General features: G+C 38.8%; 2 long non-coding RNA genes across 4 annotated transcripts; one reads left to right on the top strand and one right to left on the bottom strand.

Moving 5' to 3' along the window:
* The first annotated feature begins 50,185 nt into the window (after positions 1-50,185).
* Positions 50,186-52,795, top strand: LOC136007634 (uncharacterized). Its single transcript, XR_010609780.1, has 2 exons — positions 50,186-50,284; positions 52,642-52,795. It is a non-coding gene; the product is annotated as an uncharacterized LOC136007634 (long non-coding RNA).
* Positions 52,796-132,970: 80,175 nt separating this feature from the next.
* LOC136007632 (uncharacterized) lies at positions 132,971-287,729 on the bottom strand. 3 transcript variants are annotated; one of them, XR_010609779.1, is made up of 9 exons: positions 287,401-287,729; positions 223,418-223,592; positions 202,415-202,490; positions 200,384-200,476; positions 198,421-198,525; positions 186,834-187,019; positions 184,636-184,770; positions 136,093-136,361; positions 132,971-135,664 (listed from the first exon to the last, which is right to left on the bottom strand). It is a non-coding gene; the product is annotated as an uncharacterized LOC136007632 (long non-coding RNA). The 3 variants fall into 3 exon arrangements; XR_010609777.1 differs by lacking the exon at positions 287,401-287,729 and adding an exon at positions 275,067-275,166; XR_010609778.1 differs by lacking the exons at positions 198,421-198,525; positions 287,401-287,729 and adding an exon at positions 275,067-275,166.
* Between the last annotated feature and the right edge of the window lie 629 nt (positions 287,730-288,358).

The following is a 288,358-nucleotide window of genomic DNA, read 5'->3' as shown; positions in this document are numbered from 1 at the left end:
ATAGCTATAGCACATGCTTAAATATGACTATGTTCTTAAAAGTTCTCAAATTGTGCCTGATTTTTCAAACTGAGGCTTAGATTTTAAAATATCTATGTTTCCAGGGAAATAGACCAAAAGCTCACCTAGTTTCAACCCTCTGCCATGGGCAGAGATGCCTCACAGTAGACCATGTCGCTCAAGGCTCTGTCCAGCCTGGCCTTGAACACTACCAGGGGTGGAGCATTTACCAGTTCTCTGGACAACCCGTGCCCGCACCTCACCATCTTCACAGGGAAGAACTTCCTTATACCCAAACCGAACTCCCCCTGTTTCAGTTTGAACGCATCACCATTTGTCCTATCACTTCAGTCCCTGATGAAGAGTCCCTCTCCAGCATCCTTGTAGCCCCCTTCAGACACTGGAAGCCGCTCTGAGGTCTCCATGCAGCTTCTCTTCTCCAGGCTGAACAGCCCCAACTTTCTCAGCCTGTCTTGGTACAGGAAGACTTAGTTTAATTAGACTTGGGCAGTAAGCTCCATGAGATATAAACCATTTTTATCTAGATATTTCTACAAGCATTTCTGGTTTTCCCCTAAATCAATTATGTTCTGTGCAGTAGAGATCAGAGCACAGATCAGAGATCTTCTCCAGCACTCCAGAAGTATCACATAAAGCCAGGAAGAGCTAAATTCAAACAGACAATAGTGGTTTTTGACACAGCATACAGATCTGTAGAAGTTTTTGCCAAAACAAGCTATGGATCCTAGAGGCTTACACGGGCCAAAATGGTAAACTTGAGGGGAATGTGAAAAAGAAAGTCGTCACATTTAACTAAACAAATACAGAAGCACATCAAGCTTAGGAAATCCACGATCTCAAAATATTTGGATGCTGGGATAATAATCCAGAGTACTGTCGTACACATGTGCACTGTTTTATGTTCTTTAACAGACTGATAACTGGTGTTGGAGACAGGATGCTGGGCTGGACAGACCCTTCCTCTAGCAAATAGTCACCTGATCTGTACATAACTATATGCTGCTGTGCAATAATGAAAAATAATTTTCCAGACTTTGGCTGAATTAAGGGTAGCCAACACCCAGCCAGGGTGCCCCTTTCATAAGACCTTGTCTCAAGACGTGTCTGCCTTAAGAGTCTTGTGCTGCGCAGTTTGTGTGACTGCTGGAACATAAGGGGAATGCAGCTACCGGAACAGAAAATATGAAAAACATCACCAGTGACCAGATATCCTTGTTCTGACAGTTTACTACTAAGTACCTCCCACAAAGGAGAGGTGATAAAGTCATTAGGTTGAGCAAGAAAATAGCTACACCAAGTAGTGCTGTTTCTGTGCCAACAGTCAGGTAACAACTAAGAGACACTCTAAACAAGATTTGAACGAATGAACACCCCCTATCATCCTTTATACGAGGCTCATCTCTTCTAAGAAGTCCTTACCAGTGGGCAATGACAGTCACACATATTTCAGACACCCTATCAGCCAGTTAATTGCATTGACAAGAATAATTATTGGAAATACCGACCATAGGTAGCGACAGGACAAGGGGTGATGGATTTAAACTTCAACAGGGGAAGTTCAGGTTAGATATAAGGAAGAAATTCTTTATTGTGAGGGTGGTGAGGCAATGGAAAAGGTTGCCTAAAGAAGTGGTAAATGCTCCCTCCCTGGCAGTGTTCAAGGCCAGGCTGGACAGAGCCTTGGGCGACATGGTCTAGTGGGAAGTGTCACTGCCCGTGGCAGGGGGCTGGAACTGAACAATCTCCAGGTCCTTTCCAACCCAAACGAGGCTGTGATTCTATGATTCAACACCACACATCAAAGCAATGAATTTTAAATGAAATATTCCATCATTCTGCTTCCAATACAATTAGCCATACACTTAACAACATGCAGAAAATAAACACTTGCTTTACCCTGATGTATTACTAAACTAGGGTATACTAAGTGGGTTAGGAAAAAGGGAATATGTCTTTCACAGTGATTTTCTAATCTTTTTAATCACAGAGTTCATAGTTCATGTCTAAGCATTGATTCATCTAAAGATGCAAGCAATGCTCAACTCTAAACACACATAAAAACTTCCTGACTTAAAAATCAGTTTGTAATTTGCTGAATAAACATGATAAACCCAAACGAAGCTTGCCCTAAATATCCTTATGAAAAAAGGACTGTGAGTCATTAAATAGGATTCTTTGGTTTAGGTATCGTATCTTTATACTCTCTCCAGACCATCTATTAATTTCATAAAGAAATAACAAAAATATTGATAAAAAGAGAAAAAAAATATCTTCCCAATAAAGCAAATGCAATGTAAAGCATCTTAAATTAAGCTTAAATTAAGAATTTCTAGAATACAGGGATTGTATAATATACAGTATCTTCTGTAGATTAGAGTTCCCTCTTCCACTGTGGTTATGGAGACACCACTTTACCCCTATGAGATGATTTAACAGGAAGCCCTACTTTTCCTTCTAACTTTCCTTCATAATATTGAGCTACTTCTTAGTTAAATTACTCAGTGAAACCATGCCTTAATCTCCCAATGACTTGATTTAGGTGAATTCTGCAATGCATTCTTTGAAGTATTGTCTATGAAAGCTGGTCTGAAAAATAAGATCTTACTGTCCAGTGTGTCCATGTATATGACTCCTGCTGAGCTGGAGAGAACACAGAAAGTTCAGTGTCATCTGTCAGAAATATGATGACATTTGGAAGACAGGGTGAGAGGAAAGGATGTTATTCAGGAAATTTATTGTTTCATGGCTTAGCAAGATGACCCTGATCCCAAGATCAGTGTTCATTCATCCAATCGGCTGCAACAGAATGTCACAAGCCCTTTTCCCCCCCCCTCTTGAAACTATTGCTGCAGACAACAGGACTACCAATATTTATTTTGGTTTATTTTAGCATTATTTATTTTTATTAGTAGCTTACTGATGTCATTAGAAGCATGGCTATTACTCAGATTTATTCGTCTCTGGTTTCTTGTCTCCTTACTAATCCCTTACTTAAACAATGAATTTATATTTATTTTCCTCTAGTCCTCTAATGCCTCTGCTTATTTCTTGAGAAGCTATTAAAAACATCTCTGTTAGTGAGCTGACAACCTCTTCTGTCACCACGTTCAGATTTTAGGGACCATAACCCATATGGCTTTAGAGTTCAGCCTGTCCTTGGAAATATTAACTTATGCCAGACTTGGCCTAGTGTGCTTCCTAATGTTCTCAATTGACTTTTAGGGAAAATGTGCATTGCTGCATCCAGTCTTGTGTTGATGGGGAGAGCCTAAGAAGCCAGCTCCTCCTGCCCCCGTGCAACATGGAGTGCATGCTGAACTGCAGACTGATCTGGGGGATGACATGGGTATAATCCCTCTAGTCTCTGGAAAATCCATTTTAGTATCCGAGTGAAAATGTTGCTGAAAAAAAATAAATATTTGTCTTCCTCTATTTCTAAAGCAACCAAGGGAAATGTGCTTCTCACCTAAGGAAAAATTCTCTGTTACATGAAGATTTGGTTAGGTCTCCAGCAGCTTTGAGTAAGGAATTTTAGGAGCTAATTACTTATCACAATGAAGGGGAAGAATGAGATACTTCAAGATGATGGTCCTTCCCAGTAAAGACTAAATATGCCAGCCAACAGGAGAAGAAAGAAGGGCTCCTTATGAGTTCACTTAAGAGGGATTCTCCTGTAAAATCAATGGGTGGCTTTTACATTATATTTGAGAAAAAAATATTTTTAATTTATAAAACTTGATAAAAAGCAATATTTTGTTTCAGGATTTGGAACTGAGCTCTGGTTTTCTTCTCTCAGCAGAATGCCCTAACAACTATGCAATGGATTCCAGTGCTTTTCTTGAGGCTTTCATTAAAGTTGTGCCAGAAAGGAGAAAGTCTTGCCAATAGCTTGGCAATTAGGTTTCTCTTCTGAGAACTCCAGTTCTTTCTTAGAGTTTCCATTTCCTGGTTAAGTACGAAACATTAGATTAAGCAAAAGGCAAGGGCAACAGTCACTACCTTCTGGAGTACCGTAACAGAGCTTCCCAAATCCAATACGCTGTATTTGGCACCCAGATGGATCACCATCATCACGTTTTTTGGGTTTCTCATTTTATTTTTCTCCTACAATATTCAGTCTCTGTCTGGAATCAGGTGATGAACCAGGAGAATGTCACAGCAGAAACAGATCTCGATCCTTTATGCAAAACTGAGGATGTAAAAACTACAAGTGCTGAGAAGGGGCTGGAGTGGAGGGAAAGAAGTGAACAGCAGCTGTAGATGAAGCTACATATAAGACAAAGCTTCTTATGCTGACAGAGCTATGCATAAGAACTGAGTTGTATCTTTGCTTTAAACCAGTATGGGGTTTCTAGACTTCCTCCTCAATCTATATGAGAGGCAATGAGGACTCTCTTGGGAGAGGCTGGCATACCTGAACCATCTAGGACTTGAAGAACAGCGTGTTAAAGCAGATGGTCAGACCATCAGTGATGTTAAAGCTTTACCTTTGTGTTTCCAGTGCTTTCATTGCCCTTCTGTTAGCATCTACAGTTGTAAATTCATAAAGCAAGGAAAATTCCCCTTCCTCAAATTATATCTTGGAACATTCACTTGTTTGTTTGTATAGTTGTTGGTTTGGATTTGTTTAGAAGAATAAAGACTATTTTAAATGTCTGTCTTTTCAAATAGTACCTGTCTCAGACTGGTAGGTAACAGGTCTGGGAACCAGAGATCTTTTTGCAATGTGCCTCATGCTCCCAAGAGCTCTCAAAATTCAATAATTAAATATTTCACTTATGTGTCACAGCATTTTCATTTAGGCTGTGCCAAGCTTTAGGAGAGTACTCATTAATCTTGAATGGCTCATTTATGATTTGCCAAAAAGAAAGAATTATGGGTTACATCTTATTTCGGATACTTGGAATTCTTTACTATATTATTCTGGCTTTTTTTTTTTTTTTTTACAGATAGGGAAGGGGGGAAAGTGTACTGTTTCCAAATACATCTTTTTCAATAAATACTACGATAGCCTATAATAAAAGGCTGGAAGAAGTAATTACTCAAGTAATTACTCCCCCCCCCCCCCCCCCCAAAGATTTTACAACAGAATAAAAGCAAAGTAAACGTACCTTCACAAATAAATGATTGCTTCTGCAAACCTAAGATTAGGAAAAGCTGTGACAGAATACTGCTAGTATAAAGAAAATAAAAACGTCACAAAACAGGAAAGCCTTCTTTTTTGAAGCTCCCAAATATTGACTGACTGAACAACTGAAAAATTCTAGAGTAACTACATAGCGAATGAGGTATTGCATTTAGCAGACGGAAAAAGAGATGTGTCAAGTGATTAATTTCCCTGTTGAAAAGTATGTCATCAATTCTAAACCTGCATCTGTGCATAGAGAAGGAAAGTATTTTACAATAATGTAAGGCCTTGAACACTGCCAGGGATGGGGCAGCCACAGTTTCTCTGGGTAACACGTTCCAATGGCTCACCACCATCAGAGTGAAGAATATAGTGCAGAATGATAGTCATGCTATCTTGAGCTTGCCTTTTTTGTAAACAGAATTACGAAGAGGAAATGAAGAATTTCAGGAAAATTCTGTAAATGAGATTACTTCCTTAAGAGTTACTATATTCAGGATTACCTCTTAGCAAAGCAACCTTCATTAATTTCTGCTGTTATATGCATTTAGACCATTCCCTTCTATAGGAAATAAAATTCACCACAACAGATTCACTATCCTGAAGTTAACAGAAGAGTTTAAGAGCTGCTTTTCAGTGGCCATAAGTAAGTTCTCTCTTCTGCACTCTCCATGCTGCTCTTCCCAGTAATTCCTTCAATTTCAAAGTATCTGCCTATTCTCACTGCACAGTGATAACTAGATCACAATCTACTTTACAACACATGCACTCTTCTTACCACATTGGAGATAACAGATATCAGAAATCTTAAGAATTTCCATTACATCAGGGCAGTATACATATTTGTACCTCAAAAAAGATTTCTGAAGGCTGATGTTTTTCTCTCCATCTTAAAGAAATTCTGACTTTTCCTTTTTTTGTCTTATGCCACTGGCTTTCAGGCCTCTCTACAAGGTGTAAAATATGGGTAGTTCGCAATTCAGGTGTTAAAGCTTTCACACCTATTTTTAGCCTCACTTATTAATGAAATGTGGATTAATGTGAGCACTGGTATTTCCCTTCTAAGTCAGTCAGGCTCTTCTTAACATGTTGAACTGCTGAACCGATGTCAGATTTTACTGAGGATATGGAAACCCCCAGAATACCATGTTCCATCAGATTATGTGTAAACTAGAGTTTCTCTCCCAGTGTCCACATGGAGGGAATGGCAATGTTCAAACCTTGTATCGTAGGTATCAGAGATTTCAAGCTGGAGCTCAACTTTCAGACATAAATCCACATCTCTCAAAACTGGCTCTCATTGATTCTCTGAAATTCTCCCTCTCCTCTTAGCATTGAATTTGCCACCTCTGACTTCGCTGCATTACCATATAAATGTGGGATGTTTTGTGTCAGAATAATTTGGTCTTGAGAGCCTTTGTGATTCTTTTCTTCCTCTCAAAGGAGGCCTTTCTCTCAAAAACACCATCACAATTTCCATTACCTCATGCTCACTAAACATATTTCATTCATCTGCTGCAATTACCCAGTACAAAATCAGGTTTTAATTTGGTCCCATCATTAAATAAAACCTAAAGTACAATTAGTGGGAAAAAAAATAAATCACAATCATATATCCTTTGTGTAGAACATTCAAAAGTTCAAAGAATCTCACCACAACATTAAATCTACAGCTAGAATGCTAGATCTGCTGAGGACGTATTCTTGCAGTGGCAATTTTCAGATGGTTCACCTATGCCAGTCTTGCACTCAAGGTGAAAAAGGCACTGTATTTTTCTAACATTACTCTTGCCAAAGGCAAAATGCTGAGTGAATGTTGCTGGGTTTTCACTCTTCACCTAGCACTAGGAAATGCCCTTCTTCTTCATGTTAGAGCACTGAAAGATTTTTTTTTTCCCACTCTACCTAGCATTGCAAGGGAGATAGGTCTGCAGGTTAGTCCTCATGACTTGTGTTGCATCAGTTTGTATGTAGTCTGCCACAAGGTTCTGCAACCTGAACAGGCATAATCAATGAAAGAGTAGGTATAAGAACATATATTTCTATGTATAAGGTATAAGGTATAAGTAGGTATAAGTATGGTATAAGAACACTCCTAGAACTTGTGGGCTATGAGTTAAATTCAAGTGAAATACAGACGCTTTTGTATGAAAAATACTGATGTCTGCACCTTTCCGCTCCTAGAAGGATTCCTAAATCATAGAATCATAGAATAGTTTGTGTTGAAAGGGACCTTCAAAGGTCATCTTGTCCAACACCCAAAGGAATTCGCAGTAAGAAGCATATCTCACAATGTCTGCATAACTGCATCCTACTCCTACTCAGTTTTTATTACTAGTCTCTGTATGTGACTGTAAGTGTTCAGGATTAATATAGTAAAGAAAAACTTGTAGCTTGATTTCTGCTGTGAAAGAAGATGTCTATAGAATTATAGAATAGTTGGGTTGGAAGGGAACTTCAAAGCTCATCCAGTCCTACTCTGTGCAATGCGCAGGGACATCTTCAACCAGATCAGGTTGCTCAAAACCACATCCAGCTCGGACTTGAATGTCTCCAGGGATGGGGCATCCACCACCTCTTTGGGCAACCTGTGCCAGTGTTTTACCACCCTCATTGTAAAGAATTTCTTCCTCGCACCCAGCCTGAATCTCTCTCTTTCAGTTTAAAAACATCACCCCTCGTCCTGTTGCAATAGGGCTAAAAAGCCTCCCATCTTTCCTATAGGCCCCTTTTAAGAACTGACAGGCTGCAATAAGGTCTTCCTGGAGGCTTCTCCAGACTGAACAACCCCAGCTCTTTCAGTCTTTCCTCACAGGAGAGGTGCTCTTGACCAAGCCATGATACACACAATAATTATGAACATCTGAGACATTATGAACTTTTTTTTTTTTTAAGAAAAACCCCTGAAGTGCAAAGAAAATTTGGGAACTTGGCCTGTTTTGTGTATTTATTTGATTGTTAAACTGAAACAATATAAATTTCAAGTGTTCCAGGTTAATGTTCACATCACACAGTGATGTCAATGCTCACATTCACAGAGAAAAGAAACCTGGAAAGCCTTATAACATTCACAAAGAAAAAAAAAATAAGAAAAACTAAATGCATGAAAAAAATCATATTACAGCTTTTCAATTAAACTTTTTTCCCTGAAATAAATGCTTGCGTAGGGAAGCTCACTAGCATTGTTCCCAAATTGCAAGTAATTCTTTAGAATAAACTAGAATTACAATTGAAAGGATGAAGCAATTTTCCATTGACCTTCTAATTACATGTCTGCTGAAGTTTCCATGACATCAGTAGAATAGCCTATTTCTCACAGATACTTAAAAGCTTTCCAAAATTGTAATTTAAAGTCTTTCAAATCTGAAAGATATAAAAATCTCTTTCTGAAGCTCTAAGAGTTCAATAGTTACTTAACTGAAAGGCTGTGTGTACCCATCCATTCTGGCTATCCATTCCTCCACTCAGGAAGTCACTTCATCCTCCAACTCTCAAATCAACCTAGTACTCACTTGAGTTCAACATCATGTGTTTTTGCACTCTTCTGCCTTCCATCCATAAGCAGTTACTTCTGCTCCCTTAGGAGCTGTAATAGCTTTTCCCTTTCTTCCCTCCACCTTGGGGAAGGATCAGCTGAGTCTGATTTTTTCCTGTCTAGTTCCAAAGCCATCGGGAAGCAGAAGAAAGGGATGAAATTAGCTGCCTTAGCATTTATGCAGTGGAAAGGGGAAGGGAGGAAAAAGGCCTTCATTTGAGGACTTTGTGGAAGCTGCTGAAAGGAAGGTGAAGAACTAAGGGTTCTTTTTATGGCAAGCTCTAACTGACAGCTCTTTCCCAGAAAGTAGGAAAGCAACCCCAAGAGCTGGCATTTAGGAGAGCCTGAAATGCCTCTGATTAGTGGGAGAATGTCTCCTAGCCAGGAAGTTACCCAGGAACAGGTAATCTAGAGAATTATCTTAATCACATTTAGAAGCACTTCTTTCTTCAAATCATGGAGGGAAAGACTCCTATTTTCCTTTCTACCCTTATCAAAATGGAAAACGCGTTTTTAAACAAATCTTTGGATCTGATTTGGGTTATTTTTTTAATGCTGCTCTATTCCACAGGAGTTGTTTGTACTGGTTGTAGATAATGAGATAGTCTGTCCATTATAGCAAATCTATCAAATGCAATTGTAGTCAATTACTGAGACAAAGTTGAACTGCAATAATACACTTTTTTACATTTTAAGGAAAAAATGCCTGGTTTTAGACAATTTAAAGTGTTCCTGCCAGCTTGGTGCAACAGCTGCAGAAAAGGATGAAACAACAGAATACTGCATTATGGCAGTATCAGCACAAATACAGAATAGAAAACAAGAGAGTGGGCAGCATTTCTGCAGGAAAGGATGATGCGTTATTGTGTATGATCAGAAGCTAAACAGGACTAAAACATACACTACTGACAAAACCCATACATAGTTACATACCTATTAGAATATAGATGCAAAATTTGTGCAGAAGTAATGTGGCATCAGTAAGAAATCCAGCATTCAAGTTTTGACACTGTATTTTTAAGGAAGAGGGAGAGAGCTGAGAGGAAGGCCACAAAAATTGTTAACTTAAGAAAACTAGTTACAAGGAAAGATGGATAAAATTGTGGCTAGTTAACTGAAGGAATTGGAAATTTACAGTGGAAGTGATAACATGATGCCGCAAAAAATGAAGCAATAATCTGCTTTTTGTATCTGGTGTATAAGCAAAGATATAATGGCTTAATTTATGTCAAAGTACATTAAGGAGATATATAAAGGCAAAGTGGCTGGTAGAAAATACATGGTTTGGATTGGAAAGGACCCTAAGATCATTCAGTTTCAACCCCCTGCCATGGGCAGGGATGCCTCACACTAGACCATGTCACCCAAGGCTCTGTCCAGCCTGGCCTTGAACACTGCCAGGGGTGAAGCATTTGCCAATTCTCTGGACAACCTGTGCCAGCACCTCACCACCCTCACAGAGAAGAACTTCTTCCTTACACCTAACCTGAACTTCCCCTGTTTCAGTTCGAACCCAGCTCCCCTTGTCCTATCACTACAGTCCCTCATGAAGAGTCCCTCTCCAGCATCCTTGTAGCCCCCTTCAGACACTGGAAGCTGCTCTGAGGTCTCCACACAGCTTCTCTTCTCCAGGGTGAACAGCCCCAATTTTCTCAGCCTGTCTTTATACAAGAGGTGCTCCAACCCCTGATCATCCTCATAGCTTCCTCTGGAAGCACTGGAAGGTTTTCCTTGCGCAGCTGTGGAGTCTCCACAGGTAATATCTATTAACATGTTGGACAATTCTTTTTCCAAAATAATTTAAAGCCACCAACCAAACAATGAGATACAATACAAACAAAACCTTATTGGAACTGTATAGCTAGAAACCATTTCACTGAGTGAGCTAAATTCCTGTCTCACCTACAGTCATGGAAACCAGAAGTAAATGCAGTACTTTGTGGAATTAGAGTGGCAATGTAATCCAAGTCAGATATAAATCAGCATGACTCTTTTCCCAGTGCAAATTGCAGTGCTATCTTCAAATTCTGTAACACTATCACAATTCCAACATGAAAAGTCATCAAATTTCAGCTATTAATTTCCCCTCAGGTCTTATGTGCACCTCCAAACACATCTTCATGACTCTGCACCAGCTCTCGTGCAGCAATGCTTTAGTTTTCCAGCACTAGCCCGAGAGACTTAGTTTCAGTCCTTAGTTAACCAGTGCCATGATTTCAAATTCCCCATGAGAACAGATGCCCAAAATGTAAATTTAAGTCTACTAGTGATTTCTTTTCTCAATTCCCATTGAAGCCTGGTAGAAATAATCTGGAGATTGCCTAAGATATGTGGACCTTATTTTGAAAACCACTTCTTTGAATCAAAGGGAAATAAACGACCACTTATATTCATAACTGAATCTAGCAAATAAGCAAAGATTATTACTTAAAGTATATTCTTTTACTCCTTCCTTCTATTGGGAGGCTTTGCTTTTCTCTTTTGTAACTATGAAGAACATGTTTGACGTGAATCTCATTTTAGAGTTTATTTGATATTTCATTTTGATAAACAGCAGAAAAAAAAGGTAACAAATTTTACCAGTTGAATGCTTTTGTAATTTGAATTAACTGAATGTATTATAATAACCTTGAGCCCTAGGATAAACTAAGTAATTTAAAGTGTCCAATTTACTATGCTTATTTTTTTCAAAGTAATTATAGCATCTTATAGAATGCAGGATTTTGGATTTCTTTACACCTTCTAGCAACCCTGTTTCAGTTTACGAAGGGAAAAAAAGTATCTTAACAAATCTTAGCATCTTTAAGTTCATAACTGAACTGGGCCAAGGGTCCTCCTAGGTGGGCTACACTCTGCCCGACTGTACCACTTTAAAGTACCAGCTCCACAGGCTGCCTGCCTGAACCTCTGCTATGGGTCACATCTAAGGTAAAAGAGCAGCAGAGGGGAATCTGAGACACACTTTAGCTGCACCCTTTCATATGGTGCTGCATTCATACAAACTGCCATGGAAATTGGGTGCTGAAGAGTAGTGTCTGACCTGCGGAAGAGTGCGGAGGAAGCAAACATCAGTTTCTTCCAGCTTTGCGAAGACAGCAGCAGTCTGGCAGGAGGGCCAGACAGCTGAGGTCATTCACATCTTCAGCAAGCAGCTGTTTGCTTCAGGGAGCAGCGGTCACAGCCCTCAGATCCTACAGACACTCTGCCGGCAAGCGGTACTCTATCAGGCTGCTGTTAACAGTTGCCTTCTATCATGTGTCCGAATATTAAGCCTGGTTTAGATAGGAATTATCTAGACCGACGCCAACTAAACTGTAAGAAAACTTTAAACACAGTGAAGTCCTTAAACAATCTGCCTTAGAATATTAATTCTAATATACTTAAAGCAGACTGCATGAGGAAAACAAACCTGTTTGACAGGGGAGAAGCATTGAGCACAAAGCAGAAAAGTTGAAAGAAATAAAAAGTCTATTTATAGAAATTGACAACTAGTTCTTTTTTTTCCTTGAAATCACTTTCCTGGAATTTTTTTGTATAATATTTTCATTTTACTGATGAGTGGGAAGAATCAGAACAAAGCAAGAAAAGCAGGCTGCCTGTTTTTTAAATGACTGTTTATATTTGTCCTTCTTGGATTCTTTTCCCAAAACACACCACAAAGAACATTCCTTCTATTCTTGCAGTCATGTCTCTTTCTTTTCCTCTCAGTTTTTCTAGTGCCTTCCATAAGGCTAGGATAGTGTTTGTGGAGATGAGAATAATAAAAATGAAGAAGAATCTCACTGAGATACAGCTAGACAAGGACACCATAAACCCAGCTTTAACTTCTCTCTTTCCTACAAATATGCTCTGTCATCTTCGTTGAGGCATTTAATTTCTCTTCCATGGCTTTCCACCTGTGAGATGTAGATACTAATTCTACTTTCCTGGAAATGTTCTGCTGAACAAAGCTACTTTCTGCTGTGTAGAGGTAACAACAACTACAGTGACATCCAATCTAGAAGAAATTCCCTCCCTTTTCCCTTCCATCTCCCAAGTTCCTTCCCCTCCCCTGCATGTCTGGAGAGGTTTGCTTGCATTGACTTTCACAAAAGAAATATTAAAGAATATATACTCTTCCTGGCAATTGGCATGCAATTGTCCCTGCTTATCACCACTTGAAAACACACTAGGTTCCCTGGCTTCAAATAGGCACTACTGTGTATTTACAGGTTTGCTAGGTCAAAATTCTGTCACTGAATATAGTGTATTTAGTGATTGTTTCAACAGAATAGTGATGATGTACATCCCACAGATGCAGCCAAATGCTTAATGGTCAAGAACTACATGTTGCCTTCCTAGCAGTATATAAGAACGAAAGCTCCAGCATTCTTTATCAAACATAGCATGGAGTAAGAAAGATTGAAATCCATGAATGACTCCAGATATAAACCTCACAGCCAGAAAAACCATCTGTCATTTGCTCATTTAGAAAGTAGCCTGGGAGCCTGGAAAGGCCAGAGTAAAATTAAAATTAAACAGTAACTTAACACAAAACTCCCAAATCAAACCCAAGCTTGGGCACACATTAAGAAATATGATAGACTGGCTTATGCAGCACCTGAAGATACCAAAACCAAGTTCAACCCAAACAGAAAATTCCTGACTGAATTCACCAGCCCAGCTAAACAGGCTGTGAAAGAAGGATGTGGGAAGCCAGGATGAAAGGCAACTGATACTTTTTCCCAGTTGTGCCTGGGCTTATTTAGATATCACATCGTTGTTGCTTCTCAAACTCTTTTGCAATTATTTATTGGATTCCTATAGCAAATGTGTTTTCAGACTACAGATTTAGTCATTTACTTATTCACTTATTTACTGAACTAGCCAAATTATACTTTCAATTTTCTTCTTGTGCTATAGATATATATATGTATACACACACACATACACATATACAAATAATGATAAATATATAGAGCCTTGGGAGTGCTTACTGAAAGAACTAATTCTTCCCAGTATTCAGATCTATAATTACATCAAAATGGTTTTATGTGACCTTTAAGAAATTTGCCAAAGGCATACATTCTGTGTTGTCTCAAATGAAGCTTGCTTTTTCCCACCATGTCACTATAATGTTACACCAAACAGACTGATGTAATGTCATGTCTGACTGAAGTACAGCAGCATTCAGCTAGCCTGATGTAACCCTGAAGAAAGGCACATTTGTCACATTTCCATTGTCTGTGTAGTGGGTTCTAACTTAATATGAGCATTAAAAATACACTGCGAATGTGATAAACTTCTGGAAAATTAGAGGGCTTATATTGAAACAGTGATTCCTTTTCCTCTTTCCCTTGTCTGCCTTCGATGTGATATTCTGTACACCTACCCAGTTAACTCAGTCTTGTTAAAGCAAAACCTCAGCATGCCATGAATTAATTTCTCATGTAGGAAATGAGATTTCTCAAGTGTTGCATTTGGTATTTTTCTAAACACAGTTCTGCCATCAAGAAATTATGTTGTATACTTCTACTAGGGGAAGAAAGAGTTGCTGATGTCCAGCCTCCTTCCTTCCATTTTGGTTTTAGAAAGTGACAACTATTTTTAAGCCACTGCTGAAAGTGGCTTTTAAGCATTCACTAGTGGAAGATATGACTTCAGTGCAAGGCCATAAACTTTAGGAAACAATTCTCATTTTACAGAGCAGTGGACAAAACAAACATATTAGGTCTCTTTAGGTGTATTTTTACATTCTTAAAAGTCTGGTTTATAACTTCTGAATTAGATTCCTTCATTAGAGCCCAGCTAGGCTATGTGCCATTCTTGAGGATGAGTAGTCTTGCAATGCAATTTAATGGTACTTTTGCATTTAATAGAACTTTTCTTTTTGGTTTTCTTCCCATCATTTTCCTTGCAAGCAAAACCAAACCAAGGCAAAATCCTGTGAAACTACCAAAGCCAGAGAGTTCCACCCAGCAATGCCAAAATATACAAGTCTCAACAAAATGGTCTTCAGCTTGCATCTGCCTAATGGAGAGCTTTTCAGCGCACATGCCTTTGGCATTTGGAAGACCTGATGTTTAGTGCTAGGTTACCTGGCCTCTAATCCCTTCATATCTTAAACTGTGTGATGGGTATGAATCACTGCTGTTAGGTCACCCTTCAAATCAAAGAGAGAAGACAGTTCTAGTGATAGTATTTAACAGTAGCGCTTCTCCTTTTTAACTGGCCCAAATTAAGGGTAGGAGTATTTGTGCAGATGATCAAACACTTGGTGTAGAGTGTTAAGAAATCACTATTTCTTATCTGAGAAAGAGATGATGGCTTTATCGTCTTCTAGTCTGTTGCAATCTGAAGAAAAATAATGTTGATTAATCCCAAAGTTAAAGAGATCACTGACTGTAAGCTTGGGACACATAATTAAACTGAGCAGAGTGAATACACTGACAACAATAAATGTATCAGGAGAAACAGAAAGATGTGTGAGATACTGATGCCAGATCTTCAGCGCTGTTTGATTAAATATGAATTCACTGAAGATCTTAAAATAGATGTGGTCAAAATTGAATTTTACTGGCTAATCTATACTCTTTCCAAACTCTGATAGACTTTACCCTTCTTTCTATTTATAGGTTGCAAACAAAGCAACTAACACTATAAGGATCATGAGTTTCTGAGTCTACAAACTTCCATTCTGTTATACTTCTGTTGTAAGTTATACTCATAAATGGACAAACGTCTATTATGTCTCTAAATGTCATCAAACATTGGCTCATACGAGTGTGAAAGAAGCGTTGGTAATATTATCAAATGCAGTTTTTTTCTGCAAATAGATAATTGTCACGTTTACATGCAGGAATGACTCACTAGTAATAACGGACATCATATTGGATATTTCTTTTCCATCAAATGTAATGCCAGAAAAAGGGATTAAAATGTCAGTGTATTTATCTTGGAGAAACACATGGTACCCAGTTCATACAGTCAGAATTCTGTTCCACACTTACAAATCAATGAACTTGAAAACATCAGGAACCACCTTTTGCTATCAAGTTTGTATCAAGAGATTTTGGGAATCCTTTTCTCTGAAATAACATTGACTGTTGTTGCATCTAATAACTGCCTTTTGCTAATATGCATTCCAAAATGAAATGTTCTCATGTTAGCTCACAGGTTTTTAATTTGTATAAGCACAGCTTTCTGCCCAGCGAGTCTTTCCTCCTTGTGTTTTTTACATTTGAATTCTCCTAGATATATATAGTATTTTTATTTTTATTTACTTAACTAATTCTGAATTCTTTCCAATTAGTCAGCAATGCATTTAGCATCTGTCATGTCTGTCACTGTTCTTGAAATCTCCTCTCCTTGCATAATGATATCTATAAAATACTGAAAAACAGCCTTCAATCCACCATTGCAACTGCTAACTAAAACACTGAACAGAGTTGAGTTCAGGACAGAACCTTGCCCATTAGTATGACCTGCCCGCTTGATAAAAAGTGTTGACAAATACTCTTCAGGAGAAAGAGGGTGTGCAGTTATTTGGATGCAATTATACATAGATTATACTTCCTAGTTTGCCTATGGCATGTACCGTCAAACCACAGGAGCAGAAAGGTCACTGAAGAATCCAGCTTTCAGTACTGAACTATTCCTACTTGATGCTGCAGTAAACTATATAACTTAGCATTGTCTACCCATACGCCATCATACCTTGCCAGCATCTCTTCTGTCATACTTCCCTATTCAACATTATCTGCTGTCTCCTGTAACATTCAGGCCACTCTCCATAGCACTAATGATTCCTGTAGGTGGATGTAGAAGCCTTCTGCATAGCTGCTGACTGTCACTGACGATTTAATCAGGAAGTATGCCTTATAGCTGGGCAGCACACATGTCCCACATGCAGCTGACTGCTTATCACATGATTACCTTCTGCATGAGGAATGTGAACTTTGCAGTTAGCTCACTGAGTACCCCTGCTACTCACTAAGTTAGACACACTCTGCACTGCAGAAGCTGCAGAGATCACATAGTATACAACACCTCTTAGCCACTGCTGGGCAGAATAGTGAAGTCTTTGGCCCAGTTTTGTGTAGGTCTGTTGTATTAGAACGGATAAGTAAAAGCTCAGTGTATTAAATTGCAGTATATCAAATCTATATATCTTCCATTCACAAAGCAAGTTAATCTGTATAATACTGGAATATAGATTGATTTGACATGAATTACTCTTTTAAATCCTAGGTAAATTTCAGCATTTCTTTCGGATAATTTCAGGTTGCTCATTTAACTGTTTGCTCTTTTATCAAAGTGAGTCTGGCCCAGTTATTACGCCCTGGTCGCTTTTATTTCTTTCTCTCTTTTCAAAAATGAATATTGTATTTGCTTTTACCAGTTATCTGTGACCACATTAATCCTCTGTTAGCCACAAAGGTATTTACGAAGGTTTCCAAATTACATTGACTTGTTTAAGCACGCTCCAGAGATTTACTCTGGGAAGCGTCAGAAGTCTATATACCTCTCTTTTCAATGTGCAAAGACAAAAGCAAAAAAAGCCTAAAAACCAAAACCCAGAAGAATGGGCCACATCTACCTTCTGCATGTATCCAGTATTTTATATTCTTTCCTACTGATTAATGGATCTCAGGGAAGAAGTGGAGGGGGTGTCACTCTCTGTGTCAGTGACTAGCTGGCGTGTGTAGAGCTCTGCCTGGGAATGGATGAGGAGCTGACTCATGGGTCAGAATTAAAGGGAGGGCAGGGACAGAGGACGCTTCAGTGAGGGTCACCCGGTCAGGAAGACCAAGTGGATGAGGCCCTCCTTAGATGGACTGTTGCAGCCTCATGTTCAAAACTCTGGTGCTTTCAGGGTCCTTTCCTTTCCTTGGACTACCTGAAACCAATTGCCCAGGACTGTATCCAGATTAAAAATCTTCAAGGATGTTTAACCTCCCTGGGCTACCTGCACCAGTGTTTGGTCACCCTCACAGATAAAAGCCCTCTTTCCTTATGCTTGGAGGGAACCTCTTGTATTACAGTTTGTGCCCACTGCATCTGGTGCTGTCACTGGGCTCCATCAGAACAATAGCACAGCCAGCAGGATCAGTAAGGCAAACAGGAGCTGGAGCTAGCGGCCAGGTCCAACCAAGAGGATAGGTTACAAGACAAAATCATGGTGACGAGGCATGTCCTAGGCCAAGGCAGGAAGTTAATCCACAGATCAGGCTTAAGATCAGGTCCAGTGATCACCAGTCAGGTTCACAGTGACCAGACAGGTCTGAGGTCAAGCCAGGAGCCCTACCCACTGGTTGAGATCTGCATCGAGAGGCATCATATTTAAATGGGTATGTTTGGGCAGGAGACCAGTAGTCCTGGCCTCAGTTCTGATCTCAGCCTCCAAATATAGCCCAGAGATTGAGGCCTAGGGGTGAAATTAAATAAAGCTCCCAGGCTGATGGGTGTGGATGGAAGCCTAAGGTGAGGTTGAGCAGGGACATTAGGGTTTATTAGTGTGCTCAGAGTAGTATGATGCCACCCATCATACCCCTAACCCTTCTATTATCTTTTTCAGTTGTTTGCTGTATTGCTCCTGCCTGAGGTTGCTCTTGTTCCTTTCTTAACTAGGGTAGCAAATTGCTTGTGTTACCATGTTTTTTATAATCACTAACCAAATTACTTTCCATTATAAACTTTTTCTAACCTTTGACTGTCAGAAACACCTAGAACAACAAAAACCCTGCCAAAATTCAGTAATATTGCAGTTTCCTGAATAATTTTTTCTGCTTACCATCACATGAACTCAGAAGACCCTCACTTACCATCCAATGACTGCAGGTTACTATGCACAGATGTGCAGCTCTTTGTCACATGAAGATCACATTAATGTTTTAAAATTAATCATGTGCACCATAAGAAGACTATTACACGGTAAAGGAACTTAGAGTTGCCTGCTGCCCCCACTTCTTACATTCATCCAGCCTCTTTTATACTCCTTCATGTCTATCACAGAATGGTTGAGGCTGGGAGGGACCTCTGGAGGTCACATGGTCCAGCTTCCCCTTATTCAACCAGGGACATGCAAAGCCTGTTTGCCCAGGACCATGTCCAGACAGCTTCTGAGTATCTTCAGAGACCACAACTTCCTTAGGCAACCTGTTCCAGTGCCCGATCAACCTCACAGTAAAAAAGCATTTCCTTACTGCCCCCTTTGTTCCTTACCAATCCCCTTCCTTTAAACACTGCTTCATAAGTTTTGCAAAGTCCCACAGATTTCCTCTCTTATGTCCCAAATCTTCATGTTTCTTTTGTTTCTCCCTTTGTATCAGTTAGAAGGTCCAGGTGATCTCCAAAGCTGTACCTGGAGTTTCTTAATGGCCCATCAGTCAATGACTGGAGACTTCTGGTCTCTGGCATTGTATACCAGACCTGTGTTTCTGTGTGTTCTTGTTTATCATACACCCCTTTACTTATAATCCCCTCTGCATTTAAAAATTCTTGACTGGATAATCTTAACATAGCAGATCCTCTCCCCTTCCACATACCCATACACTACTAACCACAGCAACCCTTACTGGTGTTAAACACACTGCATCACTTGCAGTTCTTTGCAAAGGCAGAACTCTGAAAACATTTCAAGTTTCAGATCAGTGCAGATTGTGATACGCCCTTGCCTGTGTCAATGTGCAGCCAGTGCTCACAAACAGGCCCCAAGCTGTTTAAGTGATGATGATGATGATGATCACGATGCACACCACTGAAGAATGTGCTCTATCCTGACTGAAGGATGGACTAAGTGTAGTTTGACTTCAAGAATGTTTTTTTTTCAGTATTGTCCAGATTCCAGTCTTTTCCTAATATTATTATAGACATTTGTGATGGATCTGAATAGAACTTTTTTGTAAGGTTTTGAATTTTAGCTCCAAGAGAATTTTAGCTCCAATTTTATTCCAAGAGAATAGTTTCACTTATTTCCTTGTCTAGGAAAGGCTCCTCTGAGCAGCACCACTTTTTTTTTTTTTCCTAGAGTAATCCTACCTACCTTCATGATTAATGCAGGCCATACCTTCTGCAAGTAACGGAGAGAATTTGTATTCAGGCTTTAGGGTCAAACACCTACTTGGATAGAGATCAGTCCTTCTGGTGTGCATAAGAAAAGTGAGAGCTAAGAGCCATCTTGGCATTTTCCACATCATTTAGGTACTTCCCTTCCACTCATCTTCCGCCAAATAAACCCAGCAGTAATCAAGTAGACCCTGTGGCAGTGAACTCATATCACTACTCACCTTATTAACTTAGTTTCTCCAGTCACATGTTACATGGTGTGATGGACAAGTCAGAATTCCTGCACACGTCAGTTTGCTTTTTTCCCTAAGGTATTGCAGTTGCTGTCACAGAATGAGAAAAGACTCAGAGCACGCACCCGTTAAATACTGTATTGTAGTAAACTAGTATAAACATTAACAAGGCTACTAAAATTTTTGCACGCATATTTACTTATTACAGTAATATTTTACGAAGCTGTTCTAAAAGCTGTTTCCAAATTATTACTAGCAAAATAGTTTGTACATTTTCGCATACATGTGAAATAATTTTGAGATCTTTCATGATGAACACAACTATGCAGGTTGCTTTTATTAATTTCTCTACTACTTCTCATTTACTACTCATATCTTTATGCAATCCACCAGTCAGCAGTGGGTCAGACTTACTGCCTGCATAGAACAGTCAGAAAATGACACCATATCCTTACCTCTACCTTCCAAATGCACATTAGGAAAAACTACAGGGAAGGAACTGTGGCTGCATGACTGTGAGCTGTAATTCTTCCCACTATTGTGCAGTTTATGTACTCTGCATCACATAAAGGAACCCAAATACATATTATCTAATCCTGCATCAAGATTGTAAGAAAGCCTTCCCCCCACCCCGAAGTTAAGAAAATCAGTTTTGATTTTATCCCCAAATCTAAAAAAGATATTTAGGCTAAGAAATATGTCTTGAACAACATATCTGAAGAGGATAAGCATTTGGAACAGCTTTTCTTAATTCAAAAAAGCTTATGTCAGTCTTAAATGATTGCTAATCTCTGCATTCTTGGCATTGTGAAGCATGTTCAGATTGCTGACTACTGGGAAAGTCGGGGAAACATGAATACTTTATATTTCTTACATTTAATCTTCTCACCCTAACCCAAGACTGAAAAATCAAAACCCTCAAATTTAATACAAAAAAAACCATGCACTGCAAGAATATGTGAATAGAAAATGTTAAGTGTAGATCCTGAAACCCCTCATGCCATAACCTTTTCAAGCTTCACAGAGCTCTAATGATCAGTAACTAGCAAAGCAGAAATCATATGCGCCTCCAGAAAACAAGAGATTTAAAGTAGGTTCATAATAGGAACTGACAGAAGCCTGTCGCAGACTTTACTTGTCTAAATAAGATTATCCATAAACCTACCTAGTTTGAATTCCCTGGCTTAATCCACTTCTGGGTGGAGTCAAGTATATAGCTATGATAGATTTGTTATGCTTTCAACACTCACAAGCTGTCTTTTCACAGATGCAATAGCCTGAAGCCATGTCTGGAGAGAAGGTTTAATCCTTTGATTTAATGTGGTATCAAGTCAGGAGGAGTCAAAAGTCCTCCAATCACATTTGATTCAAGTTTATATATGCAAACTTGTATAAATATATTTCACTGAACAACTTCCATGGTATTTTAGGGTATAATGTTGGATAATTTTAAATAAAAGAGCAAGTATGTGGGTGGTTCCAATTGTTCCAAAGGTGGTGAAAGCCGGAAAAGAAACATTAATATGAAGCGTGTGACACACTATTCAGTACTTTGGTATGTCTTGTCCACTACATAAACACTTTAAAAATCCATTAACAGATCTATTGTAGTTCATTCTCTCTACAGCTCTATTTGCAGTAGTGTAGGTCCACTGACCCAAGTCCAATTAGACCAAAATTAATAACGTATTGGTTTGTATCACAGAATCACAGAATCACAGAATCACAGAATCCCAAGGGTTGGAAGGGACCTAAAAAGATCATCTAGTCCAACCCCCCTGCAAGAGCAGGGTAACCTACAGTACATCACACAGGAACTTGTCCAGGCGGGCCTTGAATATCTCCAGTGTAGGAGACTCCACAACCCCCCTGGGCAACCTGTTCCAGTGCTCTGTCACTCTTACAGTAAAGAAGTTCTTCCTGATGTTAACGTGGAACTTCCTATGCTCCAGTTTACACCCATTGCCCCTTGTCCTATCACTGGATATCACTGAAAAAAGCCTAGCTCCATCATCCTGACACCTACCCTTTACATATTTGTAAACATTGATGAGGTCACCCCTCAGTCTCCTCTTCTCCAAGCTAAAGAGACCCAGCTCCCTCAGCCTCTCCTCATAAGGGAGATGTTCCACTCCCTTAATCATCTTTGTGGCTCTGCGCTGGACTCCTTCAAGCAATTCCCTGTCCTTCTTGAATTGAGGGGCCCAGAACTGGACACAATATTCCAGATGCGGCCTCACCAAGGCTGAGTAGAGGGGGAGGAGAACCTCTCTTGACCTACTAACCACTCCCTTTCTAATGCACCCTAATATGCCATTTGCCTTCTTGGCCACAAGAGCACATTGCTGGCTCATGGTCATCCTCCTATCCACCAGGACCCCCAGGTCCCTTTCCCCTTCACTACTTTCCAGCAGGTCAACCCCCAACCTGTACTGGTACATGGGGTTGTTCTTCCCCAGATGCAAGACTCTACACTTGCCCTTGTTAAATTTCATCAAGTTTCTCCCCGCCCAACTCTCCAGCCTGTCCAGGTCTCGCTGAATGGCAGCACAGTCCTCTGGTGTGTCAGCCACTCCTCCCAGTTTTGTGTCATCAGCAAACTTGCTGAGGGTGCACTCAGTTCCCTCATCCAGGTCATTGATGAAAATATTAAACAGCACCGGTCCCAGCACCGACCCCTGAGGAACTCCACTAGTCACAGACCTCCAGCTAGATTCTGCGCCATTGACCACAACTCTCTGCCTTCTTCCTTTCAACCAGTTCTCGATCCACCTCACTACTTGATCGTCAAGCCCACACTTCCTTAGCTTATCTATGAGGATGCTGTGGGAGACAGTATCAAATGCCTTACTGAAATCAAGAAAAACTACATCTACCGCTCTACCATCATCCCTCCACCTAGTCACTTCCTCATAGAAGGCTATAAGGTTGGTCATACATGACTTCCCCCTCATAAAACCATGTTGGCTGTTCTTAATGACCCCCTCATCCTTGATATGCCTAGTGATGGAGTCAAGAATAAGTTGTTCCATCACCTTTCCAGGGATGGAGGTAAGGCTGACCGGTCTATAATTACCCGGGTCCTCCTTCTTGCCCTTCTTATAGATTGGTGTGACCTTTGCCATCCGCCAATCCTCAGGGGCAATCTTTTTTATTTGCCAGGGAAGTTGCTTGTGAATGCACATTAGTAAATGAGAATGAATAGTAAGATTTCAAACCTTATTCTAATAATATATTTCCAAAGACATACACTAAACATTGCTCCTTGGTTTCCTCCTGCTTGAAAACACCTACGGACTGTTGAGCACATTCAGCTTCAAAAATCCCAGTGTAACCAATTAATAACCATTGTAACTCAGTGTGATGTTATAAGTGTAGAAAGCATAAAACAAGTCCAGAGGAGGCCACAAGGATGATCAGGGGACTGGAGCACCCCCTGTATGAAGATAGGCTGAGAAAGTTGGGGCTGTTCAGCCTAGAGAAGAGAAGGCTGCATGGAGACCTAATAGCAGCCTTTCCAGTACCTGCAGGGGGCTTATAAGGATGTGGGGGAGGGACTATTCATTAGGGACTGTAGTGATAGGACAAAGGGTAATGGGTTAAAACTTAAACAGGGGAAGTTTAGATTAGATATAAGGAAGAGGTTCTTTACTGTAAGGGTGGTGAGGCACTAGAATGGGTTGCCCAGGGAAGCTGGGAATGCTCCATCCCTGGCGGTGTTCAAGGCCAGGTTGGACAGAGCCTTGGGTGACATGGTTTAGTGGGAGCTGTCCATGCCCTTGGCAGGGGGGTTGGAACTAGATGATCTTAAGGTCCTTTCCAACCCTAACTGTTCTATGATTCTAGAATTGTTCTGCACATAGTGCAGATGAGAAATGAAATAAGATGGTCAGTGTGAAGGCAGAGCACTGTTCCATGGGTATAGAAAAATGTAGCTTTATGAATTATAAGAAGAAAAAGGCTAAGCTAAGCCTCAATACCATCTCAGCCATTGGATTTTAATTAACTAGAACACCTCCAAATTGCCTTCAAACTCAAATCTCAAAATAAGATGGATCTTATCTGAAGGGGGCTACAAGGATGCTGGAGAGAGATTCTTCACTAGCGATTGTAGCGATAGGGCAAGGGGCGATGGGTTCAAACTTAAACAGGGGAAGTTCAGGTTAGATATAAGGAAGAAGTTCTTCCCTATGAGGGTGGTGAGGTGCTGACACATATTGCCGAGACAAGTGAAATGCTACATCTCTGGCAGTGTTCAAGGCCAGGTTGGACAGGCCTTGTGCAACATGGTCTAGTGTGAGGCATCCTTGCCCATGGCAGGGGGTTGGAACTAGATGATCTTTCAGGTCCTTTCCAACCCAAACCATTCTATGATTCTATAATGAATCACTCATGGGCTGGATCATCAGCTCCTGTAAACTGGCACAGCTTTGTTGGAGACAATGTTTTTAAGGACAACTCACATTACAAACTTGATAAGAGACAATTAAAAGTTTGGGGGGGAAGGGGGTGAGGGAGGGAAGAGTGGAAGGAATTTGCACGTAAAATTATACACGTTTAATGTTCCAAAACTTATTATATGTCCCTTCCCCATTTGCTCTATGGCATTTCAATGGATAGTTGGTAGTTGTGGAAAGCATCAAGAAATACACAGTATGAGCATAAATTCTTTTCAGATGCATTGATATCTTTAAAATGCATTTGATGTCAAATACTTAATTTACCATGCTACTGAGAGCAATGATTGTGTGAAGTACAGCTTGTTTTATAAATAGTGTTCAGTGATTTGCAGGAAAAATGTATAAGCCAAACAGCAAAATCTGGTTTGCAGCACACTCAAAAAATAGTTGTTAGGTGTGTCTAAAAAATATCTGTTACAGGAGATACACATCTAAAACGGGTAAATGTTGCATAGTAGCCAAGATTTCTATTATGTTAGGGCAGTGATTCAGCATTCAACCAGGGGAACAGAAATAGGTTTCAACAGGTCTGTACAAGGTTCATAAATCAGCCTGTTTCTGCATTGGAAGATGAAAGTGTGTAGGCTACCATAGAAATAGTCTCTCTTGTATAATTGGTTCTCAAGAGTAATTCTCACAGATCATAATTCCTACAAGCCCTCACTGTGAGGTAATATCAGTGTGGTTTTGTGTGACTAAGGGCTCCAGGGCTAACCCTTTCTTCTACATGCACTGTAGTAGTAATTGCAATATTAGTTTTTGTCCTACCCTTTATCTGTACAATTTCTCAGTGTCAATTTTAGTGCCAGCTTTTAATGGCTGGTGTCCAAATGTGCTGCAGGCCTCTCCACAACTGATCCCAGTTGACTCTATTGTTGAAACTTGGAGAAAGTAGTTGGATTAACCATGCTAACAAATTAGCAACTACCCAACAAGATAAAGATGTCACATAAAAGGCGTCTGAACAAATATGAGATAGTGACATACTTAGTTTACCTTTGAAAACAACTTAATTCTGTGTTCAATTTGTAACTGGTATTAACTGAAATGTCAAAGGAGATCTGATGACTAGACACAGTGGTTAACTCCTATATGAGGACTATGTCTGGTTACTCATGCTTACGGCAAACACAAACTCCCAACTCAATAAACGACCTCTCTGAAGTTGATGGAACCCCACAACGCATAAGTAAGCATGAGCAAGTGTTCTCATCCAGCCCCAGCAAATAAAAAAAAAAAAAAAGAGGACAATAGTTTCCTCTCAATTAGTCAAGTCCAGCTGCACTCAGAAATAAGAATTTCCACTGACACAAAGGGAATTTTCCTTGAGTAAAGAGGCAGGATCTGGTTAGATCAAAAATCAGTTTAGCCCCCTGAGGAAACAAGCTGGAACCCTTCATCTCAATGTCAGAAATTGTTCATCTTCAACATTTAAGGATTTTCCAGTGTTTGTAAATGCCTCATGAATCATGTGGGCCACCCAAATGCTTAAGACCAATGAACAGCAAAAGCAACTTGTAACAGTATCCAAAATAGAATACTAACTTGGAAATATATCTGTAAATGTGTTTTGTTTTTTAAAGATTAGTTCATCATCTCTGTTGGAAAAGTCAAGTGATGCCCTTAAGAAGGTGCCAATTACACAAACATTTCACATACCCAGCTTCACATATGCACATTATCTTCTTTCAAGTCCATAAATCAGATCCTACCCCCAGTACCCCACTATCATTGGGTAAAGCCATAATTCTAAGAGAAGTAATTTTATAGTTAGGCTTAGGTTGTTGTTTTGTGGGTTTTTTACTTTTTCATGTACTGGGTAATAATAAAAATATTAATACTGAGAAATTAAGACTACAAAATGTTTGATTTTGCATAAAATGATGGTTTCTCTCATCACGAGTTATAAAGGCCTCATATGAAACATATATAGTCCAAGATATGGTTGAAACTATGCACAAAAGAGTAGACCACCGTGTAAGACAGTTGGAAGGAATTTATGGCTAATTATATTTTTCTATAATATTGGTACAAATATAGATAGTAGCAAAACACATAAATGTTATGCGGAAACAAATAGTGAGAAGGGATGTTCATAACTGGCACTGTGGTCAGTGAAAATGAGCTGCTTCTCCACTCCAGATTTAAAATATCTGAAACATAAGAACATAAATATTTATATTGGTTTTTGGGAGAGCAGACACAATTATTTTCCATGTTAAGTTCCTGGTATTTCTTAGCAATTTACAATGCTGAAAGCAAATACTAAGATTATTGCAGTGAATTGTCTCCTTCTCCCCTCTTGCCAAGCTGAATGTCTGCTTGTAGGACACTTTCATCCAGCTCATGTATGTACTAAGAAATTTGCCTGCCTATCAAGGCCTGACCTACACGACTAAAACCATTTACCCTTCTAGGTAAATAATAAAGTACTGCAACATTACGATGAGTATTCGAAACACCAGGGGTTGAACATGATAGCTGACCTTCTATATTCTTGTTAACTATCATGCTGACTGTGGGGGGTGGAGAGGAAGACACAGACTGAAAAACATGTTTGCTTTCAGCATTTCCAAATGCAGTAAACAATACTTCATGACACTGAGCAGGCCTTGCTAAAGCCTCCTTCAGCTGTGAGAAGAGTCTCAGAAAAGCTTTCCCCCAAGGAAATACTCACAGGGAAGGTCCTGTCACAAACGTCCCAGTTTGTGAATCAGAAGAATGGCAGTACATAAGCTAAAAGAAGGAATTAGTTTCACCAAGTTCGCAGGAGCAGGAGAACGTGACAGCCATTATGTTATGAGTTAGCAGAATAGTGGATAGAGTCACTGAGGGCAATCTTTAGAGGTAGAAGAAAGCTGCAGACAAAAGGAAGCCTTGAAGAAAAATGCAGTGAAACAAAAGGTTTCTGCAAACTCAATAAAGTACAAATAATCAGGATTATAGTGTAAGAGATTACTTAGTCACTTCCTTGTGAAGACACAGATCACCTACGTGTATGTTACCCTTAACAGAAGCTTACTTATCCTATTGTTAAAGCTCACTAATGACAGAGGCACCACAGCCATTTCAAGCAATATATTCCTATTAATCTTCACAAAACTACTCCTTAACTGTCAAACATCTCTTCTCTTGGCTAATCTGCATGTTAAGTTTCTGCAGCTTAACCTTTTACATTTCCTTTATTCAATGTTTCCTTGCAGGTTGTATTTCATACTTTGTCTTCTGGGGTTTTTCTGGTAGCACTTTTCTGATTTCTCTCCATTGGACGCACATCTTCCTGGAGGTGTGCTGCCAAAGCTGGACTTGGAAATGCAATGAACGTCATCTGCCCTAAGTATGTTGCAGTTTTCCCTGTTGAATCGCATTGTATTTTCTCATCTCCTCCAATATGTGGGAGTTTGATTTTAAGGCTTTCTTGTCCTTGACTCTCTCTGCAGTTCCTTCCGTAAACAAATATCAGAAACAATTTCCATGAACTTACTCTCTAGTTCACTCTCCAGCTACTAATTATTGGAGAGTGCGGACAAAGGACAGACCCAAGTGGATAGTAAATGATTGCTAACTACTCACATATAAAGACTGTTCAACAATTTTTATTTAGTTTTCTTATAATAACATCATTTTTTTAAAAGGCAAAAAATAACCTGTAATATAGACAAGACACAGAATATCTCCTACTTTTCCTTCACCTACAAGCCTACCATTCTGTTTAAGGTGAAAATGAGGCTTGACATCATTTTGGCTGTGTATCTTCTTTGTTTTCTGCCAGGTGATAACAAAAAAGTCCATCTGATTGCTCTTCCAATACCTTTTTCATGGATCAAATTAAACTTATCAGAATACATAATGCTATGGGCCCTCTCTGGCCTTCAAATGAATTCCAAAGGAACTGGTTTTACTGGGGGAAAGAGATCCAACAGAGTTCAAATTTTAGTTTGAATTTTAAGGAAACCAGTCCAATTTCTTGATTCAAAATAACTAGCAGTTTAAAAGTTGCTCTTTTTTGTTTTGGTTTCCCACATTATGAAAGTAGTAATCAATAAAGAGTATTTAAGAACTCACTCCTGCATTGGAAATACTTTTTTCTTAGGGCTGGATTATGGTTTTTATTTGACAAAAATGAGTATTTATAATTATTTTTTCAGCTTACAGAAAACAAGCATTAAGTTATTTTGTTTCAGGCTGACCAAAAGTAATTAATTCTTTTAATTCTTAGGTAAACAATGATAAATTTAAATTCCATTGCAATTTCTGTCATCCTTAAATGCAAGGTCTTCAGTGCCCGATTTCTACAGTGTTTCCTCAGGACGGAATACCTGCAGTTTACAAGTCACATTCTATGAAACATATATGCTTTGCAGAAATGAACCCCAGTACATTAGCATAAGCTTCAGAAGAATTTGGGTTCCTTGTCTTAAAATGAAAAACTCCAACAAGGACTTTTTACTATAGTGAAAGAAAAAAGGAAAAAAAAAATGGTATTACTTTAACTTAAGGAGAGTGCTTAGGTTTCTTTTTTGGCCAATCTAATATTCATTTTCATACTACCTTTCGATGAAAGGAAACTCAACCTACCTTTACATCTGATATTCAACAGAAAATGCAATTACTATTCACTTTAGAGACCTTATTTATAGCAAATGTTTGATCCTAATGGTAGATGAACACTATCATGGTGTTACAGTTTTATCTATTTTTTTTTCAACGTATTTATTAATTTTCTTGGAAACTGACCATATAAACACATTAAACATGACAGGAGATATCTCAATATGAATAATATATTCACTAGTGCATGGTTCTTATTTGTCAATACCCAGGCTGTCAATTACTCTGAGTCAGAATTTCATTTGAACCTAACCTATATTCATTCGCTGGTTTTGACATCTGATCCATCTGTCACTCTGAAGAGGCAGAAAATACTATCCATATGAATCTCAGCTCAATGATGCATTTTGTTTTGAAAAAGCCTGCTTAATTTTTTAGTATTTTAGATCTATTTTTGTTATTATGGACTTTGAATTAGTGTGACTGTGTAGAGATTATTCAGAAATGGAAATAGAGATGAACATTCTTTCAGTATCTATGATTAAGAGGACACCAACATAGCATTATCCATGGTTAGTACTCAGAACTGTGTTACTTCAGTTCACGTATTCTGGTTCCAACACAAGATCAAACAAACACAGTAGCATATAAATCAATGTCAGCCTAACTGAGGTCTTCAGTTTGCTTGCCTTTGTTAAAACCCCAGTCTTACTTGAGGTTTCTGAAGTTCACTAAACATCACTGTGAAACTAGACAGAAGTTTTCCACTTGTACTTCAGATTGGCAGCAAATCCCAAAAGAGGGCAGTATAATGCTATTACAGCAATATAATCTCCAAGTAGGTGAGTCACAACTGTCTTTCAAAGGTCTGTCTCACAGCCACCACTCAGATCCTGGCCATTAACAGAACAGCCCTAAGCGGGTACAGTAAGTTTAAGTTAAGGAAGCAAGATGGTGAACACGTTTAAAAGCTGCGTCTGTCTTTTTTACAATTTCAGCATTACACTAAAAGAAAACATAAAAGCACCAGTGCTGTCTACAGGCATAGTAAAAAGCAAGATCTAGTAGTTTCACCCCATGGGCTGTAGATCTGGACACAAATTCAAGGTGGCTTAGTCTTTCAGTTCTGCCTAATTGTAACTTCATGCTATGAACACATACCTACATGCTTAAAGGTTAGGGAAGAGCCCCACTGCTATTAGAATGGGTACTATACAAAGAAAAAGCTTTCATTTGATTAAATAATTTGCAAAATTTATTATACTTTCACTAAAATATTTGATAGATTTGTTTTCCCATTTTTCTTACTCACTGAATTTACAGAAATTTGGACAAAACACATACACATTTATTTTAATAAACAGTTGCAAAGAAGTAAAGTCTCCTGACAGCTGTGTTTCCATTGAAGATAGTCTTCTTAAGATACACAATAAGAATCTTGAAGAACTTAAAGGCCATGAAGAAAAGATGATCAGAAATGAAAGATGAAGTAAAATGAAAGTGTTGAAAAGCAAAAACTTTCCTTGCTCACAGTCATACTGCTCAGTGATAGCTTCAGGCAAAGAAACCAAGCCTCCTAGTCTGAGTCCAAGCATCTTCCCATCTAAAAATAAACCACTATAAAGTTCTTGCTCAGTTGCAGTCTGTATGATGATATAAAAAGAAGTGTTCTGGAAACAGTTTCTGGGGGAAAGAAGCAAGGTTATTTTAAGGTGTAAAAATTTAAATATTGCAGAGGTAGCTGGGGTACATATTTTAGTGATGTTTGTGGTAAAGAGAAGAAACTGAATTTTCAATGATCAAGAAATATGAGCAAGGTATTCTTTTTTACCTCCTTTCTCACTATACTCTAACAGGTAACCAGAGAATAGTCCAGTATATACAAAATACTCTCACTGACAGCTATGCTTGCGTATCTGTTTGTAGTTGTCTCCCTTCTCTTTTAGGCATTAGTTAATATTGTCTTGGAACCAGCTAAGTCATGTTGTTTTGAGAAACTGGACTGTGTATGAAAATTCTGGAAGATCATAATGCTGAGGTAAATTCTATGCTACACTGTGCATATTTAATAGTCTTTCCATTTGATGTTGTGAATACAATTTTTAAATAATTATTTTAAGGCAGAAGTATTTGTTATGTACTGGTGAGAATTTAGAAGAATCCAATAAGAAACCTTTATTTTACTCATAAACCCATTCTCAATATTAAAATTCGCTTCATTTAAAATATTAACTTTTTCAGATATGGAGATTTTGTAGACAGACTCTTATTGGAATGACAGCTCATAATGGTGAGTCATACATGTCTTTTACCAATCTTTATTTCCTTTTAAAATTGTGAAGCTTACTACATTTTGCCACACCTAGTCTCATTCCTGCATTATAAATACTTCTATGAAAAAAAGAACAATGATAAGGAAAGCTTTCCAAAAGGAACAGTCAAAGCCTTACTCAGCTTATACTTCATTGTGACTCAGGGAACTTCTAGACTCTTCAAATGTTGATTAAAGACCTTCTAAACACAGCATTTTTCCATGTTGAAACATGCTGCTTTGGATACCGGTTACCAAAACAGCTCAATTATTTTAGACAAATACTTACAGGAGTAAGTGCATTATTTAAAAATAAAGAAATCAATTTAAAACTACATGACTCTTGTCTTGGGGTAGGTGCAGACTTCCATAGCTGAACAGTTCCAATAACAGCAATCAATGATTTAAATCCAAGCTACAGTTCATAGCATTTTAAATCTTACAACAGACCATATATTTACCTCTTGGGTTAACTAACATATTAAATCAGATCCTTTACTATTATCTTATATACTTGTACATATGTAGACTTATTCGCTACATACATGTACAAATCATGTATGAACATTACGTGCAAATATAAAGACACTACTGGACTGTAAATACTACTCTGGATATGACTGAGGCCACTAAATTCAATAGAGTTAATCCAGGTAAATTCTAGAATATGTTAAAAGAGAATACGAAAGAGCATAAGAAGTAGACATTTGGTCATTTCTGGTGTAGCAACAGGTGGCTGTTGCAATTGGCACATCACAAATCATAGAATCATAGAACAGCCCAGGCTGGAAGTGATCTAGCAAAGATCTGGTCCAACCTTTCGTGGAGCAGGGAGCCTGGATGAGATTATCTAGAACCCTGTCCTTCTTCTCCTAAAATTCTCCTGAGGGAACTTGTAACCCCTGCCCCTTTTCCTCTCTATGTAGCTTCTTGTGAAGAAAGAGCCTCTGTCCTCTTTGTAGATGCCCTTGATGTACTAGGAAACCATGGTGAGGTTCCCCCCTTAAGCCTTTTAAGGGTAAAAAAGGCCTAACTCCTTCAGTGTTTCCTAGTAGGACAAACTCTCCACCCCTCTGATCATCTTCACTGCCCTTTTTTGGACTCATTCAGGTCTGGCTGTGTCTTTTTTTCCTTTGTAACTGTGGAGACCAGAAAAGGTCACAGTACTCCAGGTGTGGCCTGACAAGCACTGTATGAGTGAAATGATCGCGTTTCTATCTGTTCTAGTACTGCCCCGTCAATGCAGCCCGGCCTGTGCAACTTTCCTCACTGAATAACTGTTGTCCCAAAATGCTTTTTCAAACAGTAGAATGCCTAAATAAACCTGCAGGAGCTTGGAAGGAAGATTCAGTTTATGACCTGAATTCAGGAAATAACAGAGTAAATTTCAGATCACCCATTTTAAATTAATCTGAGATTCTTATATCTATTGTATTTACCATAGGATGAAAGTTCATCAGCCAAAAAGGCAAAAAGAACAACTATGCACTCAAGACTGCATTTTCATCACGAGTTATTTAGCACAACCCACCTTCTTAACTGTAATAGGAACATTACAGCAGTGTAACAGCAGGAGAGAAAGATCAGCTTTCTGAATTACTCCCTTGCTGAATTAAGTACACTCTACTTCCAATCTCAAGGTTAAGATTCTTTTGTCCATATAACTTGCATGCCCATAGGAGACAATGATTTATGAAAAGAGAGGAATGAAAGCAGCTCAATTTCTTTCAAAGACGACACAATTTATCTAGAACACTTCTTTTTTGTTCTTTCTCCCTATGAAAATCTTCACTGTGGCACTGTCTGATAAAATCCCTACATTATTTCCAGACTGTCAGTCTTAGGGCTTCATTCTTCCAACTCTGTATCCACTTCAGTGAAGCTGATCCTGTTTTATATTCAGGAAAAGAAGAGGAAAATCAAGTCTTTGGATTACTTCCCAGAGATTACTTTCGTTATGCTATGTGTTCTCAGCAATTGTCTGTTTTGATAAGGCATCTTGGGTGTGAGAAGATTTCATAGTTTTGTGTTAGGAGAGAGAATGAAAAGATGAAAATAAAGAGTAGCAGATGGTGTCACCTAATCTCCCTGAAATGAGATAAAAAAACATTACATCATTGGAGACTCAGGTCAGAGGAAAATTTTTTGCTGGGCCTCTGCCTGACTCCGTACAGACCTGAGTTATAAAGGGCATAAAAGCATTACATTAAGTTTTGAACTAAAATAATACCAAAACCCTAGAATTCGTTACAGTAGCTGCAGTCTCACCTATAGAGGAGACCTTTCTCTACAAAACATGTTTGTAAAATGAAAGAAGTTTACATTACCCTAATGGAATCAAATCTCTTCAAATATAAATAGACAGCATATATTTTATATATATAGCATATATTTTATATATAGCATATATTATATATATAGCATTATACTGCATGCTTGCAAATACTAAAATTTGCACAAAATAATGATTTACAAATAAAAAGCATTTTCCAGCTAAAAATGTAAGATTCTGGTGATAATATGATCTATTTTAGGGAAAACAAAATGTAATCTTTATTTCTTTCTTTATTCCTGAATATATCTGAAGTCTTCATTAATAAAAACTATGCATGAACTATTGAAATTACCTTTTAAACTAAATAAATCTAAACCACATGCAGAAAATTAAAAAAAAAAATCTTAAGAAGAAGTTCTTGCAATTTGTTTTTCAAGAAAGGGGACATAGTTCAAGAACAGTCAACATAAAGCCATGCTTTACTCCACCTAGTTTTAAGCACATCCAACACAAAGACACATTTTAATCCACACAGACAACCACTGAGGGAAGTCACACCACCTCTGAGATTTCAGGATTTTTGCTTCCAATTTCTAAGGCCCAGGATTTAGACCATTAATATAAATACTCTTCACTTACAGAGAATCATAGAATAGTTAGGCTTTGGAATGGACCTTGAGATCATCCAGTTCCAACCCCCTGCCATGGGCAGGGACTTTTCACACTAGACTATGTTGCCCAAGGCTCTGTCCAGGCTGGCCTTGAATACTGCCAGGGATGGGGCAGCCACAGCTTCTCTAGGCAACCTGTGCCAGCACCTCACCACTCTCACAGGGAAAAGCTTCTTCCTCATATCTAACCTGAACTTCCCCTGTTTCAGTTTGAACCCATTACCCCTTGTCCTATCACTACAGTTACTAATGAAGAGTCCCTCTCAAGCATTCTTGTAGCCCCCCTTCAGATACTGGAGGCCACTCTGAGGTCTCCATGCTGCTCTAAATATACATATTCTCTACATATAAATACCATAAAATGGAGAGAGATAGAATTAAAGCTATCAGTGTGTGAATAGCTATTAACCTTATCTTCATGTTGTAAAAGTAATTTCCAACCACTTGAATAACCAATCGAGCAAATACATTGAGCTGATCCATGCAGAAAGCCAAATTTAATCAAGCAAGCAACTACACAGACTCCTTGTTTGGAAAGACAAAATTTAAAGACAGGCTTGGTAATGTAATTTGCAGCAGATCTTGAGAAAACTTATTCAAATATACAGTACAATCAGCTTCCTGTCCACAAGTTGGGCAATATCAAGTATGCAAATATTAACATAGAAACTATGATGCAATTTAAGCATCAGGCACCTGAACCTATAATATATACTGTATTTGTGGGAGTACTTGCATGCAGCAATTTGTGAGTTGAATATGAATTACTTCTAGACAGTTTTTCTATACTGCATGATAAGATCACATTTAAGTATTTACTTAAAATCCAATTGTCTGTGATAAAAAGATGCAAATAAGAAAACCCAACAAATTAGCTCATTGTGCAATGTTAAAGTATTTACTGAGTGGGCGTTTCATACATACACATTAACCAAAGTTCCCCTCCAGGGCCTGTAAATATAAATTAGGAAAAAAATTATAAAATCATTGGCTACTTGCCAAAGGCAAAATTCCTCTTTTCTTGCTACCTGCTCCTCCCATACAATAATGGAGGAAGCTTCTGCGCAACAGCACTACATCAAGTCAGTAAATCCATTTCATTATTCATGACTTGGATGAAATGAGGGTTGTAGAAGCAGTGAATAACTTCAACAAATAGATAAGAAGTATGCTAACACATCTTTGAGGATTTATGAGCATTCAGAGATTAAGCTTCATGATATCTATGTACGCTCGATAAATCTTTTCCTTCACAGGTATAGAAACTTAAATAAAAGAAAACCTAGACCATGTAATGCTCTTAAACACAAAGGTTCCCATCAAATAGGAACAAGTCAAAATGACAAAACTGTCCCATGAGAACTCCTAATCTGTGCAAAACCCTGCAGTAACTGCCTTTTTTTTTTTTTAATCTCCCTTTCTCACACTCCTGTTTTACAGGTTTCCAATAAAATCTTTTCCTTTCAAGTATAATGTTAATCTCTTGTAGGTCTGTCACACCCATCACCAACTTTGCTATTTGATGGCTTTGTTTGGGGGGGAGAGAGGGGTGCAAAAAGAGACATATTCTATGAGAGTTTTAGAGATTCTTGGAAAAGCCACCCTTGATTTTCTCTGCTGCTGGAGTATGTTTAAATTTAAATGCCATTTAGGCTCATTTTTGCATCATTAACATACTGTCAGAATAATTTGATTCAGTGATCCTTATGGGTCCCTTCCAAATTTAGATATTCTCCGATTCTGTGAATGTGAAGTCTGTACTTAGTTGTCTTAGGTACTGGCAAGACAAAACATTAATTAGAAGCTCAATACCTTTCTAAAGCTTTTAAGTATTGCCATAGGTTTCATGAGGAGCATTACTGGATTGAGGTATAACAGAAGGGAAAAAAACAAAAACAAAACCACCAAAACACACAAAGAAAGTACTATTCATACAACAAATCCAGAAAAGCCCATCGATACTGCTGTCTGGGGCTTGCAGACATGAAGACACTGAACAAACTGAATACTAAAGGATGAAACTAGATGTTGATGGGCTTGGCTGCTTTTTTTGGGGGGTGCAGGGTGGGGGGTGGTGTTTTCTGTGGCTGTTATATTTGCATGAATGTTAATATGTGGGTCTGGTTTTTATTCCATATTACAACCCATGCTGTTTGTGACTTGGAATCTGTATGCCCATAGTATCTTTAATGTTAACCAACCATAAGATTATTCCTTCCTGAAACGAGGGCTACATGGCCACAACCACTGCACAGACAATTATGGCACCACCAAAGCTCTCTGCTAAAAAATGTAAATTCTTTTGTCCCTAGGACATGCTCACTGCAGTTGGTTGCCTCACATGCAATAAATTCACAACTGCCAAAACCAATACAGAAGTAGAGATTGACTGTGAAGTGATTGTCTGAAAAGTCTATGCACAGCAGGCTATACCTGTGAAATGGGAACACAGGTTCTGTAGGCTGCAGCCTTACTGTACACCCAGCCAGAAAAGTCAGCATTGCCAGATTATGTCTGTGGTGACAAATCACTGTCTTCCTACACGGATGAGAATCTGGGAGCACACATCCACATAGTCCAACTGCAATGGATATGAGATGTACAGAATTCAAATCCTTGAGTACCAATGGGATAGTTCAAAAAGCTAGAAGATTAACAGCTAACATATGCCGTTTTATTTTTCTTCACAAAACATATATTTAGAGATACAGGAATTCTGAACAACTTTCTGGAACAAATACACCTATTGGAAAATAGTGATGTAATCAGTAAAACATACATGCAGATTACTCAGATTTTACCAAATCATGCTAGGGTTACTATTGAAATTACCTTTTAAACTATTATAATCCAAAAAAGACACACAGAGAAAAGTTTTCTTAAAGAAAAGTTCTTGCATTTTGTTTTTCAAGAAAGGGGACATAGTTCAAAAACAGCCAACATAAAGCCATGCTTTAATCCATCCACACAGACAACCACCATGGGAAGTCACACCACCTCTGAGATTTCAGGATTTTTGCTTCCAATTTCTAAGGCCCGGGTTTTAGTCCATTAATATAAATACTCTTCGCTTACAGAGAATCATAGAATAGTTAGGCTTTGGAATGGACCTTGAGATCATCCAGTTCCAACCCCCTGCCATGGGCAGGGACATCTCACACTAGACTATGTTGCCCAAGGCTCTGTCCAGGCTGGCCTTGAATACTGCCAGGGATGGGGCAGCCACAGCTTCTCTGGGCACCCTGTGCCAGTGCCTCAGCACCCTCACAGGGAAGAACTTTTTCCTTAGATCTAACCTGAACTTCCCCTGTTTCAGTTGGAACCCATTACCCCTTGTCCTACCACTACAGTCCCCGGTGAATCAAGTCCTCATAGTTAAATTATGTGAACCAGCCTAGGTAAAAGTCAGGAAACTGCAACAAGCCAACCCTTGTGATGTAATTCCTTCTTTAAAATTAAATCTGAAGCCAAGTAAGTACCAAGTGTTTTCATTTGTGAAGAACTTCTCTCAATCCTGGCTTTAGTCCCTCAACAGTTGCATTGCTTTGGGTTTTTTTTTTTTCCTGCAATGAATTAAATTTGATGGTTTGTATTTTGCCCTGTATCAAGAAACGGAAGAATACTTATCACAGCAAAGCATCGTAAACCAAGTTGACGGCTTTTTATATCCACTAACCTGACAAAGTCCTTGTTGTATCACTACCATAGGAAAGATTTTAAAAGCAGCAGTAAAGAGTACAGTCTTGCATTGTTCCACTCTAGGCTAAAATCAGTAAAGAAAAATAAACCTTAATTCATCAAAGATAAGTATTTTAATTGGAAACTGCAGGGAGCTTTAGATTATATTCAGGAAAGAAATCTTATGAATGCTTGTGATGTTGGAGAATCCCAGCTATGCCAAGAACCCTTTCTTTCTTCTACCATGATAAAAAACAAGAGTAAAAACCACAATATGAACAACGTATTCATACACTATCTTACCAGTCAATGGGTAGCATGTTACTGGTTGGAACTTCAGTACATTTCAGTTTACTAAAGATTTCAATTTTCCTCTACTGAAGCAAACATGTACTATGATACTTCAAGGAGCTTGTCACACAGTCTGTGACAAGATACAAAAGGAAGTCTGAAATACTCATGGCTCCCAGCACCCCCCCTGCCCCTTTGAGAGAGATGGCTGCCCTGAGGCATGGATATCTGAGCCTTCTGTCAATCAGCTGCTGCACACTTCATCCTGGTTTATTCACAGGTTCATGATAGGATCAGACATAACTGGTGCAGGAATGGCAATGCCCAGAAGTGGGTAAGGCAGACAATTTGAGGCAGTAATAGCTTCAGCTGTTTACATCACAGGATTGTCAGAGACCTAATAATACGCACACATCCTGTGCACTCATACTAGTAAAAAAGCAATTCAAGCCAGCAACACCTTCTTTAAAGTAGCCTGGGCACAGTCCTGTGTCCCACCAGTGTGTACTCTGGAAGGAGGGAGCAATGCGTGGCTTGAGGTGGGGAGCGCACTGCATGGTGACCTGATGGCAGTACTTTGCCAGTTCAAGTTCAGCAACCAGTTCACTTAGAACACCATCAGTTTTCTAGTAACATGAACATAGCTGAAGGGTTTGGGGTTTTCCTTCCCAGAGTTAACATGGAGTTAAGAAAAAACTAACAAACAAAAACAAAAGTACAGGAGGAGACTCCCATGACTTTCCATAGTTGAAACTCACAACATTAGAAGGTTAAGTACAGTGTTCAAAGGTGGATGTTTATCTGAACAGAATGAACTTTTCCTTTGAGATTTTGAAAAAAGTCACAGGATTTATTCACTTATGTCTTGTACAAATGAATGAGTCAAGCCAATTTATGGGACTCAAAGGTATGACATTATTTTCTACTTCCCGTTAAGCTAAAAATATCTCAGGATATTTTTCCAGAGTTGGGCATTTTAGGATATTTTGAGAATTTTTCTTGAAGGTCTTTATTCCCATCCCCAAGCTGTGACCAATCAATGGGAACTAGAACGTGTCCCAAGACATTAAAAAGTGTCCCTGTCCATCTTGTGGCAGAGTAAAACTGACAATACTACTCACAGGTGGACCTTGTGTTTAAACAGTTTTAAAGCATTTCAGCCATATTTGGTTCAAGTTTGGAGAAAAGACATGGCACAGACAAAGTTTCAGGTGGATTGTTCTTCGATTTTCAATGCAAAAGTTTTATTACAATTCACTGATAAACTTTAGAGTGGAACCTCAATTCATTTATACAACAGAAATTTTAAATGCATGGAAGATGGAAAGAATTATGATAAATCATCACTGAGATACACAAGAAGCCCCAAACGTTTTGATTTGTACTTCCTGCAACAATTAATAACAATAGATCAATTAATAATAAAAATAAGTTCCATTTTAAATTAAAAAAGTAATTAAACCTGATTAACTCTGTGTTCTTAAACCAAGGTGGCATTAATGTAGCCACAGGCTACATGACTGCAAGAACGGTGAATGGCAGTCATTTCTGAACCCGAGTAATCCAGTTTCTCGTATCCTCCACTTCATAATACTTTCTCAACAACCATGGGGAAAAAAAAAAACCCTCAAAAAATCAAGGTGAAAGATGACGTGGCTGATTATATCTGCAAATAGGTTACAGTAAGTTACACTTACTTAAATGGTGAAACGTATTGTATCTTTTCATTTATTTGAAGGAAAATAGCAACACTTACAAGGGTCTACCTGATGCAAGCCATAAATTACACACTGCAAAAAAAACCCTTTTCATCCCTGGATCAGAGATGCTGTTTCATACTGCAGTGAGGAAAAGGTTTTAATTATCCAAGTAGCAGAAGCAAAACAGTGGTTACAGACAATGTTTAGGGATTCCTAAACTATTCAATTTATTTTTCTATTCCTAATACTAAATATCACAGAATGACAGAAAGGTTTGGGTTGGAAAGGACCTTAAGATCATCCAGTTCCAACCCTCTGCCACGGGCAGGGACACCTCTCGCTAGACCGTGTCACCCAAGGCTCTGTCCAGCCTGGCCTTGAACACTGCCAGGGATGGAGCATTTACCACTTCTCTGGGCAGCCTGTGCCAGGGCCTCAGCACCCTCACAGTAAAGAACTTCTTCCTCATATCTAACCTGAACTTCCCCTGTTTCAGTTTGAACCCATCACCCCATGTCCTATTGCTACAATTCCTTATGAAGAGCCCCTCTCCAGAACACTCGTAGGCCCCCTTCAGATATTGCATATCATTTTGACCCTGAATAAATATCTTCCCTTCTGTGCCTGTCCCATACGTAATATCCCAGTAAGCCACAGTCAGCTATCCCAGATGATTTTTGTTTGGATTGGTTCCTCTGTGCTTTTACGATATGTGGATTTCTAAGTAACTATGGTCCAGACAGTAAATTATTATTAATTGTAACTTGCTAAACATCAGATTTCCTTAATTCAAGTTTACAAAGGTAACCACTAGTCCACCTGTGAAAGAACACTGTCAAAATCTTTCAAGCCTTATAAGTTGGTTGATCATCACAGGTGACAGAGTATTCAGGTTAAAAATCCTCACTTTGTTCCTTTATATGACTCACTGTGTCTTTCAGCAACAGAGTGTGCTGCCACAGCATATGAGAATAGCTAACACATTGGAGCAGATATGAAGAGCGTGTACTTAATACCAGCTTTCCCTTTGTCCTCAACACGCTCTAGGCATGATGGAGATCTGAAAATGAACCCCACTCAGTGGGATGATGACCAACCCTGCAGCCCAAGCAATATTTGTGGTTGTAACATTCTCTCAGAACAGGGAATGTGTAAAACTACGTAGCCATTAACCACTGTACTCATTTGCTCCCATTTTTTGAGCTGCCATGTTCTTTTCCATCCAAACTTCACTTGAGCATGAAGGTGCAGACAACATATTGAACTACTCCCTGCAGTCCTGTGCATCATGGGATGTGACCTAATCTGCCACCCAGGAGAAGCATACTGAGATTTTTAGAGACTCTTGGAACATACTACTTTAAGGACAGGGTACACAGGAATTATTTAGTTTTTCTCATGGACAGCCAGCTTTTTTCCCAAAAAAACTTCAGGTCATTCATGTTAGCTGACTGTGAAAAGCCACAATAAAGTTGCACATGACAACTGAAGTCCTGCTCACAGGGTGTGTACAGCCTAAAGGGAATTCAGACTTTAGCAAAGACAGTTGACAGCCACACAAGTTTTGGCCTGCATATTAATGGAGTTTTTCAATTGTGTTATGATAACTCAACTGAGCTCATGCAATTAAACCAAAAAAAAAAAAAAATCCACAAACCAAGAAACCAAAACCCACTCACAACATATGCCAGTCAAGTTACAGAAAACTCTTCAGCTTTCATTGTGACCTTTAATTCTCTGCCTACTTTGCAGGGAGTGTTTTGCTTAAGAGATTTGTAATGAGTCTCAACACACCATTTCTCTCATCTATTTAACTTCTTTATGCCAGAAAAAAAGGAAGTAATTATCACCTTCTTGCCCTTTCTGGATTGAGTTTACTGTCTCAGTTCAAACGAAATCCACCAGAGAAAGACACCATAGCTCTAAATTACTCCTATTCCTTGTTCTATTAAGGAATGAATATACTGGAAGCTCTGCTAGCTATGAAGGTAAAAAAATCACACTGGAGTGAAGCTTGATTTTCCTTCATGAAGCATAACAGAAGTGAACCAAAAGCCATTGGAAATTCAAGTTCATAATTTTTGCATCAGGAAACAAACAAAAAAAAAATATAGGCCTTAAACAGCGCTGAAATGGCGTAGTTTTAAATCAGTCTGAAGACTAGTTCAGTTTACTTCAAAGAGGCTGAGATAAGTTTGCTGGAACATTTGTCAATTATGCTAAGTTAAGCTTTTCCCTTTGCATTTCTGAACAAATGTTTCTTCAAGGATTTTCCTCAAAGTTTGCATGCAGAGATAATAGCTGTGGTCTCCCTCTCTTCTAGAATGCCTTCTGTAATAACACTGAGGGAAGAGAAGCCATTATGTAATAATAACACTGGTTGTTTCGTTTTGAACTAAATCACGAAGGTCATTAATATGACAGGGTTTTGGCAGATAAAAAAGTTGAGAGAAAGAGAGCGGAATAATCATCTCTAATTAAAAGTAGAGCTGGAGGAGCTTTGGAAAGCTCATCTTAAAAACAAACAAACAAAACCTATCAGAAATGGAGCCTTGAAAGTGCTTCACTGAAATGCATATACAATTATCTGGAAAGAAATACTTATAAACTCCTTTTCTTCTCTTTACTAATGCATATAATTTGACAACTACCTCATCTATTTTTCATAGCAAGCAAATATACTCTCCCCAGAAAATGTCCTAAGAAAAGGGAAGCTGTGTCCAGCCTTTTGCATATATATACACACTAACTGCTCTTTTCAAGCTTCATGGAAATGCAATATTGTTCATTATACACCTCTAAAGATTATTTTCAGAAGACAGTGGGGGCTTTTGTTTGTAACAGACTACAAGAAGAACCATGAATCTGCAAAGAGATACAGAAAACTGCAAAATGCCGAAAGATTGGAGCAGTTCTGTACAAAAATTATTTCTATTTTTTTTCAGCTCAGTAGTCCTACTTCAGCCAGATGCAACATTCATAATTTAAAGAGGGCTTTTCCATTTCAACAGTTTCTGCTAACCAGAAGTAACAGTACTCCTAAGGAACACTGAGCAATATAAGCACTGATTGCAAGAGAAGGAACACTAGTGTGAGGCATCCCTGCCCATGGCAGGGGTGTTGCTGCTAGATGATCTTAAGGTCATTTCCAACCCTAACCATGCTGTGATTCTATGATTCAGGTAACTATTCCAAATCCAAGTCTAGGAACTAGTAGCTGACTGTTACTAATTTGTGTGGTCTCCGGTCCAGTTCCCACTGGACACATACTCAAGCCAGAAAAAAACCCCAACATAACCAGCATTCTTGTTCACAGTTTCAGGAAAGTGTACGAGATGTAACAGGTCCAGGAAATTCTTTGAATTCAAACCCCACTCTCACAAGCAGTTTCTGTACTGGGACAACGCTGAGCATATTGCATTGGTGCTGAGGCAAGGTATACCTGTTCTGCCTCTTTACCAAAGTCACACATTTTAAATGAGTTGTGTATAATCCTGAAGAATCAGAATTCTTCAATGTAACACTAACGTTTTCAGAGACGGTGTATCAGCAATAGCAAAAGACTTTCTGCTAAAGTTTTTAGGTACAGCACGTATGGCATCAGTAACCTCATACTTACCTATTTCATCACCATGTTTTAAGATAGAGAATTAAGCCTCTTTTTACTGTTCTCACAAATAGCAAGAGAAGAATCACATACTAACAAGAAAGCCTTTTAACAGATGCGAAGAGATAGAGACTTTAAGGTGTCCTGTTTGTAACACCAGCAGTTTGGTAACACTACTGTGATACATTTGTGAGTCCTATGCCTTGTTCGTGAATAGCAACTCTTGTCTTTAAGAGCCTTGAAGTCACCTTTAAAAATAGTGTTACTTCTTATGCTGCAAAGTAGCTGTTTATATTAGGAAGAGCACAGTTAGTATGCATTTGGGTCCTTCATACATTTTAGCTGCATAAAGATTAACAAATAGAGGCCATAACCTCTTTGTTAAGAGGTCTTAATTTCTGTGAGCCCCAGCTGCCCTTCTTCAAGCAGGCCTGGCTTACAGGCTGATCTTAAACTTCAATTTAGGTTAGGAAAGACAGAAAAGAAAACCCTGAGGAGAGAGACCATCCACTTTAAAGTATACTGGCAGCTGTATATAAAATAAAACAAATCTCTCTTCCTGTACAGGATGTTTCCTTAGGAATGCATTGGGAACAGCTCCGCTTCCCAGTCAACAATAAACCAGTCCAAAAAAACATACTTGAAAAGAAAGGAAATACGCAACATGGTACATGACGCAAGCCTGGGTGTAAATGAGAAACTCTGAATCACTAATACATTCTGCCATTAGTGCTGCTGTTGTGACAGACCAACGCATAAATGCAGTGAAATCCTCCAAGCCACTCTTAAACTTGCAGTGCCCTAGGTATCATCAGGAATTCAAACTGCAGAAAAAAGTCATGGCTTCATCTCAGGTCTTCCATTGTATATTTTCAATGCTGAAGAAAAAAAAATGTTTGCAAATCTACCTCTTTGCTGAAGGTAAAGACTTTTATCTGTATCTGAGTTTGCTACTCAGGATTGGCCTTGCTGTTAACAGGACAAAAAACCTTCAGTGATATACAGTCTTCAAGCACTCATTTGAATTTCAATCTAGGAAATTTCTCACCCTTCCAGCACTTTCCTCTCTATTGCCTTCCCACCCTTCCAGCACTTTCCTCTCTATTGCCCTCTATAAAATTAAACACACATTTCAATAGCAAATGAGACATTTACTCCTAACTTTTACAGGAGAGAATTTCTATCACATGGTACAAGATTGATGTGGGGAGGCAACCTTATGATTCCAGATGAACAAGTGTCATTCTTTTCCAGAGACACCTTCACAATAGTGAAACTCAAGAGAACCGCGTTGTGTATTGTTGTTTTCTGCAATGATCCAGTTCCTGGAGAGCAAGTAACTTGGGACACCACAATTGTGGATAAATACAGTGTTACTACTAATAATAAATCATACTTTGTTTTTTTAAAAAAGGGTTTGAATCCCAAAATATTCACAATCTAAAAACATTTCATAGAATCATAGAATGGTTTGGGTTGGAAAGGACCTTAAGATCATCCAGTTCCAACACCCTGCCACGGCAGAGACGCCTCACACTAGACCATGTCACCCAAAGCCCTGTCATATGCCAACATTTTAAGATATAATTTCTAGGTGCAAAGACAATCAGGTGATTTTTTGAATATATTTCACTAAATGGGTGGTATTCTGAACTATAACCAGACACAGATATTAGCTTAGTTTCATCAAAGCAGACAATAACATTATGCATTTCATTAGATTGAAATGAACTTTTCTCTATCCTCAACTAAGCTTAATAACCTACCCTTTGAAAATTTGTTTACCGTTTCTCAAACAAGCACTATTCCAATTATTTGTGTGCTTTCTGGTAAGACAGGTGAATCATGTAGAACTGTACTAAGATTTTTGAATGTTTCTTATGGTCTGAAGCTCTAAGAAATTGAATGCTGGAAAACTTCATTTAACTTGGTCATCATTATTTCAGAGGACTACTTTGTTAAAACCTGCTCACATACAGCTCCATAGATTTCAAATGCAATCCCAGGATTATGTGACTAATTATATATCATCAAGAAAATGCGTCTTAAAAATTCTACTCAGCTCCCATTCCTGATGATTTGGTGTTATGTTCTGCTAACTCATTACTGAATCCTTTATGCAAATTTTTTGCTATGAGAATCATAGTTAACAACCTGTCTTCCCACCACATCTTTAGCAACTAATGAGCATAAAGAGTGAGGTGCCCCTATGGCACTATCTAGCTAATGAGCAAACTATCAAGTGGCTCAAATTTCTTGCCAGATCTTTAATCACCAAAGAATCATAATATTGTTGATACTTGACTGTGCCACACCATATGCCCAAAAGGCTGGAAAACACAGCACTTAATGTGTAATGAATCATCATAAATTATGATATGCCAATAAAATGCTGGGAAGGATTTTTGGCTTTGGTAGTTTTGCTCACACAAGGAAGACAACTGCGTGAGCAGGGGATTTAAAATGTGTAAATCTACACGAATGGATAGAACCAACACTTGTTCTTGTCTAGAAGCATGCCACAGAGTCAAGGGAAAGCATAAAAATGGCATAATGCTGGTTATTTGGTTACAACCCAAACTCTAACTTTTCTAAAGCATAATAATAATCACATAAGTGAGACTTATTCCACTGCTTGGAATAATACGTAGAAGATTTTTTGAAACACAAGCCTGGAATTCTATTGTGCACCATTCATACCTACCTCCACAAAAGAGCTGAACGGGATTTTGGAGTGTTTAGGCATTTGAAGAATTTGAAAACAGCAGAGCTACCATGTCTTCTGCTTTAAAATATTCCAAAGTTTAGTTGAGAGAAACATTGAATATCACTGAAATACACATAAACTTCATACAGAAGTATATAATTTTGACTCCTGTTTTCCCTGCTTCATCTGAAAGGTTACATCACTTGTAAACAAGCAGACAATATTTCTAAACTATTGTCTCCAGTTCCTATGCAATAAACTTCATGAGGAGCCTCACTGTGAAGTCTTTAATCACAATGAAAGCAATAAGATTACATATATGAGCAAGCAAAATTAGCCTGCTTCATTACATCTCACTTCTCATTTAAATCACAACATATATATTTACTTACAGGTTTGGTGATGGTAAACCAGGAGGAAAAAATAAACCCAACACAGTGCTACAATAAAGCCTGCCACTCTGAACAAACTCTTAGTGTCATGATTGCAGCTGAGTCTTGAAAAGTCCAGGATATGAAGATGAGAAGAACTAAATTTCCATAAGGGGTTGAGCTCTTCATTTCCTAATGATGAGCAGTATACAGCAACATCTCTAAATAACAGAGGGTCTGCACAGAAAGGGATAGAGGCCAAGTGAGCCTTTCTTAAAACTGGTGAATTCCAGCCTTGAGTGTGCCTCCACCAAGAACCTGACATGGTTGTTTTGTCCTTATCAGGCTATGACTGCTTTCAGAATGTCATTCTGTCTAATATTTAAAACTAAAGTGCCTGATACTATGAGCAATGAAACAGAATTCCTCTTAGGTACTTTGCACCAAGTCTTTTAGAAAAGAAGAAACTGAAAGCAACAGGCATGAGCTTACATCTTTGTTCTCAATCACACTGAGATTATATGCAGTTCTTAGAAGTTTCTGTTCTTTGATTTTCTTAAAGACTTTAAAATTTCCTTTGTAGACTGGTGCTGGCATGCAGAGAGAACTGTAAAGAGTGAGCTGAAAACTGGCTGTCTCTGGGTAGAACACCTTCACAGCTGTGTGAAACTTCCTGCCAACGTATCAGCAAATCTTTCACACTATGGCATATACCCGAATAGGGATGGGCTCCTGGATCAAAATGCTGCATCACAAAACTCACTCAAAGTAAATAAAATAAAACCAAACAATAAACAGGATACAACCCATGTCAATATTTATTACATAACAGAACTCTTTATCACAGGCAGCAAGTTTCAACACAGTAAGTATTGTCTGCCTGTTGGTTACATTTACCCAAATCTTGTAAACAAACAACCAAAATATAACTGTTTCTCTCAGAGAACAGAGAGCAGTAAATTTGCTAACAGATACACTACAGTGCCTTTCATCTGAAAAATCTCAATGTAATCTGCAGTAATTAAACAAGCCTTCTATTAGAGCTTTGTGTTTATTATTTCCTCCCAACTCAATTTGAGTTATGCACCTCATGTCTTTGCATCTTTGGAAATCATTCTTAAAAGAGTTAAATGTGGACTGTAACTCTTCTGAAAGTTAATGCTGAAGCTGCATTGCACAGTTTGCCATTAGAAACTGAAATTTGTCAGAAAGATCTCGTTTTCCTGTGACAAGATGGACTGACTTAAAAAGAAAATACCCTTAACAAGCAAATTTTCTTGAGTCCAAGTACCTTTTAGGAATACAAATCAAAGTCTTTAGGTGGGTTCAGCACCCTGAAGCTCTGTGGATTCTTCCCTAACCAAGAGCTGTGAAAATTCAGCCATATCATTTAGATGCCTAAAAGAACGAAGTAGCAAATTCTTTAAAACACTTTGTCTGTCCTTTAAATCTGAAAGCCTGTGAAATAACTATGGTATATATTGAGAAAATCACTACTGAGAGAAAAAAAAAAATGCAACATGCCCTCTAACCTCTAAATCACTTCATGTAGGCAATTAAATGTTAATGTGTAATTAATTCTTTTTTGGCATTGCATTCACAAAGCACTGTCCCTCCCCAACTCCACCTGACCTAATTTGACAAGCAAAGCAAGTAGAGAGCTTTTCCATGTCAGCAAGGACTGAACGGTTTTCTATACCAATGCAGTTTTTTCCAGATAGAAAGGCTATTGGCCATGTCTAGGAGTTATGGATATAACTCAAACTCTTCCAAACTTTATTTGCCAGTCACATGGTGAAGAAAGGACAGCCAGTTCCTGCTGTTTGCTCTTTGTTATACATGAAATATTTTTTGTTCCATTTCTGGATGAATCACTTTTAGGAAAGTCAGCAGGGAACCAATTTCAACATCGTGTATGATGTCTTTGAAGTCTGCCTTCTGCTCTGTATCACAGCAGTGAACCAAACATTTACATGCCTTCTTGGCTTGCACTTCATGATGCTGAGTGCATGCATCTATGCCTGTCTATGAATCCATACTGGCAACTAAATTTGGAATTGCTCTTTGTTATTGTATTGCAAAACTGTAGTTCATTATAACTAATTTTGTAGTAAACTATGTTAGTGTGAAGACAGATTTTACTTGTGGCACTTCTCACTTTCCTATATACACTCAATACTATTTCTTGATATAAACAACAGACTTCCCTACAGTTTGGATTATGCCAGAAAATTCTTTACAAACTACAGTGATGTTTGTAGAGATTGGATACTGCAATTCATATACAAAAGCATCTTGGAATGAAATAAAATGGAGAGAGAAAAGAAGCAGCAAAGCCCAGCTGATGTTCTAGCCAAGGCATCCTGTCCTAATGTGACAGTCTGAAAAGAAAAGGAAGAAACAAAACAAAGAACATAGATACAGACATTCGGGGTCTATGTTACGCACAACGTATGTGCCAGATTTATATCTGATGCAAGCATACAAATAGATAATATAAGCAGAAGCCTCCTCATTTCCTTACCAGCTTAATATCATCAGCTCATTAATGGGAAATGCAAGTTATGGGTCTCAAGGAGAAAACTCAGAAGGAACACAAACAGCATTCTGCGAATGTTGCTTGTGGTACCACAGAAGGTGCTGCAATGATTAAATGGGGGAAATACCTCCTCTTTTTATTTTTTTTTTTTTCACAGATTCCTTCCTGTACAACTGAAGAAGCTGTCTAGCAATTTAGTTAAAAAAAAAAAAAAACAACAAAACAAAAAACAACAACAAAACAACAATAAAACCAAGGAGACTCAAAAAGTAGTTCTGCTTGTTTCCTCAGATGCAATCATAAGATCTAACACAAGATACTATGTCTCCCTAGAAAACTTGTCTTTCTTTAAAACCTGAGACTATGAGAGCTGCTTACACCAACATTATTCTAAAACAAAGTACAGCAGAGGCAGAGTTTGAGAACTGTGGAAGCCGCAAATAAGGTGAAAAGGCATAGTCCAGGTAGCTGCTGGCTGGAAGGCAGTTTGTGACATGGATAGAAATGAGAGTGCTCTCTTATAAAGGCAGATGATATGACAGTTCTCACTATGATAGTCGATATTTTATATATATCAATATATATTAATATGCAAATGCTAGTTGATATAAACTGGAAGTGTCAGTAAAACTTTGAATTTCTATTACAAGTCTTATCTTACAGTTATCATTTTACAGCAATTATTGCAGCCTTTGTGATGAAAAAGGCCTTGCATTTTACCAAATACTTCATATTAATCTGATGTTAACTGAATCACATGAATTTTGCTGAGCATCAATAGCAAATTCTGATCATACAAACACTGACTTATGTCCACAGCCTTAAGTGCCTGTAGTCTGTTTACACTGGAGTAAAGTCAACCAAGGCTTTCTCCAGCAGCAAACAGCCACTTAGACACGGAACTGGTTTGTGCCCTTCCATTTTGACCAGCCTGAGATTCTACATCTCTCCAATGTACCTCAGTTCCTAACTGCCCAGGCCAAACCAGTACTCGCTTCCCTAGAAGGAAAAGGTTCTTAAATTAGAATCACCGTAGCTATTTATAAACATATGCAGTTACTGTGTAAAGAAAAGGGATGCACTCTCACAACAATGGGAAGAAAAGAGTCTCAAAAAGAACTCATCTGCCCTGAAAGTTCATTTGGAAGATCTCAGTTCAGGTAGGGTTTCTGATTTTTCTACGACAATTTATTAGCATCTATAAAATCACCAGGGTGATTAACAAATATATTTAAAATTTATTTCTAAAACCACTAATAAAACCTAAACTTCAGCAATTTTTAAGTAAAGTATGTTCGCCTTACAAACTCAGGACTCACAAATATATGCTTCACTGCTCCTACGATCTTTTCACATGATTTTTACTTTTACTGAAAATGGCAATCAAACATTTCTGAGGCAAATCTTATAGGCTCAGATGTAACTTGATTATCTTCCTCATCCTTCCGTACACAAGTAAAACTAGTTAGCGACAGATTTCTGTATTGACCCATCAGCCTGAAAATAATGACATAATCTAAGATGGTGGAGTTGTGCAAACTCTCCATACCCCAGTTAGATGAAACTCTAGCTATAAGCTATGGAATAAAACCCAGACTTCTGTACTGTAATTGTCTTGATGTGAAAACATAGGGTCTCAATGTCTTCTGGGACAATGGAGTTGGCAGAAGCCACCCAGTAACTCAGACCAAGTTAAGACTATTGCTTTTCATAGCATGAAGAGAGGTTTTTGAATTATCTTTGGGTTTCATACTATCTGTATTAAAAAAAAAAAAAAATCCCTCACACAGCACATTTCATTTTTTCATCATAAAGAAAGATATGTTAGTTACAGTTGGTTCTTGCATGCTATTATGTGAAGCTAGATGTTGAAATTCCTCTTTACATGCTTCCCTGGTGCCTGAATCACTTCCAAATTTTTAGTTGATTAGAGCCCACCAAGTGTTCCTGCCAGCTTTACTGGATGTTTATCCCTCACACTCATTAGATTCAATGCAGCAGAGATTTGTTTTCCAAGGGTTTTCTACTTGATTTTGTTAAAGTGATTGGCTCCTCTGAAATTTTATCAGTTACAGTTTATTGCCTGTGAGAATGCCATTTTTATGGCCTTTAACTGAGCTCTGATATATAAGCTAGTGTTGAGAGAGTTCTCTTTTCTAGTCACATGTTAAGAGTTGTGTAGCATAACAATAAATGAGAGATACAGGATGATTCTAGTCTGTAATCCCTTCCCTTACATATGCCTTTTAGCTGTCTAAACTCCAATTCTTAGCCCATACACAGATTCACCTCTTTCTAGTAAGTTATTCAATAAAGCCACAGCCCTGATACCTATACCTCTGCCTTGTATTAGGGATGATGATCCACAAGAAACATAACACCCACAGAACACTGCACTCCTTTATGGATGGATTGTAGCCACATACATAGTTCATTATATCTATAACTATATATATAGATAGATATAAGGTCTTTGCTTTTTTTTTTTTTTTTAATAAGACTCCTTTAGGGGATCAAACACCCTTTCTGCAGGGCTTTGAAGTGGGTGAGGTGAGTGTTGGCCCATATCCTCCATACCTGTTTCACTGTGCAGGTGCCGCAGCCTGGATGAGGATCTAGGCTGCACCTTTCCTCCAAGGGCGGTGAGGTTGCTGTTCTGGAGGGCACAGCCTTAGCGGATACCATCTGACTCATTCCAAACTGCTCCACAGGGGCTTTGAGCATTAGCATCCTTTCCACACCCCTTGCAAAGTTTCTGTAGGCTTTACTAAGGGAGCATTTCCCACACTAGCCAGTATGAGCATGCTTATGGCATTCTCAATTGGAAGTGAGAGTTGGTTACTTGGTTAAAGGAGAAGAGCTGACAATAAAACAATACTGTTCCTATTCTAATAACCATTTGTAATGCAGAAGGGAGAGCAGTTCAAAGAGATAACAAACATGCATATACAGCTAGCACTGTATCAGATGAAATTCATGTGCTGCTCTTTAATAAGCAAATTTACCATAGAGTTACAGTCATGAAAAATGTAAATACAGTAAGAAAAATCACAGAACCACAGACTGGTTTGGGTGGGAAATAACCTTCAAGGTCATCTAGCTCCAATCCCCTGCCACAGGCAGGGACACCTTGCATTAGATCAGGTTGCTCAAAGCCCATCCAACCTGGCCTTGAACACTTGAGCACAAAGAAGAGGAAAGGGAGACAAAGCCAGAGTAAATGAAATATAACATATTTAGAGCCTACAGGAAAGCCCAACAGCTAACATTTGCCAAGACAAAAAAAATCAAGCACATAGTACGAATTGATCTATAATAGCATACCCTTAATACTAAAGTACATGCTTAACTACGCTTAAATACACTGGTAAATTGGCTGAAAATGTTCTGCATTTTATAAGCTTACACCCTTAATGCAGAGTGACAAACACAAATAAATACACTCCTATTTCAGGGTCTTGTCAGCCATTAATTGCGGCAGTTGTACCAGTGTTTTAATCTCCTATTTCTCCCACAGCCTCTCCATGTCTCTATTGGCATCCAGAAGCATCAGCTCACTTCAACATCTGCCTTGCAAAATCTCAATTTTTTTCATTCAAGTATCTCCTAGCACTCCCTTCTTAAACTAATGTGCAAGATACCTCAACAATAAACACTTCACCAATCCGAAACTGAGTCACCGTGTCTCTAAATGCCAAAACCAAATCATTGCCTGAACATATTGCTGCAAGCCTTTTCTCTTCAACTTCCCCATCTCTGCACAGTTTATTATCCTTTCATTGTGTCATATATAAAATTAGAAGCTCTTCAAGGTATGGGTAATTTATTTCCCCCCGTTCTATAATGGGCCTAAAACAGTTCTGAGAAGTATAAAAAATTTAATTAACACAACAAATGCTATAAAGTAGTGAACAATAAACAAGCCTGGTAATTCTTTTGCTAATTCACTTCTGTTACAATCCTTTCCACTAAATTCTGTGAAGCTTTTAAGTGAAAAAAAAAAAAATCATCTCACTGTTTTTGAGTTTAGTTTGCTCATATTATTGCTACCACCCCACACTCCCCAAAGCTAGTTTCTTCCACTTGTTTGTCTTACACACATAGAAGACATTTCTTCATTTTTTATTAACAAAAATAAACCTATCAGAATAAGAAACCGCTGGTACTAAAATATGCTTAATATACGTGATTCCTACTTCAGCACTCCACCAAGCAGAACACAGGCCCAATGATCATAGAATCATACACTGGTGAAGAGTACACTATGCACACACAAATCAAATAAATACCAACTTTCAGACCATTTTTTGAGCCTGAGTAAGATCTCAAATACTCCATCCCTCCTTACTACCGCTTTAAAATTAATACATAAAGCCATAATAAATGAAAATATAATTTATGGGAGCAACTTTAGAATGGAATAATTTAGCTAAAAATCAAGGCAACCACTTCATCCTGAAACATTCTGCTGTGTTAGGGACATATTTTCAAACTGCATCACCCATAGCATATTAATTACTGTAATCTAGTTAAGAGTAGGAGTTACTGGAATGCTATTAGTACATCAAAGGTAATGCAATACAGTCAGGTGAGCTGGTACTAATCAGCATAACTCTCATTCTGGGATACCACAAGAACACATCTATTTTGAATACTTCAATATCTTCACATAGATTTTCTCATGCAACATTGTTTTCGCATCTGAGCCCAAACATTTCACACCGATCAGTTAAGGAATCTTTTCAGTTTCTGAAAGATTGTTTTGTTGAATGTATATTCTTTTCGTTGCTGCAAATGGAATTTACTTACAGCCTACAAAAAAAAAAATAAAAAGTCCTTAGGATGTGACCACATAGTTTCTGAATAAGTGAGTAGAAACCCCAGAAAATAATGGTTTATATTGGAAACACTGACTCAACCTTTAACTATAGAGGCGTGAACTGTTACCTCTGTAATTACCGGTCAACCTCAATCTTTCCTAATTAAAGTTTTCCTCTGGTGGCATGTACTTAAGGCTAACCCTTACTGTTTATTCTACAATATATGATTACAATGAACCCAGTGTGAGTTAAATGATGTAGTTGTGTCTGGCTACATACAGCAAATTGACAGAACTTGGTAAATAATCAAACCAACCTCTCCCCAAAACCTATGATGCATAGCAGCTTCATACTTCCTCATTGCCAACACCACAGCATAACATAAGAATGCACTGAACATTCATCAAAGTATGAATTCATCAAAGTAACAAAGGAAAACTGTAGCTTACCTGAACAAAGGCCTCCTGTATTCCAGGCCAATTCCAAAATACTTTTCTTTCTCCTAGAAGAAATTTCAGAATTATATGTCAAAATCAGTTAATAAGATAAATAATATAAAACAAAAAATATACATTTCCCATTTAATGATGAAATTCTTTACTTCTGAGAATTGTTTAAATAAAACTCCTCAGATTAACACTGCAATAAAGCCTGATATTTTCAGGTAGTTAGAAGTATTACAATTACGTCTATTACAATTGCTCCCAAATTTCCATCATTAATTAGTGGGGGGGTTTTCAGTTATTTATAACTATGCCAAATATTTATCACCTTGGCTGAAATTTCCCTGCCTCGGGATGAACTTTTCAACTAGACTGGTTCATTTATTTCTGAGAACAAAGGCTTACACAGTGTAATTTGCCCTTGGATGTGCACATGCAGGAAGAGACAACCATTACTTATATGATAACATACAATTTACCATTAAGGATCCTTGACTCATTCAGGGTACAAGGCTAGCCAGTATTTCTTGGGTGAGAAGCTATTTCTTTCTATCCTCTTTCTTATCCAGAGGACATCTCCAGACATTATCTACTGAACACTAGAACGGGAAGAGAACATTTGAATCTAACAGAACTCCTCTTAGAAATTTTATACAGTGCCTTGTTGTAACATCCGAGTACTTCTCCAGAATTAATGTTCTGAACTTCTGCAGTGAAAGAGAGCACTATTATCCTCATTTTACGCATGCACAGGGATTGATATATATAAAATCCAGTAACTGTATTCCCAAATGAAGATGTCTGCAGTACACTGCTTCAAAGCAATATATACTACTGCATGTTCAGAATTCAGCTCCCACTGGCTTTTCTTGCTGCTTGCTTTTCATTAGCATTTGCATCCACTTATCTTGCTGGCACCGGGATGTAGAATGAAATACATGCAGAAGCCACATTTGTAATGCATAAGTGAAAATTAGGACAAACCAGCTAACTCTCTGAACCCAGACTTGCATCATGAAGCTCGTGGAATAACTTTCTACAGAACAATTACCATCATGAAATATGTGCAAGGTATATATATTTCCATTGCATTGGAGCTATGAATACAAGTATCAGTCATACAAATGATCACTACACAAAAATGTGTTCATTGTAATATCTTTAGGTAAAGGTTTAGTGATTCCAATTTAAGGAAGTTTTACTGCCCATCCAGCTGCTTAACAAGATCAGCAATTATTTTAACTGCTATGATCAGGGTGCATCAAGCACAACATAACTAGCTGGTTGAGGGCCCACTCACTGCACTGGCGCAACCCCACCTCAACCATATGCAGCTTTGGGCACCTCAGTATAAGATATGAAACTATTACAGCATGTCCACAGGAGGGTGACCAAGATGGTTAAGGGTCTCAAGGGCAAGAAGCAGCTGGGTTAACTGGGTTTGTTCAGATTAGAGAAGGCTGGCGAGTGACTCTGACAGAGTCTATAACTTGCTCAAGGGGGTAGCAGAGAGGGAGGTGTATGATATCTGTCTAGTGACCAGGGATGGGACATGAGCAAATGGAATGAAGCTACATCAGAAGTTCTAACTGGACATTAGGAAAAGGTTTTTCACTGAGAGGCTGGTCGGTCACTGGAATGGGCTCCCCAGAGAAGGGTAATGGAACCAAGCCTATCAGAGCTCAAGAAGCTCTTAGTCACACTGGTTTAGTTTTAGGTAGTCCTGTGAGGAGCAGGGAATTGGACTTGATGATCCTTACAAGTTCCTTTCAACTTGAGATATTTGATGATTCTATGATTTTTTAGAGAATCTACCATAGACAAAATTCTACATAGGGAGTGGAGGTGGTGCAATTTGCACATTTTATGTTCTTTTTTTTTCTTGCAGTGTGGCACAGAATAGTTTGTATTGCTTTGCCTGAGGGAATGACACAGATCTCATACCAACTACTCACCCACCTTCCTCTCTCCCCCCCAGGAAGAAGAATATTATTTAACGAGCATTCATATGTAAAATTGTATGTCACTATAAAACCCTTATCAAACAACAGAGATCATGCCTAATAGAAAACTGAAAGGCAAGCTGCTGAGAGAGATTCTTTCTAAGAGGAGAGGAAAACTGTTGGCAGTTTGCTTTGAGGGGTTAAAATGAGGTAATACACTTTTAAAGCTGATATATCGAAGCTTTGTTGCAACAAGTTACTTGAGCCTCAAGACGGGACTACGGGAAAAAGTGAACAAAGTCAGACAGAGCATAAGTGTGAAAACCGAATTCTTAATTTTGTTAAACTTCCCCCTCTGAGAGTTTATACTCCTTTTCTGCCTGATAAAATATACCATGCTCTGTATTGGAGTGGAACAATACTGTCACCTGGTGGTTAAATTTACTAGTAATAGTCAATCAAATTCAGGCAGAAAAATACCTCTATTAAGCACTTTACAGAATCTATGATCCAAACAGCTGAATGAGTTGTGGAGATTCATGAAAAAGTTGATGCCATTGTGATTAATTCTAGTGGCAGGCACTAGTGTCATGGTAGTGGGTCAGGAAACCAGTAACTGTTTTTTTCCATACTTTGTTATGGAAAGAGCAAGAAGTTGGTCCTACATGACAGAGTCAGTCATTTTATGCTTCCTCAGACTTCTATCAACTCTCAAAGAGACATTCACATGTTGCAGAGTTGCCTTGAGCTCTTTAAATTCAAAGCTCTTTGAGGCAATGTTTTTACCATTTTAGTGCTGTTCTGCTGTCCTGTAACACAGCTTCAGAACAGACTAGGAGTTTGTTAAACTTCATCTTGGATCTGCAGCCAGAAAAGAACTTACATATTTAGAGTGAATCCAATGAACTGTGCAGAAACACCTACATGTTAGCCATAAACTGTAGCCAAGAGGAATTTTAAATTATATGCTACTCATTCATGTATGTTCTCACAACATGTGCAATCGACTGAGGACAAGTTCTCCTAACGGAAATATGTCCTCTGCAGGCTATGATTTTTTTCCCAAATGCAAGGCCAACCAAACAGCTTTATTCTATTAGAGCTCCTCAGAGCATCACAGCACAGGTGGTAAAGCTTTTATTAAGGGAAAAAAAAAAAACCAAACCCAACAGTCATTTCCTACATCCCCATCACTTTGATTCTTTTTCCTTACCACCTGTGGGACTACAATGTGGGTTCTGCCTTTGGCTCCCCATTAGTCCCTCTGTTCTTTTTGTGCCTTGTTTTCTCTTTGATCTTAGCCATGAAGGAGAAAACAGCAGAAAAGAACATTCGGTGTCTCAGCTGTTTTCAGACACTGAAATGAGACAAGGTTTGGGGACACAAGGGTCAGCAAACAACACGGATGCTTTTTTAGAACAGAAGTTTAAACACCATTTTGAAGGTAGACTATGAAAAACATTTACACCACTTGTAAAAAGACAAGCGAAAACAGATCAAGGAAATACCTTTTAAAAGACAGTGTGAAAGTTAAAGGAAGCATAAGGCCAGTTTTACTTTATTTGGTTGTTCAGCTACCCTGACAGGGAACACTCTCAGGTTAGAGGGGATTTGCCTGTGGAACAGAACAAGAGACCACAAAAGAAAATCCCTCTACTTGTTTTGGCTTAGCTGAAGTCAGGACTTCGGGATCCACAACCCAGAACAGATCATTGAGCTCTCTTCTTCCTATTGTGTGGAAGCATCAGGGCTTCATCTAGTGTTCACAAAGAAAATTACAGTTAAGAAGAATGAAACCTAAGCCAAACCATGATATATAGCAATATTAGCCCAGACAATTTCCTTCAAACTGTTACCAGGAACAAGGTTCCATATTTTGTGTGAAGTTCAGACTGGCAGTTACATACATGATACACAACATTATCCATCCCCCAAAATATACTGACAGTGCCTTAGTCTACAGATTATATGCATCTGGTCCAAACTGCCCTGAGTGTTGTTAAAGTTTCCTTGATTTTTTGAATTATTTTAAATTTAGCATTATATTTATAATGTATATTATATAATAAACTATTAAAATCCTTAGGACAGTTTAATTTGGTTTTAATTCTCTAGTTCAAGACAGCTATGGCTACCAATTCAAGTGACTTGAGTTGTCACTTGGCCAATGATCTCCAGATAAATTATATCCCCTACATAAAGACCAGCAGAAAAATTGTTTGTCATCTAATTGTTTCAAAACAGCTGAGACAGTTTAAGAATATGGTCCTAATCTGTTCTATTATAATAACAAACTCAAGGCCCATGAAGAAACCAAGGAAAACCTTTTTATGAATGAGGTTAGCACTACTCTTAAGAACCTAAAAAACAAAAAAGATAAAAAAAAATCATAGTGCTATTCAGAAGTGCAAAATCTGAACTGTGGCAAAGAAACTTGTTTAGGAATGCCTAACAATGTACAGCAAACAGTGTAAGATTCTTATATCTTCCTACAAGATGCTGATCGTAAAAAGCTCTGAAGATGCATAGGTGGCTAAACGTGCATTGATGTCATGATATGGATCAGATGCCTCAATGTCTAAAATGAGTACAGATTGAAAGTGTGAAGCCATGTTTAATGACAGGGATGTTAAACAAGTTATATTTTCAACATGCTTTATTCTATTAGTACTCAATATTTTATTTGATATTCTACCCTTGTTTTACTACCAGCGAGGACCCTCTATCCCTTCAGCAGCATTCACAGAAAGCAAAATTTAGTTTTAACTATAATTGTGTGTAGTACAACTACAGGTGAGTAGCTTACATTAGCTTGGTAATCTTGTTTAGGAGCAAGCCTATTGCTGATAGAGATGATTGGTTTATACTGTTGCACTGTCTCTGGAAAATATGGAAGGGACATTGTGCTCAGAGACGCCTTACTCCCCAGAATGAGAATAAACTGCAAAATGATCTGTACTTGCAACACCATTTTCTCTCCAAATAACTGCGCTGCAGTTAAAGAACCACCCACCTGCTTTCTTTACATTCCTACAAGGATTCAAACATGATCATGGACATCAACTTCACATGTTGGAAGCAGTCATATTCCCGTGAGCAAAGCCAGCACTCTCCAGTTTTTCAGTATTTGGCAGTGAAGGCCAGTTGCACAAGCAAGATTAAGTTTTCAATACCAAGAGTGGCTATTTTGCTGCTCTTTTTAAGAGGGATCTTTCATACAGTTGTATAGAAAGCATTTCGGACCTCAAGGTAACCTTCTCCCTGCCTTCCCTTTCCCTTTCCATTGCCTTTTGAAACCAAACCCCAACCACAAAACAGTTTGGAATCAAGTGCTGCTTTCCTTGGTGCTAAGAGGGTTTACATAAGGCATACTGAACCACACTTGGCATCATGAAGGTTGTTAGCATAGTTCTTTGGTATGTTAAGGGATACACAGTCCACCATGTCACAGTGTGGAGGATTAAGTTTTCCTTGTTCTCCCTCTGTCAGGCTGAGTGACAAGGAGCACTGAAGCTGGTTAATTCACCACAGAGGTTAGGCTGGATGGCTGCCTTCAGTAAATCACACAATCTATTGACAGTCCATTTACTGAAGCTTGCTGCTGACTCATGTTTAGACAGACAACTAGGAAAAAGATGCTTACAGGTTACTTCAGGCCAGTCTCTCCTAAAAATACTACTTTACAGCATATGGAACTTCAACAGCAAAGCAAAATTAACAAGTAATCCCAGTGAAATTCCCCAAACTCAAACATTTCAGACATAAACCTGACAATCCAGGCTGATTATCACAATTATAGTTCCATGAAGCTTATTTCAACAGATTGCTCAGTAGTACAGCAACAATAACCATTGAGACTACTTCTAAAGCACTGAACTGCATACATTTCTCTCTTTGGCAAGCAGTAAGATTCCACGAGTTACTCCACCAGCTATTTTTGAGCGTCTACTCATGAGTAGCAGAAGGAATAGCACAGTTTCACTCAGTAGAAGCTATGCTGTGATTTTCAAAAAGCAGAGCCTAGAGCTGATTCTGAAGATCTTCTCTAGACCTTCTAGGTTTTAACAGAAAAATAAACAACCCCAGCCAAGCTGCAAAATCATTTAAAATCCCATATAAGTTCTTGAACAAGTTTGCTTGCTATTTACTCTGTCATATTTCTGAAACAGCAGGGTTAATGAAAACATAAAGCATATGCAAATTAAAAAGGAATGGTAGAAATGCAAGGAAGTGTCTCATAATTAACCTTCATATTTACACTTTACAGTTAGATATCACAAAAAATGAGAGCAGAAACAACAAACCAGAGCAAACTTTTCAGCAGCACTGGAATCTAATCAAGGGCCACAGTTCTGCTCTTTAGCTAAGTAAGCAGACTGTGTCATGTTCTATATTCAGATCAGCTAACTGGTTTCAGACTTGCTCACATCTACCTGTTCACTGGGCAGGCATTTAGTTCCTCTGTAGTATATATGCTCTATAAACCCTCAACAGAGAAATCTTCATTTTTTACACATTTTCAGCATCATTTGTGTTAAGCTAGTCATGAAGGAATATCATGCTTATGCTCTAGTCTTCTCCACCTTATCCTCAGACTCTTCCCCTCAAGCATGAATATGCTGTATGTGCTGTGTACTTGAGCTGTTCACTTGCTACAACTACTACTCCACACATCACTCTTAGCTTCAGAAACCTATCAGAGTATCATAAGAAATTCCTCATGAAACTTTTAGCATTATTTTCCTTTCTTCTCATTAAGACAGAAATTTCTCTCTCTTGACCTTACTTTGATAATTCCCTTTGCTCAACTGTCCATTTGGGTCCAGTTTTGCAGGGTATCCCATCTCTCTGGGAATTTTTTTACTTTATGCATGTGAAGTATTAAAGATTTAATTTCATATACTTGTTTGCATTTGTTTTGTATAGTTCTGTTTGTTTTATTATTTACATTCTTGGGGGATTTGTTTTAATATAATGACAAAAAAGCCCTGTATCATCAAAATATTTGGACTGGGATTTTTAGTGGCATGTATTGTTTTAATATTCTGGTGCTCAACTTGGAATATTTATAAGGGAACCTTCAATAGCAGAAGGTCAATTATCTCTTTCTAAAGAAGTGACCCTATTTAAGAAAGCTGAAGTTAGGTAGTGGAGATACTCGCTGTCCCCTTTTTTATTCCAACTCATGGCAATATATAAAAACAGGCAGCTTGACAGCTTCCTTCTTTGGAAATGACATAGTCAACTGTTCAAGGTATAAATTTTGCAAATGATGGTGCTAAATTTTACATTATAAAAACAGATACAATAGGAATATCCAAAAAGAATCCTAGAAGAGATACACACCAACTGCTTTCCATGGGTTATGTTAGACTGCTAGAGCCAAGCATATTTTCACAAGATGACTGTGCTAAATATAAAAAAAAAACTTGTGTACATAAATATGTTAGTATAGTAAATATAGTTTCTCTTATAATAAGATGACTGGATGAAAAGTCTGAACTGGAAAAATAGTTCAGAGACTGAAAGAATTGCTAAAGAAGTATTTGGTACTTTAAAAAGTTGCTTATCTCAGTAATACATCATAGGTGGGTCTCATTTAGGCAGTGTAGATTTTCATTCTGTTTGTACTTTAGCTGACACATTTCACAAATAAATGATTGAAATACATTTTCTAATATTTTTCCAGAACACACTAGGATCTACAGCAACTGACATCACAAAATCACTGCAAAGTATTTCTTCCTATAATTATACATTGTTACCATTTATGTCATGAACCTGCAGGACTAAACCCATAAATCTAAAATTACTTAAAGTTGTTCAGCAGTATAAAATACAACAGGGACAAATAAAAATTCTATTTTCCATACTGAAGGTTGCGATATCTAGAGACAAATTCTTTGCACATTCACTGTTGGTTAATTTTCACTATTGGAAAATTTGTAAAAGCTGTCTAACAACCTACAGCAAAGCAATATAAAAATAAACTCTTGGATGATGTAGAATTAACAGAGATTTTTTTCTTCTTTTGCCATATGCCAGACAAGGTGCAATGGCATTGAAAAAATTACAAATGTGAAAGATTCTGGCTCTCAATAACGAACTTTGTTTAGTTTTCATGGAAATTTTGGCCTGTGTCTCCTGTTATTTGAAACAGGACATTAATCTTCAGTCATACTTCTACAACATTCCGTGCATGTCGAAAAAGCAGTTGGATATCTCTGTCATCTAGATAGGTATTTCAAATAGAACCACATACTACTTTTTTCTAAGGCCAATAGGATATTTCTGATATAAATATTTGTTCTGATAATTCCATTGATACAAAAAGTACAGCCATAGCTTGAGGGTAAATTTGTTAAATTATCTATTTATTCTCTAACTTCAAAAGAGAGTTTATTTAATATAAACAATTGTCTTTAACTCTGCAAATATTATCAGCTTTTCTTTGAAGTCTTAACATCACCATAGTCAAAGACTGCAGACTAGTTACAGATGGATGCAATAGTATTAATCTCACAACCTGAACCCTCTCACCAGCTTGCTATCCGCAAGCACAATGGCTGCTGCCTCTTACACTATAAAGAAGTCTGAAACCAAATGAAAATACATTAGAGTTGCTGTAGGAAGTAAAATGCTTTTCAAGTTGGCTTCTCAATAACCTTAACATGGAAAGCAAGATTAGAAATTGTTTTTAAACAGGTTCTAAGTTTCTAAAGAACTAAATAACCTTCAAACATATCACTACTTCAAACATTGCAGCTGAAATCTCTGTCCAGGTACAGAAAGGAAAAAAAAAATCACAATATTTTATTGGAAAGTTCATAATAAAGCACCTAGAATTTTAAATGCTTATTTTTGATCAACATGATTGTCAGCAAACACATTTTTCTGGGCTCAAGTCAGCTAATAATTTAACATAAAAGCTAAAATAGATATTCACAAACCTGGATAATTTGTAGGGCTATAGTATGTTTTTCTTTTCCCCATTAATAATTCCTTTGAATTGGTGAGACCACCCACAGTGAGATCATTCTGGGAAGTCACATATGGGGAGCGAAAGGCAGACAAATGAAAAGTAGAAAGATCTCTTGGAATATCTGGTTTTAAGGCTAGGATAAACAGAAGACACACCCAGTATAGATGACAGCTTTCCCTAATAGACCTTAATCCTGGAGTAAAATTTACATTTATCCCAGCTGGACCTTTTTTTGGGTTTGCTTCTTAGACACACTGTGTAATCATAGTGCTATTTTTCTCCCCTAAACTTGATCTACAACAATGATTTAATATTTCTTAGGAAAACACTCAGCCAAGAATTCTTTCCCCCAATCTCTTCCACATCAACCAAGTCTAACACCAGGCATTTCAAATCACCTTTGTGGACTAATCTCAGGTCACAGATCCTTTAACCATCATACCTGAGCTGTCAAGTAGACCCTTCTCACGAAAATTCCATAGTCATAAACTAATGAAGTTTAAACAGAGCTAGTCCAAAGCAAAAGATTTTAAAACTGATTGCCAGAGTACGCACACATTTGCGTTGAGCAGCAGGTGAGTGAAATTCATTGATGTTACTAGAAGATCTAGGAACACCTTTCCTGACCTACAAAGTTTTGAGATTTAAAAAACTATCCCCTTATATTCTGGAGTGAGAAAACAGTGAAAAGAGATCCTTGTTTTCCAGAGAAACTAGTCTAGTGTTTCTGAAAGCAGCCACCATGAATTTATGCATTACAACTATAAATTATGTTTGAAGATTTCACATGCAGGAATCCAAATTTTATAATTCATAAAGACTTATAAAGAATTGTGGCCACTTCTGAAATTGAGATTTCAACTCCTAAGTAACAGGACTACTCTGGAAAACATTCCTAATGGCTAACATATACTTGTACCTCTAAGAAGTAACTATTTAAACCTGTTTGTACAACTCATGCTTTTGTCTCAGAAGGGTATGTGAATCTAACTCAGCTTGTGAGTTTATCAACCACAGGTCTTTCTGTTTTGTGGACTGTGATAATTTTTTTAAAAAGAAAATCTATAGGGCCAAGAATTTCACCAATTACTAAAGGGATACAGAGGCATAAATGACACAATGGTAAATTATACATATTGAGTCTTTTTCTCTTGGAGGAAGAGTGAGTATTTTCCTACCCACAGGATTCTTGCCACATTTCCTTTTTATTTCTTAGTTACATAACCAATATAAGACATTTTTATCTCTGCCCAGTGGCATCTTGCACGTCTTACAGGTGTAACAAATACTTTGAGCTGTTTCTCCTATCACCTGTCATGAACTGTTGCAAGGATGATTTTTCTTTTACCACTGAATTTTTACTGTTTTCTTACTAGCATTTCTAAGATAACATTTTCTGCAGGAAATCTATATACATTTTTTTCCCAACTTAGAATCATAGAATAGTTAGGGTTGGAAAGGACCTCAAGATCATCTAGTTCCAACCCCCTTGCCATGGACAGGGACACCTCACACTAAACCATCCCACACAAGGCTTCATCCAACCTGGCCTTGAACACTGCCAGGGATGGAGCACTCACAACCTCCCTGGGCAACCAGTTTGTGTCTCACCACCCTAACAGGAAAGAATTTCCTCCTTATATCCAATTTAAACTTCCCCTGTTTCAGTTTTAACCCATTACCCCTTGTCCTATCACTACAGTCCCTGACAAAGAGTCCCTCCCCAGCATCCCTATAGGCCCCCTTCAGGTACTGGAAGGCTGCTATTAGGTCTCCACGCAGCCTTTTCTTCTCCAGGCTGAACAGCCCCAACTTCCTCAGCCTGTCTTCATACGGGAAGATGAAGTTCTTTTCTTTTTGGAAGATGAAGTTCCAACTTCATGCAGCTTTGCAAATTACTACAGGAAATGTGGGAAACTGCAAACAAACCTCAAACAAAATCCTATAATTTAATGGTTAGGGTTGGAAAGGACCTTAAGATCAATGACTTCACTTTGGTTTTCTATCAGAAAAGATATGTCAAGCATATGTGCAACTTCAGTTAATAAAATTTCCACATCTGAGAAAAATATTAATGAAAGTTTACTTGAATTTAGCTTCTGTAGAAGCCTTGTTCAGGAAGACCAAGAGGTAAGACAACTTATTTTAAATCTGCTGTATCCGTTATTTGACCAGGCTTTACTCATCTTGCATAAAGGTGCATTTGTTTTTGTTTTTGACATTACTCATGGCATTGAAGGTACTACAAGTACTTCATTAAAACTACAGGCACTGAGGAATAGAGAATCTCTCCAGGAGTTACACTTTAGAAGATTTAGTAGTCAGTATTTATGTATATACTAACTACTGCATTTTCTAAAGAACATCCAAGACCATCTGCACATTAGGATTAATTCAAAACTTACTGAAATGAACAAGATTTAGAATGAATCTTCAGAAAGTTCATGAATGATACCAAATTTGAAGAGGTGCTTCATATTCTGGAGTGCAAAGCTGCCATCCAGGAGGCAGGCTTCTAGTAGTGAACAAAAAGGGAATTACTGAAGTTGAACGAAGATAGATGCAAAGACTCTAAACACCCCATGTAACAGTACCAGCAGATAACTGACTGACTAGAAAGCAACTTTGCAGAAAAGGACTTGATTGTCCTGATGGGCACTCCCAATGGACTTACACAAGCAACGTGCCATTGTTGCAGTGAAGGTTATGCATATTAACAAGAGTGGAACCATTGGATGAAGGGAACTGATTAATCCCCTTTATTCATGACCAAGTCTCATCTGAATGCATTGTACAGTTTGGAACCCTCAAGCACAAGAAAGTCCCTGAACAACTACAACAAGATCAACAAGATAGTCAGGACCTGTAGTACGTGACACATGAGGAGAGACAGTAACCAAGCTCAAAGATGTGGAATGTTCACCCTTGCATATTTTTGAAACTCAACCAGACAAGACTCTGAGCAAGATGAAAGAGTTTACATGGGTCTTTCTTTGAGTAGGAGGTTGGACTAGTTGACCTCCAGCAGTCTCTTCCAACCAAAAGCAAAATATGAAGATCTTGATGAGTTTCAACCCGCAAGCAGCCGTATTTTACCTGGATGAGAGCTTTTATGACTAAGTTACTGTGCACTAAATCATTATCATCTTGACTTTCCCCATTTTAGCATGCATTTAATATTGACGAAGCAAGCTTATGCCTCAAACAGAAGAAGGATCAGATCATGAACTGCTTTAACCTTAATACCTACAATGTTTCATGCTGTGACTTGCAGGACTAAGCAACCTTTTTCTTCTTATAATTTATTTCAACATATTTTCAACCATAAATCTGTACAGGAAGACTATATTATGAATCATTCACTAGATGAATCATTTCTCTTCATAGTTTGTCTATTTCTACTCTTACAATAAATGCTATTGATGATCAAGTTGCTACTACAGTCAAAATACAAGTCATACCCTGCACTGGTGTTCTTACTGGAAAAGAAGAAAATCTGTAAATGAAAAGCAATGTCATGCAATGTCTCCCCATATGCCTCAGTCTTGCAAAGGGCACTGCACAGAGTCTTCCAAGATATTCAGAATCATAGAATCATAAAACAGTTAGGGTTGGAAAGGACCTCAAGATCATCTAGTTCCAATGCTCCTGCCATAGGCAGGGACACCTCACACTAAACCATCTCACCCAAGGCTTCGTCCAACTTGGCCTTGAACACCTCCAGGGATAGAGCATTCACAACTACCATGGGCAACCGATTCCAGTACCTCACCACCCTTACAGGAAAGAATTTCCTCCTTATATCCAATCTAAACTTCCCCTGTTTAAGTTTTAACCCATTACCCCTTGTCCTGTCACTACAGTCCCTAATGAAGAGGTCCCTCCCCAGCATCCTTATAAGCCTCCTTCAGATACTGGAAGGCTGCTATGAGGTCTCCACGCAGCTTCTCTTCTCCAGGCTGGACAGCCCCAACTTTCTCAGCCTGGCTTCATACAGGAGGTGCTCCAGTCCCCTGATTGTCCTCATGGCACTCCTCTGGACTTGTTCCAACCATTCCATGTCCTTTTTTAAGTTGAGGATACCAGAACTATACACAATACTATAGGTGAGATCTCAGGAGAGCAGAGTAGAGGGGCAGGACCTTCAACCTGCTGGTCACACTCCTTTTGATGCAGCCCAGGATACGGTTGGCTTTCTGGGCTGCGAGTACACACTGCCGGCTCATGTTCATTTTCTCATCGACAAACACCCCCAAGTCCTTCTCCACAGGGCTGCTCTGAACTCTTCTCTGCCCAACCTGTAGCTGTGCCTGGGATTGCTCTGATCCAGGCATAGGACCTTGCACTTAGCATGTTTTAAGCATTTAAGCATGCTGAGTCCTGTTCCAGAACTGGGACATTAATTTGTCACACCTTGATTCTGTTCCTAACTTCAAACAGAGCAGAGCTGCAATGCCCCAGCCAAAATCCTGGCAAACATACTGCTTCATACTGTTTTAGGTCTTTGGCAGCGACATTACACTGAAAAGTAATACACTCTATACAACGCACAGCTCTTTTACCCAAATTTATAAGTTACTGAACTTTGATTCCCTGAATTTATTTTGTTACACTTGCAAGTGGATCAGGAGTGTTTTTCTGAAGCTAATCTTATCAGTCCAGTCTTGGGGCACTTTGTTTACACCATGGAGCAGTCTGACATCTTTACAGGTGTGTCAATCTCACAGACCACTCTTTCTTTCCAACCCCCATCATATCAGCAGACAACAGTTGAATCAACCCAGTGAGGAGATATATTTCTTGTCTTCCTCAGAACTGTGTCAGCACAAGAATGAACAGGGCAAGGGAATATTTTCATCACATCATCACATCTGGATTTTTTAATTAAAAATACCCCAAACCCCTTTGATTTAAAACCATACATTTCTACCACAGCACTGCATTTTTTCACACTGTATTATCAGTAGTTTATATGTCAGGTGACCCCTCTTTGTGCTACAGACACAAGCTGGAACACACTGTCTCCCATGAGGCACCAAGCATTCTTTCACTGTTGGGAAAGATGACAAACTGTGGGTTGCTTTACTCTTTTTTTTTTTGTGCACAAAAAAACATGGAACAACCGGATTTGTATAATTATAGCCCACAGTGGAAGTGATCAAATAGTCCTAACAAAAGATCTCCGACAGAAGCAGCAGAGGCAGACAGCTCCTGAAAGAGACCCTCAAGAAAGACAACTCTGGATAGAGAAAACAAATTTTCCTAATGGAAAACCATCTGGAATAAATTTTTTCCATTAAGTCCTAAAGTCAACTAAATATATATTCAAAATTACATGTCCATGTTTAAATAGTGCATATTCTGTACCATTAGAGCCTAAAAAATATTCAAGTATATTTCCATATTTAAAACTGATAAAATGCCAGAAGCAAAAGAACAACTGGAAAAAATTGCATAAGGTCTGAAACTGCATTAAATCAACATCATTAACTTGCTTTATTTAGAATAAGCATGTGTGACAAAGTACACAACCTCACAGCACTCCATAGAAGATAGCAGTAACAACCTTCTAGAAGCCTCCAGGCACAAGCTTTATTTGCAAAAATGATTTCTCCTCCCTGTCAAAGTCTGGCTCACACTGACTGCACAATCCTACAATGAGATCAAGATTAACCACCATGAGCCAACACTTTCAGTGCTGTGAGTCACTGATCACATTACAGACAAGGACAACTGTAACCACAGTACTGAAACCAGTATATCAAATCTGGTGCACAGGTCACAACTAGGCCACACTCCTAAAAAAATGTATACAGAATATTATTGCATGTAGACAAAGCTTCAAGGTACGAAGAAGAGATTAGAATATGAGAAAATTATTAAAAGAAAAAAAACTGCACCCAAAATGTAGTGCGATTTCTCACTGGTGAAAACATTAAGTACAAACTCAGTAACAACAGCACTCCCATCAGCATTCCTACAACAACCAGGCAATACAGCTAGACAGAACTGTGTAATATAAGGCTATCTCAGCCAATTTCAGAAATAGGCTTAGCTGATATAGCAATGCTATGTTACTATGTTTCTTAAGCAAAAGCCATTAAGAAGCACACCATAGATGGGCTAGTCTTTTCCAGTACATTAGTGGATCTGTTTAAAGCTATCGGAAGCACCTACACTCTGCAGTGTTAATCTGTGCCATGTGTAAAGAGTGCTTTTCAATAGTAGTGTGCCCATGATGAAGATCAGACTTCTTGTGTTTTGTGGTATATGTCTCTTCATAACAAGATCTACTGCTAGAGCATATACTGGCAAACAGTTCATTTTAATGAGGCAAGAAATCTGGCAGAAAAATGTACAAACCTTCTCACTGCATTCCTGCTCTCTCTTAAAAAAAATGCCTCAGTAGTTTCGCGTAGATGCTGGGTGTTCCTCAGTTACCTCTTTCACACTTATTTGTTCCCTGTCTGGCTCAGTGTCTTGGTGACCCTGAGTTTTCAGGGTGAAACTAAGAATTTCACCATTTAGTCTTGGTGACAAAGCCTTATGATGTATTCTGTTATGTTTCATTACTTTTCAGCAATGTCCCAGCACTTACATAGTGAAGACACACTGATGCAATTAGATTCACATTATGTTAGGAGATAACATGAAATGACACTTACGAGGCTATATTAGGTTGAGTAATACTGGGATGGTGGATTAGATTAGAACATGACTAACAAAAAAGTAAAACAAAACCCAAACCCAACCAAACATTCTCATTGCTTTTACTAGTATTCCTTCTTGGAATTCCAAGATGCTTAGAAATCTGGATGGGCACAGCTTGAGTCTAAATTTTAAAATCCTACTATTGTTTAAGACATATTTAGAACACCTTAATTATCAGCTACCATATATGCACACTCTACAAAGTAGCACGGTTTAACATCAGACAGCATCAGAGATGGAGGATCATTCACAAGTATTCACCTCCGAAAAGCATCTGTGATAGCTGAAATGAGCAAACTGCTTTATGATCTCTGAGACAAACCAGAAGAATTTTCTATTCCTGCAGTACCCAGTTTGTGACAGGAGCTTCAAAAACACTGACAAACCATTTGTGGATCTTTAATCCCTCTATGGCTTTACCACTTGATCTAGCAGGTGGTGTCTGAGAAAAACCTTTACTAAGTTGCAGTGACCTCCAGAGCCACCAAGCAGCCTACAGACAAGACGAAAATAGTACTTGCTGTGGTCTTTGAAAGTTGATAATCAAATATTACACCACAGTAGGCAGATATGAAATGGGTCATTATCATAACTAGGGGAAAAGAGAAAAGCAATGCATTAAATATACATTTTGATTAGTGAATAACACTTCTGAGTCTACAACTCCCTATGAAACCTTGTAACTTCTATTTAAAAAATAACAAAATACATGTATTTTGTGCTGGATGCCAGAGGTTTAATAAAACTCCTGTCATATGAAATGACGTCTGTTTCCAAAGACTTCTAAGGAAAAAATAATCCTCATCCCCAAGTCCAATAAGCTGTATGCCCATAAAATTTGGGCACATACATTTCCAACAGAGCTCAGCATACTCTACCATACATTTACTTCAGTGGCATTCAAAATATTTCAAATTAAGCCTTGTGTTAAATTCATATGCTATCAATACAGCTTACTCAGAACGAACATACATAAGTCCACTATTTTTATCTTGTTTACTGCATTTGTAATACATTTATACACCCCTGTGCGTGTGATGATTACAAGGACGACATATGAGACTTAAAATTGTCACTTCACAGGACAATGGATGCGACAAGTGAAATTATATCATCAGTAGTTATGATCTTCTGCTTACATTTAACTTTTCTGTAAACATTGGTGGTCATTATCTAAAGCTCAGGTTATGTTCTTACAATAATTCTACCATCTGCTTTCTTTACATTTTGTATTAATAAAGTCACAGATATTCTAGTACCTAAAATAAGTTTGCAATACATTTTATAAAAAACAGGTTTCAGACATATAAAATACATGCATCAATAAAATAGCTGTGCTGTAATCTTGCAAAGTTAGTATTAAGGGGTATTTTCGAATACTTCTACAACTTTCATTAGAGTATGCTCATGTTAACTCCTAGTATAGCTCAGCATGAAAGCCCTTAAGGATTAGAAAATGCTAAATTGTAAATAACTTTATTAATAAAGTTCAAGGTGATTACAATACCAACATAGAAATATGAGGAAGTCCAAATATTACAGATTTACATTAAGTTGCACATGTAACAGTTGAAAATACTGGTTTCTGTTATCTGGTATTAAATTAGTAAAGTAGAAATTATTTTCAGCATTGTGATGCTTAACTTGTAATTGATCTGTTATAATGGAAAATAAAACTCAGTCAGATGTCCAGATTCTCTACAAAATGTGTAAGAACACGTGGAAGTCAGAGAATGGGATTCACAAAGCCCAGTACACAGGGTGCAAAGTCACCTGAAATAACCCACAACCTCTGTCAACCACTCCAGATTCATACGTTCAGAACACACAATCTCAAACATCTATTTGAGACATGTTAAAACTATACCTAGCCTAGCTGAAGAAACCAAACAGCCTGAAAAAAGCAACTCTGGTGCCTGTCGTTTTACACCCAGTGTCCCAGTGCTTAACATACCTGAATGAAACGCAATACATTTATGTAAAATCCTTCTCCTGTCATCTTGAATCTTCATTGGTCACAAATATGTGACAGCTACAGGACTTTCATAAACTCTTGTGACTGAAGCAATTAAATTTTATACCAAATAATAATGTACTTCTTAATCTATAAAGGGAATTAAAATGAATGTATAACATAGCTGATAGGCTATTCCCATGTGAGTCTCAAGATTCTGACTTTCTTACAGAAAAAAATGGCATAGGGATGTCAAACCAAGAATGTTGATGAGTTTTTATGTAGAGCAATTTAGTACCATCACTGACCAACCTGGTGGTTTTCAGTTCATTCACAGCTGGAACAGGGGCACTTAGGTGACTCAACTGGTTACAAATTAGGCATTTCCATTGTTAAATTGTAGCTGAGCAGGTGAGGAATCATACTTCAAAGTGGAACCTAGCCCCTTTGAAGACAGAGGCCCTTGGGTTTGTTTAATGTAAAGTATATTCATCTTACTACCTTTCTAAAGCCCACTAATTCAAGCATCATTTAAACTTACTAAATCTCCACAGATAAAACATCAAGACAGGCTGCTAATTATTAATTATTTATTGTGAGAAAAATCATTTGCATGATTTTATGCCAACTAGTACTCTCTCAAACAAATCCAATCTACCATTTAGCAGACAAGAAGTATTCCCAAAGCCTGTTTTGGAAGCTAAGAATTCTTGTAATATGGGCATGAGCCTTAACCTCAGAAGACAGTCCACAGATCTTTAATTTGCTAGTATAAATGGGGCCAACAAATGCAAATGAGTTACATGGATTAACTGCAGATTGAGTTACAGGATTAGTTTCATGGCATTGTGGCTATGCCTTCAATATATGCAGAACACAATGCTGCAATGAACCTTTGTTGTAGAGCAGCTGTTTCAACTTCTGGCAATCCTCCCAGATATTTGGTCCACATTCCCTTCCCCTCTTTGCAACATGCCTTTTGCTCTTAATTCTTCTTGCAGTATGTACTATCTGCAAAGATTTAGTCTACAAGGAGTGGCTAGAAATTGGATTTTCTACACCAGAATTAGGTTTACAAGGATTTTTGTATCTCAGTGGCACAGGTGGAATTGGTAAAAAGTAACATGAGTAAGCTGATTAACTAAAGTGCCCAGAGAAATCATTAACCACAATAAGGCACAAAAATACAATCTTCCCAACATGAAGCAGCTGGGAGCTTATGTGTACTCCCATTTCTAAAAATTACTGGTTTATATAACATTAATTCTTGGCCCCTTCAAAGTGTACAATGGTCTTGTGACCTCAGTTTTATCATGGTTAGTTATAAAAAAATGTGATTAATTTTCCAGTTTTGTTGAGGTTACTAAAAATTCCTGGTAGGCCAATGTGACACTGTACATAAAAACTGATTCATATAACACAAAACCACCCTACCCTAGAAGATCCTTTATTTTATTTTTTCCTGCAAATTTCAGTATTTGATTCACAATGTTGCACTAGAATGCAGTGATTTGCTTTATATCCTAATCTAGACATCTGTTCTCCATAGGCATTGCAGTAGTACTGCAAAGAGTTGTGCATCTGTTCTCTAAGGAGAGGAATGCTCAAGGTCTGCATCTGTATTTATGAACAGAATTCTAGACAAAAGTACTGTACCTGAATCTGTGCTAAAATCTACTTTAAGTGGTGCTCACACATATAAACATTAATATAAGAAAGGTATTTCCTCTAAGAAACGGTTATAGTTAGAGTTAACTCCATGCCCGTCTCTGTTGAAACGTACGTATATTAGGAAGATTTTCTCTACAGCTTGTACATCTTTATTGTAAAATTGATTTTTTTCAGCAGATTTTTAATATTATAATATTCTGGAATTATATAAAGATTATTTACATCACATTTCTTCATGAGAGGCAATGTGGCACTGATAAAAACAAGCACTAGAATTATGTAATTAGTATCCACATACAATAATTATGTGTTTAAATCAGCAGGTATAAATTACACTTCTACTTTTATCTAGTGATTTAACTAGCTGCCTAATATTAGTTATCTAACCAAACACAGTGGGAAAAGGAATGCTTACAAACTGGAAATTCTGTAAGGTTCTGACAGGCATTCTATCAGTTATAACACCTGAGTAAAACACAGAGGAGCAAATTGCCATTTTCACATTGTACTCTTGTGAGGTAACTAAATTCGCCTACCATGTATGCTGGTGTGAGTACAAGCAATCCACAGACCAAAGCTATGGCTGTGAGGAGCTGTTCAGATAGAACATAGGTGTTAGGCTACAAGCAAGGCCAATCTGCTGGTGCTGCACACAACATACAGAAGCCAACCCAGAAAAAAGCCTTGTGGATCTCAAGAGTCAGAGTACTCCATCCTACACAGGTTATGAGCATTCATGGCAAAGGGCTACATGTTGTCATTTATCATAACAAATGAGCCACTTTTCTTCTATCAAGAACCTTGCATAAGATCAGAAGGATTGCCCTCCAAGCTCTATCATTTGATGGCAACATGATTAGGTCACCCAAGACCTTTGTGAACCTGGAGCTGCTGTCCTGACTTATCCTACAGACTGATGATGGAAGGTAAAGCAAAGTGAAACTCTGAATTTCTCCTCTAATAATTTTCTTTTTCCTAGTCAAAAATCAAAATCAAAAGTAAAAAAACCTTGCAAATCATAAGCCATTACTTCAGGAATGTAAAAGTAACAGTACCACAAGACAGGATTTCAAGTTCATTCTAATGTTATTAAAAGCATTTCTCTAACATTTACTGTGAAAAACGTGTCAGGCATTTTCTGATTAAAACCTCTAAGAAATGCTTCACCAGCCCTGCCAGAAATTAAACACGCATTTTAGTTTAGCTCATTTACTTCTAATCACCAGTGAAGCCTCATGGAATTTAACATTCATGGAAGCCTCATAAACGTGTAGATTAAGAGTACAAACAGAGCAAAAGCGAAGGCACACAACGCTTAACAGTTGTAATTTTAACATGTCTTTATCATTCTTAGTTATTATACGGTCATGTACCGTTTTTTGTTGTACCGGAAGCCGCTGCTCAGGTGCCGTCCTCAGGGTCCGTGAACGCGGCCTCCCTGAGGCGAGGCAGGTCGGATCCTCTCTGCCCCGGCCTGGCCGGTTCCAGCCGGCTTTAACGGCTCCAACGGCCCCACAGCGGGGCACCGCCCAGCCCCTCAGCGGAGGGCGCTGTGCTCGAGGCGTCCGCCCGCGGCTGGAGAAGGGTGGGCGCTGCGCGGTGGGGAGCGCTGAGGGGGCAAGGGTGAGGAACGGCCCGGCTCGGCCAGCCCCGAGGGCAGAGCGGCAGGAGGGGCTCTGCGGAGATTCCCTGCCGGAGGGAACTGGTGGAGAGCTTCCCGAAGGAGCTGTGGCCTGCGCGGAGCCCGGGATGGAGCAGCGGGAGAGGACAGGAGCTATGAGGAGCACCACAGCCGCCATGTTCCAGCACCCCTCGGGATGGAGAAAAACAGGTAAAGGAATGGGGAATTGAAGAGGAGGGGAGTAGGTGCGAAGGAGGTGTTTTAGGTTTTGTTTCCCCAACTCTTTATTAATAGGAGATAAATAATTAATAATCCACAAGTGTAGTCTGTTTTGCCAGTGATGGTGGTTGGTAAGTGATATCCCTGGTTTCACCTGGACCCACAGGTTTCTTAACCTTACTTTCTCCCTCTGGCCTGCTGAGGAGGAGGAGTGAGAGCAGCTGGGTGCATGTTTGGCAGCTGTGTGGGGTCAACCACCACGCTTGGAAATAAATCTTTGACAGAAACGTTGTGGTAAGTAAAAGAGTAGCTCAGAAACTGATCAGCTATGAGTTCCTTTCTTGCATCAAACCTCTTCCCTTAATTTTTCTATCATTATGTCTCCTTTTGTCTTGTAACTTGCATCACAGGTGGTATTGTTCGTTGGTTTAATGCACCTGCTCGTTTTGTGGAGGTTTACAGGGAACATGTGTGTTCAATAATGTCACTGTGGGTGTGTGCTTGGGTGGAACCGCCAGTGAGTTGGTGGTAAGCATGTGACTTGCTATGTAACATGGCTGACTGCATGATGGCTCTGTGTGCACATGGTTCTTGCTTTACCACTGGAGGAATGAATTTGATGCTCTTATAAAGTAAAAGTGGACCTCTTCTGTTGTAAGAACTTGAGCTTTCAGATTCACATTCTTTAATACATCTGCAATAAAAATACAGCACATTCTTCATTATGGTGTGGCAAGATAAGTCTCATATAAAAGTTCTATGGCAGTTGTGCCTATGAACAAATGTAATCCGTAACAGAACCAGTTCAAATTTGAATTACATTGAGCTATTTACATGGCCTTTAGAACAAAACAGTAACAGTTTCAACTGACCTGGCTTCAAGGGCTCCATCGTATCTGCTGTTATGTAGTTTAAAGAAGGCAAAAAGAAGATGATGACCTCAGAGCAATTAGTTCAGATCATCTATAAATGAGAGATAAAGAAGTCTTGCTAAATTAATAAAACTAAGATTGTCAGAAAAAACTATTTTTCAATATTTGTGTGGGGTTTGTATTACCCGAAATATATGCTATGCCTACCCCGATTAGTCCTTACATATTGATGGAATTAAATTTTCTTGTTAGCATGTGAGACAGAACAAATTACATAAAAAGCACGTGGAAATCTGAGTAACCATTGTAGGTGAAAGACTATAGACAAACTACTGCTAAATATACACAAAAACCAATCTGGGTGATAAAGGTGAAGTGTTGTTACTTAACAGTGCAGCAACAGAAAAGAGAAAATTTGAGAGCAAAAATTTATGAAAAGTAATTTAAAAAATCAGTGAAGGATACTCTGTAAGACACTTGTTCATCAGTCTGTGTTTTTATACATCCTTACATGTATGTAATAAAATAAGAACACAAGAGAATAAGGATTGTTGCAGAACCTAAAGAGCTTGAAATGCAAGCAAACCTTACTTTGCTTGTATCACTTGAAGAGTCATGTAATGTGAAAAACATGCTACCTACCCCAGTTATTTTTGGAAGACTCCTATAGTTCGTACATTAAAGTTGCCTTGAAGGAGCAGGAAAATATGGCACTAACGTAAGAACAGATTCTCCAAGTCTGACAGATCTCAGTACTATGGGCAAGATTCCTCTGTGCTTGTCAGTTCACGTCTGCCAGGGCTGTGAGTTTGGGCATTCCTGGACTGTGTTAGGACATTTCCAGCAAGTTGAGACAATTCAGTACACACCTTGATCTAGGCTTAACACTGATGAGTAAGGATATTTATTCTTTCTTTGTAGTACACAAGATGAGTTTTCAGTCCAGGCAAGGCATAAGGGAAATTACCTTTACAATCTTATTTAGATTGGTTATGGGATTCAAAAAAGACATCAGCAAAAGACATTAGAAGAAAAGTCTGAAACATAGCTCACCAGCAAGCTGATACTGTAGCTGACTAGAAACATACTGCATCAAATAAGAAAGACTGTTAACTTCCCACAGGAGCAAAACCACAACTGTTTTACTGTCCTTGTACTGGTAAAGCTATGCCATTGTGTAAACACTGGAGTACATACAGAAATGTTAACAAATTTTTACTCTGTCCAGTCTGTCCATTCACTTAATGTACAAAATACCATGTAAATAGAACTTATCAAGTGTGACAGTTATAATTCCCAGGTCCCACACTCAACTAAAACTGCCAGCATTAGGAAAGAGAGAAGATGTTCACAATGCTCACTAATTTCTTCAAGAACTTCAAAAATGGACAGAGGAAAAATTATGCAATACTGGTGCATAAGCTTACAGAATTTACTGCTGTTCACATTACAAAGTTCCACTTTACATTTTGGGAAAGTGATCATCAAATTTTCTATCCCCAGAAAACATCTCTTTTTATTCCTGCTTCCAGCTGTGGAAAAAAGTTATCTGGGTTTTAGAAGACATTCCAGCTGCAGCCTAGTTATTTGCTATTCCCAGTTCTATCACTGCCTCTTCCATATCAAAAGAAACAAAGATACATCCCTCATCAAATATTACCCTTCTTTGAAAAACATTTAGATTGACAAATGGGAATTTTTGGGTTGGAAAGAAGTTTTGGTAAAAATATATCAGCTTTAAATAAAGGAAGGTGTTCAGACAAGCTGAACTCATAGGTTGTTAAATACGCAAAACATTCAAATATTTCCAGGATATCAGAAATTCTTCATAAGTTCAAATAAGTATTTTCAAAATAGCAGAAAATCTTCACTATAAAAATATTTGGAATAGAGAAGCTTTATAATTTATATACAGACAATGGAAAGAGAAATTACAGTCTGAAAAGCTTTGCCAGAAAGTGGTGGATTTCCTCATCGTATTCCTGCCTCTTTTAGAAACAAAATAAGTAAGAACATACGTAATGTGTTCTGCTGTCCATCAAGTTATATAATCAGAATTCCAAACAGTTTTCTTTTGGGGTGAACTATAACAGAAACAATTGGCTATATTTGTTCTTCTAACAGAGTATTATCACTGTAAGGTTGAAGCAAGAGGGAAACCACTGAAACACTATAACTACTGGGCTTGTGTGACTTAATGTGAAAAGAGAAACAAATCAACAGAAGTGATGAAAGGCTAAGTTCAGCTTGGCAAGTAGTGTTTTTTAAACACATAATTAGGTATTAGCTTTACAGCCTAAGTGATCTGCTCTGCAGTTTTGTCCTTACGTGCACTTTCCCATCAGTCCTTTTTGTCACCTCCTGTTCTGCCAGGATCAGTGTATTGATTACTTGGTTTTCAGAGAAAGAAGAAAACAACATGTACATCTAGGAGATTAGCTTTCTTTGTTAAGAAATGACTTGGTATATAGGTTTAATATAAACACAGTTATTCAGGGAGGGCTTTTTCATACCTTGTAAGGAAGTATAATTCAAGAGAGGGTTACATGAAGAACTGTTTCATTTTATTAAAAACCAGCTTCTAGGAAGTAATTTTATAATAGTTTACCCATATGCTGCTGTAATCAGTGGCCTGAAGTAGCTGATTTCACACTTGTTTTGGCAAGTGCCAATACATTTCTCAGGGTAATCATTATTATAGTACATATCAGAAGTCAATGTGATGTTTTAACACAGATGTGCAAGTCCAAGAAAAATAAATGTTAGTTTTGGACATTATTATTTCATTAATATTAGCATGACAACAGCAATTTTGAAAGGCAAAATGCCCCTATTTTTGCTTTATGGCTCTTGGAATAATGGGAAAAAATAAACCATTTAAAAAGATGGTTTTGGTTTATGCGAAGTAAAGTATCAGCATAGTGGAAAGGTTCCAATAATGACCTTGGTGTATAGACAAAGAGTTTGTTCTCACAGTGTACATCATCTCACTCTGTATTTAGCAAGATGATGAAAAGCAAGGAGATAAATATGTTTTCTTATGAACAAGTTCATGTTTCTGGTCAGCAGATTAGGAAAAGCTTCTGTAACATAGAATGTTACATAGAATGTAATGTAGCATGTTCATCCTTAGACCTTGGCTTATCTGTGGCAACTTTGAGATTTAAAAAGTATTAATGATAATTAAAGGATTTGTTTGTTCCTCAGTACTGATCACCAAATACCTCATTTCAGTTTTGTCACTTTTTTGCACATAGTGTCTCTCCTGAGCACTTCTTGTCTGTCAAACACGAACAGCATCCCACCTAAGGAAGGCATATAAAAAAGGCAATGTAACAAACAGCCAACTGCCACGATTTAGGCTTGGGATTTGTTTCTAGAATCACTACCTACCTGTGAAAGTTCTCTGATCCCTGTGTGCTGTCTCTAAGCATTCACTACTATTAGGAACAGGATCCTAAGCTAAATATAGCTTCAGTCCAGTGTGGAACAGTTGTTAGGATACATATGTATTTATAAACACACATATACATGCATGTACAAGAAAAACATTCAAGAAAATACAGATAATATAACAGAATCTATGGGTTATCTTAGGCAAATGTAGTATTTTGGACATTAAAATGTAACAATCTCCCCCAGTGTGATTGTAAGCTCAAAATAAACAAAAAGATACAGGTGGCTTCTTGGGGAGTAAAAAAAAAAAAATAAGTTCAAAAATAAACCTTTAAAAATCCGAAACAGACAGAAACACAAGCAGCCAATTGCGTCAGAATTTCAGCTATTTCCTGCTTAACATATTATGGACTAGTGCAGCCCATTGAAATCCTTTAACAGAGGGAGTTTCCCTCATATCTACCAAAATCATTCCTGGAAGTCATTTCACTTCCACAAAACCTGAAGTAAACCTAGGCAGAGCCCCATCAGAATGACTTCCAGGCATGACTTAGTATTTTCTTGACAACTGACCTATACATTGAGCGAGTTGAGCTAGGACCCCTTGAGTCTGAGAACCAATGTTGCCAAGCTTTCCTGAAATGCACTTTCCATTCATCAAAAATGTTTTAAACTCTTCAAATTTGATTTGATCTGAATCTGCTCCATATTCATTGTGCCCTGGGACATTCTGGTCTGAGTTATTAAGTACAACTGTCACTAACTTCCAAACTGAGCAGTCTCCAGGAGCGTGCAACTTGCTCTGTCATTCAGGGCCTTGCTGCCTGACACTCCTTTGTCCTTACACTAGAATTCCTTGTCTCCTCTCCACTCTTGCTGGTTTTTTTTTTTCTCTCAGCATACCCATCCTGCCCTCTCATTTCCCCAGCACAGGGCACTGACCCACTGCAGAGGGTACAATTTCCCCAGTCTTCTTGTTGTGCAGAGAGCTCCATCTGATCTAGAGTGCAGCAGTCAATATGATCATAACCTTGCCCTGTTTAAGGTTTTATTTTTAAGTGAATACTGGATTTTTTGTTTTAAAAATAAATAGGGATAAAGGTTTGCTCTCTGCTATACAGCATAATTTTTTAACAAATTATGCTACTGGTGAAAAATGAAGATTGCTAACTGGGGTACTATTTTCAAATATCCTTCATTATCTTTTTCTCTACTAACCCAAGAAAACTGACAGCCCATGTAACAAAGTGCATATTCACATACTTCAGCAGTGGATAAAACAATGGAAGCTATATCAAAGTGAGTCTCATAGTCTGGTAGTGCAATACCAGGATGACATTGCATTAAGAAGGAAGGTTAAAACCCCTGTTGTGATGACTGCCCTGATGGAGCTCTATACTGTGCTCAAGATTAAGTTAGGAGCTTTGTATGGCACTTGGACAATAGAGAGTAGTCTGCTCAAGACTGAACTGGCTTAAACAAGTCTGGTCTGTGGTTCATAACATGATGAAATATACAGTACCCATTTTCTCCCCTTCCCCCTTTCTACAAGGCCAAGTCAGTTATTTAAATTAACATCTGTCTATCATGCCACAATTACATACTTCCTCTGTTACATGGCAGCTAAACTTTGTGGGGCTTTTCTCTCTCCCCATTTGCCTTTTTCTCCATTATTTCCTCACCCTGAAACTTCAGTAGGAGTACAGCCACTCCCCAAAATGGCAGACTTACATCCAAATCTTGCACTGCCAATGATCTATTTCTCAGTCAAATAAATGTTTGCAACAGCTTTCCTTACTCTAAACAACTCAAGCCTTTTTTAGACTTTATTGGAAACAGTTCTCATCTGGCCATTAGTCCCACTGCTTCAGATGGAAAAGAGCTGAGGATTAGTTACATCTGGATCTGTCTCCATCTCTATTAAAGTCAGTCACCTGCCAACTCTTTTAACAAGCAGTGAAACAGCTTAAAAAGTTCACTGGATCAGGTTGTTTGTCCGCAGTGAATGGGGAGGAAGAAACAAGGGAAGCTAGTCCCTGTGCTTATTTTTCAAAGTTAAAAGAATTTCCAAGGGTTACAGGCTGAAGACAGCATAAGTTTGCAGAGTTGCATTGAGCAGAAAAATGTTTAAGTTGGTCATCAGCTCATATTCCTGTGGACTAGAGGGACTCATTCTAGGAATGAAAAGCATTTAAGTGATCCTTTACTGTTAAAAGTTATGTGCTTTTTTATACTACCTTCTCAAGCCATTCTAAAATGAGATTTCTTAATTACCAAATTTTTTTGCAATCTTATCACATAAATAAACACACACTCTCAGTCCCCCTATGTGTAAATATATATATGCTCAATAGTATTACATTGGAACTAGATGATCTTAAGGTATTTTCTAACCCTAACCATTCTATGATTCTGTGATGCCCTAGCACATCTGTGCTTTCATTTATGCAAACATTTTTTTGTATGTAGCTTGAGGACTTCGGTCTTTTTTTCTAGAATGGATTCTGTAAAAATACAAGGAAGATAAATGTGTCCACTCTTTTTTATTCCTTTTGTGCACAGAAGTGGCTGAGACGCTTTAGAAAATTGCCTAATAAAATATTATTATTTTCTGTATAGTACTTTGATAAAGATATTTTATGTTATTATCAGTTACCCTATCGAACACAATTCTGGACCTAATGAATACCACAGTCAAGCAGTGTTTCCTTCTTGGGCTTTCTAACTGTCAAGGAGAAAAAAAAATTGGGGTGCTTTGGTAGAGCATTTTAAAATGCAAATTCTTATCAGGAAATTAACTGTCTTGTATACTTTAAATCTGTGACTGGGATAATTCATGAACTCCAATTAAAGCTTTAATATATATAGTGGAGATCTAGATAATTGTACATGCATACACAAAACCACCAAACTTTCTGTGAACAATCTCCTAGTTACAACTGTCAACTGGCTCCTTACTTACTGGAAGGAAATGTGCTGAATCCATTTACTCATCTTTCTCAATCAGGATGATATGTCAATGAAATGTATGCATTCCATAATATAGGAAAACCATGCTTGCCAATAAATTAGGCATTTCAAGAATTTGTTAGGCATGTTGAATGCATTTATTTTTTAAAGACCTTTTTTTTCATAAAATGTGTATTTCTAAAGGTATCAATTTCACATAATGAATAAAGATCTGAAAGATATACTGCTATTTTGTGATTTGAATGATTGATGGAGGGTAATGAACAAGTAGCTGAAATTTTAAAAGAAACTAAACTTTCAGCCTTCTGTAATATATTTGAAAAATAGACCTGCAGAAGAGATTAAAAAAAAAAAAAAGAAATGTTGCCAGGAGTCAAAAAATTCAGATAATGTTATCTCAGTAATTCTGATTTGCTTTAAGGAAAAGAATACTTTTTATGTACTCAAATACTATTTGCAACTTAAAGAAAGAATAGTCAGAGTTAAAGATGATCTTGCTATTATTCATCTAACAGTGATCAACAGAAGTACATTACGTTTCTGAAGCAAATGCCTGGTGAGTTGTTTAGCATAGCCAAGATAAGCATAGTAACATTCAATTTATAGAAATTTTAACTTTAGTTCCTAGATTTTCTTGTAAGAATCCCTATTATATAATAGATTATTGTCTTCCACAATGGAATCAGTTTTAGGACAAAGAATATAAACGTCAAGAGCGTAAGTAAAGGATTCCAGGGATTTTTATCTGTCATCCTTTAAAATGTAATGTCAGAAAGACCAGAAAATGGCTCTCTTCCTACTTGTGGCCAAGTCCCAAAGGCTTTTTGTCGTTCCAGGAGTCTGCATCAGGCAGAAGTGAAACATTCTTGGAATTTTGCCAGATTTTCTTGCATCATAATGTGGATGTAGTTGCAGCATCTGCACAAAAGATGATGTTCAGTTTTTAAAATTAAAACACACAGAGTTCAAAAGTCTGTCAGCATTCAAACCCATTCAATTTTAAAAAGATCCATGTCATTGACCTTCAGATGTTGATGTGAGCATGTCTGTGTCTATGTGTTAGAATATCTGGATTGATTTAAGCTTCCTATTACCTTGTTTATGCAACAAAACTTCCACTGCCATAGCCACACTGGTATAGCTTTGTCAGTCAAGATCTCCAGTGTATCACATGCCATGAGAAGGACACACAGGACATGCTGTGAAAAGTAAAATGCCAATGAAAAGTAAAATGCCAGTGAAAAGTAAAATGCCAATGTAGTTACATTGCTTTATGAATAACAATCACTAGCTTCTGTCAACAAAGATGCAGGCATAGGTTTTGCTGGTGGAGCTGTGACATGGTGCTCCATATGACACAGCCAACTATTGTGATATGCTTCTTCACTGAGTTTTCTTCTTGTTTTTAGTATAAGTTAGTGGTGAAAACTGTTCTTTGTTGTAATTCTGGTTAAAAGTCACATTCTGGCCTAGGGATCTCCAGTGGTAACAACATTGTTTCACTACAAACAACTGCCTTTTTCAGTCACCAAAAAATCTTAGTCATTCCAATGGCTCGGATTTAAGCAATTTCAGCACCAGGCAAATGAGTGGAAAATAAGCTTTACTCTTATTTTTGGAAGAAAACATTCAAAAACAAACTAAGTAAAATTCAATTTCTTTTCTGAGTTCTAATATAAATTTGATGAAGACTGCTAATTATCAGAAACTTCTATAATATCTTGACTCAGGTTTTCCTAACAAACTTTGCCACTGTCGTTTCAACCACTTGTTCTAATAAATACTTAAAGGTCATTCAAAGTTTGTGCTGTACTGCATTGTAGAACATCAAAATGTCACAATAACACCAGCTTTTTGGTGCATGATGATATATTGGCACAGCTCCATGGAAAGTCAATGGAACTATTCTAATTCATACCAGTCAAAGACCTAGCTCGCAGGGCTTAAATTGAAATCAGATTTCACTTACAACTCTAATTAAACAAAAAGAGTCATAAAACCCATTACAATTACAGTGAATTATTTTTCAGGACAAAAATGGCAGTGCCAGTTTGGCACATAGGTAATCTATTTCAATGGCTAAATGCAGAGGCCAGTGATTCCAACACTCTGGAACAAGATATGTTTTTTTTTCTAACCATAATTTTAATTCTTTTATGAATACTTCAGTTTTCAGGTCCCAGTAGAACAGAATTAAAAAATTAGAACCATCTACACTTATTCTTTTTTTTCTATAAAGTTTTACACTTCTCTTCGCTTTTGATTCCCACTGCTCAGTGGAGTCAGCACAGATGCAGTTTTGTGGGTTTGAATTGAACAAATTGATGTATACCATAAGATATTACATAAACCAACAGCCTGTGAAACTGGAAGTACAGTGTAAAGATTTGTTTGTATCATGAGCTCTCATTGCTCAAATTCTCCAAGTTCAATATCAATGTTTTGGTTACCTTTTTTTCCAGAATAACCTATAAATAAAACATTTCTCTTTTTAGTCTGGAGAAGAGAAGGCTCGGGGGGGGGGGACCTTATAACTCTCTACAACTACCTGAAAAGAGGTTGTACTGAGGTGGGGTCGTTCTCTTTTCCTGAGTAATAAATGATAGAACAAGAGGAAGTGGCCTCAAGCTGCACCAGGGGAGGTTTAGACTGAATATTAGGAACAATTTCTTCCCCAGAGGGTGGTCAGGCATTGGAACAGGCTGCCCAGGGCAGCGGTGGAATCACAGTCCCTGGAAGCATTCACAAACTGTATAGACAAGGCCCTTAGTGACATGGTTTAGTGGTGGCCTTTGCAGTGATGGGGAATGGTTGGACTTCATGATCTTAAAGTCTTTTCCAACCTGTATGATTCTGTGATTTCTTAGGGTTAGTAAAATATCTCCCTAATTTGATTTTTGAAATGTTTTGTATAACGTTGCATTTGCATTTACACAAAACATTTATAAACTAAAGTTAGGGGAAGCTTGGCAGGTTTACCTGTGCAGGTGAGCATCCACTGAGAATCAATGCACATTGTCAAGTAAATGATAGCTAAGGTAAGAATAAATAAAGTAGGAAACGTTTGGCCGCCTTGCCTGGTGAAAATACATAATTTCAGCTTTAGTATTGCTTCATATGCTTAGGGATTTTTCTCACAAAATTCTTTGTTTCAGCCAGGATATTTGGGTAGATTATTACCCAAACTTTAGGAAGGATAGGATCAGAAGTAAATTTTATATGCAAAGTTGGGAGGTTCGCCAAGTATTCTTGATAATGACTGAAGTGATTTTATAATCAGTACATTTCACATAAACTGTGCTTTACCTCTGAATATATGTTTATGCATCTGTTATACTCTTAACAAATACCACAACCACTGTCATTATCTTGAAGCACACAGTTATTCATGTGACTCATAGGTTTTTGAATTGCAGGACAAACTTGTTTAGCCATGCTGAGGGTTCAGTAGCATGTTAACACACTGACTGATGTTGTTCTGTTTATATATACTTGCAACAGTTATCTCTCAAATGAGAATATAAAAATTTAACATTAATAATAACCAAAAAGTGAATGTAAAAAGGAGGTCTATAAAAATTGTTTAGATTACACGTATTTCAACATATTTTTAGTTGCCTCCGATTCTTCAAATAATACAAAACCCTACCATCCAAACAGAAAATACAAACCAGTTTTAAAACTCCGATGTGGATTACAAGGAGCCAGGAACAAATAAAGTAATAAATAAATAGGTAAACACACTGGGGTTTATTTTTTTGTTTGAAGAGCTTTTCATTTTTTCAAAGAGTTCAGTTGCTAAAACCAGTAAACTGGTAAATAAAAAACAGTAACTGTGTTAGCCTGATTCTCCACACAGTTCTGTGAATCACATTTTTAAGAACTACTCATTGCTCATTTTCCTAAGAACACTTCATACTACTATGAAAAACCTCATTAAAGTTAAGAGTCATTTGCTGGTAGAGAATGCAATCCTTAAATTCAGCAAAAAACAGTGGGGGGAAAAAGAAGTGTGACTGAAGGTCAATAAACTTAAATATGGGTGTTCTAATCTATTCAAATTAATGAAATGACCAATTCTTCCTTACATGTAATTCTGTTTTCATTCTAACATTTGTAGTCCTTTTTTATTGGGACTATATATTCAATTTCCTGTCCCCATTGTGATGAAGGAGTGACTGAAGGATGAAAGCTATATGACAGAATAATAGTGGAGTGAGAAAAATTTTCTTAATTCTGTATAAGAGGATATGGGAAAAGACACAGTCTTCAGTCTTTGGGAAGTTCCTTTCTTCCCACCTTTGAAACTACATATTCTGTTGTTCAGCATATAGACTTTTAAGATATTTTTTTCCTAGTAAATGGCCTTGTCTTTAGTTTGTCCTCTGAATAGTGTAAGGCAAGACTGGCTAGCTTGCAGATTGCATGGCATGTTCAAATATTTCACCTAATCTTGGAGAAATAGTAATTGTTTACTTCCAGCTAAGGCTGTAGTCCTTTTCTAAATTTCAATTTAGTTTCAAGTAATGCAAACAGATACAAAATATTTGCACACTTCTCTTTCAGCTCCTGGGACAAATATTAAGATGTCTGCAAATATCTCCTGCCATTTCTCAGAGCATGATTCTGCTGATTCTCTTTGTGACACTTGATATCACTCATGTATCAATGTAACAGGCCATGTGGCTTGCCCAGGAACAGAAGGTTAGTTGTTTTTGCTTTTGAAGATCACTAAAATTAAGATATTTATTTAAATAATTTAATAAATATGTAGGATTCAACTTAACACAAGTAAGATTGGAAACTGTAGAAATATTTCATTGTCAGAGATAGAGGACTCAGCTCAAGACTGAGTGTTTTCATATTGTCTGTATTGCAGTGGATAAAATATGGTTCCAGCAATGATATCAGGAGGCCATGCATGGTGTTTGGTCTTGTTTAGTTTTACATTTTCTGCTTCATTCTTTTATTAAAATAATTTAAGTGATCAAATTCTCATTTACCCTGCCATAACTTGTGTGCCCATACTCTTTGTTTTCATATTTTTGTGAGAATGTATTATTTTCATTTAAAATTCAATTTTGCATGAATTAACTAAAATTTAAAATACATACATTTATCTTGAGCAAATAATATACATATTCCTATAGATAAAGCTGACTTTGTGAGTGTTACACATGTATGAATCTGTAAGGTGAAGAAACTGTAATGCTGATTTGCAATGAGTTTTACAGGGTATCATATCAAGGTTAAAACTGAATAAGTTTACAGTTTCTTACCTGTATGTTCTAAACCTTTCTCTGAAATGGCTGGAGTTTATTTGGTTACATTCCGTTTTATCCAGGCCTTCATCACTATTTTAGCGTTCTTAGAAGCCTGTAGTTTGTGAAACTTTTCAATCACATTCTAACTGACACAATTCTGCAAGACATTGGTTCATTTTCCCTCCTACTTAGTTCCCCAAAATAGAATCATAGGTGTCCCTAACATTTGCTTTCACAAGTTTTTAGCCCAGCTTCAAAAATATACATGTAGCAAATATTTTAAAGAAGTAACAGTTTAGGATTAGAAAGGAACAGAAGTTGGGCTACAGATCTAACATATCCATAAAGCATTGTGAAAGTACTGCCAGAAACATGAAAACCAGTAAGAACAAAAAATCCTTGCTTCCTCAGTGACATTTTTCAGTACTTAAACTATCTTTGGCATGTTTTCCCAAACATTCAGTTTGGGAATCAAGGTAGAGTTACAACCACCATTAACTTTTGCATTCAGAAATGAAAGCAACCTCTCTTTATGAGCCTTCCTGGTCATATAAGATACAAGTACTGACTTGGGTCCACTGAATTGAAAACCAGAAAGGATGTAGAAAGGCTGATAAACATGCACCTATCCATTTATACCACAAGTCCCAAGTCGTAAAGCACTATCAAACAGTATCAGTGAGATGCAAGTCTTTAATCAGCCTGTGTGGTATCAACAAAGGATTTTACCCAACTAATAAACTTAGTAGCTAAAATAAGAATGTTGCCTTGAGCTTTGCAAAAAGTAACATGATGGCAAACAAGTAAAAAATTGAGTGATTTTTTTTTTTTCAGGCAATCCAAGGAACATTTTGTTTCGATTCCACTTGCTTTTTGTCCCATTTACTCTTGTCAGGAATACAATCGTGGACATGTGTTTTCAGATGTTCTCAGACTTTATTTGCTAGTAGGAGTGGCATGTGGTTTATAGAAAAAGGAAGATCAGATGCTTTTCAGATGTGGTTCTTACAATGCTAAAAGAAGAAAATAATTTATTTTCTTCTGGTCCCCATGTCTTCTGTTTGTAAAACATCAGCATATACACTGAAGCCAGCTATTTGTCCCCAGTATTATGTTTTTCTCCAGTTTGCCCAAAGACAAAGAAGTGGAACAGGTAATAACTTCTGTAGAATGAACTTGAGCTAAAATAAAAGGGTTTAGCTTGGGTTTTCCATATATATGAAATCAAAACTAATCCTCTAAGTATCTTTAGAAATTATTAAGGAAAAGGTCTCAGAACTAATCATAGGATCATAGAATGGTTTGGGTTGAAAAGGACGTTAAGATAATCTAGTTCCAGTCGCCGGCCACAAGCAGGGATGCCTCACACTCTTGCCCAGGGCTCTGTCCAACCTGGCCTTGAACACTGCCAGGGATGGAACATTTACCACTTCTTTGGGTGTGCCAGTGCCTCACCACCCTCACAGTAAAGAAATTAATGTACATGAATTCTCCTTTAACTATGCATAAAAAGGTAACAGAAGCCTATTTCAAAACTTTTCTGGTATTTTTGCAGGTCAATGAGTCTGCTATCCAGCAGAGCAAAAGTTTAACACCACAGTTAATTCACTGATTTTTGTCTGTGTTTAAAGCCACACAAGCAGCATTTACGTTTAAGCTATGAAAATAATGGTAGAGTTTATATTATCTACAGTTAACTAAACGGCTGTATGACCAAACAAACAAAACCCTCAAACCCACTAAAAACTAATGGTCTACAGGTTTATTCTCTACTAGATGCTCTCTATAGCACTCCCTTAAATCATTTGGCCTCACTAAAAGAAAAGGAAAAAAGGAATAAATGAAAAAGGAGAAAAAAACAGGAAAAAGAAAAGAAAAAAGTGGTCAGAAAATAGAAAACAGACAAAAATCTAAAAAGAAAAACAAGACAAAAGAAGAAGAGCAAAGAAAAAAAAGGAAGAAAAATGAGAAAAAAAATAAGATAAAGTCATGTACAGTTCAACAAACGTGATTTGTAGCAGTAGTGGGAATGCATGCAAAGGAAAATTCCTAACTGCAAATTCTGCAGTTCACAAAGATTAGGTCTTTGGTACAAGATTGAAAGTGGCTTTCTTATTAGCAGCTACATACTTGAAGTATTCTAGTAGTATTGCATTCTGAAATACTTACCATGGTCAATTTTCTTGTAGCTAATTCTAAATTTCGTTAATTCTAGTTAGAACAGTATCAGCTAATATGACAAAAAATGTTTCTTTTAATCTCTGAAATGTTACTTTTTTTCTGTATCATCTGATAAAAATGATAAATCTACAATAGTATTTTAAAAATAGAGACAGTATTTTAAAAATAGAGACTTGGCACTACATTTCTTTGCAAACATCTCATTAAGTAGCTACACAAGGTTACAAAGCAGTGTTCACATTGTTTTCAATGTCTTGCAAGGGACATTTGTATTCTATCAGCAGTGTCTGGAAAAGATAAAGCCCAAAATGTAATAAATACTTTCTCATGTTTATAGATTTCCCAGCTATAATTACAATAATGACTCTTGACTGATCAAAGTATCAACAAAGAGACAACCAGATGAAGCTCAGCTGTAGTGTCAGCTGGGAAGTTTTTCTGGCTTATACTGAAGTCTATGGAAGCTTTTGTACAATCTGCATGGCACTAACATATTAAAATTAAAAATCATTGAAAGTCTAGAATTAGGTACTGTAACAGAACTACAGACCCATAGGGTGATAAAGCATAACAGTGAATTAAGCTTGTTCTCTACTTTATCTGTCCTTATCCTTTATCTATCTTTACTTGCAAGAAAGACCATATAAAGAAAATGTCAGATGAGGTTGCAGAGCAAGAAAATTGACATGATGCTTAAAAAGGACCATCTGGTCCGTTAAGTTCATGATGCTAATGTTCTTTCTGCTGGCCTTCTGCAGTCCTATGATTACATCAGTTGTCATATAAGCAAAAAAGACAGAATGCTTATGCTTTATAGTTACAAGAGAAAAAATTAGCTTAAAGCAATATTGACCAACGTATCAAAGAAACCCAAAATATTTATAAAAAGTTTGGAATGACTAAGACAGAAAATACTGCAAATATGATCATAGAATAGTTAGGGTTGGAAAGGACCTTAAGATCATCTAGTTCAACCCCCTGCCATGGGCAGGGACACCTCACACTGAACCATCTCACCCAAGGCTTCGTCCAACCTGGCCTTGAACGCTGCCAGGGGTGGAGCATTCACAGCCTCCCTGGGCAACCTATTCCAGTGCCTCACCACCCTAACAGGAAAGAAATTCTTCCTTATATCCAATCTAAACTTCCCCTGTTTAAGTTTTAGCCCGTTACCCCTTGTCCTGTCACTACAGTCCCTAATGAAGAGTCCCTCCCCAGCATCCCTATAGCCCCCCTTCAGATATTGGAAGGCTGCTATGAGGTCTCCATGCAGCCTTCTCTTCTCCAGGCTGGATAGCCCCAACTTTCTCAGCCTGTCTTCATACAGGAGGTGCTCCAGTCCCCTGATTGTCCTTGTGGCTCTCTGCACTTGTTCCAACAGTTCCATGTCATTTTTATGTTGAGGACACCAGAACTGCACACAATACTCCAGGTGAGGTCTCACAAGAGCAGAGTAGAGGGGCAGGATCACGTCCTTCGACCTGCTGGTCACGCTCCTTTTGATGCAGCCCAGGATACAGTTGGCTTTCTGGGCTGCAAGCACACACTGCCAGCTCATGTTCATTTTCTCATCGACCAGCACCCCCATGTCCTTCTCTGCAGGGCCGTTCTGAATCTCTTCTTTGCGCAACCTGTAGCTGTGCCTGGGATTGCTCTGACCCAGGTGTAGGACCTTGCACTTTGTCATGGTCAAACTTCATGAGGTTGGTATCAGCCCACCTCACAAGCATGTTGAGGTCCCTCTGGATGGCATCCCTTCCCTCCAGCGTATCAGCTGAACCACACACCTTGGTGTCATCGGCAAACTTGCTGAGGGCGCACTCAATCCCACTGTCCATGTCATCAATGAAGATGTTAAACAAGACCGGTCCCAACACCGATCCCAGAGGGACACCACTTGTTACTGGTCTCCAGCTGGACATTGAGCCATTGACCACAACCCTTTGTTTGTGGCCATCCAGCCAGGTCTTTATCCACTGAGTGGTCCATCCATCAAAGTGATGTCTCTCCAATTTAGAGACAAGGATGTTGTGTGGGACAGTGTTGAACGCTTTGCCCAAGTCCAGGTAGATGACATCAACTGTTCTACCCTTGTCCATCAGTTCTGTAGCCCCATCCTAGAAGGCCACCAAATTGGTCAGGCAGGATTTCCCCTTAGTGAAGCCATGCTGGCTGTCACCAAGCACCTTGTTGTTTTTCATGTGCCTTAGCATGCCTTCCAGGAGAATCTGCTCCAAGATTTGGCCAGGCACAGAGGTGAGACTGACTGGTCTGTAATTCCCCAGGTCTTCCATTTTCCCCTTCTTGAAAATGGGGGTTATATTTCCCTTTTTCCAGGCCAGTGGCTTAGCAACTTCATCCGCCAGCTCCTTCAGGACCCACGGATGGATTTCATCAGGTCCTGTGGACTTGTGAACGTTCAGATTTTTAGGATGGTCTCAAACCAGATCCTCTCCTACAGTGGCCAAGGTCTTCATTCTCACAGTCCCTGCATCTACCTTCCAAGACTTGGGTGGTGCGGTCAGAGCCTTTGCCAGTGAAGACCGAGGCAAAGAAGTCATTCAGAACCTCAGCCTTCTCCAAATCCTGTGTAGCCAGTTCTCCCGAGAGCTTCCTCAGGGGACCTGTGTTGTCCCTCGTCTGTTTTTTATTTCCTACGTACCTGTAGAATCCCTTCCTGTTATCCTTAACATCCCTAGCCAAGTTTAATTCTAACTGGGCCTTAGCTTTCCTGACCTGGTCCCTAGCTTCCCGGACAACATCCCTGTACTCTACCCAGGCCGCCTGTCCTTGCTTCCATTTTTTATAAGCCTCTTTTTTCCTTTGAATTTTCCTCAGCAGCTCCTTATCCATCCAAGGAGGTCTCCTGGCCCTCCTGCTGCACTTCCTTCTAGTTGGGATGCAGCACTCCTGAGCTTGTAGCAGGCGATCCTTGAATATCAACCAACAGTCTTGGGCCCCCCTGCCCTCCAGGGCTATATCCCATGGAACCTTACTAAGCAGGCTCCTGAAGAGGCCAAAGTCTGCTCTTTTGAAGTCCAGGGCAGTGAGCTTGCTACACGCTCCTCTCACTGTCCTGGGGATCTCTCCTCTATTACTTGCAGAAGGAAGTTGTCTTTCACACAATTGAGGAACCTCCTGGATTGCTTGTGCTGGGCCATACTGTTGTTCCAGCAGATGTCAGGGCGGTTGAAGTCACCCATGAGTACAAGTGCCTGTGAGCGTGAGGCTTTTCCTGTCTGTCTATAGAGTGCTTCATCCGCAGCGTCCCCTTGATCAGGTCGTCTGTAACAGATCCCCACAGTAATGTCTCCCGTAGCTGTTTTCCCTTTAACTCTCACCCACAAACTCTCTGTTAACTGCTCACCTGTCCCCAAACAGCGTTCCATACTCTCCAGCCTATCCCTAACATAAAGGGCAACTCCCCCTCCCTGCCTGCTGGGCCTGTCCTTTCTAAAGAGCCTGTAACCTTCCATTCCAGCACTCCAGTCATAGGAGCCATCCCATCATGTTTCTGTGATGCTTGTTATATCATACCCCCGTAGATGTGCACACATCTCTAATTCCTCGTTTGTTCCCCATGCCACGGGCGTTTGTATAGAGGCATTTGAGATGAGCTCCAAATGAAGCCGGCTGATTGGCTGGAGCGGCTGAAGTATCTCTACATTGCTCCAAGTATTTATTATAGGTGTTGGCAACTGACTGGGTGTGTTGGGATGGAATGATGCCCCCCTCCCCCAACACATCTAGTTTAAAGCCTCCTTGACCAGTCTGGCAAGCCTCCTACCAAAACTGCTCTTTATCAGAGCAGCTCCACCAGCCCCCAGTAGACCTGGCATACAAACTTCAGTCCCGTGTTCAAGACACCCAAACCCCTGACTAAACACCACCCTTTTAACAATTTATTAACCTGGCTAATCCTCCTAGCTTTTTTTTAGGTCCTCCCCTGTATCCTGGAGAACTGACGAAAAGACTGTCTGAGCTCCAGAGCCCCTAACCACCTCTCCCAGGGCTTTGTAGTCCTTCTTTATGATCCCAGGCTACTATTATCTATATCCCTAGCACCCACATGGATCAGTAGGAGCGGGTAGTAGTCTGTGGGACTTACTAGAGCAGGCAGCCTCTGCAACATCCCTGATCTGTGCCTCTGGTAGGCAACACACCTCCCTTGAGACCAGGTCAGGCCTACAGATTACCTTGATAGCATGAAAAACAAGACTTTAGTACAAGCAGAAAAAAACACCAGTCCTAAAACCTACTGTAGATAACTGAGCATACTCAGATAGAATTCTAGTCAAAACAAGAGCTGTTCAAAACTCAGCATCATGATTAGGAAATAATCTACATCAATGAAAAGCCTGGTTAGAAACATTGATTGGTTTATGTTTAAAACCTTTCCCTCAAAACATGTTTGTTTTGAGTACCCTGTTCTTCACATTACAATCTTCCCTTCTTCAGGGACTGTAGCAATAGGACAAAGGGCAATGGATTTACATGGATTTAAACAGATTTAAACTGAAACAAATACAGGGGAAGTTCAGGTTAGATATAAGGCAGAAGTTCTTTACTGTGAGGGTGATGAGGCACTGGCACAGGTTGCCCAAAGAAGTGGTGAATGCCCCATCCCTGGCAGTGTTCAAGGCCAGGTTGGACAGAGCCTTAGGCAACATGGTCTAACGTGAGGTGTCCCTGCCCATGGCAGGGGGTTGGAACTGGATGATCTTAAGGTCTTTTCCAACCCAAACCAGTCTATGATTCTATGAGTGCTTCTGTCCCTTTCAAAGTAGAGTCCCTTATTACTACAACCCGCCACTTTTTCCTGGCAGCACCAGCAGAGATCTTTACCTGTGCATAATCCGTCTGTTTGTGGTGCAAGTGCGTTTCCTCATTAGCCTCCTGCAGGACAGCAAAGCGGTTCTGCATGGGGACAACAGATTTAGGAGGAAGCCCCTTGCATTTAATTGTCCTTTTCCTCCTTCTTTTGTTGGTTTTTTTTTTTGTCACTAATTCCCAGCTTCCCAAAAAACGGCCTCCTTCTTTCCTTCATGAGCTGGAGGGGAAGGTTGAGGCCCCTGCACAGTTTGGGCCTGGAGCAAGCAGCCCTGCTTCCTCTCAGCTACCCTGACATCTTGCAGCCTATTAACAGCATCCTGCAGCTCAGCCCCTGCTGCAGGAGGACCTCCACCAGGGAGCACCGAGTGCAGCCCTGCCCATTGTGCACCTTTCCCTCACCAGACCAGTGCAAGCACTCTCTATACTCCGAGCTCTGCACTGCAGCCTCCTCTGTCATCTGCTCTGTCTGGGTGCCTACGCTGGCCATCGCTGGGGCAGCCAGAGCAGAGCTCCCAGACCGGGCCCTGGTCATAAGGCGAGTGCACACCACCCCATTCACCTGCCCAAATAAACCGCCTCACAACACTCCTAATCACTCACACTCCCTGGGGCAGGTTTTTAACCACTCAGGGCTGGTGCCGTCCCTCCTGGCTCCGCCCCCTGTGAGTCAGCTGCTAGCATCAGCTGAGCTGCCGGCTCCTGGGCAGGTCCTGTCAAGGGCTTGAGGCTCCCTCGGTGGCTCTCGCCACTCTGAGTTGAGGCTCCTGGACGCTGATCTCTCCGCTGCTCCAGTATTGAAGGCGTCCTCTCTCGAGCTACTCACCTCAGCAATTGACCCACATTTTCCCAATGATGGGAAAATTTAAACTAAATTCTTGGTCAGATCATAGAGAAAAACAGTTTCTTGGAGATTATTAGGTTGGGCTGAACAGAGGAGGAATTCTGACATATATAAAAACACTTGTTGATTTCATTTTTTCATTACTCATTTAACCTTGATTTTACTACAAAGATTACTACTACTTCCAAGAAATTCATACCCTAGGGTCTTCGACCCTTTTGCCCAGCTATGACAACTGTGTCTGCTTCATCAGATGTCCTGGGTTTGGCTGAGATATTTAATTTTCTTCACAGTAGCTAGTATGGGGCAATGATTTGTATTTGTGCTGGAGACAGTGTTGATAATGCAGAGATGTTTTTGCTATTGCTGAGCAGTGCTTACACAGTCAGTGCCTTTTCTGCTTGTCATACCACCACACCAGTGAGTGGGCTGTGGGTGCACAAGGAGTAGGGAGAGGACACAGGCAGGATGTGTATCACCTACCCATTGTGTACAAATTCACCCTGTTATTTGTCCTCTAATAATGCCTTACATCTCATGTTCTTCCCAGTTCTCTCCTTTTTGTTCTTTTCTGTTTCTCTCCACATTTTGAGTCCAGAGTCCGGAATAGATTCTCTGTTTTTATTTCCTAAATACCTGATTTGCCTCCACATTCTGAGGACATGTTTCTTACTCAAAACCTTTTCTGCCATGTCTGCCAAGCCACATCTTGTAAACAGAAAATGAGATGTGGTACGCAGTAAAGAAATGGGATAAGCATCTTTCTTTCGTATGTTTGCTTACATTATGCTGCATAGTACCAATTATTAAAATAAACTGTACACTCCTTTAGCCCATCTGTTTCTTAGCTCAGCATTTTATTTCATTCCTGCAACAGCCAAATCATAATCTAATGGTTATGCTAAGAAGAACCCACAGGCACTGCTGGTTGCCTCTGATCTGTGTTTGTTATACCTGAAGGTACATGACATAAACTGACAAAAGCTAATCAAATGCACTATTTAATATTCAGATGTTTGTTACTTCTGTCTTTGATAGCCAACTTTTTAAAAAGTTATATTTTACAGTTCACAGTTTTATTTTTTTATACCCCACATAAAGTCACAGACAGCGCTGTTTAATGTAGGTAAGGTCTTCGGAACACTTGAAGAGCAATTTGGTGCCAAATTCTTAAATCACTTTGAAGTGATAACTTTTTTTTCCCCATTTGAATTAATTTTTTTATCTTATAAACATGCAAATTGAACAAAGTAATTTATAAGAACTACTGGTGTCCAGGTAGAAGAGTGCATTAGTTTAGTGCAAAGAATTTCTTAAGTTTACCAGAATTAATAGAGGTTTTTGGGATTTTCAGAATTAGGACAGAAGTGCTGGAAGGACAGGAAGCCTTCTCAGATTCTTGGTACTTCCTGTGTCCAACCAGGCTGTAAAGAACACAAGAACAACATGTAAATCATTGGATTTTGGCAAATTGCATTCTACTTACGGAAAAAAAAAAAACAAAAAAAACCTTAGAAAAGATAAAGCTTTTCTAGTTCTAAGTTACAAAGAGAAAGGTAATACAGATTTTTCTAAGATACATATGCACATTATTAACCTCAGTATTCTCCTTCCAGAAGGAGATAAAATGTCCTGTAGCCTTTGGTTGAGGAAGAACACTCATCTGTGACCTCCTTCATATTCAAATACAAACACTGAAGATCAAGGTGATTAGATGAATCGCAGAATCATAGAATAGTTTGAGTTGGAAGGGACCTCCAAAGGTCATCTAATCCAACCCTCCTGCAATGAGCAGGGGCGAATGATGAAGACGTACTTCACTGGTGTTTGAAACAGGTGGTGGAAAACGGTCTGTCTGACCAGAGGGAGCAGGAAGCACATAGGACTTTCTGGTGTAGGTTTATGACTGTTCATTTGCTTAGATTTTGGCTAAGCCAGCTCATGCTAAGGCTTAATGTATCCTGGGAGGAGCACCACTGGGTCAAAGCCAGGTCAAAGCCAGCCACCGCATAGATAGGACAGGTGGCCAGACAGAGCTAAAAAGCCATTATGCAGCCACTGTCTACAGCAAAATTGCTGTCTCCTGCAGCCATTATCATTGCGTATTGGTTGTCTTCCAGTTGTCAGAATCCACTAACTTGCAGAAATGGTAGAAAAGAAACCTTCAGGCTGGAAGGTACTTAAGCTTAATCAGAGCTTTTGAAATGCATCCAGCAGGAGCTGGATGGCTGAAGCTTTTGTGACATAGGCGATGCCCCACTGTGACAAAGAAGGAAGGATAAATAAATGCTCATAAATGTAGGAGTTGTAAGCTGCAAGTTGTAAGTTATCAGTTGTGCTAAAAATTAAAGAATTTTTGAGTGAAGAACCTCATGACCTAAGTCGTGAATTAGTAAATTTACATGACAGGCTGGTCATGAAAAGGGGATTGAGCCCTTGCTTGTCATGTTTTACCCTGTTTGCAATGTAAAACTGAAAGCCCAACTGTGCATGGAATGTTATGAATTATTCTTTGACTTGAAAAAAATACAAATAGAAATGAACCCTTAAGTCACTGCAGCTATTCAAGACACTTCTGTGTCAGCAGATTCTTCTGAGCTAGGGTAAGAAGCCTAGGAAACATTGATGTATAGCTAATGAGTATCCTAAGCCCTGTTTTATTTCAGTTTTAAGAACTAAATCATCTGACTTCTATATTTAAAAATATTGGAGAAGATTGCTTAAATAGAAAGGATATCTCTCATTTTTCCCTTACATTGTTTCCTGAAGGTGTTTGCTTAAAAAAGTTCTGTCTCCACTGTTTTTCATTTTACTTTTAGTGATAGAATCATAGAATTGTTTAGGTTAGAAAAGCCTTTCAAGATCATCAAGTCCAACTGCAAACCCAACAGTGCCAGCTCCACCACTGAATCACGCTCCTAGGAGCTACATCTGCACATCTTTTAAATACCTCTAGGGATGACTCAACCACTTTCCTGGGCAGCCTGTTCCAATGCCTGATGACTCTTTGGGTGAAGTCTTTTTTCATCAAAACCAATAAAGTCATAGAATCACAGAATGGTTTTGGTTGGAAAGGACCTTAAAGCTCATCTAGTTCCAACCTTCTGCCACAGGCAGGGACACCTTCCACTAGGCCAGGTTGCTCCAAGCCCCGTCCAGCCTGGCCTTGAACACTGCCAGGGATGGGGCAGCCACAGCTTTTCTGGGCAACCTGTGCCAGCACCTCACCACCCTCACAGTAAAGAACTTCCTTGTATCTAACCTGAGCTTCCCCTGTTTAAGTGTGAACCTTGTAAAACTATCAGACAAAATTGATTATTCTTTAATCAGATCCAAAAAAAGGAACACAAAGGTGGAACTGATTTCTTGATAAGGGTTAGTAGCATTATAATGTTAACTTTCTGCTTAGAAAGCAGAAAGACATCTCACTTTCTTCTGTTTGATCACTCAGTAACAGGACTTGTGTTCATAGTCCTGAAAAGTATCTTAAAAGATCATTCAATCCAGTGTTTTAAAACTGCAGACTCGTAAGAAATTTCCAGTATTGATATGTGTTGTGGTTTAAACTGATCCACACAGCTCGTCCACTCACTCCCCACCCTTTCTTGCCCTCCCCCTGCTCCCGGAGGGACGGAGAGGAGAATCGAAAAGAATGCAACTCCCACGGGTTGAGATAAGAACAGTTCAGTAACTAAGGTATAACACAAATCACTACTGCTACCACCAATGATAATAATGATAAAGGAAATAACAAGAGGAAAGAATACAACACCTCAGCACCAGCTGACCAGTAACTCGCCCCACTCCCCCCAGCCGAGCACCGACTGATACCTCGTCCAACCCTGCAGTCCTCTAGTCCTTCCGGGTAACTCTCCGTTACATCCTGGGCATGACGTGCTCTGGTATGGAATACCTCTTTGGCTAGCTTAGGTCAGGTGTCCTGTCTCTGCTTCCTCCCAGCTTTCCCTCCTCCCTGGCTGAGCATGAGGCTCAGAAAGTCCTTGGCCAGACCAAACATTTGAGCAGCAACTGAAAACATCGGTGTTATCAACACTGTTCCCAGGTCAAAAAATGAAAACACAGCACTGCACTAGCTACTAAGAAGGAGAAAAATAACTGCCACTGCTGAACCCAGGACAATATGGAGTGAACTTAAATATAGTAAACTATTGATAGAGTGAACTTAAACCTGCTGGCATTAAAGTAACTGCTGGCATGCTCAGTTCTTCCTGTGGAAGAAGGCCCACAAATGGAAACCATAATCTAGCGCAGCTCCTGCCCCTTTCTAATTCAAAAGGTACAATGGTGATGTTTGGTGCAGTCATTTTATTTACATGGAAACTTCACACCTCTCACTATTTCTAACACAATATGTTATAGCAGCTTCTTTTTTAACATAGTTTAACACAACATCTGAAACTCTGTAACAAATCGTAGGATTCCTGCTTTATACAGATTGTCTTCAAACAAAATCTGCTTTTCACCTGTGATTGGAAATGGGTAATAAGGGTACTGTGCAAGGAACACAGCCTTGGAAACAGAATTCCTCCTGACTTTCCAGCAGCTGCAGTTTTTCCAGAGAACTAAAGCTGTCTTTGTTAATCACATTCACACTTTTAACATGAAACAATGCACAAAATTTCTGCTGTTAAATTTATGGTTGAAGCATGCAGCACTAGAAAATGTGCAAGTGTTATGTACAAACTACAGTGCACTCTGCTAACATGGTTTTTCTTTTAAGCACAAAGAATAAAGTTCAAAGTGGGAACAGCTTTCAAAATATGACATGCCATGAACTCAGTTAAACCAATTAGATGTCCACTTTACAATGTGTGCAATGTGTTAGACTGCGAGTGGAAAAGATTACCCAGAAAAACATAGTCAAATAATAAAATGCATTAACCCAATTCTTGTAGAAGGGGTATAGTGTTTAAATCATGGAATCAGGGACACCTCACACTAGACTATGTCGTCCAAGGCTCTGTCCAACCTGGCCTCCAGGAATGGAGCATTCACCACATCTCTGGGCAACCTGTTCCAGCTCCTCACCACCCTCACAGTAAAGAACTTCTTCCCTACATCTAACCTGAACTTTCCCTGTTTCAGCTTGAACCCACCACACTTTCTTCTATAGCTGCAGTCCCTGATGAAGAGTACCTCTCCAGCATCCTTGTAGGCCACCGTCAGATATTGGAAGGCTGCTATTATCTTGAGTCTCAGGAAAGTGGAGACTTGCAAAGTTCTGGAAAGAGCTAAGCAATAGATATCAACAAATCCTATGGTCCACCTGCTTCTCCTCTTTAGGCTTTAAAAAATAGATTGCATAGATATGAAAGGATAACTAAAACTCTAGTTGGCATCAGGTTTGGGCACATCAAGACAAGGAATCATTATGACCTCCCCATCTGCCAAAAGACAGAACCTGGACTGAAGTCCCCCACTCCTTGAGACTCCACCATCGCCCTGTGAGACATTAGATATCAATATTTCACTGACTGGAAGGGAATTTTAAAAGGCGTGTATGTGCATGTCTGTATAGATTGTTACAGCAATTCCAGTGAATTCTATTAACTCACTTTGTAAGATCCACCTTAAAACTGCAAACTGCTGCTAAGTAACACTTGGAACCCTTTAGATGAATACTGTTGACCAAGTCTGAGACTAAAACTAGATGCAGCCGCACCGAAGCTTTGTCAGAAGTTTAGAAAGAAAGGGGATCTATTCTGAGCTTTGTGACTCAATGGGAGAATTTTCTTATTCCCCATATTTCTTCCATTAGACATAAACTGTTGTCCCTGTCTGAGACGAGGATTGGATTCTGACACACCCAGGCTCCATCAGGAGTTTAGAAAGCAAGAGGGTCCAATCTGAACCTTGTGACTCAACAGGAGGGTCTCCCTTACCCTTTTCACTTTCAATCTCTACACAAATAATTTTAGCTTGATTCCACCTCAGTTTTCCTTTATACCTTCCATTAGACACAAACCTTTGGCAAAGTCTATGTCCAGCCCCACCTAGGCTCTGTCAGGTGTTTAGAAAGCAAGAGGGTCCAATCTGAACCTCATGACTCAACAGGTGGGTCTTTCTTACCCTTTGTGCTTTTGGTCTCTGTATCATCATCTTTAGCTTGACTTTACCTCTTTACCTTCATCCATGTATAATGCTAATCACAAGCCCAAACTACTGTGTCTGGCAGTCTAATTTCTTTTTGATTAGTAAGTGTTAATCACCTTAGCAAATTCAGCTATAAGAATACATCTGTATGAAACTTTTATTTTACTCTATTCATTATGACTGAAGACATGCTCAGTTTGGCATCTTAGAAAATGAATCACTATTGTAATAATCCAGTGCATTCTGCTTTCCTTCCATTCATGTCCTTCTCCTCACAAATGATCTGATCTTTAATTTGCTAGTATCAAAGTTACGTACACTTACTTCCAGGTCAGTAGCATAAATAAATACAGTTGCAAACATTTGGTTGGGATAGTTATTTGAAGGGGGTTCTACATTGGAACAGGGACTGTAGCACTAGGACAAGGGGTAATGGGCTTAAACTCAAACAGGGGAAGCTCAGTTTAGATATAAGGAAGTTCTTCCCTGTGAGGGTGCTGAGGCGCTGGCACAGGGTGCCCAGAGAAGCTGTGGCTGCTTCATCCCTGGCAGTTTTCAAGGCCAGGTTGGACAGAGCCTTGGGCAATATGGTCTAGTGTGAGGTGTCCCTGTCCATGGCAGGGGGTTGGAACTGGATGATCTTAAGGTCCTTTCCAACCCAAACCATTCTGTGATTCTATGATCCAAAGGCTGTGGGTTTGTTAGAATTCTGTCTAAAGCTACTGCAAAGAGTGTCTAAAAGAGAAGGGGAGGGAGCAGAAAGTGAAGGAGGGAATGAAAGAGAGGAGGCAGTAAAACTCTTGGGAAAAAACTGTGTCCACAGAATCTTATCAGTATGCTTTCAGATGTGGTATTTTAATTTCTTTTGCTCGGAATAAGTCTTTTTTCTACCTGGTAGGTATTGGATGATCAGACACACAGGTCACAACAATCCTCATTGATCAGAATAAAGATGAAATTTGTTTCCCAAGTCTTTGCCTACAATCCTCTTTGCAATCTTATCTGTACCCATGACTCAGATCCTACAAATGGATCCAAAAAATCTTTAAGAAAATAGCGTAGAACTGTAGCATCTCCATGATGTAGTTAAAACTTAGCAGAACATGAGGGTTATGGACTACATAAGCCTGAAAGACCACTGCAACTTTGGAACATTAAAGTTACTTCTTACCTGAAAGGAACGCCTTCCTCTCTTCCACATACGGAAAAGCTATTGAATGACAGCAGCTTAAAGAAAGAAACAAGAAACATTAAAACAATTCTCCAGAGCCATTCAAGCAGAGAATACCTATCATGCAATTCCTACTTTTTTTTTTTTTGGGGGGGGGGGGGGAAGGGGAATGTTAGTGTTACTTTCTAAGGTGATTAAAGTACAATCCCAATAGTGTTGCAGTTATATTTACTTGCCCTGTAAGGTCACTGCTTTCTGTTTTGTACATATTTCCTCCAAAATATCTTCCATTTAATTCATCCTTGTCCTTCTTAAATGGACCTTGCTACGCACACTGGCAAAGAAAAAGCCTTTAATAATGACCTAAACAAACTATTAAAAAACAACCAAACAAACCAACCACAATGTGTTTAGAAAACAAAATCTTCGAGACAAAATGCTTTTGTTTTTCCAAGTTGTCTCTTAGGAATTAATCGCATATTAATGTTTACCTGTAAACTGCTTTAATTGCTCTCACAAAATAACTGTGAACCTGCCTTTCTGTTATCTTGAAGAGTGTGATCAGAATGGTGCTGGTATTATTCATCTTCTAAACTCTAATGCTATTTTTCTGTACCTTTAAAATGCACTTTCATTTATGAGATGCCATTAATTCAGCTAACTGCAGCTGATGTTAGACTGTTAAGACTGTTTGCCTCAAAACCAGCAAAATGCAATTCAGTTATAAACAACTTCTTCTAAAAAGAAGTGTTTTTCTAGTATATTAAATTTTCTGTTATTCAACTGCACATCCCACCTCTGTATGCCAGTAGGCAGAAATTCAGTTTTATAGCTCTCATCCTGCACATAGCCCATTTGATACTGCACAAAAGGTACTGTCCTCTGTCCAGTTCCAGCAATGACCTGCTTACACTTCTAATTCACTGGATAGAATCATAGAATGGTTTGGGTTGGAAGGGACATCAAGATCATTTAGTTCCAACCCCCCTGCCATGTGCAAGAGCAAAACCAGAAACCTGCACAAGCATTGTATTCTGACTGTTCAGCCAATTCCATAGCAAGAAGCATTGTGGTTAGAGACAAATAGCTAAAATTGCACAATAATCACAAAATAATGTCATCTATATTTTCAACAAGAAATGTAATTTAGCAGTATATGACACAAAACCCTCAAATTTGGAAAGTTATTGCTCAGCTTTGCATGTTCTTCATCCATTATATCATCTCTATCCTTAGCCACTTCATAGAGCCTGCAGGATATTTTGTGAGAAAAAAATGTATTTATATATTGTGAAATACTATTTTTGTTATCAAATAAGCAGATAAAACCCATTAAAAAAATAGACAGAAGGACTGTCTGTGCAGTCTGTCCTTATGCTGACTAATATACAAAATACGTGACCAAAACAAAACCCACTCATATTACTTCCCTCTTCTGCCTTTATTCACAAAGTCCTGTGTCTGTGACCTTCTGGTACGCTGGCACAACACCAAGAACTTTGCATGCCATTTTGTCAGTCCATCATGCTCACATATCACAATATCAGAACCCAATGTTCTTCAGGGTTTGCTGAATCTGTTCATTTACCATGGCCCTTTTCTTTACCACTAGATATTAATCTTGCCTGTTCACTAGCTCTTACATTTCTGGCTGTTAATACAAGTCTATTTGAATCTCATTCAACTTGTATGCAAAGATGTGTTAGGTCCTTTCCAGCAGAGCTGCTACAGAGCCAGTCAACTATTAGCACTGCAGTCTGATGGTTTCCGTTTTGACACTTGGATGCACACATAGACATACATAGTGTCTGTCAGAAAACTGCCCCAATGGCCTCTTGATCAGAAAAAAAAAACCCAAACAAGTTATATTTTATGGCCCTGACTCAGGATAGTTTTAAACTAATTACTTAAGAGGTTGGGTTTTTTTTTCTATTATTTATTACTATACCAGAATTTAATGACTATAAAAAAAAAATCCGGTGCTCCTTGTCAAATCAAGATTATAAAACCAAGAGGAAAAAAGCATTTTTATAGGAAAGAACACTTGCAGGAAGAGACCATACCAACATTATCACAGAATCACAGAATCACAGAATCCCAAGGGTTGGAAGGGACCTAAAAAGATCATCTAGTCCAACCCCCCTGCAAGAGCAGGGTAACCTACAGTACATCACACAGGAACTTGTCCAGGCGGGCCTTGAATATCTCCAGTGTAGGAGACTCCACAACCCCCCTGGGCAACCTGTTCCAGTGCTCTGTCACTCTTACAGTAAAGAAGTTCTTCCTGATGTTAACGTGGAACTTCCTATGTTCCAGTTTACACCCATTGCCCCTTGTCCTATCACTGGATATCACTGAAAAAAGCCTAGCTCCATCATCCTGACACCTACCCTTCACATATTTGTAAACATTGATGAGGTCACCCCTCAGTCTCCTCTTTTGCAAGCTAAAGAGACCCAGCTCCCTCAGCCTCTCCTCATAAGGGAGATGTTCCACTCCCTTAATCATCTTTGTGGCTCTGCGCTGGACTCCTTCAAGCAATTCCCTGTCCTTCTTATATCCAAGAATGATAACTACTGGAGAAGGTTAATATGGATTTTAACTGAAAATAAAATGGATCAGACCCAGATACAGTGGACACAATAAAGGGCCAAGTCCTATTGGCATCAGTCTGATTAGACTATACCTGTTAACATTTACAGAACTTTTAAGTCACTACTGAGCTGAAAGAAATAGACCCAAGTATGTGTCTACTATATGAGCATGTTAAAACGAAAATCTGATAAAATAGGTAATAATATAACTAATAAAATACTGACAATTTTGAAAATCAAGCAACTGAATCAGTATAAAAACTACCATGCTGGTACTTCTGATCACTGCATATTTACACCTGTAGCACAGCTTAATGTAATTCAATTTCAAAGAAATAAATGGGCAAATACTTACAGTCTAAGGAGGAGAAGATTGTCTCTATCACACAATTCACCATGTTGTCATATGCTGTTCATTACTGGCTACATGTATGTCAGTGCATCATGAGGGAGGATGCCTTCACTTTTTATACTGTTGCAAGTAAATTACTAATAGAATTTGCAGTGTTTCCAGAGGAGGTAGAATAAGAACAAGAAACTACAGTAATATTAGGAAAAGATTAACTGAATTATTATTTTAGGTCTATTTCTATCATACTAGTTACCCAGGGAAACTAAAAATCATGTAACACGGTGATTTTGTCTCTCTGCTTTTGGCAAGCTCTATATTCTCTAAAGAGCAGAAAATTTGGCAGTGACTTAGAAAGTTTCTCATGAACACCTTAGTTTAGGACATATGCAAGTAATATTTACTGTGATTTTAATTACAATTTATCACTGACTTTCTACAATAGGTAGAAAACCGTCATAACATACATCTTTCTAAATGGATACAAGTAGGATTTTGCAACTGTGTTATGAAACGATCAGCCCCGTTTTGACTTGAAGTCAGACACAGTAAAAACTTTGCAGCTGATTTACTAATAATATTACATTTGGTGCAAATTTAGGTGAGAATGAATGGTATTTCTGTCAGTACAAACACATCATAGTCAATTGGTGTATTATAGAACCGCATGTATATAACTAACTCTTCCACCTTCCAAGAAGTACAAATTGTATTGCATGGCCCTTCTTTATTTTGGTTGTTTGCTTTTATCATAGAATCACAGAATGGTTTGGGTTGGAAACAGCCTTAAGATCATGCAGTCTGCTGTGGGCAGGGATGCCTCACACTGGACTATGTGGCCCGAGGCTCTGTCCAGCCTGGCCTTGAACACAGCCAGGGATGGCACATTCACCACTTGTTTGGGCAGCCTGTGCCAGCTCCTCACCACCCTCACAGGGAAGAACTTCTTCCTTATACCTAACCTGAATTTCCCCTGTTTCAGTTTGAACCCATCACTCCTTGTTGTCCTATCGCTACAGTCCCTTATGAAGAGTCCTTCTCCAGTATCCTTGTAGCCCCCTTCAGACACTGGAAGCTGCTCTGAAGTCTCCACACAGCTTCTCTTCTCCAGGCTGAACAGCCCCAATGTTCTCAGCCTGTCTTCATACAGGAGGTGCTCCAGTCCCTGATTATCCTTGTGGCCTCCTCTGGACTTGCTCCAGCAGCTCCATGTCCTTATGTTAAGGAGATAAGAACTGCACACCCCAGCTTGATCAGTGAGATCAAGTAAAGTTTATTGGTATAAAACTCAAAGATTAAATAATCAGAACTACCAACTGCAGCCATACCCTGATTAAAAACCCCATACAATATTTGACCTAAACCTCATTTAGGCAGATTGAATAGCTGTAGCAAACAAACAAGACTTTTCTTTAAAACTGGCAATGCTCTAAATCATTAAAAAGTCCTAGCAAAAGTCATGTTATTTTACTTTTTGCATATTCCTCAACAGGATGAGATTGGTAAAAATATGCTTTTATTATAAAATGCAAGTCCCAAGAACCTGAAAATTTTATTCCATGCCATTAACTATATATCATAAAAATTCATTAAAAAAAAATATTGTCTCAGAAAATAGAGTCTCAAAACCAGATAGGTTTTTGCATCCCTCCAATGGAAAAAGCACAGTGGTAAAGCTAGTTTGCTAAGCTTTTCTGGCTTAAAGAGAGTGTGAAAATGTACAGTCTCACTGAAAGCCCTAGGGCGGTAATAACAAAAAAGAGTGATCACTCAGGCAAAAGCACAGCCTCCAACACAACCTTCCTTTGACATGTCTCCCAACCTTGGAGCTGTCACAGGACTTCCTGACAGTTCTACATCCCAGTCCCTAATTCAAAGAAACAAGATGATCTAGACCATGATCATCTAGACAAGATGATCTTTTTATATGTAAAGACTATCTGATTAAGACCAGTTATACGCGAAACAGGTAGTTACCTAGACAAACTGGGTGGCAGACTAATGGGGCAATTTTTCTAGCACAGCTTTCTAACACAACTTCTGTTTTCTGTGGTGTATGCCTGCATGAATCTACAAAAGGCAAAGAACAACCCCTCCCAGTTTAAGTCTCACAGGGAAGATGGAGGTATTTTGTGTTACACACATCTTAAAAAACTGAACATGTAAAATGTTAGTGACAAGACGAAAACTGACATATTTGAAGAATAAGTTTTCAGAGCACAACTGTATTCAAAGGAGAAGGAGTTAATAAGTTTTGTTTATGGTCTGCTCCATGTACTCATCTATACCACAGGCAGGAGTTACTGCTGTTGGTGTGGTCATACCGTCCTTTGCTATTCATGCTGGTGAAATTTATTCCAGCACACAGACTCCCCACAAGGACATATACACCATTTGAAGCACTATGGAGGCCTTCAGTTTGTGGTTTAGAAGGACAAGAGACTGCCTTCTTTGTGGGCCCCATGTGAGAGGATGAATTTCATCCTGGATTGTAAACACATTTTTGAACAGAAAGCATCTGCACATTATATTGAGCTAGTGACAGGGTTTCTGCTAACTGCTTGGAAATATATAGCTGGTGTTGGCAGGCAAAACATGGAAGCCATAATGAAAACTAGGTATGCTTGCAAAAGGTAGAAATGATTTCAGATGCAAGTAATAGCTGTTCCACATTATCAACATCTAGCATCAATTATTATTTACAAACTCCCTCCAAACTTACTGATATTTAACTTATCCTCAAGCTAACAAAATTTCTCCGTATGAAAAGTATATCCATCAAGAATGAAAAAGGTCACCAGTAAGTGTGCACAGATGATAGGATTTATTTACTAAATACATTTTTGGCAGATGGAAGATACCAAGTAAACAAGCTAGAACATTTTTCATTCTTAGACTGTATAGTAGGTCTTTTTATGCATTCACAGCAATTAAGCCAGAAAATACCCTACAAGGTATTTTATTCTGCAAGATATCATGACTGCAGGAAATGACAAAGGATACTGTAAGGTACAGACCCAGTGTAGACTACTGTTAGAATCTTCTTCAGTGCTTACATGTCTTCATGTTAGCAAATTAAAAAGCATAGTAGGACACTGAGCTTGTAGGAAGGCACAAATAGCCCTTTTGTAACACCATAGTCTCAGTAGCCTGTTTGTGTCCCTCATATTTATAACCAAATCGTAAAAGTCAATGTTAGCTCTAAATTTTTTGCCTTAAACCATAGAAATCTCCTCAAGTTTTTGGCTTTCACCAGCTGTCAGTTGCACAGTGTGAACTCAGGAACAATGTACCACCAGTTTCCTAGGACAAGCAGTTCTCATAGTGAAGCACATCATATTCCCATTCTCATGTGAAACAATGTATTAGATTTTGCTGAAAATTTCCCATTTTGCGGGAAGTGGGGATATTTTACGGCTTTTAACCGAAACAAATAGAGAAAATACCTGAAACAGCTTGCATTTCAGCAGATGTCTCAAAAAGAACTTAGTTCTGCAGAATATATCTGATGCGAAGAATTTAAGAAGAGTAGAAATAGAATTGAGCGTTTATATGGAAGTCAGAATATACAAAATTGTCTTGAAAACAAAGACTTTTCAGAAGATATTAAACTGTGAGGTTTAATTAAGCTTTAGCTATTGGAAACAAAATCATACCCTACTGAGGGCAAAAGTATCTTACATCTTCCTGATGAATGATTTTTGCATCTCCTGGATCTGTTTACTGAGAGATACTTGTTCTAGGCAGATTCTGGTGGTAATCTATGTGGCAGTTCATGCATTTCTAAGAAAACAGTTTGCAGAACAGCTTCCATGAAACTAAATTCTTCAGTGATTTCTTTGGGAGCAAACCTAAACCCCAGGGTTTTTCCATGTAAGCTTTCAAAATAATTTGGTTTAAAATTTAAATGAAATGTCTGTCATTGAATAAATTTCAAGGCATGTAAGAAAAACATACAGAATGTGCTCTGATACTGTGATTCTGGAGATGCAATAATTGTATCTTTCAGCAATGCATGTTTGAAGACCAAGTTAGATTAAATTTCAGTTCTTAAAAACTAATGAGGTTATCTCATACTGTTCTTGCAGACATTTGATTTAAATCTGAGAACTCAGGAGAGCAAGTTTGTGTTTAAAACACAACAGAAGACAAATCCTGGTTTGTAAACCCCGTCCCTTTTCACTTCTGCTGTAACCCTTCACAGCAAAGCCAGCCATAAGCTTTCATGAGTTCTGTGGTAATGTACTGACTTCAGGGGAGAGAATCTTGGTTCCAGCCTTTTTGCTGAAGTGGCTCAGATGTTTAATGGCCATAAACTACTAGCTTGTACAATATATACTTGCTCACATTTATCTGTTATTCCTGTGCAAGTGTTCCAAAGCAAATGTTGCATTAGATGCATCACTGAGCAGTGTTTCCAGGAGCAGGTTACATAATGGATCTGCAGAATAAAATCTGCCAATTCAACACCCAGGCATGTCACAGAATCCCAGAATCATTTGTGTTGGAAGGGACCTCTGGAGATCATCTAGTCCAACCCCTGCCAAGAGAAAGCCACCCAGAGCAGGTTACACAGGAACATGTCCAGGCAGGTTTGGAGTGTCTCCAGAGAGGGAGACTCCACAATCCCCCTGGGCAGCCTGTTCAGTGCTCTGACACCCTCAATGTAAAGAAGTTCTTCCTCATATTGAGGTGAACTTGTGTTTTAGTTTATGGCCATTGCTCCTTGCACTGTCGCTGGGCACCACTGAAGAGTCTGGCAACGTACTCCTAGCACCCACCTTTGAGATACTTACATTCATTGAGATCCCCATGGTAAGCACCTAGGTAAGGAGAGCTGTTTGATAGCAACTCCTCTTGCTGACAGGGTACAAGTGTATATACTGAAGTCTGAGACGAACATTCCATAAATATCATGTGGAGGGCTGTAAATTGGTCTCTGTGCAGCAGAGCCTTTGAGCACTTTATGCCTCTTGACACAGGTGATAAATCTTAGTCTTTTGTCTCCCACATGCAGATGCGTGGATAGTTCTGTTAAAATGGTAATAAAATAGCTGATGTATGACACTTGCAACTGCTGTGTAAGGCTCTGGAATAAGTTTCCACTTAAAATGCTGCAGAGAAATTCTTTTTGAAAGCATAAACTGCTTAAGAAATCAAAGGATCGCAAAGAAGCTAAGACATTGCCACAGAGAACAGACAGCACTCTTTATCACTACCATTGATTGTAGTTAGTGAACTTTAAAAGGGATGCTACATAACTGACATCTTTTCTTTGCATAGATAAGAAAGAGCCAGTTCCAATAACTGCCAAAGTGGGAACCTTCAGAAGAAAGCAGCAGATGAGAGATTTCCTGGAGCATTTGCTGAAGGACGATCATGATGATATTTTCACTGCGACACCCTTTCAGGAGAGTGGAAGAGTAAAGGTAAATCTGGGAAAACTGTATATATGTGTGTTCTGTTCTGGCTGGTATTTCAAGGGTGTGTTACGAGTCTGCTGGTTCGGCTTCACCAATAACATCTTGTGGATTTGGGGGAAGAAGCTTATTTCCCTGGTTTGTTACTGCAATTGTCTTAGTTTGCTAATTATTATAGACAAATAGTCATGAATGTCCAGTGGCTGAGTCTAGGTGTGCGTCATCTCTCCACAGCAGCTGAAAACTTGACCTCAAAAACTATCCTGCTTATCTTTTGGCAATTTCACTCTCTCACTCTCTCTTTAATATATAAATTGTGTACATGTATTTATTTGGTGAGTAAAGTGATATAAAGAAGTTGTGGAATTGTCAGATTCCATGTTTGTCTCACATACTGAGCTAATGCTAGTGGAGACTCAGTAAGGTATGTGTGGGGTCCATTTCTCATATAAGGAACAAAACCATACTAACAGGTTGTACGTGACACTGCTCATTTTTGTGTGACAAGGAAGACTGTTGTTATCATCACTGAGATCATTCACTGGACTTACCTAAAGTCACAAGGACGGTGGTTCCCTCAGTTCCTGTATGGAACAGAGTGCCCGTTTTTAAAGAAGAAATCACGAAGCATTTCTTACTAGTTCCAATGGTAATCACTTTAAAATATGTTCTGTATTTCTGTTAGCACCAGACTATTTCGGACAAATGATGACTTTGGGAATTATGGAAAAATAATGTTTGCCAATATTTCACAATAACTTGCATGTATACAGAGAGACAGAAAGTGGTAGGTTGAGACAATCACTCTTTTGAAAATATAAAACTACTAATTTAGATACATCCATTGTCAATTGTTTTGCTTGAGATGCCTAAATAAGGTCTCCTTATCATATAGTAAAAGAAATTGTGCCAAAACAGACTTCTAATAAAGCCAGTTAAAACGAGCGCAATGGTTTATGCATATAAAGGCATGAATTTCTATGAGAACATTAATAACTGAGCAGTGACTAGGACTCGAGAGTCACATTCTTAGAAGTACAGCAAGTGATACATGGCAAGAAATCACTGTCAGGGCCAATACTTTTGTTTGCTGATTTTTAAGTAACTGCTCTAGTTACAAGTGTGCAATTATTTGCCCATCTTGTCTTGAAATTAGAGCTTTAAGTATTATAAAAAAGGAAGGGGAAGAAAAAAGATAAAAAGCAATTCTGTCTTGCTTTTGGAAACTTCTGCTAGTAAATGGCACTATTGTAATTTACACTAAAAACACCGAACCTGGAAATTACAATGTTGTGAGCTACTGATTCTGAGGCTTACCTTGAACAGTAGTGTTCCACACAACAGATCACTCTCAACATGTCATCAGCATGCTGCCACCTGCAGAAATTATGATGAATATTGAAGCCTTGGGCTCCTCTTGTCACCTTTAGACTTACACATGCATACACACATACAATTCCTCCTCTACTGAGTCCCACATGAAACCAAGGGGATCTCACCTACAAATGAATTTCTACATTATATTCCATGACCTTCAACAATGCACAGACCAATGCTTCTATTTGAAATCTGTTCAACTCAGAAAACTCTTGTTAAAAATGCTATAAAAAGTACAACCCAATAGAAAGCCATTTGATCAAGTGTATAGGTTCTAGTGAGCTACAGTAATTGACTAAATGAATCCAAATCCAACTGCTGACTTCGTAGATTTCTATTCCCAGACTTTGGCTTTGTTAATTTCAGAGTGCATGATGATTTAGAACAGATGTGATTGTAGATGTGTTTGTGGATGTGAAAAATGGCAGAGAGGTAAAAAGTGAAGCTCTGGCACCTTATGACATTCAAAACATTCTGGCAAAGAATTCTACAACTTAAATATGCATTTTGCTTGTTTAGAGGATGGCAACTGCTACTTTGTTTGGAGAGTCTCTAGTTCTTGTACAAGAAAAGACAATGAACAGCTATTCCTGTTACCTTCTCTATGTTTCTCTTGAGTTTATAGACCTCTAGTATAGCCCCACTCAGTTGTCTATTTTTAAAAAACTTGAAGCTATTTTATTTTCTTATAATTGGCACATTCCATGGCTTTGATTTTCCTTGATACCTTTTTGTGTACTGTTTCCATAGACAGAAAGATAGAGACCAGAAGTATTCCTGAGCATTCAAAGAGCAAATGCAGCGTGAACTTATATAATGGCTTACTACTGTATTTCTATTTTGTTCAGTTTCTTTTCTAGTAATTGCTATCAGTTGACTTTGGGGGTGAAGGGGTCAGAGTTACTGAAAATGGGGCTGTCGTATAAGCTTCAGCCTCAAGGTTTCTATCACAAATCATAATAGCTAACTCATCCTTCATCTATGGATTAAGTTCATAACTGAGATAATTAATACAAGCATATGGGAATATACCTTACTTTACATGTGTCCATATTAAACTTCTCTCTAGTTTAAGATGAAATTGCTAAACATTGTGTTATCTTCTGTTATTAAGTTCCTTTTGGAATACCAGTTAGACTCTCAATGGGATGTCATCTGCTCATGAGTGCATAGAGTACTGCAAAATAGTGCATTACCTATGAGATACTGCTTTCCTTGCTGATTTTCTTTAGTTGTATAATTCCCTCCCACCCACCCCCCTTTTTTTTCAATAATTAACAATAGATGACATACTAAGATAAACTTCAGCATCCTTTAGAAGAGTTTCTAACATTGCCTGGATGTAAAAACTGTCGTGTTTTGCTACATTCTAGTCCTTTGGCACTGAGGATGTTTCTGTTTCAGCTCTTTTTGCCTCATTTCTCTTTGAAGTCTTAAGTCTCCTCTTCGTTTGTTATTTCGTTGTATAAACTTCTCTGCTACACTTTTGTTCGAAAGTGATCTCTAATATATCCCTTATTGACATTAGATCCAATGGTGGAATCTTCCACGCTTCTTCATAATGTACATAGATACAAGATAGTTACTTCTTTCTGTCTCCAGACAGACCTGTAGGTGCTGTCAGTTTTTCTCTTCCTAAAATATTTGAATCATAGATTCATAGAATAGTTGCATTGTTTGTTTTTCCTGACTGTTGCAAGGATTTACATTCAACAAAGCATAGTTTAGGATATATTTCTTTTTTAAATTCCTTACATTTAGCACATAGAGAAATATTAACTGTCTCACGTCAAAATTTTCAGTTTTGTAAGCAGAAACTTCATTCATCACACAAGAAAAAACTGTTTGTGTTCTCACCTAGGCATGATTTATGTAATATCCATAACTTTTACATTTTTTATGGTTTTGCCATAATTGTAATCTGAGCCTCTTTCAAAAAGGGGAACAAAGATACTATCAGGCCCAGAAATAGCTATTATGATCAGCTAGATTCTGGATTCTAAGGTGTGCCTTTCAAACAATACAGTGTATAATTTTAGAAGTGTTTTAAAGGCAAACCAAAATGCTTTTGTGTTAGTTTGACAGCCAAATACAGACACTTCAGGTAACTGCCCAAACTTGTTAATTTGTCTTCTACATCTGGCAAAAGGGAAAAAATGATTGGCATTACACAAGGCAACAGTAAACCCAACACTATAAAAACAGTCACATCATGCACAAGCATGAATCATTATGTACTCAATCAACAAGGTGTGACCTAAAAATGTCTCTCTGTGGACTTTAGGCTCCATTTGCTGTTTTCTTGAGTACACACTTGAGTACATCTTCTTGTGAATACTGTTCATCTGACAGGAATGGGAAAAAGGAGAACTTACACCATCAGAATTGGCATTCTTCAACAGAGATTCTGCCAGCTGAAAGGCTTGAAGTAAAAACCTTTCAGTGGGTTGTGACCAGCAGGTCACAAATGTTTTGAAGAACATGAAGTAGTAAGATTTGTTTTCTTCCAGAAACTTACCTTTCTTCTTTCCTGATTTATTTTTTTTTAATTTTAATTAAAAATACTTTTTGAATCTTTTCTTGTATGTGGATTGTTGTAATGCATCAGGTAGAATAGCTTTAACTCTGTGATGTATTCTTGAATGAAATACATTTATTAAGACATCTAAATTGCTATTCATAACTGTGATCTAAGTACTTCAGACTCTGTTTAGGTATTCCCTTTTCTTCTTAGTCCCTGTCTTTTTCATTTCAGATAGGCTACACAAAGACACTGTTTGAATAATTTCAAAACATGGCCCTTGCAGACAGCCTGAATCAGTAAAACACTGGTCACGAAGATCAAATTGTACGCTCAAGGGGTGGAAATAATTTTAACAAAAAATGCGTATTTTAAACTTACCATAATGGAGTGAGGACTTACCTGGAAGGCTTTTGTCACCCTTGATACTACTCTGTGAAAATGAAACAATTCTGCTTTTTAGTTACAATGAGAAAATGGCTGATTCTCAGAATATGGCCACAGAACTAAACCTTCATTCCTTTCACCTTTACCATTGTGCTAGTTGAGGAATATGTAATCTCACTTATTTTAAGCAAATAAAATGATGTCACATCCATTGACAGAAGATTTTCACGGGCCTATTGCAGCAAGACCGTGTGTTTTTTTCTGGGCCATCTGCCCAGTGGATGCTTGAAAGTGCTAAGAAAACCAGTTTGTTACAGAGGCCGTCCTTTGATTAATACCTGACACTGACAGCAGAAGATCGTGTCTTGTGTATTTTATTAGTCTTAATTTTAGTGTGATGGAGACAACAGAATAGATATTCAAAAGTTTAAAAAGTAGTCTGTATCAACTCTCTTCCTATCCGGGTTGTTGTGCTGCTAAGAATATTTCATTTGAGGTATAACATTCACAGTGTAAGCAAAATGCTTTTCATACAGCATGCAATAGATACCAGAGTGGTCTGGAGAGAGGTTATTAAATGCTTTGAAATCCTTCTGGATGAAAACAGCTCTATTTCATTTGAGATGTTTATTGTTGTTGTTATTATGCCTTTTTGTGCTGTTTTATCAACAGAATCATGACAGTTAAATGCTTGTTAAACCACCCATTGAAATGATGAAAATCCAGTTACTGGAGGTGGTATCACTCTGCCCTTGAAAAGCTCTCATTTACTCCTTGAAGAGCAATCATTTATTAGAGAACACTGGAGCCATTATATATATATATATAACTTAAAAGGATATATATTGCATTTCAGCTTTGAGAGCCCTATAGGAACTAGACCCCTTTTTATCATGAAAATCTACCAATGTTGTTTCTGTGTGAAATATTTCCTGGTAATACCCTGTAACATGTTCATACTGTGAGTGTATTTACACCTGAGTATATTCAGACATATAGACTTATGTCTGAAGTTACCTAGCTGTCTGACATGCTTTTGGTTTGGGTTGATGCCTGTGCCCTTTTCCATCACTCTTGGATTCATTACAGGATACAATCAGGATGCTGTTAATACTCTTTTTATGAACAAAATTCTGAGTACTTAAAATCCAAGAAGCATACTTGGGTCTCTTTCCCCTTTTCATAAAACATTGAAAAAGCAGTTGCTTGCAAAGTGTGAAAATAGCAAAATAACTAAATATACTTCCATTACAATTTCCATATACACACACGCCTCCCTGGAAAAAGGGACAATCCATCTTTAAGAACAGGATTACATCCAACCTCAGAAACTGTGATTGTTGTTGGTGTTACTGTAGATTTTGTTATAACTAGCCAGAAGAATCCTGCATTTAGGATTCTAGGATGAGGAGAACATGGCTATTGTCATTTAAGTGGGGTTGATAATCACAGAACCACAATGTCACACGATGGTTGAGGCTGGAAGGGGCTTCTGGAGGTCATTTGGTCCAGTCAGGTGCATTTAGACCAACAATGTAAACTTTGCTGTTTGTGGTGTTTAATTTGCTCAAACCATCCACAAATTCACTTATCCTAGGATTTAAGGAAAAAAAAAAAAAAAAAAAAAGCCAGTTTTCTACATGTCAAATAACTGTTCAATATTGGTCATTTAGCAAACTAAATAAAGGAAAAAGGAATCAAATCTGCTTAACACTCTGTTCCCACTGGAATTATGTCAAAAGAAAATGGGGTTGACTGGGGAGAATGTGCTGACCTGGAGCAGAAATACATGTGAAATTTCTCAGGAACCAAGTAACTGAATTTTACTTGAATATCCTAACAAATGACACATTCCAGTATTTGATACGTGACCTCTCAGTGATGCTTTAGGGATTCTTGAACTTGTAAATAGATCCTACAGTTAGTGGAAAAATAAAAAGATTAATATCTCAAATGCTCTATAGCAGTGGAAAAGTCATTAAACTATTTTATGTAATGGTAGATCAGCAATTTTACTAGACATATTGTTTCCTTCAGTTACCTTTTGTTCCTGACCTTTTCATCATCTTGATAGAAGTTGATCTGTGTGCTGAATTATCTGGTAAGCTTGTAGTTTTATTAACACCTTCATGAAAACTGCAGAAATTGCAAAGAACTTCCTGCCGTGAGTTGCCAGATATCATCACTTCATCATACATGTCACAGCTTACTTCTGAAATATGGCATCTTTCAAGCTGGTTATTGCTGCTTTCACTTTATTTTCTTCAGGGTGGCCAGCCCTGTCATCCAGTCTTCCTCTCCTCACACTTTACAAATCTATGCTCTATCTGGATCTCTGACTGCATGAGTTTTCATCGGAAAGATCATCATCAAAGTGTACAATACTGTCTCAAAACGTGTTTTAACAGTGTGCCTGTAATGGAAGCATTTGACCATAAGCATAATTCTGCACTGCTGACGTAGCCTAACTTGTAACTCTGCAGATACCATTTGCCACAAGTCCCAGACGCATTCCCCTCTGTACTTTGTGATAAGGTTGTCCTTCAAAATCGTTTTGCGAGTAACTACCAATTATTTTGTCCCCCTTGGCAAATAATAACCAGCAGGTTTCTTTCTACGTTTGGGCTTTATTTTTTTTTTTTCTGGTGTTTTTCAGAACTCATTCATTGAAATCTTACAGCATTCAAACCATATTAGATATGCTTCATAAGCAGTGACTGCCAAACACAGATATGCTCCAAAGCACTGCCTGTATTTATCATAGCTCATTTTCATAATGCCTTCATTATTGCAAAGCTGCAGCTTCACATAACAAGTCTCTCAGTGAAACACTTAGCCATGGAGTATATTGTACAAGGAATGAGCTTCGCGATCCCCTGTAAGGTTTTTATTACTCTCATTACTGTGGGAGTTTCACATAGCCTATAATTACCACTTTGTAGTCTTTCACTGTTACCCTTACCAAGGCAGGACCCTTATTTGATAATAATATACACACATTCCATGTAAGATAGGATTCATACTTTGAAAAGAAAAAGACAAATTAAAAAATGAGTTAAGGAAAGACAATGTGGCCTATAGAATGGGACAGATATGTGCAACTTCTTTTACTGGTACCATTAGAAGAAGCCCTTCACATCCCTTGCTGAATTCATCTGCAACTGTGCTTTAGCTTTTCCTACATGCCCAGGCAGTGTTCCTGCCTTTACTCCAGCATGCATGTCCATGGTTTCACTGCCTGTGCATTTCCTTCTTACACTTTCATTTGACCAGCAAGTCCTTACTCAGCCATGCTGGTCTCCTTCCTTTCCTACCTGTTTTCTTCCACATAGGAATTGATTGCTCTTAAGCTCAAAAAGAAATAGTCCTTTAAAGAGCTGCCAGTTCTGTCCACTCCTTTATTCTAGTGAACAGTTTCCCTGAGGGTCCCATCCATTAATTTCTGAAAGACCTGAAAGTTTCCTTTCCAAGTTTGCTCTTCCAATGAATGTTATTTGTTATTAGTAAATGGGTTGCTATTTCACACTCATATCATACATTTGACATTCCTTTTGAAGTGCTTAAGCATAAAAAACCATTTTATAAACAGCTCTTCCCTGTTTTGCTTTCAAGAAAGTGTATATATTAACAGCATCTAGTAAAGTTCCACTACCATAATAGAATAATATTTTAACTTCTGTTTTGGCAGCCAGGTCATCAATGACATATCAATTAAGTAAAAGTTTTAATTCAGTTGATATACCCAACTACTTAAGCATTGCCCTATCAGTATCAGTCAAGAACTGTTAATCTTACATCATGAAGCAGCTAAGGAGCAGATGTCCTCTCTTTCCTCTGTTTACCCTGTTTCAAAGCTGCTCAGTGAGGTCATAGGTTGGTTGTAGGACTTTATCCATCACTGAAAGTTTCCTTTCTATGTCCCAGACATTCCATTTCCTGCTTCTTGGGACCGTTTCTAACACTATATAAATTGTCAGTTCTTTCACTGTTGTCAGAATATCTTTCTTTAACCTCTCTGTAATTTAGCACAGATTAGTCATAGACAGATTAGTCACTACTAATCATTCCCCAAATTTATATATAGGTGGTTATTTTACTGCCAATGGTTCTTCAGCATGGTTGCCTGACCATTGGAGAATATATTTAAGAAGCAGTAAACTGAAACATTGCAATGGGAGACTCAGGCTGCTTATAATAGGAAAATGAAATGTATTCCTTGTCTGATTAAAAAATAGAAGAATAAGCACAGTATCAAAGTTACTCTTCTGTTCCTATGCAACTTACTAGTTACGAACAGAAGTTTACCTAGTCATGTTGAAAATGCTTGCAATCTAGTCACTAGAAATGTAATACATTTAGAAACCAGGTGTAGCACTTAAAAATATTTCATACACAGAAAACTATTCGTGTTTTTTCCAAGTTAAAGTCATGAAGAATTAGGAGATGTCAGGAAAGGATGAGAAAATAATGCAAGGAACAGTGCAGTGCCATGACATTTTTGTAGTATGTGAACACCATATTTCCTGGTTACACTGCCTCATAAAATAATATAACGTCACAAAAATGGAATTCATATTATGTTTTTAATAAGTGTGACAAGAACACCATATGGGCAAAGAAAAATAATTTTTACTAAGCAAACACATATTACCTAAAGTAACAAATACCACCAACAATGTAATTGATTCTGTGTATTTATTCTTGTCATAATAAAAACAAACATAAGAAGAAATGCAGCCCATTTGCCCTGTGTAACTCATGAGCACAAGTCATCAAAGATGCCACAAGTGGAGCAGGCAAAGAGAATTAAGAAACTAACAAAGATGACCTCAGTGACATCCAGTGGATATAAAGGGATGCTTTTTCTATCACAATGCCCAGCTTTGCTACCTTCGAGCATAAGGAAAGGCAGTTCATTGCCATTGGTATTAGGTAAGCAGCTTCAATAGCATTGAAAAAAAAAGCTATCAGAAATAGCTACCGACCTAACTTTTGTGTCAACTGCAGTTAGAAACAGTATTTCAAGTGCCAGTTTAAGTTCAGGTCTCTTACTGGCTTTAGGAAGTTAAAACAGGGAGAGATGCAGGTTTCCATACTACAATAGATTGGAAATTTGTGGTTTATGGGTTTAAGTATGTATGAAATTTGCAAAATATTAGTGCCTGATGCACCGCTATAAAATTACGCAATGTAAATTATGCAACTAAGACCTTACAAAGGGATTACATCCAACAGGAGGAAATTCCCTCTGCAGCCTTTTTCTCCCAACATCCTCTACATTTTTTCTTAAGCAGCTTGAAAGACTCCACATTATGCAACTTTATTTTGGTAGTTGTCCTTCCAAAACAGGCAGCTATTTCCAGATAACTTCAAGCTGCAGAATCCTAATGTAGGACTGAATTCTTTATTGCAATCATGTAAGGACAGGAAATTGAAAATGAATCAGTAGCTGAGCGTGCACTTGATTTGTGTTTATATTTTGAACATGGGCCTCATTCCATTCCAGTATCACTGGATCACCAGGCTTCCTGTAGTTTTAAACAGATACCACAAACGGTAAAGTTTGTGATAATAATGCAGGTTTAACCTGGGTAAGCGTATTAATGAGTTTACTTGTAATTGCATCAATGTGCATGTTGATCAAGGAGAGTTCTCAAGGACACAGGATGGTATGTTTCATTTCAGTATGAAATGGTGGGTTGCATTATATTTCAAGCTCTTTTTCTTTTTAAACACATTAATTATTCCACATCAAAGTAAAAGGCAGACTAAAAGGCCCGAATATAAGGTGGTACAATAGTCGTGCATGATTCCTGACTTCTTAAAATAAACCTATTATTCTATAATGTGTCATATCAGAGGAAGTCACCGAACATTTTCAAAGACATAAAGGAGAAAACATCTTACTACTGACAGTAGTTACAGGAGTTGAGTTGAGGAACCAGCATTTTGAATAATGTTTCTCAGATTTTGGGTTGTGGGTATTTAATCTCATGTGAAAATACTGCTGCCAGCAATCATCAGCTGATACTGTTAGGCTTGGTTTCACATATTGCTATTAACTCATGAAATGGAGAAAAGGTTTGGGTTTATAATGCAATTTCTTTTTTAGAGAAGCTGCAGCAGACAGACTAGAATTTGTTGCTTACCTTTGTCATCCTCATGTGAAACAAGGTTCTGAAGCCTCAGATCAAGGCAGGTATTTCTAAAGAAAGAAAGAAACCATTCTCTGCCTGCTGTTTATCAACACTAATATTCAAAGTTTAGTGGCTATAACACAAAATAAACAAAGAAAGATGGAAAAAACCTTGCTTCCCCAATCTCTCTTTCTTATTAGGGAAACAATCCTCATGACTCAGTAAGCTGCCATCATTCCAAAAAAGGTGATGGTTCTGAGCCCATGAGATGTGATGCCCATTCTTTAAACATCCACAGAGACATTAAAAGAAGCACTGCAGCATATGTAAACTACATATTTTATGTAATTGTTATTTATACAACCAACTCCTTCTCTGAGGATACAGATCCATAAGAATAACTAAAATGGCCTGTATTTGCAAGCAAGTGCCCTTAAGTTAAACAGCCCTAAATGTCAGATGCCAGAATGCCGATCCCTTTGCTTTGTGAAGAAGAGATGTTGAGAAATCAAGGTAGAGGTTTTTTTGCAACTCAGAGCTTTGGCATGCATAATAAAGACTAAGGGCCATACTTCATTATACAATCAGAGATTGTATTTGTACTTACTAGCAGATTTGAACATATACCAGGAGTGGTTTGGGGATGAAGTGCTTGGTTGGTGACTCGTTACAAGTCTAAATTTCATTTAATATGCAGGCATGTAGGGGTAGTCTGGTGCACTATTCTGTATCATTCCTGAAGGTATCAGTCATGCTTCTTGTACATGTGGGTCTGCTTCTATCCAGGCAGAGTGAGCTGGATTTGTCACTGTTTCGGTTAGATGCAAAACTGTACCCTTCCTCTGGTATAATGCAGTATATGCTTATTATACCCTAGCAGCTTATAGATTTCTCTTACACCTTCTTATACTCAAGGTAATTTGAAAACCAAAATATTTTGGCAATACTTCTTGAATTTCCACTGACACAAAATACCCCCACAGTGAACAAGAGAGCTATAATTTGAGATTTATGAAAACACTCAGGAAAAAAAACCTATGTCATCGTCTGCTACGCGTGTCCAAAGTGCAGTTTCTTTTTATATGGCATTACACCTCCCAGACAGTGGAGAAGTTTGGGATGATAAAAAATACTTTAATAGTTACACATGCTTGATCAGGTTTTCCATATATGATGTGACAGTGTCTGCACAAAATTTTTGTTCCTTTTGTAACCAAAACAAGGCTTTCCACTTGTGCTTTCTAAGGTGGAAAGCTTCAGTGTAGGCCATGTTTTAAAGCAAATGGTCTATAAATGAACCATGACAGTGCATGAATTATCACTATACTGTATAAGGATATAAACGTCTGGCACAGACTTTTCAAGTGTCACAAATGGGTGATTGCGATCACTTAAAGAACCACTGTCAAAGGTATTAGCAAAATTGGCTTTAATATGATGTTGTTAAAGTGTGCCATAAAATTAAGTTCAGTGACAAAGGCCACCCTATAGTTCACTCTTCACTGCATAGCACAGTCATTTGAACAATGATTCAAAACTACCAACTCACAAATGAAAGTTACCAAGATAAAATAAAATTACCATACTACAAGGTTATGCACAATATAGAATCACAGAACCACAGACTGGTTTGGTTTGGTTCCTCACATCCAGCCTGAATCTCCCCTCTTTTAGTGTAATACCATCAGCCCGCATCCTGTCGCAACAAGCCCTGCTGAAACGTCTCACCCCATCTTTCTTACAGGCCCCTTTTAAGAACTGAAAGGACTTAATAAGGTCTCCCTGGAGTCTTCTCCAGGCTGAATAACCCCAGCTCTCTCAGCCTTTCCTCATAGAGATGTCTTCCATCTCTTTTCTGTGGTCTTTGAAAACTTAGATGCATCTTCCTATTTTACTTCCCCCCCCCCCCCCCCTTTTTGGGGAAAGGGAGAAAGAGGAGAGTTTAGGAAGAAGGCCAAGGCAGAGGATTCTGTCAGTATTTTGCTGCCATTATCTTAGTGGTTCATTGATGTACCCAGTAAATTGGAGTAATGTATTATGGGATGAGGGTCTATCACTCTGATCGTCTCTTTAGTTCCCTTCAAGCTGCCATCATGTCATCCAAATCCCACTGCTCTGCAGCTACAGATCTGCTTTGTGTGTAGCACCAACACTTGCTAAACATTTGCCTTCAGCTTGGTATTTTTGTTAGATGGACAGCCACCACCAATGTGTCTTATCCCCATGTTTGGGAAAGCTCAGTTTCTCCATACTTGAATCAGTCCTGTCTAGAGTTTAAAGTTAGTTAATATAACCACTAACAAATACTAGTTTTCACACAGAACTTGATTTGCTTTAATGACATTTTTGTGCAGGGGAGTTTCTTTGCAAACAGGTCAGAACCAAAAACTTTTCCATTCCCTGGGATTTGTCTTTAAAATAAAGGGTGGAGGAGGGCCTGGACCACCACAATCTTTCCTAAGATTGGCTTCTTATGAGGTTCCTTCCCTAGGATTTTAATAATCACACCCTAATTCTCCAGAGAACCTTCATCTGCTCTCAGTTTTCTCTGATCGCAACTAGACATTTTGGTATATTAAAGCACACAAGTGATGTTTGCAGGATCCTTTTCCATCAGTACAAGATTTGATGATTGAAGTAGACCATTAGATCTGTAATAAGTCAACAGCAAAGTTATGAGAAGATAAAAGTATTAATCCTCTGTTGTTGAGAAAGGTATGAAGTATACTTCTAAACCATTAGGAAATATTCTGCCCTTCATTGCTTCTAGCTTCTTTTGTTATCAATTTCCTCACAGTGCCTGTGGTTTCATACTCTATGAAAATGATGGTCTACCACCAGATGAATAATAAAACCAGAAAGAGGTAAACATTATATTATGCTGGATAATTTTGGTCTTCAAACAGAGCTAAAACGAGATGAAAAATATTTACCAAATGACTTCTTTAAATACAATCTGATCAAGAGAAACCCAGAGAAGAAATACAGGTTTACCCTAAGGCAGCAGACTTAAGATGAGTCTTTTGTTTCATAATTTCCCAACAACCTTTTGTTTTTATTGCAGTTTTCAGCCTGGAAAATACTAATAACGATTATTCTCTTAACTGTCCTTTGATTACCCTGTCAAATCTCTTACTATCGAACTTGTAGGCCCAGCTACAGGGAAGGCACATACTGATTTGGGTCCATGGCACTAACAAGGTAGATACAGCTCAAATTTTATCTGTTTTTGCAAGATGCTGCTTAGTGTAGGCAATACTTAACTAAACAAGAAATAGATGTTCAGAATTAACCATCAGATTATTCAAGTAGTGTTATTATTGAAGTAAGAAAACCATATAAATCAATATAATGAATTAAAAAAACCTTTAAAGTGTTGGTGGTAATTTGCATCATATCCAATGAAGATATTCCAATTGGAGGAATAATGAACATTCAGAATTCATTGCTTTATCTTTATTGGGTAAAGGGATTACAAGTCAGTGTTAGAGCTCTACACTGCTTTTGGAATGCAGATTTACCTTTCACTGCAAAAACACACAAGCACCCAGCTAAAGTCTTTCTCAAATCCAGTGGTAATTTATCCCAACAGGAAACAACTGGCTGTTGGAAAATTGTAGTGTAATCACTAGTTTCAGATATTTTTATCCTGTAGTCACAAATGTTAATGATAAAATTTCAATTTGTCTATATGTACTAAACCAGGCTCATGAAATACAGCTCTTGGTTCCCTTTTAATGACAGGATGACAAATGAAAAATATCTTAAAATCTATGAACTATATCTCTTGTCCTAATCCTGGGGAGGGGTGGAGGTGGAATATTCCCTGTTGCTAGTAACCCAGGCAAAGTGTCACATTAAGTATAGTTTCCTATGTAAATAATGATGAAAATACTAACGTGATTAACACTACCGGAATTTCACCCTCAAAGCCTAATCATTTTGCTGTCTCTGACCCATCCACAGCCTCATTTATTCCATGATGCACATAAGCTAAGCAAACAAACAGAAATTCAGTCATAAGAAGAAAAATGCAAACCACTTGATGAGAAAAGATCTTTAACAAAGCTGAAATGCTTTTTGGATAAACAGTCTCTGAAATAAGCGTACATGCATAAAATGTTCAATTTCCCATCCTTCTCAAGGGTCCTGCACATCGTCGTGTTTTCAGACTTTTAGTCTACATATCAGACAAGCAACTGCTTAAAATGTAGTACACTTGAGGGGAAAAAAAGCTCTCTTGTGTGACAACCTGCAGCTTAGACAACCAATACAAAATAAGGCACAGAGAGTCAGATGACGAGGTTATAGAGGGAAGAGAGAACTGGTTTTAAAAGAAAGGAGCTAATTTCAGGAGAGTACAGAAGTAAGTTTCCTGTATGTGGGTCAGCACCATAAGTAAATCTGAAATTAACAAGTAAATAAATAAATGGTAAAAACCACATATGAGAGAGATGAGCAAATATGGGAAATTCCTGGATGTCTGGAAAGTTACTAAGATCATCATCTGGCTTGCTAGTTCTTCCTGATAGCCTGTACAGGGAAGCTGGGGCAAGGAAGAAACACAAACTCTTAAAAACACTACCAAAACATCTTAAAAGTTAATGAAGCCTTCAAGAGCTGGTGTAAAACAAAATGGGTTGATGCCTTTCAGAAGGCAATATTTGGACCAATGGTCTTCATAGACGGAGTCTGTCTGTGGCTACAGTGACCATTGACTATCAATCTGAATCCCTTGTAGAACTTCATAGTATTTCAGAAGTATCTCTGAAAAGCAGGTAGCTCATTTTTTAATCCTAGTATTACCTGGATAAGGAAATTTTTAATGGCCTCTTGTTAGCACTGTCCAGAAAGGATATAGGAAGCTATGACACACTATTCCCAAGTGTGATAACTCAAGACAGAGACTCTTTTAACAGTACAGAGTTAAATCCAATACAATATGTCAGAACATTAATCTGTCATCAGTGTGCTGCATCACTGAGTAATTTTGTTTGGATAAAGTTTATAAATCCAGAAAAATTAAAAAGCAATATGGATGGAGCCAGGAGGTGGGGTCGGTCTCTGCTCCCAAGGAACAAGGGACAGGACAAGAGGAAACGGCCTCAAGCTGCCCCAGGGCAGGTTTAGATGGAGCTGAGGAACAATTCCTGCCCCAGAGGGTGCTCAGGCACAGGCTGCCCAGGGCAGGGCTGCAGGCACCGTCCCTGCAAGTGTTCACACACCGTGGAGACGAGGCCTCAGTGCCATGGGTCAGTGGTGGCCTTGGCAGTGCTGGGCAGCTGTTGGACTGGATGGGCTTAAAGGGCTTTTCCAACCTGGCTGATTCTGTGAAGATGACTGTGTCGCAGTTTGCTTCCAGAAACACATGAATCAGCATGGAAACGGCATTACAGTATGCTGGGTAGCTCTTGTAGGTTTTACAGTGAGCTACAACCAAATCTAATAATTGGCATGTGTGAATAAGAAAGAAGGTTTAAGTGCTCTAAATAACTATTTGCTGTCTCTAAATCCTGGCATTAGTTGAGGCATAATGTACTTATCTGGGTGGGTTTAGTTTTATTGTTCTAGGAGGTCAGGGTATAAAGTGAACTGATGAGCCCATGTGTGAAAAGCCCTTTTTGGAGTTCTTAGTTTACTGCTTCTACACAGGGTTAGGACAAGACGCAAGCTAATGAATCTTCAAGGAGGTTTATGTGTAAAATTGGAAAGTTTTGATTTAGACTATCATATATCAGCAAAGTGAAAATAGTCTCCATAAATCATACTGACTTAATAAAGGGATTTTAATGTTGATATTTGTACTGTGATTTTTAACATTTTTTGAGGAGAAGACTTAAATAGGAATGCACACTCCAGTTGTCCCTTCTGTATCAGTTAACCTCAAAACTAAAGAACCCTATTGGGAAGAAAAATGTTAAGTTTATGGATACTAAAAAGAAGGGTAACCTTTTGGCTTCTAAGATCAGCTGCACTGGAATAATCTTTGCTGGAAGGAAGCTCATGAGGTTAGCTAGTTCAACCTCCTGCTCTAAACAGGTTTCCTTAAGTCAGATTGCTCAGTTTAGTGTCCAGTCAAGAGTTGAACTGCTCCATATGATCTCTAGACAATCTATGGCAGTATTTAACCACTCTCATTAAGTTTTTATTTCCTCATATCTAATCAGAATTTTCAACTTTTCAACTTGTGTCCATTGCTCCTTGCCCAAATTTAACATGCTGAAATACTTACAGACTTTTCCCAATTAGATTGTAAAATGATTTTTATGGCTTCTGCTTACTTACCATAGAGGGATCCACATGGCATTTCCAGACACAAGTTCTTAAATGAATTAAAACTTCTTGATTGATTTTCAGTTTCCTGTAGATGCAGAAAAAGGTAATAAAAAACATAGAGAAAGAAAAACACAAATAAAGATTCCTAGTATACTCTAATATGATTGTATGAATCGTATAATCATAGAATCACAGAATGGTTTGGGTTGGAAAGGACCTTGAGAATATCCAGTTCCAACCCCCCTGCCATGGGCAGGGACCCCTCACACTAGACCATGTCACCCAAGGCTCTGTCCAGCCTGGCCCTGAACACTGCCAGGGACTGAACATATCACTGAAAGACACAATCCAATCTCATCCTTTCCAAACCAAGCAAGATGTCATCACAAAATCAGAAGTGCTGTGTTTCCACAACAGGATTACTGACCCTGAACAACACCCGTTTGTAGTAGGGTAACAAGAGTTAAATTGCCATTTCCTCTGCCACTACCATTAGTCATCTAAAAAATTCTGGGAAATGGCCTAGACCCAAAGTGGAGAAACAGCTGGCCATCTTAATCGAGACCATGTGACAAGCAGAAAGTACAGTCAATAAGGTAAAAGGCCTGTTAGAAGCTAGCTTTCCCTTTTTATGATCAGTTTTCCAGTAGTGAAATAACTTGCAGACACGTATTTCTACTCATTTGCACTATGTTACTAATCCAAATCATGATATAAAAATAAACACTATTATATCTTAATTTAGATTGGGGGTAAGGTGGAAAAATGAGGGCAGCATCTTCGAAGTTAGCTTCAAAAAGTTCATATGCTCACATAAGTACTGTGTTTAAAAAAACCAAGCCAAACCAAAACCCATCCAAAAACCAAAACACCAAAGTGCAATAAACTGCACTTAACAGTTCTTACTGTGGTGAGTTTAAATGCTTTCACCACTGTTAGAAAATGGAATTTAAAACAATATTCAGAAGGATTATTTGAGGCAAAACCTTGCTGCTTAGTCAAGTTCACTGTGCAGAGTATGTTTTACAACTGGAAGGAGGCTGCAATTTCAGGCCAAATTCTGGCCTTCATGTAGGAAAGAAACACGCCCACAGGGGCCCTAAAGAGGTGTTAGAAAAGTTGGAGGAATAAATTCAAGAGATGATAGATGAAAATAACTATTGACAGTGGTTTGTATGTGAAAAACACACGGGAAAGTTTTTTAAACACATGTAATTTAGTGAAAGCGAAGGCAAGATGTCAACTTCTTTCACTCAGGATAAACTTACCTATGGAACCAACTGCCACAGAGTAGCACAGTAATACGAGCATCAGATGAAAGACATACAAAGTAGAGCTCACCGTGTGAATGGTGTACCTGTAGGTATTCCCAGAGGCAGTCACAGATGTTATACGCTTGCAGCTGTGATTTATTTTTCTAAGGTTTTGTAACCTTGGTGGCCTTTCAAGTTTTTCACACTTATTCTTGTTACTTTCGCCAACAGTAACTCCAGGCTCATAAAAAAACAATAATCAGAAAACTGGTAATACATATGCAATAAATTTCTAGTATTCATTTTTTATATATTTATGGAATCTTTATTCTGGTTCTGAAAATGAGTGAAGTGTCAGAGGACTGAAATTGGTAGAACATCCTGTTCCCCAAGAACTTTAGCCTGTGATTCATTTCCTGACGTAATCAGTTTTCATTCTATTACTGCGTGGTTCCCAGGAAAACAACACAGGGGAAATATGGCATCAGGGGGTCTCATTTATTGCCTAAAAAAGACATCTATAACCAATATATTTAACTTACAAACAAAATCATGTTTGTTCCAAAAGACGATGTGCACACTCAAGCACTGAGTTTAATGTTACAGTGAGAGGTTGGATATGTTGGTGTTTTGGCATGTACTTCATCATCAAGAATTCAAATGCTGAAGCAAAAAGTGTAGACCACAGACTCCTACCTGATATAATAGACTACATGAGACTTGCTAACCAGGCAAAGGCAAATTTGAGATGTTCTGGTATGATCACTGAAGGGTATCGGTTGTGTTGGAAGGGACCTTTAAAGGTCATCTAGTCCATGCCCCCTGCAATGAGTAGGGACATCTTAAATCTATCAGATTTTCTGGTCAGAGCCCCTTCCATGCTGACTTTGAATGTTTCCAGGGGATGGGCATCTACCACCTCTGGGCAACCTCCTCCTGTATTTCACCATCCTCGCTGTAAAGAATTTCTTCCTTATATGTAGTTTGAATCTTCCCTCTTTTAGTTTAAAACCATACCCCTTGTCCTATCACAGCAGGCCCTGAGTTAATTTAGATGGCATGTTATCACTAGAGTTATCACTAGAGTTAAAAGATCCATGGAATGCTTAAAGCCATGGGTTTTTGCCATACATACCAGTGTGACTACACCACTTGGTCATGATGTGGCAACCATACCATAGAGAGTGATTGCAGTTGTACCTCTGACCTTACACTTTGAAATATTAAAAGCCATTTTACTTTCTCTAGGCAAGCTGTGGAAAGATGACCACAAACGCTTGCATAAGGATAAGAGAGAACATACTGTAACAGTATGAAAACAAGATGCAATTTCACACAGAAGCTTCTTTATCCATTTAGACATAGATCTGACAGCACTCTCAGATTTATTTTCAGTTACTTCTGTATATTCAAAGCTAAAGTTATTAGTGAGGTCATTCAGACCCTATCAGCTTTGGGTAGTACATACTATTAAACTTGTTTGCTTTGAAAGGGAAGGCTGTTTTGTTTCCGGTATTTGTTCCTTACCCTACCCTCAAAAGAAATATTTTTCATATCCTATCACCTAGGCTGTATTTGCATAAAAATGGATGTTCACCCAGCAGTGAATAAGACAGAGAGGCTTTAAACCCCAGCCTTGCTTAGAGGTAGTGCTTCTTTTGAAGAGAATAAAGGAACGCATAAATACTTGCATGGTTGCTGTGCAGACAGGACTAAACCAGACCTAGTGTGCTGGCTTTGGGTGGGATAGAGTTAATTTTCTACATAATAATAGCTGGTATGGGGCAATGTTATATTTGTGCTGGAGACAGTGTTGACAACCCAGGGATGTTTTAGTTATTGCTGAGCAGTGCTTACACACTCAAGGCCGCTTCTGCTTCTCCACTACCCCGCCAGTAAGTGGGCTGAGGGTGCACAAGTAGTTGGGTAGTGCTTAGTTGCCAGCTGGGGTTACACCAAAACCCCTAGGTAACTAGCAAACTTGTCTGCATGAAGATGGCAATCACATATATCTCAGGAAGGAAGCTAATATTCTTGGGTTTATTCTTACCATAGACTTTTCTTACCATAGCTTATTAGTACAGTATGTTCTTATTCTTACAATAGTCTACTATTACTGTATGCTTCTTCTTCAATACTGATAAGCAGAACTCTACACAATATTTCACAGAAGTGTAACTCCTTTCTGACCAACAATGTCTGGCCTGATGTCTCCTTGGATCATATTTGTCTTGATTTTCACTGTCACATCACACTGTTGGCATTCTATAAGCAAGTATATTTCTTCTAACCTGTGATTCTCAATTGATGAAGCAGGTATCAGAAGCCCTAGGCAATTCCCTAGTCTGAAATGTCATCCTATTATGATGTATTCCTTTCCATTATTCCAGTTGTTATTGCCTCCAGTTCTTCCTCAAAGTCGTATGTCTGCCTGGTAATCCCTCCTGGCTTTGTCATCAACAATTTTAGTAGCATACTCATCATCCTACTGTGACAGCTTAGTCGTTAATAAAGATGACTCAAGAATCATTACAAACCTAACTCCTTGCCCTGATCTGTTTCTCTAATATTCCTCAGTTTGTACATCTCACAGCAGGACAAAAAAGTAAGTTCTAGCCTTATATACATGAATATATTCTCATATGATAAAAATACTTGTGAACTTTGTTCAGAGTATTAAATATTGGAAAAGAAAGTCAGTGTAAACAGCCATCTCCTTAAAAAAATTCCAAATCTCATAAGTGTACATTCTGCACCCCAGACATCAAAATCCAGGCTTTAATTTGCTCACGAATGGTTAGCTCTCAGATACATACTGAATTTCCAGTCAACAGCTAGATTCTTACGCTTTGAAGACAACAAGAATTTGTTAACTCATAAGTAAATTGCCCTATGAACTGTTTTGGCTTACCTCTGTAGAAGTCCATTGGCTTTTCTAGCAGAACATGTCAGTTCTTGAGCAGTGATGCTTGCAGACTTTGTTTCTCATATTTCTTTGACAATAAAAGTTATACTGAAAGACATGATAACCTCATTTCACACTAACAAAAACCCACACAGAATGTCTCGCTGTGGTGTTTCACACCCAAAACAAACACGAAAGCACAGGGAGTACAGACAGAACGCTACTATGAACCTAAAGAACTGGCAGTTTTTACAGGAATGCCATCACAGTGATCATAAGCAGGAGCACAAAAATATTTTAAACATACTTCTCTATGTTTCACCGGGAACAGCAAGTAGGAAGCTAGATCCAGACCCCCCAGACCTCTGGTGATCTGTTTGTAGCAACAGAGCAGAAAATGCAAACAACAAAGAGTACTGGTTAAAAAAAAAAAACAAAACCAAACACAAAACTAAGATGTCCAGAGTATAAAAACAGTAGGATGAAATTTCAGAATGCCAACCTTGTAACAATACACCATACAAATAGGGGCCTTTCAGTTAGTAGTGAGTAACTGAGTCACTTTTATTTGTGTATGTGTCAACAGCTGCATACTCAACATTTTACTACAAAATACCCAGACAAAAAAAAACCAACAGAACAAGCAAACAGGGGGTTCAAAATTATTGCTGATTTTGGGCACATTTATTTAAACACCTCTGCCCCATTTTCAGAGAGCAGGTTGTCTTCTGTAGGAAAAGGGAGAAAAGGGGAAGAAAATACAAATCCTAATAACGTCTACTTGAATTCTCAAATCTTAAATTTAAATCCTAAATTCTTAGTCATTAGAATCATTAGAAATCTTAGTAATTTTCCAAGCTGAGGATGACTTCCTTGTATTTAATTTCTTTGTGTTTTTTTGAATGAAACTCTCTTAAATTTTATATTGGAATAGCCATGAATTGGGTTTGGGCTGATAAAGTAACTTCTAACTAGAAATTTCCAGGAGATAAATGTTCAGATTCTATGGATCCGTACTCATTCAAGACTTTTTTACAGGACTACACCTAAATGGTATTGAATAACAACTAATAATTGAACAGTATAGCTGCCCAGCTACAAAACTCAGGGACCTGCTTTCACAGCATAAGTGAATTGCAGTCATTTCAGGCATCTCTTACCAGCAAAACAACTTCAGGCTGTAGAAATGAAATTGTTTTAAGATGTGAACTTAAGGACATTATCTAGTTCGATCAAGTTATCTAAGCTTTACTGCCATGTTATATTGCAATCCAAAGGGATAAGAACATTATTTATGCCAGGTATCAAAATATTCTCAATTAACAAACTTTAGAGAATCAGAAGAATGTCTGTAAAGCAATGCATGTACATACACGAACACTACTTCAGTTTACAAAGCTGTGCTCTGCATAGGTGAGGAGGAAAATCTGCTTTTCATTTTTCGTCTCACTTAGATTCATATAGAACAGCTGAAGTCAGGAAAAGGGTTGGTTTGAAAAGTATGCCAGTAGAAAGGAATGTGAGTGTACAAGTCATCTGAATACACCTAATTTTAACAGCTGAGCATGTCAAAATGATATCTTTATGAGACACGGCAGTCCTACAGGTGGTATCACAGTATCAATTGCTGCATTTCAGTTGGAATAGTGATACAGTTGCACATCAAATGGTAGCTAGTTGGGAGTGCTGGAAGGAATCCCTCTGCTAATGATAATTCAATAAAAGGGGGAGTAAAATTTAAGTCAGTCAATGATTGCAGCGTCAGAATTATTTTCAGAATCATACAAAGTGACAGCTTTTATTCCATGGCTATAGTGAAATGTTTGGATGTGGGGTAACTGCAGTTGAGTCAAACAGCAGCAAAAGTCCCTAGAAAAATGATGATTAAAAAAGAGAAACCAGCTTAGACTTGTACCAGAAATAATCTTTTTCTTACTAATGTAATCGTGGATTCTCAAAAACAGTTTCTAAGAGTTATAGGCTCAAATACCTACTAAATAGGAACTGAGTGAGTGCCTACTTGACATCTGCCATGGAAGCGCCTTAAAAAGCAAAGAAAAAAAGATTTGGAAAATATAATTACTAGTTGCTTTGGGTTTTTTTCCCCCCAGTGACTCAGGAATTAGTCTCCTGAATCCCAGACATTTGAACATGTATGTCTCCTCTTCCAACTTCCTCCCTCCATGCCATCCCCGTAGGGACCACAAGTGAATTTGTCTAGATTTCCTCTGAATGTCTGCACAGTGTTTCTCCTCCAAAGGCAGACACTACTGTTCTTATTTTTAGTACCACAGACTAATCAGAATGACTCGGGGAATTCTTGCTCATGCACTGACTCCAGCGGGAAGAGTTCGAACTCGGTGCCAGATTGCAGCATTTTCATTCAGGACTGCTGAATTTTACAAGTGGTCCAAGGAAACAGTTGTTCCTGTTGTTTGTATTACAAACCCAACAACATGTATACGGGGTGTACTTTGTTTTCAGTAACCTATCTTGACCAAAAACCAGAGATAACTTCCACTGGAAACATACTGGAAACAGTCACTTTGTAGCCTTAAGGAACAGCAAAGATTATTTTGTAAAGTCTTCATAGTTTGAAATTCTTTCTAATGAAAACTCTCAGCTTTTGACCTCTGAACACTTGAAACTGAATGCAGTTCATCTTCAGCTACACTTCTTCAGGTAAACTGTGAAACTCAGTTGCCAGGACAAGAAAATACTCTTCTTCTAATAAAATCGATCTTTATCTTTCCAGTGCTAGGAAGTGAAGGTACACATTTAGGAGCAGAATTCTAACCCTACTGAAAACCATCGAAGAAAAGCCTTACAGTCTAATTAATAGCATTTTTAAGAGTATTAGTCATTAATTACAATACAAATTTCCATGTAGTTTTTTAACTGAAGGACACAACATTTAAACACATAAAACATATTTTCTGTAACAGACTATTCTGTCTTTGACCTCATGTTCGCTTTATTAATTTATAATATAAATGCAGGGAATAAGTAACTGTTCAGTAGGCAAAAAAAGAAAGCCCTTAAAATCTACAAGGTTAGTATAGATCACTGTTTGTGTTGTTTTAAGGCATTTTATAATAGAACAGGCCGCTCATGCTTCCAATGCTATTTATTTCACAGAGCGTATTTTTAGAGCATATTTCTGTTGCTGTTGCACAACAGTAGCAGCTCCAAGCTCTGTTTTGCTATACACTTTGCTTCTTCTCTGTTGCAAGAAACCGTCCACATGGCAATGCCAACTCTCTTGAATCACATGGAGAATATACCATAAAGAGTCATCAAGGGAAGATCTTGGAACTGAAAGAAGAAATGCACCAATGATAAGTGATAAAATTGTAAAACTAAAGAAAGATTTATTTGACACAAAGTAAAAATAAATCTTTTCTTGGATGAGCTTAAAAGCAACTTCAGATTCACATCTAGCTCTTCCTTTTGCTACATATATTTGTACTACATACAAGCAAGTAGACTAAAGCTCTAAGAATGGATGGCTACACTCAGATAGGGAAGGTGATTTTTCTGTTCCAAAACTATGTTTCTTAAGAATGATCTTTCTGGTTCCTTTTGAAATACCTTTGTGCAAGTCTTGTCTTCACCATTGTGATGTTGAAATTATGTTGCTGCCTATGAACTTTCCATTTTTTTAATTTATTTTTCTGGAAGGAGTAATACAAACTATATTTTATAGACAGTTTTCAAGTTCCACCATCACCCAAAATACTTACGCACAGATAACACTTCAGACTAGTTTATTATTATTTCTGTTATTATGAAGTCTGAAAGAATGAAAATCCGTTGATCTTCATGTAGTACACAGCAGTTTATATTGTGAATGAAAAGTGAAATATATTGGTATTTTAGAGATGTGGATTAGTGACGGAGATTCTCAGAGGGTGGTTCCACTTTGGTTCCTTGCCATTCCTGCGCTTCTTCTTGAGCAGAGAAAGAAGTTTTCATGTCGTGTCATGTTACATTATCAGTGGGGGGAGATAATCTGCAAAACCAAACCAAAATTAGAACAAATGTGGAAGGGCTAATAGAGATCTTAATTTACAAAAACCAGCAAGGAAATCTGTCACCAGGAATTAAGGAGTTAGATGCAGATTTACATTATTTCATGACAGTGTTTTAAACTTTAAATACAGTTTTCCTTTTGACAACTTCAACCATAAAACAAGCACTATTTCTGTGCAAAGGGTTAGCTAAAATAAGAATTCTGTCTACTGGAGAAAATGCATTGTTTTGCTGAGCTTAATCTGAAATAAATCTTTATGCTATTTGTTGATGTTCTGCATGGAGACCACACTTAAAAGGAAGCTAATCTGTAAAGAAGACCAACTGTAACCACATCAGAGTGAAGTGGGTTTTTTTTGTTGTACTTTATTATTTTTCCATAGGGGACCACAACAGAAAACATGACTGGAAGGAACCACAAAATTGAAGCAAGACACAGCTGACATTCTCACAGTCTTGGCTCTGCAGCTAGTGCAAAAGAAGTGAGACAGAATGCTCAGCTTCCCTGTAATATGCATTTCCTTGTTAATGGAAACAAAAATTAAGTTCAAATGAAAGCTGCTAAGGTTTTCTCCCAGCAAAGCTTTCGTATCATTTCAAACTGTGTGAGGCAAAACCCATTCTGTCTGGAAAGTACTGGGATTTCTCTTCACAAATGGTTTTTGGATCCAAGATGAAGTTTCAGGTTCAAAAATAAGACAGACAGGCAGAAGGCATAGAAAATGCTAGGATAGCAAGTGCATGCTGAAAAGCCTTGGGGTCTCACATGCTTATGTGGGACAGTGAAGAAAGCAAACTTGCATCCAGCAGTCTCACATCCCTGAGGCTTAGGTTGCCCACTGTCCTCAGGTGGAAACTTTCACTCTTACATGCTGAATATGTAGCTGTCCAAAGTGAAACAACTAAAAATAAATGGTAAAGGTTTATCCAGACACAGTCAATACTCCACACTTGTGCTGAATATTGAAAAAAAAGAAGTTTCAAGTCTCTGTTCTGAGTCAGTGTTTGGTACTTTTCCCTTTCTAACTTCAAGGTGAATTTTATAGACTAGATCAAGGTACCCCAAAATAATGAAAAAGAGAATGGAGATCATTAAGGATTATAATAAAACGTACATATAATCCTGAAGGGTTATAATAAAGTAACTTTTGTAGTTCAAGGTTTTTAGGTCTGGTTACTTCAAAGGCATCTCTTCTATACTTCCCTACAAATCTCCCATCTGAAGCATAACATCTTTAAGTGAACACTTGAGACTATCTTCTACCATGCTGATACCCATCAAGATGTCAGCTTTCACAGAAAGCCAACAGAAAACTGTTTTAAATAAAAACACATTCAGACTGATAGCTTAGAATTATCAAAGAAAAAAATCTGAAAGAAAGAGTAGAGAAACAGGAACCGGCTTAACCATGATATCAAAGGCTTTTAAAAAATAATTGCAAACAGATTTGCTATCTAGTTTTGTTTTCTTACAAGAGAAGAACAGAGGGACTGGCAACCAAATTCCAAACAGAAGATATATAAATAAAATAGCTTCCTCCCTACAAAAAGAATATTTCAATTATGAATGGTGAATTTAGTAAAAGAAAGATTTTGCCTTGGTTTTCAACAACATTCTGTGTTTCTCTATTCACAGTTGTTGGAAATTCACCAAGTACCTCCAATAGCAGAAATGAGAACAGGCTCAATTTATAGAATCCCAGACTGGTTTGGGAAAGCACCTTAAGATCATCCAGTTCCAACCCCATGCCACAGGCAGGGACACCTTGTACTAGACCAGGTTGCTCCAAGCTCCTACAACCTGGCCTTGACCACTGCCAGGGATGGGGCAGCCACAGCTTCTCTGGGCAACCTGTGCCACCCTCACAGGGAAGAACTTCTTCCTTGTATCTAACCTGAACTTACCTTGTTTCAGTTTGACCCCATCACCCCTTGTCCTATCTCTACAGTCCCTGATTAAGAGTCCCTTTCCAGCATCCTTGTAGCCCCCTTCAGCCACTGGAAGCTGCTCTCAGGTCTCCATGCAGCTTCTCTTCTCCAGGCTGAACAGCCCCAATGTTCTCAGCCTGTCTCCATACAGGAGGCGCTCCGGCCCCTGAGCATCCTCGTGGCCTCCTCTAGACTTGCTCCAACAGCTTCATGTCCTTCTCAAGTCATCAAAAATAAACAGGTCACAGCTGACCCTTTTAAACTCTGAGTGAATTGTTATTTACATCTGCTCTAAAAATACACTCCTGTGAAAACTATTTACACCTTTTATTGTGGTGTGACTGATAGACTTGTCATGTAGAAGCATTCTAGTGTCATCACTCATCACGAAGTGCTATAAAGGGCAAGTTTTAGCTTTCCTGGATTAGATCTCTTTTTTTTTACCTGCTTTTCTCCACCCTCTATCAAGGAGCTAAAGTGGTATTTGCTTGCTATTCATTTGTTTAAAGTACGAATAGTAAGTCTTATATCACTTTCAGGACTGAGATCATCTCAAAGAAGAAAGACCTCGTAGGGAATTAACTGCCTCAGTATTTTACAAATCTTGGTCTAAGTGCAAGGGACCAAATACATTTCTCCCTCCCATCTGTACGTGAAGTGTCATCATTGTGCTGGTAACAGGGAACAGAAAATAGATTCTGGTTTTCCACATTTCATCATGTCAGGCATGATCTTTTGTCCCTGGTGACATCTCCTGGAGCAGCCACAGCTGCAAGTGCTAGTGAAAAAGCTTTTCTTAGAACCATCATTCATAGAGCTGTTCTGCCTCTTAGGCATTTAGTGAAGCACTAGATGTTGAAGCTTGCACTTTACTGGAAGTTGGCTGATGTCAGTGGACACAAATGTGTTCATTAAGTACACTGAGGTTACCCTTGGTATTGTAATTTTGTTCTTTGCAAAATTTGAATTCAAAATAATGAGAAAGACAAAAATTAAATTACATCCAGTGAGGTTTTGTTTCTTCTAATCATGAATACGACAATTACTGATCTGTATATACACACACATAGGGGATATTTAATTCGAAAATTCCTTAGACTAGCAAGGATTAGTAGTAAAACATCAACAAAAGGTATTTTGAGTCACTTTACCTAGAGCTGTCCAGCATCACAGTACTAACTGTGTACTACATGGAAAGGGCGATCAACTTTATCCTGTCCTTGAGCCAGACTGTTCAGCCTAGCCTCAGTATCTATAGATTTAGATCAACATTCAGAACTGAGCAAAAAATAATATCTCTTTTTCTTACACCCATTCAAGCTGAAAATAAAAGAATCACTAGGAGACCACTACTGGGTTCTTTTTCAGTACTCAATAAAATACAGTAATATGGGACTACAGAGATCTTCCATGTGCAAAAATATTTCTGAAAGTTCCTCTTCAGTGTCCCATCTTTAGTCTTCTAATCCAACTTTCAAATTCATTGACCCGAATGCTAATTTAGGTCATGCTTTTCATTAAGCCATATAAACAGACTTTTTTAATAATACCCCTAAGAAACATAAGTCAGTCTAACATTCAGTGCTATTTTGCAGTCACTGGTAAATGAGAATAGATAAATTGAGTCAAAATATTGATGGGCACTTAATAGGAGTCCGGGAACAAGTATGAAGGGTGATAAAATGAACACAGTCACTATTTGCAGAAGTAAGTCAGGAGTTCTCAGACTCACTATGCTTCCTCACAGGTTTGCCTGCGCGACTCAAAGACAAAAGATTTGTGTTGCCTGCAACTGCCAACACTGTGTCATGTTGTTATGTGTGGTGTTTAAAACAGTTTCTTTGCTGAGGAACACCGACTATCCTTTTAATGAGATGACAAGCATTAAAGTGCCTCCAGGTAGAGAAATGAGTTAAGAGTAATAGGAAATCACTGACACTGAATTAAACATCTTAAATTATGATCTGAAAATGGAAGAGCAAAGGTCTCCTTTCTGTCCCTTCTGTTTGTTAGACATTTTCCATCTTGAATTCCTTCCAGTGTAGCAAACAGCTTTGATTGAAGCATGCTGCAGTTGTAAAAATACCATAAATATTGTGTATGCAACATAACAACAGCTTCCAAATTAGACTGAATGGAAAAATGCATTATTCTGGGGGGGAAGAGAGGGGGTAGGGAAGCCCACCACTAAGTCTTACAAAGCCAAGAAGAAACATAGACAATTATTAGCTTTTAACAGGCAAAATCTCCACTCTGAGCACATCTGGCATAATTCCTGAAGGATATTACTGAAGAATGCACGCCTTGGTATTGAAGCCGTCTTGAAGCTAATGAAGAAAGATCAGCATCTACTCTGTGCATGAATATCAGTCAGCTTACTCAGTTGGCTACTGTGACATGAGTTTGCCACAAAGGAAACTTTTAAATGGGAGATTATGGAATGGGAACATGTAAGAGACAGGGAAAGGAGAGACTGCCTGACAAAGTTCCAAAAAGTCTGTACAATCATATAGCATAAGGCTGGCTGTTACCAGTCTTTCTAAAGGAATAATTTTCTTGCTTTTCAGTGTAATCACTATAAAAAAAAACCCCAACAGAACAAACCACTAGACATTTCCTGGTAAAATATTTATTACTGCTGGTGGTATTACTTCTGCTGAAGTTTCCATTGCTTGCTTTTAATTCTGCTGTTCTGTTACATGCTGATACATGCTAAGAATTCACATCATACCTCCCAACAACTCCTTCCAGTAGTTGACATAGAAAATAGACCTCTCTACACCTTTAACAGGAGCAAACTGCTCTTTTAAATTGATGCCACGCCGTGCTGCCTGGCAGGCTAGCATCCACTATGGTGTGACATCCACTGGTGGGGTAAGGCTGGGAGCAGCAAGAAATACAATAATCTATTATAACAGGAAGCTGTTTATCTTAGGCACCTACAATACCAATAATTAAGATGTCTACTGCATCAGGTAAATTTTTATCACAATGATTTCTGGTTGTACACTTTACCGAGAAGTAAAGCATTAGGGACTTGGGAGGGAAGGGGAGAAGCTGTGAACACATTATTTCTGTGCTATCCAAATTACTTCATTGTTGGGTTTGTGATTTTATTTAAGCAAGGAAGGAGGAAATATTCAACAAGCTCTTCCTGATGAAGCATATTCCAAGACTCAACAAGATTTATATTTAATTCAGAAGTCTGTAGTAACAGGTTGTGCCTCATGTCTCTTTCTCTCCTGCTGTTCTGTTTTTGCAAGCTGTGTTTCCCTGCTAGGCTGCATGAAAAAAATACCTAAGACATCTGTATGAAGTTACAGCCACTGAGCAAGAGACCTGAACAAAAACACTGTAAAACAGAAGAGCAAAATCCTGAGAAGTTGGAGCATAGAGAGGGAATTGTTGCTAGGTGAACACCACCACTGCAGTCCTACAAGCACTCATTTCACATGGGCCATTCCACATTATTTCCAAAGATTGCTAAGGTACAAGCAAAGAGGAACTGCTTGTGACACAGCTAAGTTGTTTTGAATGACTTCTCAGAAAACCTAAAAATTATTCTTTCTTCCTTGGTTTCTCTTTTATGTCCCCTCAAATATATTCCTTAGCCAAACTAATTTAATTAGGAGATGCTTTCTTTGGCCTCAGCACTAAGCAAAGATTTATTCCTTCTTTTATGCTGTTGGAATGGTTTTGTTGACCTAAGTGAATAAACTGTCTTCATGATTGAAACTGCAGTGAGCTAACATAGATTAATGGATACATCCACAGTCATCAGACCAGCAAGACTTTACGCCTTATAGGATGCTCATTTCAGAAGATGGGAATGGTTCTGGCTATGCAAGAAACTCTAATTTGAGGATGCTTCAGGCTTCAAGCTAATGCAAATAAAATGTTTCCTAGGCTAGTTGTGTTGTCACTCTGCTCTTTCTCTGCCAAGCCTGTATTTATTGCTGTACAATAAATTCCAACTCTGGTATCTCTGAGGACATACTTTCAGCTCTTTCACCCTTTAAGAACTTTTTCAGTTCTCCTACATTTTGACTAAGGTTCTGGTATAAACTCTCATCTTTGAAAACAATTTATTATTTTCTTACTTCACAAGAAGAAACTGGCATAGCACAGCCACAGAAAGAGAGACTGAAGAAATACTGGAAACAGCTATAAAAAGAAGAAATAACCCCAAAGACCTACCTACTATCTTAGAGATGTTACAATCAACCCAGATCACTCTCTCTTCTATAGCAGGAACTACTGTCCTATCTAGGCAACCAGAGTCTCTGTCTGCCAGGCAACTGTTAAGGATTACAAAACTCACTCGGGTCTGATTAAGGGTGTGTCTGCATGATTGGGACACAAGAAGAGAAAACAAAACAAACCTTCAAACCTCCTCTGGGAAGACTGCCAGGAGAGGGAATTCAGTGTATGGCATATTTCCAAGGGAGAAGAATGAAGAACCCTAATTCTAAAAGAGGATGGGGGCAGGGATGGAAGGCTCTGATTAATATGAACAGTTTAGACTGCACAAGAAGGGGAATGTCAATGCTTAAAAAAAGAAGACATTAGAAAGGTGCCATGTCTTTTAAATTTGCCTAAGTAAGTCATTGATTCTGCCCTTAGAAGTAAGAGCTGATGTTAAACCTAGCTGAGAGCTAATGAATCAGCAAACACAAATTTGATACCATCTTAAGATATCTTTTTCTTTCTTATAAAAAGACACAAGTAGGCTTGTTTGGAAAAAGCTAGGCTTAGCCACACTACTACATCAGTTGTCTTGTATTAGTATTGCTGTTGAGTCAGTTCTGTAGTTCTTGCAAAAACAGAGTGAAAAGACAATCTGTGTTTATGAAGACAAACTTGCCTACAGCTGTACTGCAAGTTTTGCCTAACAGTAAGGCAATAATTCATTTTCTGTTCTCTGTGCTTTTAAGTTCCTGAAATTTGTTGGGGTTTTCGTTTTCATTTTGTCTCTGGTCGGTTATTTTACAGTTTTGCATTCATTTTCTTTAAATTGTTAGGCTAAAAAAAAAAAAAAAACAAAGAAAAGTTTGAGCTGTTGTCAGTTGTCATTCCCTGGTTTATTCTGGTCATATTCATGTCAGTTCATACGTTAGGAGGATTTTCTACTCAGAAGAGCAACTTTCACACGTCTTTGGAAGACACATCAATTTAACGGTTAATATATTATTTCCTTTGCATTTCATATTGCTAAGTGAACTTAATACATCTAGAACCTACTAAATCAACCAGTAGTTATTATGGTGAAACAATATGACCCAGGGCTTTAGAAAACATGGGTCCACTTTATAAGCAAATGGGCTGAGTATGAAAAAAAACCCGTGACATCTTTTACTTTTTATGACAGGGGAAAGAGGGAGGGAAAGCTAATTAGGCTAATTGTCCAGACCAAGAACTAGATTCAAGTGTTGCCAAGGCGAGTCTCCCAAGCCCTTATGCAATATACAGGGAAGAACAGAGCGTTCCTAGAATAAGATTTGTTACAGCCAGAATACTGAGTACTCGATATAAAATGTGGAAGTACCCATACAGAACTTAGGTCCTAACTTGTTTCTCTCTCAGATTTAAGTTAAATCCTCACTGTATCTCTTCAGTTGCTTAAAACTATGAACTAGCCATCTACATCCAATCTTCCAAAGGAGTGGCAGAGTATAACTGAGGATATCCAATTCACTCTCATTCACGCACTCATGCATTCACTTACTCTTAGTCTCTCTCTTTCCTCCAATTACCACAAAATACAAATTGCATAAACAACCTTGGAAACAGGGACCAGATCTATTTCCCACATATAAAGACTGGAATCTATTTCCCAGGATATAAGGGAGGCTTGTAAGAAAGACAGGGAAAAACTTATACCAAAGCTTGTAGCCAGAAAACACAGCAAGCCAGTTTTAAACTATGAGTAGTTTTAGATTAGACATAATGAAGAAATCTTTTATTATAAGGGTGCTGAGGCGCTGGCACAGGGTGCCCAGAGAAGCTGTGGCTGCTCCATCCCTGGCAGTGTTCAAGGCCAGGTTCAATGGGTCTTGGATCATCCTGCTCTAGGGGAAGGTGTCCCTGCCATTGGCAGGGGGTTGGAACTGGGTGAGCTTTAAGGTCTTTTCCAACCCAAACCAGTCTGTGGTTTTATACCAGCTGAATGACCTAAGTATGGGTCTTCAAGATGTCATCTTGGACCTGACAACTCTTAGTAGACTAAGGAAATGTAAACTCTTATATTTACGGTATTACTAGCAAAGGAGTGGAAAATTTAACTGCTGCTTGGGACGGGTGTTCTGGAACAGAATTACCTTCTTTTCTCTATATGTTTATGGTAATCAAACATACATTATCAAAAACACATGCAGCACCTACCTCCTGCAACTGTGGTTTTAAATCGCAGTAAATAATGCTATCGTATTTTGTGCTGATCCCAGAGCTAATATGACTTAAAAGACTGAGAGTACAGTTGCCAGACCTTTACTGAATCTAGGTGGAAAATTCCGTCTTCTCTGAGGTCTTAAACACAATGTGTGTGCTCAGTACTGCCCAGGTGGCAGTCCTACATACATCCAGACATAGGAGTGTAGGCCAACCAAGCACTTTCAACAGGAAAAGCTTACATGTCTATGCACCTCAAAGTGCCTGAGTTCTGCAGGTGGTTTAAATAGAACATAGAATCATAGAATAGTTAGGGTTGGAAAGGACCTCAAGATGATCTAATTCCAACCCCGCTACCATAGGCAGGGACACCTCACACTAAAACATCCCACACAAGTGTTCGTCCAGCCTGGCCTTGAACACTGCCAGGGATGGAGCACTCACAACCTCCCTGGGCAACCCATTCCAGTGTCTCACCACCCTAACAGGAAAGAATTTCCTCCTTATATCCAATTTAAACTTCCCCTGTTTAAGTTTTAACCCATTACCCCTTGTCCTGTCACTACATTCCCTGACAAAGAGTCCCTCCCCAGCATCCCTATAGGCCCCCTTCAGGTACTGGAAGGCTGCTATGAGGTCTCCATGCAGCCTTCTCTTCTCCAGGCTGAATAGCCCCAACTTCCTCAGCCTGTCTTCATACGGTAGATGCTCCAGTCCCCTGATCATCCTCGTGGCCTCCTCTGGACTTGCTCCAACAGTTCCATGTACTTTTTATGTTGAGGACACCAGAACTGCACACAATGCTCCAGGTGAGGTCTCACAAGAGCAGAGTAGAGGGGCAGGATCACGTCCTTCAACCTGCTGGTCACACTCCTTTTGATGCAGCCCAGGATACGGTTGGCCTTCTGGGCTCTGAGCGCACACTGCCATAAAACAACTAACATTAAATAATGCCTCAGATCCACATTATGGACGAGTTCCTTTACAGATTTGAACCCTGGGAGTCAAACTCTTCTTGCCCAGTTGCTATTTTATTTCCATGCCTGAGGTTCATGGATCATGGAACACCTCCTTTTCCTTCAGAGCAGATCGTTCATTTCATTCTGTGTGTTTCTCTCATTTCCTGATTGCACTCCTCCTCTCCTCTCTCTAGGAAAAACTAAAAGCACCTCATTTGATTTCCTAAGCAGCTCATCTGAAAATCCTGTTAAGCAAAATTCTAACCTCTGAACTAGTTATGAAATGCCAGCTATCAACATTTTAAAGTTATTGATAAAAACTGTGTCCTGACTGATGGAATAGAAAGGAACAGGTAAACCCATACATTTACAGAAACTATTTTCAAGGTCTGTAACTTTATCATATATTGTGCTTAGTTTACAGCAGAAATACAACTAATGAGGTCAGCAAACAGCATAAGCAGTGTAGATTTAACTTTTCATCATCTTGAAGACCAAAACTTTAATTAAAGCAGAATGCAATTAACAGATTAACACTGTATTCAACAAAAAGTATGCTAACATACCTTAAGCCTGTCCCTCTTAACTTAGATCATCTTGTCAACTAGATCCTTCCTTTTCCCCACCCTTAATTCCTCCTCTAAACATCCCATAATAAGTCTTGTGCAATCCAGCAATGTTCTTCCCCTGCATCCCATAATGTGCCCCACACCTCTAGGCAGTGAAACCCCTCAGCCCAGGAGGTGCTTCTGTACTGACTCGTGATGGGTGTCACACCTGGACCTGGGACAGCCTTGGAAGGGTCTGGACAAGGTGTCAGTTCTTTCCTCTGAGTTTTGCGATTGGGTTTCTACCTGCCTTTGTGCCCCTGTGCTCATCTGGGCTTGTGGTGATGGTCCTTTCATGGGCTGATGGCTCCTGTAATGGGCCTGGGAGCAGCAGGGGCAAGGTATTATACAGGCATCCCCCCACACTTGACACTGTCTGTGCTCCTTTTAGGGTGTGCAGATGAGTTCTGTCACTTAATACGACATTTGCCTTTTATGATGAGATTCTGCATCCAGACTCATAACCAAAGATAAGTCTGACCTTTACTTTTGTTGATTCCACAATTTCTGAGTTAATTGCTTTGAAAATAACGAAATAAGTCATTTTACTACCCTCAGTGACTGAAATTCATCCCAATCAAAACCAGGTCTACCAGGGACTCAGAAACCATCCAGTACCACCCTGGAAAAGAATTAGTCACTTCTTAATTTACACATATGAACTACATTATCATTTTATTCATGCATTTCTCTCCCAGTTCTTTCTGTTATGGAATTATTTCCAGATGTCACAGCCATCAGCATTTGGTTTGAAATACTACCTGCAGAAACATGTGACTTGCAAGCAATAATATTTTATCAGTCTCTCATCACCACTAATCCCATTCCATTCATTTCTCCTGAACGTTCGTGTTAATTTTTCTCCTCTCTCAGAGAACACTGTGACAAGCTGAGCTTTGTTGTGATTTTTTGCCCTTGCCAAAACTCCAGCTTCCACTACAGTGATCCTCCAACCTTACCCTGCTTCTTCCTTTGGCACAGCCAACTGCAGTTGACTACACATTATGTCAGCAGAGTCTAGGAGTCATTTATCCTGCCCCAAATCATATTCAAGTGTTTCTTTTTTTACTAGGTAGCAAAGAAAGCAATCTTCTTTTCAGTCAGCACACAACCAGAAACAGTGTGGTTATTTGAAATGAAAATTCCTAGTCCTGAAAACCATAGTTTTCCTTTACAAACAAAATCAGCCTCTATTTACAGCTATTGCAGCCCACCTATTCAGAAGAACTCCAGCAGAGAAATTTAAATTCCACTTTCTCTTTATGATCCTCCTTACCATATGCCAGCCAAGGCATTCTGCAAGTCATTCTTCCCTGCTTTTGTATTTTTTGCTGGCTACAGCCTAGAGAGAAACACATAATTTATACTGGGAGAAATCATGATGGGAATTATGCTGTGGGTAGGAAGAGAGGAATTAGTTGTCAGATTAGGGGAGAAAAAAAGGCTGCCAGAGTAAATATTGCCATATTTTTCTTTTAAAGTGGAAAAGCAGGAGTTTCAGTCTCCCTGCCCTATACATATAACTTGTTTCAGCAATTATCTGAAATGCAGGCCTTTTAAAATAAAATCTCTTATAAACTGTGATACCCAAGAGCAGATTTTTAAAAAATATACTTCAATGTATGTCCATACTTCAGTTCTTGAAGTATTGTGTTCAGACCATATGAGGCATGGCTGTACATGTCCATTTATACAAAGATTCAACACTAGCAACCTCTACTGGGTTTCCTGGGCAATACAATTTTCATGTGTAAACTTGCTAAGGCTAAACATAAGCCAGGCTCAATACAGGATGGCAGGGCAGCTAGTCCCTTATGTTATTTTCACCTTACATACTTGCATCTGCAATTAATAATAGCTTAATTCTTCCTGTGTGCATATGCATGAGTAGGTGAGACTGGCTTCATTTGTTGTATAGACAGGAGGTTACTGAAAAACAAAAATGCATAGACAGTAGAAGATTTTGTTTCCTCTCCTGAGCCTAAAACTATATAAAATGAACTAACCATTTGTCAGTGTGTAAATCTCAAACCTTCTCTAACCTTTGCTGTTCAGTTGTTGTTATTGTTTCTACCATTGCCTCTAGCCAGTGTTTTAAAAGTTGGTTAACAGGAACCTCTCTTCAGAAAGCCTGCTGAAGCAGCATGAACAATTAAGTCTTTTTCATGCATTGCAAATCAAACACTGCAAGCACTGTTGGCCCTCAGCATGTGTACGGTAACAATGCCATTCAGCAAAGCTGAGGGCTTAGGTAAAGCAGAATGACAGCACCAGACAGAAAACAGTGAGGGATAAGTAAGAGAGATACGTTCCTAAAGGCTGATTAGCCATTAAAACAGCTTGAGAAAATACAGCTAGGAAGACGTGCTGAGCAGTCAGGTTTATGCAGTCAGCTTCTTTTCATCAGCCTTTCCACAGAAGACAAAAACACAGAAGCTACTGAAGGAGGAGGGGCTGCATTCAATGTCAGACTAATTAAAAGTCATGAGTGACTGTTGACTAAGGCTTAACCATGGAAGAAGACACAGGGAATTGACTGAGGCATTGCCTTCAGCGATTAGAAACTTCTGTGGCTTTGGAGCAGCAGGTTCAGTTTAGTTTCATTTCAGGAGGAAAGAGCTACGGAAACATTCAGTGAAGCTTATATATATGGTTTACAGTTCTGTATCCTTCATTCACAGTAAGGCCCAAGAAGATACTTTAGAGGTGCTTTCACTTAGTAGAAACTGGCAGAAAACAGAGATCTGGGAATTCTTTTGTAAAAAGAAAAGAAGCTATAAGGAGTCTGTTGCAATTTTAACAAAGAAAATGCCACTGCTTTTGAACAGCTCTAACTGGTTTATAGCTTAAACTGCTTTTATCTTTGCTTGCTTCTCTCCTTCCACTGTGGCCTATACCATTAATGTGATCTGTAGCAGGAGCTTGAAAAGTTTGAATGAAAGCTGCAAACCCCTAACTCTGCTACCACACGTCCTATCTAAGGTCATGATCAAATTTATTTTCAAATACATGGGCATTTTATAGTCAATTTTGTCATTTCCTACTCTGGACAAAGGCCCTGAAACCCTTACAGTTGAAGTTTATATATACCTGCAAGAAGCTGTGAAAAATGAAAACCACAGGCCAAGGCAGATAAAGTGATGCTGGAATGAACAATGAAAAAGACACTACAAAGGACAGGGTTGAGAAACAAGCTATTTAGCCCTCTGCAGCAAATCACAACAGTGCATCAAAAATTGGACCAAATTATCCTGAACTGAAAGGAAGAAAAGAGCCTTCTGAAAAGGCTAAATTAAATTTCATCTCAGGAGTGAGAACTTTAGTTTTAAATGTCTAATAAGGAATTAAACTTACAGTTTCAATTATGTATTAAATTTCTTGATTAGTCAGCCATTAAGGCAATGGTTCCAATCATAAGAAACCAGAAAAAATCTAATAGACACCCAAGGCACTGATAAGCTGCAGTTTACTCTCAGCATGTTGCTGCACATTGCAGTACATGCCATTATCTTGGTAACAAATCCACATGCCTACCTCTGGTCATCTTACTGCTAGTTTTAGATCAGTTAGTTTTGGTGTTTTCACATCTCAGATTAATGTGTCATGTCCACGTACCTGCAGACTCAGCCATCAGATGTATTTCAGTCTCAGTCCTGCAGAGCTGTGATCAGGGTAACTTTAGTGGTGGCTGCACCAAGGGACATGACAGCATCTCTGTTCACTGCCATGCAGCTCTGGCTTTGATCTCTCCTTTCTCTTCTGAAATGATGAATTGCCTAAGCCAACATGAGCTTCAGTACATATATAAAAAAGAAATCTAAATTTTGGCGTACTTGAGTCAGTGAAAATAATAAACCTCCAGAATATCTCACTCAGAAGGAAAGAGAGAGGCTTTTCCATGACTTGATTTCTTCAGCTTTCGAAACGTCTTGTTTTAATCAAGCAAACTGCTCTAACCAGGTTTAATTAGTCTTATGTATGAGACAGGAATTCATATTACTTCTTCATCCTTTAAAAAACATCTGTGACATGAGCAGGAGAGGTACCAAACAAAGATAAAAAGAGCTTTGTAGTATGAATCCAAGGTAACAAATTGCTGAAGAGCTGATATATGTAATCCTCAAATGGGAACAAAGAAAAATTCTTGGAAGAGGAGCATATAGTAGGAGTTAGTCTTGTGAAATTCAAAATTGTTAGAGGTGGTTGATCTGTAATTAGTCTGTCATTATTGGGAAACTGAACATGAAATGAATTATTGCTGTGATTTAGAATAAAACTTACTGCATTTCAATTCAGTGCTGAATTTATTCCAGGGAGAAGTGCATATAAAGCAACTGCCATCGAAAGATCCACAGAAGGTGGTCAACATGTGCAAACAACAAAACTGGGAGGACACTAAATGCTTTAAGATTTATGAGATGGTGTATATCATAGGGAGGTAATAGCTGTCACTACAAGATACATCAGCTTTATTGATTTTGAAATGTGGCAGGGAAACTAGCCTTTTTACATTAAAATTCTACAAAATAAAACATAACAAGAGAGGACAAGGGGTGATGGATTTACACCTCAACAGGGGAAGTTCAGGTTAGATATAAGGAAGAAGTTCTTTGCTGTGAAGTTGGTGAGGTGCTGGCACAGGTTACCCAGAGAAATGGTGAATGCCCCATCCCTGGCAGTGTTCAAGGCCAGGCTGGACAGAGCCTTGGGTGACATGGCTTATTGTGAGGTGTCCCTGCCCATGGGAGGGGGTTGGAACTGGATGATCTTAAGGTCCTTTCCAACCCAAACCAGTCTGGGACTCTATGATAACCACCTATGACAGAATTCAAATTTCAAAAATGAAGATCTTCTATATCTTAAGTCTCTATGTATGTGTGGATGCCCACATATACATGTGTATTTTACATTTATATTTCACAAGGACTTGGAGATGACAACTTGGTCAATGTAAATAAAAAGTCTTAACAAAGCAGCAGTACAGAGGAATCACTAAAAGGTCTTCTAACAACCTCCTTCTGGTAGAGTTCATGTCCTGGCTATGGATAAGTACTCTTTAAAAAGTTTATTCTTAACTAGGTATGAAGTTAACATGTACATAACGGAATTTTAAATCAGAATAAATGCATGTATATATGTGGGTGTATATATGGACACACACCCCCAAACAGATGCCCTGGGGTGCACCTGATCCAAGTCACAGTTTCCAGCACTCATTACTATTCCTGTCGTATTAAATTCCTGCATGAAGAGTTATAAATGGGAGAACAGTCTGAAGACGAGACTGAGCTTCTTGTTCCCATATATTCTTTCTCTCTACCTATACTTTTCTGTTACTCTCTTATCCCCTCTGCATTCAGTGTTGAGCATTCTAAGACCAGAATGGGTAGCCCTGTGCACAGTTCTCACTTTTAGCCCAGTTGGCTGCCGAAGAACCACTACATCTGACTGCAGAAATGACTTAAGAGCCCTGTCTCAGCCAAGGCCAGAGCATTCACTCCAGTACAGAGGAAATTTTGGGAGGATTTATCCAAACTATTCCATTAAGGCTCCAAGGATGGGCAAAGTGAGATGTTTTCAAAGTCTATTGCTCAGCCATTGCTAAGTGATTTCCAAGAGATAGATGAAATGTCTAAAGACTTACATCTAAGCAAATTCACGCTCTAGGTAATTTAATGCAGACATAATATATTCTTACACTGTGGTTTTAAACCTGTAGATAGCTTGACTTAAGGCATTGAATAAAAATAATTTGCAGCACCCTAGGGCATTACTGCAGCTGAAAGGAAGAAGATTTCCCAGGGAATGGAATTTTGTACTAAACAGTGGAAAAAATCATCTCATTGAGATGCCCTGGCAAGGCCTCAAAGCGATCCTGAATCTGTACCTGGATGTTCTTACCAACTTTGCTGCAAACAGTTGGCTTCAGACTGAAGTGCTGTAAATCCTTTACCCTGACTACCACTAAAAAAGAAAAGACTACCATTTCCCAGAGCTGGTCTCCATACAGTCCTAGTTATAAAAACATACATTTGTATCTATCTAAAGCACACAAAAGCATCCTGATACAGCTTTTCTATTACAGAAGAAAGTTAACCTTGATGTTTGATTCAGATGGGTGGATGACTGTTTGGTTGAGGTTTTTTTTTTTTTTGGTAAAACTATCATTTTAATTCAGGAGACAGTTTTTGAAAAAGTTAATATAGAAGCAAAACAGGGAATATCAAATCATTACTTCACAAGTTGGATTTCCTTTATGAGTGATTCACTGAGCAGCCAAAGCCAATATGGCAAAAAGCCATGAGTTCTTCTGGGAAAAAGTATAACTACAAGCCATAACTGGTTTATGAAATTTGCACTGTAACAAAATAGGCATTTTCCCAGCCATTTTCTCATTTATTTAATGAGAAGCATCTAGATAGCACCAAGGATGATGATAATGATGATAGAATAACATTTGTTTAGAGCTACAATAAAACTTTGGACCAAAGTTGATATTAAGAAAAGCAGGTTTCAGAAACAGATGCTTCAAATTGTGAGGATTAGGAAACCTCAAGAGACATGGTTTTTAGAGGTTTTCTTCGATTCTGCTGTTTCTAAAGTAACACTGCACCTAGTAAAAAGAAAAAGAAGTCTATAAAGAGCAACATCGGAAAATTTTCATCAAGTTGGCCATTTGATAGGCCACTATACAAAGGCCACTATTCAGAGCTCCTGTTTGTGGAACTTCCTTAGCTAAAAGGTTTTTTTCTGAAGTAAAATATTATGAACAATATTTTTCTGTCTGTTACTAAAATTTTTGAAATTACTCAGTTCAGATATGCACATGAAACTGTACAGAACATGCTGAGCACCTGCCACTGACTTAACACTCACCCTTAGTTCCCCTACCTGCTCAAAACTTCCTCGGAGGTTGTCCAAAGAGGATGCAGCATCAATTGAAACCTCCTTCCACTCCTACCCAGCTATGGTCAAAATTGCACATAGACCTCTCTGCCTTATAGACTTCCTGAGAACAAGGGGTTAGCTTTGCACCATAATCTCCAGTTCTTTTTATCTCTTTCAGTACTTGAATTAAAATAGATTACTTTTGTAGTACTTGTCTACTAAACAGACATTTGGTTTATATCACAGGATATTGCTGACAAAGGATGAGCATATGTCTTGGTACTGAAGAACTACAATCTAGTAGACATTCTAAGAGACAAATACTTCCTATATAAAAACTCAAAATTGAATCATGTATGTACATATATATACATGATCACATATACACAAATTCTTTGCTAATACACAAAAACCTTGGTTGCTCATTTATGCTGTCAGTTCTTTACAAGCATACTCTATTAAAATGCTTCCATTCATGCAGCTCTTTCATTACCCCTTTATCTCTACTACCATGGATTATTACAGCTGCTAAACAGATGTCAAAACACTAGTACTGCTTAAGCCAAGAGAATTCTTACTTTTAAAGACCACTGATTACTATGTATACTAACTGCTATCTCCAGCTCAAAGGAAAGGTTTGAAAAAATACAGTTAGGTACAAAAACTGTCTAAGAGTGTGAACCAAAGGCCAGGGAACATTCTGTGAAGGTGAGTGCCTGTGCAGTATGAATGTGTTTTCAGAAGTTAGATTCTCATTTTTTGGCCTGTCCTTCATGTCATTCAAATGCTGTGGTTTGCATTTATCTGTATAGAGTGCTTGCTGTGATTTATAAGAATTTCACTATTTAGGACGAGATGAATAAGATGCAATATCCATTTGATTCTGTCTGACTTGATCTGATCAATATTTTGATGCAGAAGTTCTCAAGCAATGACTGTCATGCGTGATGACGTCTCGTGGATCGGGAATCAACTGTACCGAAAACTAGTTGTAAAGCATGAATGTGGTAGACTTAGTTGTGATAAAATAAGGGTGTTTGCACAAGTAGGTATATGTGTCCATAGAAACATGTTTGTGTAAGAAGAAGAAAATCTGGCTGGACTGATTGTATTTCTTTCTGTGCTGACTGTTCACATGACTGACTCCCCAGATAGATTAATCCCTTTCATTAGAGTTTTTCTATAGTAAAACATTTTGTACCAGTAAATACAAAAGAGTCTTATCATCCGCAAAGGCTTTTGACTTCTCTAACTTCTAAATTTATTTTATGGGGGCATATAACTCTTTTAACACTTTTAAAAGAAAATATTTGAAAGAAGCTCTTGGGAAAAATAAGTAGTTATAATATGCTTATCACATGGTTCAAGACTAAAAAGTTAGACAGAAAAAAGAGGGGAACTAATAATATTGTACCCCCTGTAGTGCTTATAGCACATTCAACTGAGATTCTCTTTCAAAGGCCTACTGTTGGAAATTCAGTCCTATTTTCATTGAAGTCCTTGACTAATCTTTAATTGACTTCAGATGCAAACAAGGCTGAGCCTACAGTAAAAACATTAATTGAAGAGGAAATCAAGTGATATGAAAAATCTGTTTCCACGGAGCATCTCCCACCAAAGAAGGCCTTTCCTCTTAGCGGATACAGACGTTGTTTTTAAAAGAGACATATGGTCATATCAAACAAACATTCTAAATATAGTCCTAAAGGGCAAAAGAAACAGGAATGTATGACCATTACGTACTTGCGATATTTTGTTTTGTTGTAGTCTTTTCCTCTTTCTGGAGGAGATTCTAAGAAAAAGAGCAGTGTTTCCTGTAATTTCTTTGCAAGTGGTATGTGCTGTCTTCAGTTGCACATAACTTTGCCATCTGCAGCTGCAGTGCTAAGGAAAAGGCAAGTTACCCAGGCAAACACACACAGCCTTGGAAGCAACACCTCCTCAGAACAGCTGCTTTATAAACAACAACCAAGCTAACTTCAGAAATGTAGTTGCTCACTTTCAGAAAAGATACACCTCATCATAGGGCAGCCTTTGCTGCTTCACAGAGACTTCAGTGCTACATGCCATAGTACTGCTAGCCCTGTGTATTCTGTAAATCATCAACCTCCTGACATGAGCTTTGCTCCTCTCTTCTTTATTCCTGTAAAGAAGGCCTCATGTGACTAACACATTTATAATTGGTGGAAATGTAAATAGTCTGAAAGGGTTTAATTACACAGGAGCCTCAGTCATGTCATCTGGATATGAATTTTCTCTTTACTCAGAGAACGGGATAAAGTGGATCCAAGGCTTTGGTTTTGGCTTGTGCTGAAGTTAATGATAGCATTCAGATCGGGGGGCAAGTTTCCTCATAGCTCAGGTGTAACAACATTCAGGAGTTCGGTTTAGTTAGGAACGGCAAAGTAGGACAGACCAGAACATAACAGTTACAGCCTATCAAGTCCCGGTTCCTAACCCCAGTCTGTCCTAGCAAACAATTTACAAATTATCACAGATAACATTTGAGAGAGCCTACGAGCGGCAAAGCAAGCTTGATGCTTCCCTGTTCCAGGTGGGCAATGTAGCAGCCAGGCCACTATGGAAAACTCCAGAGTTTTGGACTGAAACGTGCTGCTGCTTTATTTGCATCAAGTCTGGCCATGGATGTAAGGATGACCACCACCACACCAAGACTCTCTAAGCAGACTGACAAAGCAGTGAGGTCTGAATGCATGTAAGCATGAGGCGGACACAGTGTTCGTCAGTGGTCAGCAACATTTCTAGCCCAGTCTTGTGTGCCTGAGGAGCTCTGAGGTAAGCACCGGTTGTGTGAACATCAGAACAAACAAACGCTGACTTTCAGTAAAGCTAGGGAATGACTTTTTAACAGCACTGTACTGTGACACACCCCTCATTAGACATCAAAGAATCCATGTGGGGAAGAAACGTCGCAAAGTCCCACCCGCATGAAAAGCTGTTCCATGTGAATTCTCCCATGTCTAATAAGGGGAGAGCTTGTAATGGAGCCTTTCCTTCAGAAGAGGAATTGCCTCCTGCTTTAACAAACATCCTGAATTTGTTCGTGCAGGGAGGAGAGTACAGGAAGAAAAGACTAGGGAAGAATAGATCCTGTAAACTTTGTTTCCAAAGGAAAACAAACAAAAACCTGAGGCCCTAATGGGCGTGAGACTCCTCCAGAGTTAGGTGGTACCGGAGCAGGCCGATGCCATGAAACTTAGCTCCAGATACAGTTTCAAGTACAAAAGAAACTCTTTCCTCAGAATTTCAGCAGTGAAGAATGATGTTGCAGCTAATAAAAGTGATGCTGCTACAGCATCTGATTCCTAACAGATCAGAGAATTCCTTGATTATTACTAAATATTAGTGATTTTGTTGTATTATAAACAGAAATACAACAAAAATCACCATAGAGAAGTAAAGCTGTCAAGAAGCTTCCATTTAAACTCCCTGAAGCAAAACACACTATAACGCACTAGGTGCTGCCAAAAAGCTCATTACACAAAAGAACAAAATGGACACTGGATTTCATCTCCGTATTTTTGACAAAAATGACACAAATTATTTCCATTTTCTCTAGGAGCTCTATAGTAAAATGACATGCTGCTTCTGTTCGAAGCAATTCCACAACACTGACTTCACGTACATAGCTACGTTTTCGTAGTATACCCACCAAAGTTAGGTGATTATAAGGCCTGGGATCATCTTCCCAGCTGAGTCAATAAAAAATTTTCCTAACCCTCAAAATAAAAGCAGTACCATTTGATCTCACCCTTTGCACCCGATACAGCAGAGGCTCCATGTATCTACCCAGCGTTACTATCTTATCTGAAAAAGATTAGTTACAGTAGCAAAATTAACACACGTACCATTTACTCAGATGATGATTCGTTGCAGATACCCAGTTGTGTCAGATTTGATATATGTGCCACTCCTTTCAAGTAAACCATTGATCAAATTAATACATTTTTATCCCAAATGACTGTGAATTCTCTCAGACCAAATCCCAACTCTGACCTAGACAAAGGCATTCTTAACATACTAAACAGCATCACATACACTCTTCTAAACCAAGATTACTTTATTACATTTATAGGTTAATGTGCTATCTGCTCATGTATATGAATTAATAAATGAACCCTTATTCCCTTGAAAAATAAACCCTTTCTTTGGCTTGCTCTTTCAGTCAGGATTCTCTCATCATTTTGCATCTGTGGTATATCGTATCTTTCACTTACTAGGAAATTTTTACTGTTTTATCAATACACTGGGACTAACAAGACCTACCTTCCAACACAGTTCTGTCATAGGCTTCCTACGTGATACTGAGCTTTAAGCTAACATTTCTCAAAATTATATGTATTCCCTATCTTGGATGTCAACCACTAGACCCCAACATAGCCCAAATACTTTGTAGCTACCATTGCACAGCAAAACATCAGTTCAATCCGTGAGCAGAATGGTTGGGATCTTCTTTCAACAGTTTGTCTTCTTTGATACAAATTGGTTTTCACCAGATCTGAGAGAAGCAGCAAACTGAATGAGAGACAGACTCACTTGGGCTTTAATGAAAAGATGATTATCAAAAAGTCTAAGCTGGACATAGTTGATTCTACACTGAGGCTCAGGAAATCTCCATTTTAGGTCACATGTTGTATTTTAGTATTGTTATACTGTGATATATTTTATAACTCTAATTCAGTAAACTGTATCAGAGAAGTAAGGACACTAAGCAGTAAACTGTAGTCTTGACCACAAATTGCAACCCTGAGCCCCCAGTTTTGATTTCCTTGTACTCTCTTTCCCTTTCTCCATTGCACAAGTGAAGCTGTCTTTTGCTGCAGAACTGCACAAACCAAAAACCTAATGAGAGTATGTAGAGCTGCTTAGTTTGGCCTCCCTGCTGATAATGGAAAGCCCAAGCTGCTTGATTCTATCCACAGGAATAGGTATACCACTTCCATCCATCTGGTAAAGCACTTGATAGGATCTGCATGTCTGCAGTAAATTGGCTCTAGGGACAGCAACTGATCAGATAGTTGCTCTGTGGGAAATAAACAGGGCTCCCATGACACAGTAGAAACGTCAAGAGGCTATTTTACAGTATCCGAATGTGGGGGAAGAAACCAAACAAATCATTTCTTTCTGCATGCACAGCACAAAAGTTTGGTAAAAATTGAAACATTCTATTCCCCCACAAGTTTCACAATCATTTCATGAAATTTCACAATTTAGTAACAGTAAACTGCCTGTTCTGCCTACAAATTACAATCAAATACTGTCCCATGTACCCAGCTGAATAGACTGTCTTGAACTGAACGGACCCGCACTTCCCATTCAGTACTATTTAGCATGTGAAGGTTATTTCCATGTTATCTGAACAGAGTGACAAAAATTCACAGTTTCTCACATCCCAAACCATAGTCCTAGACCTGAAGTAAAACCTCTTTGGACAACTAAATAAAGCTCTGTAACTCAAATTTACAAAGCAGAAAAAAACAACTTGTAAAATTATCAAGTTGTTATGTTGATCTAAGCAGCTCTCTACTGCCAGCCAAAGACACTCAGCACTACTGTCATTAAATGTCTTCTTTCTGTCTGACAAAGGAAAGCTCTAATTCTCTTAATACTTTGTTCTTTAATCCTGTGTTCAGTTCTGGCCTGCTTAGTATAAGGGAGACATTGAGGTGCTGGAGCGGGGCCAGAGAAGGGCAACGGAGCTGGTGCAGGGCCTGGAGCACAAGTGTGATGGGGAACGGCTGAGGGACCTGGGGGGTTCAGTCTGGAGAAGAGAAGGCTCAGGAGGGACCTGATCGCTCCCTACAGCTGCCTGACAGGAGGTTGTAGTGAGGGGGGGTCGGTCTCTGCTCCCAAGGAACAAGGGACGGGACAAGAGGAACCGGCCTCAAGCTGCACCAGGGGAGGCTTAGATGGAAATGAGGAACAATTCCTTCCCCAAAGGGTGCTCAGGCATTGGAACAGGCTGCCCAGGGCAGTGGTTGAGCCACCATCCCTGGAGGTATTTAAAAGACCTGTATATGAGGCAGCGAAGGACACGGTTTAGTGACTTGGCAGTGTTACATTAATGGTTGGACTTGATGATCTTAAAGGTCTTTTCCAATCTAAATGATACTATGATTTTATAAACCAGTGTAATTCCAACTAGGCACCTGAAGACCTTGTGGCTGTGTCTAGCAGTTAAAAAAATGAGTGGTGCCATAGTTCTATGCATATTTTTGGGCCAAAGAGGCTCGATGCTCTTTAAAGGACCATAAACTCATCCATGGCATATTTTTATTTCCTGGTATCAATATCCCAAGACACTAAAAATGAGGAAAACCCAAGCAAACACCACCTCTTTGTGAGACCTGAACCATAAGAGACGAAGTCTTAAAAAGAAATGGCTGTAGAGATCAGTGTAACACTTAAGCAGTTAGTTCATACGCAGACAGTCTGCTCTAGAAATTCTATTTACGGGACCAGTCCTGGCTTCACTGAGTTGTCTGAAGTGGTTTTACCTCAGGCCAAGGATGATAGATTGGGATGTGAAAAACGAAGTTTCTAAGAGAGGTTTGCTTCCTGGCTTACTTCATCAAGTATTATGAGTAAACATAAACAAGGGCTGGGATGTTTCAACTTCCAAAGCGCAGCCAAGCCAAGAACTGTATTACCTATTCAGCACAGTTGAACAAACAAAACAATTTTTATCTCCCTGCAACAGAAAAAACTATTCAGTCATTCCCAAAAGACAAGATGCTTAGGTTAATCTCGTTCCTGTTTGATACAGTATCACTAGGTCATCACGCTCACCTCACTTTTCTCACTGAGCATTATCTACTCTTACCCCTTTTTTACAGAACAGCTCATGAAGCGGTTAAACTCTGTTCTATTTCTTTTCACAATACAACATTGGATTAAAAGGACATACAGGCAAGGCATTGATAGCAACTGCTGTCCTTGCCCAGGCTGATTCACTGTGCTGGTCACTACATTGCCACAGATGAAAAGCCCTTCCCATGTAGTGGCTGCATGGGAGATCCTAAGAAAGAAACTGATAACAGGTGTTACACCACACATCTCTGTAGCAACACCTCTACGGTAGGATGCAAAGACACCCTTGGTGCCTGTGGTGTGAAGAGAAATAAAGCTATCACAGGTTCTACAAAAGCTTCTTATAGTGAACACTGAACAGAGCATAACAGTTAATTTGTTTATGGTACTTTTCTTCTTTCTCTGTGGGTTTTGCAGCTTAACCTCTATGCAGACCTCAGAGTAGCTCTCAGAGCAGTTGTTTAGTGCCAGTAAGTTCTCCACAATTTGTCGGAAATATTTCACTCTTCCTGTCTTGAAACACTGTCATTCGAATATACCAAGCAAGAAGTAAACTTGTCTGAACACTGTTCACAAGCCCCTCATACTGTCCGTTGTTAACTAAGGACCAGGCTCTAAGGATTTAGTGGTTAGTATTTACTGATTAATATTTAAAACAACAAGAACAACAAGAACAAAAATAATTTGTGAAATATTTGTTCTGGATAACCATAATCCACCAGCCCCATAAGAACAGCTCCTTTCCATGCCTCCCTAGATTCCCAAGTCTGTAATTCCCAACACTGTACTTGTATGTCAGCAGGTAGCCTAAGCTTTCAAACTATTTGGGTCATTTTTATCTAATATATATCAAAATGTAAAGTTGAATTCCTCCATGATTACCGTGTTAGGAATATGTTGCAACCATTTACTGTTCTGTCAAGGAGCAGCCAAGCAGCACCAGGACTGAGCAATGGAGCGTCCTACTGCAGATCTCAGTCCTTGAGTCCCTATGCCTTTACTGGTGGTGCAGGGTATTTACAGGTGTCATTCCAGACTCTTTAAGGAACATTTCTTTGGGATGTGTGGTGGCCTGGTGGTCTGTTCTATGGATCAATCCAATGAATTTATGTTTCACTAATATTGAACTACATAGGAGAAATCAAGTCACTTGTTTTGTTTTAAAATTATCTATATTCAGAATATAAGCTTATCTTTTGCATTTACGGTTTCAGACAGGAAAAGAAAAACCCTCAAATGAAATCAGTTTCATCTATATATTGTATTGCAAAGCAAATAATATTAGGTTCTGCCTTACAGAAAACACCCAGAAAGTTGGATGTATTCTCTATGCCTATCAGATGGCATTAGAACCGTGTCATATAAAGAGATGTCAAAACAGAATACTTAACAGTGTAAATGCATTTGAAATCTACACCCAAATCTCTCTTCAGTTAGGAACCTGAACGTAAGGCTCAGCTGGAAGTGGTGCTGCGATTGCCCCAAACAGCTCAAAGGTGCATAATGAGAAGATTAATTCATCTCTTTCCAAGACAGCAGCAGCAGCTGAGGAATGGCTTCAGGCCACTGAGCCTCACTTGCATCCCAGTTAACAGCTGTGCAAACCACAGAAACTCTACTTCCCAGAGGTTTATGGCTTTTTTTTTTTTCCTCTTTTGATGTGTTGTTTATATAAACTCAAATGACTTCTGCTTTGAGCCAGTCCCTGTACTCAAGAATCTTCTGCTCATTGTGCCTATATGTTTCGAACAATGAATGAACAATGCACTTTGTACAAATTTCATCTCAAAAGAAATAAAAAGGATTATCCCTAAGAAACTATTTTAAGAGATAATATAGTTGATTGCTTTGTAATTCTGAAGGCATTAGAATTCGCCAGAAACAATCATGCTATTGCTCAGGGCTGATGTTCATGGGTTAGAAGCACAAGACTACTCCCTGCAAAACCAGACTAATTTCTTGAACCAAAGTCCTAAAGACAGGCAATCATAGAAATAACTACAGCCAAACACTACACATTTGACTTAGAAACAACCTTAGGCATGATAATATTACTTTCCGAGATCTGAATACTTAGCAAATAATCAAGAAACAATAAAGTCTCTTCAGATTTCACATACGTCACCAGAGTTTATACCATATTTTTTGAGTTATAAAGGCATAAACCAATGAACTAATAAAGACTTACCTGCTGAAAGAATTCACACGCTTTAGCAATGTTTTCTGCATAAGCTCACAAAATGAACTGAAACAGCACTCTTCCAATTTAATCTTCAGTGCATTAATCAGGAACAAGAACCATGTTTTGATATATGCTTATGCAGCATCTAGCACAGTTAACTACAGTTCAGTCCAAGTTACTAAAATACAGGCAGACCTCTAAGTAAGAGTGAGTGCAGTTCTGACTTGCACAGTCAAGGAACTTGCATTTGAACATCCTCAGAGATAATGAGTATGCCTTTCAAACCCATTTGACCTGGCTGGCTGTTACTGTGCTCTGTTCCGAATACCACAGTAAGTCCTTAGTCCAGGGTCTGGTCCAGAAAACCTGCTGACCCTCTGCTTTTACCTCTGAAGTAATACTTATGCTAAAGCTCTCTCCTGAAACAGCAACCAACCATTGGATTCTATTCCTCCTTGGAGACCAGGCTGCTCCAGGCCACTAGCTCAGGATGTCAGGGAGGTAGTTGCTTTGTAACTCTGCCTGTGGAGCCTTGTTCACAGTTGAAATTAGCTGCACATGAAAGACAGCCAGTGCAACTCTTGTCCAGCCCTACGCTCTCAACTAGGGGTGTTGTGGTTTGAACAGAAGATAAATTCCCAATCAAGTCTGGACTCTGATCCAGGCTCAAATTATAAATCACAATGTTCTCAGCCTTCTTGCTTTACAGTTTATTGCCAGCAGGTGGTGGACATTAACAGAGTGATTTAAATCACAATAAATGGAAAAAGGAAGTAGACCACAGATGAATGGATATGAAGGCAAAAGGACATACGGGATAAAATTAAGAGCGCTTAGTTCACATGAGAATGAATGCAGAAGAGTCAATTAACACTGACTGAACATGTAAAATTAAGGCACTCAAAGAAACATGATTCTGGGCAGACAAGCTGGGAACAAAGTGAATGAAGATTGCAAATGACAAGTAGATACATGGCGCACAATGACGCAAGAAGGGAGGCTCTGCATGCCATGCTGACTGTCAGAAGCAGGGGAAAAGATGGGAAAAAAAGAGAAAAAAAAGAGACAACTAAGCAGTTATGCCAAGGATGAAGACATATAATGTAACATGCTGAAAAGCTCAGGCGATGTGCACTGAACTGGGACAATAGAAGCCTGGTGATCTACTTTGTTTCAGACAAACAGCTTTTCAGAGTAAAAGAAGTAGAACTGAATATGCTTTTTGCGTGCTTTTTTTTTTTTCCCCAAAATTGGAAATTTAACTATTGCCAAACATACAGCAAAGGCCATTTTCACTGGTTTTTATCTACTTGTTCACAGAACCTTCAATTTTCATAAAAGTAATTCTAACAATGCAAAGACTTGCAGATTAAGATATCTGATGTAAAAAGCTCTCATTATTGGCTGTATGTATAAAGATGCTGGTTTTTTTCTCAATCCTACCAAGGAAAATAATAACATTAAAAGGTATTGTAATAAACCACCCTAAAGTATCTCTATGCACCACAAGCACCTATAATCCTACCTGTATTCCTTATGGTCTTGCATATCTAGACTTCAAACTTCTTTGCAAAGCAATAAATTCACTCTTACCTTTCTAACCCATGATCAACATAAATGCCAAGGAGCATCTTATTTTTCACCTATTTCCATCATGGAAAAAAACAGGTGGTTTGTGTTAAAAATCCAAAGATCATCTCTGTCACTATGACTGTCTATCAATCTGTCACATTCAGAATACAAAATGGAAAAATAAATACTACCTGGATTTTCTACCAGAAAATAATTATAAAATAAATAAAGAAAAATGCAAATTTCACTTTATTTAACTGAAAAACTTTGCTTCGAAGGAATTTTGTTTTTTAAGAAACTTATTTTAGTCAAAGAGGAATTTTCAGTCTTTCCTTATAAATTAGATGTGTTAAATATGACCGCAAGTAAGAAGTGAGAATGAATACTATAGTAGCACTGTGACAGGAAGTAGTTTGTTGACCAATACAGTACATTTCAGTAGCACTAGACAGCAGGAAGGCAAAAGTACACTTCTTTGTTTATACATTATACTTAAATGAATGCCTCTCAAGTGAAAACACTGCGTGAACAAAATGTTAGCCCAGTTGTCCAGCATCTAATTACATTGTCAGTGCCCCCATTACAGCACTTTTATCAGGTTTATAATTCCGGCCTTCACAATGATTTTTCTTTCCTCCAGTTTCAAGTCTTATGAGCACACCGTAGTGCTTTGTTGTATTTGCTTACACCACTGAAACCAGAGTGTCACCTCTGGAGTCAAGGCCTTGCCTTGCTCCTGAGCAGTGCTGCTCTCTGCTGAACGCTGCTTGCACACACTGTAGTTCTTGTGTTTTGGCATCAGGCTGGAATTACTAAGGGCTTCCATTGTCCTGAGATCAACAGGTGCAGAACGTCTTTGGGGTTTGAATGCTGTAGTTATCAGACCAGCAATCAATGGTCTTATGTTATAGTAGTCAGATTAAAATGCTAATTGCCATTAATGCTGTTCCACTATGGTATTCAACTCAATTGTGTTCTTTTAGTCCCAGAAATGTTGATATGTGAGACTGTCCAATTAATTTCAACAGAGCACATACATACACCATCCATAGAAGCACTGAAGCGGTTAAACAAAATCTTATAATCAGATTAGATTTTGCTTGAACTCCTATCTGCCTTCATCTATGAAATTGCACTGAATTGCACTACAGGATATATTGATAACTAATTTACATGGAGACATTCACTGCATTTTAACCTTACAGTAAATCACAGTCTTAGTGAATCATAACAAGTCACGCCTATTCACATCAGCAGGAAGACTACATGACAGCAAAGATCCATGGAGCACTGGAAACTCTTCTGTTAACTAGCAAAGGGCCTTGTTGTAACAGATTATTGGACCACAGGCTTGGGGTTTATTGGAAGGGAAGGGAATTATTCAAAACAGAAGCCACATTCCAGCTTTCACATGTAGCTTGAAGAGTTTTAAAAGCTTGGATGTGAAACTTTACTTCAGTCATCTCCAGTAAAAATCTTCAGTTTTGTATCCATCAGACTTTTTGGATTTGAGATAATTAAGATAATATTTCTGTTTCTGACACCTATTTAAGGTCTTAAGCTGCCACTGAAACGGGAGTTAAGAGGTGAAATGCATAATTGCTTGTGCCATTTAAAGCTCTCAACTTACTTCAGATACCCTGCTCACCACTGGGCTCTCTGGCTAGCGTTGCATACTAAACCCAGCCCGGACTGGGTCAGGCACCACTTGCCCTCTGTGTTGCTTTTTGGCAACTGGTGGCCCTTCAAGGCCCCACCATAATGCAGGCATAGCACTTCTCCTCCACATCCCAAATTTCTATTAGCTCTTCAACTCCAGCAAGTCTCCAGAAAGATGTGATGTATAATTTGGGCTGCTGCTTGCCTCACATCTACCACATTTCAGGGTTTCCCATGACCTTCGGCTCCAGACAGAAGCAAAGGCTCACGGAAAGCTTTTGACCCTGGGAAATCCCTCTTGTGGGAAAGATTTAGAAGCAGCTGCCCATCCAGCACAGCCCTGCTGTAATCCCAAATTATGACTTCTGAGGGATCAGCATGGAAGGCAAGCTAAAGCATCTTGGGAGTCAAATGCATACCATGTAGGATGAAAGTTAAGAAATTCAGTTTCAGCTCATGAGCACCTAACAGATGTAGATGGATTTCATATCCCACAAGTCTGTTCACAACAAGTTCTTATCTTATTTTTATCACTGTTCCTTTTTCTGATAGTTTCTGATAAAATAATATTCACATTTGTGCCATGTTGTAAGGATGGTATGCTTCATTCCTACTGAAACTCCTGTCCCTCAATTTTGGAAGTTGTAGTCTTAACTGTATCCAAACTCTACATCTAAAGCTTTACCTCTGAATCCTAACTTTGCCTCTAAAGAAAAGTCATTTATTTGTAGAAGACATGGAACTAGACTCCAGGAAGGGACCCAGCTAAGCAGTCTCAAATCAGCTTTATGGTGGAGCTAGATCAATGTCAGCATGGTCTAGCCTAACACATGAGAACCTCTATTTGTTCAGGATTAGCATTTTCTGTTTGCACAGAAGCCTCAGAAAACATTGATAGTCAAGATTTTGTGGCTCTTTTATTTGTCTGTGCCATTTCCTATCATCAGATAATAGAAGTTTCACAGAGAACTCATAAGCTTTTCAATAGAATATGGAAAACGTGATTTCATACATTTGAATACAACCATTTGTGCTCAACAGGTGGTCTAACTTCAACGCTTAAACTCAGAGTAACTGAATTTGGGAGCTCAACCAGTTCAGGCAAATTTTCAGTACACAGTCGTGTAGAAGAAAGATCTCTGACTCTGCTGGTTTTCAGTATAGTCAAGCAAAGCCACGATGCTCAGACTTTAAATGCTTCAGTATGGAACCTGGCATCTGACTTTGACAGCCACTATGGGAGCAAAATGGAAGCAAGCAGGAGAAAGCACTCTTCAAAAAATAGTGGATCAAAGAGAATTTTCTCTTTCAGAGGTTTTTGTTATCGTTTCCGAACTATGTATGTGAGTGTTTCTGATACTATCCACAACAGGGTACACTTATTAAGGATACTGAATGCAGTGTAACTGAGAAACATATTTTCCATGAAACAAAGCACAGCTCAGTATAAAATGCTCAGAACTCTTCAGAGGCAGGGAGGTAAGTGAAATTCTGGCAGAAATATTCACTGTGTAGCCTGGTCATAAACTTTGCCTGTCTTCGTTTTAGTTCAGGTTTCTCTATCATTTGGGGGTTTGCTAGGAAAGGAAAAGAAAATGTTTTAATGGAGAGGGGTAGGGAGGGGAGCAACCCATAGATTTTGGATACCAGTCCTGAAAGAAAGGATTGCTTCTGCACCCAATATTAGGATGTTGTATACGTTATTGCATATCTGGGTGTTACAGGAAGTTCCAGAAGTAACAGTTACAGGAAGCCCAGCAAGTGAATTAAGTGTAGTCCCCTTAGTCATTTCCAATCACACTCTTTGTGATGCAACAAGAAGGGTTTTGCACGATGTGTTAAAACAAATATCTGCAGTGAAGAAAAGCAATATACACAGCTTCTCTTGGTCCCAGAAGCACACAAAAGTTCATGGAGTTTTTCCCTCCCTTCTAATTCTGGAAATCTTTGAACTGTATTACAAAAACTCCTGGATCTTGCTGTCACACACAGAGCAAATGAGTGTGCACAGATCCCAAGGCACTGTATGAAACCAGACTCTTCTTCCTGTGCGCTAATGACTGATTCACATTAAACAAAATGAAAATAAATTCCCACTGACTCCCTCAAGAACTGAGGCCAAAGAAGAATCCACGTCTCATAGGAACATCCCAGTGGTTTCGATCTGACAGATTACTGCTCTTTTATAGAGACTTGTTTAAAATATTTGATTAGTCTACTTAATAATGCTTTGTTGTACAGGACAAAAGTATGGTTTGAATTCTATTACAGCCACTGCCAATACTCCCTTGCCCCCACACCAGTCAAAACCTGAGCTGGAAGCCATGTCCTTCTATTAGGAAAGGGACTGATTGATTGGAATTTTTCTCCTGGCACAGTTCACTATTCCTGTTAAACCCATCTGCTGCTTTCATTTACTTACCATGTAATTAAGCAAGTCCCTGTTCCCCATGTGATCCAAGTTTTTTGTTTTATGGAAATGAATTCTTCATGATGATAAAAAGTCATAATGACAACTCTCAGAACTGGTATTCTCACACACACACACAGACAAAAACACCATGAAGAAGAAATGCCCGAATTAAGAAAGTACATTTCTTTCTACTCTGCTGAAAGTTGTAGTTTAGACAAGAGGTAATGGGGTTTCCCCACCCCCACTTCACTCTTCAACTTCTCCTTCTTCCTTCTCACACAGTCTTCTTCCTATTTTGCACAGTTTCAATGGCAACAATGAACAAAGATGTCTTGAGAGCCAAGAATAATACGCTGTTGTTGATCTGTACTCATAAGTCTCACTTAATGATTTTTTTTCTCTTGCTTACTCAAAAAGTTGAAAACTCATGCTTCCCTAGGGCCATCTGTGGAGTTCTTTGTTTGGGGATTTGAGAAGAAGCCAAAGCTTTGCATACCCTGTCTTTGAGACTCAAATCCCAGAGGTATTGCTGAAGTTCAGCTAGGGCTCAGACTAGCGTGAAGTCACTTTTCACGAGAAACACATCTCTGTTTGAAGAATAAATGGCTAACAATACTTAGCTGACAGGCACTGTTCCTGAAGGAGCTATATAACCTACCGTATACCTGCAAACTGAACCTGGAAAGGTAATTACCACAATCAGTTAGAGATATTCAGATATTCCTCTGTCAGAGTTTGAAAGGCTGGCTCCAGAGCCTGAAGTTAAAATGTCTGTGGTAGCAATGATGTCAGCCCTGTGACAGGCTTTAACTGGAGCAGTGAAAGGAGCTGTTATGTTTCTCCTAGCTCAGCAGGTGTGAAGGCAACACAAAGGACATTCACAGAGGAATTCCCTTACATGAAATTCAATCAGACTCATTCTGACTGTTGCACACCACTGATTCCACTGCCTGGGGACTGAATGGTGAACAAATGCTGGTCCATCATGTTTTGTAAACGCTTCTGAGGAAAAGGACGTAATTTTGAAGTTACCAATTCTTCCTGTCACTTTATTTCATCTCAATTTCACTGTTACTTTTCTTTCTCCTACTTGTTTTCTGATTCATTTGCTGACCCTTCCCTTCAGCAAAGTCCTGAAGTCCCATTCATTTAAATACATTTAAGTCTGAATGACAATTGAGCATTTTTTTGCTCTCCTTCTAGTTTACCGTAGCTAACTTTAAGGAAAGGAAATTCAGAAGAAGTGGCAACACAGGCCCAAAGCCGTAAGTTCAGATTCGGATCACATCCTTCAGTGCTGATGAATATTTTGATGCAGTTGAACAGTAATCATCTCTAGTTAAATACTGCCACTGCAGCTGGCATGAACTGCTGTTTCTGCTCCCTTTTGCTTGCCAAAGTTAAATTTGTTAATTATGGCATGCCATATAAAAATTAATTCATTAAGAAACATGACTTCTATTACAATTTTTAATGTAGAACTGTAATATTAATTTGAGAAAATACTTGAACAGATTCCCAAGTGAAAACAAATGCTACAGCATCTTTCCTTATTGACAAAACAGAAAGCCCTTTTGCTGTTCTAACTTAAGAGCAGCTGCACTTTCCAGTTTGTGATTGCTGCGATGACTGTTACATGCTGTTCAACATCATTTCGTATTCCACTGACTCAGGTTCATATGCCTAGGCAGCGTATTTCAAAGTGCATCACTTTGAGAATAACACTCTCTGAAAACATCACAACATCCACAGCATGAAGCTCTCATCAGAATGTATTTTCACAATGGGTTTATGTGCAGTTCTCCTAACTCAGTTCAAGCCCTAGTCTGCAAGTATGAATTCTCACATGCGAGTAACAGACTTCCTTTAAAAAAATGGATCTGAAACAAAATTCCTGTCTATGCTGAACGTCTTTTTATATTCCCTACTTGATATGAGTTATACTAAAAAAAACCTCACAAAATACTACAGAAGAAATCAAGCATCTGTCATACAGGGGAATCAAAAAATCCCCTAAAAAGCAACTTGCCTCCACCTTTGTATTTCTAAAACCAAATTTTGATGCACCTTTTTCTGTGCGCACTGTTCTTAAAAGCAATCGTCAGTTCCTGATACTTCCGAGATTGCTATTTCTTTGAATATCAACCAGTAAAAAGGAAAAGCAGCATGTATTTCAGCTTTTCCAATACATCACTGCCTGCCAAATTGGACTCTAGAGCACTGAAGTAAACATATTTTACATTTAGTAAACTGTACCTGTAAACGTAAACTGTGTTTTACATTCAACACCAGAAAGGCAGTGAGTAGAAACACATAGTACTACTCCATTTGGTGACATGGCCAATGCATGGGTTATCTTGAGAAGGGGACTGGATAAGACCCCTTCCCAGTGTAGAAGCCTTTCTTTGACAACAAAGGCTGGGAAGAAGGCAGTCTTTGTCCCAAAACATAAAAACTCTGTATACTTTTCTTTCTATTAGATGACATTTCCAGACAAGGTCACGTTTGCTAGCACTGCAGTGATTTTAGAAATGCACAGCCTCACAAGATTAAACTTTGATTTCAGCTTCTAGGAGTTATTGTTCTGCCTTCACACTCAAAGATGTGACCACATCTTGAGTTTAGCTACATTTCCAGGATGTTCTTTGCAACCATGAGCACTAGTTTTCTAATTCAGTGCTGATAGTTTCAGAGAATCATGTATAACTGTGATGATACTAAGAAAGGTAAACAGTGAATGGTTTTGCTCGTCTCTTTCTCGGGAAATAGCAAATGCAACTCAGACAGCTGATGTAATGTAATGTTAGTGACTTCACGGTAAGATCCCAAACAAGAATAGGAAAGAAAATATTTACATTTTCCAAGTCAGCTGCATATTCCCTAATTTACCACAAAAAATTTTGTAAACTGGAATAAAGCAACCTCAGGCTCATTAGCAGTTCTTTTCTAGAGCCCATCAAAGAAGAAAGGAAGTAATTATGCAGCACGACTCTTTGAACTGGGAAAGAAGAAGGCAATTTCAACCCTCAGGAAGAACACCGAGGCAATGAAACAGATCCTTTGTAAGACCTAAAAAAAACCCCCAAGGAGACATGCAAAGAGCCAACTGTATTTTGGGAAGACCAGGGAATGTGAAATCCATCTACTATCCCAGTAACACATGCTGTCAAGCTGTATGAATAGAGAAGAAGCAACTACACTTAGAAACCTTCATTTTTATAAGATTTGTTATTTTCATTACATGCTCACGAACAAGTTGAGAAAAGCACAGTCCAGATTAATCTATTGTAAATGGTTAATGGCTGCATTCAGAATAATAACAACTAAGTATTACTTCCTAACAAAAGGGCTTCTTCAAGTTTAAGTGCTGTACTACTCTCATTAGTGAACTAAATATAAAATGCTGAGTGTGTGCTTAATATGAGCACCCTGGGGGTTGGAGGAAGTGCAAGGAAGCTGAAGAACGGAATAGAATTCAAAATTACTTGGCCTAAATTAAGACATGGTCTGAAAAATAATAGAAAACAATCCAGAGGAGACAGATAAAAGGCCCAGAAATCAGAAATTTTGGGGTATAAGGAAACATTGTAAGGTAGAAAGGGCTGGTTTTATGATGCTCACAAGCAGAAAGAGAGCACAAGAAACATTATCTCTGATACCTGGATGGATAGAAAAGCCTTGCTTTGAACAGCATGTTATTTTGTGTAACATGCTTACAGAAAGATGCAGATGATATTAAAGAGTCCAAAGCTGGGCAAGAAGGAAAGGTGAGAGCTTTACAAAAATATAACCTACAGGAAAGAAGTTTAGGGGAGACAGAGTAGATGAATGACATTAATTTTCAAATCTAGAAGAGGCTGCTACAGAAAGTAAGAAATGCCACCTTTTTGTTCTGTTGTAGAAAGTGTAAACACAAATGGGTTAAGTTGCAGAAAGATGGATTTAGGTTAAACTTTAGGGGAGAAAAAGCCTTAAGAAAGGTGAAGCACTGGAACATACTGGCTTATGTACCTGTGCTGTTCAACTCTTGGGGGCTTTAGGAATACATTAAAATATACTTTATAGGTTTGGACTGTGTCACTCTGCAAAATAACAGTTTTACAGTAAATGATAAATAATCAACAAATGTCAGCTCTATACAGGCTGTGTGTGTAAAGTAGAAATTTTTCCTCATCTTTTATATAGTACATGTGATAGTTCTGAATTCCAGAGCTGCATTTCCCCAAGCTTATTCTGATAAAAAGGAGCAGGATGTACACACAAAATCATCACATTATTTACAGTCACAAGTTTCACACAGTTTAGTTTTCAGCAGTCAGCATCACACTTTAAAAAGCACCACTGACATCTTCATCTATCCCTTATAACTGAAGCACACACATAAAATTACCCAGACAGATGTGATCATTTCACACCACTGCAATTCTAATCCACTGATGGTTTGCTGGTAATATTTAAAAGATCCTGGATTTATAGCTTGCATATTGGTACAGAAAATTCATCTACAACAGATTATAAAGAGAAGAAAGGCTGATAGACAAGAATGTGGCTCCAGACAGTAAGTCACTGAACTATGACAGCTCCCTCTCTGCCTCTCTTTCTCTTCACATAGGTAAATTAGAACAATGAAAGTGAAATTATACACATGAGCTTAATGAAAGCCACTTCCTCCAAGATATTTTTCAGAAGCCCTCAGAAAAACCTTATTATATCCCTATGCTAGGAATCAGACTTCAGATCAAATCAGAATTGTCACAAAGTTAAAATAAGTCATTTTATTCTATAGATGTTTTTTTCCCCTAATATAGTCAGGAAGAAAATCTGACATAAGTCAAAATAGCTTTAAGTATAGCTTACACTGTCCAACTGTACTGCTGTGTTTATTGTATAAACTGAAGCCTGATGTGGGTATTAAAGAAGGTATTTTAAACTGCATAAGGTGGAAAGAATGTTTGCTCGTGTATAGTTACAAGAGTAGAGTAGGTTGAAAGATTTTAATCACTAAAAATGGGCTCTCCTTATGCACTTACGTCCTGCAAAATCTTCCTCTCTGAATTAACTGTCTCCTTTCCTATACATTTCCTGTAGCAAACAAAAAGACCTGCCAAATTTCATTCGCTGCTCTTTGACATGATACTCAGCTGCCAACTTGAATAATCGCAAGAGCTCTGACATTTCCACGCTCTGACGTTTTAGATAGCAAGCTTGAGAAATCTGAAGTGGTCAAATCTGATGAAATGAAAACATTAGGGTTGGTTTTTGTCTTACTAGCAAATGAACGGATAGGTTAAAATGATTAAAAGGGTAAAACTTTCCCAGATGAGGAGTTTACATATAAGCAGAAAGAAGCATAAAGGAAAACATACATAACACCTTATCACTTTAAGTGGCCTTTCTGAAAAAGACAATACCATCTGTTTGTTTTATTCCAGTTTCTGACAAGTTCATTAGACCCTGACAAATACTATCAGGCTGCGTGTAAAAGACAATTGTGTGTGAGGAGAACCCAAATAATACCAGCACAGGAGTCATCAGCCCATCAGAGGCCCAGCTGCACAAGGCTAGAGGAATGCAGGGCACAAAAGTAGGCAGAAACCTGAACTGTTAACTCAGTGGAAAGGATATCCTGTCCAGTCCTTCCCAGGGCTGTCCCAGGAAAGACTGGGATCCAGGGACAGCTACTGGGCAGACTGTCTGATCCCTGCTGCTGGGGGAATCCACCTTACACATGTGTATATATTTTCTCACCGGTGGACATCCATCCTGCTCAGCCAAAGAGGGAAGCAGGATCAGGCTACTGGTGCTGTCTGTGTGGATGCTTCTCTGTGTCTGCCTGTGTTGCTCTGTGTAGCCGACTGTGTATATCTGTGTGGTGTGTACATGTGTCTGTGTGAGTGCCTACCAGGAATGCATGCTTAGACTGTCTCCCACAGCATCCTCATAGATAAGCTAAGGAAGTGTGGGCTTGATGATCAAGTAGTGAGGTGGATCGAGAACTGGTTGAAAGGAAGAAGGCAGAGAGTTGTGGTCAATGGCGCAGAATCTAGCTGGAGGTCTGTGACTAGTGGAGTTCCCCAGGGGTCGGTGCTGGGACCGGTGCTGTTTAATATTTTCATCAATGACCTGGATGAGGGAACTGAGTGCACCCTCAGCAAGTTTGCTGATGACACAAAACTGGGAGGAGTGGCTGACACACCAGAGGACTGTGCTGCCATTCAGCGAGACCTGGACAGGCTGGAGAGTTGGGCGGGGAGAAACTTGATGAAATTTAACAAGGGCAAGTGTAGAGTCTTGCATCTGGGGAAGAACAACGCCATGTACCAGTACAGGTTGGGGGTTGACCTGCTGGAAAGTAGTGAAGGGGAAAGGGACCTGGGGGTCCTGGTGGATAGGAGGATGACCATGAGCCAGCAATGTGCTCTTGCGGCCAAGAAGGCAAATGGCATCTTAGGGTGCATTAGAAAGGGAGTGGTTAGTAGGTCAAGAGAGGTTCTCCTCCCCCTCTACTCAGCCTTGGTGAGGCCGCATCTGGAATATTGCGTCCAGTTCTGGGCCCCTCTGTTCAAGAAGGACAGGGAATTGCTTGAAGGAGTCCAGCGCAGAGCCACAAAGATGATTAAGGGAGTGGAACATCTCCCTTATGAGGAGAGGCTGAGGGAGCTGGGTCTCTTTAGCCTGGAGAAGAGGAGACTGAGGGGTGACCTCATCAATGTTTACAAATATGTAAAGGGTGGGTGTCAGGATGATGGAGCTAGGCTTTTTTCAGTGATATCCAGTGATAGGACAAGGGGCAATGGGTGTAAACTGGAACATAGGAAGTTCCACGTTAACATCAGGAAGAACTTCTTTACTGTAAGAGTGACAGAGCACTGGAACAGGTTGCCCAGGGGGGTTGTGGAGTCTCCTACACTGGAGATATTCAAGGCCCGCCTGGACAAGTTCCTGTGTGATGTACTGTAGGTTACCCTGCTCTTGCAGGGGGGTTGGACTAGATGATCTTTTTAGGTCCCTTCCAACCCTTGGGATTCTGTGATTCTGTGATTCTGTGACTCACTACTGGAAAGTGAAGCAGCAGCAGCTTTGCCTCTCTTGCGCTGTTGGGTCCAGCCCAAATTTCCCCTAACAGGTATTGCTGGTTTATTTTCCATGTCTGACAAAGGAAAGAAAACAGAATTTTGAAAGTAAGCAAGTATATATGTTTTTAAAAAGCTGCTCTGTGTAATGAATGAATGCCTCAAAGGGAAGAAAACCAAACCAAAATGAAACATCAAAACCCGTGAGTGGTTCTGAGAGAAATAATGGTCCAAGCTTTGTGTTTCTGGTTCTCCTCCACTGTTCCCTCCCTCTGAAACAGACAAAGTTTGTAGATCTGGGTTTTCAGGGTGATTTCAATTTGATTTGTTTTCAAAAAACTTTTGTCTCAGTTTCAGTATCTGATCACTAAGTAGACATGGGAGACTCCAAATCAAAAGGTTGAATGAGAGGTATTCATGATTTTCCCCTTGCTCAAGCAGGAAGCATCCTGGAGATGGTAAGCATCTCACTTTGGATGTGGTTCAGGGTATTTAATGTTAGAACAGAAAAGCCAAATTCCATGACATACCCTACTGGGCAGCAAAGCTGGCTGAAGTGGTTATGTCTCTACATGTTCCCTTCCTTCTCCCAGGCTTTCAACAGGGGTATTGACATGTCAGGGTTAAAAGCAGGTAAGAACAGCAAAGCAGATCAAGTTGTCCTTCATGCAACAGGCAACAGAGTTACAGGGTTTTTTTCACTGGTTACTGTGGTTTTGAAAGACCTTACATGGGTTGCAGAAGAGATCAGACAAGTACTTAAGAGAGGAATTCCAGTGAGAGCTACCAAACCAAAGCAGGATAGGATCAGGAAATCCCAAGAAGTGAAAACAGTCAGAGGCTAGAAGAGTACTTGGAGGAATTGTCTTCTGTACTGGTCTGGTTGCTGTTCTTTGACACAGAGGAGTGGCCCTACGCAGGCGGTTTATTTAGGCGATGACACAGGGCTGAAGGGCTTAATTTCTGAGGCCTCACTCAGCAAAGCTAAGTCAAAAACCTGTGTTGTGTTCTGCCATGGAAGTCTTCAGAAAACAGGAAAGATGAATTAGTATAATCTTCAATGAGAAATACAACCTAAAATTCCAAGAAGAGTAATTCAGTTGCTATGAGTTATCAAAAGGGATGTGCTCACATCAGATGAATCATCTCATAGTTACGGAAAGCCCACTTCATTTCTACAAGTATATCCAGCTGAAACTCCTGTATCCTCCTGCTCCGGGTGGAAAATACCCCACAAACCAATTCTTCATGTAGCATTTTAAATACTGTATACAGTAAAGTAGACATTTATGTAATTCATACCAAGTAACAACATGTTGATGGCTGCACACAGTATGTGACCAGAAATTAACAAAACGTCTGTATATTTGCACCTAAAGTGATATTTCAGTGTGAGAGGTCAGTAGCAAATTTCTACCAAACGGTTGAAACATAACTTTCTATCAAAGTAAATATTAATTTGTGTACTTTCCCAATGCATTCAAGATAATTCTGAACCGGTTTACACATGACTGTGTAATACTTTATACTGTGTGTTGTATGTATATCATAGAATCATAGAATAATTAGGGTTGGAAAGGACCTCAAGATCATCTAGTTCCAACCCACCTGCCATGGACAGGGACACCTCTCACTAAACCATCCCACACAAGGCTTCATCCAACCTGGCCTTGAACACCGCCAGGGATGGAGCACTCACAACCTCCCTGGGCAACCGATTCCAGTGCCTCACCACCCTAACAGGAAAGAATTTCTTCCTTATATCCAATTTAAACTTCCCCTGTTTAAGATTTAACCCATTACCCCTTGTCCTGTCACTACAGTCCCTGACAAAGAGTCCCTCCCCAGCATCCCTATAGGCCCCCTTCAGATACTGGAAGGCTGCTCTGAGGTCTCCACGCAGCCTTCTCTTCTCCAGGATGAACAGCCCCAACTTCCTCAGCCTGTCTTCATACGGGAGGTGCTCCAGTCCCCTGATCATCCTCGTGGCCTCCTCTGGACTTGTTCCAGCAGTTCCATGTCCTTTTTATATTGAGGACACCAGAACTGCACACAATGCTCCAGGTGAGGTCTCACAAGAGCAGAGTAGAGGGGCAGGATCACCTCCTTCACCCTGCTGGTCACGCTGCTTTTGATGCAGCCCAGGATACGGTTGGCTTTCTGGGCTGCGAGCGCACACTGAAGCCGGCTCATGTTCATTTTCTCATCGACCAGCACCCCCAAGTCCTTCTCTGCAGGGCCGCTCTGAATCTCTTCTTTGCCCAGTCCGTAGCTGTGCCTGGGATATATATATATACATACAAACACAACTATATGCAAACATGCGTTTGTTTAATCAAGTCAGACCTGTCTCATATCAAGTCACAAAACGGATGTGAATATAAAGTCACAAAAATGGAGAGTAAATCCTGGATCAGATATTCCTGTCTGCAAATGAGAATTCTCATTCTCGTCAGCCTGCCTGCTGCCCCCTCCCAAAAAAGTCGTTACCAGAGGTGATGTGTTCCCCAAAGTTTTACTTTCTGGGAATCAACATTTTCCCAGTGAAAACTAACTGACTAACTAACTAACTAAATCTCAACGATACGTTTTTACCTACATCTACAAAGGTGTATGCACACCATGTAACCCTTAATTTCTACTGGTAGAACACTGAGGTGAAAGCAATGAAATACTGTTAAAGAAAAGGTGCTTATATTCATGCATTTCAACTAACAGGAAAAAAGTGACATTTCAGATATAATCACGGACTTGAATTTGGCTCCTGCTGTACCATTTCACAACACATTAAAATGCAGCTAACAATTGAAAACAGTGACACCGATCATTTAGTGAAAAGAGTCCTTGTGCGGGTTTCCCTCCTCTTGCTCCTTCACAAAAAGAAACCACTACCAGCATCACAGCGCACGTCAGCACTATCTGCTTCTCTCTACACAACTTTGATTCTTGCTGGTGTTTGCTCCTCTGATCCCTATCCTGGAATCACCCCCCTTGGCTGTGAGACATTTCACAGTCACATTTCACACTGCATGGATGATGAGGATGATTCACATAATTCAGTACTCCCACAGTGTGCTCCTACCCAAACTAAATCAGTCCCTATAGCTGTTTCCTATTCTCAGCAGGGCAAGATACTCAGGATACGTTTCCTGTAAGCACTCATTGAGAAGGAAGGGCTCTTCCTTTCCCTGCAAGTATAAGTATAAAGCACGTTTCAGCTCCCAAAACTTAAGACAAAGGCTGGAAGTTAGTCATCATGCAAATAAGCTCTAGCTGCGCTGTTTTTCAAGTCCTATGTCACTAGAATAATTGAATCCTCTCAATTCCCAGAAATGTGGTAATAATTAGGCTGGAAGGAGGAGAGAGATGAATGAGGAGTGAAAAAAAAAAAAAAAAAGAAAAAAGTCAAAACAAAGCCTAAGTAGCTGTGACTAACAAAACTGAGCAAAAGGAGAAATAATGGACACATTTTCCTTCAGTACCTAATGAAACTGGCAGCAGCAGTAGAACAAAGATACCGTTGTTAATTCCGCACTCCTAAAATGTGATGATAAATTCATGAAACAACAGTTCTGGATTGGGTTCAAAGTGTCACCAGCAACCTTGAAAATGAGGTGAGGCAGGGAGGACATGAGTGCTTTATGCCAAAACTCCAAAAATCCTTGCTTGACACACACAAAATTATCAAAACTACATAGAAAGAGTTAAGTGGTGCGTTATGTGACCTTGTAATGTTTACAACAATGGTATCAGTATTGCAAATATACCATGGTGTAAACACAGCCACACAACCAAGAGAGTATGGATGGATTCGGAGGGCATGCTGGGGGAGAAATGAGTCTGAGGTGGAACCACGGGCCATAAGCTGCGGGCACAGATATGTGAAGCATAGCCAAAGTATTTACTATTTCTGATGATGACAGGAAGGGTTAAAGTTCACACTGTTTGAATACTGTGATCTCTATCTCTGTGAAGCTGAGTTGCCTACTTTGGATAAAATTAAACTGTGGTAGAGTCTGTACAGTTACCAACCCTGCTTTACGAAAATGCTGTAAAATAAACAGCTAGGAAAACCAAAAGATTTCCAAGGACGCATGATCTGTGAACAGAGAAGCTCGGTTTGTACAGCGAAGAAGATACACCCAGTCCTGATGGACAAGAATCTATCCTTCCAGATTAATGGGGACACAGAATGATGAGCCTGAAGTTGATTTTGTTCCTAAAAGCATCTTTTAGATGAGGTGTTTCCTACATTACTGCTTAAGTTTTACGTGCTAGATTGTCGTCAGGGCAAGTCTTTTTCCACAAAGGGCAGTTCCATTTGCGGGGTAAGGAACATAGCGGTAGTGTAAAATGCTATTTGTTTAAGACATTTTCAGCAGCTGAAAGTGTCACAGAGCAGAAGGCAAAGCAACAGAAGAAGACTTGATAGAAGGAACTCGATAGGTCCTACTTCTCTTCCTTCCTGCTTTTTTTTCATTGTCATAATCAAAAAATCCTGACTTAGGTTTAAACATTCCATCATGGCAAAACCAACACATAAGAAAATTTACTGGCATGTACAGGTTATAGCTGTCAGATATACACAGAGTACCAGGCTGAAAAGCACACCACAGGATATGCACTGTTCAGCTTACCTGCTTTCTCCTTATTTCAGGTTTGATTTTCCAGTGGAACAAGTGTGACAAAGCAGCAGATAAGGCATTTGCCCACACTGCTCTTCTGGGCTCACATCAGTCCTGAGGCCTATCATGGAAATATCTGCAACCACTCTAGCAGTGACTCACCGAGTTTTAAAGGTTAAAATCCCTCCAACATAATAACAACAACAACAACAAACTGCATATGCCACTGGTTAAAGGGATACATTGTTCTCGCCAGACTGTTCTTAATACATTAGTGATCATTCCTCAAAGAGAACATGTGGGGCACCATCTCCAGTGAACAAAGTTAGTTAGAGGCTGAAACTGAGCAGGAAATGGCTTTACCAGCCTGCAAAAAACCAGAACATTTCAACATTATTCCACTCATCAGCAGAATGGGACCAAGAGAAGTCCCAGAAGGCCAAAGAAAGGAGAGCTGACATTCCTTCCTGCAACTCTGAAAATGTAACTTAAAAGCCCGGTTCTGCCCGGACAATGGGTTTCTCAGTTTTAGTATGACAGATAACACACAGTGGTGGGCTGTACTTTCTCTCAGTTTTTTAAAGATGTATAGAGATGAAAACCTATTCATTGTTGCCCTGAAAAATTTTATAGACAAGAGCATGAATAAAACAGATATTTTCCTTACTATAAATAAAAAAATGCATCAGAGAATCTATCAAACATATTGAGGTCCCCTACAGAAATCATACCCAGTTCCATGCCTAATGGCTATGTGGGAGATGTATATTCACAGTAGCTCTACTCACAATATCACAAAATTACAAAGAAAACCCTCCCAATTACAATGTAGTCCATGCAATAACTCAGTCTGGTTTCAATCAAAATTATGTTCAAGTATATTTGTTCCTTGTGGTAGTTATTGTTCCTTATAGCTTTTCTGCATGGAAAAATGAGGACTTCAAAAAATCAGCACCATAAAATGCTAACATAAAAGAAACTCATTTTTGGTTTCCACTGCGGCAGCTGGAGTATGTAATGTTACCTAAACTCATCTGTGTGCTTCATTTTAAAACAGCTACTAAACCTGCATTTAACTCCTATGAAATTAAGCATTCATGCCTAATTGTACAGGCCTCGTGCCTGGTTAGGGGTGAAATGTTCCAAAGCTTAGCCATAAAAAGGTCAGGTTCTTGGGTCAGACTCTGAAACATTACTCCCTTTCAAATATTCAGTTTACAGTACACCTGCCACTGTTCACTTTGTGGTACTACTGTCACGTATTCCCCAGCTTGGTTTGAAGTACAAAAGTAAATCTACTACATAAAAGTCAGTGGGAGGAAATAAACATTATAAGAAATGTTTCCAACTTTATATTTAAATAGCTAGTGCTTCCATGGAAGAGGAGAGGGCTGAAACCTTGCAACAGACTGAGTCCTTTGGAAGTTCTTTGTGATCCAGCAAAAAGCTTTTCCATTTAGAAAATGTTATGAAGCCCGTGTTAACAGGCTTATAGAAACATAAAATAGGAGCATGTAGTGCTAACATCCTACATGGCAACTGGATATGCAGGTATCTGTATAACAACAGTATTTAGCTTGATAAATCAATTTTGAAAGATTTTTTTCTCTTGTATTGAATTAGGAAAGAAATAAATCATAAGAAATAGCTATGGCTGTAAGTGATTAGTTTGGAAGACTTTTTGTTCAGAAATATTTAAGATGCCAGTTACTACATCTCCTCATGTATTTTCAGCTGAGGTGATAACTAAATCCGTTATCATCAGCTGCCCTGATCTTTGGTATATTTCTTTCTTCTCAAAATTACTGCTAATACTCTTAGCAAACAATTAAAAAGGAAAATACCTCATGAACAGAATAGGAAGCAAGGGCAACAGGGACTTAATAGCCACAACTGGGATTCATATTTGAGGTTGGTTCAAAGAAGAAACTGCACTCTGACCCAAAAGCAGATTATTGCTATGATCTGGCAATAGTGATACCAATAAAGAACCCATGGGTAAATGAGCATTTAAACAGAGAAGTGGAGCAGTCATAAGGGAGGAGTTTTGAGAACCTTCTCTTCTATGCTGTACCTTGTAGAAGAGCACTAGACCATTTTCTAGGATCAGAAATGTATCCTGGCAATTCAACATGTTTGCATTGTACTCTCATGGCTGGGATAAACAGGATAACCCTGACCACTGGACTGATTGACTGAAGACACCCTGATATTGGCATGTCACCGGTGTCATCTGACCATTTTGTGAATTTTTTATTATCCTTTCCTTGTCTTTTACAGAAAACGAGCTGAAATTATAATATAACAGCAACACTGAAGCAGGAAGTGTTCTTTCGTTATGGAAAAAGGGCTTTCCCAGCTCAAAAAATCAGAATCAAACTGGTTTTTGGAACCCTAGAGTTACTCAGCTGTGTATGCGTGACTGTGCCACTAAAAACCCTTAGTGTATTTTCTTTCCCCTTTATCTGCCAAAGAGAGTTGTCAATAATGACAGTTCAAGCTCAGCATAAAGTTTATTTCTGAATGAAACACGTACTTTGTTGTGTGGAGCTTTTAGTTTTAGTTTCAAAGGCAGACAGTTCAGTTCCTTGATTCATGAAAGAATTGATAGTAAAAGCCTACATAAATACATTTTAGTAGATAACAGATTCAGCCACAAAGACCCACCATTAACCACAAGGTCTCTGTTGGGCTCATTAGCTCTGAGCCTTGTTTGAAATTCTCTCTGAGACAGCTTTGCCACAAAGCAAGCAGACTTTTCTTTGCAGATGTGTTTTAAGGCAAAGATTACTTGAGCTAAAGGTATTCTGTTGTACAACATGGGTTAAGCCTGGAATTTTACTAAGCCAGGTAAGAACAAGATGACTCCAAAGTGTTTGAAAATGGATTTGTGTTGTGTGTGTATCTATACACATAAACAGTTATCAGCTGCGGTGACATATATGCTGAAAGTTAAAAAATGCAATGAAAATGTAGAAGTTAGCTAATGCCAAACTTTTTATTGAGAAATTATTTTATACTGACTTTTAATTTGTGAATTTTCAAATATTAGGGTGTTTTCAGTGACAAAACCATAAAATTGATTGAAAGAAAAGTCAAGATATTCATGATACTGATCTCTGACAACTCATTAAGAATAGAAAGCAACCAGCCTCCCCCTCAACTTACCTCAGCTTTGTTGTGAACTAATTGAATTCAGTGGTTGACAAATCCCTTACATGCATTCATATAGTCACTGAATAGGTTTTGTTTGGTTGTTCTTTTGGGGTTTTGTTTGTTCTGGACATTTTTTAGAAGCATTTTGTTAGCACTGAAAGAAGACAAAGTCATTCAACGCTCTTAACCCTTAAAAACCCTCTGTTGATACTAGAGTTACACAGGTAAGTAGTCCAGCATGAGGAACTGGAAGAGTTAAGGCTCACGTGCATTCTTACCTGCTACAGATCCTGCTGGAAAAAAATAAAACGTATCTATTTACAAATGGAAACTTCTAACATCAAAATGAAATGTAAGTTGAGAACAATTTGTCTATGATACGCTGTTTAACTGTATGATTTGAAAGGAATGTCGAGATCTGCCAGAGGGGGACTATTAGAAATGAGAAACATGACAAGCTGCTTATCTCTTCTGTGACAAGAGTTATTTGTTGCTAGAGAACATAGTGAGGCATGTGTGGGGGCAGATTTGTGGTTCTCTCAGCAGGGAGATTGGCTACATCACTATCTATTACAAAGATCATCTCACTTTGCTATGCCACAAAATCTTAAGGAATACTGTAGATTTAAATATGCATTACTAAATATAGTATTTCTCATCCTGGTCTAAACTTTGTACTAAATTCATTACGTGCAGTGAGCAATTGCATAATCACGAGAAATAAAAGTTGAGGCAGCAGAGATTATCTGAATTTGCAAGCTACATCTGTGGATCTCATGGGGAAAGCAGCAGATCCTCAGACGCACAGGAAGAAGTGAAGGCAGCTAGAGTAACTGTATCCAGTACGGCACCACTTTAATTATCATCAGTAGATCTCTATTCATGATCAACACCCACCAACATCAACTTTGCTGAAGTCTTCTTCAGGCTTACACTCTATGCGTGATCTACTTCAGAGAGTCCTGTCCTGCTTCTTCTCTGAGAGCTGTTCTAACGCTCTTACAGAAATCCAGTTGCCTAAAGATCATAACTGACTAGCAGATAATGACACCATGGCAGCATTGCAGGCCTTTGACTTCATTTCCAAGTGTCTAACAGACCCTTTCACAAGGCATGAATATCCATAGTGTGACGTGACACCTACTGCTTCAAAATGTACATTCATACCAATAGTGTTCTGAACAGCTATCTGGTTATACTGTGGACTTAGTGCACATGGTTTCACTTTGTATCTTCCTTCCCTGTGCTTCCTGCGTGGCTTTTGGCAGGCTCATAAAAGATATGACTCAGCCACTTGTCAGCACAATTTTTATGAGCTAAGGATAACTGAGTAGGAAGCAAGCTTGTCTCTAAAGTAAAATCTTCATTGATTACTAATTTTTGAAGCACTGTATTTGAAGTGGTGTTAGCAGGAGACAGTACAGTAAGTTTCCCAATAACAAGGAAGCAGGTCTGCAAATCCCTGAGGGGTTTGTGAGATCGTCTATACATGTGAATGATTAAAACAAGTTTCCCTTGCTTCACTGGTGACTGATTTTTTCTATATCCCACTACAAAAATGATATTTTCTTTTTCTTACTTAATTTAGGATCACTACAGATTTACAATAAAATCTGAAACTCAAAAGCTAGCAACAAAAGTGACATTCCTCTGGATATAGTGCTCCATGAACACAACAGAAAGCTAACATTACCTCTGGGCTCCCTTCCTTCATGAACAGTTGTCCTGAAGTCACTGAGTAACTCAGATGTACTTATGACTGAGTACATGAGTTAAGAGATGTTTAGAATATTAGCCATTTTCAGCATTTGAAGGCAAAAGACACATTTACCACGGAGAGGTATAGTCAGATATCTACACTTGCATATGTCTGCAGTGCAGTACAGCACTTCCACTCTCACACACTCCCAAATTATCATTACCTAGGTGACTTATTTGAGAAAACACTTTTAGATGGGTGTAAGAGCTTTACCTTAATCAAACTGCATATGAATTTGTTGTCCTGCATGGAGATCTCTGTCCTGCTTCCCAGAACAATTGGTTTTTACTCCATATTCTCTGTCCTTTGCCCACCTTAAGTCTGCCCAATCTTCAATATTAACGTTACCTGCAAAAAAACCCCACAATTCAAATTACACACCACTAATCAGCAGAATAATTCTTTCCTAATAGTAAAATTCTGATACTGATGTCCTACAGCTTCAAGTATTAGGGTTGGATGAATTTCAGAATACTGTTTGTGTAACTTGCACTAAGCAGATCACCCTATGCTCTGTTTATAGCTTAATAAGAGATTCTTTCCACTCCGTTCAAGACTTTTATTATTATTATTATTCATTTCTACATAAAGAAGTTCACAAAGTCTCTGCCTATTCTTGGCTCACTATTACCTCTTCCAGTAGCTTCTTGGGCACATCTTTTGGATACTTAAAGAAACCTGACTATTTTCTCAAGCTATATTCTTTGTTCCATTAAAGTTCTTTGTGATTCTATGTGAACCACTGTCTGATGGCTAAAAATTCCTTTTTCCACAATGCATTCCCCTCCAACCAGAATATCACAAAATCTGTTTTACATTACTTGTGTCTCAGTCCAGCATCAGTATAAATGAATCACCTATCTTTACTGTTCCTTCTGTTGCCTCATTTTGCCATTTGCTCCAAGTCAGGATCTAACCCAAAATGCAGCAGTGCTCCACTCTGTAGTCATGTATTAGAAATGGTTTTCTTATCCCAAAATGGCAATTTTAGTTCTCCCACAGACTAACAATTGAAGGCTTAAGTGTAAAGTGTACCACAATCATTACAAGAATAGCTTTATCAGCTGAATAACATGTATTATATGAAGATGTATACATTTCTCTTTTCTGATGCACCACTGCCTAACAGTATGGCTCTAAATCTGATGTATTCATTATCTTGTAAGTAATTTTAAGACACATTTTTCATTATGCTTCTATATGTGGCAGAGAGATCTCAGAATATGCCATGGGTATAGATTTGCTGTAAGAAAGGAAAATGCTAAGATGGTATTCATCAGAAAACAAACAAATGTTGCCATGTTTCTTGTTACATGCAATTCCAGTTAATGAAAGTACAATGGTTTCACTAGGTAGAGGTCTTTTGGGTTCTTGGGGTTTTTTCAACTTACATTGAAATTTTATTTAAATAGGCTTCTCTCTTTTTTGGTCCTTTTGTTGTGGTTTGTTGGGTTTTTTTCTCAACAAACTCTCTTACCCACATCTTTTGTAGTTTCTAGGACTGTATGTTTCTAGCTGGGCTAAACAAAGCCATTTAAATATGTAAAAATTAAGGAATGTTGCATGAGGAAAACAACCCACTCAGCGCTAGTCTAAACAAGACAAGTCCTGCACTTCATAAACAAACATTTCTACCCACCTCTCTTTTGCTATTTTTCTTTCTAATATGGAACACATGTAACTAGCTTTGAGACAATTGGAAGTCAAAGTATGTTTAAGGTCATATTATCCACTATCTTTCAGGCACACAAAAAACCAAAGCTATTAGTACAGCTCAGATTGATCTTGCATGATAAAATGTCTATTTAAGTAATGAAATTTATTTCTGCTGGCAAAGTCATTTCGGAATCACATGATGGTGAATCTATTCATTCTTTTGTCTCTGCTTGCTCTGATTTAATATGAAGCCTGTTAGCTGTCTGTCACTACCTATTCTGATTCATTAAGCTCATTATTGCAAATCAGTCAATTTTATCATGCTACTTAAATATATCAAAATGCAATGCAAGACTAAATTCATGGAATACTTTAGGAAACATGTAACTATTCCTGATGCATGAATTTACATGATGCAGAAATGTTATTCTGGTGATAACTGGAAAGTTACTTTGCTGTAAGAAAATAGTTTTACCCTCTTCGCTTCTCCTCTCCCATCAGCTTTACTGAAGGGACCTAAAACCCAAGGTGATGACTTTTATATTTCTTAGAGTCATAAGTGACATTAGTAAATTCCAAATTAATTGAACATGTGATTTGAAAAGAAAGAATTTCACCATTTCCTAAATCTTGGAGTTATGACATACTATTTGGATCAGAAACTTTGATTTACATTACTAAGGATTGGGGGAGGGTTTGTGCCAGTTTTTGGCAAGCTACAAAGGGAATTGATGAATCGATACAGCCATACTTACGTAACCAGACAGGAAGTGAACCACCTGAAACATCAGGTGTCCCTCTTTTTCCTTCTGTTGGCTACTTCCACTGCTTCCTCATCCCATAGACCTGCAAGTCCTTTTCTGTCCAACAGCACTAGAGAGGTAGAAATGAGATCTGTCCCAGCGTTGCACTGCACTCGACTCTTGTTCCAGGCTTCTATTCTGGTACCAGTTAAATCAATCATAAAATAAAAATAATAATCAATAATAAAACTGCACAATGCAAATATCAAAAAATAAATAGGAAACTGCTGGAGAATTAAAAAAAACAGCTTGAAGTTTTGGCTATTGTTGATGAATGGAAAATTTTCTCTTCCTTTTTTCCCTAGCAGCATGTTGGTGGGTTTTTAAGCAGAAGTAGGAAAAAGATAAGGGAATAACAGACTTAACTTTATCCAAAGCCAACTCAAAGTAGTTCGAAAAGTTGACAAGTGTTTCTTGAGAGTCGTTTCTGATCATGCTGTTCCTGCATCTTACGTACTGAGGAAGCACATAAACCAGGGATTTAAATACAAACATACTAGAAAATTTAGTAATACTGTGCTAAGCATTATAATGTCCAATGTTTTGCCTGTTTGAAAGGCAGTATATTTCCAAAACTTAAAGGATCGTAGGGATAGAAACACAGAAGTTTGGAAAGTGCTTTAATTCTGTGATAACATGATCCAGCAGGAATATAAAAATTGAAGCTAATGACTATCACTCATTTCAATTTACCTGTTTCAGACTGATTATTTTTCTTTTGCCCCTCCTTATGCTTCAGTATTTAACATCATTCAAGGGCACTCTACTTTTTAATTTCATAGCTTTCAGATTATGAATTATTTTACTGGTTTTTTTTTAAGCAAAATATTTGTGTAACAAAGAATATACAAGAAGTACAAAGAAATAGAAGAACTGCCATCAGTAACCTATGATAGCACACAAGTGCAAGACTTTTCTATCATTGCGACACAACCACCCACAGTAAAGGACTTACCCTTGATTTTAGTGCTTGATAAATGAGAAGGAAAAACCAGAGTTCAGTCACTCACATACGATAGTGCTGCATGGGTTTTATTTAACACAAAGGAGCAATTCCTAATTATTTGCATCATTACAGAAAAGAGAGATGATTCTAGATAAACCTAAGAAAAAGCAGCCCACTAAATATAGATGTAAGTGGTATCTGCTCTTGCAGGGGTTTAGTATTTAGCATGGGAACTAACTGAAGGGTTATGTTAAATTTGATGGCTTGGATTTTGTGAGGTCTGCAGATGTGAAATCAAGGAAATAAACCTATTATTTTCCTTTCTGGTTATTCTGAAACATCTAAATTATAAATTCAACCAAGGCCACAATAAAAGGAAGTTAAAGCACTTCTACCGCATTAAGATTTGTGTATGTAAGTACAGTATTTCACTTGCAAGTTGGCAGCCTTCTCAAAATCTGATACAGAAATTTGGTAACAGTCAATGGTTAACTAGATGATTTTGCAACACCAGAAAGTATGCTCACATATAGAATGTTCTGCCATTTCCACCAGCTGCTGAGTGAAAAAGAAAAGAATGTAAGAAAGAAATTAAGAGTCCATGAAGATTTGAATCTTAAAGGAAACACGGTAGCCTTAGGCCATTACATTTTTTAACACACATATATCTGCATAGAAGTCCACATTCTGTGATTCTCTGACTGACATCCATTACATTTATTGAGGCTGTTCATAATTGCTATCTTACAGGTAACTATTTAACAGCATTGGCAGGCTGTGGATAGACTGTCTTGGCAAGAAATCATTAGTTGCTGCATAATGCATATTTTACACATATTACATGACTGACTCAGGCTTAATTCCACCTTGAATTATAGTCTTCACATGCGCCAGCTTGCTGCAACTAACAGCTCTACATCTCTGTTAGTGTGAACTCACCAAAGGTGACTTTTCATAAAGCTTGATTCCACTGTAGGTATCAATGTAAATCAGAGAAATGTGAAGAGAATTTCAAGGAGCTCTTCCTTAACACTGATCCACCTTCTCTTTCCCTTTCCCCCTGACCCTTCCCTCTCCCTTTCCTTATACAACACACATGCTCTGCTACCCAGGGCAAGCACTTTTTCCACAGGGAAGGTCCACAGTGGGTCATAAAAGATGCAGGATGCACAATTCACTGCTAGTGGAACAAGGCAGAGATGTGGGTCAGGAAAATACAGTGATTAATGACAACCCAGTCAAGGAGAAATACAAAACTTTCAGATTTCCTAAATCTCAGTTCTATGAAGTACTAGTTTCTACTTTCTGAACTAGCTTGTCTTCCAGACACTGCACAGAAGGGAAGATCTTTTAACTGGTCTTTAACGGAAGTATAGTTTAGCTTTCGTTTCTGCCATAAATCACATTAAAAAAGAGGTTTTGAAGGTTCTGCCAATCAGCCAAGCTTATGTTATAGCCACTTCATGAACATCTAATCTGTCCATGTGCTTGGCCACATGGCTAACCAGTTATTCAGAAGAAAATTTCTGAAGTTCAGAGCCTTGTTCCCATTTTTTTTGATTTGCAAAAGTGGGCTTGTTGCCTTTCTGGAAAACCAAAACCAAAGAACTGTCATGTCTTCAGTTGTCAGCAGGACATTACATTAGGACATTCCTATGTTTATCAACACAAAATGGAAGTCACCTTACATGAAGGGGAAAAACCATCCTTTTTTATGAAGTGCTTCAGAATCCAACAATTAAAAGCCTGCTACATAGAGCTAGGTACCTAAAGACTGTCACACGGTTCATTTTAATATAACCCCACAAACATTCCAATATTTGATAATAAAATAATGTTACATTTCATTTGATGAAGCAAGTTTAATTTACAGCTCCTTGTAATTAAAATCCCACCTAAATGCATGACTTTCCTTTTCCCTGTAACTCAGCTGCCACAATACTTGTCAATACCTAATATATTCCTTAATCCTTACTTCCCTTTTCACCACTGAAGTACTTGCAGCTCTCCATCTTTTTGGCAGGACAAGGGGTAGCACACATATGGTCTGATTTGTGAGCTGACACACGTGAGCCAACAATGCTTCCTGAAATGATGAAGCCCGAGGAATACTCACTGCAATCTCACCTGCATTTCAGTGAGGGAACTCAGAGAGTGTCCCTCCTTTACCAGCTGCTGTGCCTATAAGCTCACTCTCCTCTACAACTGACACAAGTTAGGCAGTGATTTCAAAAGCTACTGAGGAGATGAAGAATAACTATCAAAGAACAATATCCTGCATCTTTTTTCTACCATATTCTAAGTGACTAGAGAGAAATGGGCATTGCAAGTGTGAAATGATAACAATGTCACATGAAATGGCAGTTCCTTGATGTTTTAAGGTAGGATAAAGTACGCAAAGCTAGCGTATTAGAAATCTAACATCAGTACAGAAAGGCATCCCCCAGTCAGCATCTTTAAATGCAGTATACAGCTGTCTGGAAGGTGGTATGTCTGGCAACATTTGGCTCCAAGTAACAGCCCAGAATGCATATCCTGCCAGGACAGGTAAGCAGAACTAATGCAGAAAACATACTGAAACATTCGAAAGTACTTCATTTACTCTATACAAGCTGTCTTTTGAGCTTGTGCATAAAATAGCCTCCTGAGGCTTAGAAATAAAATACTATTTAACATTCTGTGCATGGAGCTGTACTTTGAATGTATCAGTGTTGTTGTCATTATGGGGAACCCTTTCAGTTTAGCACGTATGAACTGAGTAATTCTGAACTCCTTTCACTATTCCCATTCCAGTAAAAGCACAGGATCCAAAGACATTACAGGAAGGGGTTTATAGTTGTTCTCCGGGAGTCAGTTCAATTCTGTCAAATCACTGACTGTGTCAGCAGATGTTTGCATCATCCAAGGTTAATCAGAGGGAATAAGGAATCAGCATCATCATAGGTCAGTGGAATTGCAGAGTCTATAAATAAAGGGATTAATGTGAAACGCTGTAAGCATTAAAAAAGCTTTTGGTGTAAAATATGGACTTTGTCATTTCCCTCAAAGGTTGGTGTGTCACTGCTTCTGATTTCAGCATGTACCCCACAAGCCAAACAGAGACCCACCCAATGAATTAGTTTTAACTGAAAAGAGAAATGATTTTTTTTAAATTGAAAGATTAAAAGCAAGGAACAGGGAAAAGAACCTGCAAAAGGGGAGGAAAATTATTCAGCACTGCACACCTTGTAAACTATAAAGAGATAGTATGTTAGGAAAGAGACTATATACAGTTTCACATGCAAACTGCTAGCCAAAAGTCAAGGAAGTGAAGGAGAGAGAAAGAGTTATATTGAAAATGTAATTCTAAAGACAGACCACTTGAGCCAAGGATTCAATAACTAATGGAGAGGAGGTTTGATACACGGGTCAAATAATTAAGCCTTCAACAGGAAATATTTACGGGCTGAGATTACAGAGCTGATAAATGAAAGACATCTGGGATGAAAAAGAAAGGTACTGTTGAAAAGAGCACAGAATTTTGAGAACTGGATAAACTGAGGGTCTTAAAAAGTATTAGAGCTGGAGACAAGGACATAAAGGAATGTCTTTGGTGCTGGGGAAAAAGGTATATAAAATACAGACTCGTTAAACAATACAGTGCTGCTTGAAAAGATTGGCAAAAAGGGGTGAAAACCAGAACACAACACTAGATGCTATTATCAAAGTGGAAATCACCCAGAAATAAAGAAGCTTGGCTACAGTACTTACATAAAGGTGAACAAAACATTCAGCCTGCACAAGAGAAAACAAATTCTGTGCTGGACAGACAAAATAAACTTAAGGGAAAGAAGAAACTATAGCCCTGACTCCATGTGAACTATGGCTATCCAAGTTATAGAATCATAGAATAGTTAGGGTTGGAAAGGACCTCAAGATCATCTAGTTCCAAGCCCCCTGCCATGGACAGGGACACCTCTCAGTAAACCATCCAACACAAGGCTTCATCCAACCTGGCCTTGAACACCGCCAGTGATGGAGCACTCACAACCTCCCTGGGCAACCCATTCCAGTGCCTCACCACCCTAACAGGAAAGAAATTCTTCCTTATATCCAATCTAAACTTCCCCTGTTTAAGATTTAACCAGTTACCCCTTGTCCTGTCACTACAGTCCCTGACGAAGAGTCCCTCCCCAGCATCCCTATAGGCCCCCTTCAGGTACTGGAAGGCTGCTATGAGGTCTCACACAGCTTCTCTTCTCCAGGCTGAACAGCCCCAACTTCCTCAGCCTGTCTTCATATGGGAGGTGCTCCTGTCCCCTGATCATCCTCGTGGCCTTCTCTGGACTTGTTCCAGCAGTTCCATGTCCTTTTTATGTTGAGGACACCAGAACTGCACACAATGCTCCAGGTGAGGTCTCACAAGAGCAGAGTAGAGGGGCAGGATCACCTTCGACCTGCTGGTCACACTCCTTTTGATGCAGCCCAGGATACGGTTGGCTTTCTGGGCTGCGAGTGCACACTGCCAGCTCATGTTCATTTTCTCATTGACCAGCACCCCCAAGTCCTTCTCTGCAGAGCCGCTAAATGACATTGCAAAATTAAATGGCATAACCATGCCCGCACCTGGAAGTGGTTACATAGACACAATTTTATCAGTGTTGAATAAAGCTGAGGCTCCTTACAAGGTGTTCACATATTCCTGAATATTAGGTTTTTTCCCCAAAAGATGCTGGTAACAAGCTGTGGTGTTCACTATCAATCACCCCCAAAATCCTTTCCCACTGAACCACTGCCACCAATTTTAGCTTATTTCACCATGTTGATTCCATGCCATCTTTACAATTTGTCACTTTGAATTCTGGTTCTGTCCTTCCTTGTAGCTTGCCCTCATCATCCTTAAAGCTTATAAACACATGGTTCCATCATCAGAACAAGTATTAAGAGCAGTTATTCTCATACAGGAGGTTTGAAAACACGGATTACTTAGCAAAATAAAAATTGTACATTTTTCCTGAAAACAGACTAAATATTTTGGTTTCCTTCAGAAACTTCCTAAAAGCTCCGGGATCACAGATACTTTTCTTCCCCATAGTTTTTTTTCTTCCATCTGCTTATGATATATGGCCACTTCCATATCTCCCATTTCCAAGGGAATTACTTCAAAGCAGTTTAGCATTGTTATCTTTTCCATCTATGATGGCTGCTGATTAAGATGGCATGCTACCAAGCAAGGGTGTTTTGAACATTATGGTTTGTCTGAATTTATCAAGAACCAAAGTAACTCAATCTACAGTTTTCTTTGACACAACCCTAAATGCATGACACAACCATACATGCAGATAGTTTATAGGGCAACAAAAATACACTTTTTCTCCTAAAGACAGCAAAAACGGTCAACTTAAAATGAAAATAAGATGGCTTACATCAAGATGGATTATGGTGCAATCGGGAAAAGCACACATATAGATGAATAAAGTAAAAAAGTAAAAACTTAAAGCACGCATAAAATTCCTTAACACTTGCTTAGGGCATGCATCCTGATCACTCATTTATCTTCCACATTATGCTGGAACTTGAAATTCTATTAGATAATACAATGAGAATAGCACTTATTTTGTTGCACACATATAAGCATAATATTAGGAAAGCTTTTCTAATTCTTCTAGCACAATCCCTTATTTTGCAGTTATTGCTCTGTAGAATTCTCTTGATAGTAATCACTCCAAGTAGGAGTTAACCTCATTGCTTTACAATGAGGTTACAATTTCTTTGCATTTATTTTTTTCTTTAATTTTTGAGATAAATGCATTAGTAGCCACTTTGCTTATTTCTTCTTGTGTTAATACAATTCTTTAGCTTAAATATCTTTCTTTTACGTTGTATGCCCCATTCAGTTTTTGTCTAATCCACACAAATATATCCCCCCTTCTTTGCTGAGCTTTGCCAGACCAAACAAGCCAATGTCTTCTGCTCCATTCTTCTACAGTCATCTCTCCATTCCCTTTATAGTTCTAGTAAGTACACCCATATTGTTTTTTCACATGGCATGTGTTTTCCGCAGGAGTTATTCAAGTTGCACACAGCTTTTGCACAGCCCTGAACTTCTAACAGAAGTATCTTATCCAGTAAACTCTAAATCACATTTTCACGGTTTACTCACACTCAATTTGTGCTGAACACACACATTTTTTTCATATTAGTTGCTTCTGACACTAAGCCTACAGCAGATATTCTTACTGCCAGCCTCTAAGAAAACAGCTTTATCTTATCCAATCTTAACCCATTTCTTTTATATCAATCTTCAGTCGTTTGAATGCACTCCTTGTACCGACCGCTAGTTTAATCAGGATGTGTCTATTTTTAAATGCCAAGGTCATGAACGGAACTATGAAACACGAATGCTTGCAAAACTCTTCCTTCAGGTTCACCATTATAAACCCAAGCCAGACTGAGTACAAGCCAGCATCCCACACTGTTAACCTCTGCCAGCATAAGATAATTCCCCATCCTACATGGTAGTTTCACATGGTGCTGAATGCCAGATACATCACAAATACACCAGAGAAGGCTAATTTTGGCTCTGTTCCCCCCAGATTTCTGTCTACAGACAGACGTTTTAAATGAAGTAAATTTGCTCACCGCATACATACTGATTTGCAATTGGCAAAGTTGTACCACTTTTTTGGTTTTCCTGGTTTCCATGTTTCCTTCACAATTGCTGTGAAGTTTGCATCCTGCTGAGGTTAAGACACTTTTGGTATAGTTCCTGGATTATATTATTACCCTTTCTTTCTTTCCCCATCTTTAGTGGAAGAGCCACAATTGAAGTAATCAGTTTAAATGAAATTACTGACCTGCATTCAGTCATTATTCACAACATAGTATTTTTACACATTGTATATCAATATTCTTTTTTGCATACAACAATTATTGAGCATTCCTAGGGGACTGCTCATTAGAAGGAATAGGCCAAATTTCCATTTTGACATGACTTATATTTCTTAGAGCTCAAGGTACTTTACTATTAAGAAAAACATGCTTTACCTGAAGGACCAAAGGTTAATTTTAAGCTACTGAAAACTTGTTAGCAACACTATGTTTCTGTGTGTGCAGTCTTTCAAGTAGATAATATGTAAAGTGAGTGACCACCATTCTGAGTCTAAATCAGCTACATCCTCTGAGCCATTTCAAAAACACGAAGCCAAAGAAGTTACAGAAGGAAGATCAGCATAGAAGTTTTCCTCACAGCCAGTTTGCTGATGGATGACCTGTCTCACATGTATTTATCTGCTCAAGAAAAATTCACAACCATTACGATTTTGTCTATTGAGCCACATCTATTAAAATAAAGAAATAAAGAATAAACATCTAAGCCCTCCTGCTTCCTGCAGGTACACTACATCTTGCTACAAAAAACCTTAAATGAAGAGAGTTCCTGCTGAGACTGAATAGCTGCTTCCACAGCAGTAAAAGAAGGTGATTGGTTTTATTCCTTTCTAGAAGTGTCATGCTCTTTGGCAGTCTTTGGAACTCCCTCACTATTGTAGCATATTTAATGATTATATCCATAAACAAGATTACAGTCACCAAGCTATCAGACTGCTGCTGATTTTTTAATTTAACAGTTCCTCTGAGCAATAACCAAGAAACACGACTCAGAATTAGTCAGAGGTAGCATTGGTTTAATCTTTGAGAATGATGAAGCCAGTATGTATAAACTACTGCAATTCACAGCAAATTAAAACTGAACTCTCACACAAGCAAGTATGCTTAAAAATCCTTTAGAGATAATTTGAAATGTCCTGAAATTAATTAATCAAAGTTAATTGCTTTTCCTGGCCCATCTTAAAAAGGGAAATGTGAAGGGTCATAATTAAAAATAGAATTAGAATTAATAAGAATGTTTTCTCTGATGCTCTCCAAGAGAATGTGAAGAGAAGGGTTTGCAAAGGTTTTTTTATAAGAAACAGCTTTATAGTTGTGAATGGAAACACACATTCAAAATCCCCCCTGCAAAAACAATATTAACATTTGAATCATAGAATTACAGACTGGTTTGGGCTGAAAAGGACCTTAAGGTAATCATCCAGTTCCAATCCCCTGTCACAGCCAGGGACACCTTCCACTAGACCAGGTTGCTCCATGCCCTGTCCAACCTGGCCTTTAATACAACTGCATTTAGAAATTCCTGAAAAATGTTTCTTCCAATTCCCATTTTCCAGAATGTTTTCCAAAACATAAGATACCCAGAATAAAAGTTTGGAAATTAGGTCTGAAAGTCTATGCCATTACCTTTGGGACATCCTTTTCAGATTTAGATTGTTACAGACAGCAAAGTGTGTGAATTACACACATGTTTGAATATTAGGAAATGTTACAAAGACATTGAAACAAGAAAACTCCTATTATTAGAATCTGTAAATTGCCCATATAAGCACGTAGAAACATAAGCATATTGCCCATAGCACATGTAATAACATCATAGTATATTTGGTTTGAAACATAAGAAATAAACAGCACTTTTGATAACACCTATTTACTCCACTAAACAGTTATTTCCTTTTCCTCAAATTTTGTTACACACAACACTGGCAAATTAAAGTCAGCTCATTGTTCTGAGAGGTAACCACCATATTCTATTGGAAAGCTACTGATTTCACAGTTTAGCACAGGCTTCCCTACAGTTAACATGGGCGCAATTCAGGACTACAAAACCAGTAAAAAACAGAAAAAGATATTTTTGATTCAGACACACCAATGAAAAACGTTTCTATAAGCACACCCAAAATGGTGAAATTTAAATCTGATTTTAAATCCAAGAAAAACAATATATGTATCCTGAGTTACCACAAGATAATGTGGGAAGGTGTCACTTGGTGGCTACAAAACTCAAAGCACATCCACACTAACAGCTCTGGCACGTGATTCAACTTGGATTAGTTCATGCAGATTGCCATCATTTTACCTTACAGGGTTTCCACGAAACATGGAGTTGTGGTTCCCAGCACTGCAGACTATGAGCACTTGAGAGGCATGTACAACAGACTACAGGATCCTCCCTTGGGTAAGGGAGAGAAACAGCAAGAAAAAAAAACAACCCCACAACACCCTACCCTAATCTTTAAATTGAAAATATTCTTGCTGATTAAAAATACTGTGATGTGAACAAAGCAAAGTAAGTTATAAAAGTTCATAGTTTTGTTACCTGAGGGCTCAGTCCAACAACTTGCTAGAAGGCTGTAGAGTACATTTGGTGAAAGGCTTCTGACCCCAGCAGTACCTTTGTAATTGAGGCTTTATGGAAGAGGTGGACTCATTAAGCCTAACATTATGAGCTTAAAAGACAACTAAACCTGGGTCTGTTAAGGATGTATTCAGTAAAACTAAATTGGGAAATATATATGTTTAAGCGGAAAGATGCGATTAACTCTGAACTATTCTCCATCATGATGATTTTTTTTCCTTTTGAAAGATAGATAATGTTTAGAACTGATCATGTGTATGCTCAGTGTAACTCTCAAAACAATGACATGGTCATCTGCATTAATTTCATTACCCTTTGGCCTTTTAACTGCTTTTATAGGCAGCTTTTGCCACCCTTTCCCTGGATATTCTGACAGCAAAGATTCTTAAAAGGCGAATGGAAGGAATAAGAAAGTGTGAGGATATTTTATACTTTACGATATAAACATCTTAAAATGGACAAACTGAAAAATTACACTATACAGTGTATGTGTGTAATTCCTATAATTCTGTATGACACAGCTATGTTTAGAAAAAAAAAAGGCTATCTGATTTTAGTCACTCCTGACAGACCAGCTGCTACAATTTTTATTTACTGAAAATACTAATTCTTTATTTAACCTCTAAATAGTTCAGAAAAAGCAGAATGTAAAGACTAGTCACTAAAAGCTAAACATGTTTTATAGTAAGAAACATGATAAATGAGGCAAGTAGTAATTCCTTTGAGGCTTTGGCCTCTGTTAGCCTGTGCTAGCAGGTCTGTTTGACCTACTATTTAGCTAACACAGATAGGCAATTGCTGAATCAGAACAAGCTTCTGTGTAAACTCTACGCATCTAAAATAATAACCTAAAAAGTGCTATGTCATACTCCAAGCAATCATTTTTAATTACTGAAGCTGATTAGGGATGTGCAAAGGTACAGTTACAAGTTTTAACGTGCCCTAAGAGGATATTAATTTATCATCAATACACAAAAAAAGTGCTGGCATGGAAAAACATTTTTAAGGAAGACAGTTACCTAAATTAATAACTGATATTTAAATTAAATATCTAGATATTGAGATTGCCTCTGTGTGTGTGTTTGTTATCTTCTACATTGAGATGAAAACAGGGGTGGTTCCTGCACGTTCTTCAAAGGGGTTAAAAGCAGTTTGTATTCAATACATCAATGTTCCACTTTAATCTGTCTAAGATTAAGAAAAATGTCACACCTAGTTAGAGACATAATGAACGAACAGCTGCGTAATAAAGCATGTATATTATGGGAAATGAGCTACACGGGTCATGGAAAAAGCTTTTTTGTCCACAAGGAGTCAAGTCTGCAATGGCAGTAGTTATTCCCTGAAGCAAAGCTGTTCAGACTCACATCTCAGGCAGTCAGCAGCCTGGCTTGGTCCTACTGAAGCTTCTTCATGAAGTGGAAAATAGTAGGAATACAGCACACTGTATGATGTTTTAATATCTGCAATAGCTAAAATGTATAGATACAGGAAAAAATTAACTCCTGGTGAAAATGCACTGCTGCAATACATTGTTGGGTAAATGCAATGTGTCTCTAAATAAACAATTATTTTTTCATATTTCATTGGTCATAAATATGCTATTTGGCTAAAGGCAATTTTTACAATGTCACTACAAAATGGGATTTTTACCATTTTACTCAGATAACGTTATTAATGACAGAGGCTATTAATAAACTAAGTGAGCTGAGTCAGAATTACAGTCAGAAATTACCAGTTGTGCGTTTTCCATTTGTGACATTGGAGCTGTTTGATTCAACCCAAATATTATTCATGGAATGAAGTCAAAAATTTCATAACACTTCAGAGCAAAAGTGTAGCTCGGAAACAATTCACTTATCACTTCGATGACCCTTGCTTATGGCATATAGATATATAAATACAAGCGTACATACATGCACGTACATACACATGCGTATACGCATATTTTTATATATATAGCTTTTGACTAGAAAAAGAAGACCATTATGATAAAATATACTAAATCTTCAGCTAAATTCCTCTATTATTCCCTTTCTTTTGTGCCAACACCTTTCTTCTCTCCAGGTAGTCTTTCACTTATGTCTGCTTATGCCTTTTTATTTTTGCATATTATAGCTACAGTATCTGAAACTTCTTAGAGCACATAGGCCTAATGATGGCAGTAAGATATTTCTATTCCACATTTTTAGTCAATTTTTTAAGACTGGAGATCACAATTAGATATACTCTGGGTTTTATCAGGATTAATATAGCTGTACTGAATTCCTTTCTCATTTGAGAGTGGTGATTACATAAATTACAACAAAATAGGTGTTTATAAAGTAAACTGATTTAGTTCTTTTTCTGCAGTGAGCTGATATTTCTAAGCCAAGCTGACATGCAATTCACAAGTATGTGTTTTATAGATAAGAAGGCAGCAAGGCAATATTTACAGATGCACATACACGGAGCTTTTGGGTTTAGTCCTTAAGCATAATTATTTGTACTTAGCTTGGATGCAGTTTGTCTGTGGCTCTCATGAGGCTACAATCTTGAAGCGGCAGTTATTGTGCTATGGAATGGTGAAGGAGGCAAGTGGGGTTCCTTAATGCTTTGCTGCCATCATGTGGCCGGTGAGATCAATAAAATGTTGGGGAGGAAGATCCGCCATCAAAATAACACGCCTGGACAGCCTATCTGGAAGCCGGAGACTGGATCCCAAATGATTTTAACAACTTACTAATAAGCTGACTGACTGGACATCAAAACTCAGCTGCTTTTCAGAACTGTGACATTTAGTCACTGCCATTTCCTGAAAATATCCACAACAAATACTATGGCTCACTTCTCTCTTCCAAGTTCTCTAAGACACCAGTGTTTAAACTGTGCCTGCTCCAGGTAGTATCTATTATCCCTTCAACTAGCAAAAGCATCAGACTTGCATTCAGTACCTTGCTGAGTAAAACCCTGCAGAAAAAGTCCTACAGTAGCAGAACAGTAGCCTGCAGTAGTAATTACTATGATCAAAACCAGCTGTTCTCAGCAATACCAGGTTTTGGAGTTATAGCAGCATTTATCCCGATGAACCTAGGGTCAATGAAAAATTTATAAAGGAAAAGAAACTATGGCCCTGAGCCTTACTCAGCGTTACTAACACGAACCGTGGTCTGCTACATAATACAGAAGTGAATGAACCCCACCTAATTTTCAGTGTCTGTAACTACTCTGGTCAGAACTTCCTCTGTATCCCAATGACTTATAAAAAAAAAAAAATAAAAAAAAAAAAAAAAGGAAAACAATCTCAATATCTAAGTATGCTTTAATTGAAATTCATTTCTTTGGCAGTACCTGGTGACAAATGAATCCATAGAAAGTTTGAAGGAGATGTCCAAAACCCAGAAGATACTTCACGTACTTTGATGTTGATAGAAGAAAAACTATCTGGAGAAGATATGAGAAAACTAGGCTGTTTCTATGGAAAGAGTTTGGCTGTTAACTGCAGCTACACTACTAGTCATTTTCTGAAGGAAGATCTAGTCTTGTAGTTGGAATCATTTTCTAAATCTGTTATGTAGCTTGTGGTATGTGACATAGTGTGCTCAGTACTTGTTTCACAACCCACAAGGCCATTAGCAAGGGATGACTGCATTTTACTCTTCTGCATCCTTGGATGTTCATCCATGAGGATACAGATATGGGTGAGGAATTCATATGTCAAACTACGGAAAATATTACTTGGCTTCCCTGATAGATTATTTTGGCAGTCCTAATGGCAGGTTTTTAGTTACTACTGGGTCTGCTCTTTGCTGGGGCTTGTGTTGGAGATAATTTTGTTCTTGAACAGCGTTTTGGTCTTAACATGGAAGCATTTCACTAGATTCATCTGGCTGAAGTATTCAGTCATTGTTTGCCTTTTCATTAGATACAAATGAGAGATATACCATCAAATTGAATATTTTGCAAGGTCTCAGTTTCATAAAAATAGCAAACTTTACAATCTTCAGTATTTCCTCCCTCTTTACCACAGATGGAAACTAAGTTGGAAACATTTAATCCAGTACACAAACATGTTTTTATTAGGAACAAAACCACTGCAATTTGTTCACAGCTTCTTTTTAAAAAACATTCTGATGTAAACCTATTCCATGTTATACATCCATATGTTGGCTTAGTTATAAAGCCAACAGCTATTAATGTCTTTATTTAAAAAATAAAGTTTTCCAAAGTATCCAAACTTCTGCTACCTCCCTCAAAAGGTTTTAAAAGGCCAAAACCTTGCAAAATAACTATGTGATCTTTAAGGTTCCTTCCAACCCAAGCCATTCTGTGGTTCAGATTCTATGTGCTAACCATATTAAGGGTAATCCAGACAACCTAGTGAAGAGAACGTGGATTTTCCAGGAAGGCACACAGAACAAATCTGTGTTTCTAGATATATATACATATATATGTATTTTATATATATATATAATATATTTTATATATATATATATATATATATAGTGTATGTGTGTGCTCTGTGTGCATGCACACCTTCTGAGAACATTGCTTCAGCCTTACTACAGAATCTGAGCACATGGAGCACCAGATGCTTTGCCTCTCTTGGGCTGTTGGATATGACATGATGTATTTTTCATTAACAAAAACTGTGGTATATAGTTAGGGGTGAGAAATGTGTATTGGTGCTCCAGTGATACCCACTCAAAACCAAATGTGAGGCTGCACCTATCTGTCCATAGAGGGCCTCATGCACTTGGTCATCCTGGTCAGGTGGCCTGTAGCAGATGCCTTTAATCTGACCCTTAAACTCTCAGTCAGCTCCCCATCCATCCCCAGGCAGAGCTCTGCACACTCCAGCTGGTCACTGAGGGTGACAACCCCTCATCATTATCTCCAGTTTGTTTTTCCACCCACAACTGCAATTACATTATTAATTCTCAACCTTTTGAGAATAATCCAACCAACCTTTTTTGTCTTCAAATGAGAAAATGCTTTAAAATCCATATAATTTCAAACACATGAGTTAGCCCATCAACCACAACCTTTTGCACATTTCTACCATAACCAATGACAACAAAGAAACGTGCAGAACATTGTACAGGGCTACCAAATGTAAATAGGAGGGCAAGCCGACTTGGGTTAAGGCAAAATAAACTTTTTCAGAAGTGGACAGCCTAAAGCTGACAGCAAAAAGGGACCAAGATTGGCTGGTAGAATATTAAACCTGGGGACTTAACGGAGAGTGTGAAGGGAATGGCTACAGGTATGGGGGTAAAGAGGAAAATGTATGCAGAGCCAATGCAGAAAGCACATGATAGACAGTCAACCTGTAACATGGCAAGAGATAAAAGAAATAATATCTTCAGGGAAGGTACTTACATTCACAGCTTGCAGAGACAGCCATGAAAACAGTGTCTGGTCGTCATTCTTATCTGAACATAATAAAAATGAGGCCCTGTTTGAAATGGAAGAAATAAACGTTATGATTATTATTGAAAACAATGAACAAAAAATAGATTTACACAACCGATTACAGGCTAATAATCTGTATTTATGCATATGCTTAAGCATGTAAGATTTTGTTGCTTTTTTTAGAGATGAATTAGGATTCAGATGTGGTATTTTCTGAAGCTTTGTAGAAGCACTCATCCAGCTGAATATGAAGTAAAAACCAGTAAATACACTGGCCTCATCACAGCATCCTGTAGTGGACATTGTACAGGTATAAGAAATGGTTGAGCCTTAAACACCTTTGCTTATAAATGGAGAAGACATGCTGCTTCTTTAAAATAGTATTAATTGGTAATTTTAGGATTTTAACAATAAAATTTAGTAGCAAATTAGTAAATACTGGTGCTGCCATGATACCCATCCAAAAATAAACATACCATTAAATTCAAAGCCTATAAAACAATTTATTATGAAATGATTTATTAATCATAAGGCAAAAAGTGCTAAAGTGGAAACAGCACAAAAACTTGGTCAAAGACAACAACCCATTACTATTTGGAAAAAACCGTACTTCACAAAGTGCTCACCTGCCTGTAAAACATTCAAAATATGAAAACCAAAATAAGATTCTATGATTTCAGGTCCAATTCAAATTTAAGAAATAATAAAATGCCTTGGACCATAAACAAGTATCTGTCTGACTTTGCCTGACTGGTTTATCTGAAACCTTTGCCTGGTTTCAGTCACCAAAGAATCATCGTTCCTATCAAAGTGTTGACCAGTTTGCAGCAACTAACTCACACAAAAAGGCAAAGTACTAAATAGTCTGCAAAATGTAAGTAAGCATAATGACAGACTTTAGAACTTGTTTAAGGATACAGGGCCACAACTGTAGCTTCAGTAGCTGGGTGGCTTGTGATGTTTTCAAAACTCAATCAGATTCACTACTGGCACCTGCTCGATGTGACAGTTGAAGTTCTTGATGTATAAAACTAAGTACAATGTAAGATTTTTGGTATAGCTTGAAACTTCAGAAAAATATAAACTTGTTTGTATCAATATTCACGTACGGAAAATAGATTTTCTTGAGAAAAGTAAAACCAATCTATTGAGAGAATACTATTTTCTGTCATTAAACCTCTAAATGATGAAGTAGACATAAGAAAAGAATCACAGAAGGTGAAAAACTACAAGCCCAGTAAAGATACAATTTCATTTCACCACATTTTCATTTGAGTTCTGTAATGGCACAACAAATTTGCCACAGTGATCACTGGCACTTATCTGGGATCCTTTCTGGAAAATCAAAAACTGAAGGAACTGCAGTGACAGAACCTTTGCCCTTACCATGCTGAACACAGAAGTACGCCTCAATACAAAAAAAAAAGAGGGTTTGGCCATGCTGCAGCATACTACACATGAACATGAAAAAACAGAACAAAAAGCCCAAACCCCACAAACACAACTTATTCTTAACCTTTCTTTTACTTTCTGTGTCCCTCTCCCTTAATTGGTTTTCACAGCAACAGTTCTTGAACCAAATTATTTTGTAAAAGCCAGAAACTCCTTAGAGAACAAGCATTCTTCAAACACAACTGAGCTGCCACAGAGCAATCAGCCTCTGCTATGTTTAATTGCCACATGCTGCTTTTCAGTCTTCCTGCCTCTTTCATCGTCCTGTGGGTCACATCACAAGCTTGTATGAGACAAAATCCTCGTGAGTGATCCTCCTTTCATGCCAATAGCAAAGACTGAAATTACGCACTACTCTGTTGGCTGCACTGGTTTGTCTCTCAAGGGCACTAACTGAATGCCAGAGATAACAGCTGCATGCAAGTTCAGATGCACACACCTACTACTGGCCTTTGCTTGTCAAGAAAACTATTGTAATAGTGTTATTACTTCTACAGCATTGAAAATAAAAGTACAAATAGTGCCGGTTAGTTGTTAACAAAGCTGATTTTGACACGTTTCCTAGTGCTGAAGTGAAGATTGCATATAGTTACAAGACAGAGGTAAAGATAATCCAGTTATAGAGTCTGGAACTGTGTCACAGTCAATGTATACAAATACAACTATAGTATTTAATTTATACCTATATTACTGTTATTGACTGAACTGCTGCTGAGCTATAAAGAATATAGTTTGACTATTTTCAGTCCCGATCTACATTTTCAAAACTGGTTTTTTTTAATAATATATAAATACAATAGTTTTGATAAAGACAATTTCCATAGTATTTGTTTTAACTGTTGTTATTATAGTAACTTTCCAGAACACACATAACTAACTCATATGTTTATAATGAATAACAACAAAGGTTGTCCATATATCACCTTTATGGTTTTGGGTGGACATAGCTTCAGACAGTAAACCTAACATTTAAGCTACCCTGTTACCACTGGTAAATTGCATGATTTAGATGATAGGTATCCTGAGAAGAAAAATAAATTATAATATTAAATAAATATTCTAGTTTCAGATATATCTCCTTCCATTAGTTTCTATCCTGAGAAAATGTCATCACTTGGTATGAACCAGAGTTTGTTTTGAAAGTATGTAACATCAAACTTTAATTGCTAAAATGGTTCTGAATTTCCTGTATTAATCACTAATCTAATTCTTTTGTCATAATCATCTCAAAATGTGATCTGAGAAATTAAAATCAAATTCAATTTGAGGAATCTGTTTATAGCTATAAAAGCTAGTTGTTCTTTCAGCCCTTCCCTAGTTGGATAAAACTTTTCCTAAAATGAAGCAGAAAAATCAGGAGTGTTACCCATTAGATGTTAATATTCTGAAAATCCAGAGAGTGAACATTATTCTGAGTAACAAAAGGAAAAAAAATCAATTTAGACATAGAAGCTGATTCATACTTCTGAATGCCAACACAACCATTTTCATGCGGACTCCTCTCAAGATGTTATTACTATACCAACAGAAGTTATTACCATAACTTAAAACTTCTGATTGAGTTGGGTTATATCTTTTTAGAAGCACATTAACTTTATGGGGTTTTACCCAGTAATAAAACAAATTCACTGCTTCCTCAGTCAAGTTATTTCAGCTGCTGGTTACCTGACTGAGAGAAGCAGCACACTGTTTCTGATCTCTTCCATCAGTTTTCAGCTTCCAACCAAGCTATCAGTATGCTTTCATTCACTGACACAGAACTTTTTGTTTAATGGAGATGCTTTTAGTCTGTGACAAGGGCAACTCTTAAAATTCTTTTTTTCCTTAGTCTAACACCACAGAGCTTATATTTTTAGACCCTGAATATTTGCTGTAAATCTTCAACTCTTTTCAATTTCTCATCCAGGTTTTATATTGGACAATTAAACCAAATACCAATACAGCAAAATTTAATTAGGCTTACCTGTTGATTTAAGACTGTATCAAATATGATGTCAGACACTAGGAGTAAACATGAAAATAATGCTTCCAGTTGCACAGATTAGGAAAAATGACTAAGAGTCAGTTTAGAAGACTAAATAGTCTTCTGTAATCTTTCCAAGGGTCTTCAAGATCCTTGCCATCATCCCAGTCTATTCCTTCTGTATTGCACTTAGACCAACAGCCACAATAGCCATTCTTTTAAAGTAATATGCACAACCAGGTATGCACAATGTACAACCAGGCACATTGTTAGCCCTGAAAAAGATGAAGCGAAACTCAGAGTACTCATGCCATACTCAGTTTATTTTTAGTCTTAATACAGTGCTCTCAGAGAAACAATAAAGATAGAGGTAGCAAGACAACTGCATGTTTCCGATTTCTCATTGTAGGATAAAGAGACAGCACCAGCAACTCCAAAGAACAGAAGCACAAGAAATACCATGTAACAAAGGGAAATTCCAGTTCAATCTTAAGAGAAACAGGGAAGAAAAGGTGAAAAAAAAATATATTATTATTTACTGGCTGGTAAACAGCCCAAAATCATTTTATTTGAAAATTATATATAATGCATTTTATTTTATCCCTATTATATGCAGTAAACAGTTATAACTTGTGTCTTATAACTGGTTGTCTTATGAGTGGTCCCTACTTCCTTAGTAGGAGTTAGGCCAAATACTCGAGGAGAGTGTAAGCTAGAAATACACAAATCCAGGTCTCTAGCTCACTGAAACATGCAGGTCTTCCTTCTAACAAGTTAGAAAATACAAGTTAGAAAACAGAGGGCAGCTCAGTATAAATAAATAATGATGAGAAAGTTTTATCAGGTAACCAGCAAAAAAAGAAAATGCAACTACCCCTTTTCTGCTACAGAAAGGCCACTGAAGATCAGACTGAGCTGTGACCCTAACTTACCACTTGAAGAATCCCTACAGAACCGTATCTTAACAGACCAGAAATGCATTTGTGCAACACCAGCACTTCTAGCATAGGTCTATGCCTTCTTTGCTGTCTGCCTCTTTTTGGCTTGAAGATGCACTACCCAATGAAACACATAAAAACCCAAAACCCAAAACCAAGCCAAACTAAACCAAAAAACACAAAAGAAGAAAACCTCACCAAACCCCTTTCCTTAAGCAGGAAAAACATGCACTATCATTTTTGAAAATACTACCCTAGAGAATGGAAGTGACCAAACGTGTGTTTGGACTTCTGCTGTAAAGAAATGTTTTCCTCTTCTAGCTTTTTTTACAGCCTTCAATCTTTCAACACCGTAGTTACTGCCTTTTCACAATGTAGAGGGAAAATAGCCTGTTAAGTAATAGCCTGCCTCATAGCTTTTATTTTTGTGACCTGAAATGTTACTTCCTACACAATACTCAGAACCTATTTCAACTTACTTTTAATTCCATTTTTGTAATTCAGGTAAATTATTTCAGATAAAAGTACTTAAAGTACTGATTCAAACAGCAATAAAACTGCTTTTCCCAGCACTGGCTGTTCAGTTGGGCTTCAGCATTTTATGACATTTCTTTTGTAGAAAGCAATTTAGGGCTTGTTATCCATAAAGAAACATCTCAAAGATCCAGTATTTCTTTGATGCTGCTGGCCCACAGCTTAAATTAAAACCTGTGGGCTTCCTGGGTATTGCTGTTTTCCATTTTGATGCCCCAGTATTTAGTTATAATACAGCATCCAACCAGAAAACCTACACCAGCTTTGCTGATCTCATCTCTGTGTTTATGGAAGCAATTAAAAATAAAAATTAATTACATATGGTCTGCCTTTATAATTTATGTTAAGCTGAACTTCACTGTCATTTTCTGATAGGGCAGAACTAATTTAATGCTGTTCTACTGAATTGTTATAATGAAAAACAGACCACACAAAAAAAATCAAATTGAGAATTACATGAGTTCTACATGAAAATAAAACTCACTTTACCTTTGCAGATCTCTGTGTAAGTAAGGTCTACCTGAAATCCTGCAGATGGTGTGGAAAACTTGAGTTTGTACTTTGGGCCATATAGCTAAGACTTAATCACCTTAAGCAGAACCTCATCTGCCCACCTGCATTCCTTGCCATGAAAGCTATACCCTACTATCTAAAAGCATACGTATTAAAAATTACTTACGTATTCTTTTGTGCATTAACTTGACATCTTCAAGCTTCCATGGAAACACAATGTATCACAGAGCAACCAAAGAAGGAAAGATCTGAGTAAAGAAAACCCTTTCTGGAATGACTTTAAGTATTTTAGACAGTCACAGTGAAGCCACAATTTTTGCTTTTATCAGAAACTCATTCTGCAGATGAGCAATTAAGATATTAAACCTTTCCTAAAGAAGGGGGGAGCAGGTTGGTTGGTTTGTTTTATATTTATTTGGGTTGTGGGTGGGTTTGGTTATTTGGGTGTTTGTTTTAAGTAGAATGGATGAGTTTTGGAAAAGTTGACTGTAAAGCATTTAAGAGTGTGAAATACATTTGTTGTGCTTAGGCTGCTTCTTTCTGCAGATGGCAATTTGAGGAACATACATGTCCAAACTTTCAGCTTTTCTCCAGTCAAGTAGATCCATTTGCTTTGAAGATGTATTTGTGTGAATAAAGGTCATAGCTCTGACATCTTTAATATACAAGTATATTTTCACTGGAAAATAAAATCCTAGGAAATCTGGAAAACATGCTTATATGTTACTGAAACTAAGTTATTCTTCTTTCTATACTTCAAAACTTCTAATCTTTCCTCAGATCCTGCAACATGATGTAAGATATCCACCAATGGGAAAGCTGCCTCTATATTAATTTTCATGATACCTGAAGTTCTCAGTGATTGTTCCTAATTCACAAAGTCCAAACACTGACAGGATTTTTAAAACGTGTAAATAAGTGTAAATAGTGTAAAATAAGTGTAAAAAGTGTGTAAATAAGCTACATTAGCTTGAAATGTTTTTTTTCCTACCATTCTTTAGTGCATTAGACAGTAACTACAGTTTGCCTACGTCACTATCCTCAAATGCATTCAAAAGCTTTTCTGAAATCTTAGGACACACAAGTTTTGCAATACTTTATATAGAAAAACATAAGCATGGGATACATGTCAGCTCTCTGTTAAGAACAGTATAAAGCGCACACGTAGGATGTTATAACACAGTGTAAGGATGATAATAAAGATGTCCTGTTAATTGACAGGGCAGTTCATTGACAATGCCCAGCTTATTTGAATTATCATCACACCCCCGCAATCTTAAAAGAAATATTCATGTAAGTTATTTCCTTAAATCTTTCACAGAAAGAAATGCTCACAATATCAAAGCCCAAGCTAGTGTCACATCAGTTTGCTTACACTAACTCTCAAGTTCATCTGTGTTTCACATTCAAGAATCAAGGCTGCCTCTAACGTAGACAGTAAAGGTTAGATCTAAGAACTCAGATGTAATGATTCACATCGATCTATACAACTGGCTATTCCATTTTTTTTCAGATATATATTTCATTCTATCTTTTACTTCAACTACAGAGGCATGGATAATTCCTGGATTTAAAGGCTGGGGCTGTCCAATTTACATAATCTTGTTTTCCCCCTCATCTTCTTTGAGTATAATTTCAAGGTATAGAAGGGATACCATGCCTGAAGTTCCACTCCCCCCCCCCTTTTTTTTTAATGCACATTGTTGAAATACTACTTTTGTTTTTCGTACTATAAATAACCACAAGTGAAATAGATCACTTAAGCAACCAGGTGACTTTGAGGGCTGAGATTCCCAAAGCTCTTACTGCAAATATTTTGGGATAGCTGAGACAATTCCATAAAACCAACCATGGGCCTTCATGCTGTTTGCATGCAATAAGTATTACATTCTTTACATTACTCTGTAAGCAATGTAGTATTCTATGCAATTTAAGCTATCACAGTCTTGATCTCATCTAAGTTTGGCTTAAAACTGAGTAGCAAGATGTTTTATTCCTATTATCACCTTTTTCCTCAGCACTACTGTCACAGTGCAGAACTTAATTCAACGTGACAGATGTTCCTGTGGAAACCACAGGACATGCAAGTGCAAACCAAAAGCAGTAACTAGTTCAGCAGTTACCTCAAACCTAAAGACAAAATCTGAGCTCACCTTTTATAAACATTATGCACATATGAAAAAGACTTTTTTTTTTTTTTTTTTGGGGGGGGGGGTGTTTGTATTCTCTGTATCTTTCTTAAAGAGTTTTTGCTCAGACTGTCTGACAAGATTGTTGACAGAGAGAAATTGCAGACAAAATAATTGCAAAACAGATACTAGAGATTCCAAAAACTTGATTCATTTGATTATATATACTACATAATATATTTAACAGTAAGGCCCGTTTGTAGATCTAAAGTAATCTACAATATTTGCCTATCTGTAGATCTAGATTACTTATATTTTTCTTTCAAATGCTAAAATGATCAGCATTAGCTGTACTAAAAACTGGGAGCATTCAGCAACAGCAGAAATGAGCATAAATTCATAGAATCACAGAATCGGCCAGGTTAGAAAAGACCTTCAAGGTGATCAAGTCCAACCACTCCCCAGCAGTGCCAAGGAGTGCTTCTTTTGCACTGGTATCCAGAATAGTCAGATTATGAATACCAATTAGTCAAATCCGACTGTTCTTTGATAATGTCTTGATTGACTTCTCAAGCAATGGTTCTGCCTTGAAAAGTAAGATGGGGTTGAACTACAGGCATCTGCATACGGTGGACAAAAATATGGAGTTAAGTTGGCAGGAAAAATGGAAGAAACACCAAGTTAGATTTTAATGTTAGAGTAATAACTGTGAACGCTGACATTTCATTATGACATTATCAAAAATAGCACGGCATTATTTTATAACAATTTCTAAAGTAGATATATCCTGGTACTTGAACTTCTTTTCATGTCCTTCACACTGTGACATTAAAACATGCTGTGAACATACTGTACACTAATATTGTCCTTAAATAAGGCTGGGTGTCTTACACAAATGGAAACGAATTGTTATCTGATTGCAAAGATGATCTCAACAGTGGATGTGTTTCCTGCTGTTAGCTCACTTGGAATGTTCTTGGCTGACAGTCAGGGTCATTCTAATCCTGGTAAAGCTAAAATAATAAATTTAAGAATGCCCATTGTCTTGCCTGCTTTTATAAAGTGAGAACCCAATCTTTTCTGAATGCTCTGAATTACGCTAACTCTAAGTTTAATTGAGTGCAATGCTACTCGTGTACATTGTAATTAGAGGCAGCCTTGCTAGGGCACTGCAGTGGGACACCAGAGACCTGAGGCTCTGCTAGCATTTCTTGAGAGCAGGCTTTGACTCAAAATGATGTGGTTTAAGAGTGCTTACGTACAGGACAATCTTGATTTCATTGGAGGACTTTAAATGCTTCTGAAACATCATAAAAGATGTAAGAAATAATGGTTTCCATCATTTGGTGGCATTTTTCATGCTGCTCTGAATCAGTACTAATAACAAATAACTAGCACACACATGGGAAGACATTCTCTCTGACATCATTGTCATGGAAAAGGAACACCAAGGCAGAAAACATTTATGCAAGCTCATGGACCCCTCTTTTCCCTTCCCTCCCCACTTTTTCCCCCACATTCTATATAGAAACAAACCAAGATCCTTAAACACATTTAACATCGCTAAACATGTTGCTCAGTTTGTCCAAGAAGCCTCCTGTTCTCACCATTCCTTTTTTTTTTTTTTTTGGAAGATTTACTTTTGCTGGGAAAGTTGCTGACTAATCACAGCACATTTGGAGGGAAAAGGGAAACAGTTTACAGGCTAAAGACGATCTTGAAAAGCATATCACCTTGCTTTAGTGTGTCATAATTCTGTCAACCACAGCAGGTCTGGAGAAAATAAGTATCTGTAGAGAGCCAGCAGCCTGTCTGCAGGTACTGAAGAGTACAAGGTTGTGAATCTCCAAGCTGCACCATTAAAAGCCAAAAAAAGCCCTTGCTTTATTATTACAGCAGTTCCTGTTCTATTTTGATCACATGGCTGAGGAAATCTTGAAGGAAAATAAAGGCTGCCCCTTCCCTATTTCTCTCTAAAAAGCACCATTTAATTTGGTGGACAGGAACTACATTTGTTTAATTTCTTTAGCATTCCTTCCACTGAAAAATAAAATGGAAGGTGTTCAGGTTACTGTTGTTACAACAAACAGATCTATAGGAGGTTTATGTGGTTTCTTTACATTTACACGGAAGATGTATATTTAGCCCAGAGCTAGCTCTTTAATAACTCTGCTGCAGAAATGATGTTCTGCTAGCTAGATTCTGTTTCAGTTCCTAAGGGTTTTTTTAATTCTAAAGGTAAGAAACTACAAGAGGATAAATGAAAAGCTCTATCAGATCAATTGACACCAGTTCACAACAATTCACCAGTGGAAAAATCTAAGGTGTATAGTTTTAGAACTGTCTACCAGGATATGACTTTCTTCTGAAACAGTATACAGGCTGAGTCTCTGCAATCACTTCGGAAATACCATGGGAGCAGAGGGGAAGGTGCTGTCTGATTGTTCTCTATGACCACAGTTAGCTAAGCTTCTGTCTAACCTGTCCTAAACTGTACTTGCCTTATTATGCACTTGGAGTACCCAGATCCTCTGGCACTTCTTTAAACCTTTCAGTACATTGTCACCATTTGTATGGAAGAAGAGCCAGAATGTTCTAGGTTTTACCACATGATAACACAGGCCAACAAAAGAGAACCAGTAATAAACTTTCCCACATTTGTTTCAAAAGGCCAGTTAAGTATGGTGAAGATGCCCACGGATTTCCACAAGTTTTCCCAGTGTTACCTCAGAGCTGAACGCCTGCAGAGGAAAATGGACTGAAATCACAGTGAGGAATAATTTTTTTCCTTTTCTTATGCTGCAGTGTTTTTAACCTTCAAATGCTGAATGAGAACCGCTGTTGTAGTAATGGTGGTCTACAGACATGCATATTGTCCGAATTGATATGACAAGAGGAAATGGCCTCAAGCTGCGTCAGGGGAGGTTTAGACCTCCCTTTAGGAGATTAGGAACAATTCCTGCCCCAGAGGGTGCTCAGGCATTGGAACAGGCTGCCCAGGGCAGTGCTGCAGTCACCGTCCCTGCAAGTGTTCACACACCGTGGGGACGAGGCCTCAGTGCTATGGCTTTGTGGTGGCCTTGGCAGTGCTGGGGTAATGGTTGGACTTGATCTTAAAGGTCTTTTCCAGCCCAGTTGATTCTATGATTCTATGGCGAGGTGTCTTGGGGAGCCTGATTTTTAGTTAACAAACCAACAGATTTGGTGAAAAGATCTCTTTTGCAAGAGATCAAGAACACAAACCTTTCTTCAAATCATGCAGGCACCAATTTAACATTGTCACCCCTACCTCCCTAAACATTTCCCAGATGTCCTCTCCTGTTGCCTCCAGTATAAATAGAAAAAGAAAACAGATTACTGTTTTTGTCAGCGTAACCGATGGCCAAATTAATACAATTTGCCTGATATTAATTAATTACATACGCTTTACAGGAAATACGGGAAACTGTCACTAAACATGGTAGATTCTCACATGGCCTAGCTATTTATGACTGCATACACATCCATACAGTTTTAAAACCGTAGTCTCAGCTGGGTAGTTCATCTTAACTTGGAAAACGGTTCATTGTCCATGCATTTAAACTTCTATCTGCTGATCTCCTACCAGGATTAAGATTACATACATGGATGAAAATAATATCACAGATGATGACTTTTTTCAATAAGATACAGAGAAGATTAAAAGCAAAGCTTAGTGATGATAATATTTATGTTACAGAGAGATTAGCAAGCAACAGTTACCCGTATCTGAATGCTTTAATTTTGCTTTTAACAACATGGTTTAAGAAAGCTTTTCAGTACCTTCTGTCTTTGTTTCTTGAGCCTTTCTAACTCCCCAGGAACACGATGCATAGGTCTATAGTCAGCATCAAACAGAACACACACATACAAAAAAAGAGCCTTTTAAAATGGCAAACTGATTTTTAATGTAGTAAATAACAGGTATGACTAAAGCAACCTGAGTGTTGCAGCAATGCTAAAATCAGTGGGCTTTCTGCAAAGGTACTACCAATAGTTCTTTCACCTTTTTCCAGCTAATAAAGTGCAGACAGCTAGAGTAATTTTCTTTCATAGAATCACAGAATCACAGAATCCCAAGGGTTGGAAGGGACCTAAAAAGATCATCTAGTCCAACCCCCCTGCAAGAGCAGGGTAACCTACAGTACATCACACAGGAACTTGTCCAGGCGGGCCTTGAATATCTCCAGTGTAGGAGACTCCACAACCCCCCTGGGCAACCTGTTCCAGTGCTCTGTCACTCTTACAGTAAAGAAGTTCTTCCTGATGTTAACGTGGAACTTCCTATGCTCCAGTTTACACCCATTGCCCCTTGTCCTATCACTGGATATCACTGAAAAAAGCCTAGCTCCATCATCCTGACACCTACCCTTTACATATTTGTAAACATTGATGAGGTCACCCCTCAGTCTCCTCTTCTCCAAGCTAAAGAGACCCAGCTCCCTCAGCCTCTCCTCATAAGGGAGATGTTCCACTCCCTTAATCATCTTTGTGGCTCTGCGCTGGACTCCTTCAAGCAATTCCCTGTCCTTCTTGAATTGAGGGGCCCAGAACTGGACGCAATATTCCAGATGCGGCCTCACCAAGGCTGAGTAGAGGGGGAGGAGAACCTCTCTTGACCTACTAACTACTCCCTTTCTAATGCACCCTAAGATGCCATTTGCCTTCTTGGCCACAAGAGCACATTGCTGGCTCATGGTCATCCTCCTATCCACCAGGACCCCCAGGTCCCTTTCCCCTTCACTACTTTCCAGCAGGTCAACCCCCAACCTGTACTGGTACATGGGGTTGTTCTTCCCCAGATGCAAGACTCTACACTTGCCCTTGTTAAATTTCATCAAGTTTCTCCCCGCCCAACTCTCCAGCCTGTCCAGGTCTCGCTGAATGGCAGCACAGTCCTCTGGTGTGTCAGCCACTCCTCCCAGTTTTGTGTCATCAGCAAACTTGCTGAGGGTGCACTCAGTTCCCTCATCCAGGTCATTGATGAAAATATTAAACAGCACCGGTCCCAGCACCGACCCCTGAGGAACTCCACTAGTCACAGACCTCCAGCTAGATTCTGCGCCATTGACCACAACTCTCTGCCTTCTTCCTTTCAACCAGTTCTCGATCCACCTCACTACTTGATCGTCAAGCCCACACTTCCTTAGCTTATCTATGAGGATGCTGTGGGAGACAGTATCAAATGCCTTACTGAAATCAAGAAAAACTACATCTACCGCTCTACCATCATCCCTCCACCTAGTCACTTCCTCATAGAAGGCTATAAGGTTGGTCATACATGACTTCCCCCTCATAAAACCATGTTGGCTGTTCTTAATGACCCCCTCATCCTTGATATGCCTAGTGATGGAGTCAAGAATAAGTTGTTCCATCACCTTTCCAGGGATGGAGGTAAGGCTGACCGGTCTATAATTACCCGGGTCCTCCTTCTTGCCCTTCTTATAGATTGGTGTGACCTTTGCCATCCGCCAATCCTCAGGCACCTCGCCCGTTTCCCACGACTTACCAAAGATGATGGAAAGTGGCCTAGCAATGACCTCCGCCAGCTCCCTCAGCACCCGTGGGTGCATTCCATCCGGACCCATCGATTTACAGATGTCCAGATTGCATAGCTGATCCCTAACCCAATCCTCATCTACCAAAGCAAACTCCTCCTTTGTCCTGACTCCTTCTGGGGCTATAGAAATCCGGGGCCCTCGGGGAGAGTCTGCAGGAGTAAAGACAGAGGCAAAGAAGGCATTCAGCACCTCTGCCTTCTTTATATCCTCTGTCTCCAGGGTACCCACTTCGTTCAGCAGTGGGCCTATATTGCCTCTTGTGTTAGTTTTATTTGCTATGTATTTGAAGAAGCCCTTTCTATTGTCTTTAACCCGACTAGCAAGATTGAGTTCCAAGGAGGCCTTAGCTGTCCTAATTGCCTCCCTACATCCTCTAACAACTGTCCTATATTCCTCCCAAGCGGCCAGCCCCTCCTTCCATAATCCATAGATTCTCCTTTTCCACTTGAGTTTGCCCAGCAGCTCCTTGTTTAACCACGCCGGTCTCCTAGATCCCTTACTTGACTTCCTACTTATTGGGACGCTCCGATCCTGAGCTTGGAAGAAGCGGTCCTTGAATGCTAACCAACTATCTTGAGCCCCTTTACCGCCTAGTACACTTTCCCATGAGACTTCCCTTAGCAGTTGACTGAAGAGGCCAAAGTTGGCCCTTCGGAAATCCAGAACTGTGGCTTTGCTAGGTATTCTATTCCTCCCACACAGGATCCTAAACTCCACCATCTCATGGTCACTGCAGCCAAGGCTGCCATTGACCGTCACCACTTCGACCAAACCCTCCTTGTTGGCGAGTACTAAATCTAGCAGCGCTGCTCCCCTAGTTGGTACGTCCACCATTTGCATTAAGAAATTATCATCAATGCACTCGAGGAACCTCCTAGACTGTGAATGACTGGCTGTGTGAGTCTTCCAGCAAATATCGGGGTAATTAAAGTCCCCCACGACGACTAAGGCATGTAGTCGCGAGGCTACTTCCAGTTGCCTGTAGAAAGCCTCATCAACTCCTTCGTCCTGATCAGGAGGTCTGTAATAGACCCCCACAACTGTATCACCCGTGCCAGTCAGCCCCTTGATTCGTACCCACAGACATTCCACTTGCTCCTCATCCGACCCCGGACAGAACTCAATACATTCTAGTTGCTCTCTCACGTAAAGAGCCACTCCACCACCTCGCTTTGCTGACCTATCTTTCCTAAAAAGGACATAGCCATCCATGACCACATTCCAGTCATGTGAACTGTCCCACCATGTCTCTGTAATCGCCACTAGATCATAACCTTTAGCCCGCACACAGACTTCTAACTCCTCCTGTTTATTCCCCATGCTGCGTGCATTGGTGTACAGACATTTCAGGGAGCCAGTCCTAGTACCCTTTTTCCCCTGCGGGACAGGGTCTAAAAAGCTATCCTTTCCCACAAGTGAAACAAGAGATTGATAGTCCTCCTTAGCCCGCCATCCTTCAATCCCTAGCATGTTCCTCTTGGGCTTGTCCCCAACAGGCCCTCCCCTGTGTTCTCTTATACTCAGTTTAAAGAAGTATGTCAAGCATGCAGCTCCTCTTCTTCCAAAGTCATCTAAAATAGCTCAAGTGCCTATTCACTCCTATTTGCCTTGCCTCCTTAAGCATTAGAACAGTCTAATATGGCTAACATAAATACAGGTCTGTATCATCTCAGTGAATTCAAATGAGATGAATTCAACCTGAGCAGTATTACTGAAATAAACCGGGTTCCATTCTAGAGTAAGACAATAGTTTATATCATCATAGCATCAGATACAAAACTATTCCTTTGATATTTACAATGCTATCTGGGACCTAAAAGTCATTAAATCTATTTAGCAGTAGTTTTGAATCTGCTTCCACTAAAACACTGCCAATAACATATCAGACAAGAATACACTATCCGTAATGAAAATACCATCTTCTCACCTATCCTCTGAGCTACACAAGCATCTAATACAAAATTAAATACATAAATCATAATTAGCACTGTGAGAACAATTCATTTTCCATCTCACTGATCAACAGAAAATAAACAGTGTTGTTCTCTCTCCTGAGAAATAGCAAGTGGGGAAATGAGCTATTCCTTTGAAAGGGCTTCAGTTAATTGTTCCCTCAATCACATCAACATCAGAGCAAAAGAGATTACAAGAAGAACTATACCTCTGCCAGCATACTTTAAAGCTAGTCTTCACACAGAGTAATGTGTAAAATACAAAGCAGTCCTCTGAGTACAGGAAATCTGCCTGTCTCTAACTGACAACTACACAGTGTACTTGCAACTGGAAAAGACACTTTGAGTTAGTACACCAGTATGGTATGCTACATTTTTACAATAAATTAAAGCCAGAGTTCTAAAAGTAGTGCTCAAGTAAGTGATATGATGGATTACCCAGATAAAGAACTTGTTTTGATAAGAGCAGCCAGTCACACAACTGAAAATGTACAGTTCTTTCACTGAGATAGAAAATGCAATAAATAAAAATAAATCCATCATGGAAAATAGGCTTCCTTTTGAAACAACAGGCAGTTTGGCCCATTGTGTTTAAACCATGGAAGGGTGCTTTTTTCTATTAAGCTTATTTTAGTACGAGTATGGCATATGAGTATGTTAGAGGAGTATGGAAAGATTTTGTTCAGTCTTAATCATTAGAACCTACCATCAGATAATGTACTCTAATTCACTGGCCTTGAGGTGCCTTGTTTTCTGTCCTGGGACAGCTGAACTTGAGGAAGGTTAAGCCACTGAGAGCTGCTCTGTTAGCAAAGCACCCAGTTGCTGTTGCTTCATTGCTTGTTACACTGGACTGTGCTCATCTTCCAAGTGGGGACTACTGGCTTCCCTTAGGCTCTCATGCCCCCACATGTTGCACTCTAGAATATCAGTTCTTCATATTTTCTCACTCTTGTAAAAGCTTCAATACACTTGTACCATTATACATAGTTACCTTCTCAACTAGGAAAAAAGATACATTCAAGTCACAACACATTGTTTTTTACATGGATAGAAAAAATGTCAGCAGTTACTCACTCAATTCCAACTGCACCCTTCAATCTTAATATTAAAAGTAACTTTTTAGTTCCTATTGTACCACTCCTAAAAAATATAAGCGTTGGTAGGAGTAGCAATCAGGTCCAGTTGGGAAACCCGATACATTATTAAAATCATAAAATGGTTTGCATTGAAAGCTCCTTAGAGCTCATCCAGTTCCAACCTCTGCCACGGGAAGGGACACCTTCTACTAGAGTTGCTCGAAGCCCTGTCCAAGTCCTGTTCAAGACCTGATTTTTCAGTATCCTAATGACAATCCTCAAAAAAAGAAGACATGCCAGTGAAGGTCAGTAGGCAACACAGAATTCTTCAGGTTGGAAAAGACCTTTAAGGTCATCAAGCCCAACTCTTAGCCTAACACTGCCAAGTCCACCACTAAACAAAACCATGTCACCAAGTGCCACGTCCGTTTACTCTATGAATTTAGAAAAGAGAATTACAGATGTGAAGGTTGCTGGCATTTCTTATGTAAGTCTGAAAAAGATCTCGATATGATTCTAAAGATGGGCTTCCTCAAGCATATATATTTTTGCAAGTTGTGTATTTTTTCTCTTGTTTGGCAGTAGATTTGCACTGTAAGAAAGAGTAAAAAGGAAAGATTATGTTTAACAAACAGGGTAAAATGCTCTTAAAACCATAATAACTGGCAACTGGATTTAGGATTATTACTGAAAACCAATCCTGACTTAGAAAACAAATTACAGCATTTTAATTTGACCTCATGTCATGTCATTTTTTTTAGCGATATTTAAATAAAACTTGTAAAGATTTTCCCCTCAATTTCAACCAAAGTTGAAAAACTTCTCTTAAAATTATTGTGGGCAGAATCTATTTATAAACATATTAGTTTAATTAAAGAGATTTCTTTTGTGGTTTGGAGGGTTTTCTTCCTTCATGGAGGCTACTTAAATAGATCATAAACAGAAGAAACAAATTGCAGATAATAATTTGCTAAGTAAATAACTGTCAGATATATTCTTCCATAAATACTGCTCACAGATTTTTTCCACAGAACATCAACCATACCTGAGCAGGCAAAAAATTCAACATCTAGACCTTCTACCTTATAAAACCAGCTTTAAGAGAACAGAAATCACTGCTCACATCCACTGAATTTGACTTTGTTGTTCAGATGCATTGAGAAGATGCTTTTCTTGGTAACGGACTGGGGATAGAAACGTGTCCCAGGAAATGTTTCTTCAGTTCATGTATTCCCTCAGAACTAAGCCAAATTTGTTTATTCATTACTTTTACAAGTCATGAACAAGATATGAAAACTTTGACTCAAACAGTATTTCGGATGCAGTAGCTCTCAGTCAACGAGACATTCACACACTGGTTTGAGAAAGGATTTTATTGCATCCAAACTTTCTCTTGAATGGTTGGTAGCAAAACCAAAGCTTTACAACATTTATTGGTAGCAGAAAATAAAAGCAACTTGGAAAATATAGTTGTGACAGCCACCAGTAAATTATTCTTTTGTATTATTAAAAAAAGAAATACGGAGTAAATGTAACTATGTATAGCTCAGGTTTTTCTTAAATATTCCAAAGAATTGAGTGTCAGCTGATCTCAAATTAAAGCCAAAGCATATGATTACCTGCCAAGATAAGCACGGAACGTTTCTAAGTCCACTTCCTATAACCAGCTGCTTAAAATATACTTGTATTACTACAACTTTTCCAAGAAGTTGATGGAATTTCTCACACTAACTGGGTAAGCTGAATCTATCTGATACAGTACTGGAAAAAAAAGGAGAAAATACATTTTGCAATATGTGTTCCCTTTTCATATTGATGTGTACATATATAGAGACACACATAAACTCACACACATATATATTGTCACTTCTTTTTCCCCTATTCTTTCTCAAAGTATGAAGGGTTTAAATTTCCAGAAACTGATTTTTAGTCAAATCACCCCCAGTTGTAGTTTTAGAAATATTCAAAACCAAAACAGGGAGCTTATTCTTCTAACTTAATTCCTATATTAATGTAATAATGAAAACACTAATTTTTGTTCAAGTGTTTTCCGCTTATGCATAGAATCACAGAATGGTTTGGGTTGGAAGGGACCTCAAAGCTCATCCAGTTCCAACCCCCTGCCATGGGCAGGGACACCTTCCAGTAGAGCAGGTTGCTCCAAGCCCCGTCCAACCTGACCTTGAACACTGCCAGGGATGGGGCAGCCACAGGTTCTCTGGACAGCCTATGCGGACCTGAAAGGTTCCTATTTTTCACATGGGCAACTGGTATATGACAACTGCTTCAAAATGTCTAACCTTTCATAGGCTGGTGGGGTATTAAGACACTTTTAAAATATTTTCTACTTCAATTCAATCTCCATACCTTCTATGGAGCTTGAACATCCTTGAGAAATAACAAATACAAACCAAACAAGTACAAAACCTCTGTGAGGTTTGGAGCTCATACAGGACGAAATGTTCCAGATTCTCACCAGTGTGGGATTATAAAATTGTAAAATAAGACCTTCCCAGGTTAATTCTTGTGCATTAATAATTGTATGGATCCTACTGTAAGTATCATTCTCCTTAATTCTTGGTTGTGACTTAATATGACCATCTTGAGTCCTCTCTGAAAACTCAGCCTATAGCACAGTTCCAAAATGAGAAACAGACACTAGACTCACTACCTATTGCAGCTGCAAGACTCAAATGAGTACTTTTTAGGCCAATGAGGGCTGACAATACTGAGAAGAGGAACTAAGTTCAAGAGAAAAGTTAATCCATGTTGTCCTTGCTAATCATCTCCAGTCATCTGAGGGGAGGCAGTGGAAAGCTCTGAAGAGAGACCACTCATCACACATGGAAGCCAAAAAACCCCATTATTTATACCTTGAAGGGTGTGTGGGGCAAAGCTAAGAGCTTCGAAGATAGAGAGAATCTGCCAGAGGCCCAGGTCATAACAAACAGTTCTTGAAAAGAAATCCCATCAATCGTGTTATGTGTTAGATCATGTTCTTACTTTAATGCCAGACAGGACAGATTTTTTTTAAAGGAGGTGATGGTAAATTCTTTACTCCTTCCAGGCACAATGTTTTTGAGAGCTTTGATCCAAATGAAGTAAGAACAAGTGCAAAGAAACAGAAGCTACTTTCATAATATATTAAAATCAAATAGCCAATATTCAGCCCCTCTTAGTCTTGTAAGAAAGATTCCAGTTAACTATAAATGTCACTAAGTTTTAATGATTTTTTTTTAACAATGTCTGCCAATTATGTAAATGATGGCAACGAAAAATGCATTTAACTGTCTCAGTTGCAAGTGAGCTTTACTAGAACCTTGTGGACTAAAGGCAAAACCAAAACCATTTAATTGGTGCAGCTTAGCACACTGGACCTGAAAGACTAATGTTGTTATTAAATAAAGGAAATACTAACTGAACATCATGTACATTAGTATTGCTGCTTAGTGGTGGTACATCAAGAGCTGTAAAAATGGCAGTACATCCTTTTTACTGATTTGTTTAAGCCAAAAGAAATACTCGATTGCTTCCCAGTGAATGACTGCTAGCTAAAACTCTCAAACTTGGGTAAAACCTGGGTTTATTTATTTATTTATTTAATGACTTTAGTCTCTGCATCTGGAAACATGGCTGACAGCGTTTTGCAAGAGTCGTTTTCTCCTAGGATTTCCAATTCTTTGTGGTTTCCCCAAGCCAAAAATACACTAAAGAATAACATTTCTGCAAATATTTCAGTATTTCCATTTTGAGGCCTGGTTCAAACCATGAAGGGTAGAGCCACAAGAAGAAATTAAATACAATAAACAAATAAAATACAAATGAATTTTTTCAACCATAAACAAAGGTTCCATTTCAGGTTTACAAGAAGGAGTAAGTTCCTTCTGAACCTTCAGTGCTAATTTTCTTATGACTCTCCAAAATAACACGCACCATGCATGAGATCTGTGTTGAAGATGTGTGTGTAAGATCTGTGAGGGGGGTTTCATAACAGTTGGTGTTGATTAATGACAAAGTGCTTTTAAAAACTCCTCTAGGCATTTTTCTGCATTTTTTCACACACAAACCCAATGAAAATAACATTAAAATCCAAGCTTAGGTTGCTTACAAAATGTATATTGGAGATGTTGATTGTGAATCTATACTGAACAAAAATAATAAGGGCACTAGGGAAAGTGTTCTAATGCTCACATGCCTAAAACCTGTGAGAAAAAACTAGTAAATATGTAAAGTAAAAGGAATTAGCATCAATAAATTTACTCACATCTTTGACACACTAAGAGTACTGCCCATTTACTTTATCACTGATCTGTTAAATGATGGTATGAAGCAATGAAGGTCTTCTTGTGTCTGCCCCGTGCTACAAAGAGAGGCTCATTTTCTTCCTGAACTCTTAGACTGAAGCAAATATATTTCCTGTTTGGTCTTAGTGGAATGTAGCAAGAAGTGCTAGCAAGAACTAAGTTATGCCAGGAATTACATCTGTTTAACAGGGGTTTAAGAAGTTGCAGATGCTAAAGTGCTTAGTTATTGTATAGCTGGATCTTGGCAGGGATGTTAAACTTACAGGCTAAATAAAAATGAAAAGTGCGTTAAACCAGCATTTCCTTCACTATCTGATGCTTTTGATACTTTTCTCTAAAGTGTTTTTCCCCCAATACTTCAGAATTGTTATTTATTTTTATTTATTTCTAAAAGGATGACCTGAACAACAAAAGGTCACTGCAGACAATGTGAATTACCAGCACTCCTTGTAAAGAAACCCCAACAATTTCTATATAGAATTGTGATGGCCTGAGTGTTGGTTTGTTTTTTTTTTCTCTAAACTCACCTGTTTGCAGTTACTTTTAGTACTTCACAGCATTTGTGCATATGCAGGGGCTTCTCCAGTTGTCTCATTTAGATCACTGGGAATATTCTCAGGCTTGTGGGGAAGTACTTGCAGGAGCAGGGCTTTATATCCTGAAGTATTCTGTACTCTCTTGTGACATACTGTAAATACAGCCCTGAAAGAAGATTTGCATGTTGGTCATCTATATGCAAGGACATTTTTCAACACATTAGCAAAAGAATGTTAGGAAAACAATACAGATTCGTATAAATTGTACAGATTTATACAACACAGCACCTTAATCGTAAATGTCTAGCAATAATATGCTCACAATTAGAATTCTAACATGTATCATAAGCAAGTATTTACTGGTTTCTAAAATGTATTTATAAATGGCAAAGAAACTAATGATTTAGTCTTTGGGAACACATACATTCATTTTGCAGCTAAAATCTGATGTTAGAGACATAGGTTGGGCATTTTTTTGTTATTTGGGTTTTTTTTTGGTTCTGACCAGAAACAATGAAAGGTGATAAAAATACACAATAACCATGATATGAAAACTACTAATCCTGAAGCTGGTACCCAGCGTGGCGTTAGGTATTATATATTCTGCATTAAAATGCATGTGTTATGACAATGTTACAGTATTCTGGGGAATGCTGGCATAACACGCTAAACCACAGTTATCCATTTAAATTACTGTATACATACAATGCTGTAATTCTGTAGGTAATTCTGTACACACAGACAGAAAATACACACCACAGAATAAAAAGGAATGGTTTCTTAACCTACTCTAAAAACCATCACAGCCTATTTGAGAAACAAAGAGCTACAACCCTGGTCATTCAAATACAGGTGCTTAACTAAGCACTGAAGAAGTTGTACCATATTTTGTGATTATCAAGTGAAATAAATGGATATCCTCATAAAATGGATATACAAATAAATAGACCTTATAGCAAAGATCCATCAGAAACAAAAATGGTCTTGTTTCTATTTTATATAAGCACATATGCATCAACACAGGATGTCTACAGTAGGCAAAAAGTGTGATTTCTGGTTGTTTATGACTTTGGAAGCTAGGTTACTGGGGAGAAGAGATAGAAGTATTTTTAATAATATTAACTGTATGTTTTTTACACTGATCTTAAAGAAAAATAAGGCATTACTGTTTAGTTTATTGCAGAAATAAGTGTACTTTTATTGTCAACATACCCTGGCAGCACGGAAGTCCAACAGCACACCAAGCTGTATTGAAAGGTATGTAGCCAGCAGACCAAGAAAAAAATTGTTTCCCTTTACTTAACAGTCAGAATACTCCATTCCTTTTTAACCCCACATGAAAAGAAGGATATTGATAAACTGGGCCAAGTTCAGTGGAGGACCACCAGGTTGCTTGGGGCTGGAGCACTTGCCCTGAGGACAGACTGAGAAACCAGAGCTTGTTCAGCCTATAGAAGGGACAGCTTCAGGGGAACTTAGAATCACAGAATCATAGGATAGAATCATAGAATAGTTTGGGTTGGAAAGGACCTTAAGATCATCCAGTTCCAACCCCCCTGCCATGGGCAGGGACACCTCACACTAAACCATCCCACACAAGGCTTCATCCAACCTGGCCTTGAACACTGCCAGGGATGGAGCACTCACAACCTCCCTGGGCAACCCATTCCAGTGCCTCACCACCCTAACAGGAAAGAATTTCCTCCTTATATCCAGTCTAAACTTCCCCCGTTTAAGTTTTAACCCATTACCCCTTGTCCTGTCACTACAGTCCCTGATGAAGAGTCCCTCCCCAGCATCCCTATAGGAACGCTACTCTGAGGTCTCCATGCAGCTTTCTCTTCTCCAGGCAGTCCCCCAATACCTACAGATAGGTCCCTGAAGAGGCAGGTCCAGGCTCTTTCGGCAGTAGTGATTGCGAACAGAAAAGTTAGTGTTACACAAGGAAGAAGTTGCACCACAAAGAGGGTTGCACAGTGAGTAGGTTGCCCAGCAAAGCTGTACAGTCTTCATCCTTGTAGCCTAGAGACCTCCTGAATTATTCTCTAAGATGTCTGCAGACTATAAAATCCCAAATTATGTAAGTCCACATTGTTGAATTAATGACTGCAGAAATCTATCAGCAATGATACTTCAGTAGTGATTTGTCATCGACAGCTACTTCCCTATATAGAGGCAAGTGGCTCCCTTTTTCAGAGGAGTTATGTACCTTCACACTTCTTCTGCTCCAAACTAGAACACATACTCACTTGGTTCTGTACAGTTAATTTGGCCTTTGAAAGTGCACTTGAAAATCAGAAATATTTAAGATGTATAAACTCATTATGAAAAAAGGAGCACAGAGCTGAGGTGGAAGGGAATGAAGAATGAAAAAAAAATCCAGGGAAAATATACATATTACTTGTACAATATACATTCATTTAAAACCTTTTTTCTTCAAAACTTTCAACTCTAAAAGTATTTATCACCTAGAAGCAACATTGATAGACTTAAAACCATGTGTCCTGGGTTTACCATCTTATTACATCATCTGAAAGTTGCTTAATGGCATTGTTTCTTGACCATTTGTGTTTAAGTAACTTCCCTCTCTAGAAGCCTCACAAAGCAGCCCTAATTCCTACAGAATATTTCCAGTTGACCACATAGTAGAATAGAAGAGTATGTCTTAAAGAAGAGTGATGCATTGATGTGATGTTTGAGGACACATTACATCCCACTCCCATTGCTGAATTCAGGCTACTTCACACATCGTGAAACTTATCTTTGAGAATTATAAGCAAAGCAGGGAGATACCAGATCTTTAAAATACAAAACAGAAGTAGCAAAGCTTCTGTAAAGTAAAGGAAAAAAGCAACAACAAAACCCACAACAAGCAATCAGAGATAGGTTATATAGACAGGCCAGCATTCCACACTGCACAAAATTAAACAGTCTGAGGCATCTCATGGGAAAACTAAAGGTCCTAGTCCCAGCTGAAATGAAAGCAGGATGTTCATTGTAGCAACAGTCCTTTATCCAGCTAAGTATCTGAGCCATATACCAGTCTATTTTATAGCACTTTGATATTGAAGAATCATCCATCAACTAAAAACTTGTGAAGAAACAGCATTGAGCATACCCTGCCACAGCAAAGTTTGAGTTTTACTAAAGACTGCAAGCATCGATGCAGAACCTTGCTAAGGCAGTACTTAAACCATATAAAACATGCCTCATTATACTTCTATAATGCAGATGCAGAACATCTGCTGCTCTCAGATGCCACTCAATAGATCCCCAGCCCCAACTTGAACTTCATCTGTGACATCTGTCAAAGAACCATCACGATGGTCATTGATTACAGTAGCATATTAAAGTGCATGATTTGGATATTATGAGATGACAAGCTGAAGTTCAATTCTTATCTGGATTTATTCCCATACTCTTAAGAGTCAGAGTTTCTGAAAACCCTCTTCTAATCCTAGAAAGAAATAAGATGATGCTTTCTACAGCATTTGTGGCTGTTCGTGAATGTCATTCACATTTCCCTTCTACCGAGTATACCAAATTGTGACATTCAAGCCTATTTAATCTCACTTCAGTCCTGTCCAGTTTTCCTATGAGTGGTCCTCTATCCCTAAGATTAGTCCTTGATCTCCCTAACAGAGAAATGTGCCTGAAATCATGCCTTTTCAATTAGTATTAATGTCTGTTTACATTCAGAATTCATAACCCTGAATTAATTCCTTAAGGTAGACACCTAAATCAACTCCTCCATGGAAAACACGTGTTATTCTACTAACCCAATTAGTCTAACCCACCTCTTTTAGGACTCACTCAGGATGTGGAATACAACATTCGATTTCCTTATCTATGTGGCATGACTAATGTAAAAGAAAGAGAAGAGCAGCGTTGGCAGGAGACTGTAACATTTAAAATGTCATGTAAAACTAATCCTGAATCTGATATTTCACCAGGATTAAGGAACTCTTCAACATACAAGAACAATGCTGGTAACACACCAATGGTTTAAGTGTTGCTCAGCAGCACGTACCCTGATCAAGGACTTCTCAGTGTCTCATGCTCTGCCAGTGAGGAGAGGCATAAGAATGTTATAAGCAGTTATTGTAGTGGAAGAAAATTCTTTGTACTAGGAAGAAAATTAACTCCATCCCAGTTGAAACCAGGACAGAGAGGCTTATTTCAAGACTGATAAAACATCTGCAATTCTCTCTCCTGATTTTAATAGAATTATTTTCAAAATGCTTTCTTAGATGTTGGCCAAATACTTTGAAATCCAACACACCTCAGTATAAATAGGTTCATTTTTCCCTTGGGAGCCAACAAGCTAATCAACAGAGTAATTCATAAAAACAGCTGGAACTCTGTATTGGACTTGAATGTTTAAAATAAATTTTGAAACACAGACAAGCTTGATCCCAAAATAATCTTTTAATAATAATCAATATTTTGATTTTACAGTCTACTGACTTTCACCAGGGCTGGTCTTGTGATTGTATATTAAGGTACCTTTGAATGCTTTACACTGGTTTCACCATAGGCCTCAAGTGAACAAGTTTCTCTGTAGTTATTCCAAGAAATAACTTCCTAGATTGTTTCTTATTCTAAATTAAATTAGTGATACACAACATCATGTTTTCTACTGTGCAACTTACTTGAGCTGGTTTCAACTCTCATGTGATTTTCAAATGATGGCCACCAATTTTCTTTTGTAAGTATATTCCTTGTGTGTACTAACATACATGTCCTATAAATAGTCCAGTATAAAGGCATTGCACCAGTGCCACTTCTGTTTCACCAACAAATAACAACAAATGATATTTGAAGAGTACAGCATTCAGAATTCTTTAATTTTAAAAGATACATGTAAGAAGTGAAGCAATGGAATTCAGTAGCATTAACTACAAATAAAGGCTTATTACTTGCAAATCACGTATTTACCTCTGTACACCACAGAATACACATGCTACCTGTATTATGGTGCACTGACAGAAAACATGCCAGTTACTGGAAACTCAAGCAGACAGGAACCTACTTTCTCCAAACAAATGATGTCCTTTCTCCTCTTACACAGCATTACCACAGGAGAACAAAGGCTGTGTTAATCTACCTGCCTTCCATTCTCACTCCCACGGAAAGATTAGCTCTAGAGGAATGGACTATATATACCAGAAAATATCTTCATCCATTTTCCCCCTGGGCAGGTTTAGAGTACAACCTAATCTCCTTTTTCGACCAAGTAACATCTCTGCAGCTGAACAGCACCACGTCTAATGCCAAAATACAGTTCAGAAGAAGGGGCAGACAAACTAAGTTCTCAAAACTAAACTATTTTGGTTTCAGGAGACAAAAGGGAAGAAGACCACATCAGTGAAACAGCTTCATTTAGCAGCAGCATGTTTCCTGAAACTGTAGCTTGCACCGTGTCAACTCACCTATATTTTTCACTTTATGAAAATCCCATCCTTTCTTCTGCAGTGCTCAATATGCAAATGATTTACCGTCTCAACACATGTCTACATATAAGAGAATGAGGAAGTCTCTCTATGCTTGATATTAAGCAGACATGCAGATAATTAGGGAATTTCATCTCTGAGTAACACAGACAGGATTTCAAGCATCACGCAACGACTGTACAAAATACTATTCAGCACTGAGAAGCTTTACTGTGCTTCCTTTAGCTAGCTTGGCAGAGTTCAAGCAGCCCACCAAGGTTCTGTGTTTGTGGCTATGTCTCTCATGAGGATGCTTCTTCAGAACAGATTCAGACTGATACTTACAGTGTAATTTACACTTAACAAATCTCCTCCAGTCAGTACCCACCACCTCTGTTCTACTGACAAAGTGAACTTCCAGCCTACCAAGCTTCTTGTATCACCATATGCTATGACTGCTCAGCCGAGGGATCACAGAGATGGTGCAAGAGCTGAAATGTATCATACGTGACAAACTTCAGCTACTTGTGGGAATATCCCCACATAAATTCTCCTGCTTACCTTTTCTTTCTTACCACCTCTTCAGCTGCCCTTCCTAAAGAGTCATGTTTCCAACTCGGCTGTAGGGAACTGATTTGTATTTTTCAGAACTTCTTATTTCCTTGTTTGGGGTGTTTTTTATAAGAGGGGACATTAGGTTTCCTGGAGAACTGAACATAATAGACTAGGCTCCAACTGATGAGTGCACCGCATTACAGGTTACTAATATCATTCTAAACCAAAAAAAAAAATAAACAATATTTTCTCAGCAGAAGCCAACATTATTATAGATGAGTAAAGAAAGACTAACCACGCTGACAAAATTAACCTGGAAAACTCAAACAGCTTGTCCAAGAGGAGAATGTGATTTAATAGCTCCTACCCATTTTAAAACATCAGTTTTGCCTCTGGATTCTGAGAAAAGCTGTTCTCATAATATTTCCACTAAGAGCAGATGCACAAAGCCTCATAAATCTTGAGAGTTTAAGTCTGTACCCTTTCCAGCCCAGATTTTGAGACCTAAGACAAGCCTTGTGTAAGCATCTAAAACTTGTGAAAGCTTATCCAGACTGAACTTCTGAAGCTTATCCATTGCTAATTGTCTCCTCAAGTCCTTGCTTAAAGGATCAATAGGAACACAGAATACAGCAACAGCTGCACCCTAAGTATCAGCTGTGTCAGCAGCTTGTTCCTACCATTGTGCAGGTCTGATGCAAAGGCTCTGGATATCTCAGGGTAAATCTTGCCTGTACTGAAATTATTCCCTTTTAGGGTTTTAGAATTTCTGTAGCTAAAAGAAAGTTGTAAGTTTTAGATAATCTCTTATATAAAAGAAAATATATATAAAAGTGAAGTTAAAGACAGGCTGAGAAAGTTGGGGCTGGTCAGCCTGGAGAAGAGAAGGCTGCGTAGAGACCTCATAGCAGCCTTCCAGTATCTGACAGGGGCCTATAAGGATGCTGGGGAGAGACTCTTCATTAGGGACTGTAGTGACAGGACAAGGGGTAATGGGTTAAAACTTAAACAGGGGAAGTTTAGATTGGATATAAGGAAGAAGTTCTTTAAGGGTCGTGAAGCACTGGAATGGGCTGCCCAAGGAAGCTGTGAATGCTCCATCCCTGGCAGTGCTCAGGGCCAGGTTGGACAGAGCCTTGGGTGACATGGTTTAGTGTGAGGTGTCCCTGCCCATAGCAGGGGGGGTAGAGCTAGATGATCTTAAGGTCCTTTTCCAATTCAAACCATTCTATGATTCTATATGGAGAACTTTTCTGATATTTCCATCTTGTATTTTTCTTCACTTTGTTAATCATAAAACCATCCAGGCAGATAACAAGAAGGTATCTTCAAATGAAACCACACAGAAATCAGGAAGGGTAAGATGGTTTCATAGAGTCCATCATTAACCTGCGGAGGCTAATTCTGTTGAGTCTTGGTCAGTTAAATAACAGAAGCTCCTCCAGAGGGCAAGTGAGAGCTCACATCTGACTTGAGGCAGCTGGAAAGCCCTGTTGCTTTGCCAAGCTTCAGCCACAATGATGAGCTCACAAAGTTCACTGAAAACTCTACAAAAGTCTATTTTTTAAAATTCAGTCTTGTATCTGACCCAAATATATGAAGTCTGAATGCTGAAGTGGCACAACTGACCAGGCAACTTTTGTGAAGCTGCCATTTCATCTCAAGATTAATGAGGATTTGGACATTTCTTTTATATCCTGCCTCAAGCTGCTTAAGAAATAGAAAAATATCTTGCTCTGTATTTCCTGTGTTCTGTTTTCAGGGTAATTCAAAAAGTGAAAATAAAAACTATAAAGGAATGTGTATCACTCAGTGTCTCTCGGAGTGAGAGAGCAAGGATTGGAGTTCTTCTGCAATGCAAGCAATCTGCCCATCACTAAGTCTTAGCCCTTATTTAACTTGGTATCTATTTTACTTAACTGTTTTCTTTAAAGCAGCTCTCACACAGACTTCCATGGGGAATGGCTGGCACCTGTAGATTTCAGGTACATTAGGAGTCTTAAAATAGGATCAGACAGGTGAAATTACACTGGCTGGAACTCCAGAATCTTCCTGCATACTATTTATTAATGGTTTCATGTTTAGTGCTCAGCAACTCTATCAGAAAGAATCAAATAGAGAAGGGAACTGTTAAGGAATTTTTATGTTATCCCTTGAGGCAAAATAAACATGCTTAAATATAAAGTACATATTTAATGAACAATGCATTGGGCAGAGTCCTACCACAATATGCAGTTATACATGGAGTCTGCAATGATGCATCACAAGCTGATAAGCAGATTCCCTATATACACTTGCACCAGCACCAATCCCAAGTGTAGTTGCATGGGGCAAGTCAGACTGGGCCTGGATGCATCCCCCAGCCCAGCTCTGCTGCCCAAAATTGACTGCTGAAGTTGGGCCCCCTAAGTGCTGACATTCCAGGATGGTCTGTAAGACAATGTGAGGCCATTCTTATCACCAAAAGAAAATTCACTCTCTTGCAAGGAGTCTGTTCTGTCTCTGGCATTCCTGCTTTCAGCCAGGTTAACCCCTTCTTGTAGCTGGGCCTCCTTGCCCTTCATGCCAGATGGTTCCTCAGTCCCAAATTACCACTGCTGAGCAGTTACAATTAGAATTTCCCCTTGAGAATTAAATGCTAAATGCAACCTTTTCCTGAACTGAATATACTGTGCACTTCTAGGTTGGGTCCACCTCTCCTTTCTTTCCCTGTTTCCCCAGTGCACCATCCCCCAGTGCCTCTAACCTGACAAGAATTTGCACTGATTTGCAAGTGGTTTACTCCTCCCCATTTTCCACAAACAAGAGCAGGAAAAGAAAGTATGGGCCCTCTCTCCAGGTTTCATGCTCTCCACGAAAGGGGTTAAGCTAATGTGCTTCATATGCTTTTTTCCCAGGAGGGTGCTCAAGCACTGAGAACACACAGCTAAAAATTTCACACATCTATCAGTCAGACTGCAGTGGATCAACTGCCACAATGTTCAATTCATGCCCAGACAGGTGCTGAGTGGTGGCAGGTTTTTAGGCCAGGAAAATGTTTTCCTTGGCACTTAGCCTCACATTCCTAATTCCATCCAGCGTGTTTTCATTTGGGACAGAACAATAACACATTGCACCAAGAAGCCAGCCAGTTAGCCATGAAGGGCTGGCATTTACTAAAAAGCAAAACAGCTTTATCACATAACCTGCTCCTAGATCCAGAACATAGGGGGTTGGGAGGGAAATTCTGTAGCTGTGTTTTGTGTTGTCTAGCTTTTTCTGACTATGGAGCTGTTGCCTCATCTGTCCTTGCAATGGGTATCTGTGGGAGGATGATCAGTGCTATTTCCTTCCATCAGCACAGGAACTCTACAACACCAAGCAGCAAGATGTCAAAAGAAACATTCACTGTAGTGAGCCTGCCAAAGAGTAGCCAGACATTAGACAAGACCTAAGCTGCCCACCTTCTGCTGCAAAGGCAGTGTGGCACATTCAGAGGGGGTTATTAAGAGAGGTGAGAGAATTACTACACTCACCAAAATGAAACTTGTCCTCTGGCCAAGTCCATGTGCATTAATCTTATCTGTGCTTAGAGATGTGCTTAAAAAAAAAAAAATCATACAATCCACAGCTGGAACAGACTGTTTAGTCGCTGTCAGACCATGATTCATCTCAGCATTTCCAGTTCCCTGTCTTGTGTTTGGTGGTATGTTTCCTCTCCTGTTTGGAGTTTTCCATTCAAGTTACATCAACATACAAATACTATGTCCCTTCTGCACAGAACTGGGACTGGAGAAGACAGGGCTCCTGGGAACAGGACAGCAAACAAATACACTTCTGAAGCCTCATTCTCCATGTAAAGACTATGCAGTAGATTCACCTCTGGAGGTTAAATCCTGGATTTAACCTTCATGGCAAAGACATTGGCCTACTTGGAGGAAAAGACCTCTTCTCTGCAAATACGAAACCAACCCCCTTACTTTTTTCAGCTGCCAAAAGAGCAAACCTCACCTACTCCCCAAAAGAGACATATTCATGACAGCATTTCAGGAGACTCAGACAAGACAGACATCATGTCTGAAATAGAAAGACAGAGTTTCTAGTCAGTGGTGTTGCCACAGCTGACTAGTGGAAATTCATTAAGCCTGAGTATTTGTATTCTATGCCAGGCTGCAGGAAACAGCGTTAAGTTCTAACAGCCTTGGCCACTTTCTAAAAAGCAAGCTTTAAAATTTGGAAATATACTCTAGTGACACGAAACCCATTAACTTCAGAACTGATGAGATTTCTCAATCATGGACACCAGCATTTTAATTAACTAAAGAAAATCAAAAGGCCAAAGAAAGAACTGTGGTGTAACCTGCTACCTGTATTCTACAGGAAGAAACCAGAATAAAAGTGTGGAGTGAAAATGCAAAAAGTCTTTGTGTCAGCACAGTTGGAGAGCTACTGAGCAATTAAACTGAGATCTTTTCCATCTTAAAAATCTATAAAACTGAAGAATATGACCCGAAATTGGTACAATTTTGTCTCACAGAGTGAACAAGCTCAATGCTGCCTCTCACTGGGCAAGCAACATCAACTACGCACATGCAGTGAATTACAGCAATGACCCAAAATCTTGCTCACTTCCCCTGTTGCCTTTCATCCCTCTGTATCAGTCACATTTGCTAGAACCTTTCAGATCCTGCACATTCCACTATTCCATTCTCTTTTCTCAAACTACTGCCAGCTCAGCTCCCACTTGTTACTGCAGAGTGCCTCTACTTGCCATGATTTTCCTAGTTAGTGATAGTTTATCTATCAAATTCTTTGCTTCAACTATGTCAAAAATATTCTACAACAGGACAAACCAGTACCTCCCAAGTACTGCAAAACCAGTTGTCTTTCAATAAGCATAGCATAAACAGACTGGGAATTCATGTAATTGGCTGAAAATACTTCTCCACTCACAGGAGTCTTTTCTAAACCAAGTCTACATACCAACTTCCCTCTCTTCCATTCCTCCCCAAAAGAAAGAATCTGATCAAATTTGGACTAGAAAACAGAAATGTCTCACAGGTTTACTGAGCCTATAACCAGTTTCTGCAGCTAACTATGAAGCCACCAAAATGTTTCTGAAAATCTGTTAGCTGAACCACCTAACCTTGAAACAAGGGGCATTTTATTGTTGTCTGATACATGGTTAGCATCCAGCTTCGTCTTACCTGCAGGAAATGCTCAGCTCTGTGGTCGTGTTAATACAGAACAGAAAGTAGTAAGAACTTGGTGAACATTCTTGCTGCATTAAGTCTGCTTAGTCATGGAATACAATACAACTTGCTTGCTCTTAAGTTAAAAGGACTTTTAGAAGAGCATAAATGAAAGAAGGGACAGTGTCTTTAGGAGGTTATATAGAATCATAGAATCAATTAATTTGAAAAAGCAAGGAGCTCTCAATGCCAAAGGACGGATGAAGCAACAGGAGAGCAACTTTTATGTACTGGTAGAAAGAGCTCCACTTTCTTTCCATCCTTCCATAATCCAGAATGGGCAAGAGAACGGGCTGGGGAAATGACAGTCAGAAAAGTACAGCAGCAGAAGCCACTGAGCAGGGCTGGCTCTTCTATTTTGCAACAAACTTTGAATCTTGAACTGTGTTTTCTGAAGCAGAAAAGAAACTTCTGAATGTTTTCACCAAAGATAATTGTGTCAAATGGTTACGTTATGACAAAAGAGCATTCTCTGATGGAAGCATATTTTGCCAGGACTGTTTCCATTGGCTCAATATGATTGCTATTAGCAGTAAGAGAAAATAAGGGCATCCTTTCTCTTCAGGAACAAGCAAGGAGCAGGGCAGAAACTCTCTCTCTCTGAAGCATAAAATTCACCTTTTGGGGCTCCTTCTGGGAAATTTAACTAACAGAGAAAGTAAAGAATCAATTTAGTTCCCCATATGCAAAATCTCAGCATTATATATTATCCAAATTAAGACATTATCATCACATTATTTATGTCACAAATGTTTGCATTTGTAAGACCTTTATACATCTCACAGTTACCTACCTACCAAGATGAGTTCCTCACAAAAGTGAATCATTCAGTGATTCTAGGTTACTGAATAGGTCAAAAATGCCAGCTGAATGTGCAGGTACCTCCTTAAGTCTTAAAAGTCTTTCTTTCTTTTGATGTTGAACATACAACAATTTACATCAATGCGTAAAAATATCTTATCTGCAAAACATGCCTTCCCTTAGAAAAAGAAGTGCTATTCCATCCTAATAATCAGATTACACGTGCACACACCATGTGAAAAGACAAATGTGTTAAGTGATATGATAGTACCTCATCTCCCAGTGAAAAATTACAGATATACTGTCATCCTCCCTAATAATGAACATTCCTTCTCTATTTATTTCCATTTACATATAAGGACAGAGGTATCATCCCACAGAACTAACAAATTAGGAAAATACATTATTTCAGGACTTAACATGTACATTTCAATGATGTAAACAGAATGAACTCAAATGTTCTTTCTGGAGCTATTTTGCATTAATCTAACTGTAAAAAGGAAAGTAACAAGGCTACACAATTCACTCACAATAGTTTCCTGACTAAACTGCATTTTAACACGCACACACACACTCCAAGCTAAGAGCTTAAACAGTAGCAGCACGTCTCCTTATAAACTTATTCCCTACCTTTCCTATGTGGAAGAAATTTCAAGACATAATTTTATCATTCACAGCCAGACAGCATGAGGCTTTGTAGGAGACACTACTTCTGTGGTAGGACGTGCATTGTCTACCTAACTAGCAAGCAGAAAACACATCAGGAGTTAAACTAAATAGAGAAATGTGATTCCCACAGAACTTTGGAAGTCTTCCCAACAGAACATGATACATCTGTATGATGCCTCTCAATCTCTTCAGCAGCTACTGCTGCATCTTCTTTGTGATGCCTCAGCTCTCCCCATGCCCCCTCCGGGCTGCAGCTTGTTTCCCATCTGGGGAGACCCTACCAAGATACACCTTACATATGAAGTCCTGGGAGCAGGGGAAAGGTACAAATGGTTTCATGCTGCCCTCAAATTCCTCTTTTTCTGGCACATTTGACCTCATGCTTTAGTCTGTGTGACAGTGAGAACCTTGCTAAATCCCTGCTACTTGGAAGCACACTGCTGAATTTATAAGATGCAGTTATCTGCAACGATGAACACAAGAATGCAGTGATTTAACTGAAGGCACAGAGTGGAGAGCTAATGGGAAGCTAAAGCAACACAGAAACTAATCTGCTACTACTTAATGAATCTGTGATTCCAAATTATCTTGGGCAAGCATAAAAATAAGGGGATTTTCAACAGATTCAACAGATTAGGCATAGAATTTCCACTGCAACTGAAGTGAATCAGATTCCTAACCCTGTTAGGTACTTCAGAATCCCAAGCATGACTCGCCGGTACTTGTTACTTATCAAAATATAAGCTTGGAGAACAGTTTGAATTCCTCTTTGGTTTCTTAAATCAATAGCTACTCCATTAATAAATCTTCCAATTAGCCTTTTCTCTGTTAAAGTACAACTCCTATTATCTTTGGTATTGTACATTTCCAGCTTGAAATTGGAAGAATGTAGTACTCATTTCACAGGCCCTTCTTCAGGGTGCAAGCATTTTTTTTCTTTTCCCAGAAAAAAACTGTTCTGAGGCAATTATATTCTTATGAATGATAGGAAAAATGTTTTATATTGGCTTTCTCATTAGTTTTAACTTCCTTATTGTGGAAAAGCAACACACTCAAACACTCTCAAACCAAGCATTTCTTTACTATTTTCCAGTGCCATTGAGCTATTACCACACTACAAAAATAGAAATATTTCTGTATTAACTGCTCATTTTCTTCTCTTCCTAGATCAATCAGCATGATCAATCAGTTGGAGGAAAAAACCCCAAACAATTAGATTTCCTTGTTGGTCTTAGCTCACTGTAACAACAATGCAATGTAAGTTAGAGTTGGACCATGCTGTTGATCTGAGGTAGTTCAAGATCAATACAGACTGAGGAGAAGACAAAAAATGACAGAGAGAGACACAGACAGACAGACAGATCATCAAATCTTAGAATGGTTTAGGTTAGAATCATAGAATAGTTAGGGTTGGAAAGGACCTCAAGATCTTCTAGTTCCAAGCCCCCTGCCATGGACAGGGACACCTCACACTAAACCATCCCACACAAGGCTTCATCCAACCTGGCCTTGAACACTGCCAGGGATGAAGCACTCACAACCTCCCTGGGCAACCCATTCCAGTGCCTCACCACCCTAACAGGAAAGAACTTCCTCCTTATGTCCAGTCTAAACTTCCCCTGTTTAAGTTTTAACCCATTACCCCTTGTCCTGTCACTACAGTCCCTAACGAAGAGTCCCTCCCCAGAATCCCTATAGGCCCCCTGCAGGTACCGGAAGGCTGCTCTGAGGTCTCCATGCAGCCTTCTCTTCTCCAGGCTGAACAGCCCCAACTTCCTCAGCCTGTCTTCATACAGGAGGTGCTCCAGTCCCCTGATCATCCTCGTGGCCTCCTCTGGACTTGTTCCAGCAGTTCCATGTCCTTTTTATGTTGAGGACACCAGAACTGCACACAATACTCCAGGTGAGGTCTCACAAGGGCAGAGTAGAGGGGCAGGATCACCTCTTCTGACGTGCTGGTCACGCTCCTTTTGATGCAGCCCAGGATACGGTTGGCTTTCTGGGCTGCGAGTGCACACTGCCAGCTCATGTTCATTTTCTCATCGACCAGCACCCCCAAGTCCTTCTCTGCAGGGCCGCTCTGAATCTCTTCTTTGCCCAATCTGTAGCTGTGCCTGGGGTTGCTCCAACCCAGGTGTAGGACCTGTAGGTTGGAAGAGGCCTTCAAAGTTCATCCAGTCCAACCCCCCTGCAATGAGCAGGGACATCTTCAACCAGATCAGGTTGACCAGAACCACATCCAGCCTGGCCCTGGATGTCTCTAGGAATGGTGCATCCACCACCTCTCTAGACAACCTGTGCCAGTGCTTCACCACCCCCAGTGTAAAGAATTTCTTCCTCACATCCAGCTGAATCTCCCCTCTTTTAGTTTAAAACCATCATCCCTTGTCCTGTGGCAAAAGGCCCTGCTAAAAGTTCTCTCCCCATCTTTCTTATAGGTCCCCTTTAGGAAATGAAAAGTCTCCCCAGAGTCTTCTCCAGGCTGAACAATCCCAACTCTCTCAGCATTTTCTCCTGGAAGTTCTGTAGCAATGCCTCAGGTTGTATTAAATTTATTCAGAATTCTGTTGTAATTATATCACATTAATTATTCTTATTCACAGACTGTTTATTAAATAGTGAGTGGATATGAAGGGAAGCCACTTTCTATAGGATACTCTCAGTGAAAATGTTTTGATTGAAAGTGCTCTCCAATTTACAGCACCACTTACTCTGAGATTTAAACTTCATTTCATGAGCTCATTACAAAATGCAACAAACAAACAGTTTTGCAGTAGGCAGTGGCTGCACGATGACCCTTTAACTCTGAATGGCCACCTGTCCTGTCTATGGGGTGCTCTGGCTTTGACCTACTGACCATCAGGCCTTAGCATGAGCTGGCTTAACCAAAATCTAATAATACAGTCACAAGTGATCACTAGCTTTGCATTCAGGCCGTTCAGTCATTGGGGAGAAAAAGCAAACCAACAAAACATTGTAACAGCCAGGAAATACCTTAAAAGACAGGAAACTTATAGCACAAATAGGCCAAGTGCAAGGTCCTGCATGTCGATCGGGGCAATCCCAAGCACAGCTATAGCCTGGATGGAAAATGGATTGAGGGAAGTCTTGATGGGAAGGACTTGGAGGTGTTGGTTGCCGAGAAGCTCAACATTAGCTGGCAGAGAAAGCCTACCGTATGCTGGGCTGCACCAAAAGGAGCATGGCCAGCCAGTGAAAGGAGGTGATTCCCCTCATTGTACAGACACACTGTTAACAGTGTAGGACCAAGAATCTGTGTTCTCAATGTGCTATGGCATTTTTTCTGTCAAAAATCTTTCTTTCTCCATTTGTTCCCTGCCTTCTGTTCTTATAACTACCACAACATCCCATACCTTACACAGCTAAACACCTTTCCTTGCTCTGTGTTTGAATAAATATGTCAGAATTTTGAGAAAAAATACTGTTACTAAAACACACGTAGTGAAAGACTTGTGTTAATCATGCCTGCAACTTCCATATAGGATTTGACCTTGTGTACATCATATCATAAATCCATGTCTTGACAGCCTTGTTTCCAAAAGAGGCTTCAAAGTATGTTTTAGTTCATCAATCATCAGCAGCATAAGGTCAAATCCCAGTACCTGTATTCAATCTAGAGAATACTTACTCAAGCCCAACCTCACTTGGCCAGTCTGGGGAAATCTCAAGAAAAGAATGTGAGATTCTGGCTCTTAATTTTAAGTAACCTCACAATCAAGGTTTGGATTTTCAAAATAGTCTTAAATTTCTTAAAAGGGACAATCACTTAATGGAATTTTGGAACAAAATTCCTTTAGGCGTCTCTGGGAGTCAGGGCCTCCAAAATGTTTTAATTATTTTTAAAAATAATAATAAATATGGTTTGAATTATTTCTTCATTAAAGCCTGGGTTAAGCCAGAATCAACATATTACTCATGCATGGCAAAGTAAACAGGAAAATCTCTTCAATTGCCTTTCTTTGCTTGTTTAAATATGCTGTCCAAATAGCTGATTTTTGTCCACTTGAAATAATACATTTTAGTAAGACTATTTTTTCCATTAATTGCATTAATCTAAACACAAATCTGTGCTTCAGTTATAAAATTAATTAGACAGAAAACTCCATAAACTATATGACCTCTGTTCCCTGAGCACTGTCCCACACACCCCATATACAAATAGCTCCATGCTGTTGAGGCATTTGCCTTAACTACTCACACTTCATATAGTACTACAACCAGTCAACATGACATAACACTCTTCATGGCAAGGTCTAATGCAGCAATTAAGCTGGAAATATGTTCAATTAAATCTTTGAACATTGTGTGTGCTGTGTTTTCATTCACAGTATGAGAGAAACACAGCACAGTAAAGCTTTGACTAGAAGTCAAAACTAACTGGGGCCACAGAAACCCCACAACTAGCAGAGCAGTTCTGCTTTTAAAAGTGGTTACTAAACAATTTATTGGCTAGTAAATAGAGCTGATCACTCCATATATGAAAGAATATCTGTTAATTCCTGTAGCAGAAAAGAAATACATTCACACTTGTCAATTTTGCATATAGATGGAGTACACCTATTTGACCCCTTTGAACACAGAAGGAAAATAAATGGATGAATCAGGTAATATGCTTGGAATAAGAAGATATAATGTAGACTGGTTTGGGTTGGAAAGGACCTTAAAGCTCATCCAACCTCCTGCCACAGGCAGGGACATCTTTCACTAGACCAGGTTGCTCCAAGACACATCCAGCCTGGCCTTTGACAGTGCCAGAAACACTTCCAGGCACTTAGGATAAGATTTAAAACTGTGGTAAATTCCCTGTTCTGCCTCAGCTACTCTCTGAGGCTCCCAAACAAGTTACCTAGGTTATTTCTGCTTCCAAGTTTAAAAGCAGAACACAGGATGCTGTACTAGCAAGAGTTCACTTTCTGCCCAGTTTGCTTTTTTGGGCTTGCAAAAGCTGAACTGAGGATTATCTGTGCATACAGCACTGGTGGCTTCCACATAGCCCTCTGTCCAACCTTACAGTGGGAGAAGGCCTACAACTATGCTCCCTAAATCTGCAAAAGTACTCCTGAATATAGTGCATGCCTGTGTGGGAATAATCCTGGGGACACGCTAGCCTGTCAACCTCTAGATTCTTGACAACAGGCTCAGCTCCACTGGCCTAAATCAAAGCATACAAATACCTTTTGACTCTTTGCATTTCAGGCCCAGCGTAAGTGAAATATTTCCATATAGGCATGAAAAATATTTTTTTTCCTCCTCAGGATGTACATGGGTGTTATTCTGCCTCACCAGTGACTGACAGAATTCCTTACTAAGCTTCTGTTGTGGAATCTGCACTATATGTGATGAAGCACAAGCCAGAAAGGCCGCTGCTTGGATCCGAAGGCTTAATGTGCAGGAAAGGTCATTAGGAGAAAAAGAGCCTTTCTTTTTACAGAAAAATCACAGAATTCCACAGTAGCATTCTTTAGGGAGTCGCCTCTCAGGATTCAGCTGCTGTGGGAGAGCCCCTGAAAAACATAATCTACTGTAATACAAATATTGGCAGGAGATATATGGGGAAGAATTTTGGATGGGAAAATGCCTACAGGCCTGGCTGAAGTGAAAAAATAAACAGAATGTTCTGAAGCAGGAGGAGAGTGTTTGAGCACTAATATTCCAAATTAAGTGCTGCACTGTGGCTAGTGCTGCATGGATGCACATGGAGGGAGGTGTGTTAGGGGAACAAAACTTTCCCTGGTACGGGGGTATTGATTAGTATTCTTTAACATTGCTGTCATGGTTTAACCCCAGTTGGCAAAAGTATCACAGAGCCACTTGCTCACTCCCTACCTCAGTGGGATGGGGAGGAGTATCAAAATAAAGGTAAAACCTGTGGGATGGCATAAGAACAGTTTAATAATTGAAATAAGGTATAATATAGTACTAATATTAATACTAATAATAATGAAAGGGGGAATTTCAAAGAGAGAGATAAAACAAAGTAAAATAAACAGCAGTGATGCACACTACAATTGCTCTCCACCCACTGACCAATACCCAGCCCTACCCTGAGCAGCAATCAGCCCCTTCCAGCCAACTCTCCCCCAGTTTCTACACTGGGCATGATGTGCTGTGTTATGGAATACCCCTTTGGCTAGTTTGGGTCAGGTGTCCTGTCTCTGCTTCCTCCCAGCTCCTTGTGCCTGCCCTCACTGGCAGAGCATGAGACTGAAAAGTCCTTGATCAGGGTAAGTGCTACTGAGCAACAACTAAACCATCAGTGTGTTACCAGCATTGTTCTCAGACTAAAGCCCAAACACAGCACTGCACCAGCTGCTGGGAAGAAAATTAACTCTATCCCAGCCAAAACCAGAACAAGTGTTCAGCAATATTAATGAGACTATTTAACAGTTAAAATACTTTAGAAATAAAAAAAAAAAAAAAAAAAAATCAAAGAAATCAGGGTGTTCTATCAATAAAAGTGGCTCAAATACAGTAGAAAGATGGCTGCAGACATTGCCTGTCCTATTTCTATACAGACCACCTATTTCTATATAGACCTACGGGGCAAACTTGAGGCATGCATATTGCTTCAAAAGGCAGTACTCTAAAGCACCTAGAGGCATTCTGGATTAGCAAACTAGAGTGTCCTTACTGTCTGTACAACACATGCAATATTAGAAACTTCATCTTCTTATTCAGCATGGTAAAGTAGAGAGAATGCTAGCACAGAATCATAGAATCACAGAATGGTTTGAGTTTGAAGGGTCCTTAAAGCTCATCCAGTTCCAACCCCCTGCCACAGTTCTCCCCTGTGAGGGCGGTGAGGCGCTGGCACAGGTTGCCCAGAGAAGCTGTGGCTGCCCCACCCCTGGCAGTGTTCAAGGCCAGTTTGGACAGGACTTGGAGCAACGTAGTCTAGTGGAAGGTGTCCTGCCTGTGGCAGGGGATTGGAACTGGATGATCTTAAGGCCCTTTCCAACCCAAAGCATTCTATGATTCTATAAAGGGAACAAAGATAAGTCTTCAGTAAATAGAATTTTCTGGAGAAAAAGGAACTGGTAGCATCATTAACACAAACTCAAGTACAAGCACCGAAGTACTCTAAACCCCTGCAATATGGAAAATAACGTATTGCTGCATTTCTTTTCCTTTTTTCTCTTAATATTTTTATTTTAATTTGAAGGGAAATGGGAGAAAATGCCATGGTTGCTCACATCACCTCTTGTGGATCATTACAGAAAATACTCTGAAATATCAGGCTACGACAACATTCTAATACCCAAGTAAAGACAGCATGTTTTCTCTTTGATAAATAAAAGAATGCTTTCATGTCTAGAACAGATTAGACAGCAGCTCTTATTAGTCATTAAAATTTCTTAAGCTTGTCTAGGAAGTAAAGTCTTGGATGTAATATTCAGAATATTTCTAGCATAAGGAAGGTACAGCACCAGTACTCAGGAGTTAAGCTTTGTATTTCCTGGAATTCTTCAAGTCCGGCACAGAACAGTTATGCAATGACTCAATGTACTAGGAACTAGAACAGAGATAACATACCACATGACTATACATCTGGGACTATATTTTACACAGGTGAAAGGCTGAGAAAATGTGCACTTCCAGATCCTAACATGCTAAGAGAACAAAGCAGATAACATCCACATAGAAAGTAACCAGTGGCATGGATAAAGATGACCCTGCAAGAATGCTTGGCAGAATCCTGGATAAAATCCCTTCAGTGTAATTCTGAGTATTAGAGGTTATCTGTCTGTCATGGAGAATATCTAAAACAGTGAAACAGAATATAAAAGAATTCACAGTTTTAACACTGGAGAAGAGAGATCTCTGCATATTAATGTGACGGTGAGGAGACATTTTAGCTGAAGTTACTTTTAGATGTACAGAATAGATCTCTACACTTCTAGGGTTCTTAGGATATCCAAATGATAATGTGAACTTTGCCATTTTGCAATGCGTAACGCATGTACTAAAACCTGTAAGCTGGGTGTAATAAAGTTACTTGCTATTCCATGCTGCCTCAAGCAAAGGCTTTGGAAGTATTCACAAATATGAAGCCCAAGGCTTAAGTTCAGTAAACTCTGTAGCTTTAGAGCTTCTTTCTTTTTTCACCCTATTGTAAATAGTGTATCTTAGATTTTCCATGTAATGTCTGAATACCACAAGAAAGGCGGTTCTTGTGCAAGCTGCAATTCAGTCAAACCAAGGGAATACTGAAAAGCTCATTATAAATCTTGTTCTCAATATATTTCCTATCCATTTCCATATTAAAGAAGTTATAATGAATTTGCTTTAATTTAGAATTAATACCTGTCTAAAGGAAGCTCCAAACAACTCAAAGCCAAAGCGTAAAGGGTAAACTTGTATTCTCATTACCAGTTAATAAAAAACTTTCAGTTGTACAGCCTGTTGCATGTTGCCTTTGCAAACAGATCTTTATGTATAGAAATATTCCAGAAGTTAGTATTCTGTGTATACACACATACTTATGAACAGTAGGAATTATTTATTCCAAGTATAGAAGTATCCTGTAGCAGATGCAAACTGATTTACTTCATAAGGCTGACAGTGTTGGCAATTTATAGCACTTAGCACATGTCATTCTGGAATCAGTACTGCAAGCCATGTTAGCCCAGCTGTATTTCCTTATACTACATATCATTTCTATGGGCTTTTTGATTGCTAATAAACCTGTCCCCCAGTTGGTTAATGCGGCAATATGACAGCAGACTGCAAAAATAAGCACATATTTTATTGCCAGTCCAAAAAAGAAAGATCAGAAGCTTTTCAAAAGGCTTGTAGTAACAGACACATCTACTTTATTCTGCTGTCATTCTGACTTAGGGAGAAAAGCTTGTTTCAAAGCTTTTTTGATTTTCTCCTCTATTCAGAATGTGACTCCTATAATAGCTAATTATACATGTAATGCATTTAGTTCCCTTCGCATAAATGCTGCTATACCTTAAATTTATTAACTGGTTGGATTTTGTTAAGCGACACTGACAACACCTCCAAGCTGTTATTCTATGACATCTTATTGTCTAAACTGTCAGACTGCTATTTATTTTGTTCTTGCAAGAAATAGTTCTAAAAATCTAACAAAAGTGCAGAATCAGAGAGAAAACCTATCAGAGGCCATGCACAAGTAGGGCAATACAACCAGGTAGGAAACAGCCATTCACTAACAAGAAATAAAAAGAATATGATACACCTGTAACCTGTCGTACTTGCACACAATTGCAAAGGTTAGATTCTAGACGGAGGTTTCACCTTTTTTACAAGAGGGTTTATCTTCATCGGGAACCAGACAGATGAACAATGGGAGCAGAGACTGAAGACTGACTCTTCATTAGGGACTGTAGTGATAGGACAAGGGGTAACAGGTTCAAACTTAAACAGGTTAAGTTTAGATTGGCTATAAGGAAGAAGTTCTTTACTGTAAGGGTGGTGAGGCTCTGGAACGGGTTGCCCAAAGAAGTTGTGAATGCTCCATCCCTGGCAGTGTTCAAGTCCAGGGTGGACAGAGCCTTGGGTGACATAGTTTACTGTGAGGTGTCCCTGCCCATGGCAGGGGGGTTGTAACTGGATGACCTTAAGGTCCTTTCCAACCCTAACTATTCTATGATTCCATACTGAGAACTGTTGTGGAACTCATGGATGTACATCCTCATAGATACTATAGCTTTGGGTCCATCTACTGGCCTTGTATCTTATTACAACTTCAGACTGCATCATAGAATTATAGAATGGTTTGGGTTGGAAAGGACCTTAAAAGCTCATCCAGTTCCAAAAGCCTGCCACAGGCAGGAACACCTTCCACTAGACCAGGCTGCTCCAAGCCCCATCCAACCCGGCCTTGAACACTGCCAAGAATTGGGCAGCCACAGCTTCTCTGGGCACCCTGTGCCAGTGCCTCAGCACCCTCACAGGAAAGAACTTTTTCCTTATATCTAACCTGAACTTCCCCTTTTTCAGTTTGAATCCATTACACATTGTCCTATTGCTACAGTCCCTGACGAAGAGTCCCTCTCCAGCATCCTTGTAGTCTCCTTCAGATACTGAATGATTGTACAGGTTGGCTAATGATTTTTAGACAACTGGCATGTATGTTAGTGAACATAACAAAGTGACTTAGTTCAACCATAATTTCTGGACTGACTTTGGGGATTTCCTGATGCAAACTCCAGCTCACATAGGTACTACATATATAAGATTTCTGGAAACTATCAGCTGCATTGCATGCAATCAATTTAACTTTGTCATAAATACCCTTGGATTTACTGCTCAATGTTACTAAGTGGTACTAGTGGCCCATTAATCCTATCACCTTTTTTTTCCTTTTTAGTATATAAACCTCTATAGGTTTTATCCCCATCAGTTTAAGTACATCCTAAACACAGAAAACGTTATGATTTCCAGCCCATTCACAATTTATGAATGCTTTATAACCCTTTTATAATAAACACCAGCTGACTGTTAAGCAATTCTGCTCTCTGTTGTCTGTCACACAATCCTTTCAAGCTCTCAGAAGTTCTACAGAAATCCATCCATCACCATTGAAAACCAGACATTCTGTCCTACATGGAGACAAAGAACACAGGACAAGGAAACATTTATTACAGCCCACCTGCCCTTGACTAGAACAAAACAAAACTAGCAGAGCCTGTACTACCCCTCTTATTGTCTAAACTGTTCAGAACACTCAGCCTTTCTGAAATGGAAGTGCTCACATAAATACACATCCATCCATTTTAAGCTACCTCATGCATCTAACGACTATAGTGATGGCGTTTCACAGTGTATTGGGTTTATGTGGCACGGTTTTGGTAGAGGGCATGCTGCAGGGTTGGCCTCTGTGAGAAGAAGCTAGAAGCTGCTCCCATGTTGGATAGAGCTAATTCCAGTGATTGGGTCCACGCTGGACTTAATGCTGGCCAAGCCTGAGTCAGCACCAGTGTTGATAACACACTCTTATTTTAGTTATTGTTGAGCAGTGCTTAGAATCAAGGATTTCTCTGTTGCTCACACTGCCCTGCCAGTGAGTAGGCTGGGGATGCACAAGAAGTTGGGAGAGGGCACAGCTGACCCTAGCTGACCAGAGGAATATTCTTTACCATATGGCATCTGCTCATCATACAGAGTTGGGGGGGGAAGAAGAAAAGGAGAAACGGGATATTTGGAATTATGAAGTCTGTCTTCCCAAGTAACTGCTATACATAATGAAGCCCTGCTCTACTAGCAATGGCTAAATACCTGCCTGTTGATGGGAAGTATTGAATTAACTCATTGTTTTCTGCTTGTGCACACAGCTTTTGCTTTACTTATTAAGATGTCTTTATCTCAAGCCATGAGTTTTCTCACTTCTTCAGGGGAGGTAGTGAGCAGCTGTGTGGGGCAAAACTGCCTGCAGGGGTTACCCATAACAGCTGGGATCCTAAGCTAATGCGCATTGTGTCTCAGGCATGTACTGTACTATTGTACACAGTCCTGAAACAATTTACAATGTCTTCTAGCTTTAGTTTGGATGTTCCAGGACTACACTACCTTGCATAAGTGTAAATGTACTTAAAGAGATGAAACAATAACACAAAGATGCAGATTTGCTAAGTCTCACGTGTAATGGTTTGATACCTAATTCTCATGCTGAACTCTCAGTGGGAGTTATGAAGCTTTTGTAGATCCTAGAGGATCAATAATGACAAAATAAGCTCAAAATTTACACTTTTTTGCTGTATGGAGACAGATCTTCAGTCTTTAAAGCTTTTTTAGTGAGGTCAGTGACCATGAAAGTTGATTTATAGCCTTAAAGACTGAAGATATTTCTATGATTCTATTCTCAAATATTCAAAGAAGCGAAGTCCATGTGGAACCGTATATAAACATTACTGACTAACTACCAGAGAGAGTAATTGTGAATTTAAAAAATCCTGGATAAACTCTTTCCTCCCTTTCTGTTAGTTATTCTGCAAGAAGGCAAAGCCGTATGTCCTATTAGATACCACAAAATTTGATATTCACATAGTTTAGGCTGAGAAAGTTGGGGCTGTTCAGCCTGGAGAAGAGAAGCTGCGTGGAGACCTCATAGCAGCCTTCCAATATCTGAAGGGGGCCTATAAGGATGCTGGGGAGGGACTCTTCATCAGGGACTGTAGTGACAGGACAAGGGGGAATGGGTTAAAACTTGAAACAGGAGAAGTTCAGACTGGATATAAGGAGGAAATTCTTTCCTGTTAAGGTGGTGAGGCACTGGAATGGGTTGCCCGGGGAGGTTGTGAGTGCTCCATCACTGGCGGTGTTCAAGGCCAGGTTGGATGAAGCCTTGTGTGGGATGGTTTAGTGTGAGGTGTTCCTGCCCATGGCAGGGGGGTTGGAACTGGATGATCTTGAGGTCCTTTCCAACCCTAACTATTCTATGATTCTAAATGATTCCCCTCCCAAATATACAATACACATGGGCTGAGTGACGACATTCTGTGAAATTCCAACACAGAACAAGGCTTTCCATTATGACCTAAGGCATCATTTTTGTGCATTCTGTGCTATACATAGATCTTAATACGCTTGCCTATATTAAGTACTGTAGTTTCCAATTTAGACTCTAGTAATGGTTCAAGCTAAAAAAGCATTCTTCTTTTCTGATCAAAAATTCCTGCTTTCCAAGATACCTCATATAGTCTAAGGTTCTTGCAGTCACGTGCCAGTAACATAAATTTACTACTCTCCTAACCCAAGTGTAAGTGAAATGTCCAATGGCATGCAAAGTAGAAACAGAGCTAGTGAAGATAACTGTATATCTCTTTCATTCTGTGTGTATCTTCTACAGTTGTTAAAGAAACCTGTAAATAGTAATAGACAGCTCTTTTTGCTTCCTTCCTGCTTGCTGGCTGACAGCTACCATACTCTTGCTCAATGGGTCAGAATAAACAAGTCAGTCAAGATTTATCCATTTTACCCTGCTGGTTACCCTGCAGGCTTTTAAATATGCAGAAGTCTATTGCATGCAGGTGGTAAGATGTTGGCAGCAGGAGGGCTTCTGGAGGAAGAGGCTAAGGGCTGCCAAAGGCCTGTCACAGTCAGGTCCATCCAGACCCATCACAGGCCAAAGCTGAGTCCATCAGCAAAGTCTACAGCACATCTGTGAAAATGTATTGAAGAAAAGACAGAAAACACCACTGAGAGAGAGGAAGAGGAAACGAAAAGAAGAGAGAAACAACAGGGGGAACACCAAAGTCAAAGAAAGAGGAGAGGGAAGATGATATGGTCCAGGTGCCAAAGCAAAAAAATTCCCTGAAGTCCTTGGAGGATCTGCACCAGTGCAGATAGTCACTGCAGCCTGTGGACAGCCCCACGTTGGAGCAAATTCCTGCAGGAAGCACAGCCTGTGTAGAGCTCACAACAGAACAGATTTTCTTGACAGGCACTGCAGTCTGTGGAAAGGAGCCATGATGGAGCAGTGGTAAAGACTGAGGAGGTAGGAGCCACAGAGAGGAGCTATAATGGACTGACTGTAGCCCCCCCCGTTCCCCATCTCCCTGTGCCACTTGAGGTGGTGGTGTGTGGGAGACTACAGTGAAGGAGTATAGGAAAGGGGGAAGGAAAGGTTTTATGTCTGTTTTGCAAGTTTAAAAATGTTGTTTGTTTCCCACCACTCCAATTAGCGATTACAATTTTATTTTAAAGGTCAATCAGTTAAGATCATTTTCCCTGGGTTCAGTCTGTTTTGCCTGCAAAAGTGACTGGTAAGCAATCTCCTTATCTCAAGCCACAAGTTTTCCTGTTCCCGCTCTTCCTATTTTCTCCCCCTATCCTGGGGGAAGGGTGGGGGGGGGGTGATGAGCAAGCAGCTGGGTGGGAGTGTTGCTGTTAGCTGAGGCTAAACCACAACGTGAAGTCATAAGCATGTTTAACTTCATTGCCACGTTTACCAACCATTTTCTTTTGCTGCTCAGTAAGAGGAGTCACACTGGGCTAATCTGTACACCAAGACTTCCATCTTTAGTCATCATTACAGTCACACTTCTGTCATATAAATAATTAACTAAATAAATATCACAACAAGAATGGCTACCCAGCCTGAACATGCAGCTTCTTTGCATGCACTGGTGATGCTACACGGATATGACAGGTAATAATCTGAAACCTACAAAATGTTAGCTAAATCGAAAGGAAAAGGCTTCCCCCCTCCCAGTTCATCAGCTTAAAATCCTTTATCTTATCCACTAGGATGTGCAAAAGCTGTAAAATTATTTTAGCCCAAATATTTTGCATTTCTACTCTCTTTTTCTCATGGCATCACAGGCTTTGCCTACATTAGCCTGTAATACAGCACAATAAGGGCAGGTTTATGCAGCACAGTAGTTAGTACTGAGAATTCCATGTCCACAACACATGCATCTGAGGGGCTTACTCTATAGTAGCTTTAGTCTGGTCACCTAAACTGAGCACTTATTAGTGGTTAGAGAGCATTAGGTGCACTTTTGGAGCACATTTTCTGATATAGCTTTATAGGGAGGGTAAGGGGGAGGAGGGGAGAGACAGGAGCAGTTCATACACTCCAAGACTGTTTTCAGGGTATGAACCAAAATATCTTAAATAGTAGCAACTGGGGGATAAAGTGCATTCTTAATGCAACCTTAAACACTAATATAGGTGTTCATTGCTCAAGGAAAGTGAAAAGCAATTCCAAGAACAAAAAATGATACCAGCAGCAAGATAGGAATGTTATTCTATTTCTATTTCTTCATATGCAATTCCACCAAAGTAAGCATTATGAAATATGTAAGATAAGGTACAATAACAAATCCTTTCTCTTTAATTCTGTACCACATATGCTACATCATACTTCACTCTTAAAAGTCACAAAGGCCAGTGTATTCTGTAGTTTGGGTCCCTTCTACTTCCTGGCATATGCAGTAGTAACTAGTTATCTGAGTGACATGATGTCTGAAAATAACTGGTTTTCTACAATAGGGAATTAAGGAAATTGTTAAAATATCATGTCTATTATTTAAATAATTATCATATATTCTAATAGATATATAAGAGTTGTCTTCGAGTTTCTTTCTGGGTGGCTTATTCCTCCTATAACCTGGTATTACTAATTTCGCCAAATATTTTCCAACCACAGTCATTCAAGCAAAGAAAAAATAAATACCTATATTATGCAGCAAGCTGAAATAATAGACATCCTGTACTCAAAGTAAAGGGGACACTTAGGAGCACAGCTGTTTCTTCTTGTATTAAAATTTACCACTTCATTGCTTACAGAACATTAGTACAGCCGTTATGCACCAAAATATACCATAGTATCCATAATCTGCATGTGTCAACAGATCTGTGACACAAAAGCCTGCAAAGATAATCAGACTGCTTCCGTGCATCTTACCTTGGAGTCACTGGCAGGCCTGGGAACCATTGCTTTAAACAAATGTGAATTACATTTGTGGAGTTTAAATAACAAACTGATTTATTTTTGGCTTTTGCAACATAGCCACTAAGTAAAATTTAGCATCTGTAAATGGCCTCTGTGTCCTAGTGAATGGATTCAAGTTAAGGAGTGGAGCTTTATGGCTGGCCCCTCTCCAGAGTCTGAGGCTTCAGGCTACATTCTTGGGATTTGCTGTCCATGGCCTCTTTTTTGCTATGATTAGGTAGTTCTCTGTTAGAAGTCATGGCAGCAAATCAATGTCCTTTTCATATTACTTGCTCTGCTTTCTTAACCTCTTAGAGCTCAAAACCCAGAGAGGCCATATTTCATTGCAGCTATATATCATACCAGTAATTTCCCGTTGATTAACAAATATGCGACTAATGTTTACTAGTGGTCCTACCCTAATCCTTATATGCATTCACCACTTCCTGCCTGGCAGAGGTGGCAGTGTGATCTGGCCAGGGAGTAGACCAGACATGTGCTCCTGGGTCAGCTAACTTGGCAACTGGAAGACATAAATACAAGATAAAAATAGCCTCATGTTGGGAAAACTCTAAGAAAAATGTTCTAACACACCTTCTTTAGGAATTGATGGGAGAAGAGAAAAGATGAGGGCTGAGGATCTGTGGTCCTTTCTTTTTTTTTTTTTCCTCTGCTGGTCTTTGAGTAGAATATGAGGTATCAACTACAAATTCAGTAACAGGGTAGGGGTTCCACACCTACATTTTGCCCTCCAGTATAACACATACAAATACATTATTGGACCACCTGAACAAGCTGTATTGCTGTTGGCAGTGCTGCTTGATACTTGGTTAGGAAACTGCAGCTGTGGAAGTGTTAGGACCTGATCCTAATGAGGGCCTTGCAAACCCTCTACACCCTAGTTCCACAGGGGAGTGAAGTAGACACAATCCCTGCTAAAGAGCATTCACTGCAGAAGCTTTTGGTTCAGCAAACTGAGTTCCCAGCAGGTCAGCCAAGGTGGCAGCCATGCACACAGACCTCTCTGAGAACCCATGTATTATTACTTATCACAGAATATGAAGATCACTTGAAGAATCAGGGGTTTATGCTGTCTAAATTGCTTGTGGACTTAGAAATATGAAGCCACAAAGCAACTCTTGAACTTTTCAAATTGACTAAAAGCATGAATGAATGGGAAAGTAAAAAAAATCCAAAGCAATATTTAGGCCATGATTCAGGACAGCTTCCTACAATTATGAGGGCATCTTGTCACTCTATACACTTCTAGTCATTCCAAATTAAGATTATGGCTCAGATTACTTGTTGGGCAAATGACCGCATTTTGAAGACAATCTGAAACCCTGCACACCAGTGCTACCAGGGCTACTTAAAAAAAATAAGCAGGTTTTTTTTTAAGTACATAAGATTCTCCTGGCTGAGAGTGGGGGAAAAAAAAAGGTATAACTTCTCACTCCCATGGAAATAATAGGTCTGGCTCTTGACATAGAACAAATTGCAGAGTTTTAATAAATTGTGTGTATGTGTGAAAATGTAAGGGCTAGAATAATCCAAGAAAGTTTAAACTACTACTTCCTTTATGCTGCTACTTTGGACCTAGAGCCCAAGTTTAGAACTCAGTCTTTACAGTCTCTTGAGGAGACTTTGCAATTAATTTTTCTCTTGTACACCCAAATTTTCAAGGAGCAACAGAAAATATTCTTATGTGTACTATGGAGAATGTAGCATGAACTTTTTCCAGTATTTAATGATGTCATTAAAAAAAAAAAAAAAAAAAATCACTGAAGTTTTCAAATGTACAAAATTGAAAGTGAATCAAAGCATTACCATGAATGGAGTGATCAGCTCTGGGCAACCCATGCCAGGGCCTCACTACCCTCACAGGGAAGAACTTCCTAATGTCTAATCTCAGTGTCCCCTCTGTCAGGTTGAATCCATTCCCCCTTGTCCTGTCACTACAGGCCCTTGTAAAAAGCCCCTCTCCAGATTTCTTGTCAGTCTCTTTAGGCACTGGAAGCTGCCTAAAGCAGAGTAGAGGAGTGGGGAATACTTAGCAAAAGAGCACAAAAATTCGATCTATTTAGCAAGAAAATTACCCAGTCCCATCATGCTAGTATCTGAGCACAACCAGTATTTCTAGGTAGAAACAACATGCTTGCATTCCTTCCTTACATTTTAGTTTGTTGGTTTTATTTTTTAGTTCTTTCTTTTCTGTATGTAAGGGAAGCATCTTAATGTATAAGATTTTGGTTCTCAAAAATATTGTTGGTATATGCATGAGCAACTGTGCATGAGGATAACCTATGCCACAGAGTTAATTTTATTTTAATTGTGAGAACAATTAGTTATTCACTTACTCGTTACTTTCTCCATAATGAGGTTTCAGTGGTTTAGTTGTAATCAAGGCTGCATCCCTCATTAACCTGCTCTGCACTGGGTTAGCTATTCACATCTGCAAGTAGAAGTCTATCTCCACCATGAATACACCTATCAAGCAGCATTGCCAGCTTTCTTACCTCTCATCACAGCTTCGTTATTCTAATGCAATATACTCAGACAGAAAAAAAAAGTTATTTTATACCTAAATGAAAAACCTCAAGTAGATCTGTACATTACAGCCAACATAAGAAAATGAAAGAGTAGATCTTCTGCTCATTCTGAGGATAGCTTCTCTTTTTGGTATGAGCTGCAGCTTTTCAACATGTGTTCAGTTTCCTGGCTCTACACCATTGAAATTATCATATATGAAAATGCCTCAGAAGGCCAGGAATTCTCCAAAACATTCTTCTCCTCACCCAGCCAGCAACTCATCCATCCTGAATAACAGTTGCCTATAGACAAACCTAAGACAAGCACTGAGAGCATGAGTGCGGTTTTGGTCTAGAGGAAACAGAGCTCATTTACCTCTTCCAGTGCTTCTCCCCAGTTTCTGCCCCTCCTGTAATTTCATGCAGGCAATAGGGAAATTCTTAGATCCATATGATTCCCTAATGTTGAAAGCCTGTGCCATTTCAAATTCCAGATATGTAAAGAAAATTTGCACAACGGTGATGTAGTACTTTGTTAACATTGAAGGCACTAGTCTATCCCGAGTTAGCACTATCTAGATACCCAAAAGCAAATGCTGAAGCATCTTTGCAGAGCTCAGTCCATGCGGTTTACTGAAGATGTGTTATTGATTAGAAGTTACTTGAATCAAGCAGATGTAGCTTAAGGACACAAATAGTCTTTAACTACAGTTGAAACGTATCACCCAAACATCACTATCCTTCTAAAAGTATTCCTAGAAACCATAGCTTCCCACAATAGCCAGCCAAAGACATACTGCCTCTGTTTCTTACACTGTCAAATCTTTACGCAATTTCTCCAGCACCATCTAAACATGTTAAAGTTGCCTGAGGTCAAATAATGACCAGATTTTCCATAGGACACTGAGCAGACAAGGTTTTTGCTTAAAAACCAAAGGAAATACGAACAAAAAAATTTTACCAGCTGTTATCAGGTGAGCATTCCTCAAAGAAGCTTTGCTCAAACCACATCAGAATGGCCTAATGTCTGTGAATCACCACAATGCCCTTTCCAGAGGAAGAACTGTCTCTCCTTGCTTCAGTGCTATCCACTGGTCTTGTTCAGACTGATCTACAGTCAAAATGGGAGCTACTTGTGAAGTTTCCCTCATTTCAAAATTCGGTAATATATGGTGTATTAATTTGTACTTTCTCTATAAGTAACAAGGTGGCTAATTGTTTCTGAAGGCTTTGTCTTCACTTATCTTAGGACTGGCACCTGCAAAATCCATGTAAGATTCTTTATGAATGAGTGACACCTGCTGGACCAAACAGGCTTTAAAAAAAAATTCTCTCTCTGGAATTCCATAATTTTAATATTGTAGAAAACTGAACCTAAAACCACCCACAGCTTCCTTTAAAAACAAACAAACAAAGGCAAGTAAAACAATTATTATTTGCCTTCAAAATCCTCAGTCAAATCAGGTGAAGTTTGTGCTAAAAAGAAATGAACAACATTGATCTCATTTTTCTGTCTGGAAGAGTATTCTACAGAGAACTGAGCAGAGATGGGGACTACATTTCATGCAGCAGTTTGAAGTCTTCAAATATAGTTTCATTTTCAATTTTAGACATTGTTTTCAAGGTTCTCTTGGAAAGAGAAAGGAGCTTCATGTCCAGTTCATGCTGGAGTGGTGTGGAGTGATAGCCAAAACATGTGGTATTTGATCCCTTGTTTAAAACTGGTTTGGTTGCCTCAATGAAGGGCACATTAGCTGGCTCATATTCAACTTTTCTTTCACCAGTACCCTGATCTTGCAAAGCCTCTTCCCAGCTGTCTGTCCTGTACTAGTGCATAGGGCTGTTCCATTCCAGGCACAGGACTTCGCACTCTCCTTTACTGAACAAAATCAAATATGTGTTAGCTGCCTCTGCTGCACAGAGCAAGTAGTAACCCTATGTCATTTTGTATCTCCATAGTAACAAAATAACTATCCCAACAAACCATGCATTGCTGTGTTCGTTAATGAACACAGAGGTGGGAATTCCGATGAGAAGAAAACTCTACCACCTCATCTGAGTCTTTAATAACTATCATTAGATTACGGATTCTGGGCGCAACATCATATAAACCAGTATTAGACATGAAAAGATACACCTGCAATGAGAAGCCATATTTATTTTCCATCAAATCACAGAAATGCTACAGTTAAAAAACGTAAGCCCAGACATAAAGCCCTTGTTCATATAAGAGACAACAACCCCATCGTAGCCCTACTGGTCTACAACCCTGAGAATTTAACACTAAGGACTATTTGCCAAACAACTGGACTGAACATCCACACCTGTGTTAAAAACCCAACAAACAAAACCCACCTAAAGCACGTACTACATGAAGAAGGCAAGAACTTGTGAGGCATAAGCCAAAGTCCCCTTTCAAGACCACCTACACTTTGAATGAGAACATATTCACCATACAGTGCAGAGAAAGAAGGAAGCAAACTTGCAGTATGTGTGTCCAGGTCCAAAGTAAATATGCAAGATCCAAAAGGGGAACATCTGGAAAAATATAGCCTCCAACAGGCAGCATCTATTTTGCTTAATCCATCTCCCATATGTGGTGCAGTCAAGAAGTCAGTTCCTGCACCTACATGCGACGTGGCAGTAATCTAAGTACTAGCTTTACCTCTAGAGCTGGGAACATCCTTACCAAAGGATACAGTTCTCCTTAAGAGGCAGACAGCAACCAATATTGATGATCCTGACTGTAACCATACTTAAAAAATAAAATTCTTCTCTAAGTGGAAATAAAGCAGTATTATAATAAAACAGTCTTCCCTCTGTACTTCTCTAAGTAGAAAGACGTGCTGGAACTGAATCAGCTACCACCATAGAACATGTTTACGAGAACAAGCCACAAAGAACATTTTCTTTCTCAGAAAGCCAGTACACTCTTCTCATCTTCTCCCTTCTGTCTCCCCCACCACACATCCAAATATCAGGTTGATATCCACCAGTTTGGTGCTCCATCTTCTGGCCACCTACTAGCAATGGCATTTCCTACACCACAACCACCATCACATCTAATGGCAGTGAAGAATTCATCTGTGACTCAACAATTTAAGACCAACATAATACCAGTAGTTGCACTCTTTATAAAGACAAAACAGTCAAAACTTCTTTAAAACATTTCCTTCTAAACAGGATCAGTTCAGTCTTACTCCTACCTTGAATCAACTGATACCAACACTTGGAAATGCTGTCATGTTAGTGTTCATTTATTCTTCTCAGAGCACAAAATAGTGGTTTAAAGTTTTAAATTATAATGATTTTATAGTAAGTAAAGGAGATACTGAAATAACACAGCTCTGTAGCTGGGCCTTACTCTGTTGGCCCAACAAGGTTGGTGGGCAGCAACTCAGATCACACAGACGACTGCTGAGAGCTCACCATCCCCTAATACCATTCCTTGACACGACAAGCTCGAGGGTTCCGTTGGATGAACATGTAGCCAAAAGCTGTAACAATATGGTACAGAGAGAGCAGGAGAACAAATGCTCCTCGCGGCTCTGAGAAATGGAATGCAAAGGTATCTCTTTATCTTTTCACTTCTCCCTCCCATAAACCATTTCCAATAGAAACATACATATGGAGAAATGGAGAAAACCGATTCTGCATCCCAAATCTGGATCAAACATTTTGGTCTCCAATACTCTAGGATTCTAAACCACATCACTAGAATGGATCTACCCCTTAGCTATTCATTTTTGCTCATCTGGGTACTTCCTAACTACAGCTATAAAGGAATTATAACAAGAATACAGTACATATAGGACATTTCAAAACAATCCTTTTCCATATGATTTGCAGTATGTATTGTCACCTCCAGAGCTGAAGCTGCATAAAAGGCATTTGAAGGCTCATACAGAGTATGTCAGACTTCCAGGGGATAAGGGATTAATAAACCCAGATTAGGCATAATAAAATAGTTGTTAATAACCAGTATTTTCTGAAATTCACTCACTAGAAATTACTATTAAGGAATTTCATTCAGAATATATTAAAAGAGCTATTTTTAAGACTAAGTACTATTTGTTTCACCTATTTTTAAACTTGCAGACCTTTTATTAGTCTTGTTAAATTAGTGCTTATTTATTTGGCTTTCAGATATTTACTAAAATTAAATTTTATGCATTTCTTTGAAACAAAGCCCTTCACAACATCGTTTCTAAGCCAAACAGGGCAACAGAAAGTTCTCTGGTGGAGTTTATCAGGAAAAAATATCAAGTATTAAACTTTTAAGTCCACATTTAGGCATGCAACAATCTTCAGTGGAAATTACTACCTACTCAGTGCTGTCTGTAACAGTTATTCCCTTTTCCTGCAGGCTATTAAGTATATTTTTAATGCACAAATTATTCATGCAGAACATTGCTAATGTTCCCTGCTTATTCTAGCCAAAAGATGTCATGATGCCAGTTAATCAGAGTTCATCTCCAAAGCAGGTATGTAATATTGTAGCGTATTGCACAAATGAGACACTAGCAAAAGAAATACTGCTGTTTTCTCACTTCTCTAGAAGGGTATAGCTACAAAGGTGGCAAGTCTGACCAAAAGCTTCCATGTTATGGATTAAACTTGGACTTTAAAAAGAAGCAACAGAAGGAATAAAAGGGATATATAAAAGTATGACTTGTAGAAACGTTTACACAGTGTTGACTCTTTCTTCCACATTTAAGGATTATTGAGTAAAATTATCAGGTACTGTTTACACAGAATCAAAAGCCCATTTTCCGTGTTATAAATGAGTAACCAAACTGCTGGATTTACTGTCTCCGGATATTGTGAGACACAGGCATTTAGAGATTATTAATAAGTAAATAAGTAAATTCACCATTACACCCATCAAAGACCATTGAGCACAAAGGTACAGATGGAACCTCTGGCACTGGGATGTCTTCAACCACAGTGCAGAGATCTGACAGGCCATACTGGGGAGTATTATTCTACTCACCTTCCATGTTATGCTTTTCCTAATCACCTCCTACTAGTCACACCAGAATCCTGGGCTATATAAAGATTTCTTCTGAGGCAGTGAGATGGGTTTTTTTAGCAGTTTTCCCCAGAGCAGATATTTTAGAAAAGCTGAAGTAACTGGTTACACTTTTTCTTTCCTTCTTCTTTTCCTACTTTCAGGATAATTCAATTTAAGTAACTTCATCACAACAGAACTTTGTAACTCCTAATAAATACATGGTGGTCTTAGAGTCAACCAAGAAGTTTGGTCTGCTCAGCAAGTAATTCCAAGCCCAGCTAGGAACAATCCCACCCTACTCATTGTGAATGTCAAAGCTGTCAAAGGGTCTAGAAACAGTGAAATGATACAGGTGTCTGTAGCTATGGGGAGGAAAGCATTCAGGAGAAAGAGCTCCTGGCTCCTTGGCTGACAAAAAGTGCAAGGTCTCTGAATAGGCAGTGCTTGCAACGCTAGATTCCTTAAACCAATTACATATATATTATTCCCAGTTCCATAATACTGCATATTTAGCTGCCCTTATATTTGAAAACTATGCATGTGTGATGGATGGGATTTGACTACATATCAGATACTATTTTCATGAGTTTACAAAAACTGCACATGTTCCCACAGATGAACAGACATGTGAAGTGGGAGGATATAGGGCAGAGGAAAGTAGAGATGCCTTCCTTCAGAGGCACCTTTCCCATTTTTTCTTGGGAAAGAAATAGAAAACTAAAAATAGAAAGGAATCAGTAGGGCAAAAGAGACTGTTGGTCTTCCCTGTTTAGAAGACAAGAGGAAAGCAGCTAGCAACTGCACTACTATTCTACCAAGAGATTTTTGAACCTTAAGTTCTCACACACATTTGGATAAAAGTATAATGCAGTTTTATGTCAGGTTATAAATTCCCTAGTCTAGTTTACTGATTTATCACCATTTCCATTTCCAAGTTTTCCCAGATACCTAACCTGAATCTTCCTTGCTGCCATTTCAATCTTATAGAAGTACTCCCATTCACCATGGCCTTGAAATTCCTTTCTCTCTGCACAAGGTCTTTTCATACATTAAGATTATTTTTTCACTCCTTCAGTGAATGCTTCAGTAAATCTATGGTCCTCCTTGTCTCTCTTCTCAGAACTATTATAGAATCAAAAAGGCAAGGGCCAAATCCCTCCTGAAACAAGGGAGGTGAAAGCAAACACAAACTGAAACCAGGAGATAGGAATGATGTCTTAATTATAACGGAAGCTTTTGATTTTTTTGTTTTGGGATAAATATTTTTATGGTTACTTGTAACCCTGAGTGTTGGACTTTTGTTACAGGCTTTTATCTCCAAATTTAAGCAGAGTAGTCCTTGTTCCACCAACAATGCCCTCAATAAAACTGTAAAGACTTTCATCGTTTTAGCTCTATCACCCGAGGAAAGAAAGGTGCTCACTGAGGGGAAAACCAGTTTCCTATGCTTTACTTTTTACATGGCCCTCTAAAAGTCTGTTACACCTAAGCACTGTTTGCTAATCCATCACCATCCTTAATGCTTAGGGAGCACAAAGACTTTCCGGTTCTAGACTTCAATATGCAGGACATAAGGACATAAGGACAGTCAGTATCATAAGTCAGCTGGTGTAATATGTAATCTTACTAATTCTTGCAGTACAGCCTCAAACAGAACAATACAGATATGCCTGAAAGCAGGGAGGTTGGAAACCCACAAATCAATTAATTAATGATCATGAGTAAACTGTTCCCAACATGCAGGGAATTCTGAGCTGCTTCCTCTTATCTGTTGTGTTGCCTAGTAGAGATGCCAACACAAGAGCCTTAGCATAGGTTTCTCAGAGTTTCTCTTTTTTGAGGAGTAACAACTCTTCTGTTTCATACCTTCTACCACCAATTAATTGCACATTAGTCAGTAAAACTGCATTTCTGCAGGTCAATCACCCCAAAAATCCTTCTGTCAAGACTAAACTGAAAGGAGGTGGCACCTTTTGGCAATTATTTTAGCTATTATACCCCTGAAAGATAAAACTGTGTGTAAAATCAGCACATCATAGTACTCTTTACAACCACAATACTTTGGAGAGAGGAGAAGTTAAGATTTTATGAGGGTACCTGGGACATCTTCCTACAGTATATCTTTTAAATGCTTGCCAGTTTGTGCAAGGCCATTCCAAAGGCAAAAAGAAGAAATTCTCTTAAGCACTTTTATGAACCTTAAAGGATCAGCTGTATCTGGCACAGGGTGTTTATCCAGAGAGGAGAACTCCAGAAGACAGACTGATTATTTCTACTCCCTCACTTCAATTAGATAAAGAATCTCCTTTCATTTACATTTACCCCAGTTAAATTTGCCTAAATGTAAATGAAATAAAGCCACATCAAAGCAAGTCCAGTTTGAGGCCAAAGCTAATACAAATGGTAAGAGTTATATATAAAACAGAATAAATAGATTCCAACTTCAAAGCATTTTAGAACATGTCTCCAAGTCACAAAATACCTCCAGTGACTTGTCACTCATATTCCCTTCTGCAGTACAGGAATACATTAAAGACAAGGACTACTGTTTTGGTTAAGGTACTTGATTAGGGATGAAAAGATGCTAGTTTGTTTTCAGCTCCTCTTAGGTAAACTAAGGGCAAATCATATAACTTCTAAAAAAAGAAAATAACAGGAACTTTACATCAAGATATACTCACTGAAAAATAGAAACATTTTGGTCAGTGTTCTAATAAATCACTCATTTTAGTCTAATTTGTCTTGATTGTGTCCTTCTCAGAAACTCAGTCTTGTCCAGGAACTTCAACCACATCAGAGGTCAGGAGTCTGAACCTTGTGATCCCTCACAAACAACATGTACCAATGTCAAAAAAAGAACTGTGTGAAAATCATTTTTTGTTGTTGGAAGTCCACTAGTGGCTATTTATAAGTAAACAACTTGTGGAGGAGAGCAAGAGGAAAGCATTAGAGGGAGAGACTCTGAAGCCTTTTCATTGGTCCAGAAAGTCAACCATGGCTGTATAGAAATGATGGGTGAAATCCCAGTTGCTTTCAGTATGATTAAAGTTCCACTATCTGCCTCATGACTTGCAATTCTACTGAATGACACTTTTGTTTGAAGGAAGCATGCATGGAACAGAGCCAGAGGTCCAAAGCTAATCTCTAGTATGGAATTACTTCGTTTCCAAGCTACTCAGATTAACTGATCATTACCACTTCAGCAACAGTTGCTTTGTTATACAACATCTGGTGAAGCTAGCACAAATTAAATGACAATGCAATTTTCAAAGTCTTTTCTCTCTTCCACCAAACATTTGGTGGCTTCCTAGGTTCATTTTGTACATTGGAAAATAGGTTATACCTCAGTTTTGAAATGCAACAGAGAAAACAGATTTTCCATTCCTGGTACCTTGAATGAGAGTCTCATGTAGTAGATTCATCTCAACACTACATGCTGTCTCTCACCATGAGTAAAATGGTTATTTCTTCAGCCATAGGTACCTTGCTTTGCAAACTCTCCACTCCCTGCTGTTCATCTGATCACCAGGAAAAGATTAAAGTATCTCCAGCTTTCATAACTGCCTCTGCTCCTTGGTATTTCCATGCCTGTTGTTGCACTTGAAATCCAACAACAGTGTACAGATACTTCTAGACAAAGGTTGTAATTACTGACATCCTTGTAGAAAGGACCATATACACTTAGCTATTAGCCATCTCTATTGCACTTGTTCTGTAATAACCAGGAGGAAGAGGTAACTATCATATCCCTAAATGAAGCTGCGATGCAAGCAGTCAAACATTGCAAAACCGGAATGAAGATGACACCTGTGGCAAGAATGGACACAAAATAATCCAGTTATATGGAAACATAAATTACTTCCTCTGGAAAAGGAAAATGAAACTGTTTGAATTGGGAAGAAGAAACCTGGAGAGGAAAATGATGGGGAGGGGAAGCAGGGGAGAGAGGAGGAACAGGACATGGATGGGATGGGAGAGGAGGGGATAAATAAAACCAGAGATGAATTATGCGAAGAGCATTTTCTAAGTATCTGGTCAAGAGTGACAAATGGAATGTGCTAGGTGCCATGCAGATGAGTACAGACAAACCAGTGCTAGCCTCAGGAGGTCTGCAGTTGCCTGGTCAGGGAGGAAGATAGGCTTAAACAAAGAAATGTGAGTTGGGGAAGCAAGGTAGCATTAAAACAAGACTCCAGCACAAAAGCAGCTATGTCTGTATTACAGAATCATAGAACAGTCTGTGTTGGAAAGGACCTTAAGGCTATCCAGTTCCACCCCATTGCCTTGGGCAGGGACACCTTCCACTAGACCAGCTTGCTCAACCTGGCCTTGAACACTGCCGGAGATAGAACATTTACCACAGGACTTTGGGCAACCTGTGCCAGTGCCTCACCACCGTCACAGTAAAGAACTTCCTTATATCCAACCTAAAGCTCTCCTGTTTATGCTTGAGTCTCCCCTGTTTGAGTATTAGATGTCTTTGGTAAAGGAGATGTGAAGCCCCAGCAATAAAAAAAATCTACCTATTTTGGGGCTGCCTGCTCAATCAGCTGAAAAAGTAATCTGTCAAACAATTTGAAAGGAAGAATAAAACTCAACAGCAAAAATGCTTTTACTTCCTAGTGTTTGGATAGGAAACAACAAACATCCCCTTGGTAGGGATTTATAGTAAGACATTTCATACACTATTGAAAAAGAAATGTGATTCGTTCTTCACTAGCAACAAGGCAGATGAATAGTCACAGAGCAATTTATATTAACTTCATGGCATATTTTCACTTTTTTAGAGTGAAAATGGTATCCACTATTTATACATTTATTCTCTTTCCCTAGTGGTTGCTGGTTTACTATTTTACTGGAGGTACCACAAGTTAAAGATCTAATCTAATAAGTTTTCCTCATCCTTTCCAAAACAGAAGAAACTTCTTCACAGTTCTTCTGACCACTCTAAATGATTTGGCCATGACTTCATCAGTGCCTGTTGGCACTTGCTGATTCAGTCGCTATAAATGAGGTTGCCAGGGTTCTAACCCAGAGAACATGAGACTTTCTATGTGCAGCCACTGACCCTTCAATGCGAGGTCAAGTCTCAAACTCATGTATCAAAAACAAGCCAGTGTTGGCCTAGTCTCACCCTTGTTTTTGCAACAAGAGATCACTGACTTCTGACTCATTTATCAGCTGCTGAAGATTTGTTTGTTTGTTTTTCCTTTTATTGAACCAAATGTTTCTTAGATGTCTGCAAACTTTGTTTTCATTTTATGTTTTTCTGGAAATGTGTTTTCCTACGGAGGTTTCTGAAGCAGTCATCATCTCTTCTTTCCCAGATCTTTGTGTTTTGGGACACAAAATTCAAGTAGTGACCTGTCTACTGCCAGATGTAGGATATCACATTATGTGTTGCACACAGGAAAAGTATGCCCAGAACCACAGATTTCCAAGAACTTTAGTCACTTATTCCAGGAATAATATTCCTGGTGTACATCCTACTGAAGCCGTGACCGCTGGGTGCTATGTTTGTTCACATACGCTCACAGCAGGGACAGCAGTTCCATAACCTGTACATTGTTACACCCAGCTAGCTAGCCCATGTTCTAAGTTGTATTTTATGGTTTGTAGCTGGCATAACTCCTCCTTGAAAAGCTATTGTCCCACATTTCTTTCATACCTGAAATCAGGCAGACTTGAAGACAGCTCTCTCTCTGTGACATCCCCATTATTCAACCAGTACTTAAAAAAGCTGAAGGTACTTCAGTAAACTTCTACAGGAGAAGAAGAATGGTGGTTCAGTGATGACAACAAAGACAGATGTAGATAAAAACCAAAAGAAACACTTGCTTTGTGTTACAAAAACACTGGCTGAAAAATGGTTCTTTAAATCATGAGTCAACGGCCTCACTGAGCAAGATACACTTGTATGATGGATTAATTCAAACTGAATACAATCCCAGAGATGAGGGAAGCTGGAATCTCTTCTTTCTGTTCTGTAATCCCTCTTCCACCCAACTACACCTGATACTCTGATAACACCCGGACAATATAGCTGTGTTTTCTGAAGTGCTAAATAATATGTTATCAATTTTATCTTCCTTATGTTTATCTCTGAGGTTAACCATTTCAAACCTATGAAATCTGTCTCCCATATCTGATAACCAAACTCTGTTGAATAATGCAGTGACCTTATTTTCATAATACTCTTTCAAAATAAACAAAATCTGATCATTTCTTACATAGATGGTCAGTGAAAAGAAATCCTGCGGGAGCACTGTTTTACACAGGAAGTTTACGGCAGAGCCTGAAGCTTAAGCCTCACTTTCTGCCAAGCCACTGTTCTGCGCCTGAACCTTATAGACATCCTTTCAGCTCCCCATTTATAGTCAAAAGTATAGTCTATTTACATACTTAGCACTTGTAACAGTTGAGCTCCTCTCTCCCCCGCCCCCCCCCCCCCCCCCCCCCCCCCAGTGCTGCTATGACCACACAAACAGGGACAAAATGTTTCTGTTAGATAAAGCCAGATTAAGGAACACTCATCTCATCACACAAGTCCAGTAGGCTGTCTATGGGGAGAGGTGAAACCACATCTATTCTAATTTGCTTTGGCGTACAAACCACTCTCTTTACCTGTTCTGAAGAAGCAAAAGATAGACTTTTGCTTTACTGTCTGACTGAGCAATTAGAGATTTTTTAAAGAGTTGCCATGATTCCTTTCCTGTTATATTCCTTTATTCACAGAGGATTGCACATGATTCTTGTGGCAGAGCCCTAATACAAAAGAGCAGCAGCCAGTTCTATTCGGCTACCTGAGGTGTGAGTAGAAAAGAAGTATAGGGTAGTATTTACTGAAGAAAATATGGCAAAAAACCCAAGTGATTCAGGACTGGAATTTACACAACTAAAGGTATTTCAGTAATCACAGCATGCTGTGTAGCAATCTGCCACCAAGAACAGTGGCCAGTAAGACCATGTGGGAGTTGAAACTATGCACTGTAGATTGGAAGTACCTAACCCTGACAAATACCTGAAGATTTCTACTTCTTTTTGCACTTTCAGGATAAGCAAAATTAAAGGTAACCCTTGAGGAATAGATATTCCTCAATGTCTTGAGGAATAGCAAATGTCACTTCCCTGTTTGAAACTGAGAGCTTGCCCCCACGTTCTAGAAATGAGTTTGAAAGGAAAAAGTAACCCATGAGAGAAAAGCCTTCTGATAGATAAGAAGGCAAAAATCCCTCCTTTCTAAATCACCTTTTCCTTTTAATCAAATGCTACATAGAGACTGTCACAGGAGTAACATAACAGCCCACTGCTCACATGAGAGAATTCTTTGTAGGAGTTTTGCCTGGACTCAAAATTTCCAGTTGTCTCTCATCTACTGCCACTGCTTTGATTAGCTCTTTCTTTTCATTTCCAGTTCTGATGCCATCGAGCTCATGGAAGCAGGTAGTTAGAAAGGTAGAGGGTTATGAGGAGGGTGTTGCCTGCTTGGATTCATTAAAAATATTCTTTGTTGTTTTCAAAATATTTTTACAAGGGTAACTTGCGAGTGAATTGTCTGAGAATCAAAATAAAACCAAACCATAAAATAAAACCACTGCTGCTTTCCCAAGCGCTTCAGAGTGCCGACTGCCAAAAAGAGGGGGTGGAAGGGGAGGAGTTCTGCTGGCAAAAGCATGTGCCATGGAAAAAAGATTTTCATTAAAAGACTAAACTTTTTATTTTTATCAGTTTAGTTTGGTTTTCAATTTTTTGAAAAGTACAATTTTTTTTTTTGTTTGGTTTTTTTTTTTTTTTTGTTCTCTGACCCATTTGTAATGTCCTGAAAAGATCTCTTCTGTGTGCTGAAACAGACTTTTGGCAAAATGAAGAAGCTGGTCCCTCAAAAGTCTATCCACAGTTGAGATTATTTATATTATAGTGAAAGAATTTGAATGTTTTCAACCCACATTGTCCTATATGTAGGTAGCAACCACATACATGTAACAGGAAGCTTAGTCTAGAGCACCCGTTCAAGAGGCAAGAAATTTATTTACACTTCAAAGTAACACTGGGAATTAATTCAGGGATCACTGGCTGCCTGAGCAGAGTGCCATATGTGGATATTTTCAGGGCTTTGATAGACATTTGTCAGTGAATTTAAATGCACTGGCTATAGCTCTTGCTGATGGCAGGTACCTTTCAGACCCCTGCCTGTTGTCAAACCCCGAAAACAGAGAAACAATCAGCACAGAGCATTAAGTTCAACCAGCAGCTAAGAGACTAAACTGCTGTGCTGGGCTCCCCCAGTTCAGGAGCTAGGTTGGGAAGGTGTTGGATGTCTGTGACTTTGAGGCAGCAAAATGTAGTGGAAGATGGGATGTGTGGGAGGTCATGAGCAGTGGCAACTTCAGGGAAATAGCTCTAAGATGCTGTTAATTCACATTCTGACTTACTGAAGTAATTGCACAAAAAACAACAAAGAAATTCAATTCCAGGTGCTACCTATGACAGAATTGAATCTGCTTCATGCCTCAGCTACCTCTCTATCAGAAAGAGACAATGTAACCTTAACTTAGTGGGAAACTCTAACCCCAGTAATATCTGGGTAAAGCCATGATAAGTGATCAAGAATCACAGGATCAATCTGGAAGGGATCTCAGGAGGTCAGGTAGCTCATCTTAAGTGATGAGGTAGATAATCTTAGTGCGTAGTGAATTAATGACCTGACTTTAACAGCATGCAAGATCATGAGCTGGCAATATAGCCTAGTGTGAGGCGTCCCTACCCCATGGCAGGGTGATTATCTTGAGGTCCTTTCCAACCCAAACTCTTCTATGATTCTGTGAATATGACAGGCAACTTACCCCTAAATACCAACACAGTCACCAAAAACTTCTCAAAACTCTGTATTGCCTCCTAATTTCAAACTTAGTTTCATCACCTGACAAAACAAAGGGTGAAACATAGGCTACACTCAGAAGAAAATTGGAAAACTCTTCTAGTAACTTTGTAGTCAGCATTAGGACACCATCTACAACAAACCTGATCCTGATTTTTCCGGACTTTCCACAAGCTATTTTAGAAAAAAATGGGGGCGGAGGGAGGCTTTTCATCTAAAATACTGCATATGTGGAATTCTAAAAAGGAAAATTGCCTGTCTCAAATGAAGTGAATTATACAGTCTTCACTCCAGTATCCTTGGCATCTCTTAGAAGACATTTCAGAAAGATTTGGAGAAGATTCAAGATACGTTCTTATAGGTGTAACTCACTCAAAGACTCTGTTCTGTTTGATCTAATCAGCTGTAGTACCCGTCTCTTCAATGTGTCTAATGCTTGTCATCAGTCATCATTAATTTCATCTTTTTAGGCATCTACAGGATACTTTCTTTAAAACATATTATAAATAATTGTAGTAACTTGAAAGTTAGTATTTGACTCTTTTTTTCTGAGCTCATCAAAGGATGAGATGACCACATCATCTCTGACAGGGTATTAGACAGATAATTATTTTGTGCCTGTATAACGCATTAACTTTGAAGAACATTAACTTTGAAGAATAACCTAACCTTTACAATTCAAAGTCCCTCCTAGGACACCTACTCTTTTGTTCTGGATAGAAAACTGCATTGAGAAATACAGTTTTTACAGCTATGGGAATACTATAAATCTCTGAAAGACCAAAGTCTTAAGGACAGACTCAGTAGAACTTGCTGGAGCAAGAACAACATAAATTGCACATCTTCATCCTGTAAGAACAGGATTTCAGTGCCCCTACTCAAGATACTCTTCTTCCTAAGGTTTTCTGTTTAAGACCAGCTATACCACACAATCAAAAGTTAAGCTCTTCAGGCACTCATACAGGCGCTTCATGCCTGTATGTGAAAACATAAGAGCTATACGCACCCATTTCTAACACAAAGAATGAGATTTGCTTTATATACAAGAATTTGGATTACTTGGATCTACAAGGGGCTTCTATGTGCACTAATTCTCAGGCTGCACTAAGAGAGAAAGCTATGAGCTGAAAAACAATGAAAAAAATATATGGTGGGGGAAAAAAAGATAAATACATTGAAGATATCTATCCCCTTTATCATCCACTCTTCCTATGTGAAAAATCTGCAAGACATCCTGCCAAAAGTGGGAACACTAAGTAATAACAAACAATAGAATATAGCTAGTTCTTTCTATTCATTACTAGTTTCACCCACACTGATTTGCTTGTGAACTCAATTATTCACTTATTTTCTCAAAGGAGATTTCACTCAAAGTGTGTTATCTCTCTTACTAATGTCGGGCTTGATCAATGGCTTGCTGAAGAGGATGGAATTATATGACTAGTTCAAGAAGCTTTGGAATAGGTCCATGTTTCCAAATTACTCACCACTGCCTCACTGCAAAGTAATTATGATTTCTCTTTGCTTTAAGATTGCCTTCAAACAGCCTTATAACTTTCAAAGAGCCTTGCTATTTGAAATAGTATCTCTTTCAAAGTAATAGCCTGCATTGGGTTCAAATTCATACTGTTCTTGTCAGTTATTTATTTTCTGCTGACCTGTTAGAGATGTATTTCCCTTCTTAATTTATAGTTCTTGTGAAGAACACTGTTAGAATTTTCCGGGATATCCAACAGCTACCTCAGGACGAGCCAGGTTGCAAAACATTTTCCTTTGGTTCTGATTGTTTTCTTTCGGATAAAATTTTTGAGAGAAAAAGTGAAGCAGCTGTGGGGGATAACAACATGTGTACTATAGATGTGCTTTTGCACACGTAATTCACGAGCAGCAATAGAGATTTTCAAAAGCATTTAGGTGCCCATGTATAGCTTCACATCTCATCAAACCCATCTCTATAGTAAAAAATTACTACGAGATTTTACATCTATAGCTATGAAAATCTACCTTTTTTGTATGCAAATTTCAGACATGTTTCCTTTCTTCCCTCCTCACCTTTGTCCCCCCTATCTGAATGTACAATGTTTACTTGAGCTGCATTTAGGCTATTGCTGGCTCTTTGCATAGCATACTTTGTATCATGTTAGACTCTGTAAAGACACAGCCAGTAAGGAACAATGAAATTAACTTCATTACATTTTCAAACAGTGACCTGAAGATTGACATTTCTGTTTTCAAAATACCCACTTATATGGTTTTCGGGACAGAACATTATTGTTTCATTGAACCTTTTAAAACATGTTTTTCAATTGGCTGTTGGCCAGAGACAGATCTAGAATAAGCAAGTTTATCATATTTTCTACTTATTAGCCAAACACTTAATGTCCTCCATAAATAATCATACATCTGGTTTACATTGTGAAATGAGTATTCCAATTACAAGATTTTGTTTGCCTGGAAGAGAAAGTACAAGAGCTGCATTCAGCTTTGTCTAAGATACATTTTCAATGATGAAATATTTTAAAACATAATAATCAGAGTGAGGATCTTCTTTTCTTTACCTACTTAAAACTTTCATCAGAATTTCATAACTGGGGCACCAAAATCCTAAAATATTTGTTATAAATGCATCACCTTGTAGTGTATCAAAAGCCTGTGATATTTTTACGGGTTGAAATACCACATGCAGACTACGATCAGGACAGTTCATTCTACCCTTATACTCTATAGCTTCTCCTGACCTGACCATGAACGTTTGGCTAATGCCTAACACACCCAAATCTCTTCCTTTTCAGTAATTCTCAGGATCTTTTTAATTAAATAATACATTTTTATTTCTGTGACAGTGCTGGATTTGTAATCATTGGTGGAAAAGTTTTTAGAGTTACTGCCTTGCCTGAGGAAACATGGCTGTCATCATAAAAACTATCCTTCCATGCAGCCTTGAGCATCCTTCCACTTCAGTTTGTGCTTTAGATCGGTTTACAGCATTCATAGGATAGATGAGATTCTTCTGAGTATCATAAGACCTCCTTCCTTGTCAAGAGTCTCCTCTACCCTAACTAAAAGGTCAAGCTTCACATATAACATTTTCTTTCTGTAGTGCCCCCCATCACCATGCTCATTTCATCTCTGATAGACGTAAAATTCACTCCCTTCTATCTTCTTGCTTCTGCCTTTTTCTTCAGCAATAGGATCAAACACTGTGATACAGTCTCTCCTCTCCTAAAGAAAATCATATTTAATGTGACTTTCATTCAAAACCTTCATCTTACTCATTCCCAAGCTCATAGAAAGGACATACCCACTGATACTATTTTTCAGTTCATTTGTGTACTTCACGTATTTTAGCTTCCGTTATTTACACTTAGCTAAAAACGCTCTTCAAATCTCTGCTGACTCCTTAAAATATCATTGTTTCTTCAACTTTAGCAGAGGTGACAACCACACTCACTGTCTTTAAGATCTAGTTCTACCTTCGTTTTCGGCTGTTCTCACTGTCTATTTCTTTCATGTGATTTTTGGAGGATTTCCTCATTCACCTACACCTTTTCAAACAGGAATCAAGAGGATGCCAGTAATTCAACTCTATCGTCTTCCCAGGTCACAACCCTAAAGCATTACTATACTGCTGACCGATGAAATCCTGTGCCTCATCTCCAACAACAGCTGAACACAGATAATAAATAAATAGAATAAATAAGATTATTTTAACCCTTCCTCTGACCAATTCACCCATTTGCAACTTAAGGAGGTAGACATATTTCCTGCGCATTTAAGCAGCCCTCAGTGGATTTCTGTGGCACACAATAATCTTGCCCCCCACATAACCTTTCACCACAGGGTATTGTGAATGCAAGAATTTCCACAGCTTAACTCCATATTGCCTGAAGAATTACCACCTTCTGCTTGCCTTGAGCCTGCCACTCTCCCCTAATTCTTGATTACAACTTCATCCAAACACAATCAGTCCCTTTCCAAGCCACTAGTGATTTTTTTTACACACTTGTAATCTCTCTTCCAGGATGAAGAATCCTAATCCAGTTTTCCCTTAAAATGAAGGTACCCACAGTAACTTACTGGCATAAGCAAATGATTATCATCTTACAATTAGTCTGTTCTTCTAGGTGATTTTTAAGCACACTGTACAACAGACGTTCCTCAGAAGTACACCATCACTATGACCCTGCTAATAAATTGCAGTAAGAATTATTAAATTTACAGAATCTCCAAGAAGCTCTTCTCTAACCATCAAGTTGGTGAAGACTCTCATCTTACACCACTACATTATGGCAATCTATTCTCTAGCCTTGGCAATTACAAGCTTACACAACTTAAATTCATTTAGACATTGACCTTCCTACTCCACAGTTCTTCTCTGGCTATCCCTTATTTTTATTCCTTCCCTATATATCAAATAGAAGCTGTCCTTCACTACCCATATCACCACACATTCTAATACAGGTGGTTAATTCACCACTTGGAGAGGGCAATGTCATAGCTTACTCTGTACCACCATATTCATTCTGGGCAAAGAAACTGTATATAAATACACAAAAGCCAATCTTAAACATACCCTTTTCCATTATACCTCAAAAAGCCAACCTTCAACAGAAATTGTAAACCAACAGTTCTGCTCTCACAGCCTAATATGTTGTCTATAATCTTGCTCCACTGGTTTACTGCTTTGCCCTGCCAACTCCCTTATATTTTTCCCTCTTATACTGTTGGACAATTGTTTTGCAGAACGCAAAGCTTGGACAACAGGTTCCTGATCCACAGCTAAAATTCCTTGGCACCAGAGGCCATATCCACAAAGGTATTTATAAACCTAACTTTCCAGTGACATCAGAGGAAAGGCAACTAAGTATTTTTATGGTCTGAACTCATTCAAGTAACATTAAAAGATGAGTTTTAAAATTTTTGTGTCATGAAAGTAGTTTCAGCCCTACTGTATAAAGACAAATTGAGTTTACATATCAAAGTACTGTTTGGCTTTGTTGTTTGACAGTATGTGCAAGACCCACAATTTTTATACATCATTTGCAATTTTGAGTATGGTAATATCAAGCAGCTGATGAACCTTAACTAGGAATAACAACAACATCTAAACTCTGTATCCCGCCAAATACACATCGCAATTATACAAAGCACAAACACATAAATCAGCTGAAATACATGAAGAGAGTTCACATTCCTCTGAAAGACCCTTATTGCTTTCCATCAGTTTCAGAACCCTGCCACTGAGCAACATTAAATGCTTGCACTCATTCTAATGTTTTGTTGTAAAGATTTTATGTTTGACTCATTGTCAGTACCTAGCTGGCGCTGTCATACCCAGGCACAAGGGACTTTGGCTGAAGAGTAATTGTACATACCTTTTCACAACTGTCTTGGGGTTTTTCTACATTTGACAGATTTTTGTGTCTAGTCCTAAAGCTTCAACTCTTGTTATTTGCACCACTTGAAAAGCTTGCCCAGCCAGCCCACTTCTGCCTCACTTCCTTGCTGTTCTCCATCCTGCAAATAACAGCAGCTAAACAGTGAGACGTGGCACTTCACCTGTACCATCTTTCGCTGAATGTCAGGGGTCATGAATTCAAATACTTGCACTGTGAAAACACAGAAAGTAGTTCTTCTTGCACCCACCCATAGTAACATACTTACTGGTGTTTGCTATCTTTCATGTCCTGTCTTCCCCTTTTTATTAGCTCTAGAGCTACGGTTTTATAGTGAACTTACGGACTTGGACAGCATGCCAGATGAAGAGTATTGATCGCTGTTTTCACAAAAATAGGAAGTTCTGGCTTTGGTGATTTTGAAGTTTTCTTAACTGGCATCAGAAGTCTGCTTAACAAGAGCACTTTGCACTTCATAATCTATCAACTGTAAGCTGGTTTTGCTCTGTTAATAAGGATTATCACTAGCATATTGCTGCAGTTCATGCTTCAACAGTTAAGTAACCACACCTGCAACATGTTTTTCACAACAGGATTTATCCTTCCTCTGAAGGGCCTCACTTTTGAAAGACTATTTTCAATATCTCATACATCTCATAGCTGTTTGCTAGCCTTGCCATGTTATGTTTACGTGGTTCTAGTACGTTTTCCTAGTACTAGATCCTGTTCATAAAATGTAACTTTATTCTTTGGGTGCCTTCCTTGAAATGCACATATTGGGGAAAAAACAACAAAATCATTCCAGCTTCTTCACAAGCCCAATGGAAAGATAAGGAGTAACTGAACTCCAGGGATAACGTCAGTCATAATGTACTGTATGACATATGCACTGACCAGCCAGATTACGTCAAGAGATCAGCAATAATTGTTATTACATGACATAAACAGCAAGAGAGAACAGAGACAGGTGAAGTCTTGGAAAACTCCACCTTGTACTTGGCGTGGTTGGGGTTAAGCTGGTACTAGCACATTCACTTAGGCTTGTGAATGAGGGTTTTTCTTCCTGCTCTGGGACCTCACAAAAATATTATCTGCAAATTTTCACAGCTGACTATGTCCTACAATATGCAAGCCTCAGTTTTTTACATGTCATCTCAATAACCGTAAGTTAATGTGTACTTCACAAAATCCCTTCTACAGACAGTTTTCATTGTTAAGTCCAGAACATGTCAACAAGTAATGCTTTTCACAATGTGCATGCAAAAAACATTTCTCTCAAGCTAACTTAACATTAACAGTGTCTGGGAGTGATAACCCTGAATTTAAGACTTATTTTTAAGCAATCAGATGCAAAAAAAACCAGGTCATTTCCCTTTCCAGGACATCCCTTACTGCCACCATCATGTACTAAATATTTCAGAGTATTTTTACTATTTTTATTCGAATGCTTAACAAGGAACATGGCAAACCTTATTCTACTGTCACCTCAGGAAAAAAATTACTTTGTTGCTCTGATTTTGAATTTGAGAAGCATGTTAAAAACTGCTGAGCTCTTAGAGAACTAGAGCCTCTCTCAGCTCACAGCTATGGGGTACTCTAAGCATCATCCAAAAGGTTCCCATCTGTACACAAAGGCCAAGGATTATTGCATGGAAGTCAACTGCAAACTCCTTCTCCCCTCTCTATCACATACTTTCATATCCACTTACCTCTGGCACACTACCCTCAGGATACATATGCAGTTGGCATACAAGAGCTTTGTAGGTTTAGACATCTGAGTGATATAGACGCAGGGAAGACACACAGAGACTTCAGACTGTTGGGCGTGCCTTTCCTCAGCTGCATGTGTTTACATCTTTCTTCATGCACAAAATGATTTCACCTGATAGCTGTTCTCACCTGACCTCCCACTGCCCTCCTTCACCTTTCTCTAAAGAAGCTTAACTCCCAGTCACCATCATGGCACTGCTGCTTTACAGACTGGGTTGTATCTGTCTGTGAGAATGAATGTGTCATTATCTTATTCTGTACTACATGGAGAAAAGGGCAAAATATCTCCTCTACTTCATTCAAGTTATAGTGAGTTCATAGGCTGAACATGCACATAGCCTCACTAATCAGGGACAGCTCTTTGCACAATGCAGCTCTCCTTTGTTTGTCCTGCACAATCCTATAATAAACATGACATTGCTTTTCACACTGTTATACGCCCAGATTTTTTCTACATGCAAGCCTAGGGCAAGACACATATCACTGTTTCTGATGGCACAGGAAAGACACTATGTACTTGCAAAGCAATACCTTTACTGGGATGGGTTAACAAAGAGTGTTGAGTGAGCATTGCAGCTGAGTGATCTCTGCTGCCTGAGAGGAGGCTCAGGGGTAGGGTTTCCATGTGGTAGGGCATGGGAGAGGGTGCTATGAGGACAACTGGGCTGGAAAGGGAAGTGTCAGTGGTCACCACAGCTGTGACACTTCACCTCTTCCCAAAGTTTTCCACTACTGTGCCTTCCCAAACCTAGACTTCTGGAATAGAATGAACAACCAGAAATAATTAATTTCAGGTCCTTCCCTCATATAGCTGCCAGCTATAGGCAGCAGCCGCTTTTGTCTGGACCTGCAGGCAGCCCTTACACTACCCTTACGTACACAGTGTATGTAAGCTGTTTAAATCAACAGTTAGAAGGCAGAAGCAAACATATAGCAATGGAATAGGCTTTCATGTCCTGCAGAGACTTGCCTTTTATGTTCACCATGAGGAAACTGAAGTTCAATTGAATAGGCTGTTAAAAGAGCCTATATTCACCATGGAAAGTAGTTTCTTTAATAGGCTGTAAGAGGCTAAAACTCAGATGGTAAAAAAAGTAAATGTCCCTTAACTACTTCCAAAGGATTTCTTCCATCTTTCACTGGAGCATCAGGCTTTAGTCAGGCACGAGTCATACATTTTGATAGATGGAGAATATAAAGGCACCTCATTGATCCAGGATCATAGGTCTTTGTGTCCTTCTGGATTTTTCTTGGATTTAAGTTTACATAAAATACTCTAATGCTTATGGGGTAACAAGCCTGAACAGGAAGGAGGCTCATTCTCGATATTCCGTCATTTCGGTTTTCCACACACATCAGGCATGGGGGTATGTAAACTTAGAAAAGCTGCAGAAAGAAGTTTGTGCGATTTTGTTTGAGCTGGACTACGTATCTTGTAAAACACCAGTAGATCTTGTTTAGCATTTGCATATAAATCTAAAAGCAAAAGGTGGCCAACAACGATGAGATGAAAAAAAATTCCACGATGACCTGGGTCTCTGAAACTGGAAATGTGGTATTTCTATTGAACTTGTAGTGCACTAGTACTAAGGTTTAATCCTCCTTCAGCACTAGCTGTGCAACTGAAAACCTCTCCCACAGTACATTAGCAAAGAGGATTAAATATGATGGTGAAAGGTAGAGGGATGGATGGAGGCCAAAGGTACATATTAAGAAATGGGTGCATAAGAATAATATATAGATAAGCTCACAAATTCCACGCAAAACCTCAGAAATTAAGGCTCCTCTGAAAATCTAAAGTACAGCCCCAATCACACATCAACAGAGCATCTGGAAAGCTCTTCAGCCTTTGTATGTAAAGGTAAACCTACCATTTCCTCCCTGACTGCAGCCAACCATGAGGACTCAGTGAGTATGTTTCAATTGAAATCATTACATTTTGGAAGAGACCCATGTCACAGACCAAGGTTATTTGGGTCCTGATATCTTTACTGGTTTCCAGGGCAACTCTCCATGAGTTACTTCATCTCTTTCTTAATGTTTACTTTGCAGCTTCAACGCTGCTTTCAGAAACTCTGTCTTGGCTTTACTGTTGTCTTGCTTTTGCTATATACCCCTACATTTGATGTTCATACAGACCCTGCCAAAAAATACTGTGTTTTAACATACAGCTAACAATAAATTTCATCCTTCCCAGCTCATTGTGGAAGAAACAATGAAAGTGAGACTTTCCCCCCCCCAGCAAAACTAATAAATTTATTACACTGACATACCATATTTACCATTCTTTTTTAATTATGAAGTTGACATCCCATGATGCCATAAACATCCCATGATGCCACACCTGTGCTGAAGTACACCATTCAATTCTTCCTTTGTGCAAATAAGATGTAAGAGGGAGAAGGAATTTATCACTGTGACACATTGCCAGAATAGCACTTGCAAAAAGATGAAATGGTTCCCTGGCAATCAGGAAAAGAAAGGCAAGGGGAAACCATGTTAAAAGTTTGTCAAGCAAAGGCAAAGCTGATCAGCTTTAATTAAAATACTTTCTATTGGCTTTCCTGTAGTAATGCCTGGGAGCCCCAGTCTTGGGCTGGTCTCCACCCTCCCTGCACTGCACTCATGCCTAATGAGGTCCTTGCACACCAGAGTCCATGTTTTCAGAGGCACTTTCAAATGACCTTGGAAGGAGGTGGAGACTCCTAGTGCCGCTATACATACAGCATCTGGGGCACATTACTCTTGCAAAAACAATTTTGTTCTTTTAAAGAAATTATTGTAATGAACTTTTGTTATTAGGGCCAACATAATCAGCTGCAAGTCTGTTAGAACAGTAGAGGAGATTGGCATTGGAAAGGAATGCAACAGGAAAACATGTGACTTGGTTGGGGGTGTTGTTTGTTTGTACTTTGCTATTATTACAAGCAGTTAATCTGTTCTAGTCTCCAGTGAATTCCACCAATATGCAATCTTGGGGAAGGGCACCATCTGAAGAATGCATTCTGCATTATTTTAGCTTTATCAAATGTTCTGGGCCAAATCTGCATATTGGCAAGTCTTCAGTGGACCTCAGCCAGCTTGTATTCAGCTGAGTATCTGGCCCAGTTAAAAGTTTGATTAATACCATATTCAGTGTTCTAACCCCAGTGCAAAGCACATTTGCACAGAACTATCACTTATCTAGTAAAAGAGTTTTTCTGGGGAAAAGAGAGGATGTGATTGAATTAATTTTAAGAAGTTAGGAGGTGTTTTACTGGTAACCAGCAAGACCAACTCTGTTACTTATAATAAAGAAATGTTTTACCATAATAATAATTGCCATAAACTATACTGACCTGGTTTATACTAACGGATGAAAACTGGTATCCCTCACAACTGCATTCTACTCACTATTGTGTAACTGAAAAATCTCAACACTTCACTACCACAGAGTTCTCATCTCTGTACAAGAAGGGGATATTCAAGCAAAAAAGCAAAATATTATGAAGTATCACTTGTGCAGTGCTTTATAAACTAAACCCACACATCAAAATATTTTGAATGACAACAATCTTCCTACTGTTTAATGCTTTTCTCCTCTTTGCCCTCTTAAGTCATCTCTTTAGGAAAAAAGGGCAAGATTTCCATGTCTGTTGTCATCTCACTGCCTTTTATTGAAACTCTTCAGTTTCTGCTATATCCTTTGAAAATTAGAGTTCCGACTCTATATTCAAGATGGAATAGCCAACTCCCTAATTCCATAAGGGCTCTATAATTTCGTTCACTGCACTACCTTACTAACTGCCATTTCTGACTGCTGTTATACATTGAGCAGCTCCTTCCACTGACCTGCCTACAGTGTGCCTCAACTGTGAGCACTCATTTACAGCCTGTCCAAAACTGATCAGCTGTAACTTTCCTCTGGAGGTTGTAGCAACTTCACTTCTGCATTGAATTTAACGTATCAGTGCAGAAAACACAGTAGGCTAATGGCTGTAACACCATTCTTCCATTAGGTATATATGAGCGAAAATCAGAGTAAATGATCATTTTCTGTGACTTTCTTTGCTGGTATGTTGTAACTAATGTCACCAAGTGAACAGTATTTCTCTAAACCCTTACCATTTTCCAAAACTTTTGTACAAATATAGTAATTCATTTTATGCGGCTTACACTCTGTATGTCTGCTTTCAACTCCCTCTTAAGAGAAAGGGTTTAATAAAAATTATACTCACATATTGATACAACTTCTAAGCTGAAATGGACAGTTTGTTTTAAGATTATTAAATCTTAACTTTTAGGCAGAATAGGAAGAGAATAATATTTATTACCTATAAAGACCAGTTCAGGATGCTTGGAATCTTATATTTTGTATCAAGTCTTCACAAAGAAATGTCTATATTGCTGCAAAAACTATTATTTAGTAACTTTGAAGAGATATTTAAAATAAATTATTTTCTTAACTCTCAAGAAAAAAACTATTAAGTCAGTCCAATTAGTTTTATCTTCAAAACAGTCTATAAATATACACCTTTTAAAAAGTGGTGTAGTACTGTTTTAAAAGTGGCGCAGACTGTTCAAAACAGTCTATAAATATACACCTTTTTAAAAGTGGTGCAGTAGACAGGTGACACACCATTACCTTACAGATGAGAAAGCTCATCAAAGAATTTATTTAATGCACCTGAAAAGAGAGAAGAGTAAGGGTCAGTAACCATGCTATAACTCAGAATCGTTTTACACTGAAATCTTCCTGCAAATGCATGTATCTGTTGCTGTAGCCTCTTCTTTAAGGTCTGAGGCCCTGAAATGAATGGAAATACGTCCACTACAGTCCTAACTAGAAAGCAGAGTTTGGGAAAAGCGCCTGCAGCCACACTGAATGGGAAGACCTGGAACAGCTCCAGCAGCAGAAGCTGTGCAGCTTGGTTGTCAGAAAAAACATCCACATTATATCACCACTGGGTAGGTTTTCTGGGGCAGAAACAACAGGGCTATTCAAGCTGCAATTAGATGCATTCCTGCAGATATATCTAGATGAGAAAGGATGGAAATCTCTAAGGTGGCAGCTTGCCAAATTGCCTTTGGGATCCTAACACTTGTTTATATGCTGCTTCTGGAACAAAAAGGCAGGCAGTTAAGGATGGGCCTATGCAGAATACAAAGAGCTTTAGTTTCACTATCTAGAGCAAACATTAGAATTATGCATTTGACTGTCACAGGAAATATAAAAAAGCATTACTAAAGCTGGCCACTGGTAGGTTAATGTCATTTTCTGGCCTGTAACACTGAGGTGCACATAATGCAAGCAAGGATGGATGGAGAAAACTAATGCTTGACAAAGGGTCTGAATTTCCCAGTGGAGAAAAGTATTTCCAAATAAAGGTTGCACCCAATGTCAGCAGACCTGTATCAATCAGCAGAATTGCTGCAGGCTGGAGGACCACACTAACTCATTTAACTCTACTGACCTCTATTCTAGAACAAATCCAAGTCAAGCAAAGCTTCCTAGTAGGCACACCAGCTGTCAACATCTCATCTAAACCTCTGGATCACTGGCTGTGGCTTTCAATCATGTGTAGTCTTTTTACATTTTATTGGCATAAAAACATCTAGTTATACTGCTTTGGCCTGTCCAGTCTTTGCAAATTATTTATTAAACTATTCTAAAAGTTATACAAAACACTATTTCTACCTCCTTGTAGCTGATGACATCAAAACTCAGCTTCTGTGCATGACTGAGTGAGTAACTATAGGAAGAAAGCAATTCATGCAACTTCCTGGCAGAGGGGTAGCTCATCAAGCAAACAGCAGCAATTCTCTTCCAACTGGGAGCTCAGTACAGCACAAAGAAAACAAAGCTTGAATCCTGAAGAAGATTAGGAACATATTCTCCAAAGACATTTTCATGGATTTAACAGGAAAGGAGAACAAGATGAGGCAGCTTAACAGGAAAGGAGAACAAGATGAGGCAGCCTTGAAGTGAATCTGTAGGGGTCTATTAAGAAGATTCACAGAAGCTAAGTTATTTTAACCTAAAACATGTGTATGGCATTGTAAATGTATAAAAATGAATCCACCTTATGAGGCACTGCTGGACAGCTGAAACTAAGGATTGGTTTTTGATGCACACGATGCAGCTATATTTTCAGTAAGCAGAGTAAATTCTCTCCCAGTGCAAATTACCTTCTGTACTCCTGCTGTTTGTGAGAACAGGGACCCACAGCTATCTAACACACTGTCTGCAATGTAAGACTACAGGTAAAAATCAAAGACTTCCAAGTACTTGCCTGCAACCAGGGCATTTGGTAGGTTTTTTTATAAGGGTATATCTGGATCATCTTCAGGTCTGGCCTTTTCAAGTTTCAGAGAGTTACGAGATGGCTTCACAACCACTGTCAGAAATGACTGGAGCAAATACTGAGAAGTAGTAAGACTGTTGCAGTTTCTGACAGCGTATCTTTTTAAATAAGACTTGCAATAAGATTTGATCAGAATGAATTCTTGGACAATTCAATGTGTGGAATTCAAGTGACATTGATCATTCCAATTACCCAATCTCCTTATCTCCTGTGCTGAATCATGGACTTGCAGTATCTGCATAAGCACTTTCTCTTGTAAATCCCAGTGGGAAACATTACATAGTAACTGCACTGCTTTTCTCCTTAAATTTAATCACAGATTCTGCAGACATCTTCCATGACAGTGCCATAAAAATTGTAGGGATGTGGCTCAGACTATATTGTTCTGCTGTTTTTTTTCAGATGCAACAACATTGGGAAAGCTCTAGTCGTACATCTACATTTACACTCTAAATCCATCTTCACAAATGAAAGGAGTCAGTGACAGTAATTACAATGTTGAGAGCTCACTGTTGAGTTACTTACTCTCTTCATAGTTCTTTTGAGAAAAGCAACAATAGTAAGGCAGATGTTGGATTCTTCACAGAACATTTCCCTACTTCCCACAAGATTGCCATACAAGGCAGAAGAAGGGAAGAAAAATGTCTATGCTAGCAACAAGCTAATTTTTACTTCTGTAAACTCCATACTTAGTAGAAAGCAGCTTAGGATATCATAATACTTCCCCCAACCCATGCAGATAGAAACTACAAACATTAGCAAGTAGCAATCCAACCTGAAAAACCTTTGAGTAAATACCAGCTTTTCAAATTTCCCAGAGATTTCTGTCATTGCCATATTTAGATGCTAGCATTGAAAATGCACTGGAAGTGGTAACTGGTAAGAGAAAGAACTTGTGTATAGGCATATTTAAAATGTCCAGTTTTAAGTGCAAGAAGAAACAACTTTAATACATGAGAGTTCAAAGAGGTGATTTTGAAGGCCTGTTTGCACGATTGGCATCAGTGTACTAAGAGGGTCTTCTTTTCCTAATCCAAATGTCTTATTTCTGGATGTTATAATGGCAAAGAAATAAAGACAAAAGCAAATAAACAAAACAAAACAAAACAAAAAACCATATCCACACCCAACAAACCATGCCCCAAAATCCTAAACCATGTCCTGGTTTTGGTGGGATAGAGCTAATTTTCTCAGGTGGCTGGTGCAGTGCTGTGTTTGGGCTTTACTCTGAGAACAGTGCTGATAACACACTGATGGGTTAGCTGTTGCTCAGTAGCACTTACCCTGATCAAGAACTTTTCAGTCTCATGCTTTGCCAGTGAGGAGGGGCACAAGAAGCCGGGAGGGAGCAGAGGCAGGACCCCTGACCCAAACTAGCCAAAGGGGTATTCCATAACACAGCGCATCATGCCCTGGATAGAAACTGGGGGGAGTTGGCTGGGAGGGAACAATTCCTGATCAGTTTGGGTTCGGTAACGTTCAACAGGAGGTGAGCAATTGTAGTGTGCATCACTGCTGTTTGTTAGATATTTAGTTTGTTTTTTTGCTCTCTGTTTGTTATTTCCCTTTTCATTACAATTATTAGCAGTAATATTAGTATTATATTATACCTTGTTTCAATTATTAAACAGTTTTTATCTCAACCCATAGTTTTTATCTTTTTCCCCCCGATTGTCCTCCTCATCCCACTGGGGAAGGAGAAGTGAGCAAATGACTCCATGATAGTTCATTGCCAGCTGGGGTTAAACCACAACAGGTACCAAGCAAAAATGCTTGTCCAGAAAAACACCCATTAACAGCAGATTCTAATTCATTTCATCTAAGCCTTTGGACCCTTTAGTTTCAATCCTCCAAAGAGTATTGAAAATATAATCTTGGGGTTTTTTTTATTATGTACAGAATATGCAAGCTTATCACTGGCCTCTAATTAAACACTAGAATACAGTTCTCCTCCAAACACTATATAGCATTTCAAAACAGTATCATGCACAAATTCTACTAGAAATTCAATTAAAAGGTGTTACTTATTTAAAAACTCTAAAACCCATTCTGAAATTAGCTATACTAGCATCTTTAAGGAAACAAACATCTGTATGTCAGGATGTCCTGGTAGAGAATCAGACGCACTCCAGGGTAGAGGTTAGTGATACAGCAGAAAAGAGTGTTATCTTGCCTCACATTTCTTCATATTCCCCTCTGGGAACTTCTGGTTTGACAACTCGCAGATGGAAGGAGGGGCAGGGAGCTAGCAGAGGTACCTCGGTGGGGGCATGGTGCTCCAGTTACCAGAAGAGGGGCACCAAGATCTCAGGGTCCTCCACAGTAGGTTTCTAGATCCCATTCAGACACTCTTCATTGCCCACTTCCACCAAAATAATCTCAATTTCCTGTGTTTTTCAGAAACCAAAGTGGCACCATTCAGTTTAAACCCAATGGCTTCACCTTTAGAATGCAACAAAGCTGGATGCCTTACACTGGTCAAAAGGACCATCTCCTTCAAGGATACTGACAGAAACAATATGACCTCCGTGTTCTGTGGAACAAGAAGCGAAGGTAACACCGTGCAATTACTCTGTCTAATCTTAACTGGTTGAACAGTACCTCAAAAAGTCCAATTTCAGACAATTTTGTTTTACATTCCAGAGTAGGTCTCAGGCACTGTCCAATCGTGCCATCTGCTGGGCAGAAATTTTTAGGTATTAGCAAAAGCTTTTGAGGACCCTGGGCAGTATTCCAGAAAGCATACTGCAGTCTTGGCGACTGAGATTTTATTGATGAAATGAAGATGAAAGGGTGACAGTGCTGATACCTAAAGGAACCACAGCCAACCAGCTTGAAAGGCTAAGAGGCCCCCCACAGCGGTTTTAAAACACTTAAGTACAATTCCGAGTACAGCCAAGCACAAATAGTAAAATAAATGCAAAAAAGTTTCCCAAGAAAGGGTCCAGTTTTCACTCCAACCATCCTTTTCCTACTGAGTTTTCTCAACAATAATAGAAGCAAATGCACCTGAGGAAATGAGCTAAAATAAACTTGGGCACAGGAGTAATTTCATGGCCACTGTGACTGTCAAGGGCTCTGAAGCTAAGGTTTGGGTTTGGCTCTGTCATCACGTTGCATGGCCAGAGTCCTTAAACTTCCCAGGCTTTCATTTCCCTCCATTTCAGTACATACAAACATGTAATACAGTGCACATGTATGTATAATAAAACAAATACAATACAATTAATCCATACATGAAAACTTTGATTAGCATTTTGGTTACATAAGGAAAATCAAAACTGATATACATGTTAAGCAAAATGACTTCCACTCTCCTCACAAAACTAATTAAATGCTGACATCAGTCAGAAAGAAACCAGTGGGAGGTAACAGCACCCATTGGCTTTCAGTTCTCCTAAACCACCTAGTCATTCTCCCCACCACCCAGACTCCCCACTGAACCAACCAGCACTCAGCACTTTTCAATCTCCATTTCCCTTGCATTACAATGCACGGCTTCTGAAACTCAAGTTACTGTGGGTTAGTATACTCTATCCTTTCTGTAAGAGGAGAAGTTCTGCTCAGATAGAAAGAAGTCTACTGAAAAGGAAAAGCAACTGTGTAGAATTGACAAACTGAGCTGGACTATCAGATACCTGATGTGTTCTTCTTGTCTGTGAGAACGCAGGATAACAAACTGGTGACGTCCTCTAAGGCCTCTTCTTTATAAAAAACCTTTTATGTCTATGTCAAATGCCTCTGCAACCGTAGCTTCTTTCTGTTCCCACCCCTTTTTCTACCACCAAGCTGTCCAAGTTGTAACAAAACCTCTCCATTTCTATGTATAACTTAGAGCTGTCACACAATAGCTGTATAGTCAGTGTCGCACTGTTAAGCACCGATGAGCATGCCACTTATGGAGGATCTAAATTACAATCGGTTGCTGACAGCAGCAAGGAAGACCTGCAGTCTAAGTATAATTTTGACTGATATATTTGCATCTATGCCCACAGCAGAAATAAGTGCCATACGCACAGCCTAGTAAGCCCAACAGGTAAATGTACAGACATCCATATATGTATGTACATTTAGTATTATTATATGCATACAAGATTGTTTATATGGCAGCTAAATAATATATTAAAATGGATTATCTTTGGCACTGTGAAATTTATATAAAAGATATATACATATACATGCAGCTGCACATGTAAGACACGTTAATGTATATGCGCATGTATTAAAAGTGTTCAGGTATCTTTCCATGATTTGTCCAAGTAAGTCATCAGTTAAGCCAACAAAATCTATTTCTATACCTTAATACACAAATGCTCTCCATAGGGTTATGTGCATCCCTCATGCAAGGAACTTCTACTTTAAATTGCCAATAAAAGATGCAAAGAATGACAACAAAGATGCCTGTAGTACAGTTTTAAACAGCTGACAATCCGACAAGTAGAGATAAGCAGATTTGGCTATAGCAAATAAAAGGTAATCCACTTCTTGATTTATATACACATCAGCTTTCTTGCTGCATAAAAAGAGCATCTCGGAGGAGGTTACTGCAAAGCTACCAGGGCATTTAAGCTCACACGTTCACCTAGGCCAATTTAACCCTCCGGTGAAGTCTTCTCCAAAGAAGATGCAAGTGAGCTTTACAGTTTTAGAACATGGAATCACAGAACGGTCCAGGTTGGAAGGGACACTGGTCTAACTAACCTAGATGATATTATCTAGCACCCAGTCCAATCCATCTGCAAAGTCTACCACATCCCTGGGAACGCTGGAATAAGGAAAAGGAAGAAAAAGAAGTCATGTATCTATGCCAGCCTACCGATCCCTAAAGCATAGCCATCTAATCCACTGCCACAGCATTGCTACAGCTTGAATGACAAGGGGGACAGTGTGAATACCAGGATGCAAACTAGTAAACCTCCAAGGACAGGCAGAGCCGGGTGATATAGAAACACACAGTGGCACAGATAGCTGCTCGACTGCCTCAGATATGGGACATAACCAAACTCTCCAAACCTGTATTGCGAAAGAACATGTGGACATCCCATAAATTGGTTTGGATACAGTTAGACATGAATATAAGTGACATTGTGTTAGATTACCAGAGGTATAATGTAACACATTGATCTATCTGGTATATTTAATTATCTGCATACGTTACATGAGCATTTGCCACTGGCAATTCTTACTGACTGTAAAAGTCAGATGATTCTTTCAGTGTTATCTAATACAGGAACTGATTCATCAAAACAATTAAATTTGCCCATTATGATTCTCTCTCCGCAACGCAAAGCACTGAATCCAAAGCTTCACAGCATTGCCAGTCTATGCATTTATCTTAATATGAAACAGGTTGCAGAAAAACTAGTATTTTACTATAAAACCCAGCTGCTGGAGTCACGTTTACGGAGAACTTGACTGGTTTTCTTTTTACCCACATAAGCATGTTTCCAGACTTCATAATTAGAGATATGTAAATATTAAAGCTAATATTCAGAAGGCAACTGAATTTCTTTTAAAGTTTAAAATCTCAGAATAATTGTTCTAAGAAAATACTTTTTCTGTTTTGAAACATAAAGATATGCTGCTATGCATGGCATCTCCTCATCCAGACTCTGATATAGTCTCTAATCTTAATACAGAAAGCCCCGACTTTTCAAAGCCTGTAGCAATTAGATTTGGCAAAAAGACATACCAGCAGGCACTGTTTTTGCTAAACAGGTTTTTGTAATAACCAGTTTCACTGTGTGTCCAGCATTTAAAAACTGTTACTGAGATTCAAATACTGACTAGTCACAAAAATCTTTACAGAACACATTAGGTATGTTTCATGTATATGCTACCGCTGGACCATGTAGTGCTCATACTGAGAGGCTTTTTACTGAAAATTAGAAGACTAATGCTTATTTTAAACAAGAAATAAGTTACTAACTTGATTCTAGGTGCTGAAGCCTTAGAAAAACATCCACTCAACAAACGATGGCCATCTCTTCGGAAAACTTCATAAGTCTCAGCAGTGCTGATGCTTCACTGTGAAGAAATGCGAGTTTTCAGTGGTGTAACAGCATCTGTATCACTTATCTGTCATAAACATGATCCAGCCGGTTCTATAGTACACAGATGGCAAAGTACTTCACCAGATAGACTATGTTTCACTAACACTAAGGGTTTTGGAAAAGTGGTGGGAGGGGGAGAGGGTTGAGTTCTCTTTTGGTTGGTGAGTTACACTGTTAAAAACAAAACAGTTTACTGAATGGCGAACACAATAGCTGTTGTATGCAAACTACAACAACTCCTGAAGCATACAACTAAATAACCAGCTACGTGCTATATTATAGGTTCACCACCAGATGGAGTGAAATTCACAGAATCACAGACTGGTTTGAGTTGGACAGGAACTTAAGCTCATCCAGTTCCAACCGCCTGCCACAGGCAGAGACACTTCGCACTAGAGCAGGTTGCTCCAAGCCCCGTCCAACCCGGCCTTGAACACTGCCAGGGATGGGGCAGCCACAGCTTCTCTGGGCACCCTGTGCCAGCGTCTCACCACCCTCACAGGGAAGAACTTCCGCCCCTTGTCCTATCACTACAGTCCCTGATGAAGAGCTCCTCTCCAGCATCCTTGTAGCCCCCTTCAAACCCTGGAAGCTGCTCTGAGGTCTCCACACAGCTTTTCTCCTCCAGGCTGAACAGCCCCAATGTTCTCAGCCTGTCTTCGTATGAGAGGTGCTCCAGCCCCTCATCATCCTCATGGCCTCCTCTGGACTTGCTCCACAGTAACACCCCTTGTTGCTGCCCTCCCTTTAATCTTGACCCACAAACCCTCGGTTGGCTCAACATCTGTCCCCAGGCACAGCTCCATAAGCTCCAGCTGGCCATTGACATAAAGC

This window comes from Lathamus discolor, chromosome 2 (genome assembly GCF_037157495.1).
Source record: "Lathamus discolor isolate bLatDis1 chromosome 2, bLatDis1.hap1, whole genome shotgun sequence".
Lineage (NCBI taxonomy): Eukaryota > Metazoa > Chordata > Aves > Psittaciformes > Psittacidae > Lathamus > Lathamus discolor.
The sequence above is the reverse complement of the archived record's forward strand: the minus strand, read 5'-3'. Positions and strand labels throughout refer to the sequence as shown.